The sequence below is a fragment of the Stegodyphus dumicola genome, chromosome X2 (assembly GCF_044657685.1).
Source record: "Stegodyphus dumicola isolate Sdum_Otavi_A_Nest chromosome X2, ASM4465768v1".
In the NCBI taxonomy this organism is placed as follows: domain Eukaryota; kingdom Metazoa; phylum Arthropoda; class Arachnida; order Araneae; family Eresidae; genus Stegodyphus; species Stegodyphus dumicola.
Window position 1 is genome coordinate 8653195 of NC_140781.1, and position 273579 is coordinate 8926773.

General features: G+C 33.2%; 3 protein-coding genes and 1 non-coding gene across 6 annotated transcripts; 2 read left to right on the top strand and 2 right to left on the bottom strand.

Annotated features, from left to right (window-relative positions):
• The first annotated feature begins 747 nt into the window (after positions 1-747).
• LOC146992678 (uncharacterized) lies at positions 748-200149 on the top strand. 2 transcript variants are annotated; one of them, XM_085809058.1, is made up of 2 exons: positions 748-1159; positions 199815-200149. In XM_085809058.1, exons 1-2 carry the CDS (start codon positions 1122-1124, stop codon positions 200050-200052), a joined length of 276 nt encoding a protein of 91 aa, XP_085665184.1. In that variant the 5' UTR covers positions 748-1121; the 3' UTR covers positions 200053-200149. The 2 variants fall into 2 exon arrangements, with proteins under 2 accessions (XP_085665184.1, XP_085665183.1); XM_085809057.1 differs by having other exon boundaries at positions 750-1159; positions 199773-200149.
• Positions 103018-193344, bottom strand: LOC118205026 (RILP-like protein homolog). Of its 2 annotated transcripts, none has more exons than XM_085809731.1 (7): positions 192832-193344; positions 153835-153973; positions 147492-147613; positions 140229-140432; positions 128224-128399; positions 112477-112602; positions 103018-112138 (listed from the first exon to the last, which is right to left on the bottom strand). In XM_085809731.1, exons 1-7 carry the CDS (start codon positions 193120-193122, stop codon positions 112105-112107), a joined length of 1092 nt encoding a protein of 363 aa, XP_085665857.1. In that variant the 5' UTR covers positions 193123-193344; the 3' UTR covers positions 103018-112104. The 2 variants fall into 2 exon arrangements, with proteins under 2 accessions (XP_085665857.1, XP_085665856.1); XM_085809730.1 differs by having other exon boundaries at positions 103018-112197; positions 192832-193343.
• Positions 200150-227166: 27017 nt separating the features above from the next.
• Positions 227167-227273, bottom strand: LOC146992679 (U6 spliceosomal RNA). Its single transcript, XR_015039284.1, has one exon. It is a non-coding gene; the product is annotated as a U6 spliceosomal RNA (small nuclear RNA).
• A 6966-nt stretch (positions 227274-234239) lies between these two features.
• Positions 234240-235733, top strand: LOC146992680 (THAP domain-containing protein 2-like). Its single transcript, XM_085809277.1, has 2 exons — positions 234240-234512; positions 235347-235733. The coding sequence occupies exons 1-2, from the start codon at positions 234360-234362 to the stop codon at positions 235554-235556; spliced, it is 363 nt and encodes a 120-aa protein (XP_085665403.1). The 5' UTR covers positions 234240-234359; the 3' UTR covers positions 235557-235733.
• Positions 235734-273579: the final 37846 nt, after the last annotated feature.

Below are 273579 nucleotides of genomic sequence, written 5' to 3' on the forward strand. Positions count from 1 at the left end.
ATTTTAAAATTGTATTTTTATTTAACGGTTTAAGTTCCGCCTATTTTGCGCGTGTATATTAAATTTTCCTTTACCCGCGGTTAATCTAATATACTAAGCATAAAATATATTAACCTTTCCATGGACATTGGAAATTTGCATGAAACGTTTTTTGCATTTACGCAATTTAAAAGAAAAATAGGTTCTATAATAAAAAAAAACAAAAGGATTTAAAAGATGAAGAACGGTTTTATAAACATTTATTTATTTTGAGACGATTCAAGTTGTTTCATATTTATTCTGACTAAATGTTCTCAATACTCAACAAATATTCGAATTCGCATTAAGAACAAGTCAGCATTCTTACTTGTAAAGTATAACCTTTGGATAACTACAACGATTATTTACTTGTGGTTGGTTTAGTTAAATTGCTGTGACTCGCGGGAAAAAATTACGTACACTAGCTGGTTAGCTAATACTCCCTTATTTAAACTTAAATGATTTAAAAAATTTCTTAATAAGAAAATCTGGTAAAATAAATTTTATTACTTAAAACAAGGAAGAAAGCAATCAAAAACAAGATACCGATGCCAGAGTATCTCGCAGGATTTGTATTTCCCCTGACAGCAAAACCAAATCCTGTAATTGCCCTGTCAGCAAATACAAGTCTGATAATATCTGCGCTACAAAAAAACAAACGTCAATCAGCCGCGAAACCAACTGTTTATTCACATGCAGTAAGCTCATAATTATATGAACTGAGCGGAACTTCCGACAGTAATGAGATAAAATTTAATCTACATTGACCAGATTGTTGATGTCGTTAAAAGAATGTCTGAGGATAGAATAGAACATAAGGACTTTCAAATAACCATTTGCATTCAGTAATAACGGTATGATGTGCCTAAGCATGCTTAAACTGCAGTGATGTTCTATAGGCTGTTGTCGAGTAAAAATCTGAATGCAAAAATAGTCAAGAAGTATTTGAAGAGCATTTATGAGAGGAAAAACCCGAACTCTCTTGATTAACCTGGATGTTTCAAACAGGATCATGCTTCTCCACACTCTGCTTACCTTCTAATTGGTTTTAAAAAATCCGTATGATGGCGCGGCCTTCACATACACTATAGATCAGAAGTACAATGGAAAGCAATGGCGGCTCGAATATTATATGCTTAAGGTAAGTAAAATAATTTTGTAAAATATTTAAAACCTATAAATGTATTTATAATTTTGCAATTGAATACATTTGCAGAATCTTATCAGTTTTAAACTTAATACAATGTTTAGTGTTTTTCGTTTAAATACAAAGTTTATAAGATAACTTTAATAATATTCTAGTATATTACTAGAACAACTCAGTACTGTTCGAATGATTGTACAACGGAAAATTTACTAAATGATTAACGTCGGAGGATTGTCGCATGAAATTATCTAAATTCCTCAATATATTTTTTAGGAAATTGTTTTGTTTGTTCATTTGCGTATTGTGTTTGTATTAGCTGTAATATTAATGTAAAATTTAATATATATGTAAACAAAATTGCGATTTATGAATTGTTCGATAAAATCTGAAAAGTGCATTATAGGTGTAATTCCGCTGTAATAAAATTCGTACCGAACTTTATGAAAGATGATGATTTTTTTAAGAAAAAATTTAGGATGTTAAGTACAAGAGAAACAAGGTAAACTGACGTAGAGTTCATGCACTGTCAGGGATTGAAAGCGATCACTTTTCTCAGCATGGAGTGTCATTCTTTTCCAATACACCACTTCTAAATTTTCCTTTTTTTATATGAGATATACTTAGATTATTTATGATTAGAAATGAATGGTTTGCAGCATTCAAGTAATTGTTTCTGATTTGTTAAATATTAGCAGCTAATTTTCTGTTTATAATCAGGAACATTTACTTAACGTGCACAAAGATGCATGCTATCACTGTATTCTAACCTTATGATCGATTTTCAAATATTTTGCATTAAATTAAGCTTAAGTGCAGCAGCAGGCTGTTTCGAACCTTCTCATAAATTCCGACAGTTTCTGTGTGGCACATTTATCTGATTGATTGAGATAAAGAAATTAACTGGTAAAAATATCGCGTACTTTAAAATTAACTTAAATTTTTAACAGTGTTTTGTACTAAATTTATAATAACAACCAAGTTGTTAAGTGAATTTGGATTCAGATGTTTAATTAAAGCAACATTTGATAATTGTAGATCTTCTGGACTGCTATCAGTTGCTAGTAGCAACTGAATTCTCGAGAGATTTAAGCAAATGCTTTACTTGTTCAACAATTAAATGTGTTTGCAATTTCCGAAATACTCACTAATGCTTCTCTACATTTCATGTAACCTTTACGTACTAAAGCCAAATAAATTAAGTATATTAGATCTTACCAACATAACATACCGTTTTATGACTCTTCAGTGTTGCAGATATGTATAAATTGTTTTCAATTATCTGTTTCCAATTTCGAAGTATAAACTTATTTTGCAAATAAACTGTTACTTTTGAGAACTTGAAATTAAATATATTAAATATATCAGGAGTGCTCCTCATGAGGAGCACTCCTGATATATTTAATTAATTTCATTATATAACTTTCTTTACAAGCACGCTCTCTTTATAAACAGAATAAGAGTTCTCCTGATGTATCGTTTGCGAAAGCAAAGGATGCATCAACTAATTATACATTTCACTATATTTAAGTTAACATTCGGTTACGTAAATACATTAACATTCTTAATTTTCTTTTCATATTTGCTAGGAATATATTAACAGTTTTACTGTAGTTCATTTGCAACTGCTTTTATAAAATTGTATCTATAACTTTTCAGAATCTAAGTCGTTCAACATGCCAACAAAATTTCTTATACTCAAGAACTCAGCTCAAAAAACGTTTCACCAATAACGTCAATAATATTCTTTTAAACTGAAATCGCAACATAAGGTGTGCTGTGGTGTATTTAATTATTGCAAAGCACACTAGGGCTATCTGCCTAAGAGGAGGGATGCCTTCGTGGAGGACTTTCTAAGGGAAACTGGCTCGTATGCACGTTACACATGGGGAAAACCACGAAAACACCCATGCAGCCCGCCCGTTCGCGGGATTCGAACCTCGGACCGAGCTACCAGTGTTCAGCGACTTTACCGCTCGGCCGCTGGTGGGCGCGCAACATAAGGAATTCATAGAATATTATACAGATTTCAGAATCACATTCTTCAGAAATAATGGTGCTAATCTGTTTTTCTAAAAATAATATATATTTACGAGGACAATTTTGTAATACAATCATTAAAGAATTTTACTAATGTTGCCCCAAACTAACGAATTAATTTTTTCCAAAATGTCTGAAATGTTTAGGTGGTGTGGTGGTGTATTTAATTATGGCAAAGCACACGAGGGAGCACTGCCTAAAGGGAGGGATGCCTTTCGTGGAGGACTTTCTAAGGGAAACTGGCTCGTATACACGTTACACATGGGGAAAACCACGAAAACGCCCATGCAGCCAGCCCGTTCGCGGGATTCGAACCTCAGACCGAACTACCAGTGTTCAGCGTCTTTACCGCTCGGCCGTTGGTGGGCCCTGAAATGTTTAGGAATCGTCCTCTTTTTATTTCAATTACTTTTTCAAGAAAAATATTCAAACAGGAACAAATAGTGATAAATCAATTGTTCCATGCATCGTGTGATAATATTTTTTAAAAAAGTGCTACTTCATGCTATTTGCTCCCACACTATAAAAATATAACTTCTTACAGTATATGTTCATTTTTTAAAATATAAGTCAAAGGTACGAAAAGAACGAATTAATCATTAATAATAATAAGAATAATATAATTATTATTATCACCATCATCGTTATCATCTTCACTACTACTACTATTATTTTTGCCTATTTTAGTAAGTTTGAAGTTTAATATTCGACATTTTGCATCGACATTTATTCATCGTTTATTCAAAAATTTCAGCAGTACGTATTTGTATTTTCTATAATTCACTACAGGTTGACATTTTTAGAAAGTCATTTGGATATGCAAAGAGGCAGTTCTTCTTAGCGGCAATTACTTTGAAATGAACTGATTATAATCCTCTTAAACTTATTTTTACCTAACCGCATTTATTTGCGTAGGATAACACTTCCAAATAAGAAATAAACCATCAACTAGTTCTAACAAGGAGCATAGACATTTTACTCGTTGTTGCTTGTTGCTTCTGTTTCCATTTGAACTTCCATTTGTTTAAATCGATCAAGAGAGATTTATTGAATAGAGTGCTATTCTATCTTTTATGCATATTTCATAAATGATAGTTAGGTTGCCTAGGAAACATAAGCTTTCCTCAGAAAGTGCTTAGCTCCGTAAATATTTTACTTTTATCCGATTACAGTGTATTTGATACAGTTTGCAGAATTCCTTGTTTGAAACAATTATCCTTCATTCAAAATGTTATGAAAAATGCAAAGTTACATATCAAAATACTTTGAGTAAATAGAGAAAACTATTATAACAAGTTAAATTTAAGTATAAAATAAAGTGAAAAGTTATTAGCAGAAAAGAAGTCTTAAAATATGTGTTTACTAAATTTATTTCATTGCACTATAAGAAGAAATATGTAAATTTAATAGCTCCAGTTTATTAATACTGCAATTTGTTTATTTATCTGCACGACTTCTATTAATGCAGATTTGGATTATTAGAAAATGGCAAAGTTTTTATTGCCGATGAATACTTTAATCAGAATTGAGCAAAGAAAAATATTTTACTAAAACTTTATTTTGAAGTTTATTTTATTAAAATAACTAAGAGTATTTCGAAACCAATAACATTAAAATCATCAACACGACAACAGTAGTTATAAATTTTAATAAACATATAGTTTGTATTGATACGAATGTCTATAAAAAAGTTATGCAAATGGTATATAAATTTGTTTTTGTGATGTTTAGAAGCGGGTTGGAGAAGAATGGAGATAGACATAATAAAGAGTTACCTTTCGCCTTTGCACGAATGATTAATAGAACAAACAAATAAAACTCCTACGTCGGATTTTATAATTGTGTAGCATTAGAGAACTATTGAAGTATGATTTCCCGAGGAAATGTTGCAACCCCCAGTAAGGGGAACTTTTTTGAGAAAGGAATATAGCTTAATGCATCATATTTTATGACACTTGGAAGGAGTAAAAAACAGAGAATTGTTCTGCATAGGTTTCAATCGGAAAATTAAAGATGAGATTGTATTGCATTACTTGATTCAGGCAAAACATTCAAGGATTATCTGGTTACAGGGATAGATGCCTTCATGAAGGATTTTCCAAAAGAAACTGCTCATGTTAAATGCAACACTATGAAAAACAAGATATAACTCTTGTGCAAAATTAAGAGGATTGGCACATCATGTCGAATTTCTGAAAAACTAATCGACAGATTTTTAAGAAAATTTGCCATGAATATATACATTTAAAACAGAGAACAAAATGTATCAATTTTTTTTTTTTTTTTTTTTTTTTTTTTTTTTTTTTTTTGCAAAATCTCTTATCGCTTTTTAAAAGCCAAATAGTCTTTAAGCAACAGTTTTAAAAATACCAAGCCATTATTGATGATGATAGTGATTATATAATTGATTACGACATTAAATATTTTTTGTTACACCCTTTTTCTCTCTGTCATTCAAAAATATTGTTTTTCGGATAACCTAATGTCGGATGAAAAATTATAAATTGTAATTTTCCGTTTTAAATTAAGGCTAATGTTCTTTTTTCTAAATATAAATGGAACTGAAGATGTATAATAGTATTTTTTAATTTTGTATAACTTTTATCTACGCTTTTAGTGAAACGTATTTCCGTGTTAATAGGATATTTGTATTTAATACAATTACCATCGCAAAGATTTAAAATCTATTATTTATACTTGCAATTATTTTCGGGTCTCTCTTTAGAAAAACATTCTAGCTTGCGTTAAATAGTCAGGCTGAAGTTTTAAGCACTAGCAGCTTTCAAAACACTGGCAAATAAGTATTGACACTTAAGCTGTAGCTTCTATCATTGCACTGACACTAATTGCTGCCTTTTGATTTTGTAAAATGTGTAACTGCCCTATCGCGATTGATTTATTAACTCTGTGAATTATTGGTAATAGATACTTTGTAGAGACATTAGGAATTTTTTGGAAGCAGACAAGATGAAATACATGCAACGCTTTCGCCGGGAATCGAACCACGGACCTCTGGAACATACGCCCTGTGTGCAGACCACCACACCACGAAGGCGGGAGAAATGCCTTATAACTTATATACTGATTATTTGAAACCTAGCACAACTGTAGCATGCATACTATGTTGACGCAAGATGCGCGTGCTCCCTTTACGTTAAATTTCAGAACTTGGAAACTCAGCTTTCACTAGACAAAGGCAGAAGTTTCAAGAAGTGTTATATTAGTGTAAAAGTTTAAGAAATTGTTAAAATGTTTCATTTCTTAACAGGAAGATAAAGTATTGCTTTATTATTATTATTTATTATTGGTTCCAGTGTGAATACTATTGGATAAATGTTTTGACTTTTTCTGTTACATACATGCATCACTTGCTCTATATAAGAATCATAGGACAGCTGTCAATTTCAAAATGACGCTCTTCAGAAAGATTAAGTATAAAATCTGGTTTTGTTTTAGGAGGGGTAGAGAAAATAATCAGATTAGAAAATAAACTTTACAGGTTATTGCAAATTAAAGTTAAAATTATATCTTATTAATTCTCTTTGATCAAATTACTAACCACTTTCCCTTAATATTTATAACAGCCCTAAATTAAGTTCACAAAGACTCTCTCTTTTTTTCTTTCTGCATATTTGATGAGATCCAAACGGATGATGATACAAAGATGACAAAACATGCATGCCAGTAACTTAAATGCTTTTGCATAAATTAAACGTTTATGCACGAAGCAAATTATAACTAATATTAGATGTATTTTATATTTTAGTAAAGGAATAAAAATTGCTCTTTCACTTTAACAAATCTTTCTCGTTGAAGTTATTTTGAACACGAGGAATTTCTAAATGCATTTCATATTTATATGTGGGCTTTAAGAAACTTATTTAATTATTCAGTTTAAAACTATCCGCAACTTTTGCCTATGTTCTTAAAGTCAAAGACCATTGGAGAAGGATTTGTAGCAAAACTTGGGCTATAGTAATGATCCGCTGAAAACTATTTTAAATACTCTCGGTAAAGCAAAAGGTCGAGAACAAGATCAAATACTTGAAAATCGCATATCTTGGAAAACGCTCTTTGCACTGGTTCAATAAAATCGGCGAGATTTTTTGATTCCATGTTACTTTAGCCTAAGTAGTTGTAGTAGTAGCTACTATTAAGTAGCTAAACGCTAATAAGTAGGCGTCATTTGCTCTCTGATTTTAAAAGCAAAGATTTTACTTATTTTATGAGTATTTTATTTCAAGTGTCAAAATCTGCTAAGGAAAAAGTATTATTTTATAGCATAGGAGATACAATTAAGATGCACTGAAGATGCAAAGATGGATTTCCAGCAAATTTAAACTTTAGTCTTATTGAATAAGAAGCTTTGATATTTCTTCAAACTGTTGACCAGCAAGACACTGATTAATATGATTGCTTTTAACAAATTAATTCTATTATATTGTTATTGTTCTTTAACATTTATTTTGAGGAGGAAAATAACAGCCTCCTGAAGAATTAATTATACATTAGGCGGGTTTTCTTAAGGTAGCGATTAAGTTGTTGCAGTTTTACTTATTGTCTTACAAATATGATTAATAAACAATTACTTTACTCATACATTAGTATGCTTCAAAATAAATAAACTATTAAAGAAACTTAAAAAGGAAGAATTATCATTCATCGAATTTACTCGATAAAAGACTCGATACACTCCAAATGAATGCGGAAAGGAGGGAGAAAATACCTCATGTATTATACAAATAAATACATATTTGAAATATTATACAAATAAATATATATTTGAAATATTAAATTCGATGAAGCTATGTTTTTCGATATGTTTCATTTGAAGAAAGCTAAAATTTAGAAAGCGTACTTAATCTTGAATATCATTACAGGTATTAAATTTAGCTATAATTTTAAGAGAAGATGAATCTATAAATATTTCAATTATTACAGAATATTAGTACTGGTATAAGGTATTTTCTCTCTCCTTACAGAGTGCCTTCGTGGTATAAATGGAAAGCACGTACGGCTAACAATCCGAATCCTGGTGAGGACTCTGCTCACTTTTCATGACTATTCATTCCATGTTTCCTTCTACAAAAAACATAAGAATTCTATAAGAGTAATACATAGCTTTAAAGAGAAGGTTGTGAGACACATTTATTGGGCCAACTGGTCAAACTGGAGAGGAGAGAGGCTGGATATTTATATTCATACAAATTGCACTAGTTTTTTGGTCAAAAAGAGAAGGATGAAGGGATATTTTCATAGAGTCTTTCTGAGGACTAAAGATAATCGTGGCGGAAATCTGAAAGACTCATGCAATTAAATGCTATATTTATAAACTTAAGTTAAATTTAATTAAGCTGTAGAAGAAATTAAATATTTTCAGTTAAACTTTTTTCGATTCTTCTGTAAGTCATACAGTTTTGCAGTTAGATTAGTTAGTCGCTTATTATTTTGGAATATTTTTGTTTAAAGTATATTCTAATTTTTCTTTAAATTCATGCAGCAGAAAGTTTATAATTACATAATATAACAGGACAATAAATTCCTGAAGAAGGAAATATTACATTGAATTTCTGTAATAGAATCTTTATCTGCATTAAAATATTCCTCAAATTTAAACAGAAACACAGAACATCAAGTTCAGCATGAATGTGTATTCTGATTCAAAATAGAAAGACCAGCTTATTTCCATTCCGGTTATTATTTGCTGAGTTGCCATATGTCAGCTATATTTCTTATTATATACAGTATAATAATTATAATGCAAGGAAAAATCTAAAGCATACAAAAAGTAATTTTAATTGTTGGCCAAGCAAGGAAACACTTTTTATACATATCTAAAAATCAATATTAAGGAACCCAATCAAACTGAAACAGAAAAGAGAGTGGAAGAATTCTTCCACATCCGGATCTAATAGTAATCATAGGTAAGAAGATTGCTCGCATATTAAAAACAGGAAATGTTTAAAATCAGAAGTTTTTATGGTTCGGCAGAAAGGTTTTTCATGAAAGTGTTAAAAAATCAGGCCTTATCTTCACCAAACAGTACGATTTCTCTACTAATCCATATTCATATTACTCATATTATAGAAAAGCATTGTAGCAATTATTCCGAAAGTAATGGCTAAAAGGCACTTTTCATTCTTCTCGAAAATAGAGAGTACTCACTTCTGTTTAACCCAAAGTAGCTTTTCTCTTGGCACTTGAACTAATAATCGCAGTAGACTGGTATCATTATTCAAACGAATTTTCATGAAATGCTGATTAAAAAAACACATTTGAGGAGATTTATTATGTACTGTCATAAAAAGCGTACAAAGGAGTCTTGTTGGTAAACATATCATTTACACTTATGTTGCCTGAGACTTTCTAATAACATTTAGGTTATTAATAACATTTCAAGAAGATAGAAGAAATTAAATCAAATTAATATTCAATTTTTAAATTAATATATTGCTTTTTATTGAATTTAACCTCATTTTAGCTCTTTAGCGGAAAGAAGTTTCATAGGGATTCGTTTCGAAATTCAATTTAAGAGATAATTCCGCTAATCCTGTAGCCTAGACATAAATCTTACTGGGATATAATCGTTACTTGGCCTAGATGTGAGAAATATTAAACCTTTATTCACACTGTAGTAATATTTAAAATTTTACAGCGGGCCAATTCGTTATATATCAGGGTGATGTCTATATTAGCCAATTTTATGATGTCTCTCACTTTGGAAGACAAGCTGAAGCCCAAATGTTCAACTTTTTGATCATCGATACTCCCAAACTTGTGAAATTCAGGGAAAAGAAATATTCATATAAATATTTAAGCTCTCATCACTGGAAGGAAACCAGATTGCTGTTTGAGTGACGAAAAGTTGAGTCATAGTATTGCAGACGTAAAATAAGAAACGCGTTATCGGAATTGGATTTCAAACCGATTTATCTATAATTCATCACTTTAAGCTCAGTAAGAGATGAAGTATCGTCTTTCTGTATATATATTTTCAAATGGCTACGGTAAAAACAACAACAGAATCGAAGAACAAATTTATTCTATTGTGCGTATGTATGCGTAGTATAGACTACAACAGCATGGCGGCTGAATTCTATTTTACCATTATTTGTCGAGTCACATGGATGAAAATCTAAACTTGAAATAAAATACATCTCGCTCTAAGATCAAGTTTTATTTCCGAAATCGAAAAGGAAATTCAATAACTTGTGTTGGAATTTGAATATCCCGAAATATATCTTAGAACGGAAATGGAGTGCATCATTCGCTTGAAATTTCGTTCAATATACAACCGAAGAGATCATCTAATTTTGCTATCTGTCATTCAGAAGTTGAATTTTGCTTTCGAAGACTATCTTCAAAAATTGTGCGCACTTTGAATTTAGTTTCTTCGAAAAGGTATTTTAACTCAAAATTAAAGAAATATTTCAAAGCATATAGAAGTATCTATCGTAAGGCGCATTACATATGACTCGTTGAATTTCAACGAATATACGTTTAATGTAATATCGCTCGTTTCTGATTTTAACATGGAAAAAGAATGTCGGTAATAGAGGATTTGATTTTGAATGTTTGCTAAATTAAGACCCATACATTTTCACGTATGCAAGCATTTCAAAGAGCTAAAAAAATTATAAGGCACACAGTATAGCTACTTTTATACACTGCAAACTAATTCAACGAATTTAAAACATACATTTCCTTATTACGTATTGGTATTGTTTACATTTATTCACAACTATCAATGTCCACTTATAAGGAATAAATTAGCTCATAAATCAATACGTCAGTTTCTCAAGAGAAAAAAGAGTTAAGCAACTTTAAATATAATGGAAATTGAAAACATTCGGTCTGTCTCAACAAAAACAACTTCAGTCAGTCTGTCTTGACAACAAAAGAAATTAAAAATTTACAAACAACTTACAAATTTGACTTACAAACAACACAAACAACTTACAAACAACTTTGGCAACAACTTTACAAATTTCTTCCACAGTTTTATTTTTTAAGTAACACGGTTACTGAATATTAGATTTTAGTGTTAAAATGTATTGAAAGTTGTTTCTATAGCTTGTAACTTGTAAGACTTCAAACATTTATGTGATTAACCATATTTAATGTAGGAAATACCAATGCCCGAACTGTTTTAAGACTCTTAAATGAAAATATTCAGTTTTACTTTGAATACCTGTATTGAATTAGCCGGGAAGTAAATTTTAACTGATATGTCATTAATGTAGTGTGTATAATAGAAATACCATTGAGTCTTTCTTTTCGTGAAATGGGAGTCCAACTTTAATCGTGAACATTACTTAACGCAAGCTTGCATTCATTATTAACAACGATGATTTCATTAAAAAAGCAAAATACTTTTACTGAAAAAAAAATGCTTTTCTTATTAGTTTTTTATTTGAGACCTAAAATACTACGAGGAAGAATTATGATATCTTAACACGATCTTTATTAAATAAAATGCATTTAGGAACACCTTGAACAATTTTAGTTGCTTTCCTTCTTTTCTATTAGCATTGAATTAAAATGTTCTAAGCATGTAACTGAAGATAAGCATTTCTTTTTAATTAAGCGCAGCATCTGAAAGCAAGTATTTAACTATGTAATTAAATTAATTAAGGATACTTGCTTTAAAAAGATAAAAACCGGTGCTTTTCCGGAAGAAAGTGCACTATCAATCACGGCATTTGGCTGTGTTGTACTGGAACTTTGCAGAAGTAGGGTATAACTAGAGCAAATGTTCTCTAATCTGGAGGCAGGATAGGTAAACAACTATGCTACATTTTTAATTTTCATCGTTTAATTGTACCAGGCTAGCGTGTCTACTATGAATGTATACCTTTAGAGATAATGAATTACAGAAATTTAATTACAGAAAACTTTTAATGTGCTACTTTTTTATGTTTGCCTACTTTCGTGCTGAAATTAATGTAAAGTTTATGACATTAGTTTTCACTTTTCCTATTGATATTTTTTCCTAAAATGTGAACACAAGATCTTAAGAGAGAACAACGCTCCATTCCTTATATTTAAAATAAATTAATGCGCTAGAAATTTCAACACATATATATTAAAAGAAAAATCTGTCCGTTTCATCCAATTTATCATTTTTATAAATTATGCTATATAAACTCTAGTAAGCATAAACTAGATGATATTATAATCTATATGAATAAAACTTCTTGCATACAAAATAATTTCACATACAATGCATACGATTAGAAAGCGACTCAATATACCGCATTTCCGTACTATATTAGAGATATTGCTGCAAGCACAAGTAAAAAACACAATTGCAGAACTATTAGTTTAGCAATAAAACATGTCACATTATCAATAAAGAAATGTTACCCTTTACCTAAATCACAAAGAAGGAGGTAAAGGATACTTTAGACGACGTAGAAAAGAAAAACGGGCTTTCAACGGTCATTAGAAGATATATATACATAGAGGTAACTTCTTCAAGATTAAAACATAAGTCCCATGAAAACCACTCAATTAGTCCATAATCAAATATTAATTAGCAAATGTCATCAGTTATCAGAAGTTTGTAAACACCTGAAATGTTCGTAGATTTTTAATTAATTTTATTAAACATACATACATAATCGTATTTTAACTTACTTATAGGTTCACATGTATAATCACATGTATTTATTGTTCTGTACTTCACATTGGTCTGTACTTTATTGTTCTGTACTTCACATACTGTGTAAGGATCCTAAGTTTTACTAACGTTTATTTTATTTTAAATCTTTACTATCACTTCTTATTTTCTACTTCCGGCCAGAATTAAACGCTTTAACGTATTTATGCAAATTTGTCTTGCTAACGCCAAGTACTTAAGTTGTGGTTTTTTGCCAAGCAAGAGAGAGGAAGGAGTTATTGGAAGTAAGCTGCTTGCCATAGTAGTTTTACGAGTTTTCACTTGGTTGCTGGTTGCCTTCAAGGCCAAAGGTTTAGTCCTCTTGATAATTTCAGACGTATCGTAGTTTTAGCAGCTCGGCGTACTACATACGGACCTTTGTTAAATAAAGGCCAATCTTAATGCTAGGCACTTGTATACTAATTAGTTTTAGTCAGAGTTTTAGTTAGTAATTTTATATTCTTACGTTCAGACCACAAGTGGTTGGTCTCTGTATTCCGAAGTTCCGGAAATACCTGTAAAGATAGAAAAATAAAGGGTTTCGTATACCCTTCCTGTGTGTATTGTCTACTTCACAATTTATTGAACATAGCTTGAGTAAGCTCCATGTTCCGAGTCAGGACAGTTCATGTTTCCAAAGCAAGTCAAGAGGAACACAAGTCCTGATAACTGTACTATAGTACTTCACATTCTTCTGGTTGGTTTGTTGCTTTTTTTTTACTTCGAATGCTGACTGGATTGCTTAAAAATGTTATCACGTTCAATATTAAATGGATGTCTAATACCTTCCTTTTACGACAATACATAAATTTTCGTCATAGCACTTTTACTTTTCGTTATAGAGTGGATGACCTTATAACACAGACTTAATTCTTACGTCACCACCTCGTTACAATGGAGAAGCAATGAATATTATAATAATTATTATTATCATGGATTGTATTTTTCTTTCTTGTTTCATCTATGATGTCCTCTCCTTATATCAGCATAAATTTAACTATTGATGATAGTTACTACTCTGCATACTTATTTTGAGAAATCACCTCGGAAAACTTAGAAGCTGTAGGAAAAATAATTATAACCCAACAATGTAAAAACTTAATTATTCTGTAAAGCCGATCGCGCCACGCAATGATAGTTTCATGATCTAATATATAACTCATTTTTGAAAACCGCAAACTATTCCAAAAATTCCTTAGCTGGAAAAAATACTTAAAGTGCATTTGTAAGATGAATAGACAAAATTATAAACATTGTTCGCGATTTTGAGAATGAGATGACGATAACATTTATTCAAGTTTTAATTTATTAAAATATGGATCGAAATATTCTAATTTAACAATTCGACTAAAAGCGCTGTAAAATCTTCAAAAGAAACCTTCTGAGTTTAAAATTTTGAGCCAATAATAAGCTTCGAAATCTTCACCGGAATTCTCCGCTAGCGCATTTGATTAATTAAGTATTTAGCTTTCATGCAACACGGAAATAGATCAATTCACTTAAAAGCGCCTTCATGATAAATGGTTTTTGAATAGGATATCTAAATTCAGTTTTATTTTTAAGCTTCTTTATTCAGAACTCTGCTTTATTCTGATGTCAGAGAACGCCGAAAAGAAATTATTCTTTCACTGCGGGGTAAAAGATAAATCTTCATAGATGTGATATTTCCTATTAAAATCATCAAAGAAATAATGACTGGATATTTATTTTCAGATGCATTCTGTCTAAATTGAATCGTTTCTATAATGAAGTAATGGATTTCTATTTAAATCAAACAAGATATCGAATTACGTTTGCCGATTACTTTTAGGATTTATTTCTTTCATCACACATATTACATTTGCATCATAATAAAAACTCCGTAAGATTCATGCTCCTGTTGCAAATATGGAAATTGTCGCATTGTTAACATGAAATGCTTTACGGAAGATTTTGGCTGAAATAGCTTTCATTAAAATGAACGAAGTTCGCTATGATTGACAAATGTAAAGTAATAAACTTAATTGGTAAAATGAAAATTTTGCTATAGCCACGATACATTTCCATTACTTTTATTGAACATTTATCTACATATGGATGAGATTTCTCACAAATTCAGCTAAAAGGCATTTTCTTGGCCTCAGATGAAATTTGCTCTTCACTGAACTTATATTTTTCTTAATTTAAGGCGTTACCAGTGTTGTGTATACATGTAGCTATTTCACGTCTTAATAAAAATTTTCGCTAAAACGAAGACTTTATAATAACCATAACTTAGAGATGGAAATTGTAGCAGCATTTTTGGTACTCGCTCCAAAACAATTCATCAAGTCAAAACTTCCAAATGAGTAAAATATTGCGGTTCAGCAACAAAAGGAAAGAAGTTTATAGGAAAGAAAAGAATGTTAAAATGATAGTGTATGTTTATTCAATCTACAAAAGTTTTAATGAACAAATATATAGAAAAACAGTCAAGGATTTTGATATACAATAAAAGTTCAGTTGTGCGAGTTTTAGATTCGATTCTCAATAGAAGAAAATCTTAACCCTTTTAAAAAGTAAATAAATAAATATTAGGCAACATAAAATAGCATACTGTTACTTCGATCTTTGTTTTATATAATAGTTTCCACTTTTCTAACGAATTTCCTCGTGTTGTCGTTCCTCAGAACACTGTGAATTAAGAGACCCTTCATAGCTTTAAATATTATTAGCGATTTCAGTATTTGAATCAGCAAAATCTTGAAACACTCTCTAAAAGCAACATAACTTTTTTCATGCAAAAAACGCAAAAATATTGGTCTCAGTTTAATAAATATATTTTATTTCTATATACCGAAACGTAAACTATGTTAATGAATATATAAGATCGTCATTTTACCAACATTATTTAAACGGTTAGTATTCCATGGAATTTAGCTTCAAGTATATTTAAAGTCGGAGCTTTAACATTGATTGAATGGCCTTAAGATTAACTTGCAAAGCAATAATTATATTGCAGAATAAGCAAAACATAAAGTACAGAAAATGAGAACTCAAATTTGTTTAGGTATATTTTAAAACTCGAAGAAATACAAAGGCACAAATTATCTCTCTCAGTTTACGTTTAAAATTATGGAAGTAAAGTTTCTCTTATTCGGTAAATAGCTTATGTCTTGCGAACTTTTAATAATAATAAAGCGCTCCAATAACGTTATTGGAAATAACTGATAGTTTTAAGCCTTAAATATTGGTATACGTAAATAAGTTTGACTTTAAAAACAGAGCAAATAATTAATTTTTAGTGCAAAATATATGTTTCTGCTGCTTCTAAAACGAAATAACTTTATTCTATAACTAACAAACATTTTCAGAAAGCCGAAATTAATAGTTCTTAATGCAAAATAAGTAATATTATTCGTAATGAAGATAAAAACTTACAAGTGTTTATTTTATGCCTGAAAAGAAACAGTAAAGGAATCAGGAAAAAGCGTCTGCTTGTACAACTGGCTTCAAAAAGTGTCAAATGAACATCCCATACTCAAAAGACAGTCTCGATGTCTTTAAATATCTCTTTATTCAGCAATGAACAGAATAATAATAATGATTTTAATCTTGAATAAAAGTAAATAAATAAAAAGCTCCGTTTTTCTTAACATTGTTTCTAATTTCTCGTGCCAAACGAAAAGAACCTTTCCGCTAAAAAGAAGAACTAAATTTAAAACTGTCGAAGATGTATTAAATTCAGATCTTTATATTTTCAAAACCAATTTCCAATTCTTTATTTAAAAAAGAAATTACGTCTCTTCAGCCACAGAACGGTTCTAGATAACGCTTTCATTATGATGAAACGAATCAAATGTAGGCAAAGCATTTTTCTAGACAACATACTTATTTCATTAATGGTTCAAAGTCACAGATTAATGTATGTTTGAGAAGAACCGTTTTAAATGGGAAGTGGTGGCACATTAATAGCCGCTGTAGTCTCCAAGCTGTTGAATGAAAGCATGCAAACGGGCTTGCTTTGTGTCATATAAGTGCCGTTGTAGGATGGAGTTTCCATAACTATTGCATTTGGTCAGTCCGATCAGCAATGGTCCATGCTGATTGTGGACGATGCTGGATCATCCAGTCATGTCCCACATGTGCTGACCGAACAGTTAAAAACTGTCTACATTTTTACGACATTAATGTAGAAAATTTTAGAAAAATTATTTCGAAAACGCATAAATAACCTCTGTACCGACTTCTGTAGTCGCAGATATAGAATGTTTTTTCAATGTTTATGTTGTATACGTATATTACTAAGCGTTCATATTTTGGTGCGCTAACTATTTTAAACATAGTAATTATTTATGATTGTCAAGCTTTCAACTTATATGTTTTCTTTGACAAATCACGTTGATATAATAGAACATTAACAGTTAGAATTCGAAGAAGTTCTTAAATTTTTATTTTCCAAGATCTGTTCAGCATTAAAATGCACATTTACGAAACAAACACGCCAATGTAAAATTTTAAATTAAGCAAAGCAGCAAACATATCTTAGTGTAAATTTCGAAAAAAACTGTATAGATTTCGAGTGAGATCATACAGGTCCCTCTTCTTCAAACGGGGGTGATTTTGTTTAAAACTGTGTGCCTTTTTTTTTCTCTTCTGGAAAAGTGGGACCTGTGTCTGGTCGCTCTCGAAGTCTATAGAGTTTTATTCCAAAATCTACACCATAGTAAGGTTTCTATTTTTTCTGACTTTTAAAATTGTGGAACAGCCTAAATGAAGACACTCATTACTTGAAATAAGTAAGTCCAACTTATGAAATTCAGCAAATTAATTAAAATGGTCTAACAAACTATAATTTATATCGTCATTTCTACAAGTAAAATATCTGCCTGCTAAGAAAGAGATAATCATACTTTCAAGAGTTCATTTTCTTCAGGTTAGAATGAAAAGAAACGCATGTGACATTCAATTACAATTGGCATGAAATATTCGATTGGTTGTCTCACGCACTATCGCGTTACGCAGCAGCATACCGAATAATTTTCAACCTAAACTGCATCAGTGCACACCATTTCCGAGCTGCTAAAAGAATCAATCCATCACCAAGCCGTGATTAAAGTTAGCAAATTCATGAAACCCTTCCTTTTATACTTGTCATTTTGATTTTTTCAGACGTCATCGAGAAATATGGTCATATTCCACGAAAAAGAAGTACTTAAATTCATAAATAATTATGTCTCTTTCGTACCTACGTTTGAGTCAATAACAGAATTATCATACGAAATGACCTGAATAATTCTTTTATTCAATTTTGTAGGAAAAACTGACTTATATTCGAATGTCCCTAAGTAAATTCAACGAGAAGGATGAATGCATTTCGATTTTTAGGAGTTCGAAGAAAAACTGTATTTAAAAAATTATGCAGTTTAATTCATATTTTATTTTTCTGCGTTTTATTTACGCTTTTGCTTACCATTTATACACATTTTTGTGCCTCTCATAAGGCTTCACAATTATTTAATCTTTCTTCGTGATTATCGTTTACAGCTTATTTATAAATTCATTTACAACGAGACGAGAAAGAACTGCCCAATTTTTCCGTTTGCATGCTGCACGCTTACCGCATCCAGCTGGACATTTAATTTTGTGTAATTTATTATTACGCTTTAGGCATTATTATTACGCAGGGATGAGTTTTCTGTTTGGACGTTTACGTTGTACGAGTAATGTAAATTTAAGTTTAAAACTGTTTTGTTAAAAATTTAAAGCTATTTTACTTAAAGTTGACTTATTTTAACCGCGTTTATTTCCATTTAATATGGGCTTCTTTCTTAAGTTTCGTATGATAATGAGGCTTTTTTTTAGGAAGCTGAAACATGACTAAAAATAAAACAGAGGTCCTTTTAAAGGATTAAAAATAAAGAAATAAAAATAAAACTCTGAAAAATAAAAATTATTTAAAAGTAATGAAACTTAATGTGTATGCGCAATTATAAGATAAAAAAAAAACCATACCTACCATGAATTAGACGAGGCAAGAAAACCAGCTGATCAGTAGTTTATGACGTTAATGAAAATTTACAGTTGTATGTTATAATCTTCAGAATTTCTGCGTGTTATTAATACCTATCTTAAAACTTGAAACATTATTTCGCTCAGCTGATGTTGGGTTTCGGGTCATTGTTAAAATGGTCAAAATGCTTTCAAGGGGATTGATTAGAAATCAAAATAAAAACGCGCTCATGTCTCTGTGCAATAATATAGTTACAAGAATAGTTACTTTTGCTTTATTATTCCCTTGTATTGTAGAGTGGTTAGTGGAAACTAACTGCTCGTGTGAATTACAGGATGAGGGTTTGAATCCCGTACAAAGCTTGGTTATATATGTGCTTTCGGCTTCTCACGAACATAACATCAGACCACCCCTACTGGTGTACCCTGGGGTAACGTTCTTGGTTATGAGAAAACTAAATTGATGGGTTGGGTTTTCACTGATCAATTCGGCTATTCATAATGCATGAGAAGAAAGTATCCTGACATTTGAAAAAAAAAGAGAGAAAGAAAACATACTTTAATCATGCATTGTTATTATGAACTTACTTACCTTTCGTTTTCTAATTATTTCACTTAATTGTTTCAACTTACTTTAATTTATTATTAACTTACTCGTTATCCTTTAATTTTTATGATATTTTAATTCCTTATTTACTTAATTATTATTAATTTAATTTATTAACATTTTTATCCCTTTATATTTTATTTAATTAGTCATCATTTGTTACTATCTATTATTTTATTTAATAATTTTTGCTTCCGGTCTTGAAGCCATTCTATAGAGTTCAAGCATTTCTAATTTTAGAAATTAGTCCCTAGCTGTAATATTATAATAAGTTCAGAGATCTTCACATACGCGATGAAGCACAAATCTTCAGTAATATATGCAAATGAAAAATATCTGCAAAACTTTATAAAAATGCTATAAAAAAAGGCAATAAACTATCAAATTGATTTATAAATTACAAACTTGCCTTCATAAAAACCAGAGTTACATTTAGAAATCTTGACCAGTCTACTGATTCCGCAAATAATAAAATTGCATAATATAATAATAAATTTAAGTATGAACAGAAAATGCAGACAGTTAAAACGTTGCAGTTAAAAAATCTTATGAATGCCATTTAATTTTGTTTCAACCAAATATAGTTATACGTTACAAAAAAAAAAAAAAAAAAAAAAGAAAAAAGAAAAAAGAAAAAGAAAGAAAAAAAGAAAAAAGGAAAAAAAAAAAAAGGAAAAAAAAAAAACAAGGAAAATAAAAATATATATATCCTAATCTGAACAGAAAGTGTACAGAAAAAAAGAAAAAGATATATTGTGAGACTGTAATAGGTCAAGAAAATATGTGAAAAGCTTGATTAATAATTTACGAGCTTTCGGAATGTAGAAAATTCCTATTATCTAACTACAGATATTTCGAAATTTTATTAAATTGTTTTGTTGTATTGAGAATACGACAAAGCACCTAGGGCTATCTGCTTAAGGGAAGGGATGCCTTCGTGGAGGACTTTCTAAGGGAAACTGGCTCGTATACACGTTGCACATGGGGAAAACCACGAAAACGCCCATGCAGCCAGCCCCTTCGCGGGATTAGAACCTCGGACCGAACTACTAGTGTTCAGCGATTTTACCGCTCGGCCGCTGGTGGGCCCAAAGTTTATTAAATATATTTAACATTAGTCCTGAATTATTTGAGATGAATGCTTTTCCCTTGAGTTTGAAAATACATGTTTTCGTAAATTTCTACCACGTATAAATAAATACCAGCTGATTTCATAACATAAATTATACTTAAAAGATTGAGTAGCTGATTTTGCTAGAATTAGCATTAACTATACCAGTGTTCAATTTTTATATGGCATTAAGATGAATTAATAAGAGATTTATATGATTCGTTTATTAATTATGCTTGGAAATATATCATAGTGCTAGCTGCATAAATCAAGCAAAATTGAATTATGACTTATATTTGGTGAGTATGTGCATTTCATTATTTTACAATGCGATTTTTAAGACCTTATTAATATGCAAATACAACAACTAACATTTGCATGTAATTCAAACTTGAATTCATTAATAAATTTTTTGAAAAAAATTGTTGTTCAACAGCATGCCTTTTTCGAAAGTTCAGAATACATCACTTCTTGCATACATTGTAGCTGGCTTATTCACTTGACTACCCGCTCGAAACCTGCATTAGCTTAGCTACCTCTTCGATATGAGAACCGAGACAGTTGACACAGTTCTCTCACCCTGACACCAGTATATCTTGTTCATAAAAGCCCGCTTTATGACTGAAAAGCAACCTGCAGATGATTAGTTGGGTTTCTTCTGAAGAATCGAAACTTTGGGCCTCCATGAATCTTTTCAGAGCACCAAAACGATAAAGTTCCGCATATCAGAGAATTTCAGCAAAAGTTTTCTTTTAACTCGCAAAACATTAAAGATAGATTCTTGTTCCGTAATTGGAGATAACAATAAAAATTGCTATATCTTTGTACCATACTTCCACCAAGGCGATAACTGATTCTGTGTTGCCATTGTGAAGTCCAAAGATTTTGGTGTGTTTTCATGATTTTTGGTATAGGTGGTTTTGAGGTATCACTAGTCTTTTGAAGTTAAGGTCTCGACTGGTGGTTTTTCGGATATGAAGGTCACTTGTAAGAGAGCAGAGTAGGTCATGTCGTGCGTTTCCTTTGACGCAATTGTCGCTATTAGAGAGGTTCTTTTTAAGAAAATGATCTAGATATGGTCATAACCGGTGAAGTAATAAGTTAGGAAGGGCTTGGCGATTCTGATTTATGTTCTGATTTTGGGGAAGGGTGCGCCTACTTGTTGTGGCGTTATTCCAGTCTTCTTGCCACTCGTGTCTTAGATGTTTGTTTAGGGTTTATCTTAATTGCGATTTCAGAAGTTTGCTGTTGAAGAACTCGCCTTCTTGGGAAACAGTTGCTTCTATTGCAAGATTGTCGGCAGTATCTTGCCAACGTTGCCACTGTGCTCTTTGATCCAAGTTATTGTTATTTCAGCATTGAAATCTTTAGAGATTTTATTAATTTCATATGCCAGGTGAGAACGGTTGTCTGAATTTCGGTTGGAGAGTATGACTGCTTGGCTGTCTGAGTTAATGGTTATTTGGAAAAAGTTATTTATTAACGCAATACTGATGGAAGCTTTTATTGCTGAGAGTTCCGCTTGATGTATGCTGTTGCAGTACACTTTCCATTTTATTTTAGAGTCCAGATATTGTTGGATTGGGAAGAATGCTGCACATTTGACCTCTCCTTCGATTTTTGACTCTTCAGTGTAGACTTCAATTCCTTTGTTTCTTGGGTCCATGTTCTTTTAGGTTTTCATTTTGATACGAGGAGCGGCCGCATATCTTTTGTACGGAAGAGGGTTTTGTTCGTAATCTTCTGCAGAATAGCAAAATCCTTGAAGCTGATGCTTCTCCTGAGTTCAATGACTGAAGAGTAAATAGTCTCATCGATTGCTTAAAGATGTAGCTACATAATACCTGCCAAGACATAATACCTGCCTGCCTCATAATACCTCATCGTAAGGGCCCATACCGCAGCTCCATATTGACTATCGTTGTGATGACGGTTGTTTAAGAGCTTGATATGTGACGGTTCAGTCCTCAGTTAAATCCTTGCATCATGCGAAAGAAGGTTCTGTCCAGTTTGGTGGGTGCGAATCTTTATATCTTGGAAATATTCTGTGAAGTTGAATTTTTTGTCGAGAAACTGATACTTTTTGATAGCAAAAGCCAAAGTTCTGATAGGACTTTGCCTTACCACTGCATTGCTTTACTTCCGATGGTAAGCCCACCAGCGGCCGAGCTGTCACTGGTTCGCTGAACACTGGTTGTTCCCTCGGCGAACGGGCTGGCTCCATGGCGATTTCAAGGATTTCCCAGGTGTAACGTGGATACGAGCTAGTTTTCTTAAAATGGCCTCCACAAAAGCATCTCTTCCCCTAAGCAGATAGCCCTAATGTGCTTTGTCATAACCAGACATAAACTAACCTCGTACTGATGCCTTGATTTGCTTCACTGAAAACGTTTTTTCTGTGTGTTCTTTCTGTGTTTCGCAAAATTTGGGTTGAATGCTTTGAATTTAAGCCGTCAAGTAATTTACGCTTTATTTATATAAGTGTTTCTTAATTATTTAATTATGTGAGTTTGTAGGGTTTTCGTGTTTAATTAGCCAGTTTTTCTTAATACTTTTCCGTTACTTTCACTTCTGCTCTGGTCATCTTCCACCAGAATTCAAATTAGTTAATGTAGTACTTGGGCACAGAGAGTTCTTTACTGCCACTGTACGGTTCCAAACTACTGTATCTATCAGTTCCTAGAACCGTAAAGACAGACATATGACTCATCGTCCCGCCATTCCTTCTAAGTAATAGCAAAACAGATTAAGGTTTAAATAAACCTTTTTATTGACACTTCGGCTTCACGAAGCAATTACGGCAGGCGGAGCTAAAGCCAACTGAGCAATTCAAATAAGTAGCAGGAAGTTTTTTCAGCGTATACGACTGCCAAAGGTCCCTCTCTCTCGAGCTGAAGAACTCATCGCTTATATGCATAAAGGTTAACGGTACTAATAATAATTTTAAAAAATAAATAAATATTTCACTTGTTAACGCATACTATATCAAAAAATCAGTTTCGAAACTGAAATTCTTTCTTAATTTCTAAGTATACTAAGAAAGGTAAGTTTACAGAAATGTATGCACATAAATGCATACGTAAAGGATTAGATATAGAGAGATAAAAAAAAACAATAGGTAACGAAATTTGAGCGCAATACAGACAGTGCTTTGAAACCTAGAGAGGATCCAAGAATTAGCAACTTAGCGAATACACTAAAGTATTGATTAAACAATAATAAAGCAAAAAATATATTCAAGGAAAAATCTATTATTTTCTTGCTGTTACAAGAGCAAAAAATAATTGATTTAATTATATCAGATTATTAAGTTTTCACAATGCAGGTAAACAATCCCTGCAAATGTCCGTTTATAATAATCAAACAATATCATGCTCTGTTTTAATTAACACATCTATCATAACCAGCAAATTACATGTATCGTTTTAGCACTCCCAAGTGAAATACAGCCTAATTATCAACAGTTTCCTCTCAATACCGTGAAATAACTCCCAGTGTTATATACGGGAAGCTTTTCCTATTCCAGTTTTCTTCTTATTGCAATTATTAAACAAAATGTTTTTTTCTGATCGCAAATTAGTGCATCCTTTGCTATTCTTATTTTAACAACTATGAGCCTTTATACATTTGCGCAACTTATTTGATATTTTTTAGTTTGTATGTGTGCTATTCTTTTCAGTCTCAATCATTTTCCTTTGGCCGCATAAAAAGAAATTTTGAGCTAACGAGCTACTTTGAAACTGAATTTTTAGCATTCCGAGAAGCTGATTAAATTTATTTTTCACAATATAATTTTGAGCACTCTGCGGAGCTTATTAATTTTATTTAATAATTTTAATGGTATGAAATCTGTGATATTCACGATTCTTTATATATTTTCTTCGATGATAGCTTCTAAAGGTTTTCCCTCACAGAATATTAAAATAAAATTATATCCCTTTTTTGGGGGATAGTTTAATTTTTGCTGTTGATAAGCTTTAGTTTACAGTTGATCGATGATTTTAGATTTTTTTAGACGTTTAGATGACTTTTGTTTCGTGGTTTTACGAAAATAGTTCAGTACATGCTAGAGTAAACCCATACCAGATAACAGAAGTCAGTTTATTTTTTATGCAAAAATGTGTTTTAATTTTAATTATTCATTGAATAGTAAAATTTAAAATATTCTAACGGTCCTTTATGAAATTAATTTTTAAATGATTTTGTGTTGTTTTTCGGTCTATATTTTCAATTAATATTATTTTTATTAACTTGTAAGAAGTAAAGGAAGTATTGTAATCGCGAAAAATTTCGGGTATCATATTTCAACGAAAATATCCATTTTTATCGCTCTCGAATCCATTGGAACAACGTTTTGCATGACATCTGCACGTACGGACAAAATCAGTGACTCTTTTTTCCAAACCGGTTAGTAAAATGAATTCAGAATAAATATATTCGTGAGATCTCTACGTACGTACGTACATATGTATCTGGCATAACTCAAAACCAAGTAGCCGTGAAACTTGGTTTTGAGTTATGCGAATTAACGTTGAAATTTGTATATGGGACTGTGGGACTGCTATAGCATGCAGCTGTTTCTTTTTCGTTGAAATCAGCCGCATCAAGCCTCTATAAATATATATACGCAAATGTTTGTGAAGAATGCAACACCATGAAGGAATTGACGGAAATGAATGAAGTTTATTCCACATATAATTGATAGTGGTACAAATAAACGTTCGAATTTTCAAGACAAAACGAAAACAAAACGAACGTTGGAAATCATTACTTTGTGTGTCCGCCACGCTGAGCGATGGCAGCCTGAACACGTCGTGGCATTCAATCAATCATACAGGTTCTGAATGTAATCCTGGGAAATGGCATTCCATATGGCTTCGACATGACGCCAAAGTTCAGGCTTAATATATGCCCCACCAGCGAACGAGTCGCGGACCGATGAAATCCCAAACATGCTCAGTGGGCGACGTGTCCTGGAAAAAAGCAGGCCATGGAAGAAACGAAACCTGTCGTGCCCTAAGAAGGCTTGTGCAGTCTGAGAAACAAGTGCTCGGGCATTATCCTGCTAAAATACAGAGCCCGGAATTCGTCGAAGAATAGGGAGGACCTCTAGCTCCACAAATTCCCTTATGTAGCAATCACTGTTGAGTTTGCCTGCAATCTGCACTAGAGGAGATCGACAGTTATACCCAGCAGCTCCCCACACCATGATGCCAGGTGGTATGACGCTGGATAACACAGAGTGGGACCAGGCGTTTTCCTCTGTAATGTCTGAGGCGTAGTCTTTCCCCATTGTACTCCAGATTGTCGCGTAATTCATTAGTGAAAACAACTTGCCCCCCATGCACAGAGCCCCCTATGCACTGTGTTGCCGTGCCCATTGAAGTCGGAGGCGTCTGATTCAGCGACAGAGGAATCCTGCGTAGAGGAACGCTTGCACACAGTTCAAGCTGCAGCAGACAGCGACGAACCGTGGAGCTAGACAACACAACACCTGTAGCCGTGCTCCAACGTTCTGCTAACACACGAGATAACAATGTAGGATCTGTCACAGCCATGCGGATGAGGTGTCTGTCGTCCAATGCCATTGTGCTATTGCGTACTCCCCTGCCAGTATTTCACCTTATTTGGTTTTTCTCTGTCCATATCTTCCAAATACGCATCAATGTTTTGGCATTACGTGAGGGCTGCGATTGCTCGATACGAGAGCCCGCCCTCTCGCATACCGACGCTACGGCTTCGTTCGAAGTCCATTAGATGTTGATATGGCACCCTCCGCTGCTGATGAGGCATATTAAATACTAATTAAACGTTCATCGCAGACAGAAGACGATAATTAGATCTAAAAATAACTGCAGTCCTTTATATAAATGGAACAAGCGACCGATTCTTATTCCGCGCATGATTAATGGCTTTGTAATTCTAACATTTGCAAAGCTTACCTCGTTTTATATTTCCTGTAAGTTTGGTTCAATTTGCATAATTCCTTCATGATGTTGCACTCATACATTAATGTTCAAAAACATTAATATATATATATGTATGTAATGATATTTTTATCTTACATGTATATATATATGTAATTGACACTTTGTTACTCGATTCAGTGAGCTCAGTTTTTTTTCCCTCATGTGATGGTAAGTTGTGCATGTTTTGCTTTAAAAGTGATTAAATTATGCTGCTCTTACATTCCGTTAAGGTTTTTATGCTGTTAGTTAATCTACATGCAATAGTTGCAGAATTATCAATAATTTAAAAGTTTAAGCTAAGCCTAAAAAGGCCGTGATTTGTTTACATTTGACTCAGCAGAAAGGAAATTAGTTGGTGCACCAACTGCAGTGTCGTTTTGCTCAGTGGGACCAAAAATTAACTTTCAATTTTGTGAACCGAAAATTTTGTCCTCCTGTCCACTGGTCAAATTGCTTGTTTTGGCTTAGATTTTGGCTAATTTTTAATTGTAAAATTGTTTTTTATTTGTTTTTAACTATATTTTACAGTTTTTGTTGCAAGCTGTAATATTTTATAGGTGCCCCAAAGCTTTAATCAATGGTATCTAGCCACAAACCTATGGACGCGGATATTTTTTCTCTTTTTGGTTTATGTATCTCAGTCTGAAATGAGAGACATTTTTCCTACTGGCATTTTTTTCCTACGAGTTTGATACAAAAATTTGTGTGTCGTACAATATATAAAAAATTGTCTTAAAACCGAAATTTGACTAGATCTAAAAGTGTACATTATTTTTTTCATTTCTTAAATTAGAACTACATGTATAGGAATAGTTATTCAAGAAAAATCTAGCCGTACTATATTTTGAAACTATCAGCATTATAAGCATCTTGAGCCATTTTCTTGTACCCAGCAAATATTATTACGAGCATTTCAGATGATCGCACTTGCACTGGGTAACCATACCGTTAGCTAGTCTACGCTCATTTTTACCTAAAGCTCATGACAGGAATCAAATTAAGCTCTGTTCTTCGTATTTTTGAAGAATTGTTTCAGAGTTGCATTTTGAATAAACTGGATCTTGAGAATATGATTCCTATATAAACGTGATCTTCTCACATTTATATCTCATCTCATTGCAAAATGTAGGATCTATGAAGGATGTTTAGACGAGCGGAAATTTTGCTCATGCGTTTGGAGTAACTTTCATAAACTATCAGATCAAACCTGCTGGATATTGCAGTTTTAAACTGTGATAAATCTTTCTTGCGTTAACCAACTGATAAATCTAGGTTTTACTGCAGAAGCAGCAACTACGGTCATTTGCCTGTGCGTCCAGTATACTGTATTTGCGCATCACATGCAAGAATTTACTGATCATTCTACAAATAAAGCCTGTATACTTAATTTCGTCTCTAAGAACACTATTTTTAATTTCACAAATCCTCTGTTTTCATATCATGAAATCCGTTGTGTGCTCTGTTCTAATTTTGAAAAAGCACTTTTAATGTTTTCACTGAGCTCCGAGATCCTAAGGTTTCCTTTAATTATCAATCAAAAGGTCGTTTATGGAGGGCTCTTATTGATTCCATTGCAATTCTGCAATTGGGTATTCCATCAGCTTCTCAAATTATGGAATTATTGGAATAGAAGCCATATCTAACACATGATGCATTCCCTTTATGAGAAAGAGAATTCTTTATGTGTTAGATATGGCTTCCATTTCAAACATGGAAAAGCCAATTTTGATTACGGTTTTACCGAATGAATAGAGCAATTATTCCAAACCCAAATAGCAATTACTACAATTCGACTCTTAATATACGTATATATTTTAGCCGCGATATTTAATTACTATATTGAAATGAAAGACAGTATTTATAAGACTTCTTGCCCGTTGTAAAGTCTTATGCTTTATGTTAATTTACAAACTTATATTTATTAAACTGGGCTGTATTCAAGCTTAGTAAGGAGGTTTTATTAGGTAGAATATTAGGACAATACATTTTCTTCTTTATATATAACTGTAAGTATTAAATCTAAAAAAATATAGTTTATTTAAATGAGATTTTTATAACACAAGTAAGACGTCAGTAAGCTTCAAAATACTGCAAAATTTTAGCTTTGGAATAAATCAACTCACTTCAGATGTAGCAGTCCATTGAAAAGCCAGAGAAAGAATAACTTTTTGTTGCAATAGCAAATCCTTTGAGACATCTTCATAGGAAGTAATACGCAAATTTGCAGTGTCCGCATTTAAATATTAATTCACAGACAGAACTATAAATCCGATTTAATACTAGAAATGAAAGCACGAAATGGAAGTTTCAATAGGAAGAATATTGATTTTGCTTTAATAAAACAGTATGTAGGATTTTTATATCAATATTTTCAATCAAGAGAAACTTAAAAATCAGTTTTAATTTCTGACGTGCCCAAAAGCATTCGTATATTTCTTTCAAGTGACGAAGAATTCGATCGCTAATGCATTCAAAATTATGAAAAGTATTTTAAAGTGCTCAGTAAAAAAATAAAATGTAATTGAAATAGAATGCATCTCTTATTTGTTTAACTTTTTCTCCTAATGAGAAATTAAATTTATTTACAATTTATTTAGACTTAGAAAATTAGGTCCCCTTCTTTCATCATTAAAATTTTAATTTGTTCAAAATCGCATTGCTGTCTGAACTTAAAAAGTCAAAAGTAAACGTTAATAATGTATCGTAGAAATTTTAAAGTGTTGTACAACAGATCTGAAAAACTTTCAAATTTGAAATGAAGTTTCACAGGAATAATTTCTATTTATTTATGAACCTTTTCCGCTATTTTTTGTTATCGACGTATCCAAGCACATTTCGACGAACCTAGAGACTGCATTTCAATATAGATTATTTCAGAGATTGCTCATATTTCAGCCAGAATTTATGCTTATTATGCATAAACTGGCTCTTATTAAATGGTACTTTAATCCATGTCTAATGCTACATTTTCAAACTTAGAATTTATTCTTCTTTAAATTTCTTTCATGTCTCTGCAAAGAAATGCTCATAGCTATGTAATTAAATGATAGAGATAAACTTATACATTTTCTACGCTCTCACATTTTTTTTTCATTATTATGCGTACGCTATCAAGAACTCAGGGCACTTCAAAGCTGAATTTTGGCTCTGTGTAGACGCAAGAGGACTTATCACCCTCTAAGTCTTCCGGGAAATTAACTACGAACTCAGAAGAAGGTTTAAAATACACATTTTTTAACAGAACTTCAATTTAGCAAACTACACAGCTCGTGTAGTGCAAAATAAGTCATAGCATTTTGTGGAATTTAATAAAACATAAATAAAACTTAAGAAACGAATATATGCAATTCACAAGGCGAAGTCTTGTAGTAAGCTCAGACCCTATAATCAGGAGAGTAAACACGGTTACCAAAAGGTTAACAGCGATCTACGTAACTCTTAAGATCTGGACGGAAGTGTAGTACGAGAAAAAGAGTAGTGGTAGAAAATAATGAGGAAAAGGGTCAGCAGTCGCTGCTAAAATCTTTTTCTAAGCTTAAAGGACTATATTCTTATGAATGTTAACTAATCTACATCCTGATAGGAGTCAAAGAAAGTAGAAATGCAGGAAAAGATAATGTGTTCATAAACATAAAATCCTACAACTCTTTTGCACTCAGACATCAGAGAATAATATACATTTTTTAATCTCAAATACTAACTGGCCTTTCTTTTACGTTAATTAGTCTCTCGATATAAGTCTCAACAACCTCAGCTACCAAATTTATGAACTGTTTCTAATTTAATGTGCAAGAAATGAAATTATGCCCCCCCCACACAGTTTGACAGTAAATCTAAAAAAATAGCCTCGTGTCTGTTTTTCTTCTGTTGCCATTAGAGGTAACCGAATACGAATTTGCATAAGCTGGATTTCGTTCTGTCTTAGTCATCAGGTTATGAGCGTTGAAACAGAAATAAAACGATATCAGTATTGATAAAATACTATCAGCATCTTTGCTGATTTCGGGTAGAATATGAATGATTAAATTAACATTAAAATTATTCATTTAAGAAGGTTTTTAAACGAAGTTTTAAACGAAACGGTTTTTAAAGAGGAAAAAGTTGTTTTAATTAAGAGCTTCAAAAATATTCTTCTAATTCTTTTATACTTAATTATTAAATATTAATTTCAAAACATTGCTAAAAAAACATTTAGATTATTCGCATTGTGCTTTCCTGGAGGTGAAACAAATCGCTGAAGTTTCTTTTTATTTCGTTTCTCTGTGTTCAGAAATACGTCAGAGGTTCGTCGTTGTTTACAATTAGTTCCGATTTCTTTCTCAATACATTTTTCGTTCTATTAACGGAATATAAAAGCACAAATTTTGCTTCGAATTTTTGAAGTATTCCTCAGTTTCTTCCAGTGGTATTCCAATGAATGTTCAATAGATGAACTATTACTGTGAACTTGCGTCTTTTGAGCTTACTCAGATAAGACATAAGACTTAAAAATTTTTCATAGGGCCTCAAAAATATTTTTGGTAATGAACTTTATTGATTGGTTAGCATTTTGTTACCATGACAGCATCTTATAGTTGCCCTAGTAACTGCGTGAAGAGCTCTTGCACGCACTTTTATCATTTTCGAGAAGTACTTCACAGCCTCTTTGGACAGAATTCAGCATTGATGTATTTTATCTAGTCTTCTACCCAGTTTTTTTTTCTCTTGTACTTCTTAATTTTTGTTTTAAACACCTTTGTTAGTGTTTTGTTTCGCTTGAGTGATAACAGCTGGTAAATCTGAAAATAGAAAAGCATTTTTTGGAGCTGTCAAGTGTTTTATTGTTAAAGATAAGAAATGACTCATTTTCTTAGTAAAGGGCATGGTAAAACTTGAGCTTCACCCCCCTTTGGTTAAATGGTATATCAGAAAATAAAAATTCATTATGGAGTTAATTTTTGCAAGCATTTTTTAAAATTTAATCTATTACTTTTTTCGGATTTCTGATTACATATATTTATTTTTTACTTTATTTCATCCCCATTTATATATAAAAAATAACACGTAACATTAATTTGCAGCTACAAAGTTTTCTATCAAGAGAAAGTAATTTCAAAATCCTCATCATTAAACAGATTTGTCATAGTTACTCAAGTTAACACTGCATTTCCTCTTCTGTGTGCCCTTTACTTACTAACCAGGGACTCATTATATTCTTTAAATCATCTTGGAACTAAAGGCATTGTATCTAAACCTTTCTTTTAAATCTACTGCCAAAAGTTTTTAAATTATAAAAAATAATTCTTTTATTAATAACGAAAATTACTCATATTGTAGAGTCATTAGGCATTTACTCCGGAGCAGGGACATGAAAAAAGTCAATTCTCTCACCGAACTCCGAAAATTCCAGTGCAAGCCTTATGTAATTTCCAGCAAACCACGAAAGCACACTGCAAGAAGGGAGACAATATCTTACATTGCCTCCCACTTAAAGGAGAAATGGAAAGAGGGAGACCCATTCGCCATATCCTGGCGGGGACGAATTATCGGCTACCCCATTTTAGTTCGGGCGCCACTTGTAGAGTCATTAGATATTTATTTCGAAGAAAGAGTCGTGAAAAATGTGCAGTGCCCTCGACGGTTCTTGAACACCAAGACCTTTCGATGTTAGACGGACTCGCTTTCCAATTACCCCACAATGACACGCCGTAAGGAAAAAGAAAATACCTTGCAATATATTTCAGTATGCAGTAACATTTTTAAAGTCATCGAAATAAATTTAAACACCGGGAATTATTTTTCAAAGAAAAAGTACACCATAATAAAAATACGTAAAATTAATTGTATATCAACCAAAATTCTGCTTTAAACTTCTCAAATCAATGCCTGTTATTCTTCTGTCATTATCAAGATAGTTGGAATAAATAGAATGTTATGTACAAGCATCGAATTTGAATTTGGATGTATTGGCATAGAAATAAGTATTTTCTTTCCTTGTTATGTAGCGTATGATAATCACGTTTAACCATTTTTTAGTTTTATGAAGGCTACATTATATATATATATATTGTTTGTTAATAAGACATAAAGAAAGGACGCCGCAATATCGAAGAAGAATAAAAAGACCATGAAACGCCGACGACAAAGATTTCGGAAGCACAATTTGCTTGGCAAATGAGAGAATTGGTAAATTCCATGCCCCCGATATCGGTGATGATTGCACGATCTTGCAAATAGCAGAAATGTACGTTTTAATAAATTTGATTTCTCGAACAGATAAGACTTTCATTATTAACCAAAAACTAATTTTATTTTTCTAGGAGTTTATTTAGCAAGTTTTATTCTTAGGAAGTAAATTAGTAAGTTATAAATAGCTTGAAAGCGTAAAAGGCCTCATACTAAATGAAAAGAACAAAAGCTTGGAAAGAAAACAGAGCCAATATACCTTATTCAGTCAGCATAGCTAATTTTAGGTTATTTTCCAAACAGGAATTCCATTATCAAGAAGAAATTAAGTCATTCTTTAGTACAACTAAAATGCCGTTGGATATGGGTATAACTTTGGCGATGAATTTGTGCAGTGTAAATACTGAAACCAATTAAAATTCAAAGTAAGACTCCTCAGAGCAAATATTATTCATAATATTACCCTAAATAAACAAACTTATGTCTGCAATGTTAATTATTGTACTCAGAAAATAAATAAACTCGCACTTTGGAAAATGCATATGCCTTATTCTTTTAACAACACGTGTGAATTCTTACGACGCTCATAGGTTCTTTAATGAATTCAGAAAACTAAGTCAGAGCTCTTAAAAATGAGTTACAGTAGAATTTCAAAAACTGCTTTTTAAATCCATCTTATTTCATTAAATACATAAGTTCTGCCACAATTTCTTGATTGAAAGGAATATGGATAATACAGTTCATGAATTTATATTATACTGATTATTTCGTATATGATAAAAAAAAACTTAAACGAAATCAATATAAACACCAAATTAAAACGTTCTCTAAAAATGCCAAGAATATATGAAAATACGAAAGTCTATTTCTTTTCTGTGCGTTCGCTTTTAAAAATTTTGCGAAAGCTTCCTATTATAGTCATCCTGAAGTTTTTTAAATTCAATGAGTAAATCAAAGGAATAAAAATGTTAGCTATATCCTTTTTTCTATGATTTATAAGCAAAACTAATTCCGTCACGGATTGTGAGTAAGTATGTTTGGATGTTAACAGCTTACAAAAAGAAAAGAAAATAATATATAAGGTAAATATAAAGGAAAATTAAAAGGCTACTTTAATATTCTGAAGTAACTTTAAAATTACTGTATTGTGCAAGTTAATAAAAGAGAGAGATTTTTTCCCTCTCCCCTTAAAAGTTTAAAAAAAAACTTTAATAAATTTCACGAACTTTGTGAATTACTCGATTGTTTTATGTAGCTCATTATTACGTTTAGTGAATTATGAACTTACACTTAAAATATGTATAGGTTTTTAATTTGTGGGAGATTATACCTACCAAAACTATTTGCTTAGAAATAAAAAAAATTATTTCTTTACAGTTGGCTCAATTTGACTGATTTTATAAGTAATCATAATTAAATATCAACTATTTATTGGTGTATATTTTAGTAATCCAATTTGACATAATGGGACAATGATTTTTAGAAATGTCTATCTCAATAATTTTAATCAAAATTATTGAGATAGACATTTCTAAAAATCATTGTCCCATTATGTACGAAAGCAATTTTATTTAAAATTTTCACGTAATTTCCACTGCTTTTAAGCAAATAAATTATGCTGGTTAATAGAGATTGAAAAAAAAAACGGAAATTAATTACACATTGCATCTACGAGTACAAGGCAATAATGTTTTCATAAAAAGTCAAGATCTGAAGGTAACAATTTTATGATTGTTTAGGTGTCCTACATAAAGTTCTTGGTATGCTATGCATCATTTGGCACCTTCATACACCTCCTGTATTCCATCAAAGAAGCCAACTCTGGGAACGCCTTCATTCCATCCTTAGAATTTTCTGAATTTTTGAAATGGTATTAAAATATTACTCTTCAAGATGAGATTTCACTTAAGGGAAGAAAAAGTACTCCGAAGTGCCAAATCTGGCAAGTAAAAGACGTGATTAAGAATAGTTCCGCTTTTATTTGTAATTAACTGGTTAAAGTTCTTGCGAAACTTTCATGAAGATACTTCATGCGCTTCTTAGTTAACTCGTTCACTCCATATCGGCAGCAATCGCTTCACAAATTCAAACAAAGAATTCCATTAAAACTTCTTTCCGTAAGCAAGTTGAGATGTGTTAGTAATCATAACCACTAGTTATCGTTTAGAAGCTTCTAATGATTTTATTTGGAGTGTTGTTCTTAGCCATTTCACTGGGATAGGTTGGAAAGTTTAGTCCTAAAACTTTGAAGATTCACTGCATATCCAATTAATGACGGATCAAACTTTCGCCCGCACTTCAGCCTAGACAGTTTAATTTCCTCTACAGTGAATGATGTCTGTATTTAACGTCTTCAGGCTGTGGACTATTGGCATCACGTTTTCCTAAATATCTCTAAAGGAAATAGTCTTTAAACGGAAGCTCTTAAGAAGGATAATGCTTTCCTTCTATGAAACGTACTTTTGATTTTTTTCAGTGTAAAAATATTTATGCAGAATTAATTAAAACTAGTAAATGAAAAGAATATTCACTTTTAACTCTTTGCTAAATTATTTCTCACATTATATAAACATATTAAGGGAGCCTGGCAAATTCCTGAATATCATTTTACAAATATTTTATTTACAAAATATTTATGCACTTTAATTCAAGAATCGGGAAATTTACGAACACATTACATATGATAAACAATTTAGTTAGATCACATGCTTTAATCTATATACGTCATTTTTATAATATCATACATTTTTAATATCATATTTCATTTAATCATATACATAATCTTTTTTAATTTGTTTACATGCAAATAATTTCTGGCAGATTAACTTAATTATTAATTTTAAGTAAAGCACTGAAATACAGGAAACTGTGTATCCTTCTGTTGCTTCAACAATGGTGACACATTTTTCATTAATAGTTCGTGAACAATGACGGGGCATAGGAAAACCTGCAGGCATTACCTTTGATACTTCCACATATCTTTCCTCATCTAATAAACTTTCTCTTGCTTCGCTAATACACTAATGCTTTTTCTCCTAAAATGCTCCCTCAACCTTTCTTTTGAAGGGTGGAATGTGTAAGATATGATAAAATACGATGGCTACGTTGGGAAATGGTTGGCAACTTTAAAACTGACTGTTCTAAATTTTGTATTCTCCCCCTGAGTTCATCTGTTCTCCCAAATTCGAGATCTTTCCAAATTACATAACGCTGCTTGCAAAGGGAGCTAAAACTTAAAATTAAACAATCGCAGCTTAGCTGTACATATGCACCCGTCTAGTATAAATACTGCTTCGCGAGCAGTTACATTATACTTCTTCTTAATTTTCCTGACATGCAAAACCTCAGCACTGCTTTACTCTAAAACCCGTGTACATAATTATTATTGTTGCTAATTATGATCTAGAACTATTTTGCCTACAGATAAAACTGATTTAATGTGCATTATCATGGAATAAAATTATGTTTCCAAACGGCCACGTCCGAAAGTTTTTGGTTTGCGCATCCATCTGTCTTAAAATAGCACATGTATATCGTAAATAAAAGATATCAGGCAAAATTGTAAAGGCAGGTAAAGGAGCCAAAAATTAAGCAGATTTTATAATAGAATATGTGTACGGAAACGGTGCTTTAAGGTGGTACAGGGTGTTATATAGTGGTGTGATAAAAGCATTTTACTAGCTTAAATCATCATTCCCCATGAGAATTTCGAGCAATTTATATCGCTACACGAACGTGAGCCATCCGACATCTGACATGCATTTTATCCATAGGGCTCCGGATGGAAACGGAGCAGTTGCTTAAAAAAGATTCTTGGAAATCGTTCTTTGCACTTTCTCTGAGAAGCTGCTCCATTTTAGCTGAAGACCGCGGTTAGTGACGCTAAGGCCAGGATTCGAATTCCGGAAAAGACATGGATGTTTGTAAATGTACAGTGTCTGTGTGTCATCAAGATATACTGAGAGCCGAATGTCCTCTCGAGAGTTTTGTAATAGGAAAAGAAGGGTGCGAGACCCTCGGAGGCCTCCCCTGGAGTGCACTCTTTCATAATTAGGGTGGAACTGAGCAATGCCGAACTTTCTCTTGGATGGGGCTCAAGGCTTTTGTCAACGACAGACGCAAACTTTTCTGCTCACCTCTATAAAATTCATGGGCTTGTTCTGATCAGACAAGTGAGATTGGTCAACACAACAACAAAACTTCATGTCAGTGAGTTCCGCGTTTCTGTAACGATGCATACTGCTCTGAATTCGTACGGGGAAGTGTGATTTAAGCCTGCATAACTCTTTTACCTGCGCTCAAAGACGCTATACCACCTTAACGCGCCATTTCTGCAGACACTTTCCATTACATATCTGCTTATTTCGGTCATCTTCTACCTCCCGTTAGGTATTTTTGAATCACCCTTTATATACATATATATGAATAGTGCGTGTATACGGTGAAAATTTGGTGTGGTGATACAAATTATGATGATGCAGCCGGTGCATAAGGATGTAGTTGCAAGCAAGCCAGGTGCATAAGAATTAGCTGTAGTCGAGAGCGTTTTAACTTTTGGCACAGAATTCTTGAAGTGAATATATGCAACTAAACTGGAATAAAACACTTGAAAATTCTTCAGTAATAACATTTGCATTTTTATATACTTACAACAATACATTAAAAGTTATAAAAAGAAGCGGCGAACATTTCAGCAGCACAAAGTGTCAGAAGAATGCTAAGAATTAAAATATGGATGTTAGATTAAAAGTAGTGAAATTACAGTTCCACTTTATTTATGTTGATTGATTATGATTTTAATTTACAAATTTAACAGAATTATTTGCAAAAGATTTTAATTTCACTTTTCCCATTATGAAAGCATATGCATCATGAGAATTATATAACAATCATATGACAGGTATTAGTTTTGAAACAGGACGCAATTCAGAAAGATTTATTATAAACACATTACTAGTTTTTAGGATAAGACTGGCAAATAACCAATTTAAAATATCTTATATATTATGTATACATGTTGTATATATATTGAATGATCTAAAATTCATTAAATTCGAAAACAAGTTTTTCTAATACTTGCGCTATAGCTGCAAAGTAAGATAATAATAACTTATTCACTAAAGAAATACTGATTATATTATATCCTACGCTTTTCGTATACCATACGTACCAAAATTGTTAGGGTCAAAATTCATATATTTAAATAAGGCTTCCTTAGAAACTTCGCTTATTCGGTAGAAACTTTTAAGTAAACTATTTATGGAAAAGCAGTGAATAATGAAAACGATTAAAAAGTAACTAAATGTGATTTCAAATACAACTTTGCTCCACATGAAAGACTATGATGAAATAAAAAGAAGTTAGATACTTCTGAAAATGCTTTCTATAACCATTCGATTGACGCCTTTACTGGCTCTGATAAGAAATATTCAAAATTAAATAACCTCTCAGAAGAATATATTTTTGAAGGCCATGTACGCAACAAAAGAAAATATCTTCCCATGTATGTAAATATTCTCTTGAATATGCCTGTCTGTGACAGAATTCTCGAATGTTTTCATATTTCAGAGTAACCTACTGCCGTAAACTGAAATTTTTGAGCACCCACCCAAATAAATAAATAAAAAAAATAATATGCGGTCTCAGGTGTTGGATATAAATGTTGAGCACCAAATAAAATCCCGTGTAAAGATTTCAGACCAAATACCAGATTCATAACATTAACCTGCAGCGGGAAAAAAATTCTTGTTGTTTAAGTTCGTCTGTTTTTTGGTTTAATTATCAGCTTTGGTAGCATAAAGAAGTGTTTTCGCGATTTTTTTTACTTCTTCATACGATAATGAACTCTGATAAAAACTATTAATGTATTTATTTTATTTTCATTTTTTTTGCATCTAGCTCTCTAGAAGGAGGTTTCTTTCTGATTCTCATTTTCAAGGAGATATCATTTATTTTATGTTAATATAAAATAATATAGAATAATATAGAATAATATAGAGGAAAATATTTTTACGATATTTACCCTTAAAAAGATTTTTAAACATTCTTCGGTAACAAATGTATGTGTACACTGAAAAAAAAAAAAAAAAAAAAAAAAGGACAATTCTATACCTCCCGTTCTACTATTCCAAATGGCGAAATTCAAACTGCGTTTTTCGTGTCATGTCTTTCACTTAAAATATGTATTAGATTTATATATAGCATTGTTCTAATATAGGTATTTTGACACAAAATCGGACTTCTTCTGAAATGACATGCCAGTTTTTTCCATATTTCGATTCTACGTCTCAAATTATGCCAAACTGCCAAGTTTTGTAAAAATCGCAGGAGTAGTTTTCAAAAATAGCTCTCAAAATTTTAGCTCCTCAGTGTTAATTGTATATGGTATATATCTTTTAATATCTCTTTTTTTATTAAACTTACTTTGTTCTTCCTTTCACATTTCGAAATTTAAGTTCATTCCAAATAACATTCGCCCACTTTCTATAATTTATTTTTAAAATTTGTATTTTAAAATAATTTTTATAAATGTTTCTAAAAAGATTTTGATTCATAACCTATAAAATTTTTAACATCAACTTAAAGTAGGCGGTATTTCTAGGCACACCTACAAAAAATTAGAGTTTCTTATTCAAAATTTTCTAAGATATATGTGAATTTACATATTAGCGCGTTTTGAAATTTGGCATATTTGTTATAAGCGATAATAACGCCAAATGTGGTTTACGCACTTTGTTAAATTTCTTTGAAAGTATGAACGATGACTTTTTTCCGCTCGTCTGCAATGCAAAAAAAGGAAAGGAAACTAGGTTGCTATAAATAAAAAAGTTCGCTAAGTATTCTCGGCGCAACCTGAAAAAAAATGCGCCAAACTAAATTTTTTAATTTTTCCGTAAATTTCGCAACAAATTTTACAAAATTTAGTATTTAGGAATAATTTGAGTAGTAGAATCGAAATATGAAAAAACAAATCGGCATGTCATTTCAGAAAAGTCCGGTTTTCTGTTAAAATACCTATATTAGAACAATGCTATATAGAAATCTAATATATATCCTAAGTCGCGCTTTCGAGACATGAAAAACGCAATTTGAATTTCGTTAATCGGCTCAATAGAACGGGAGAGATAGAACTGTCTCCCCCCCCTTTTATTTTCACGCATATCCCAGTGTACGTTATATTTGATAAAATATTTTTGAAGCAGAAGATCGCGACTAAACCGGCGCAATATATGCTCTCCTTCTTTAACAGTTATATCTAGAACTTTCTGCATCTTTAGAATAATGCATTTGATGTAAAAAAAGGTAAAATGTGATATATTAGCAAATAAAACCACACGTAGAATCCAATATGGATGTTAGTAAAGCTATAGCTCTCCTTTTTTTCCTATTGATAAACCAAGGTTTTGGTTTTCAAATTTCAATAATATTATTAGCTGAAAGACCTATTGCCGTTACGTATGCCCATGCGTCATAAGCGCAATATAAGAATTATATTGCTGGAATTAATTCTGAAATGATGCAGCTCACAGATATTTATTATGTACATGTTACTACTATTTTTAGGATTGAAAGCGGAGATAATCAAATTAAAAATGAAACTTAAAGGTCTATTACAAATTGAAATTAGAATTTTTTTCCCATATATATATATGTTTGTGTGTGTGTAATAAGACTGTGCCATTATTGTACTATGATGACTTGGAAGTAAGTTGCAACGGATTGACGATTTGACGATGTTTCTCTGCATTATAACTTGAAGAGAATTTACTGTGTAGTTAGAAATGCATAAACCAAAAAACTTCCAGACGGGGCCGTCTGGAAACATAATTTTATTCCTTGACAATCACATCATCACAGTGGGTGCGCTATGAATCCTCCGTTTTGTACAGCTTACATTTTAAACAATGGACGAAATTAGAAAAGTAAAACCTGCGGCAAGGCGACCCAGAGAAAACAAGCAGAGGTAAAGAGCGAAGAGAGAGAGTTGCCACGCAATTGACCTTATACTATACCGGATTACATTTCAGATCATATGATAATTTAATGTCCAGATGTTGGGTTCAGATTTCGTCGATAAGTGCGCATCAAAATTGCAGGGAGTTTAGTTAGAAAAATTATTGCTCTCTTATTTTTAGAATGAAAACAGAAGTTAAAGGATTATTATTAAATTATTGTTTGAAAGATAGATATTTTATATTTCACATATATATATATACAGGGTTATCCAAATTAAACTTCCCCAACTCAGAGGCCTGTGCAGAGTGTTGTATGGGTCATAATGTGATGAAATTTTAAAAACAGACACTTCAGATCATGCGCTCGAGATTTATTAAAAAAAAAAAAAAATAGTACAAGAAGTTGCCGATAGGTAGCGCTGTAACACTATTAATGTGCATATTGCAGCAACGTGATTTGCAGAAAAAAGCTTCTGCGCAACATATCCAAAAGACGAGCCCTACAAAAGTGGAAGACAGGGAAATCCTGTAGTTTGGTAAACATTTGCGTTGCAGTTCCTTGCCAGAATGGAAGTCGATGCTGCTTGGCCGTGGAACATCCTTTGGACGGATGAGGCCCATTTTCACCTGAATGGTCAAGTGAATACGCACAACTGCCGCATTTGGGCAAGTGAAAACCCGCGCGCAATCCATCAGATGTCCTTTAACCCTCCAAAGGTTACTGTATGGTGCGGTTTCACTGCAACATTCGTCATTGGGCCATATTTTTTTGAAGAGGTGACCCCAACAGGGCTCAAAATCTGCTCTATAACAGGAGAACGGTATCAGGACATGTTGACAACGTTTGTGATCCCTGAACTGCAACAACGTGGCCGCCTCCAGGACACGATATTTATGCAGGATGGTGCACCTCCCCATATTCTTAGTGGCGTTCAACAGGTGTTACCGATGCAAGTGTGGCCAGCTGCTGTTTCCCTACAGCTTCCCTCAGCTCGCCTGATCTCACGCCATGCGACTTTTGGTTATGGGGATTCTTAAAGGATAGTGTCTACCGAGAACACCCAGCAACCTTGGCACATCTGAAAGACGCAATTATTCGACATGTTCGTGGAATTAATGTGGGCTTACTGCGTTCCGCTGTGGAACACATTGCTTTGCGAATGGAAAGAGTTGTGGAGAACCACGGCACACATATAGAACATCTGTAGAATGTCTTGTTGATATGCAGCGCCACCTATCGGCAACTTCTTGTACTAATATTTTTTGTTTAATAAATCTCGAGCGCATGATCTGAAGTGTCTGTTTTTAAAATTTCATCACATTATGACCCATACAACACTCTGCACAAGCCTCTGAGTTGGGGAAGTTTAATTTGGATAACCCTGTATATAGGGTTTTTATGTGAATGCATATAATAAAGGCATAATAATTATGTCAGAATTGGTGGGAAGGGAGGATACCTATCAGGAGAACGCAAATCAAAATTGAAACAAAAAATACGTCAATAAAATAAAATGAAAATATGACAACATAACAAATAGTTGAAACATTTTTGGTCTTTTACAAGGAGCAGCCGAAAAATTTTCAGCAGAGCCACATTTCTGAATTATAGCAGAATGATCATTAAAATAATATATAATTCAAAAGTAAGTACTAGCCGCCCAAAAGGGATAGCGGTTAGTGTTGCTGACTGCCGTATCGAACAGCCCGGGGTCTAATCCTGGAGAGGGAATGGATGTTTGTAAATGTATAGTGTCTGTGCGGCATGAGAGCACTCTAAATATGCAGCGAGTTGAAAGTATTCTCGAGAGGCTGGCGGTAGAGGAAGAGAGGTGGAAGGCCTTCGTACCCTTCCTCCCCCCCGGGGTACTCTCCTTCAAAATTATGGGCAGACTGAACAAAGTCGTACTGTCATCTGTATGGTACTCAAGAGCTCTTGCCAACGACATTCGCAGTCTTCCACTTCTTGCCACGATGAATTTCGAGGGCTTGTTTTTATGTTACTGTCAGATAAGTGAGGTAAGTCACAAAACAAAAGTAAGTACAAAAATAAATTAATTTGATTTAATTTAAATTAAAATGCAAGGCTATTAAATTTTGTTAAAGAATTCTACTAAAATTAAATTTAAATTTTTAATCTAAAAAATTTTAATTATCAAAATATAATCTACTGCGACGTAGCCTGAAAGAAATAATACCGTATAAAAATTTAATACTATAAAATAAGAATTCAGAAAACTAGAAACCAGAAAAACAATTTGTGAAATTAAGAACAATTATCTAAATTCATATTTTTCAATAAAAGTTAAACCTAAGAAACCGCAAAACTGCTAAATGGCGTATACACAATTCTAAAGGTAAGATATTTTTAAATATTTTGTGATTTTGCTGTTGAAATTTATATAAGTTTGAAGAAAATTATGTTTAATAAATATTTTTTTTTTAAAGTTAATAATAAAAAGACAAAAAAAAGCTGTGTAATTCATCTAGTTCAAAAAACTAAACTCTGATATGGCGAACTGATAAAGCACTGAATAATACAGAAAAATGTGTAGCAACACTTAATACTCTATCAGAAATACTAAAAACATGCTACTTTTAAAAAATTTTGTGATTTTATTGGTGAATTTTTTGTGGCGTCGGGGCGAAGAAAGTGATGTTGAATAATAAAGTTAAAAAAGTTGTGTAGGTCATCTTGCTTAAACATTTATATTATGAGCCCAGAAAAGACTGAAATAAAAATAGAAAACGTATGGCAGCACTTAACATTCTATCAAAAATTCTGAAGATATGCTACTTTTAAATATTTTGCAATATTGCCGTTGAATTTCATGCGGCATAAGTGGGAAGAAAATGATGTTTAATAATAAGGTCAAAAATATAAAAAAGTTGCTTAAGTAGGAGTGAGTGATGAACAGGCTGATAAACTGCGAGCATAAAAACGAGAGAATAAAAAACTTTAAAAGAACCCTCTGCTGTAACGATAAAAATCCAATTGCTTTCGCACGTTTTTTTATCGAATTAATAAGTAAATAGAAAATATTTACTAACTAATAAACGTAATATTTTTTATACTTAAAAGGATTATTTTTTAAATGAATATTGTAGTTTACCGCAACGATGGAGATATATATGAGAAAAGGTAAATTTCTTTTGTTATTTCATGATGACGTACCCTACTTGCAAAAAGGCCTTTAAATTTACGTGAAATTTGACTTACTTTTTTATTAGCTAGGATTAAAAGTAGTTCAACAATTGGTCTTGTTTCTAATTTGCCCAACAATGATTGTTAATTTTTTCCATCAGTTATCATTAACACTTTTATCTATAAGTAAATTAGCCACCAAAATTTAAATGCACGTAAAAATTTATGTATAGGTTTATGTATATTCCTGCGTTTACAATTTTAAAAATATTTTTTTGTAAGCAAATGCAAATATTTATTAACAAATTAGCATATTAATGTATTTCAATACTTATTCCTGGGATTCAGTAAAGGGTATTTATTATTATTATACATATATTAACACTTCCGATAATTTTTCTTCTTACTTCTTTTCTTTCCCTCTTTTCACCAACATTATTTAATCAGTTTTAGATTAAATAATTAGGCAACGATTTTTGTGTAAAATGATGAAATAAAATTAGTTCATTTCCTATACTTTTTTCATATCGGTATTTCTTTGCTCCCAGTTTAGTTTTAAAATATTGATTCATTGCTAAAAACGGAAATTCTGAAAGATAAAGTACTTTTTCAAATACATCTGCGATTGGGGAGGAAAATGCATTTCACTCAAATAACAGCATTCATCGAAAAGTGCGCAAAAACGAAAATGTGATAAAAGTTATTTAAAATTGAGATTTACGTATTTTGGCCATACAAATGCCCCGATGCAAAGTGTGTTGTATGTAATAAAATACAATAAAAAAACTTAACCTATGTGTAAATGTATATATGTAATGCATGTATTAAAATTCTAGTTAACATTTCTTTGGCTCCAGCTAAACTTTATAAGTATTTGAAAACAAAGCATCCTGATCACAAACAAAGATTATGGACTTCTTTAAGTGACAACTATTGGAAAAATATGAACTTCAATGAAGAAAATTGCTTGAAAAACAGAAAATGAAAAACAGAAAATAAAATGACAACAGATGCATCTTATATTGCACTGCCCACAGTGATGAAGCTCATACGATAGCGGAGACACTTATTAAGCTTTGTGTGAGAACAACTTGTCAATGGATAGATGTGCAGTGAAAAGTCCACTAGAAAAACCTGATACATTATAATTAGCCAATAATACGTGTTTGTTCAGCATTGCTGATATTTCTATTGATATGGAGACAGAGCTAATGATTTCACTTAAACATTGCATGAATTTGTTTAAAAAAATGGATGCATCAACAGATATCGCAGATGTGTCTATTTTAATGGTATTGGTGCACTATTAGTATAATGATGGCGTTGAAGACAATTTAGATTTTTGCGAATTTCTTCAAGGAAAAGAAACTAGAGAATATAAATTTAACTGCATTTAATTATTGTATTTATAAAAACTAACTCTATTTCAAAGAGTATACCAACGTTTCTATAGATGGTGCATATGGTGGGCAAGATGATGCGGGTTGTGATGCGCATTTTGGAAGTAGCTACAAATGCAACAAAAAATGTTACTGTGTTTTGCATAGACTGGCATTAGTTACACCCCACACACACACACACACACACAAAAAAAAAAAAAAAACATAGCTATGGTATTTACGAAGTATTAGGATACAGTTGTAAAAATGATTAGATGTGTGAAACCTCGACCATTAAAGTCCATATTACTCAAACTTTTATGCGATGAAATGATTACTCAGTATACCGCACTTTTATTGCAGACTGAAATAAAAGTAGCTATGAAGAACAATAGAGTTTTCTTTTCATCCAAAAATTTGGGGCAAATTTCAAGCAATTTTTAACAAACGGCTAACGAGTGCTGCTTACTTAGCTATTCATTAAGCTTAACATAATAAATTTATCACAACAAGGAAGAAATATTTCCGGTTTTAATGCAACGGATAAATTGCATCTTTCAAATGAAATTTGATATCCTGGACTTCTTCACAAAAAGAATGACTTTTCTTTTTCTATATGTTAGATGGCTTTTTTAGTGAAGAAGATTAAAAAAATAGACAGTAAAGTTTACAATGAAATATTACATATTTGCAGTTAACCCTTGGTCGGTAGTTTCTACGATGCCAGAAGACAATTCATGGATTCAAATTTCTTTCAAAACGACAGCTAATTTGGCAGGTGCCAATGCAGGTGATTATGAAAAATTGATTTGCCAGCTGATTGCGGCATAAAACAAAAATTCAAAGATTTACTCTTAATCGAATTTTGAATAAGTTTTTCAGGACAAGATCCGAACTTATTGAGATGAACAACTCATTCTTTACTTTCTTTTGCAACAACGTATTTCTATATGCAAGTTTTTTTTTTTAGTCCAAAAGGGCAATTTGTACAGGAGGGCGAATAATTTCGTTTTGGCATTTTGCGTCGATTAACTATAAACGTTGATTCACTTTTTAAATTGTTGCCACCAAATATTATCGCCCTGCTTTATATTTAAAGAAATTAAATAATGAATAATCTGCATAAATGTATGTATGTTTCTCGCATTGTGATAAAACAACGATACCTAGAGCCATCAAATGTTGAATAACGTAATCTTTCACCGAATATTATTGGCATCTGGAAGCCCTAATTTGAAATTTGAAATTTGTTTTATTATAGATTTCATATTTTGTAGCACTTTAACGAAGTTTTGATTAACAAACTCAACGATTTCAAAGGGCGCAACGGCAACACTGTACGGAAAAAAAAATTATCTCCAACGCGCGAGACTGTGTATCGGAAATTCTAAAGATATTTTGATTTTAAAATTATTTTGCGATATTCCTTTTGAATTGAATTTTATGGTTTAAGTGCGAAGAACATGATAAGTAAATGTACCCCACAAAACGTTAATAAAACGGCCCTTTGGGAGTAATGTAAAATCTGAAAGCTTTCAGATTTTTTTAATGCTATGCTCTAAGAAAATTTATACTATTAAAATCTGTGCGCATCTGTCTGTTTGTTTGTTTGTGACATTATTTCCTCCGGAACGGCGGAGAGTTGAATTTCGAGAGAGGTACCTCCAAAAGCTCGTGAGAAGCCCTTTCGACCATTCTCATCTTCGCGCGACTTTAATTAGTGGAGATATTAGTGAAAAACTCCGAAAAAAGTAATTTTCGTCCTTATTTTTCTGAGTGGCAACAGTCTCGTAGGCTGGAGCTAAAAGTCTGCTTTATTTCGAGAAGTGTTGCCACTGTTCGGTTTCAAATCGTAGAGTTTGTTAGTAAAAAATTTCTATGTTTTACAAAATATGAAACAAAAATAGCATTGCCAAGCATTAAATATATTTTTCCCAATTCCAAAAATTCGAGGGAAGTCATTTTGACTGTTGCCATCCTCGTACGACTTTAATCAGCCAAGATATTAATTAAAAACTCTGGAAACACTAATTTTCGCTCTCATTTTTCCGAGTGGCAACAGTCTCGTGTGTTGGAGATAAAAATGCTTTATTTCGAAAAGTGTTGCTACTGCTCGCTTTAAAATCGTAGAGTTTGCTAATCAAAAATAAATGTGAAAAGTTTATTTTGTTTATCTAACATATAAGTGTTATCATTTATTCTAATTAAAAATCCAAAAATGCTCTAGTGTGTCTCAAAAAGTTTAGAACTTAAAAACTGTTCCCCAATAAGAGGAGTTAGGGAAACACTGCATTAGTGTGTATTCATCTGTATTTTTTCCACTTTTTACTGAGTGAAATGATTTGTTTGTGACTAGTTTGTTCTTAAATTTTGTTGTTGCTTATGCTCAGTTGTCTGACTTAGTCAGCCCAAGCCCTTGAATTCCTTCGGTAAGCAGCACATGATTTCGCCTGTCGTTGGCAACAGCCTTGAGCACCTAACAGATGACAGTGCGATTTAGCCCAGTTCCGCACCCAATTTTGATGGAGAGCATTTCGGGAGTACGGGTCCGAGGGTCTTCCACCCCTCTCCCCTTCCACCAAACCACACGAGAGGACTTTCGGCTCGCCGCATATTTGGAGTGCCGCCATTCCGTACCGACAGTATACGATAATAAACATCCATGCCTTCTCCGGGATTCGAACCCCGGCCCTCCTGCACGAAAGTCAGCGACGCTAACCACTATACCGGTTGGGCGGTTTATAAATGTATAAAACTGAGTACTGTTCTTCTGCGGTTAATTTTTATTCTAAAGAGGTTCTTAATCCTGTAGAAATAAACCAGTTCTTGAATCATCTGTGTGGTAATTCGTCTTCTTCATATTTTGCAGTGAATGGATGGATAAAACAGCTTCACAGCGGCTAAGAGTTCACAGAAGATGTTTCTTGAGAAATTGACTATTAGAGGCATTAGCATCAGACAATACTGCTCGTGTCTAGAAGGAAATATTGAGTAATAAGAGATTTAAAAGTCAAGGAGAAAATAGCAAAAGTGCATCTTTCGAAAACAGCTGTGATGTGTGTTGTATACGATCACTTTCACGTGAACAATGTCTCGGCAAGATGGGTCAATGACATTTTCATCAATTCAAAGCAACAGTCTGTCAATACAATTCAAAAATATCAATATAGATTTAAGGAGCTTAACCATCATTTTCCCCGTTTACACAGATTTATCTATAGGTGATTATTATCTATCCTCCAAACTGAAATCTGATCTTCGTCGAGAGATATTTATTGATTATGATGGAATAAAAAGAGCAGTTATGAAATATCTTGAGAACAAATCTTCAGATTACTTTTTGAGTGGCGTAAAATTGCTCAATAAGCAATGCGAAAATTGCATTGAGGTATAAGGAGATCATAGCGAAAAATAAACTATTATTTATTTTAGAAGTATATTACGAAGGAAACTTCTGCATCGCCGTACATAATAGTAGATACAAATAAATGTGAAGGCAGATTACAAAACAAAGAAACCTTTCAAAATTTTCTTTAGTGCTTTAAATAAATAGATTACAGGAAAGCTTTCAAAATAACTATAAAGATGACACTTTAGAGGCGTATTGTGCTTGGTCTGAATATATTTCAAATAAAAAAAGCCAATTTAATAAACTTTAATTTTAACAATTCTCGCAATACTTCCTTATATTTCAAATAGCTATGTTTCTAGAATTATGATAAATAACCTCTGCTAAAAAAACGCAAGAACTAAATAGTTTCTCATTTCCAGCTTTTATTTTGTTAACGAAAGCAAAATAAGAACATCATTAATTTAACTCTTTAGAGAATCTTAGTGTGGGAAAGAACTATCGGCAAACAGCAGTTAAAATGCTTTTAATTTCAGTTTGTTCTAGCAATATCTTACTCGGTTTTCATTAACTGGTACCCTGCCTCAGGTATTTTCTGTTTACAATAATATTGCAGCTACATTACAGTTTCCCTAGGGATGAAGTTTTAAGTCTTGTTCCAATTAGTATATTGATAATGCGGTTACACCTGCGGAATTCACAGACTCAAAAGACTTGAGATTCAGAACATCCAAACTTCCTTTTGCGTATACTTCTAGGCTATCAAAGCACTCTCTCCTCTCTTTGTAGCAAGTCCCTATGTTGGCTTAACATTCGATTAGAAGTATTTTTCTTTCTCTTGAAGTAATTGGTTTCTCTCCTCTTTATTTATTTTGTATTATTTTTGCGTTATAGCTTACCGATTTCTCCTCTCCCTGAGCAAACATCTAATATATATATATATATATATATATACATATAAAACTGCGTGCATACAAAACAAATAAAGAGTTCGTATATATTCTTACATAAATAGAAATACAGGCCTTGCTGACAAAATTCGCAGTATTTAATGAAAAGAGATCAGTTAATAAAAATACCATTTATAATTTTCTCGCTTTCAAAAATATCACAACAGCAAATGCGCTTTCATGAACACGTTTATCTTGTTATTTCTTTGATAATCGTGTTTATACTGCTTAAAAGGGGTGGTGATAAAGCGGAGGCGGCTAATGAGGTGGAAGATAGAATAATCTCTAAAATTCATTGGTTTTTATCCTCCGTAGCGCTCGAAAGGTATTTGCGGGCTTACATGAGAAACCAACATTTGTTCAACGGTGAAATTGACACAAAGTCATACTCGTAATATTTGACTCTTCTTTTTAATTGGAAAAATTCTGAAGATAAAAGACGCATGAACAGATTACAAAGCATAATTAATGTAAGAAATATACATTAAAGTAGTAAATCAAGTTTAGTGTTTAGAATAAATATTGTATAAATGCCATTTGTTAATTTCTTTAATTTTTTAAACATTAAAATGCTTAATAATTTTAATAGATGAACATTTCTTTCAATGTTATACAAATAAATTATATTATTTATATAAATTTTATTAAATAAAATATTATTAGCAAACTAGTATTGTGCTCATATATCTAGAAAATTGTTTTTAATTTTTTCAATTTTTTAGAAGCATATGACAAATTATCATTGGCTGATGTATTGCCCTTTGAGACATTTTTCAATTCGTGCATTTTTTTAAGTAACTTCATTATTAAACAAACTGTGTATTACACTGATTAAGCTGAGCGTTTAAAAAGAACACTTAATCGCTAACACGTGTAGATGGTTGGTTAGTCACTTAACGGAAAGAAGGTTATCGTGGAGGACTTTCTATTGGAAAGTGACTTGTACAGCATATGAGTAAAATAACGTTGACCCTTGCAACCAACCCCTTCATTCAGTCATACAGAATCGAACCTTGGACAAATTACCCGTTATGTGTAGCCCTGGCGTTAGACTGCTAGTATTGTGTTACTAACTTCCTTTACAATCTTAAAACTAAATAGTAGAAATTCATTTGCAGTCTTAAAACTAAATGCTAGTAAAATTATAATTCGAAAGGAAGAACTTTTAAAAAATATGTACTAATATAAAACCATTTATAGGAAGTAAAATAAGTGCTGGTTGATGCTGCTATAAATTTATTAATTTTTATTTACATGACACAGTCCGTTACTGGCCATGGAAACTTTAAAAGTTATCTGAGAAGATTAAAATTGTGTCCAGAGAATTTTGTGATTGCAGCGTCGGTAACGAGGAAAATGATGGACATGCGCTTCTTCTCTGTTCCAAATTTGACAGCGAAAGAACGATCTTAAAACTGAAACTTAAAAATATTAATATAAATTGGCCTCCCGATTTCCCTCGTTTTATTTCCGAGAGAGGTACGTTTGATTATTTTTGTAAATTAGTGTAATCTTTCATAAGTTTTTTTTTTTTTTTTTTTTTTTCATTTTTCCTTTACTGTTTATTTTGCTGTATTGTGTTTCATACTTACTTTGTAAGCCCATATAATACTTTGTGGTACATGAGGAATTGCTTGTGTTTTTAATAAAAAAATTCCTATTTAAGAATTTTTCTGTTTCAAATTTATCAGTTTTAGTTTTCAAATTTCCTTCTACTTTTGAATCATACACAACTGTCAGACCTTAAGAAAATTTAACTGATTGCTAATCACATATAAGGTGAGGAATTCACTAGTTCTCTCAGACAAATTTTGAAAGAATATTTACATTTATATTTCTTATATAATAGTATATCAATAGTATAAATGTAAATTAATGATGCAAAAATTAAAAGGAATCGGAGAAAATCTTTTTGTACTACCTGTCAGATAAAATAAATTGCCAGTCATATAAAAGACTGCACGTATAAAGACTGCACGTATTAGTTGATTTACTTACTTTGGGTGTGGGCGCGAATGTCTTTTGCTGAGGACTTTAAAGGATATTTGTCTTCCATTCCTTTTACACGGAAGTTTCAAGCAGTCAGCTTGTTTTGTTAGAAAAATGAACGCAGAGAACACCAGTCAACCTCCAAAAGTTTTAATCTTCTCAGTAAATATGTGACTGGGAAAGAACGTAAATGTTTGAGGAGGAAATTTAAATATAAACAGGATAAAAAAAAGGGTAATAACGCAAATGAAAGGGTTTTGAAAGCGAGACGTTTCTCTACTCCTTATCTACGTATAATAATTAAGAAGAAAAATGAGGCTAAAACTTTTATAACTTGAGACATTTGTGAATTACTTTACTTCCAGTGTCATTATCGGTATAAGTGAGTCTAACCGAAGGTAAGATCACATTATCAACATAATTGAAAGACATGACGGAATTAACCGAAAATTGAAGGAGAAAGTGTTAATTTGCTCATTTCAAAATAGCTTATTAAATTCCGGTAATTAGTTGTTACCCATTTGACCGTGAAAGTTGGCTACCATCGAATGATGAAATGGCTGAGATTCCGTCAAAGCTGCACAAATCATTTCTGATGAATTCTCAAGGAGCTGACGCGTCTGTATTTAACAACAATAAGTATTCGACTGGCTTCATTTTTGGGTTTCGTTTAAAGGCTTTCGTCGATTTCTACTACACTGCTGGCCATTAAAATTGCAACACCGAGAAGGAATGATCTGATGAATGTCAAAACTACATGAAAGGAAGAAGTTGGGATATGCAAAGGATTTAGACGACGCAGGAGGGCGAAACGCAATCTGAAGCACTGCATAAAAGAAACGTTGTGTAGTGGATTTCTCATTCGGAGAATGCTTTGAAAGGTTGGAGTTTCCTCAGAGTATCGTTTTATGCCTCAAATGAAAAGAAGAAATGCTTACCAGTAAGTTTCGAAATTCGTTAGAAGCAGGATCGTTGCCTGCCGAAAGTGCAAATTATCGTTTCGTGATATCCCCGGTCGCACTGGTCGACATCCAATCATTGTCATACTAATATGGAATCAATGGATTTTTTAGGGTCATACAGAACGGCATGCAGAATCTCAACGCCTTCCCATCATTAATGCCAGAGAGGACAGACATATTGTGAGGTCAGCCCCGGAAAACCGTAAGACTACATCACAACACATTAGTCAGGAAATGGGAATGTTTGCAGCACACCCAATATCAGCTCGTAAGATGCGTCGACTTTTGCAGCAGCATGGACTATCAGCAGGCTGACCATTACTTCGGCTTCCCTTGGCAATGAATGTAGCATAGAGAGAGACGGCGACACTGGTGCTCCAAACGACAAAGCTGGGTACAGGAGTGGCACAATGTCGCCTTTTCAAGCGAATCGCGGTTCTACATGCAGTATTCTGATGGCCGTATATTTGTCTGGAATACCCGAGGAGACCGCACGTCGCCTGCTTGCATTCGATATCGGCATGGGGGCCCTACAGCTGGTGTGATGGTTTTGGCAGCCACTGGATACACGACACGCACATCTCTAGTTTAGATCGACGGCAATTTGAATGCAGATGGGTACATTTCTCACATCTTATGTCCAGTGGTTGTGCCCTACCTTCCAGCCCCCAGATGCCATGTTCCAGCAAAATAATGCAGACCACATGTTGCACGTCGTGTTCTGACCTTTCTCGATACACAGGGTATCAGTATCAGTATCAGTAGTGGGCTTAACCCGCCCCACCTAACCAAACAAGTTGGTCTCATCGATACACATGCGTGCGACATGCGACGGAGGACGTGGGAACCATCCCTCTACCAATACGGTTAATCGGTATAGCGCCATGTCCACTTTTATCTATTGCCTAAATACATGACACATAAGGACATACGGCGGCTACAGACGTAAGACGGCGTAAGAACTACGGCGGCTGGGTGTGGAGAATCCTCATCCAACACTTTTTTAGTTCGGGTGCCGCTGTAGAGACATTAGGTAAATTAGAAAAGCCGGAGAGATGAAAAAGGAGCAAACGCCTTCGCCGGGAATCGGACCACGGACCTCTGGAATACCGGCTCAGCGTGCAGAAACACTACACCACGAAGGCACGCTAGGAAAGTGGGAGAAATACCTTATAAGTCAATTGCTTCAAACAAATAGAACATTAATTTGTCAAGAACTTGTTTTGGATTGTTACTCAGCAGCTTTTTACATAAAGCCCAGTTCAATATTTAATTGGATTCGGGTTTCGACAGATCCCATTTCACACATCCTAGCTGATATATTCAGACATCCAAATATGATTAACTAAGCACGAACAATTGAATCCGCACTGCTTTGAATGAACTATAAAAGATAATGCAATAATAGAATTGCTAGTCATGGTAAGAATCTCCCACTAGCTTAGCTCTCACTTAGTTCTGTTCGTTAAAATAATTTTTCCCCATTAGTGGCTGAGTAGTAAACCGTTGAATACTGGTAGTTCGATGTGGGTTGGAACCCAGGCGAAAGGGCTGGCTGTATACGTTGGTTTTCTCGAATATCGCCATACGTAACGTGAATACGATCCATTTTCTATAAAAACGTCCTCAACGAAAGCGTACCTTCCCCTTAGGTAAATAGCCCCATGTGCTTTGCCATATTGAAATAACTTAACTTACAACCTAACTTAACGTATATATATATATATATACATATTGTGTACAGTAATTCTGTAAACGAAGGTACTTGTAATGGCAATAACGACGAACTGGTAAAGATGAACAGTAAAGCCGAACTATATTATCTATGACTGGTTTCTAGCAGTTTGAGTTTTGAAAAATTTGCTTATCTCTAACATAACTCTCTGTCTAAAACCCAACAACTTGATTACCAATCTTTTTGATCAAATACATTCGGAAAAAATAACATAAATCCAGATATCTTAGACCATTGGCTGATAAAAATAGCGCAGCGCTTTTAAACGTCATATCAATCAGTCCACTCTCCTTCATTAATAACAGGTAGTCAATTTTCCCGTCATATTTGCTGCATCATCGCTTCCTTACTATGTAAACAAAAGCTTCAGGATGGCTAAAAATAGACTAGATTCCGAGCACGGCAAATAATTTTTCAAAAGAAGAACAAGGTAGAAAAAAATCATCTTGTCACGCACATAGCGCATAACCTAACTGCTTTTTCTCGAAAAAATATCAGCGTTGTCATAAATAAACCGTCCAGAAAATCTAGCAAAAAACTTAACGTTGTTTCGAAATGATTCTGCGTAGATATATTTAGCTACTTGAACAGCGTTTCTCTCTCTCGTATATGAAAAATTATATTTGCGACATCTCTGGACATGGAAAGGCGGCATCATTTCGAAAGCTCAAATTTGCTTTCCTTTGGAGAGTAGTTAAGCTTTTTAGAACTGTGTGATACAAATCATGTGCAGATCTTCATATGATCAAACTTGTAAACTTAGACATGACCATATGACTTCATATGAGCAGTCCTGTACACATAGACATAATCATATGCCTTTATATGTTCAATTCTGTACACTTAGACGTGACCATATTACTTCATATAACCAGTCTTATATAGAGATCAGAAATAACGAGGTCATTCTGTTAAAATATTTTAACTCTTTTCTTATGGTTGATGAGTTTCATGAGATACTTCTTATAATGAAAGAAATGCTGATTAAGGCCCGTTTAAGAAGGTTATAGCAAAATCGCGAATGCGTGATGGCTGTTCTTACACCACTTATTCGTAATTTAACTATATCCTTTTGCATGTTTGCACTATAAATTTCTCTTATTGAATAAATTAACAACGTGACCTTTTTCTCTCCTTTTGATAACATGCATTAAATCAGCCCCGATACTTAAACATGATTAATCATATTACCAAAAATATAAAATATAGTTGTAATTAAAATATATTGTTGCGTTTTTTTTTCTGACATCAATTGTTACGTTATTTTCTTCCTTCACGTTCGTACGGGGTTCGTAGATTTGGAGTGAATAACGACGACACTTGATAAAGTATCAAAACCCATTTTATTTAGCCAATTTTAATCAGGACAGCTCCAAAGTCACTTTTTACAGTCGTCGAAGATCTATTATACACACGCTGACACAATCAGCGATACAGCCTTCACACTGTCAGGCAATAACGGTGGAAGCAGTTTCACTGCAAAGCACCCTCGGTCGTTCTCGGAACTCCACGTACTCTCGAGACTCTCCACGCCACAACTCGCGACGTACTCGACGACGCACAAAGCACAGCTCCCGGCTCTTTGGCTCAGTCGTTCCCGGAGCTCAACACGCTCTCTCGACAATGCACTAACCGCGATACAGCAAGAGACTCCTTCGGTGAACTCGACGGCCCACTCGGCACTCGCTGCCCGGCTGTCAACTCGATCGACTATGAAGAAAAATAATTATAGATGCATTTCACAGATCACTTAACTATCCTGAATGAAAAATGCTTCAAGATGCTTTAATACAACTTAAGTAAGCAACCTGTGAATTGGCAAAAAATAGCAGTGAAACAAACAACGGAGTCAAAAAAAAAATCCTAAATATTTTTCAAATAAAATAATAAATCGGCTGCTAATTTTCTTTACAAACAAAACCTCTGGAGAAACCTACAGCGTTTTTCATAAAATTTTTATACTGATTTTATTACTCAATCTTCTTATATACGCACTATTACGCATTTATATGAAAAATGAAGCGGCAAAACAAAGATTTTAAGCAGGAAAAAAATTTAAATGATGCGTTTAAAATAATCCTCTTTAGAGCATTCATTATTTAAAACGAGTCAAGATTATCGATAAATCACTAAACATACGTCTCATTGCTTGTCATGTAAAGAGTTCTGGGTAGACCATGAGTTATCGCGCTGTTTGTATTATATTTTCAAGCATTTTTCTAAAACCTTTTAACATTTTTACTTTTTAATATAGTAGCAGAATTTCATTACATATAGTTTTTTTTTGGGGGGGAATGGGGCGAATTTTTATAACCAAATTTTCCTTTTATTTATGTTGCATTCGGAGAATATTGGTGAGTTTAAATAATCACTTACAAAAATTAATAAAATGTACGTTTTAATCTTTTAATCTTACTTCTAAAAGAACGATTTGCCAATCAAGTGCAGCTGCAAGCACTTTTACGCAGGTTCGTTTAACGATTTAAAATTATTTAACTGTACTGTCGTAGACAGATAAACACATAATTATATCTAAGTACCAAATTAATATACTAAATTTATAATGTAAAACTATTATTATCACAGAACTAAACTCCTTAATATGCAAAATATCAATTACTGAGTTTTACGTAATCATCACTACACGCGAGAAGGAAGTGAAGAATACTTATATGAGCATTCCGGTAATCAAAAGTAATTTTTCCCAACACGCTGGGTAACATTTCTAAACAGTCTTTATCTCACGCTGTAGACCTGAACATTACAAACGATCGTCTCAGAATTTGTCACAAATAGTCACAGAATCTGAACTCCGGTGGAATTTCTCAAATCAGGAAGAAGAAGACATTTTGTAAGGACTCTCGGAATAAGTTCTCATAGAAAGGAATCTTCACAATGGACATCGTACATCACATCCCAAGTCATAAGCCGAATTTAATATCACGAAGACTCTCTGCAAATAACCTCCCTTCAAATGTCAGTAATATGGAACACTTAAATGATCGCAGAGGAACTTTTACCCCTCAGGCATTTCTTAAATGTCTGTACAAATTGGAACCCTTCCTCCGTGTAGGACATAAACCCTTATCACTTAGTCATTTCTTAAACTTCTGTAAAACTCGAACACTTCCTCCGTACATTGCAAGACCCTTTTTCTCTCGGTCTTTAATTAAAGATCTGTAAACAGGAACACTCCATCACCGGTCGCCATAAACCAGTCGAATCCAAGTAATATCCAGCAGATTCGAACTCCATCTCCAAACGCTACACACGCTTCCATCAGCTATCATCTGCAAATCTTTCTATCTCTTTTTTTCCTTTTCTTCTTCATATTGCTAAACTCTAAGGGAAACACTAGTTAGAATTTCTCCTTCCTGTTTCACTTTCCGTTTTTACTACTCCTTCCCATCTTTTTCTCTTCTCATCCAAATAATTAAGCAAAAGCTAAAAGTCCCTTTTCCGACAATATGTTTCTTTATTAACTCCTCACCTAATTATTAATTAAAAGCCATATTTTGATGCAAAGCCTCTAAGGTATTTCTACCGCCTTCTTGACATGTGTTCGTGGTGTGGTGGTCTACACGCTGGGCGCGTATTGCAGAGGTCCGCGTTCGATTCCCGGCGATGGCGCTGTTAATTTTTCATGACTCCTGCTTCCAATTATCCTAATGTCTTTACACTCCTCCTAACTTGAACTTAGTTTGTCAATCTCAGTCAACCCACACGAAGCAATTATAGCCACGTAGCAATTAAAATTAAGTGCTGCACGCACATTTTCTTTTTTACATCGCTCCGAGTAAAAGGTATTAGTTAATAAAAGTAACTATAGCAGTTTTATGATCTCATCCATCATAGGAAGTCTCCGACATATTTTCACATCTCGACAAAACGTCTCTGAAGAAAATAATAAATCTAGTAAATCGTTTGCCAATCCTTCTGTTTCCTTTACAATCCAGAGGCTACTTAAACAATAAAAATGGCACCATGCACCATGTCAAACATTTTTTTTTTTTTAAATTGCCGCATCCGTTTATCTCCTACAACGAAATAGTTTTAACTTTTCCGTCCAGGCTTTGCGATAATTCCACGTGTAAGGGAATTTCTTTCAAAACACAAGTCCATTCCTCTAGGCAACCTCTTTCTTTCTCCCTTTGCTCATTAGGCAGCAGAAAGCATTTTCTCTCTCTGCAACAGACTCAGAAAGCGAAACGATAGTTTAGCTTTTTCTGGTGCTTGCACTTTCCACTCGTACCCCTATTTCTCGATTTTCCTGTCAAAGAATCGCAGAACATATAGAATTAACCTTAAGCCAAAATCCCTACATAACAATTTAGGAGAAACGTTTCTTTCATTTACGTTTAATTCACTGTAAGCTTTTTCTGTTTGATATGCTTATTATTATGATGTCTCCATGCCTTTTAGCATGTCTTTGACTGACACTGTACTATTTAATTCATTGATTCTCAAAATATAAATATTGTTTAGTTGATCTAAATGTCTTATAAAGCTATCCTAACAGATTTTAATTTTTTTTAAATGTTCATTAAAAATTTCAGCATTGGTACGTTCCCTGCCCACATTTTCTATTACACGTGATTCAATTTAACTTACTACTGAAATAGAACAAATCGGATTTTTGATTACATGTGTGCATGTATCACTTACAAAACTAAAATTAATGTAAAAAATTTTAGATAATTTCGGTGGCTATTACTGTCCTTTTAAAAACGAAATATATACGTAATATGCGATCTGTATAAGAGATTACCAGTGAATAAAAGTTAAGTTGTAATTTTAAAAAGTCAAAATTTGGAAACATACCTTTCATAAAATATTACAATATATAATAAATGTAAAATTACATATTGGAGTTTTGTACTACGAAAACGAAGAACCGTTTGAAACTAGTTTAATGGACAATGGCACGAACATATGCTCCATGTTGAAAATGAATATTTAAAACAAATAAGAGGAGTACAAAAGAACTATTAAACATGGAAAATGTGAGAAAAGAGCAAAGAAAATAGAAAATACGTAAGAAATATTTAATGGACTAATAGCTAAGTAGCAAAAAGAAGGAACTCTGATAAACACAAGAACTTACAAACAAAATAAAAGATATTAGTAAACACAAAAAACGTTAAATTAAAATATACTTTTAGATATCTGTTAAATTATAATAAGTTCAATCTTTCCGTACAGCTTGAAATAGAATTACTCTATTACAAAAATATTAGTGAAAAAAGGGAAATAAAAATTGTCATTAAATATATCATAGACTAATAAAGACTAATAATATCGCATCTTTCCTTGAAAATACAGTTACTGAAGTCTGAACTAGAATGGAAAACTTAAAATTGTCAGATGGTTGCAAAAGATTATTCGGTACTGAAGTACGTAGTATAGTGTTAGACATATTTTCTTCTAATTTAAGGAATGATGCAAATGTTTATCAACTGGATATAGCATAAATTAAATGTGTTTCAGATTGTATTAGTCAGAGAACTAACTGAAAAAATCAAATAAATAACTAAATCAGAATATTATTCCTGTCAAATCTCTCAGTTTGTTGAGATGTGGAAAACATATAACAGTAAACTTTCTACTGAGACCAGCAACAAACAAGGTTACCACAATCTTCAGACTAGTTCAACATTTCAGATTTTCAGTAAACCAGCAACCGAATTCAAAATTCACATGAAGACACTAATTGAAAACAATTGTATTCATACTTTATAAACTAACAATTATTTTTCTTAAGATAAATGTTATCACTTCACATAATAAGCATGAAAAATTGGATTTGCCGCTCGGAAAATTAAAAAAATTAATATGCGTTTTTTGATATGGTTCCTTCTTATAAAATGGTTTGCAAAATCTTCAGTATCATTCTTTAATTTTTTTTACAAATCTTCTAGATTTCATTTATAAGCAATGAAATCAATGTTATATAAATCTAATAAACCGACATTAACTTTTTTCAGTAAATTCAAATTTAGAATGCCCATTTTTTAAACGTAAATTTTGCCTAGCCCTTTAACAATTAGCAACTTCAAACTATCCTCAGAAAATTACACATAGGATAAAAATATTAACGCCAGTTAGTAAAGTAAGATTTTAATTGCAACTCGAAATTAGAAATATGAGGTTTATTATTTTTTCTTCGAATGTTTAAAAGCGATTAAATTTATTTTAAGGTGTATTTTAATAGCTTATAATATCTTCAATATTACACGGCCTTTAAGACTTTTCTTGTTATATTTTGAAAACGTTTATTTTATGAAACTTTCAAAAACTATTTAATTCTAATAGCGTAATTTATACTGCATTTCTAACTTCACAATATACATGCCAAAAAAATGATTTTTCAGCATAAATGTTTAATTCAATCCCTTAAAAGGACTATATTAAACGAAACACCGTTTTCTTTTCTATTCTTTTTTTTTTTTTTTTTTTTTTTTTTTTTTTTTTATTTCTTGAGTCAATTACCAGTTTTATTGCTATATACCACCTTTATTTAAGAAAATAAATTCAAAGTACAAAACTCTAGGATTCAATCAAACGTATGATATGTGCTTTTTAGCACATAAATAACTATAAATTTTCTTTCAAATTTAACCGCATACAAATCATAAAAATGCAATATATTAATTCGTTTATGTCCAATAGCAACATTATATCCGATAATAAAAATTATTTTACAAACATCAACATGTAAAATGCAAATGGCAAAATATAACAGCAGAAAAATATTCTTAATTAACGCCAGTGAAAAATAAAACTTTTCTTTACGTTATTAAAATTTTTATCTTTAAATCTTTGTAAAATTTTGATGCAACTAAAAATACCATTTTGAATGCAAATATGTATGCATGTATGTAATCATACATTAATACAATTTTTATGTGTCATATGATAGTAATTAGAATACAAATGTCGAGATGAAACTTCACACAAAACTAATGATAAATTTTCATTAACTTTTCTTTGTGAACTACACAAATGAATTACTCATTGTCCTTCTAAAAAAACATTCTCTTTCGATGTATTCTCATAAAAATACATCAGATGCGAGGAATTTTCTGCAATCCCAAGCATAACACCTAATTAAGTATAACAGACATCATAATTTCAATTGCATTGATAGTACGCTTATGAAATATAAAGCATTCGATAATCTTTTATTAATTATTACGATGACGCAGCCATTCAGAACTATGAGTTGGATAAAGTATAAATTAAAGTAAACAATTTCGTACCTATATCCATAACATATATGAATAGAAATATATGAATAAAAGCATATGAATGGAATAATATAAATGAATATAAACTAGCAACTAGTTATTAATTGCAACGACGCAACAAATACTCATATCAATTGAATATATTATAAAATAAATATGTTTCAAAATTATATCAACTAGATATACTGCGAAAATTTTTTTATTTAAATTTATAAAATATGTATTTTTTACCTTTAAACTGCTCAATCAGTTAAGCAACTAAGCAATTGATTACACTTTAAAAACAAAGATATCATTTTTTATTAAATGACAGCACTCTTAGAATAGGGTAAGACAGGCTGTAGGGAATTACTCTCATTTTGCAAAACATAAGTTACTGTTTTGCAAAATGGCAGTTAACTGCCAAGTCAGGGGGATGATAAATGAATTGTAATATAATGTAACAGATACAACATCCCAAACATTTCGGAAAGATGCACTAAAGACATTTTTAATGTCAAAACTAGTATAATTTCATTGATAGTTTTTTAATTTATTGTATAATTCTTTGCTAAAACGTTTGTTTCACCACTGTTTTAATTATTTAAATATGGCTTACACATTTTTAAATTCAAACTATACTTAATAGCAGGATATGATTCTTCTTTCTACAAGCACAAAAACTTTATATGTACCATATCCTTCTATAAATCATGGTATCAAAACATTTCTCTAAACTACTTTTATTTAAGAATTTTCAACATTTTAAAAATATAGTTTAATTAAAAAATAAAACTTTTATCTTATGCATTAATCAAACAATATTTTAAATCAACGTATTAGTTTTGTGCAGCTTATACAAACAAATAATGTCACAGATCTTAGAAGAGGTTCAAATATTTCTCAATTTTCAAAACAGATCCATTTAAACCAACCAGCATACAATCAGATGTTAATATGATTACCTAATTTACTTACAATACAGCAAAGAAAATTCCTAACCTATTTAATAATGTTAGGATTATTTTAACAGCAAATAATGTTCTATACGTTACGAAAATGCACATAATTAATTAACAAGAAACTATTTATGCTCTTTATTAATTTATGCTCTATTTATGCTTTTTATTTTATTTATTTATAAATTGTTGTTAAATCCTTTTGTATAATTTGGCAACAATAAGCGATCATTAAATCTTACGATAAAAAATAGCTAATAATATTAAATATTTTGACGATAAAACTTTACACAAGTATCAGTTTTTCATACTGGATATAATCGGTAATTTAAAATACTCTAAACCACCAAGTACAGGGTCTGGGAGAATGAATGGTGTGATTTCATAAGAACATAAACATAATTGAAATGGATTGAAAAAGCCTTTACTTAATTCAATCACCCTCACAAAGCTCTCGTGTAAAATTTATAGTTTTCAATTATCTTTCTTTAGCCCTGATGTACATCACGAACAGCTCGACAGATGTTACGGCCTTGTTCGATTTCGGTCCTTACTCTGACAAGGACACTTAATATAAACTTGCGATTGCTGGCGCGATTTTCTTCCTGAAGTGGTCAAGCTTATTATTCCTTCATCTTAAATATAATTTTCAACAAACCTTAAACAGTGTAGTGGGGTAAGGTCAGAATTTGTTGTGGACGATGATAATGGATTCATTTCTGCGAATCCATCTTGGAAATCAACGATTTTACTCGTTTTGCATATGATAAACAAAATGAGGTTGTGCTCGATCTTGTTGAAAGAAGGTATATAGATCAACATCTTCCATTTCCATTTGACCGATTTGAGTTGAGCAAAATAACCTGTAGCATCCCAGATACTGACCTTACAGGAATCTTGATTGTGTTCACATATCATTCAAGGGTTTTCAGCCACCCATATTCGGCAGCTGTAACAATTTACGCAACCATTTGCATGAAATGTGACGTAATATTTTTGAGTGACAGAATTAAATAAAAGTATTTTCAGTCCACTTCATGTAATACATATTTTACAGAATCTTCATGAAATCTCACCGTTTGCTATTGAATAACCTGTATTCTCAACCAATAAATACAATATCAAAAATCAGAAGGAAAATTATCTAAATTCACTATATTTTAATGACTTTAAATCACTTCATTTGAAAATATGTTTAAGTGATAAAATTTAACATTAAAGAATCTACCACAATAATTCTTTAAAAGCATTCATTTTATTGTGCTACCTAACCAATATTTGACATTTGCCATTGCATTTGAGTAGTAAAAAAATCAATTTTTATCCAGAAAATTCATTACATTATTCATGTTAATCAATAAAAAGATTTATAAAAATTATGGCTTAGAAATTTAGATTCCAATTTACAGGTAGGGAATTGAAAACCGATGACACTAAAACCAAGTTAAATTTTCAGATATTTAATAGCACAACTTCATCTTAATTGCTATATTTGACGAAAATTTCCCACTTCAAATTTGCGATGGTATTTTTAAATTTTGGTTTTTGTTGGCAATGACGAAAACATGTTCATATATTTCTTAAAAAAGTACCTTAAATATTTAAAGTGATAATTTAATCAAAAACTCAGAATTTGAAGAATCTCAAATGCAGGTCAAATTCGAAATATTAGAAACTTGCTTACCGGAAGTTATCCCATTTCAGAAGTCTTATCATTAGAACAAGAAAATCTCCTGTTTAACGCTAGGCAGATTGAGTTAGGCATACTAGAAAATGCAATTTTTTAGAACTAAACATACACACATACACAAATACACACAAAAAATATCAAATTAATTTCTTTTCAAATTTTACTTCTTCTTACTTTAAGTTAAATATAATGGCTTAAAAATTAGAACAAAATTATGAAAAAAAATACTTTATTATAATTTTTATTTGGTATAATTACATATATTTCAAATAAAAATGAAAAATCGTTCATGTGGTTACAAAATTTTGCAAACCACTTAGGCACAACTGATATTTTAAGTGATTTTTGTAATATGGGTAATTTTTATTTGAAATACACACTTGTGTTTGATTCCATTACTTCATTGCATGAATATAAGCTGTTCTAACCTGAATGGGCTGTTCATTTCTGAATCAGAAAATTATCATTTCTAGATTCCTTTGATAATTCATTTTAGATGGTCACTCTACTCTTATATTAACTGTTAACACAAAACTGAATACCTCTGTGACATACAAAATTTCTGCATCAAACATTTCATCTGATAGTGTAATAAGTCATGCATACAATAATCATTCAGATTTATATATACTGAGGTATTAAACTCATGTGGAAAATACAGACTATTAAGCTGATACTAGAAAATCAGAGATAACTAAAGGATTTTTATCAAAATGCACGTTTTTACTGCATATTCAAATAATTTTTAATTGTAGGAAACTGAAAAAAAGTTTAAAACAATCATTGACTTCTCTAAGTCTAAAATTTTCATTCAACGTAATTCATCAATATAAGAAAGAAGAGCATCCTGCATGTTTCTACATTTTGATTGATCTCGTAGTGGCTTACCAGTAGCTCAAGAACTATACTCAGGAAAATTGGTAGTTTGCCCTGGCTTCTAATACCAATACTTTGGGAACAGTAATAATAAGTTAGGATAATAGAAAAATTCCAATAACATGGGGATTTATTGATACTTGGCATAAACGCAGGTCAGTTTTCCTTAAAAAAATATTTAACTTAAACAACTTCATCGTGTTTTACAATAATTAATTCAAAGAAACATGGACGGCTTGTAGCAACACAAACACATGTGTAGCATCAAAAACATCCATCATTAAGAAACAGCATAAATTTTTTAAAAAAATTTTGCAGTACTAGTTTCGATAGTTTTTGAACCACCTTCTTCAGCTGCTAAGTGCAAATGAACCAAATAAAGCGTGAAGAAAGATAAGATAAGGATAGGGTAAGATAAGAAAAGTTGGGCAGAAGTTAAGCTACCCGCGCCATCTCTTAATGAAACAAGAAAAACTAAAACAAATTTTCTTTAAAGGCTGAAGGTAAAGATGGATTGCAATTGGGGTCATTAACTAGGACAGAATTTTTTTTTAATGTGAAACTCTTTTAAAAATCTAATTCACCAATGGAGGACGTTTCTTGAATAATTTTGGCTGCAGAAAAATGGAAAGTGTGATTTTCATTCCAACAATGCTGAGCAACAGTGGATTTCTGTGTTTCCTTTTTCCTAACATATGCCTCATGTTCTTTAACACGAAATTTTAAGGCTCTTAAGGCCGAAATTTTAAGGATCCTGTAAATACCCCAGGAATTCATATCCGAAATAGAGTCCTTAAGAATGGAACTAGGAATTTTATTGATAGGAGAGAAAACAACCCGAAAGTTAAATTTCTCCAAAATACGTGCAATTTTACAGCTAATTGACGGAAAGAATGGAATAACAACAGAATTCTTATAATCACCTAAAACAGGATTGTACCTTTTGATGCGTTCTGATGAGAATTTTTTATTTGCACGATAATTAATGTTGGGTGAAAAGCCCCTGTCAATAGCAACTGCTTTTAAATAATTTAGCTCTTGATCAAGAGCTAACTTGGAGGAGCAAACTTGAAGTGCACGGAAAACAAAGAAATAAAATGAAGCTAAGTTCTGTTTCGTTGGATGATGATTTGAAGTGGGGTGGAAGGCAAACCGATGAAGGTTTACGGTAAACAGTAGTACTGATGTCACATATGTTACGTGTGACAAAAGTGTCGAGAAACGGAAGATAATTTGATGTCTCAAGTTCAAAAGTGAACTGAATAGCAGGTTGAATGGAATTCAGGGTTGAAAGAACATTATTTAAATCATTTCCATTACCATCAAACAGGGTAAATGTATCGTCTACGTAGCGGAACCAAACTGGGAAGTTTAAAGTTTCAAATAATTGTGATTCAAAATAATGCATGTAGATATCAGCAAGGGTTGGACTAAGAGGGCTTCGTATGGCGAATCCCTATGTTTGCTTATAATACTTATTTTGGAAAACAAAATGTGGTTGTTTCAAACAGAGTAAGTGAAATTAGTTCATCAGTTTCGATGCAGGAGAAATGAAATTCACGAAGTCCAGTTTTTAGACATCTTAATGAACCTTTCACCGGAACGTTGGTAAATAATGATTTAACATCAAAAGAAACCATGAGGAAATTTTTGGGGAAAATACCTTTTTTATAAACTCTACTGAATTTTTTATGGTGTAAATGTTATTATCCAATAAAGTCGAAAGTTTAGAAACTAAATATTAGCAGTGTCTAAATTTGATACAATAGGACGAAAGGAATACCACTTTTATGAATTTTGGGAAGAGCATATAATCTGATTCTTAATGTTTGACTTTATGATTATTATTCCTCGTGATATTTAACCTAAATTACATGAGTAGCATATTTTATACTCAAATACCTTTAAAGTCTATGACCGAATCTTGAGTATTCTGTTTGAACGTCGTCTATGCCTTACTCCAATACTAATTACTATATAATTAAAGAAATAGTAAGCACTATCGTGACAAACTGCTATGAAAAGGATCAGCATTTTAGAGAACAAAAGTAAAACACTGTAAGTGAACAACATCACGTACAACAACTTCTACAAAAGACAAAAAATAAATATGGAAACGCGAACGGTCGTCTCGGAGAATGTTCACTATACAGTAAATCAAATTACTGGGAGCAAAATTTAATATTGAATAAATTTACAGAAAATATATGCGCAGAAGGAAAACCTGAAAAATATATTTTTGAAAATTTCAATGAGATTTCAAATAAAATTCCCAGAACAATTTCTCATATCTTTCATTCATTTGGTACCTTGAATTTAAACTGGAAATCTTAAAAGCACTTGTAAATAATTTAAAAGCAGTCATTTTAAAAACGATGAGATGAAATTACAACTAAACAGAGTTAAATTCATATCTTACGAAAACATAATTTGAGTGTGCTTTGAATAATTAATTATATTTGCTGCAATTTGGCAAGAATATTCTTGAAGTAACTGCACTTTACAAATGAAAATTGATTACTTATGCTCCGTGTTTATTCAAATATTTCTTCTATTCTCATAAGTGCTTTACATTTTTTAGGGGAAGTATCCAAGCAGAAACGAATTATGTGAAAATCTTTTTGAGTTGCAAAATTGCATATATATGTGGGTTCTTGTGTTTGGCAATCACAATTCATGTTCAAACATGTTATGTTGTTATGGGATATATATATATATATATATATATACGAACGAACACTAAACGAACGAAACACTAAATAAATCATTATTAAAAATGTGAAATTATTGAATATTAATATAATACAATTTTTATGAAAAATTTTTTCATTGATCAATATTTACTTATTTCAATATTTCAAAAAAATTAAAGCTTCCTGATATCACAGCACATACCTGCTATTGGTTAAATCATCCCTTCTTATTCTAACATAAAACATCTTCGTTTGAAACTAGGTCTTACTAATAACGTTTATGTAATAACATCATAGTTTACCGATAAAATACTGGAATATAAAAATAGAAGAAGTTGAATAAGGCACGGAATGAAACACGTAAAAGAATATTCCTTTTGTATAATATTTCAAAAATTTACTTAATTTTGATGATTTAACTGTTAACCAAAAGCGGTTGTATACAAGTTGCTATTTTGCTAGCGGTTGTATCCAAGTTCGAACTTCAAAATTCCTTCAGTTGTCTTTGATTGATTCTGATGTTCCTATACTTAAAAGTCTTCATAAACATCCTTCTCGCCGCTCTAAATGCAAGCTCATGTAAACATAATACGTAAGTTAAACATCAAAAAGATTAATGCTACTTTCATGCAGTTACATCTAATCATCTTCTTACGTATTTAAATGTGAAAGCACGATAAAAAGTAGTTTAAAGCTAACAAAGCATTATTTTCTGAAACAATCCATTAAAGATTTATTTAACCGAAAACCAAATAATAGTAATAATAATAAAGCATTTTCACAATAAAAATATAATTATGCATTGAATGTCAAATTTCTAACACAGCTGATAAACTTCTACAGGTATCCGAAAAACGAAATGATTTCATGAAAACATATCATCAAATTCAAAACAGAATTTCACACTGGCATAGATTTTTTTTCCCAAAATCTTATGGTTTGATTTTCGTTTGAGAAAAAGACATAAAAAGAATATTATTAAGCAATATCAAGCGGTAATAAGAATTTCATTCTTAAATTCTTAATTTCTGTTAACTTATTCCGGTATTTTTGCATCTGCAAGACAACTATCAAAACATGTTCTGAAAGTGGTGGTGGTGGTAGAGCGAGCTTCCAGGTACAAAGCCTAAAAGTGCAATATGCGTTAAATGTATGGTAATCCCCTCTTGCTTCAGTACAAAATTTCAAATACAGTTAAAATAATATTGTTGCGAATATTGTACATAGATAGATGATTTTAGTGCAATTATATGTGAAATTGTTGTATTTCTCTGTGTCTGTGTCTAACATAAAAAAGAGCTAGAGAGACAGGATATGAAAAGAAAGAATACAGGGGCAACTCCATTTAACATTGAGCAAATGGGTATCTCGGTAATTTGGCGATATATCGCCAAGCTGGCAATGGTTTTGGCGACAAATTTTATATGGCGACATTTTGGTCCGCTCCATGCATCACCGTAATAGCTATTATAATTAAATAAATGTAATTGATCACTATACAAGCTGTAACCGTAATTCGACCCTCATTTTGCCTTCTAGTAATTTCGACGAGCAGAAAGTACTAGAAATACCTTGGCGGCCGGCTGCAAACTACATAAGGCAGCGAGCACATCTGCTCTCGGTGTTTGTTGTTGTTAGTTGAGTTTCCGAGTACTATCTCCGGCTTAGCTTTGCTCTTTAGCTGCGCTTTGCATTGCTTTATGCTTAACGTTCATAGTAGTTTGAAATGTAAATACTGATAGTAGTCTGTAATATTGTAAAGAGTTGTACGCCTACTTTTGTAGAAAATTCTAGAGCTCTTAAGTATTTCTTTTGATAAAATAAATTTTATCAACTTATCATCGGAGCTGTGTTCAGGCTATCATCGGAGTCTATTACAAACAAGTACGCATGCAGCAGCATGAAGGTGATAGTTTATTAATATCATGATAAATAGATAAAACAGGACATGATTAAAAACTAACTAAAATAATACACTGCGAATATTACCTTCTGCTTTGATGAAAAGATACATAAATTTCATAAGATGAATATAAATATAAAACAAGGTAAATTCTGAATACGTATAAATATTTTAGATAAATCAAATAAAAAACACTATTCTCCCTTAAATGTTCAAACAAATTAAAATTCATATCTTTTACAACAAAACAGTCAGGACTTACATCAGGACCATTACAATACTTCACACAAAGACTGCTGAAATAGGAATATTTTGCTAAAATGTGACTCGCTGACAGCAAAGTATTTACTCAAGAATGACCAGTTCTTAGGCGAGTTCCTCTTCCCGATTTCCTTTTGCCTCCCAATTTTCCTTCTTAGGTTTTACACTCAGTTTATTATTTATTTGTACCTCTCACAGAAATTACCGCTTGTTCAGAATTTTAGATTTGATAACATTTTAATGTCTCGATAACTATTTCGTCATTTTAATGTCTCTCATAAAACAAGGTCCTTTTGGCTTCTACGATGTCTCCCAGCTCATTTACCTTTTATTCCAGCATGTCCTCGAAACCGTCAGTAAAGAATTTGGAAACCACAACTCCTTAAGTTTTGAAGTAGTCGTAAAACTTCTCTAACTAGAGGATTCTGGGTACCAGGGAAACTTCCTGAAACTTTGAGCGGACTAAATTAGTCACTATAATTAATTAACCTTTTCTGGTATAATTTAGACCAAAATGTAAAAGAAAGATACACTGTAGTTACTTCAGCAGAAAAATACGGAGCAAGCATCATACAGTTGCCTGCTTTCCATATTTTTTTATTTATCTGCAGCTCTTCCAATATTTGCTTGTTCAGAATTTTAGATTTGATAACCATTTTAATGTCTCAATAGCCATTTCGTCATTTTAATGTCTATCATAGAAATGAAGTGCTTATATGATCAGCTATCATAAACGAAGTGTCTATATCATCAGTTGTTTTCGAACCACCTACATACAAAATGTAACTGTAAATTCGTGCTTGTGCTCATGAAAACATTGTCTATATACTATCTCTTTGAACGCCCGGTGGCGCAGTGGCTAGCGCATTGCGTAGCAGCACCGCAGGTCCGGGGTTCAACCTGCGGTTAACTCAGCCTTTCATCTCTTGAGTGGGTCGATAAAATGAGTACCAAGTTCGCTTGGGGACTAAACACCGGGGGTCCTGCGACAAGCTAACCACTTGTTCAGGACATATGCTCACGCTCCCCGGGGCCCACGGTCAAGAAAGCAGATTTCGGGCACTGCAGACCTTGGCCTACTAGGGCTGTTACGACACTGAGTTTAGTTTATACTATCTCTTTAGTGTTTTTTTTTATAAAGGTAATAGAAGCTAAATTTCTGGAATATCAATATGCGTTACTGCTTGAGTCTTAAGCTCGGACATGAAATTTTTCTATCAGTGGCTGGGCTCTGGCAGGGAACAGAAGTATGCAAAGTAGCCTTGCTGCAACTAATAAATTACAACAGACATCAAGGCTAGAGAAAATGACTAGGATGGCAAGGTTGGAATATAAAACTAAAAATAGTGATGAAGAGACTACTGCCCTCTATCATCTTTCTATCGTCTTAGCTGAGGCGACGGGTTTTAGAAGTAGACATATAAGCCCTGGCCAGCAGAAGTTCTGAAGGCTCTAGAACAAATCCACAGGGCTTGATGATGAACAAAATCTAGTTTTCACGAAGCAGAAGATAGTGCGGATCCACAAACGACTCAACCATATTCTAATCTAGAGCAGTTGAGTACGCTATAAAGAATGAGCAACGATCCACGCTCTACACCCCAAGAGGTCTTCGCCAAGATAATTAAGAGTTCTGAGTTAGATGATTAAGAGTTCTGAAGCAGGAAAAGGATGCCTGGAAGGAATGTCAGTTTTCCATCGAAAATCACTCCTAAGAACTTAGCTACGGATGCAACTGGTATTAATGACCCTTCAGTGTAAAACTTAGGCCCAAGATAGCGATTTCAGTTCAAGGCCGTCCGTTTCACTCCTTCCGTTCCAGTCAATCCGTTTCGAACTCCTGGCCCTGAACTGACCGTTTTATACATGAATGTATGAAATGGGCAGATCAGGGCCAGGAGGCGGATTTATAGATGATCCCGCCCGCCAAAACAAGCAGGGGTAGCTGGAAGAAATCTAAATGATTAGGGTACAGCGCGAGCGGTGTTTAAGAGGGACATGAAATCGCATTTAAGAGATTATCTTATACTGATTTTTCAGCGGTGAATTCTATAACTATGTTAATTAGTTCTCAACAGTTGAAACTTTTATCTTTCTTCATATTCTGACTATATTATTTCAAAATTTTTAATTCATAGCTACCCTTAAAAATTTCAGCTCTTGTATTTGATATTCGTTGCTTATTCGCTTGGATTTTGCATAATTTTAAAAAGAAATTTTTAATTTTTTCTATGCATTTTAACTTTTTAGTTTCCTATGTACTTTAACTTATTTCTTATATCTTTGTTAATAATGGACATACTTATTTTCCATAATCTTAATACTAAATGTTACTAATTTTTATTCTTTTATTTCATCTAAAACAGAATATTGTTTTCATACCGTTCTAGTAATTTCCAACACTCTCTAAATTTTAACTTATTTGAAATATTTTACGAGAGTATTTATATTAGATGTAATTGTTAACTTATTTTATACATTTTAATTACTTAGTTTTAAATTCACTCTAAATGTTGATTTCTTTGTTACAATTTACAAATTTACTTCTTCAAATACCCACTTTTATTTGTGATGTTATTTAATTTTCGATCTAATTTTTAACTTATTCATACACTTTAAACTTCTTAACTTTTAATCTATTCTAATTTTTAGCTTATTAATTACATCTTATGAGCATAATTATTTCAAATGCATGCTTTATATTTATCATATTTTTTAAATTGAAATGTAACTTTTTCCCCTACTTTCCTGCTAGTTTATTTTTCTTTATAGTTTGTTGCGTATACTTATTTTTAACTTATTTATTATACTGCATTTATTTTGCTGCTTCTCTTAATTTTACATGATTTTTGACATCGTTAAAAATCTTAAACGTAACTAAATTTTTAAATTAAGCATTTAACTTTCCGGCTGTTAATAACTATTCACATACAATTCATTGAACAATCCCTTCTTGGTCTATATTTTTTTTAATTTTATTTGAATATATGTATTCCACAATTTTTCATTCTTTAGTAGACTTGTCACTACTAATTCTAGTATTTTATATCATTTTAGACATTATTATTAAATTCATTTTCAACATTTATAATTTCCTGCATATTTCGATATTTCCTTAAAATATTTAATACAATTTACATCTGACTGTAGGTTTTAAGCTTTTTGTCGTTTCTAGTATTATATTTAAGCATTATGTTTCTAGTATTATGTTTTCTAGCATCATTATTACCTTTAAGCCATCTTGATATAGTCTAAATTTTAGAATGAAGTTTTATCTGTACTTTTAGGATCATATTTATGTGCTCATGTATGTTTCATGTACTCATACAGAATTTTTTAATGCTACTTATAACATTTAGTTCAATATTTTTTGTTAGTTTGTAAGGATTATGTTAATTTATTTAACAGTTAAATTTTGAGTTAAAGTTCCTTTCCTGTCTTCTTTAATTTCAACTTACAACTTCCGGCCAGAACGTAGTTTTAGAATCGCGTTTGAAGGCAAATTGAGGAGAAGTATCTAACAGTGAAGTTCTACTGACTTCGTGAGAGAGAACCAGTGATTCTGGCTAGCATGCATCCGCTTTTTTAGGCTACTATCTCTTAAGCTATTATTACGCTCGGCCGTACTTTAGGCCCTTGATAGCTTTGCCGTTATTCAGCTTTAAGGGGACAACTCGGTTAGAATCTTGATAGCTTCGGCTATATCTTTTTAGTTAAAATTAGTTAAGTTTAATTTCTTAGTTTCTGAGTTCAAGCCCGAGTAGAGGCTTAATTGTAAAACTCCAAGGAGGAGTTATGTGAATTTAATTTGTAAAAATAAAGGGTCTTTAATCCTTCTTAAGTTTTATTTACTGTCTCACGAACTTAAGCGATTAGTCGCTTACCAGTTTTTAAAATTCTACAAATTTAACTGTAACTTAAAAGTACAAAGCACAGAATCTTACAAGTTTTCATCATTTATACAGTTATTTTCACACTTTGCCTTTTTTCCGTGAAGAATGATTCTGCAGTTTTCGACTGTTATTATGGTCACATTTTTTGTGACAGGATGATAACTGAATTCAATCTTATTTTTATGGGAGGGTTTTTTCTCGGCTTTTAATAAATCTGGTATCGTTTCATAGCATCCTGCAGGAACTCTTCGAACTTCCAATTTTCTATCACCCAAATCAAATCCAAATAAATTGTTGTCTTTTCGCACATTATATGTAGTCTTTTAGCACATTATGCCACGTTTGAGGGTATACAAAGTCCACACTTTTAGAGCACGATGTAAAGCAGCAATACCCCGAAAACATTCAGGGACCTGAGGATCCTGATAAATCTAAGCCAGAGCTGCGTCCATCGCAACAATTGTTATGATCTAAGTGTACATTAATATCTATTTATATATGCTTAACAATAGCAGCGAAATAATACCAAAGTTTCTAATAATTCGCCTATATAAAGTTTTAGAAATATATCTAACGCATGAATGATAAGAACATGCGCAACAGAGAAAACGAATGCTACATAACATCCCAAAGGTTTATAGAGACATTAGGATTTTTGGAAGCAGGAAAGATGAAAAATTAGCAATCGTCTTCACCGGGAAATACCGGCTCAGTATGCTGACCACTACACCACGAAGGCTCGCCAACAAGGTGGGAGAAATACCTTATATAATTCCCCTTTTAAAGGGTGACTGAGGTTTTTAGGGTACCCAATCGCCAAATCCTGGGTGTGGAGATTCATCATTCCCGACCTTTTTAGTTCGGGCGCCACTGTAGAGACATTAGGATTTTGGGAAACAGGAAAGATGAAAAATTAGCAATCGCCTTCGCCGAGAATCGGACCACGGACCTCTGAAATACCGGCTCAGTGTGCTGACCGCTACACCACGAAGGCTCGCCAACAAGGTGGGCGAAATACCTTATAGGTTGAATAAGTAATGATACATGTTTAAGAAAAACATCAGTATTTATATTCTGTAAAATCAGTAGGTTTTTTACTAAATAAATACGCTTTTAAAAATTCATGTAATTAATAAATACAAATTAAATACTACATTTTTTTAAAATTTTAAATAATGTCTGAACCTGACAATAATGAGACAGTTACGAGATCATTATAGAAAGAAAATTATATTTTATTGAGCATCTTATCTATTTTACAAATATCCATAGTATTCAATCTCAAAGACACTAATCGTAGTACAAAATGTGTCTCTTACTTCGTTTAATACATGGTTTAAACATACAGATTTTAAAAAGCCCTTGGTGATGAAGTGAACAGTTTTCAGTAACATTAAATAGGGCTCTTCACCCCAAATATTTAAGGAAAATTGTCTGGCGATGTCATTTAGTCTCAGCATTTAATCTCGGAGCAACGGAACTCATAGTGTCTGTTTTATGAACGAGTTCTTCACAGTCCATGAGTTTGTGATACTTCAAGTCTCCTTTGGAGAATCATTTGGAGGCATGCTTTTCCCACAGATATGTCGAAGGATTCCCGAAGATTTTCCTCATTAAATAGGTTTGTCAGATACGCTTTCATATCTGATGAACGAAACAACAACGTAGGCTTCACAAAAGTTCATGTTTTGATAAAGGAGGTTGGAACAATGTCACTGATACGACTATTCTTCTCACTGCATAGTCGCAATGCTGAGGCTACATTTTTCATCTCCTTGAGAACAGAATTGTATCAAATTGAAGTGGAAATCATGATAAGTGATCACAAAGTTCTTGGGCAATTCCAGCAGATTAAGTCTAAGTATGTCTTGTTCGTCCACTGATATGTTGGTTGCGAGGACATTCAAAAACCATGGATCAAAATGCACTCCTCGCCTTTTTGGATAATAAGCTTTACTATATTTGGCAGATTCTCGGATGTGCACAGTAATTTTTTCCTTGTAAACGGTGGGTCCCACAAAGACATTGCTGCCCCTTTGAGTGACCTCTTCTGGAATAGCGTCTTCAATAAAGAGTCCTTTGCACTGAAAGAAAACAAAATTAGTTAGTTAGTATATCAATAACATACATAGAAAATGGGGGTAACATACAGTATAAACTTAAAAATATAAACGTTTCGCAAATACATACTTTTTACTCGAAATAGGTTGATTCTTCTGCTTTTCTTTTGGTACAAGGGGTACCTGATTGTCTTGGACTATCTTGGGTTCTAATAACGTTGCAGTCCTCCACGTTCAAAACCTTATCGTTCAAAGATATAGGTTCTTTCTCAAACAGGTTTTCCATCTGAAAAATATAAAGGCAAATTTAGCACATTAAAAATTCAAAAATGAAATGTTTTAAAAATTAAAAATCTAAAAACAGTACTGTTTTCAAAATGTTACTTACCTCTTCTGTTTCATGTGTTGCTTCTGTGCTCTCTCTGCATTACTGTGTCATGGTCATCAAATAAAAAATCTGATGAAGAAATTAACAATGATAGAAAAATATCTAAGTCAAAAAAGCACTTACAATTAGGGTGGAAGCCAGGAATGAAATGCTGAACGTTTCTCGGAGTAGTCCTATAACGGTAGGAACTCTTTATTTCATCTGAGTGGTGATTGGCTAAGAAGCGGTGAGATCATTTTTTAGAGAATCTGATTGATCCACAGAAATGCATTCGTGCAGCTAAGCGGAGGCACACAAAGGCGTGATAGGGCAGATTCCACTTTGTAAAATAACATACTCAAACACGTGGTTTAAGAGATCGTTGCCACAAAAATAAAAAAATTGTTGTTGCCACAAAAAAAATGAGAGATATGGAGAGTTTGATTCCAGCTTTTTAAAACTCGTGAATTTACATAAAACTGATTCATTAAAAAATACTATATTAAATAACATAATTAAAAATAATGATTCATAATTTAAAAGATCAAATAATTCAAAATAATGGCGTACTAAATAATTAAAAATAATAAAGGAAAAGTTATGTCATTCAAAAACGCGCGGTTCAAAAAGCCGTCCCAACAAAAAAAAAAAAAAAAAAATTTTGTTACCACAAAATAAAAACGAAATTATGCATGACGTCATTGTACGCGTCACTTCTGGGAAAATCCAAGATGACGGCGGTGGCACATCAAAGGCGCAGCCCCCTTGTTCTCTTCTTACATTATCTATTATTCTATTTACGTAATAACTTACGATGCGGCACTTTCGCGCGGTTACCTCCTCTTACTACATACTGTCGCTGTGGTGGTTCTGACATACCACCGCAGCGACAGATAAAGTTAGTACTAGTTGTGTGGATTGCAGGAACTACTTAACTGCAATACCAGACTGATCCATTAAGATTCAAACCATGAGTTCCATGATGGACGCTTTATTTTTTCACGTATAATGAATACATGAATTTTATGACACCTGATAAAATTTGCATGCAAATAAATCTTGCTTTCGAAATATTGACCGTTGGACTTACCAATGCTTTTTACTTACCAGTCGATTTATATGAGGTAAATCTAATTTAAAGTTACAGTACTCTAGTACTACGTTTATAAGCATAAAAATGCTTGAAACTAAATTACATATGTTAAACAAGTCGTGTGGATTGAAATTTATAAGCATTTTTTCATCTAAAATATATGTTCGGAAACTCAGTTTGTAATGGGAAAAGGAAAAACAAAACCTTATATATAAAATGCTAGGACATGTTAACCTTAGAAATGGTTCAGTACTCGCACTCAAATGTTTGTTGACCTGATGTTCAGATGTGTTTTGAGGTTTCAAATTAAATATCTGGGTGGGGAAATTGTAAGTGGAATGAAGAGTATCATTACGAAGAAGAAATTCCGAATGCTTACAACCAATTATATTAGAACATTTATAACCTTTAGAAATTTAGCAATGTCTTCAAGCAGAATATACATTTCTACAAGCAAAATATTATTCTTCTGAAACGGACGAAAGAAAAAGAATGCTAAATGGTAGGATTCAAGCACATTTAAAAATAAATCGCTGCCTAAATAAGGAATAAAATTAATTTCTAAGTAGCCATACACTGTCTAAATAAATATTTCAGCTAAAATTTAACAACCTGTTTGCGGAATTAAAAATATTTTAGGAAGCGGTTCTGACATACCACCACAGCGACAGATAAAGTTAGTATTAGTTGTGTGGATTGCAGGAACTACTTAACTGCAATACCGGACTGATCCATTAAGATTCAAACCTTATGCATGGGGGGACAGGTTATTAACTTTTATTAATCAAATTAAGGACTAGTCTATTTTCATCCCAATTTCAAATTACTATTAAAAACTGTATAATTTTTAGTACATTGCTTTAAGGCTACTCGTCAATGTAAATTTCGTTTTCTGATTGCTAATCACTGATTTTTTCCCATTTTTCTCACTTCCCTATAACTGTAACTATCCTCTTGTTTAATTAATATGATTTATGAAGTTGATTTTAATGATAAATTTTATTATCATTACTGTATTTGCTAACCAGTAGTCCCCAACCGATGTGGTCCGTGAAAACGTTTTGATGGTCCGCAGAAAAATTGGGACATTATTTATATTTTTATGAAGATTCAGTTTAAAAAATGACGAGTAACAAAACCTATTATGGAATATGGATTATAATTTATTTTTAAATTTTAGCTACTACTTTTAGTAAAATTCCTTCTGAATTCAGAGACTTTTTAGCTACTTTTGCAGCACTATCTAGCGACATTTGAAAGTGAGAGTTGGCATCGATGGATATGCTGCTGTTATCAATAATAGAGAGAAATGGAATTCTCTTTCCTTTTGAATTACAAACATATGCTACTATAAATAGTTAATAACACAGTTTTTCTCCACGTCAATAGGTAACTTGATGGATTTTTATGAGAACCATTTGCATTCTTGTTTATAATTGCATCACTGGAAGTTTCCATTTTTGTTTTGTCTAATTGTTGATCAATGGCGCCTTTGCTGAGTAAACAATGATTATTATGTTTACAATAATTAAAAATTGGCGGCGTAACACTTTCAGTTTATTGATATTACTTTGCGTTTGCCGGTTTGTTCTTGCTTTTCGTGAAGTTCCTTTTCAGTGATATGGAAATGTGAAACTTTCTGTACAAAAAGGTAAGATTTTTTGTACTTTTCATATAATTTTTCAATGTGAACGAAATATGTGTATCAGTGAGATGTTAATACTGTTTTAATTGTTACTCATAATCAAGGGCTTAGCCTGAATTTCTAAAAAGGCATTCTGCTGAACACCAAATGTTCCGAAAATTATATTAACAAATGAAAATTAGAATTACATGTATTGGAAAGTTGAATATTGTTTTTGCGTATTAATATGTTGTTTTTAAGGTATGATTTATGTTTTTTTAAGTCCAAAGGGGCTTTGTCTCTGAAGGACTATTGTTTTCGTTTTGCGATTTTGCGTTGAATCACTATAAACGGCGAATCACTTTTCAAACTGTTGCCACCAAATGTTAGAGTCCTGCATTATATTTGAAGAAATTAAATAATGAAAAATCTGCATAAATGTATGCAGATTTCTCGCATTGTTATAAAACAACGGTAGATAGACTCATCGAATTTTGAATGACGTAATCCTCTTACGAATATGGGCATGTGAAAGACCAAATTTGAAATTTACTTTATTATCGATTTCAGATTTTGTAATATTTTAAGGAATTTTTGAGTAACAAACTCAACGATTTAAAAGCGAGCAATGGCAACACTCTACGGGTTGGGGGGGGGGAACCTTTTTATCTCCAGCGCGCGGAACTGTGTATAGGAAATTCTAAAGATATACTCATTTTAAACTCATTTTAAATTTAAAATTGCTATTCAACTGAATTTTATAGTTTAAGTGCAAAGAACATGATATTTAATAAATAAAGGTAACACACAAAACGCTTAAAAAACGCCCCTTTAGACGTAATTTAAAACTTGAAAACTTTAAGATTTTTTTTTTTAAATTCATATTAGTGGTCCGCCAAATATAAAATTATATATGCGGTGGTCCGTGAAGTTCTAAGGGCTGATGACCGCTGTGCTAGACTTCTGATTACACTACGCTTAATAGCTGATGTTTGAATGTAATGAAACATTAAACATGTTCAAATTATATGTTTAATGTTTCACCACACGCGACTGTATTGCACTTTCTAACAAATGAATATCGAAGATAATTTTTTTTCGAGGCGGACAGGACACTAGGGTCGATTTATACGTTTTTAGAATTGTTAAGACTCCAAGCCTAAAACGTTGTGAGATTCGCTATCATCGTCACCTGATTTGAATGAACATGCTGTGAAAGATTTAGCTTAAAAATTTCCGAAGACATTTTCTACCTCTTTTTTAATCAAAATAGAAAAAACTCAACAAAGAATATTTCGTAAATACTCTCAAACTTTGCTGAAAAAATGAATGTATGTTAACAGAAAATCTAATGTAATTATAATTTTGCTGTTTCAAAAAGTCGTATAAAAGTTAAAAGTCGTATTTCTATACTTAAATATGATATTGCTAATATTTAGTTACAAGATGCCGGAATGCATATTCATCAACCCCATTTGAGGATGAAATCATGAATAATTCATGCAAAAATTATAAAATCGTGGCTTCCCCATGAGCATATTATTACGTATTTCATACATGCCTCACAAATATGAATGTAAAGAATTTTCGAGGATTTTACAAGGTCAATTTATATTACACTGGTGAAATAAATTAAGAGAATTTGCATATTTTATCGAATTGCAAGAAAAGAACTGAACTGAAGGAAATCCACTGCTACTGGATAAAAATACAAATCTCGTACGGCAAATACGTAAGCGTACACGTGTGTGTAAGAGGAGCCAGCAGAAAAACAGGCTTTATAAGAGCGTGGAGTGTAAGACGAATTGCGTTGCCCACTTTGGCGAATTTCTTGGTGTCATCTTCCAGCAATCGGTTAAATTCACATCGGAACAGAAAAAATGACTAACCACCAACGTTTACATGATGGAATGAGGTGGCAAATTGTGGGGAGGCTAGAGACAGGCCAATCGCAAATCCAGATATGCAGAGAGTTTAATGTAACGCCCAGCGTCGTGTGTAACCTATGGAAATAGTTCCAGGATACTGGATCCATCGAAAGAAAGCCTGGACAAGGTCGTCCAAGAGCCACGACGGCCAGAGAAGATCGCTATTTGTTCATTTTAGCGAGGCGTAACAGAGGGGCTACAGCTTCTCAGCTCTCTCGGAACCTGTATGCAGCCACAGGAACCCGTGTAACAAAGGTGATTGTTTTTCAAAAGACTGAATGAGAAAGGGTTGTTTGCCAAAAGACCGGCTGTTTGTGTCCCGCTCACGTCTACAGACAGGAGAGTCCGATTAGCATGGTGCAGGCAGCATAGTGATTGGAGTATGGAGCAATGAGCGACCGTTCTGTTCACCGACGAGTCCCGTTTTAGTCTAAGCACAGATTCTCGCCGTACTTTCATATGGAGAGAGTCAGAGACCCGCTACCTACCCTCCAATGTCAGCGAAATCAACAATTATGGCGGTGGCGATGTAATGGTCAGGACTGGCATCATGCTGGATGGCTGCACACCTCTCCACGTCTTTGACAGAGGCTCTGTGACTGGTGTGAGGTATAGGGATGAGGTCTTGGAGCCCTATGTTCGCCTTTTCAGGGGTTCAGTGGGCCTTGAGTTCATCTTACAGGACGATAACGCAAGGCCACATAGAGCTCTTCTCGTTGACAAATTTCTCGAGAGTGAGGATATTCGCCAGATGGATTGGATAGCAGGATCTTCAGACCTCAACCCTATAGAGCATGTCTAGGACGCTCTGGGGAGGGAAATTGCAACTCGCAACCCCCCTCCGAGAACCATCCAGGAACTGAAAACAGTATTGCTGAATGAGTGGGACCAATTGCCACAGGCACTGATAAACTGCCTTATTTCCAGCATGACATCACGTTGCGAAGCCTGCATTGCTTAAGAGGGGACCATACCCCCTATTAATCCATTTCTTTTGTGTCTTCTGCAACCGCTGTTTCAGACCTTCAGACTCCCATGAGTGTTACACATGAACATGTGTGTCTGTTATAACTGTTGAATGTTTATTTTGTTTCTATTATATCAACCTATGTTCACACCGAGAACTAAGACAGCCTTAAAATTTCGCGTCAAGGAACATGAGGCATATGTTAGAAAAAAGGAAACACAGAAGTCTTCTGTTGCTCAACATTGTTGGTCCGAAAATCACACTTTCAATTTTTCTGCTGCCAAAATTATTCAAAAAACATCTTCCATTGGAGACCTGGATTTTCTAGAGGCATTTCACATTCATAAAAATCTTTCTGTTCTAGTTAACGATCCTAATTCCAACCCAAATTTGCCTTCGGCCTTTAAAGAAATTATGTTTTAGTTCTGGTTTCACCAACAGATGGCGCCACTTGCTTATTCTTGTCCAGGCTTTCTTATCTTATCTAATCATTATTTCCTACCTTGTTCATTTGCGGTTTTGCAGCTGAAGATGGTGGTTAGGTAAAATCATCGAAACTAGTCCTGTGAAAATTTTTTAAATATAACGCTGATTTTTGTTTTTTGACTTCTGAATCAGTAAATGTATGTTTAGAAGAGTGACCTCTCAGCTCTTCTTAAAGCCAGTTTAAAATGGTTATTTTGCCAAATGCATATCAAAACGATGGAATCATTTTTATTTACTGAGTAGACATTGTACAAAAAAAAAATTGCTTCGAGATAGAACAATGTTACAACATTAAATTTTGTTATAAATGAGGTAAATCTGCTACCGAAACGTTACAGATGATTCTAACAGTGTATGATGCAGCATCGTTATCAAGAACACAAGTGTATAAATGATACAACTGCTTTAAACTTGGGCGCGATAGCTTTAAATATGAACCAAAAGATAGGGCTGACTTTCAGCTTCAAAGAATGATGAAAATGCGGAGAAAATTCGTTCTTTTGTAAAAGTTGACCGCCATGTAAGAACTGAGAAATTTTCAGACATGCTTGGGATAAACAAAGAAACCTGTAGCCTAATTTCAATTGAAAATCTGAAAATGAGAAACGTTTGTGCTCGATTTGTGCTTCGAATTTTTGACAGTTCAGCAAAAAGAAGACAAAGCTTGCTATGAAGATTTTCTGACTACTGCGATACAAGACAATTTCTTAAAGTGTATCATAGCGGAAGATGAGATCTTGTGTCGACAGAAACAACACCTGAGACCTGGTATTCCAAAAACAAGTAGGCGATTAGAAACAAAGGACCGTCTTCTCTCACAGAAAAAAAAGTCACAGATGTCGAAATAAGCTAACATGAAGACTAAAGTGATGTCGATGGCATTTTTGATTACAAAGTGACTTAGTTACAACTAATTTTTCATTGAAAATCAATTAATTAATCAGTATTTTTTTTAAAGAAGGAGCTTTTTCGATTAAGAAACAGGAAAAGGCGAGTTAACCTTTTGAGGCCGGGCTTTGGTAGCAGTAAAAGCTACCAAAGGACGGGGAATCTTTAACCAAATGCTTTCCCCCTTTAAGAAATCACCTCCTATTTGCAAGAAAGATTCTTGTATGTAGTTTAATGGATTCTCAGAGGGGTGCATCTATGTCGCAAAAGGAAGCCCTTTGAAAGAGATAAGGGGTTAAAACTCCAGGGACGTCAAATTTGACATTGGATGGTATTGGATGACATTGGACATGACATTGGAAATGGGGAAAAAAGACATGGCCACTAAAGTGGACAACCCCGTCTTTTCAAAGAGAGGACTCTATGGCCACTATAATGGCCATGCCGTCTTCAAAAGGTTAAGAAGCAACTTTTTGATCGTGGGCAATGGTTTCTTTTACGCTATAATGCTAGGGCACATACAACATTGTCTCTACAACATCTTGCTAAGCATTCAATTGCAGTGATAAATTACCCACTATATTCTCCCGACTTATCTCCTGCTGATGTTTTCTTTTTCAGAAGTTTAAGATGGTAATGAAAGGACAGAGATTTTAAATTGCCTCGGATATTAAATCATATATTACACATATTTTGCGAACGGTTAGTTCCAATGCCTATAAACAATGTTTCGATGACCTGAAGAAATGTTAGGAAAACTGTACAGACTCCTCTGGCGACTATTTTGAAGGAGATGAATTTATTTGGAGGTTAATATTTTTCTTATCTATAAGAAATTGGCCGATTACTTAAAGTTTCAATGTTGATTATAACTACTCGTTGTTTGGAACAGTTACTCTTTGAATTGGCTAAAGCAGGTTTTCTGTTTTACCATTCTTCATCAAAACTACCTTTCACTCCAGTATAGTTTCGTAAAGGACTGTATTGGTGCTGCTCTTTAGATTTATACATAGCTACCTGTTGCGGGGAACGTAAAACTGGAACGTCCGATGACGAGTCCCACCTCATTCTGTTGAGTGATCATTGCATAATAAAATGCTAATAAGGTGTAAATGTTATCAGAACAGGGTAAGTCCCCCAGCCATACCTAAATATCACATAGTTCATAAGCGTGGATATATTATAAGGTATTTCTCCCACATTCTTCGTATGCCTTCGTGATGTTTTGGTCTGCACGCTGGGCGCGTATTCCAGAGGTTCACGGTTTGATTCTCGGCGAAAGCGCTGCAAATTTTTCAATTTTCCTGCTTCTAAAAAATACCTTCGGAACCTGGAGGCGATTTTTCTTGCTTTCCCGCTTGTTATTTGGAGGGATTTAGGGACGGCACAGTAATTCCAAAAAGATACTTAGTAGGTGTCACCATATTCATTCGATTCCTATACTTCGACCAGGAAACAGCAAGCAGTGTAACAGCTTTAAATATTATTAAAATCTTGTAGTTTCAATAATTTAAATAGATGAACATTAAGGTATTTGTGAATGGCAATATTTGAAACAAGACTCGAGTGCCACGTGCGACTCTCGCACGAAGAATGTAATTTTTTTTTAAATGCTAGAAATTTTTTTTCCTTGTTTTGTATGTCGCCATTTGAGTGCTAAATAAAGTTTTTTACTGTGTTCCATCATTGGAGTTGCATCACTTGCTAAAGAAGTATCACAGTCATAATTATTTTGGAGGCACCGACCGAGATCGAATAATCGTGCGTATTTTTATTTTATTAGTTCATCTCTGAACGAAATATTAGTGATACCAGATTATTACTTCCTGTTAATATTGAATTGTTTTATTTTATTACCGCATTGGATATTATTTTTAATATTCATTTTAGTTGTCCAGACAGTAGATATATATATTGCTCTATGTTGTTATTCTTATTTTAGTCACAATTAATGTGGTAGAGAGAATGAACTTCATATAATTTAAATATTTCCTTTTTGAGGTTTGCGTATTTAACTGAGTGCATTTAATTCCGTGATTCCTGACTTCATTAATTAATTAAAGTAATTGATTTGAGCTATTTTGAGGAAGTATAAACACAGTGTTCATTAATTTTAAACATAGAAACAATGTCTTACTTAGGAAGAGCTCGTAAGGAAGATTTGCAAAATCTCGCGGCTGAACTGGGAGTTCATGTGACTGCAGATTTGAAAATAGTCGATTTAAAACAGAAAATTGTTGAAAGTAGAGATTATGATGAAGTATTTGTCAAAGGAGTCTTAGACACAATAATAGAAGAACGGAAAGAGAGGGAGGAAAGAGAAGAACGTAGGAGACAGGAAGAAGCAGAAGAGCGGAGAAGGAACGAACAGTATGAATTAGAAAGATTAAGACTTGAAGCAGAGACAAAGTCTCAAACTACCGGACAGAACCGGCCGAAAACGGAACTGGGTCACCTTATGCAGAAATTCGATGACAAGAAAGGAGATATCAGTCTATATTTGCTATTGTTTGAAAGGCAAGCAGAATGGGCTAAAATTGATAAAGAAGAATTTGTATCTCATTTACTAGGACTACTTCCTTACGAAGTAACCCAGTTAATAGCTAGAGAACTCTCCGATAAAGCTAAAGACTATGAACACGTGAAGAATTTATTGTTAAGACGGTTTAAACTAAGCCCGGAAAAGTTTAGGCAGAAATTTATGAAATATCAAAAGAGTACCGAATCCCCATGGGTGGATTTCAATTATGAAATAGAAAATTATTGCAAAGAATGGGTGACTGGTCTAGGAGTTAAGACTTTTGATCAGTTGCTAGATTTGATGGTGATTGACCAACTTAAGCGTCGAGTTCCTCCTGAAATTCGAGATCATTTTCTTGATGAGTGGGTAGAGATGATTTTATCATTAGCTGAAAAACTTGATGCCTATGAAAACGTTTGCGGAAACTTTCAAAAAAAGCCTGTAGTGGATCGGCAGAAAGAAAGATACAATGCATTAACTCAAGGTAAATTGAGTTCAGATAATAAAAATAAAACTGAAAAAAATTGTCATCAGGATTTAATTCGCAAAGCTGGTTTCATAGACCTGGAAGTCCACGTCAAGATGATAAATATGAAGAACGAAAGACGCCATAATGCTATCAGTGTGGGTCCTATCAACAATTAAGACCCCAATGTCCAAAACTTAAGAATAGTACTGAATCTCCTGTTAATCTTAACAGAATTAGTGCAAAACCAGAGGATAAATTTCTATTACCTTATACTAGTATGGGTTACGTAAATGGTCATAAAATTCCTATATTAAGGGATTCAGGTGCTAGTATATTTGATATAGTTTGTCGCAATTACATCACGCCGGAAATGCTGACAGGTGAAAATGTGTGGGTGCAACAGCCATTAAACTTGAATCCAACCTGTTTACCATTGGCTGAGATCGAACTAAATTGCGATCTTGAGCGAGTAATAACTAAGGCAGACATTATTAGAAATGAACTCGACAAAGGAAGGTATTTATTAGGCAATCGAACTTTTGCACTGTTGAATAAACAAGGAAAGGAGCCTGATAGTTGTCCTCACCAGTTTAATGCTGTCTCTACTAGAGCTCAAAGGAAAAGAGAAATAGCTGAAGAGAAGATCTTGGAAACGATGAAGGAAGAAAATAAAGCATCCAGAGATGTTTTTGAAGATGCTAATTTACCGGAACTAAATACGGAAGATGAAGCTCTCATGAAACTGGTAAACATTGACTCAGAAGAAGTTGCACGACTTCAGCTTACTGATAAGGAACTGTCTAAAATCATCCAAGTTAAAGAAGGTACATGAAAAAATGACAACTATAGTCAGACAAGAAAAGAGCTTTTAGTTAAAAAAACGACAGATAAAATGGGCTTTGAAAGACAGCTTGTAGTTATACCTGAAAAACTCAAGCCGTCAATTATAAAGATGTGCCACGAAGGAACTTCTGGTCATTTGGGTGACAAACAGACCAAAGACAGACTTGCTAGATATTTTTACTGGACGAGGTGTTACAAAGAAACTGAAGATTTTGTAAGAACCTGTGATGCTTGTCAGCACGCTGGAAAAGGAAATGACAAAAAGAAGGCTCCAATGACATTAGTACCAGTAATTTCCGAAATATTCACTAAAATAAATGTCGATGCTGTTGGTCCGCTACCTATTTCAAAGACTGGAAAAAAATATATTATTACAGCTCTGTGTATGTCGTCCAAATATCCAGATGCTGTTGCGGTGACAGACATTTCTTCGCCATCTGTGATTGATGCTTTCTTACAGATTTTCAGTCGTATGGGTTTCCCAAAAGTAATCCAAACAGATCAGGGGACCTCTTTCGTCAGTGCTTTGACAGAGGAATTTTTGGAGCGCTTCGGAATTAAACATGTAAGAAGCTCTGTGTATCATCCGCAGAGTAATCCCGTTGAGCGATTCCATAGAACGCTAAAAAGGGTGTTAAGAGTCGTATGTATAGGAGCGACTTCGGATTGGGAGAATTATCTACCATCAGTTCTTTTTGCTCTCAGAACAGTCACACACGAAAGCACTGGTTTTACACCAGCAGAATTAGCTCATGGCAAAAACCTACGAACGCCAGTCACTTTACTTTATGAGCAGTGGCTAGAACCGATTGAAGAAAGTAATAATGTTGTCAGTTACGTTTTCGAACTTATTAATCGAATGAAGAAATGCCAAGAACTTGCCGTGGAAAACATGAAAGAAGCTCAACAACGGTGGAAAACATGGTACGATCGAAACGCAGTGAAAAGAGAATTCGCTAGAGGAGATTTAGTTCTTGTTTTATCAACGAATCGTCAAAGTAAACTAGAAGTACAATGGAAAGGACCTGGAAAAATAGAGCAGAAAATTTCAGAAACCAATTATATTGTAAGTTTCGGGGAACAAAATGAGCCAAATTAAGTATATCACATTAACATACTTAAACCATATTACAAAAGACTAGAAATGATTAATATGATAACTCAAGTGGAAGGAGACTTAGAAATGGACATTCCTCACTTACCTTCCAATCCAAGTATATTAAATTTCTCGGACATCATAGAGGAGAATGAACTCGAGAAAAGGTTGAAACCCAAGCAAATAGAAGATTTACGAAAGGTTTTATGGAAATATTCTGGTTGTTTTTCAAATTATCCTGGACTAACAAACTTAGTTTGTCACGATATTGAGCTATTAAATAACGAACCAATACAAATAAAGCCATACAGACTGTCACCCCGACAGACTGAAATTCTCAAAAAGGAAATCCAGAAAATGCTCGATCCTAAAATTATAGAGCCGGGAGAATCGGACTATACATCTCCCATGATTTTGATAGAATCTTCATCAAAGGATCCTCGGCCTTGTATTGATTATCGTAAACTCAATGCTGTTACTAAAACTGAATACTATCCTTTGCCTAATATTGAAGAACGTATCGAAATTGTAACAGAGCAAAATATATTACCCTATTAGATTTATCTAGAGGCTACTGGCAAATTCCGTTAACAGAAAGAGCCCAAAGATATGCAACATTTGTAACTAGTTTGGGAAGTTTCAGGCCTCTACGTTTACCCTTTTGATTAAAAATTGCCCCATATTTTTTTAGCAAAGTTATGACTAAAGTCCTGGCTGGATGCGAAGGATTCGCTGTACCATACCTGGATGACATTGCCATTTACTCAGAAAACTGGGAAGAGCACCTTAAAAACCTAACTTCTGTTCTAGAGAGAATACAGAAAGCAAACTTACGACTAAAACCATCAAAATGTAAATTTGCACAAGATCAAGCGAGATACCTAGGCCATGTTGTGGGACAAGGACAACGAACCCCGGATGAAGTAAAGATCCTGGCTGTAAAGGAGTATCCTACACCTAAAACCAAAACAGAAGTACGTGCTTAGGACTAGTAGGGTATTATCGCCAGTACATACCGAGATTTTCGGAAATTGCTTCATCCCTCACGAACGCTTTGAAGGGGGTAACAAAAAAAGGAAGTATACAATGGTCTGCAATATGTGACAAAGCTTTTAAAAATTTTAAAGAGTTGCTATGCAAGAAACCAATTCTGTATGCTTCCGACTTTGATAAAAGGTTTATCATACAAACCGATGCTTCAGACAATGGCATGGGTACTATGCCAATTAGATGATGAACAACGTGAACATCCTATCTTGTATATAAGCAAAAAATTTACTAAGTTTGAAAAGAATTATTGTACTACTGAAAAGGAGTTCGCTGCTAACATGTACGCTATCAAGAAACTGCATTTTTATCTGGATGGTCAGCAAGAATTCTTGATTCAAACTGATCATAACCCTTTGGTCTGGCTACAATCCAACGCCAATGTAACTCTAGATTGATGCGCTGGGCACTCTCATTACAACCTTATAATTTTAAGGTCATTCATCGAAAGGATCTTTGCACAAGAACGTAGATGTTCTAAGTAGAATTAAGTAATATAATAACTTAGTGTATGTAACCACGTTTAGAATTTATTTTATTATTTAATGTATGCTCAACTGATGTATTTGAACGTTCTCCATTTCTTTCTATTTAAATGTGGTGTAAAAGTATTTTTTTTTAAACTTAAAATTTTTGCCCTGAAATTTGGAAATTTATAAGAGAAATTACCTTTTCTCTTTAAGCAATTGAGCAAGCCGAGCTTATAAACTTTCGAATTTTACAGAACTTTTCCCTTCGGTAAAAGTCTCTCCGTTGGGGGAGAGGTTGTAACAGCTTTAAATATTATTAAAATCTTGTAGTTTAAATATTTAAATAGATGAACATTAAGGTATTTGTGAATGGCAATATTTGAAACCAGACTCGAGTGCCACGTGCGACTCTCGCACGAAGAATGTAATTTATTTTTAAATGTTAGAATTTTTTTCCCCTTGTTTTGTATGTCGCCATTTGAGTGCTAAATAAAGTTTTTTTCTGTGTTCCATCATTGGAGTTGCTTCATTTGCTAAAGAAGTATCACAGCAGACTGCCTCAAGTTTTACTAAAAACAAAATCGCTGCCTTACGACTATGAAATAAGAAAGGCTGAAGATTCGTTACTTGTATTTTTCTTTTTGAGAAATTTTTCTTCGTGGTTTCCAGAACTGATTCTAACGTTAGATGGTACTCAGAGTTGCCTTCCTCAAGTACTTCTAGTACTGAAACTGGATTATGATCTATAAATGGTAATTATTTCTTATTTCTTTTTGCTCCGATTTAAATTTTTCATGAGAGTCATTTTAATTTTTTAATCCTAATTCTAGTGTTTTTATTTATAAACGCACACACGGCTGATGCTGGCAAGCCATTTGTTTCAGAAGTAACAGAATCTCATATCCTTTGAAACATTGCTAAAGCATGCTTTTATTTTAAGAGATTCATAATTAGGTTGTCGGTTACATAATTGTGTTATCCGTTAGAGATGTAACTTCTGATTGTAAGCAATGTTAGATGTAGAAAACTAGTTAATAAGAAAATGCTGATACTTTCCAAATTTTCTTTTCTTTAGGGAGAGAATTTTTCTGAAACAGCATTCCACTGAGAATTAACATAAAATATCGTTTTAAATTCTTAATTCAATGAATAGCTTAATATAACAGGAAAAATATTATCTGACTTAATTATTCAGTTATTAACAACATGAATGCTCTGTTCATCTAAGAAATTATTTTTAATTGCAAGGTATTTTAGAAGTGAAAAAGTCATCAGAAACTAATTAATATTTTTTCCTAATTAAGTTATTTGAAGAAAATAACCCTAGTAATATACTTTAGCAGAGATAAATACTCGTCAAAATTAAAAGATAATCTAAAAAATATGCTCACTGAATTAGGTTTTCAAACAATGTTCAGTGGTGTAGCTACTTATGTTTAGAAGTTGTAACAGAATTCAAAATTGGACTTCTGTGCATAGGTTAGTGCTTGAAATATTACGAAGAGTGCCACTGCCAAAGTGGTGCATAATGAACTCTTACTGAAATCCGTGTGTGTGTAGTGTCGGTTAATTTTAATGCGGTTTCCGAAATCCAAATTTTGGGGATAATTAATTGATATTATGCTTCCCAGAAAGTAATCTTAAGGTTGATTGCAATAGCCAAATTAAATTAAATACTTATTGCAAATATTGTACATAGATATATCGTTTTAGTGCAATTATATCCAAAATATCTGTGTTTTTCCGCTCAATGTAACATGAAAAATCTAGACAGAAAAGGTATACCGGAAAAGCAAGAATGCACAGGCACGTACCTTTAACATTGAGTACATGGGTATCTCGGTAATTTGGCGAGATATCACCAAGTTGGCAACGGTTTTGGAAATTAATTTTTAATTTAACTAAAATTAACTCCAAATTTGGAGATAAATCGCCAAAGCTACTAAACTTGGAGACATTATGATCCGATTCCTGTATCACCGTAATAGGTATTGTAATTGAATAAATGTAGTTAAACACTATATTATCTGTAACCGCAATTCGACCCTCATGTTGCCTTCCAGTAATTTCGAGAAGCAGGAAGTACTAGAAAAATCTCGGCAGCTCTCATCTCGGAAACTATATAAGGCCGGAGAGAGCATCTGTTCTGAGTTATTGTTGTTCAGCATAAATTCGGAGTACTGAGATATCTCCGGTTTTCTCTTTAGCTGCGCTTTGCAGTGCATTGTGTTTAATGCCCTTAAAAGTTTGAAGTATCACGTCTGATTGTTCTGTGTGATAATGTGAACAAGTACGAGTATTTTTTTGGAAATTTCCGGAACTTTGAAGTGTTCCTTGCGATGAAATAAATTTTATTAATCTATCGTCGGACCAGTGTGTATTTAATCAACCTGTACGCACGCAACAATTTTTATTGTCAGAAATGGGATTGTATGCCAGTGACAAAAGCAGTTGAAGAGCAATGAAGACAGCTGATGACAGCCTTCCCTGCGTTCAAAGGAGAGATGAAAGCACTGCAAGAAAAGCTGGAAGCCGGTCAAGAGGAAATGAAAAGAGAAATTACCTGCATGACAGAAAACAAATTCGAGGCTAATGGAAGGCAGAAAAACCATGGTTGAAAATAGGATTAAGAGAAACTGGAAAAAAAAAAGTTCCTTTCGTCAAAGAACAAATCGAACAACAAATTGATGACAGGGTTTCTGTGGGCGCCAAAGAAGTTGATACCCTAAAGAAATTAGTAGCGACAGCAGGAAACAATTCTGATTGTTTTAAATTTTTAGACATCCCTTCTCGTCCTTCTCTAAAGCTATCCGCATATGACAGTAAACCCTCCTAGCAAGTATATAAGACACAATTTTCTACAATGGCGGAAGCGAATGGATGAAATTCCCAAGCTAAGGCCTATCATCTCGCCGCTTCTCTAAGAGCAGATATCTCCGAAACTCTGCCTGAAAACCGGAGGCTAGACTGCGAAGCTGGAGTTCTGCTTTGGCGAGAAGTGTTTAAAAGACTATAGCAGGCTTCAATTTAAATCCCGTCAACAGAAATCCAAGGAATCACTGCAGAAGCTTGCCACGGATGTTGAAAGGCTGTCTCATCTCGTCTTCCCGAAGTGCCAGGGAGAAACAAGGAATCTTGTCCTTCCAGTACTTCATCGATGGCATCCGCAATTCTGAAATACAAAAAGCTCTACTAATGGCTGGTGTCAAGAACTTAAAAAGCGCTCGAGTGTGCACTAGGAAATTCGAAGCAGCCAAGCAAGCAACTAGCAGAGACCCAATCAGAGCTGCTCATGTCCAGGAACCAATGCATCTACTCATTGCTCGTCTAGATGATTTAATCAGCAAGTCAATGCCTTGACGAGGAACAGGAGTGGCAACAAACCGATCCTAAAACTCTGGAACTGCGGTGGCAAAGGCCACGTACGCAGAAACTGAAGAAAACCCCGAGGCACGGAAAATAAGGCCATTCCCCAGCAAGAACGCAGAAAACAAACTAGTGGCCAATTCTCGGAACGGAAGCTGCCAGATAATGAGAAGCCCAATTTTAAAGAGCTTCAGATTTCTGCAGGGTATGGCTGCAGTAATGGACCTTGCATCATGGGACATATCAATGAAGTTCCTTGCAACATGACCATCGATATTGCATCCAGTGTTACCATCATCCGAAAAGACTTAGTTTAAAGATAATCTCATCTAGATAATGCGTTATGTTATGTATTAATTGTTATTATTTTCAAGCTTTAAGTTTTGCTTACTTAATTCAGTTTTGATCAGTAGTTGAAGTTATTAATTTTTGCTTTAGTTGTTTATAGTTGGTTGTAAGTTTAAACTGTAACTTTTGTAAACTTTAAATTTAGGTCTGGTTGCTTTAAAAGTTTTCTTTTGTTGAAGTTGTTTAATTTTAATATGAGTTAAGGGACTTAAGTTTACTTGGTTATTGTACTTTTATTTTGATCCTTAAGGTTGCTTAACTTTTAACTTTAATTATTTTAAAGCCTTATTGCTGCACTTCTGGTGTGTTCATTTTTTTAATTTAACTTAATTTTTACACCTCTTTGTTTAAAATTTATCGAATACATATTTTCTGACTGGTGGTAAGGTAAATCAATTGTAATTGAAACTCAATCTGGATAATGGGTGTGTATACTTAATTTCTGCTGAAGAAACAATTTATATTGTGCTGGCATTTTTAATGAATTTAATTGTTACGTAATAGTTTAATTTTTAATGTCCTAAATTCGTTTATTGTGTTGAAAAACTATTCACTGGTTCTGAAAAATTTTCACTTCCAGTGTCGGCTGAGAGCTTGTTTTTCAGAATTCTTTATCTGGAGATTACTGCACCACGAAATTCTTTCGCCAAGCGTTCTAATACATGTTCTGGTGACTGCACTATCTGCAGTTTTTACTTAAATAGGACTCTGTTTGCTGTGACATCTCTAGCGGGGAAATGTTTCTACGAAGAGGTTGTTTATGAGAGTGAAAAGTCGTTGGATATGAAGCTCGCAATATTGGATCTGCATCTCGAGATCAGGCTAGTCCCCCCCTTTTCCATCAGCAGAGAGGAGGTTGACCCAGCGAGTGGCCTTGGAGGCCGAATGGTTGAACCGCGATAGTTGGCGTCTTCTGGTAGTCGGGAAACCCCTTCCCGTGAAGATTTCTCTGTTTGGGTTGCTGTGCTTGGCGTTCTTCCGATCATCATACTTCGCCAATTTTTTCAAATGCGCGCCAGGTATTAAAGTGGCTGCGCAGTGGATGACGACAGACGGAGAGGAAGAAGAGAGCGAAAACAAGAAGCATTGCAGCGTGATCGTCACAGTATCTCTTTAGAAGTCGAAAAAATTCCATACGAAGATGAGAAATATGGAATGGCTGCGGAGTATGAGAAGAAAGCAGAATCTTGGAGGATAAAGCACTAGATCCACTGGAAAGACCCTTGCGCCGCTGAAGGTTTAATTTTTCGCCGAAATTAGCATGACGGTTTGGGAACAGCAGCCCAGGAGCCTGCCTGAAGGAAATTGCAGAATGGCGGAGTTCCAGGCCGCCACCTCGAGATCAGCACTTAACTAATAGTCTCTTATTTTGTTTTACAGATTTCCCTTCCCGGTAATGTACCCTACAACTGCAGTATGAAAAATTTGAATGTAAAGAATACCAGTGAACAATTCGGAGGTATCCTCTCCCATAATTTTAGAATGTTAAATCATTATAAGGTATGTTCCAGTTTATTTTGATATGTCAGCCAAAAATGTTAACGTTGATGACCGCCACCGCCCAAATTAAACAAATTGTAACTGTAAACCTTTAATGTCTCTAAATAAACGTAAGATTGTTTTTACTTACCTTGTATTGTATTTAATTTTAGTTATGGTTAATGTGTCTGGTGATAAATTGGAAATTGTTGAGAAGCTAAACGTTAACGTCACGTTTGGAAGTACTGATTACCGTCACACGTCATATGTGGCGGATATTATAGATCCTTGTATACTCGGATTTGGAATCTCTACGGAAATTATTAATTAGCCTTTAAAACTAACGAACTGCATTCTGCCCCTGAGGACATAACTATCCGTCTTCGGAAGGGATTGTCACATGCAGACTCTATTCAGAAAGCTGCTGATATTGTTAGAGTGGAAGCGAAATACGAGCTGCTTACTCCGGTTGCACAAGTCACAACTTCAACATCAGCTGATCCTGACCCATGGATTGATGAAGAATACAGGAAAGACCAGTTAGATGAAGGTGACAAACACATAATTGAATTTATAGTCTTCAAACAGGAAACCTACTGGCAAGACATTTCCATCTCTAGTCCTATGGCAAAATAATATTGGGCTCTTTTGGATTTGCTCCATATTCGAAACGTCGTCTTGTACCGAAGTTTCAACTTGATGATAGAAAAGCTTTCCGATGGCAATTGATACTTCCAAGATTCCCGATCCCAGACGTGCTTAAGGAATTACACAACAGTCCAACAGGAGGCCACTTCGAAATATTGAAAACGTTGCAAAGAGTTAAAGATCGCTTCTACTACAGTAATGCAAGGGCTGAGGTTCAAAAGTGGTGCCAGTCTTCCGATGCCTGAGTGAGTCGGAAAGGACCAAAGAAACGCAGCCGAGGAAAGCTGCAACGTTACAATATAGGTGCGCCTTCTGAATATATCGCTTTTGACATCCTCGGGCGTCTACCACGAAATGCTGATGGCGACAAATACATCCTCATTTTCATTTATTACTTCACTAAAGTGGTCTGAAACGTATACTCAGGAGGCTCTTGTGGTAGAAAAGGTTATAACAGCATTGGATTTCCAGTTTCGGAGTGCCTCTTCAGTTACATTTCGATGAAGGAAGAAATTTTACCTCGGCTGTAATTAAAAAACTCTGCAAGCTACTCGGCAACGACAAAACCCAAATGACACCTTTAACATCCCCAGTCAGACAGGTTTAATCGAACCATCCTTAATAACCTCTCGTTGGTGGTTTCCGGAAATCAACAAAACTGTGACAAGAAATTACCTGTTTTTACCTATCGAAATGCTGCAAACGAAACTACCGGCTATTTCCCATCGCAGATGCTCTTCGGTCACGACCTTCATCTGCCTTGTGATCTCCTGTTTGGTCGCCCTCCGGATGCGCCTTCTTCGCCTCAGGAGTACATCCAAGATCTCCAGGTACGGTTTCAAGTGATGCAGTTTTGCACGAGAGCCAGTCAACTTGGCGACGGAGAAGATGGTGGTGTGGTGTATTTAATTATGGCAAAGCACACTAGGGCTATCTGCTTAAGGGGAGGGATGCCTTTCGTGGAGGACTTTCTAAGGGAAACTGGCTCGTATACACGTTACACATGGGGAAAACCACGAAAACGCCCATGCAGCCAGCCCGTTCGCGGGATTCGAACCTCGGACCGAACTACCAGTGTTCAGCGACTTTACCGCTCGGCCGCTGGTGGGCTCCGACGGAGAAGATGAAGACCTGATATGACATGAGGGCTACAGGTGGTATGATGTATTTAATCATGGCAAAGCACACTAGGGCTATCTGCCTAAGGGGAGGGATGTCTTCGTGGACTTTCTAAGGGAAACTGGCTCGTATACACGTTACACAGGGGGAAAATCACTAAAACATCCCATGCAGCCAGCCCGTTCGCGGGATTTGAACCTCGGACCGAACTACCAGTGTTCAGCGACTTTACCGCTCGGCCGCTGGTGGGCCGAGAGGGCTACAGGACATCGATTCAACGAAGATGACAAGGTGTGGTGTTGGAATCCAATTCAACGGAAAGGGCTCTCTCCTAAACTACAGTCAACTTGGGATGGACCTTACACAGTTCTAAACAGCCTGAAAGACGTTGTTGTTCGGATCCGCTAAATCACCGAATTCTAAGCCTAAAGTCGTTTATTACGATGCCCTTACTACGGCCATAGTAAAGGAAGTCCCCATAGTGTATATATTGTAAATAGTATAAGACCATGGCCCTATTTGTTACTAAATTTGTAAGATAATGCACTCAATTATTCGCATAAGATATGATTCGTTATTTACTGAAATTATTGTTTTAGTATTACATTGATATGCCGTAGTTGTAAGTACGGCTTCCTGTCCATGGATTGTACTCCCCGGGAAGGGGTCTTGCAAAGAGGGCAATGTAACGAACATTGTGCAGATAGATGATTTTAGTGCAATTACATGTGAAATTGTGCATTTTCTGTAATTTAACACGAAAAATGAAAACTATGCCGGAAAAGTACATTTAACATTGAATAAACGGGTACATCGGCAATTTGGCGAGATATCGCCAAGCTGCCAACGGTTTTGGCAACATATTGGTCCGGTCCTTGTACACTGTAATAGGTATTGTAATTGATGTTCGGAATGCCAAGATATATCCAGTTTATCTTTCTCTTAGCTGCGCATTGCATTGCGTTTAATGTCCTCAGTAGTTTGAAGTGTCAGTTCTGTGGAGAACTGTATCACTATTTTGTGGAAAGTTCCAGAACTTCAGAACTTTAAGCGCTTCTTTCGATAAAATAAATTTCATTAATCTATCGCCGGCCCCCATGAGCATTCTATCTGTTACGAACCCATACCCATGCAACAATATATGCACACACATAGTGTGCGCGTGTATATATAACAAAATGCGATAGGTGCTTTAAGAATAATTGGCGACCTCAAAATTAACTATTCTAGATTTTATGTTCTCCCCCTAAATTCATCTGTTCCCCCATTTGGAAGAATGATGAATTGAGATATTCCATGCTACATAACACTGCTTGCAAAAGGTAACTAAAAATCGACCAATCGTAGCTTAGAATACTATCTGCACATACTCAGTATAAATATCGCTCACAAGTTAACTACGTAATTCTTCCTTTCTCTAACTTCTGCTCTGCCAACACCGTGCTGCTTTATCATGCTAAAATGCCTACGTCATTTCTTTTAAAAAACCAATTTTACGTCATTTCTTTTAAAAAAACCAATGTACATAGAAATTATCGTGTTTCGTTAGGATTGGAAAAATGTCTACCAAGATGGTTTTATGTGCGTGAAAACAAAGCCTGGTGATTTGTAAAAATCCAGTTTCGTAATTTGCGCCAGTACACATTCAACCCTCAGCCATGACAGATATCAAAAGCTGTTAAAAGTTCCACTGTTTTCTTCTATGCATTAAATTGATATATATATATATAATGTTGTATGAACTTAAATCCATTTAGTGCGAATGTACATTCACTGATCTTATTTATATTATTTTCTATTTTATTTTTATATTATTTTTATGACCTCTTTGATTTGTTTTTACAAAGTTTGCATTATTTATCTTTTTTATTATCTTCTATGTTTATTTTAACTTTACTTTGATTTCGATTTCATAATGACAATTTCCAATGTTTAATTTCTACAAATAATATAGTACTCAAATACATAAAGATGATAGTGTCGGGGACGGTTACTCGAGTTTTACAGGATTTCTCTACAGTAATTGATTTTTACTCCAAATTGAATTGACTAAAATGCTTCATGAGAATAAGTTCTTTGAGTAGCAACTATTCGCGGAAATATTTGGCCTGACTAGAATTGCCGGTTTGGCTTTAATTTATAACTCGAGTAAAGACGAAACACTTTCATATTTACGTATTTTTATCAATTATTGATCATTGAACGGGAGTTGGTTTGTTCCCCTTGAAAAGTCAACTAATTTCCGATCAATGACAATAATTACATGTTTTAATTTTTACTTTTACAATTGTAATATTATTCTTCGTGATGATTTAACTCCAGTCCCCGTTAAAACATTATTAACATTTTGCTTTCAAATTACTTCAAAACATCTTTCAAAATATAACTTACCAGTATGGATGCACACTTTTAAATTAATTATACTTAGGAGATAATATAATCAATTAATCAATACTGTTTAGGAAATAAATTATTATATATATATATATATATATATATGAGATAAAATATACATCTACCAAATGTGACAAATTAGCACAAAACAATAGCTGTTGTGTTAACTCCTGTTAGATAGTTTACCATTATAGCTTAATACCCACAAATGACCTTTTCTTTCAAAACCACTGATAGTATACATATACTAACTTCCAATTACACAAATGCTTTATAAGACGCGAATAATGAAGTTTGGGCATTTTAAAATTGGGAGGGGGGAATCAAACTTGTAAAAATTATGAAATCTAACTTTTTATACCAGGGCAAATTTTATAGTTCCAACAGGGATATGGTCAGTCCTTTATTTACCTGTTAAGCATTTCATTTTAGTTTATGAATAAAAGAAACTACTTTTATGGAATTGGCATTTATCCACATTCTTTGTACTTTTTCTTATTTAATTTATAAAACACATTAAAAATAACCTAAATTGAAATAAATATATAAACATTTTTTAAGTTTCAGAAAAGGAGAAGGATCATCTATCTAGCAGTGATGAACATGGAACAAAAAGATTGAAATCTACTTTTTTAAACATTCCCCCAGTCCCTATACTTGTATTTAGGAAAATGTTAGAGTCAGTTACACTATTTCTAATTTAAGGATTTTTTTGTATGATTTTTAGATTAGGATTATAAAATAATAAAACTGCATGAGAATATTAATAATGTTTCTAAACTTATAAATTATTTGTGTGAAAATTTTTTGCCATACCTATGGTAGTAAAATTATAAATTAGACTATTACAGACTTATAAATTACAAAAGTATATAAATGAATGCCACTTAAGGTAAAAAGAATAAACCAATCTCAAATTATTCTAATTTACTTATTAACGGAAGACAAGTTGAAAATGGCGTTGAAAATCAAATATTTTGAAATTAAGTACTTCGTTCAACTTTTGTTGTACAGGAGTCAAACTTTTGTTTACTAAATATAACTATGGCATGCTGGAAAACTTTTAAAATGATAGATTTCGTATTTTATGCAAAATTATTTTAATTAAAATATGAAAACATGAATCTTTACATCATTTAAAACATTTTTGTACCAAGTAGTATGAGTCTACGAGCAACGGTTGCAAAACTAAAACCCAGGTACGGACTTTTGAGGACAAAGTGTACATATTCTATGTATTTTACCTCATTCTTATTTAATTTCACAGTACGTGACATTATTTATTCAATTAAATGTTCTTTAATTTTTTTTCATGTACACATATGCAAATACCCCCCCCTTAACATGAACTTGCTTAAAGCAAACACTCGTTTAACAGGAACAAAATTTCAGTCCCAGCAGTGATGTATATGATATGGGAAGTTTTGTTGGTTAAGGTGAATTTCAGTTAGCACGAATTACTAATAATTTTCTAGTCTTTAATTTAACACAAACGTTCAAAGTTTTTCAGATTTTTTTCTCTGCTAGGGCTGCATTTAGAAATGTTCTGTCACATTTCATTGAAAAACCGCAGAGAATACAATTCTTTAAAGCACAGTTTCCAGTATTCTTTAAAACACAACCTGCATCAGTAACGTTGCTCGATCATCTCATTCCCAATGAGCTTCAATCAATAAATGTAATTCTGCATTCAGGTTTTTTAAAAATTATTTAAAAGTCAGCTAGTTTGACAAATGTTACAAATATAGATATACATATGGACACATACATTCTTAAATAATTAGGAATTAATATGTATAAAATTAGATGCCCCTTCTTGGGTGAAGAAATTGCATGTATATTACTTCAGTTTACCCTGTTCAGATAAAAACTACAAAGATATACCAATAGTTAGTGACATATCTACAGAAATTTCATCTTGTGCTATTTCAGATGAAGTAAATATTTTTGCTTGTCACACATAGTTAACCTCTGTTTTAAAGCCTCTGATATATATTAGTAACTGAAATACTTACTGAGAGGGGGAAAAGGGCATAATTCCATGGAGGTAAGAAAGGAAAGAGTGGCCAAACCGGAACTACAAGTGAAGCACTGCTTCGAAGCTTCAGTCACCAGATGGGGAGTTTTTTGTTTACATTCCGAAGATTGCTTAACAGCGCTCCGATAGTATTTCAAAACATGACAGTTTCATACAAATTGAAAAATGGGACACTTTCGCATAAAAGAAACATTCATAATGTTTCTTCCCGCATATTTTTCAATAACTAACAACAGAGATTTTGATTATGAATTTGTTTCATAAAATTCTAAGCTGTTGAACTACAAAAATATAGATTTTAGCAAAAATGTTATGCTTAAATGAAAAATACCTTATGGTACCTTTAAAATTGTATACATCTTTCGATACCCTTGATAGAGTATTCGCTACTTCTATTTTATGTTCCAAAATGTTTTAAATAAATTTTTTTCACATCCACGTATTATTGTAACATGTAGTTTCTAAAATTAGTGTAAATTACTTTACTCGAAAAATATAGTGAACGCACAGAAATTAAAAATTTGCACATGCCGAAAATGAAAAATATGAAATATGTATGGGTATTTAATGCATGTGCTTGCAAAAAGCATGTATCTGCCTTTTATATTTATTAAATTATTTACAAATGTATTTGAAATGAAGGATTTAAGAAGATGCGTACTTAAGAAAGTAATAAAGAAGAGTTTTGGAATACGTATTGTTGAAATTAAGGGTACAAAAACTGATAAGTGTAATTAAAAGAATTATTCCCCTTACTTGTTATAATAACTCAGTTACAAGTTTTAAAAAATATTTTTAAAAAATCCTTATTTTATTTCTTTTCAGAAATATTTAAAGAAAGTTAAGTACTATTTAAAGTATTTCGATATTAAAATAAAAGGTGCTCTAATTTGAAATGGACCAAATAGAGCATTAATTATAAATTGACTTATATGTTTCGATTTAAAAAATGGCTCAGAAGCTCATGTCATATTTGAGAAAGTATTTTAGGAAGAAGCTCTATAAATATAAAAGAAATAATTCATAATTTTAATATTAATAATACAATAAACTTTGATATTAATTTTTGTAATACTTAACTGAATCGAATTACCTTCAAATTTTTTTCTAATATAATTAACGAAAACTTGTGAAAATATTTCATTCAAATTAACCATTCTTAGCAAACTGTTCTGTGAAAAGTATAGCATTTAATTCTGTTCAGAATGAAATGTTGTTTAAAATCGTATTCTCTTCATATAATTAGGACTCTGAAGTATTGTAGAAAATAAAAATATATACATTTATATGCATATTTACGACGTAATTACAAAATATTTACATCCAATCGTGTCAAAACCCATTGAACTTAATGGTAAATTACCCAATGTTTTGGTCAACACGAAGGGATTGCCAGTGCTTCAAAACACGGTATGGGGGGAAACCGGTTAGGGCCACTCCATCTAACTTCCTACCTCCATGCATAATTCTGATTGCTTCCCCACCCCACAATTTTAATTTTTTAGCTTATGTATCAACTTTTGATCAAGGGTTCATTCTGATTAAATTCAGATTTTAATTTAGAACTCCGTCTGGTTTGGTAAGTTTTTTTTTTTTTTTTTTATTTAGAATAAATAGTTTTTAACCTTAGTATAAAGAAATTAGTTTATTAAATTAAAATGCTTTTTTTTTAATTTGCCTTGAAATTGTTTTAGTTCAGCTAAACATGAATATTACTCAAATTAATTTCTTTACTAAGAACACAATTTCAATACTTAATTAAAATCACACACCAAATAATATAGCCGAACACCTGCAGTTCCTCCAGGTTCAAATGAACATAATGGTTGCATAGTTTTTGTGAATTTCCTTTATGTGTACTTAGAAAGTCCTCCATGAAAGTCTCCTTCCTAATGCATGTATCTTTGCCATAACACTTTAACCAAACAACTAAAGAAAAGTTTTTTTAATTAGATGAATTTCTGTTTCTTAAAAAGTTTATTTTCTTTTGCCTATCAACTCCCAATTTAAAAATTTTTCACTGTTTACCAAAAATAAGCTTCCAAAAGTGCTCATCTGTGAACTATACTTTGATGTTTGGTAATTTCTATCATATCAATAACCAGCCTAACAAAACTAAAGTCCATATTCCTTTAATTAAGAAATATTACAGTGAAATTACAGTCTATTTTGTGAAATGAAGACAAACTTTTTTTTTTTTTAATCTTGACTTTATATAGTAACATTATCAAATTAATATGTTACTAACATACATACTCTATTTACAAATATAAATCATAAACTGCATTCATAATACACAATTCAGTTTAAAATTAATAGCATTAAATTAAGGAAAGCGCACACTAAGTACTAAACCTGGTATTTTAGAAAAGAAAACTAGAAATTTTAATTGTAATTTGCAATTAGGGATAACATTTTGGCTCAGGATTATTCATATATTAATTTTAATAAATTAAAAATTAACTTCTTGCTATATAATAGCATAGTATATCATTTAAAATGAACAAAACTCTTGGAGTTAAATAAATGCTAAACTATAAACTATTTCAAATTCAGAATTTAAATCAGTCACAATATTATAGCATTAATCATACAGTTGAAGTAGTCTGGTTTGTTTGCACATGCATTCTAGGTCATGCACAATTACAAAATTGTAGCATATTAGCTAATGGATGAGTACCCAAAGCCAGGCACTTTTACTGAAATAAAAAGATATGTTGTAAACTGCATCTGCCAAGCATAGCACAACTGAGGCTCTTTAGCTGTTAAATATGAGCTGGGTTGTAACAAAAAGTACTTTTACTAAAATATACATTGGAACATAACTAGGATGTACTGCTTTTAACAAATCAGTAATTAAAATTTTAAATTACACTATGTGTAAAATAACTTTATACAGTTTTAAACTATTTGCCAATTGTCAAAGTAATAAACAAAAGGTAAACAATTATATTTCTGTGACTTACTACCAGGCAACAGCACTTTTAAAAATAGTTATGGCTATTCAGATAGCAGAAAAGAAAAATATGATGGTCAACTGCTGTTTAAAGAATATCTCTGACCATTATTTGAACAGCAATACAAATATATATGTTTTTAAATTGTTATAAAGAAAGCAACAGGCATTTGATCATTCAGTTTGTGTCTAGCAACTGAATAAAAAAAAAAACAACTTAAGGTTGGATTTGATCTCCATTAAGTCCAAAGGAAAGATGAAATATTCTTTCATTAAAAACATAGGTAAATTAAAATAATCATCATACATCAAACAGTAATTTCTCTGCAGCACATACTATCCTGTCTCATTTGATTTATTCTTTCCAAATGTGTGCATAAAGTTTTTTAACAAACACTTTTTCTGCCGTTCAAGTTACTACATTATTCATTTTAACACAATTTCTGCTTATACAAAGACCACTATGAACTTTTTAATTACACAAAATGTTTCTATTTTAAAACTGCTTTACATCTTTTAAAAGGATACATACATACCGTTTCCGACTTTCCGATTTGAAAAATTCTCTACCGGATTCTAAAATACTGAATTTTAACTGTCACAAGGTCTTAGAGACACACAGTTTGGCTATTCATGGCAAATGCATTCCTTGCAGCAGTAAACCAAATATTTAAATTATTTAAAAAAATTAATGCAGAATTCAAAATACATCAGTCATAACATTAACAAAGGGGGGGAGTAAGTCGGAAACGCAACAAAAGCATACATATATTACATATGGCAGCACTGCCTACTTGCAGTAGGTGAAAAATCACCAACACTCCAAATTTTAAGCCATAATTAACAGAAATGCATATTTATATATATACAACTGCATTTACATATAAATTAAGATAAAAAAAAGGATCACAGAATTACTTTCTGACAATAATGTGGCAATTTCAAATATATTATATTTAACATAATAAATATACAAAAATATATATATTAACACAACAGCAATAAAAAAGTTCCTTTTCTTATTTCCAATATTGATACATATATGTATGAATATAGGAAATAAGTAATACTGCTCAATTTATCAACATTTGTTAATGTACAACATACTAGGAATCTCGTCACTGCCAGTGCTATACTTTTTTTTTTATCACAAATAATAATGTTCACATATCAGATGTTTAAAATCTACACACTTTTGCGTTCTATAAAAAAACCAAAAACTTACCAAATTTAATTAAATGCTTAATTTACATGAAACACTAGGAAAAATACAAAAAGTAATATCCTTCTTCTAACAAATTACACAAGTTGTCATTTAACAGCAATCATAAACATTCACAATTGAAATTTACAATAATTTGTTTTGTTGCTGTGTTGCTTATGCCTTATTTTTATACTTTAGGAAAAATGCTTACTTAGTTTTGAAAAACTAAGCAAACTGCTATTAAAAACACAGCAATCTAAAGCTACAATGTGACTTGAATTCAGTTGGATAAAATTAACCTAATGTGCAAGTGAGCTCAAATTCTTTGCCATTTTGCATTACACAACTTGAATAAAGACATGAAATACATTTGGGGAAAAAAAGGGCAAATCAGGATTTGATTTTTAACAAAAAGTAAAACTACTAGCATTTTTTAAATAAATAACCCAAATACCTATTAATAGGTATAAACTGTACTATAGGACTGTAAAAAATTCAACTGTTTAATACAATAAAGTTTGAAGAAAACTTCCTATTAATTTTATATAAACCTTGACAAGTGAATAAATGAACACTACATGGCAACAATACCCATGCATATATACATTTAAAATTTCACAATAAAATTCAAAATTCAATATATACTGGGTACTTCATAGAAAAGAAATGTTAGGAAGACATTTAATAACCATTTTCACAAAAAAATTTCACATATAGATCACCACTATATAAAACGGCCTTTCTGCAACATGGTTCACATTAAAAAAATAATTAGAGAATTCTGTAAAACCCAAAAGCATTCCAATAACGCTGTTTCAATTTAATATTATTTCAGAATAGAGCTTAAAGTTTAAATTTAAAGCTGCATTTCAGTAGCAAAGTGAAAGGATACGGGGCTGTAAGACAGAAAAAATTAAGTATGTTCAAAAGAAAGGAAATGTTTCTCTACAACTTGCTAAAAATAATTTAATAACTGGTCTACAAGGGTAAAATGCTTTCATAACAAGAATTCTGAAGAATCTCACGAATTACTAGTAGATAAAGAAACTGATTAAACAAATTTAGGTAAAATTGCATCTATGGCAAACTAATTTCATTCAGAGGATGAAAACTAATAAAATTTAAGCAAAATATCATGTTATTTTGTTATATCATGTTGTAATCATGTTAATCATTCTATTTATCTACAAGTAATTCGTGAGACCCTTGAGAATTCTTGTTATGAAAACATTTTACCCTTGTAGACCAGTTATTAAATTTTTTTAGCAAGTTGTAGAGAAACATTTCCTTTCTTTTTAACATACTTTTTTTTTTTTTTTTTTTGTCTTTCAGCCCCCTATCTGTCACTCTGCTACTTGTACTATATGCACATATTAAGCAAATTTTGAACGTATTTAAATCTAAAGCATTACTTTTAGAAAACTGAAATTAAGCTAAACTTATTTGAAAAGTTATTGATGACCCATGAGCAGCAAGTGACCAATAAGATCTTTCTGGAGACTGCAGCAAGGTTCCGAAAATTTACTGACAGGATTTCTATATTAATTATACATTTCCATAGTGCTAATTATTTTAGGTATACCTTCTTACAAAAATTATTTGAAACTAAATCAACCAAAAAGCCATGCCTAAGAGAAGCTTTTTGTGGGGAGCTTTTTAAAGGAAATTAGCTTGTATTTGTGTTACCCATACTTAAAAACCAACAATGCAGCCAGACCATTCACCTGGGTTCAAACTTAGAATCAAACAACCTGTGTTCAGGTGACATAGCAACTCAGCTACAGGTCGGGCATCTCTAAGTTACCAGTATTTATACTCTTAAATGCTTTTTTAAGTGTGGCACTAACATGCAACTATAAACACCTTCAAAGGTTAAAAAAGTTCACTTTCCATTGACTGAAAGTACAACAGAAAGGCAAAAACCAAGACGGGCAACTACTACAATTAAGCTTTTATGTAATTCGACCAAAATAAGAGGAAAATTAAGACAGAACTTTAAAAAAATGCTTAGTTCAACACTATGATAAGTTTAAAAAAAATCTATCGAGAAAATAAAAGAGAGAACAAGGGGGAAAACCTTCTAAAAATAAAATTAAAAGCAAAATAGAACACACAAATCAAGCTGTTCTAGAACAAAGCTTAAAAATTGAGGATATTTAACCAGAAAGAAAATAATCCTAATTATTAATATCCTAATATTATATGATTGCTTAGGAATATTGAACAAAATTATATGATTGCATTACTTAATATACAATTATTTCTCAATAATTATTAATGCTTATATTAAAACTTCTAATATTCACAAAAGAAAAATGGTGTAGCTGTTTTATTTATAATTTTTTAAGGAACCTAACAGCCGTGTTATATAGGGTTACTAGCACAATACTTTTGTTCTGTGCTCACTAGCTACGACGGGTATAAAAACTGCTTTTTTGACAAGTATTTTTTATGCTCCTACTAAATCAACAGATTTTATTTAATACTATAAAAGGTATCTTAAAATATCCAGAAGGTCATATATTAAGTTAAAATATCTAAAAAAATTTTCATATATGATATGTAATTTGGTGACAAAGCAACATAAAAATAGACGCAATGTTATAAGCTAATATCAAAACAGTTAAGTATAAATAAATCACAAAATTAACACCTAAAAACACACATACAATTTAATAAAACTTTTAAAATAACCTCATTCATTCAGAATGTGGTTAAATAACAAAATATCCAATGTAGAACTATCCTGGTAAAAATGATGAAAATGTAAATACTACAGTAAAAGTTAAATGTGATATTTTCAAACATTTTTAATTATTACATATTTTTAAAAAGAAAAAAAAATTACAAAAATCTTGCACTTCATACAAAATTTCTTTGAAATTTTACAGGTGAATGCCACATGCACTGAAAGCCAAACTTTACCATGAATAAAAAATATTTAAAGCCATTCTTAGGAAGTGAAAAACTATTTATGATTAGCATCTGCTTTCAGAACATTATTGCTTAAAGCAAAGTTAATATAATACAAACCATATGCAGTTTTTTTACACAAATTCTATTGACAATTTCATACTTAAAAAACAAATGTTACGCTTAGACATTTTACTGGTCTAAAGCTATAAACCAAGCTTGAAAATAAAAATATTCACCCACTCTTTCATAAAGATAATACAATGATATTTGATTAAAATTCTAATCTGAAATATATTCATCTTCATTGATACAAGTCTATTATATCTCCTCTTCTGTAACATTCATACACCCAGTATGCTATATTATAGATGCCCTTTATGATTCATTTTTATTTTAAAATTAATAATTCAATGCTCAGTCAGTATTAACTATTCCAGCATAACTAAAGTTATTGATTATTCATGATGATTTTTGTGTTACATTAAGGCAGGGCCAAATCTTTTAATCTCATGAATGAAACACAATCCTGGTACATTAAACACCATAAAAAAAGCAAATATATTTATTTCACTGATGTGCTCTTAATACTTCAAATATTTGACATTGCTAATGATATGGCTTTTTACTTGATAATAATATGGGATTGACAGCCTTGAAATTACATCACAACACTTAAAGAGCAAAGTAAAACTTCATTACAAATAAAATTAGATAAAACTTATGAAATGACATTTTAGCACATTCAGCTAGGAACATCAAATGATACTCTTAATTTCAGGCACATAAGTACAAGTAGAAATCTATTTATAGAGCATGGCATAACTTATTTTACATTTTCCTATCTTGTGGTGTTACCTGCCTGAAAAAATACACTTAAATAGAAAGATAAAAGCAGCTATTGAACACAATACTAATTTCAAAAATTTGCTTAATAGACTATGAAAACTATAACTGAAAATTTTATAGTTAATGAAATAACATCACCTGTGGATTAAAAAAAAAAAAGATTTTCCTTATATTTTACTCTTATTATTACTATTTTCAAAAATAAATGAAGACCTATAAATTAATGATTATTTCTTATTTACTTTTCCCAGGAGTTGCACTGGCAAGTTCATAATGTTTTCAGTAGTTAATATTACCAATATTCATTTTAATATCATTGAGTAGCACGGACCTTCCAAAAGATTTAAAAAAAAAAAAAAAAAACAGAATTTGCTCTTATACAAGGGATATAAAATACCTTCAGTGTAACTATTTTATGATGAATTGGACATTCACAGTCATCCACTATGTAAGGAATGTACATTTCATACTAAGTCTAGATGTATAGTTACAAGTCTTAGTAAAATAATTATATTTTTTGACGTTACAAAATTGCAACATAGAAAATATCTTTTAAAATTCATTCGATATTGTAATAAGGTTAGCAAAAATTTTACACACAAAAAATAATGATGAAGTCATCAGATTTTCATTGCATTTGTTAAATGCCAAAAAAATTTTTAACCTCTCCAAAAACTTCAAAAAGTAATAATTCAAAAGCCCAAAAATGATGTCTAAAACCTCTATGTAACATTTTACTTAAAATTACAAAATACTGACTCTATAAATATTTCAAGGCTAATCATATTTTAGAACTATATAAAGTAGATTCCCCATTAACTGACATAATAACGAGGACAACACTCTTGGTTAATCCAACAGCAGTTTATAAAACACATGAAAAAGAATAACCCATATTGTAATTAACAGAAAAATACTATTAACAATTTATATGTATTTTTACGCAGTTTTATTTAGAGAATAAATTCAACGGGTTCTGTAAATAAAATAAGCATTCAAAATAAGAATACACTTCAAAATAAAGAGAACATTTTTACTTAAACTAGACTTATACTGTGATAGAAGTCAACAAGAAACAGAAGAGTAAGGGCTGTGCATTTAATTTATACTTAATGATTTAGCAATTAATTTTTAACACATTCACTGCCATCTATGAGAATACCCATAGTTAGTAACTTAGTTTATTTGTCAAGATAACTCATTATACCTAAATCATCAACTACAGGTATTGCCATAGCAAATGCATGCATAGTTTAGATGTTTGGTGTACAGGAAAGGAGTAAATGATACACTAGGCACACTGAAAGGATCATCTACTTCTCAAAACATAGGTAGAATAATTAAATACTTAGAATGCAAAACCATTTTTGGGGGTTGGGGGATATCCACTTGAAAATGTTACAAACTACTCAAATTTTTGTTCAGTTAACTCGTGCAAGACTAAAGGCCCATTTACACTAGCAGAACTTTGTTGCCAAGAGACATATGCTCTATCTATACTAAGTGAAGCAGTAGGGTATCATATGTTTCTTGTGAGCGAAGTTCTGCTAGTGTAAACAGCCTTAATGGAAAATAACATATCCACTGCAGGGGTTCTGTCTGAATCCAAACATGTAAGTGCTGTTTGTTTAACTGTGTTACCTAGTTGCTGGTAGAGAGCAAAACTATTTCATATGCTAAATATGTATGCACTGCTACAATTTACAGCCGAAAATAATCTTTTACATATATATATTTAAATAACAAAACAATTGGATAAAATTTTATAATGTCAAAATATGGACAGGATCTTGGCTCACGTGAATGGATGCACTGAATTGGGTTTGGCAGCGAATTTGTTAATGAATCATTTAACAACATTAATACTATCCACATTATGTGCAATTAAATTATACATGCTGTGATTAAAAATATCTTAACCCTCTGACTGCTCAATTTGTGGACCAAAATCGCTTCCAAAATTGTGTAATTTTTTTTTTTTTTGTTTTAAATTTTAAATCTATATATATAGGAGAATTGAAAAATGCACTTTTTCTTTCTAGAAAATATTTTTTATGTAGATTTTTATCATGAGAAACTAAGCTGTCAGAAAAACCAATTTCAGATGTTATCACAAAAAAAAAAAATCTTTTTTAAAATAAATTTCAGTCGAATTACAGTTAATTTCTATTTATCGCATAATATAAAATGTATAAAATTTAAGAAAATATAAAGTGCAGAGTTCAAACTTCACAGTCTTTCAATAATTCAATAATTTAATTAAATAATCAAGATAATCGCTGAATGTTTTCTGGCAGCCATTTCTGTAAGAAAAAAGTGAAGTTTGAGCGCTAATACCACGTTCCTTTAAATTCTGCAATTTAGTGGACAACTAATGATATCTGTTTGGCAAAACGTAAACTAAACACATAATACTGTATATAATTTATTTCAATGGTTAAACAGGATGCGCTCCTCAATAAAGGAAGAAAAACATATGCCCGCGCAAATTTTGCTACATTTGAGTTGCCCGTGGAAATCGCGGGATGATCAGCCAGAGGGTTAACTACTCTGACACCAACTGCCATCACTGTTGCTATTCCATACACTCTCTTTTGTATTTCCTCCACAGAAATTTTGCCTTATTCTGATACTTTGTGACAATAACCTTTCTATCATTTTGCAATAAAGAAACTTTTTTTAAAGACAGGGCCTAGTTAATCCGCATATTGGTTACTGGGATTTGACAGTATATATTTTTAATAATATAAATAAATGTTCTAAAATGCATTTAATAAAATCGCTGAACTAGCAAATGCAATCAAAAACATATACCTATTATAATATCAAGCATAAGCACATAAAATCACAAATACTGAATATATCTGTATCATCAAATAACAAAAGTTAAAATCACAAATACCGAATATATCTGTATCATCAGATAACAAAAGTTAAACTAGAATTTAACATAATATGTGTATGACTGAAGTATGAAATATGTGCAAATTAAAATATAATGAACACATTTAAAAATAAGAAACAATGGAAATTTACATTTTCTACTAAGAAACATGCACAGTCTCTAACATCCCTTTGAAGTAACAAGTTAAAATATGCGTGTCAGTTTTTATTAATTACAAAGAGATTTGATGACATTTACCAGACCTGGTGACATTACAAAAGCAATCACAGGCAATGGCTTCTCTCCAAAGCATGTTACACTTAACAGAAGAGATGGGATCAGGAGATTTTTCACTTGGCACTCTAATGGCAATTCATGGACTGGAGGTATATTTCATCTACATGAGCTTCGGCCAGGTGACTGATGGGAAGCTGAAAATGGCACGAGTGGTACAGGACTATCCACAGAGATTCGTCGAAGAAAATGAAAACTGAACAGCATAAAATAAAAACGTAAATTGAACAAGTTAAGAATTTGTCATGCAGAAGGGTTAATATATTAGATTTTATGCAGAGAAAAGCTAAGGGAAAAAATAATTAATAAATAAATAAATGAAGTTTTTAAAATTATAAAATAAAAAATGAGTGAAACAAAATAAAATAAATAATGGAGGAAATTTTAAAATAACAAAAGTACTTTCATTCTTTCATAATATAAAATAAATATTTTAATTTCCAAAAATTACAGAACAAAATTCTGCATTACTTACAATCTACGAATTCCTAATCTTTTCTTTTCAGGATATAATTTATCATCTGGCTCTTTATTGATTGGTCCTTGAACAGGAAGATCCTCTTCCTCATTCTGAAGTGACAGAGCTGCTAAGCTTGAAGAACTATATCAATATAAGCAAGAATTAATACATAATGAATAAAATGTCATAATGTCAGACAAGTTATCAACCAAAAAAAATTCAATTTTTTACAAATCAGAACATACTTAAAGGCCTTAAAATATTTTCAACACAAAAAGCATACAAAAGTCTAAAACAGACTTTGTAGGAAAAGTTTTCTCGTGATTATATGTTTTGACTGTTCTCTCTCTCTCTCTCTCTCTCTATATATATATATATATATATACACACACAGATACATATAAATACCTGTATGTGTATTTATACAACCAAAGCATGTTAAAATGACTTGTGGCAACATTTTCTTCAACTAACCACAAACCATGTACAATTAAAATAAATCCATTTATCTTCATCTGCCGAGGTATTCAATCACTAGTTTAACATTGTTTAAGATTATTCTGCTGAATATTTCTTTCAAAAAAAAAAAAAAAAAATTCCAAGGGGTAGGCAAAAAGTTACAAAGAAGTGAAAGCTTATAAAAAGAGTTTACAAACAACCGAATTAAGAACAAAAAGACTGAAATCATTGCCTACAGAGATTTCTTGCCTCCCAGTATCTTAACTGTTCTTTATAACCATGAGGAGCCCCACATCGGAGCAGGTGGTCTCCGTCTATTTCTTCTCCAAAATCCCTAAGTGGGCAAATAGGATCGCTTCAAACGCCTATGTGGTGCACGTGGGTGGCAAGGCAATCATGTCCTGTAGATAGATTGAAAGGCACAACTCCATAGCCTCTTGGACTATCGGGAATAAGAGGACTTATCATTAATCAACTTTTAGGCTGTACAATTCTAAAATCTTGTAAGATATTAGATGAAAATAAATTTTTTGAAAAAATTTTAATTTATTAGGATGTTGTTAAGCTGGCACCACTTTTGGCAAGGAAGTCCACTTGTTCATTACCCTAAAGGTCACAATGGCCAGCCCCCCCCCCCGAATGGAAAACAATTTGTTTCTCTTTTAAAGTCACAGTTCTCAGGAATTCTTGATACTGCAAAATTTTAGGTGTTAATGGGTGTTTAACAAAGCTAATATATTGAATAGCTACGTGAGAATAAAAAAAAATGACTGCCTTTGCAAACTTGTAATGGATAGCTAATAACTGCTTTAGGGCTATACATACGGCTACTAATTTATAATTAAAAGAGATAGCAATGTATCCTGCAGGGGAATAAAAAAAGATTCAAAAGCATACCAGACACAACTTTAAAATGGAAGTCAAACTGAGAACCACCAGCAAAAATGCGCAGCCACTAACTAGGTGGATATCTAGCCACAATGGTCTCCAAAGTGAGACATTCCAAACACTTGGTGCAACATCTCTCTTTCAATGGATCGTTTCCACCAGGTCTAAATTTACTTTGACATTAATCACCTCCAAAGGGTTTATGGTTGTCAAGAGTAGTTTTATATTACCTGGAATCTCAAGATCTTTCTTAATGTCTAAGACTTTTTGAATAAATCCATATTCGGTTTTTAATTTCCTAGACTTGACTACGTAGTCCCTCCAGTAGGGATCCTCTATCCGCAGTAGCTTTCATAGAGAACCAAGGCCCTCAATTTCATAATATCCTGGAACAGTTTATTTCCTGTCAACAATAACATTGCATCGATAGGTGTGGGTTTCATAGCTCCTGTAATCAAGCGAAGAAGAGTTTGGTTTTGCATCACTTCAAGCTTATAATTAACCAACGATTGTGGAGCTGTGATAAGAGCTTCACAACAATATGTCATTAAAGGAAGAATAAATTATTAAATGTAATGTCAAGAGTGGACCGAACACACCCCCATATACTAAAAATACTAAGTCTATTTGAAACACATTCAGTAAGCTGCTCAACATGAAGCTTCCAACTTATTATCAAAAGTCACTCCCAGATAAGTAAAGTTGTTGTGTTGATAATCAAAGTATCTTGGTACTTTAAGACTGCGGGGAAAATTTCATGGGTTAAACGAAAAGACTGTGAAGCTGTCTTTTCTAAATGTAGTCATGTTATTTTCTTCACACCAATTAGAAAGTACCTATAAGGCCTTATTTAATCAACTTTTAAGAAGGTTTTTTTTTTTTTGTCCCATGTTTTGGAGCCTTGGTCCATTGCCAAATTAATAGCAAATACTAGACAATTAATACCATATTGATTTAAGAGAAGGGTGCAATATAGATACACCTCCTCGTGTGCACCCTTGAAATGCTTTCCAGCTAAGTGATCTACAATTTTGGCATGCAGGCTTCCCACTCTTCGTTCTTCTGAACATTTCACATGAAAAACAACTGACCTAAAAAAATCCCTGCCAGAAAGGCAGTAACACTGTTCAATGCATGAAAAATGTGTAAATATAAAATGTTAATCAGTTTTGCCATGCACTTGAATTACATGAAAAAGTAGATAAAATATAGAATAGTATTTATTTATTTACAAATGCCTGGCTTTCCTTGCTTAACACATTAGAACAGTCGGGTCCGTGACACTTAGCCGACAGGTCATTCAGCCTACATGGACAGTTAGCCGACAAGGACACTTAGCCGACAGGGCATTTAACCGACATGCACAGTTAACTGACAGGACATTTAGCTACAGGACACTTAACTGTCAACAGGTTACCAAGCCGACAGTTACGTTTAACTGACACGTACCCAAAAATTATTTAAACTATCAATTACAAAATTTCACACCTACTCCATTAAGTTCAATATTTAAGTCATTTTTTCACATATCAGTAAAATTCATTTTTTGATTCTTAAAGATCTCATATGTGCTATTAATTATTGTGTTAATTTAGCATTGTTTGATATGTATCGTGCTTTTGGTGTACATTGGCCAAATTGAAAAAGGGAATATGAATTAAATTTCGAAAGGAAAAAAGAATTTTTTTAGCTAAGTACGGCGGTCACTTAATTACATTTTAATATGGTCTTCAAAAATTATCCCAAAAGCGAGAAAGAGAAGGAATGAAAGAGAAAAATAAATAAAATTAATGAAAAATTAAATGAAAATTTATACACTTTTAACAGATATTGCGAAAAGTTATACTTTATAGGAAAACATTAATATAACATATTATATTGAAAATTACACATCGTGAATTTTAAAACACAGTACATAATATTTCCTATTTACATGGCTGATCCAGTTAAATCTTGCATCAACAGATAGCACCACGCTACAGTGACTTTTACGATGTGATGCTTTGTTCCACACTACTAGGTTTTGTGCAGCTTCAGTTATAAAAAAAAAAAAACCTTAAAGAATATTTTTATTCTAAATTAAACATTATGCTCTAGTTTAGGGCTATAAACATTAACCTAAGTAAGTATTTTTTGCGAGAGGCGTGGTCAATAAAATGTTACAGAATTGTTATCTCGAGAATGGTGGCATGAACTGCAAATTATAGAGGTCACAAATAATTTATTATCTTAAAATATTAGATATTATTTTCTTGATATTTTATTATCTTTATTATCCAATCTTAAAAATTCACTTTTTTAAATTGTTTTTAATAATAAAATAAAATATATTTGCTAAACTAACCCTCACCACCAAAAGTAGTTCTATAAAAAGTACAATTCAAGAATAAAAATTTTTATTACTTTATTCAGATTTTTCATGACAGGAAAAGGAAATTTCATTAGTGGGAGGAGCCAAACAATTTTGTAAGGGAAAGAATGTAACATGATGTGATGAGTAAAATAGTAATGAAACGTAATTAGAAATTTGAAATTTGAAAGCATTTGGAAAATCAATATCATTAAGCAAACAAGAAAAATTATTAATGATGTGAAAGTGTTTTCAAAAGAACCCAGTTGATTAAATGAAGTTTTATGGATAATTTTTGAAGATCCCACATGAAAATGTAATTAAATGACCACCGTACTTAGCTAAAAAATTATTTTTTCCTTTCGAAATTTCATTCATATTCCCTGACGAGATATTTCAGGGTTTTTTTCAATTAGGCCAATATACACCAAACAGCACGATACATATCAAACAATGAACCGAAAAATGAATTTTACTGATAGTGAAAAAAATAACTTAAATATTGAACTTATGGAGAAGTTGAGAATTTTTGCAATTGATAGTAAGTTTGAATAATTATTGGGTACGTGTCAGCTAAACGTCACTGTCGGCTTAGTGTCCTGTTGACTAAATGTGTTGACCGTCAAAAGTCCTGTAGCTAAATGTCCTGACGGCTAACTCTCTGTGTCGGCAAAATGTCCTGTCGGCTAAGTGTCTTGTCAGATAAATGTCTGTTTCGGCTAAATGGCCTGTCGGTTAAGTGTCTGTATTGGCTCAGTGTCCATGTCGGTTAAATGTCCTGTCAGCTAAGTGTCTCTGTCGGCTAAGTGTCTCTGTCGGCTAGATGTCTTGTCAGCTAACTGGTGTCGGTTAAGTATCCCGTCAGCTAAGTGTCCACGACCAAGAACAGTCTTGCCTCTTGGTATTTCCATGGTGCAGAATTAACATAGAACAGTCTGATCCTAAAAAAAACTATTCACCGGATAGTACGCTTAGTGGCAGAAATTAACTTTTGATTTCTTTGGCTTGAAAAACTCATAACAGACCATTCTATTACAATTCAGCTTAGTATTCACATGACTTTGAAAGCAAAACTTTGTAGATCAGCAACATACTTCTTGCCTTGGTTATGTTCAGGTAATAGTAAAAGCTGAATGCTTTATCAACAGTTACAGTACTTTCCAGAGGAATTTATTATCCAGATATAGAAACTGGCTCTACAGTAATCCACACCTACAGCCATTAATCTGAATTCAATACAACTTAGCACTTTTCTTGACCATTACTAGCTTTTTTGGGGGGGATGCTGCAATATAATGGTATGTAGACTTGAGTTTTCCAATACAAGGCTACCAAGTCTTTGTAGATTAAGATCTTAAGAGTTAAAAAGTTTTTTTGAGGCTTCCATCCTATTTTCACTATCGGGCTCACTTTCTCAGGGATGCTATCCAGATTCAACTTCAGTTGACACCACTACATGCTTTGCCACAAGATAATACAATCCTGATTTGGGATCTCCTCAATTACAAATTGATACTCTTATATCATTTCTTCTTGAGAAAATAATCTTGTATGGTGACAATGCCAAAGGCAATGAGATCCATAATCTGACCAAATACTGTTTGGTTCTGACAGTATATCTGCAAACTTTGAAATCTGAAAAACCAGGGGATCTGCACAAAACCAGAAGGTTTTTTATACTATGCAGTGACACCACATCAAAGAAGCTTGTGACAGATTTAAATTCATTTAATAATGGATTATTCAAATTATTAAACTATCTGCGATAAATTCTGTTTGAAATACATTAGCATTTAATTAGATATACTGAATTTTATGCTTTTTGGCTAACTTTATTCTGTAATTTTCTTACTCTCTTATACTGAGAAAATCCCAAACAGGGAAGAAAAGCTTTCATTTATCAAAGTACTTTTAAATATGACGAAAATAAAATTAACGATTAACGTAAGAATTATTTATCTGTACAAACTTAGAAATATACCACATAATGAAGTAAAATAAACATAAATATTAACTGATTAAGCATTTATTGAAACTTCACATAAAAATCTACAAATGTGTGTAGTAGATTAAGACAACTCAGATAAAATTTAACGTAAAAAAATTTCATATGGTAAAGAAAAATACAGTTCATATGACATAAAATTTCAACAAAAACTATTCTGAAAATCACTAAGAGTGGAGGGATAGAATTTGTGATTCATTCAATCAATAAATTTTATTTATTGTTGGAAAACATTTTCCTTAGTAAAGGCTAAATTTTAAAAACAGGAGATTTGGTGATCTTCCATGAGAATGGGAGTCTCCCAGTAAAACCAGAGAATTGGCCGCTATGTAACCGTTAAAACATCTCATGGAGAAAAGTTAACTTTTTTCTAGAGTGAAGATAAACTGAATGCCTTCTCCCCAAATTTACTTAATAAGGCAAAGCTAAAAAACTTTAAACTCAACCAGCTTTAAACCTCAACTTTAAACCAGTCAGATCCAGTCAGATTTAAACCAGTCAGCTTTAAACTGCTGACTGGCAATGATTAGCACATTTTATTACTTTACACATTGTTGATTAACATTTTCAAACTATAAATTTGAGTTACTGCTGAAAAATATCACTTTGCTTGAACATTTTCAACTGACAAAGAAGTTTCCACCAGTAAACTTCAAATGCTCCTATAAGAATTCAATTATATGAGTATATAAACTTTCTCATTTTTTGCAGTCATAAAGACTAACAAATTTTCTGATTTCCAAAGACTACACACATTTGCATGGAAAGAAGAGTTTTCTCATTAGAGAGTAATAAGCACCAAACGATTTCTTATAAAGAGATAAATGTTCTAAAACTACCGATTCATCTCCATTAAATTAAATGCTTAGCTGCTCTTACCTTTTTTTAACAGCATTCTTGTTTTTCAAACAAATATTATCAACAACAATTTTTAAAGCATGTCATTCTATTTCATTCATTGCTTACCAAATTAACTAATCCAAGCTATGTTTCTTATGTTTAGAAAATCTTACCCACAGTAAAAATGAGCTGATGAAGAAATTATACTTTTGCATTGGATGTTACATTATTCTAAAGAAAACTGTTTGGCATGCACTGTCCTAAAACAGAAAAAAAATGCAAAAATACTTGTTTACCATCAAAAACCTTTACGGTTTATGTGCAAACTTAGTTTTAATTTACTGGTGATCTTTATTATGACCCCTCTAATTTGTTCTACTATAAATGGATATAACAGTAAGCAGCAGATATGGCAAAAATGAATTTCATATATATTTAGCCTTACAAAAATTAAGACTTTTGTCATCAAATAAGCACTGTTACTGAAAATATTGTATCAAATTTAAGAATGCAACACTTATTCCTACAAAATATTTTTAAAAATACAGAAGAAAAATTGCTGTACTTAATTACTACATATGTTTTAAACACATATTTACCACAGAAATAATCAGAAATTATCATTCTTTGTTCATTCAAAAATTTTTCAAAATGTTTGTCTTCTTCACTTCTTAAAAAAACTGTGCTGATCGAACCCTGGAAATGACAGGCACCAGTTTACAAATATATATTGTTCTGACTTATGATCACCCTCCTGTGTCATTAGCCATAAGTAAATCATGGAAAAATATAATTGTATAATTTTATCAATCCTAAAATGTAACCCCTTTCAGGAGACATTAACGTGGCTCTCAAAAGTGTTCATTACACTTATGAATTTCAGTGAAAATATTGATTTATTCATTAATAAAAATTAATATTTGAGAATGAGAATATTTTAATATCTATAAATTTCTCTTAGTAAAACTACATTTAATTATTTTATGAACATAGTAAAACTTTTTTTGGAAAATCGATAATAAAAAAGTAACAGAAAAGCCACCTCACAAAAGCCGTCATACACTTAAAAGAAATCCGCACATACATATTAGTTAAATACTGCAGTATTTCTATCAGTCAGTTTTTAGTATATCCTGCAACATTTATGAAAGCTTTCAAATGTCTGGGCATAGAGTTCATCAGTTTTCTTCAATATCTGCATAAATATTCCTCCATTCTTCCATGATTACGGCTTTTAGTTCAGTTTTTGTTTTAATGTTCTGTCTTTGTAATCTAACCCCTACTTCTCTCCAAACTGTCCCTTGGGTTTAAATATAGTGTCTGTTGCGTCTTCACAACTTGTGGACAATTATAGACACACCAAAGGTGAATGTTGAGATCCGGGTGCTTAGGATCATTACCTGATTAAAAATAAAGTTGCTTCCAATTCCCAAATTTTAGGCAGATAATTTTAAATTACTTTTTAAAATATTTAAATAAAGAGCATGGTTCATTGCACCCTTAATAAATATTAAGTTACCTAATCCTGATGCTGATATGCACCCCCACACAAGGAAATGCCTTACTATTCCAACCGGGGTCTTGGGATTAAGTTCATATTTTTTTTTTCTTCTAAATACAATAATACGCCCATCAGAACGCAAAATACTAAATCTGTTTTCATTTGCAAATAAAACATGATTCCAATATGCTTCAGGCTTAAATTACCATTGATTTTGCAAAGAAATACCTAAGCTTTCTATTTCTCGCACTAAAAAACATTTTCTTCAAGCAGAGCACCAATGTAATTCAGTTGAACTGAATACTCGTTGAACAGTTTCAGGTGAAACTGAAGTAGAAAAATTTGCAATCAATTCTCTAGAAATCTTTACAGAACTCAAATGTGGATTTTTCACAAATTTTCTAACCATACATCTCTGATGACGTTGAGTTACCTTTAGTGAACGACCGTAGAATGGAATAAATTTACTCATTTAAGCAATATCCCGGATCAATTTTCCACCTTTATCATAAAAACTTACCAATATTCGAATGCTATTTGTTGCCTCCTTACAACTATGAGATATGTTTGAATATTAAATAAATTATAATGAAGTGCAAGCAAAAAATAAAGTCAAACGATTTTTTAATTGTTGCCAAAATGCAAAAATAAAATAAGGGGGCATTCGATATTTATGTAATTTTACGAAAATGTTCAGTGCACAATCACTGTTGTGCCACGTTTTATCGATGCATCCTTACATTTTCAATTTTAGAAAAAGAAAATAAATCAGCATTAAGAAATCACATGGTGATGATATGAAAAAATACTGGGCGAAAAATAATATATTCAAATTGAATTCCAGGCTGCATTGACTTTTTTTTACAAATTCTTACGCCGCTAGGATTATGGAATAAGAATGCATTCAATAAATATAGCTGACAGTTTATTAAATAGAAAGAAATTCTAAATAATAAATACTGGAAAAATAAGTCATATCCTGAAAACACAGGATGGGCACTAACAGAAAGAAGCAATGTAACAGATTGTTATGCTGACATATTCAGAAATTGGCAGATTGCCCTTGGGAGCTCTGTCATAATCAAAATAAACCAAACCATATCCAGTAAAAGAAAAGAAAAATATCAAAACTATCGAAATCATTCAAGACAATGCAATGGTTAAAAAGAAAATAATAAATTTACTGCTCATTTTCATTCCTGGTGATCAATATAACCATAAATATTGTAGCCCTTTTGACATGCTCTCCCTCTCTCTATATAATACAGTCAAAAGTCGTTAATCCGGACTCGTCGGAACTTCGGCGATTCCGGACTATCGATTTTTCCGGATTATAGATCATCAGTTTAAATCTGGTAAGATGGCATGCAGAAATTATAAAATTAAAAATATGAAACTAATTTATGAAATAAAGAACAATTATGATCTAAAGGATATCAAATTAAAAAAAAAAAGCTTAATATTTATTTGTTTACTTTATTAAACATGTCTTTCAATGTAAGTTGTTTAAGTTGCTTCGTTTTTTGTGTGATAATACATTCTCTTTAATTCTGTAAACAGACATTTCTTGTTCAGTTACAAACTTCCGCTGTTCAAGTCCTATAATTGCTGTGTCGAGAATACCGACTAATTTGTCAATTGAAATTTTTTCGTTTTCAATAACCTCTGTCACTTTCTTCGCTATCGGAAGCAAATTATAATGACGAGGAATTTGATTTAAATCATATCAAAGATGGAGTACATCGAGATGAAATACTGCATTTAGTGAGGAATTATAAGCCAAATAAAATAAAAACATCTGCCCTGAAGATAAGGATAGTGCTGACAGATCAACTTCCAAATCATTGCGCGCCGTGGCATTAAAGATAAACAAACGTTAAAGTTTAGGTAACTAAAGGATATGCCTTTATCCATTTTTTTGCAGCAATTCCACTTTTTGTTTAATGGACTTCGAAACATACTTTCGCTTTGTAGATACTTTACATATTAGTAAATATATATCAGAAATTCTATTTGACATAATTGAAAGTTCAAGCTTACTTTTATAAAATTGCTCTAACAGTCTGCAAAAATAAATAAGCCGAATCCAATTCGAAGATTAAGGAACAACGCAATCTGCAACATTAACTGAATTAGATAATTTTAGCTTAGCTTATACCGTCCGTTATACATTAAATGCACACTCGTAAACGTATTTTGTGCACGCACACAGGCATATTCGCAGAAGTAAAGGTCTTACACGCATGCGTCAAAGCAACGCATGCGCAGAAACTTTGTAGCTTTGAAGTCTGGATTATAGATCATTCTGGATTAACATTAACTGTGAATTAGATAATTTTAGCTTAGCTTATACCGTCCGTTATACATTAAATGCACATTCGTAAACGTATTTTGTGCACGCACATAGGCATATTCGCAGAAGTAAAGGTCTTACACGCATGCGTCAAAGCGACGCATGCGCAGAAAGTTTGTAGCTTTGAAGTCTGGATTATAGATCATTCTGGATTATGGGTGTCCGAATTAAAGACTTTTGACTGTATATATATTTAATTGGCAGTACTTTGCACTTTTTAACTTTATATGACTTAGAAAATGCAGGCATGTTGGGAAAAGAAGCAAATTTAATGAGTTTTTGATTGTTTAGATTTTAATTAGTTTTAAAAAGAATTTTGAGTTAAATAAATACCGTTTCAGTCCTTATTTAGGAATAGTACTAAATAGAAAAATGAATTTTATTTCGCATTTTAAAGAAATACAGAGAAATATTGAAAGAATTCTCACATATTATACAAATACCTTCACAGCAAATACTTTGATCAGTAAAAGTAAAATATTGAAAGAAGTATATATGAACGTTATTTTACCCAAGATTACGTATGGTATTGGTGCATGGGGTCTCCGGGCGGGGGAATTAATAAGACTTCGAACGAAATTGGACTCTTTGCAGAGATGCTGGCTACTAGCTATTACAAGGGCCTTTCGGACTATCTCGGCGGAAGTTCTATGCATTATATCCAGTGTGCCCCCTCTCTTGATTTTTTATTAATATTACTATGATAAATTTTTATTGAGCAATGGCCTAAAAGATTTTAATGTATACGATGATTTTAAAATTTATACAGGTTATATTAAATATCCAATTTTTATTGATATTAACCCGAGAAATGTGTTTGGTGTTGGTTTGATTGTGAAGAACCAAATATGGGTGAAATAGAAATTTATACAGATGGCTCTGGGTTTGAGGGGGGGCGTCGGTGCAGTTTATACTGTTTACTTTCATGGCTTAGAAAGAGATTCTATAAAATTGAAAATGAATGATACTATTTCTGTATACCAGGCTGAAGAGCTGCTATAAAAGAATCGTTGATCTGGGTAGATAAAAATTTAACAGACATTATATACATATTTATTCAGATGCACTTTCTGTCTTAACGGCGCTCTCCAGCCCGGAGCCAAAAAGTAATTTGATAGAAGAAATAAAGTCATTATATCGCAAGGCCAATGAGAGACATTATATAAAACTACATTGGATAAAAGCTCATATTGGTCACCTAGGTAATGAGAGGCCGCCCTGGGGGATGGTTTAGATTACAATATTATAAATCCGGCAAGAAGGAAAATGATTATAAAAATGAAAGACTACTATTAAAAGCAATGGAATCAAATGTGGGAAAATTCAACAAGACGAAAGTCTTATTTAAAAAATAGAAAAATAAATAGAAAAATGAAAACCTATACAGATATAGATGTGAATCAACTTATCACAAGTCATGGAAGATTTTCACATTATTTAAAGAGATTCCACCTCCAGGGCAACGATAGATGCCTCAAATGTGATCTTATTGGAGATGCGGAACATTTCATTGAGATATGTACTCTTACCCGGGGGGTGAGGGCAAAATATGGAATAACAGGATTAGATATAACACAAATGAAATATGATAAATTTTGAATTTGAAATTTTCACAAGATGTTATGACTGTGATAAATAAAAATAAAAATATTATGGGCATTGGTAGTTAGGAGAATTAAAATTGGATGTTATGAGTTTTTAAAAGAGATTTTAAAAGGCTTACAACCATTTGAACCAGTTTTTTTTAGTTTGTTATGTTTCATTTTTCTACTTTTTTTGTTGTTCGGGGCCCGGGCCTGGTTTCGCAGGAGCATTTGATATTTTATGGCTTTAAAAATTAAGAATTGTCTGTTTTTTTATATGATTAAGAATTTTAAAATTAAGAATTGTGTGTTTCTTTTTGAGGCACGGCTGGCTTGGTGGACTTTTTGTGTTAGACGGGCCTTCCCCTTTGTGGCTGATATGAATCGGCTAGAGGGGTCGGGGCTGTACCCACAAAAACAACAACTGTTTCAGTCTCAGTGGATTTGTTCGAACGAAACATGCTTGCGTGGTCTAGTTAATCAACTAGGTTTGATGCTTCAAAACACTTTTTCCTTGACAAGTTCTGTTTGAAGCTGACAATGGAGATTTAAAAAAAAAGGGGAAAGAAAGTGAAAAAAAAAAATTCATACTCAAAATTTTTCATTTTTTTCCCTAATTTTTTTTAGTTCATAATTTGTAATTTGCATAAGTATTTCATTTTACAAGCATTTCTGGAAAAAAGATAGGTTTCTTCAAATATTTTAATGGCCCTTTTTCTAGGTTTTAAATTCCTTTCCTATTTTTGTTCAATTTAATATATATAATATATAAATCAAAATTATAATTTAAACTAATGATAACCCTTTAATTCCCCCGTACTTTGTATAAATAGCATTCGAAAATAAACTGCGTCACTTTTTTCCTACTTTCTACCTTGCTAATACCTCAGCGCTTTGCTTCCCGTCAAAACTGCCTGAATCTTAATTTTAAGAATCAATGTACATAGAAATTTATTGTATTTTCATTATGACTGAAAAATAGAAATGTCTCAGATTTCATTAAGATAGCAAAAACATCTATGGAGATGATTTTATATGCAAGGAAATAAAGACCTATAAGTAAATAAGATTATAAGCAATAAACAGTAACTTATAAGTAATAACTCAGCTAGCTAACTAAAAGTTTTATAAGGAAACACGAAATATAGAATATTAAATAAAAGTTGCTAATTCAAGTTCATTTTTCAGTCTGAGAATTCAAGGGGTAAATCAGTTGCACAGGTCTCTTGTGGTCCCTTCTTTTAGTTTTCAATATACATGATTGTACAAGACTACCACATACTTTCAAAACTTGAATTATTCAACCTAAATCATACATGAACTTAGACTTGGCAATTATGACAAGTCCATCATGAGATTCATGAATGTTTTTATGAGGAATACTCTTTCTATAGAGGAACAAGTGATATTGTGTTTTCCAAATTAAAGAATGACATCTAATATGTTAAAGTATAAATTAGGTCAGGCTTCTAACAAATCATTTAAGGATTTAGAATTTTTCCCTATGCAAGGTGCATCAAAAATAAATCTGAATACAAGACGTTTCTTTATCTGGACTTAATCACTGCTGTATACGACATATAAGATCTGATTCAAGATCATTATTTTGATGTACTTTAACAATCATTTTTCTTTTTTTTTTTCTTTTTTTTTTTTTTTTTTGTATGTTCTTTATGCACTTCTACATCTTTATCCAAGCTATCGCTCAAAATTTCAAAAGCCTTCTTTAGATAGCAATTATTATTTAATTCATAAAAATTAGGTTTCCAAAGTAATTTAGTTTCATATTTACCATTATTAAAACATAAAGAGTTTTATTATTGTATTCTTCATAACAGCAGTAATTTGTAAGCAAGCTTTCTCTTTTCTAAATTTTGAACCAGTAATTACCCATCCAAAAGTGGTGTTTATCATGCCAAAATATTTGTTAGTGCATTTTTTTTTTTACCTAAGATAAAGTTCTATAACAAATCAGACACTATTAAAATTTGAACATTATATATTTAGCATCTCCACGACATGAGGTTGCAAGCTTTAATTCATGTCTAGCCAGAAACTCTTGTTTTGTATTCATTTGAATGCTTGTTCTGCATCAAAAATAACGTTTTTTGAAATTAATCTTGTTGTAAGAGATCAAAGAATAGTTCGTTTAGCCTTTGTTAGTTAGATTTCAAAATCAATTTCTAACACTTTTTTCAAATTTATTTGATGCCTTTGTTTAGCTAAGTTCTCTTCTGATTTTAAGTGCATTAAGAATAGAAGTTCAAAGTAATTCACAGTATGAAATTCTTTTCTTAACAGTAGAGAATAGCAAAACTTACCCTGTCGCAAATTAAGATTTAATCTTATTCTTACCCACTTATTCCAAACCACAGCATATCCACTTGTTAAAAGCAAAAGATCGCTTCCTTTCTGCATGCCACTATGCAGTATACATTATTGAAGACAGTACATCACATTCCAAAATTGAAACACCAACTGTTTGCATAACTTTCAGATGACAGCAGCACAAAAGTATTTGTTATTCCCTACTTAGATCATCAAATTTTTCAAACTTGAAAGCAGGCAAAAATTAAATATTTACAAAAATAACTCACTTATTTCAAAGCAACGGAAAGCATTGGTAGCACTTCCCTTGTAAAGTCTTCTAATATGTTTTGGTGTGTGTGTGTGTGTAATTATGGCAAAGCCTTGAGGGCTATCTGCCTAAGGGGAGGGATGCCTTCGTGGAGGACTTTCTAAGGGAAACTGGCTCGTATACACGTTACACATGGGGAAAACCACGAAAATGCCCATGCAGCCAGCCCATTCGCAGGATTCGAACCTCGGACCGAACTACCAATGTTCAGCGACTTTACCACTCGGCCGCTGGTGGGCCTAGTATGTTTTGGAATAATACACTGTACAACCTACTGAAAAGACTAAGCAGTAAATTCTCACTAGGTCTTGGAAGAACGGATAACTACAGAAGAAGGTTCAAATAACCTTTTTTATTTGAACTGAACTTAACAGAAACACACTCACTCAGTGCTCACAAATTACCACTACTTGTGGCTAAGTAAGTTAAACAGAAAAATAAAATGTACAACCACAATAAAGTAAGATCAGCTATACAACTGGTTCCTTCTTTATTTAAACTGTTAAATTGGTTGCACACAGTACCTAGAATATTTATAATATTAACCTAGAATATAATCTAAAGAGAGTGGCTAAGCACCATTTATTCAAGTACTGAGTTATTTCAAACACACGGCATAAATTCGAAACTAACTCTCCTACGACACACTCTTAAAACCGCTGCTTAAATACTGGTCCTGAACTCACTTAGATTTGCATACACGTCAATAAAATTTACATTCTGGCAGGAAACTGAAATTTGAAGGGAAAGTTTCTAAAACTCAAAATAATTGGTTAAAATAAAACATGGTCTTTACACCCTACTCAAAGCCACATCATAACCTAATGTTCTAAGTACACAGAGGAGAAGCACTCTCTAATGGCATTACAAATTAATCATTTGCGGATTTTTCCAACAAAGCTGACAGAAAGAGATGAACAGGTCATAAAGGACTTCTAGAGAACATTATTTGAATTTCTATACATCTTTACTCCTATTAACATAATTTATTTGTATAAAAAATTCTGAATTCAGCAATTACTTCACACAACTAAACCTAAAACAATATTCTTTTTAAGATGAGGCAGACTATAATAATCATTACATTGTCGAACTTCTCTCTCATGATATACGAGCAATACATAAAATGATTCATAAATGCATACCTGGGTAAATTTTTTGGCCTGTGTAAACTCAGTTCATCTTCTAAATCACTTATTTTTGCCTTGAGGTCATTGCGTTCAAAAAGAATGTGCCTAAGCTCATCCAATGTGAACCTAGGGCGATTTGGATCATCTAAGTTAATGATCAGTTTCCCATGCAAATCCATTTGGTGCTGTTCCTAACGGGGAGAACATAATTTTCTTTAGAGGAAATGTACACAGGAACATCAAAACATATCACATCAACAAAATATTTCAGATGACTAGAATAGCACTTTCATTTCAGTAAATTATAATTTTAAATTTACAACTTCTCAGTGTGATAAAATTATATCAGTAAATACAATTCCACATCTGAAATCATAAAAAGTTAATATGACTACACAAGAGAAAACACATTTTCCATGGGCAATTCATTGTTTTTCTTATGTGCAAAGTATATGCTGTTTATTCGGCGTACTATTTCTTCTGCAAATAATTTAATATGTTCACCAGAATAAAATCATACACCAACAAGCATGAAAATTCTCTACAAAGAAATATTCTCAGCAAAAATCAACCTCACAGCATTCTGATTATATGTGTTTTGTCCTCCGATTTAAGACATAATATTTAATTAGAGATACCAACAAATACTTTTAATTGCTGCTTTGAAAATCTATTCCAACAAACGCAAGAAATAAAAATTAGACAACGCATCTATTATAAATACGTGCAAAGCTTTGATAATTTTAGATTTGTAAGTCTGCTAATCCTGTGATGAATTTACAATTAATATTCTGGTGGTAAAATGTAATAACACCAAAGAATTTCAGTCAGTATTAAGACAATTTCTTTCAGTAATAATACAGTACAGTGAAAAACTCATAAAATAGCCCAGGATCTGGAAAGCTCATTACATGAATTAAAGAAAAAATAGATACATCAGCAGTTAGTCTATCAACAAAGTTTTCTGATTGACTCATTCTCATCGAATTTCATGATTCTACATTGATCTTTGTTTTTTGCATAAATTACAGTCAAGACATGACACTGTTGCAATTTGATTTTCAATACCATACAACAGTGTTTCTCAATCCCTGGTCCTTGAAAAGGTTGCCCATACTATAGCTGAAAATCTCAAAAAAGTGGAAATGCACTTGCCAATCATCTATCCCTTTTTCTCTGAATACTAAAATTTAATTAAATTTATTACTGGTTAAACTTATATACAGCCTTTCCACTCTAGCCTTAGCAATAAAAGAGGGATTTAAAGCATTATGACTTCTAGCCATTCTTTCACTGCACAACTAATGCCATATCTGCAACTTAACTGAAGATCATTCCAATTCATCACAATACACTGAGGTACTAAACCATCTTTTCATGTGTTTATGCTTTCCTTAATAGAGACACACTGAAATTTCGTTTACAAAATTTTGTAAATATAACGCTGATTTTTGTTGTTTGACTTCTGAATTAGTATTTATTCGGCGTGTTATTGTGTCTTAATCAATAACATTACTGAAAATCCTGCGTTTCCCGATATGACAATGGGAAAAATTTCAGATTCAGATGTTTTAAAAGCTGGGTGATTTAGATATGCAAATGAGAATACTTTCCTTTTTCTATTTCTTGTAGACAACCACATGCAACTGGTAAGAAATTGTATGCATTGTTGATCTGTCATTTGCCTGTTAGTTTAATAGTTGTATAGTTGCTTAAAATCCTTTTTATGTGAAAGACAGCACTGTCTTTGTTACATAGTTCTCATTGTATTTAATGGAAAACTGGCTTCAAACTGATATTTGGAAGGAATGTGTAACTCTCCTCATTTAGGCACTGCTAATTAATAGTGCACTGGGCATACTTTGTGTGCGATTATGATATTGTCAGAGATGCTAGTGTCGTTAAAGATACATTTTACTGGTACTCCTAGCTGTTCCAAGAGAAAAAAACACGTAACTCTGACAAAAGTTCTTTGAAATTTGAATTTACTTACTGTAACAATAAAAGTGAACCAAAATCTCAATGAACTGTATATTACAAACTGCTTGCAAACAAGTGTATCAAAGCCTCAAAATTAGAATGGCACTTACAGACAAAAAGTAAGCATAAAAAGGAAACCTGTCTAATTCTTGCAACAAGGTGTGAACTGAAAGAAAAAAGAAATTATTTCGAATAGGTTATGCATCTAAAAAGACCTTAGAAGCTTCCTATATTGCATATCTTCACACTGTAGAGCGGGACACCCTATTTTGTATGCGAGACCATAATAAGTTTAAAAAATTGTTTCATGATAAATGATCTAAGAACATTGATTTAAAACCATTCTCGAATGATAGTTTCCCACTGAATAACATACCTGTAGCGATCACATGGTACGTGAAGCCTCGGTAGTTGCTTGCTCATGTCGCCATTTATTAACACCAGTGAGAAGTGCTGCATCGCATAAGCAGGACCCGATCCTAGGTCTGTTTACTACAAGTCAAATTCTTTACCACTTAGCCCAAAACAGCTCCACTGCACTAGGTACAAGAATTCCAACTCTTTCAAACTTGCAATGTTCTTGAGAACGCTACATCTATGATGTGATATGAGGAGATGTTCAATTTGTGGGTGTGACCGTAAGCCCTGTGCTTTTGATAGGCAGTGATTGCGGTGAATGGGCATGCACAGTTGGATCTGTCGATGGCTGGAGGAAATGGTTGAGAAACCAAGTTTTGTTGGCATGTGTGTCGCCATTGTGTTGTGGGGGGTAGAGCGTGTGACATAGTTTGTCATTTGTCCTCAGTGGAGGGAAGTCTGTAGTTCTCTGGGTCACCAATGTAGTGATCACATGGTTCGTGAAGCCTCGGTAGTTGCTTGCTCATGTTGCCATCTATTGACACCAGTGAGGAGCGCTGCATTGCATAAGCTGGACCCAATGCTGGGTCTGTTTACTAGAAGTTGAATTCTTTACCACTAGCCTGAAAGAGCTCCACTGCGCTCGGTTCAAGGAATCCAACTCTTTCAAATTAGTTGAGTTGTTCTCGAGAATGCTAAAATGTCTAATTACATTGAAGCAGAACTGATCAGTAGAATAAGGGAAGGTCTGTTTTATTCACTTCAGACAGACAATATAACAGAAATTTTGAAAGATGCAGAGTTGATTTTCTTAGCGATGCCATTGATGAAGATATGTTACTTTTGAAGATTGCCACCCACACAACTTGAAAACACGTTTCAAAACTTTTATTTTTCAATCTTGGAAAAAAATATGCAAGTATTTTGCTTGGATGGGTTATGTTTATGTTCACTCGATGGTAGGCATAGTGGCAGCAAAAATTAGAACTGTGGTATCTCATGTTACCTGGACCTATTACTTCATTCACAAAGAAGCATTGGTGGCTGGAGGTATATCATTTAAATTCAAAATTGCATCAGAAGACAGCTTTCAGCTAGTGCATTTTATTAAGGTAAAGACTTTGAATGGCAGAATATTTTTATTACTTTGTGATGACGCAGGTAATCAGCCCAAACAGCTTCATTAAAAAATTCTGATTTTCATAGAATATGGTACGTACAAATCTCATTTCATGTTGGTGACTCAAGGCTAAATACATTGGCATATATTTCAAATGTGCCGAAGCATCTTTCAGATGTGCTAATGTACTCTGAACTAAATCTGTCTATAACAAGGTAAATGAACAATATCCTAAAGATGATTCTTTGATAAGTCTACAAGATAAGTCTTTGACTATTCTCAATGCCCAAGAAAAAATAAAGGCTTTTAAGAAGAAACTTCATCTATGGGTCAGCTATGTTAAAATATTTTTTCACAATTTTTAACCTTAAATTTTTTAGTAGAAAAATATATCATTATTTGGAAAAAATAATGCAACATATTTGCATCTGAAAAACTCTAGGGTCACAATTTGAAAATTCTTTTCTAAGTAGTAAATGTAATGAATTTTCATGCATTCGCGATTCTTCCCACTGAAATTAAAAAACTGTCACTGAGAGAAAGAGAACAGTTAATTAAACTCTTGAATAACACAAACTTAAAATAATATTCCAAGCAGGAGGTACAGTTAATTACTAGACCTCAATAGGGATGAAAATGGGCTATACTTACACTCCAACCTATACAAAAACTTGTCAGTAGTCAATGCGTGAACGACATTTTTACAACTTTCAAATTGCACATGTAAGGCACATTTTTAATTAACCAGCTGTTAAATTTTAATTAACTATTAACTGTTATCAAATAAATTACATTTAACTTAAAACTCATGCATATAAAAACTGAATAATTAAAAATATTCATTTTTTCATCGATAACAACAGAAAAGTATTCACCAAGAAATGAATAGAAGAAAATGAAATTTCAATTCATAAGTTCATGTCAGCAACTTCATGCTTTAGAAATGGATCATTTAGATGAAATTTATCTATTATTCATGAACATGAAATTACAAAAAAAAAAGCCCACACTGGGATTCAGGGGATCACTTTGCCTTCATTCAATTTGGCATTTTTTAAATATGAGCTTGTTTCAGCACCAATCACTAAATTTTCATTTTTCTTTTGTTCATTACATTTTTAAATAATACAGATGTCAGAGTAACAACTGCATTAATTTTCTTCAGAAATTACTGATACTTTTATGAATCTAACAAATACATTCAATAAAAGGTTGATAATTTGTCTTCTCAGTTTATGTATATGAGGAGCTTTCTGTTGCTCATTAGTATTCAGTGTTACAAACAAGCATCCTTCAAAAATAATAAATACAATGTGGTGGTAAGTGATTGTAATATTTTTTTTAATGTTTTGCAATCTCTTTCTTTCATTTTCACTGTTTTTTGGTTGATCACCAAAAAAATGTAACCAGATCACCTCATTATTCCAAAATTCTGGTTACAGAGTAAAACAGAAAGCTATCTTGTGGAATATTTCAAAATTTTATGAGATTCTGGATTCTGTCCCAAAATTTATTCAACAGCTTTATAGCTGTACTTCCATTTTGAACTTACCTCTAAATAAAAATAGTTAATCTTCTGTTATCAGAGAGTGGAATCAGAAATTTATAAATGTATGCATTTACACAAATATCCACACTCCTAAAAAAAAGGGGGACAGTCCTATATCTCCCATTCTACTGGGCCGATTGACGAAATTCAAATTGTGTTTTTCATGTCCCAAAAGCACAAGATAAGATATATATTAGACTAACATAATTAACTTAACTGCTGCTTGCTTAGAAGAACGGGAATTCCCTGATCACAACATTCGAAACTGGTGGCCAGATTCATACATCAAACAAAATTGCAAAACAAACTCTTAAATAATAATAAACAGGAAATGCTAAACTTAATAGGAGTCACAACAATCTCATTAATGTGACTACCAACACTTATTTATTTAGTTTTCAGTTAATAACAAAGATTATCCAAACTCTAGCAGCCTTGAATTATCAAAAATGAATTTCCTTCTGCTAATTTAATTATTTAATAATAACATTTAATGAATTTAATATAAATAAATAGATGAAATTTAATTAATTGTATTTTAAAAATATAACTGTATTGGTAGTAAACATGTGCTAAAAGAATTACTTTCAAAGGACACAAGAGTAAGGTGGTCTACTATACATACTTGCCAACCTATGATACTCAAAAATCACGAGATTTTTCACAATGTTAAAAAGACTTTTTAAATGATAAAAATATAGTTTTTAATAATGAATTAACTTTAAATAGTTACTAATTCCTAAATGCAAGCAACACAAAAATACCTTACACATAAAAAACATTTCTATTACTTGCATCATTTAAGGACCAAAAAAAAAAGGACACTTTAATGAGTTTTTGTACAAATATTATGAACAGTGACAGATTTTGCTTTCATTAAGAAACTTCATAATTTTGTTCATAGCAATTGCCCCGTAGGCCTGCTTTCACTAATAAAAGTTTTTTTAATGTGTCATCACTAATATTAGATCTAAATTTAGTCCTCGTTTTCGCAACAACACTGAAAATCTTCTCACACTCTGGCTCTATGGGGAACTGTCAAGATGGCCAACATAATTCTAAACAGTTCACTATACCTTAAAATTCCATCAGTACCTTTAAGTTTTCCAATTAAACTCCACTAGGTGTCAATCCTAGCTGATTTTATAACTTCATCCAAGTTTTCTAATTGTAAACTGCAAAACTGCGACTGCAATATTATCAGTGGCAACATCAATATCACCATCTTTCAAGACTAAATGAAGTAACACATGTAATCTGTTCAAAAGGTACCTTATATCAGAAAAAGATGCATTTGCTAGAGCAGAAACATCAGCAACTTAAGCATGCAGAATCACTTCATCATTGACTGGAAATTTATGTAGTATGTAATCACATACTCGGCAGAGGTAACTTCTAACATGAATATAAAACTTATTTTTGTCATCTTCTGAAAGTTCTTCCACTACTTTTGTAGTTGCAGCTGCTATTAACCAACTCTTCCTCTTTCTTCTGATTTTCTATTTCACCATAAATCACATCATATATAGAATTGCAAGAAAAAGGCTCCAGTAAAAAAGCAGAGAACAGACATTCTGCATTAATAATTTTTTGGTCCTTTGTTTCCAAAGAAAAATTTCAAAACAATGTTGTCCTTGTGCATGTTTGTTGTCCTTGTTGCTCATGTTGTCCTTGTGTTTTTGTGTATGCACATGTTTGAGAACATCCGCCCTTCCACTACAAGAAATTGAAAAATCTCAATGACAGACGGTACACATTGCAAATTTATTACATTTCCTTGAGGAAATAAGGAAAGGAAAGTCAATTGTGTACGATTTTTGAAACGTACACGAGTATTTCACCTTTTGCGCAGGCATAATAAAAGATGATAATTTCTAAAACTATTTCCCAAAGGCACGTGTACTCACACAACTCAGGACAAGATGAACGAAATAACTAAAGAACATCCAAATAACAACCTTGAGCTTGCTTGCTTTGTGCTCATTGGCTAACATACGCCAGATGACACACAGTGAAGCTCGATGCCCATTGGAGAACTGGAGAACGACATTGCTGGATACATTATGCTCTCACTCACAAAGCAGAAATTCTCATCTAATTCGCAAGGTTTTGTTTTAGATATAATCTACAGAAAATTCAATTGCTTTCAGACATCCCAAATCACTTTTTTTGTTCTAACGAAGTATTAAGCCAAGTTCCATAAAAATCGTGAGAAATTTTAAGAATAAGAAAATGTATGGAGAAATATATTGTAAATCGGGTTGGCGAGAGAGTGGTCGAAAATCAGAAGTCTCCCACCTAAATCAGGAGAGTTGGCAACTCTGACTATACATTCTAATTTACAAGTGATACCTACATGAAAAAAAGTTTAGAAGTATCCAAATCAAAAGGAAACATTACAGATATTTTTTTAACTTAAATTTTAAAAATTTATAATAATTCCACATTTTACAACGACTCCCATAATCATAATGCCTTAATGTTTGCAATTAAATACAAAACAATATGAAAACACAGTTAATTCTTTATCTTTTTACTGCTATTTTTAAATGGTTATTAGAAAATTTGATGGTACAAATGAATCCCATTACAATACTTCTATTAGCAAATTTTTTTTCTGCACATTGGATATTCAGATATATTGATTTCATGACAGGGTAATTACCAGTATTGGTTTCAAACTAGGTCTACCACTTCTCACTAAATTTAATTATTCAGTATATTCAACTTAAGAAGCAGTATTTTCTTCCATCTAAATAATAACACTATCATAAGAGTTGAGTATAACAAAAATCTCTCATTGTAACACAAAATATTTAAAGCTTTCTTTTATATTTAATTATCTTTCCCTAAAAATAAAAAAAAGAAAGATTATTGCAATTCTAACTTTGAAAAATCTGTTACTGTTACTTTTAAATATATAATTTGTTACAATGGCAACAGTCAATTGGTTGAATTTCATTGATTGAAAAGGGGTTAAAAAAGGATGCTGCTGTAATATAATTAAATAATACAAAACACCATGTAACTTTTAAGTTTGGCATTATTATCACTTGCTCAGCAGATTTCATACTAAAACACACATATATCACTGAAGCTTTTGAAAAAAAAAAAAAAAAAAAAAACTTTTTAATTTTTTGCAAATATGCTTTAAAGATAAGTATTTTGATAATGAGTAAATTCTTTTTGGACTGATGTTCAAAAATGTTTTCAAACATTAAAAAAATTATTAAATAATTTGAAATTAGATGTTTGGATTAAGCTGAAATTAAATGTTTAACATTAAAGAGCTAGAATTTAAAGCTCTACTTCAAACAAAGGTACCTAGATGTTAACACAACCACCTTGGCTTAATACGGCAATTTTTACAGATGAAAAGGTAAAAGTTACTTATCGGCTGCAAGCTGGTGGTTTTCACGGCTTATTACCAAACTATCGATATTTATTGAAGTTAGTGAATATTATTAACATACGAAAATAAAATATACTTTAGAAATTTAAAATAAAAATTTGAATAATTAAATACAAATTACATGATACATTAAAAAATAAAACGCATTTTTTTTTCAGATATTTCTGTACTCTTTTTTTTTTCCTTTATTCTTCTCTCGAAGTACACAATGATCTGTTTTCGCTTTTAAAACAAAGTCTTAAAATTGCAGAGATCAGCTTTCTCAACCCTTGGCAACAGAAGCTATCGAGGAAATGCATTTCCTCATTGTTACTTTTAGAAAAATTTCTACAAAATTCTATATTCCTGCAGAAATTTTACTGGAGTTTCTTTTGTTGCTGGTAAATTCTACGAGCTTATATTTTAAAACTAAGTTTAACCTTTTGAAGACGGGATGGCCATTATAGTAGCCATAGAGTCCTCTGAAAAGACAGGGTTGTCCACTTTAGTGGTCATGTCTTTTCCCCCCATTTTCCAGGCTGAAAAGTGAGGTGAAATGTCAAATTTGATGTCCCTGGAGTTTTACCCACTTATCTCTTTCAAAGGTCTTTGTGTTAAGAATCTGGTTTTTCCCAATTTTTCCCTTTTAGTTCTTGTAACTACATAGCTAGAGAATTCGCGATAACTGCGTTTGTAAATTGTAAACAGAGCCTTGCGTTGCTTTAGAATATTGCATATTTTCGTAAGTTTTTCAGGAATTATTTTGACATTTTTCTAGCAATATGCCGAAAAGGAAAAGAGGTCTGACTGAAGAAGAAATATGAAAACTTCTTCAAGAGCTTGATGATGAAATATATACACATACATATATCTGTATGTTTATACACGTATGCATAAATCCACACGCAAACACATATATATAAATGCAAATGTGTCTGTACATGTACGTGTCTGTGTATATGTTATTCTCATTTAAGGATACGCATGCTTTCTGCTTTATGTGCATATCTGCACTTATACCATATTATATCAATGCAGACATACATACTATATGGATATGTAGGAATATATTTCCATAAACAAACATAAATTCCCACGTACTTGTATACATGTACAAGCAGTTTTTCTTACATTCTTAACAGTTCTGTCTTTATTTCCATATATATATATATATCTGTTTATGCTAAAGTGACCTTCACACACGGAAGTTTACTGTGGTGGTACTGTTATTCAAACAAATCACAAGAACATAAATATAAATTTTGTGTCAAAGAAACAACAGTAGTTTTACAATTTCAGTCTGAAACCTGGAAATCGTAATTATACTAAAACTAGTCTAAATTTTGTGTCAAAGAAACAACAGTAGTTTTACAATTTCAGTCTGAAACCTGGAAATCGTAATTATACTAAAACTAGTCAACCAGTTTGAAAGGTTATCTCTAGCCATTAGATTCCAGATGTACTGTGATTTTAAAAAGTACCTCCATATCAGTGTCTTGATTACACAGTCAAATAATTTTGAAGTAAGATGTTCAGAATCGATTAGAGTAGCCTTTGTGAAATTTCACTGTCTGTTGAGCTCTGAGAATACAAACAGGATGTAAGAGCTCTCAAATAATATACAAATCATTGTTCTAAGATAACACATGTTGCCCATCTGAATTTTTGAACCTTGAGCTTTCAAGTGATTGAATGCCTTTGTCATTCATTATACATATATCTCAGCAACTACGTTCAAGGACAAATTCCTGGGGGCATACCTTGTGCACTCAGTTATGAAATTGTTTCAATACAACAGCATAATGACCGAGGTGTTAATGAAACCAATGAATAGCTGCCAAATTTTCAATAAAAAAGAGAAAAACAGTTAATTCAACTGTGTCAGTATAGTTTTCGCATGACCTGACAATGAAGATTTTTTGAGTAACTACAAGTAAAGATACTCGCTAATATATCGTAGAATTTAAATTCCACCATATAAAATATGCCGCCATGGTTAATGTCAAAGCTGCTACAAAGACAGTTTGGAGTTGAAACGAATTGGTTTAAATAATAGAGGAAATAGAAAAATTCACATGCGATGACGATTTCAAACAGGAGAGAATTTTGCTGACCGGGCACCTGAAATTACCTGGAAATTTCTCTTAATGTGCTAAATTATGTAGAATAGAGTATACAGTATTGAATGATAATACAGTATTGAAGACAACTAATTATTGTGTAACTTTTGTCCCACAGTTTTTGCAGACAGTATGCATAACACACAATTTTCCCTTCAATTTGAAAAATTCTTTGCACTAAGAAATTACCTAAATTTTTATACCCGAGTGAACATGTTCCCTTAGTGAGGCTGGGAATTTAGTTTAAGACAAATGGAATTTAAGTTTTCAATTATGGGTTTGAATACTAAATAACTTGACATTTTTAATGACTTAGATTCATTCTATTATTAATACTTGAAATATATCACTTACTAATTTTCAATAAACAGTATAAAACGGTACATGATTAAATAATCTTTTTTTTTTTTTTTCCAAATTTTTAAAACTAAAATATTCTAAAAAACAGTTTTTGAGTGTCTGTTTTATTATGCATTAATCTTGGAAAAAGAACTGAATTTTAATTAGTAGCATGTATGTAGTTGGACATTGCAGTACTATCAGTCTACAATAAAATAAAATTATTTTTAATTAAACCAGTTATATTCTAATTTGCTGAAAGTTTCCTCCTTAAATAGTATGTTATCAAGCAGATTTTGAACAATTATGTAAAATTTAAATTTCACTACGCATATAGAGCATAATTTTAACAGTTCCAATGAACTTTAATTTTTAATCATTTCTATAGCTTTAAGAGATTATTTTTTAATTATTCCTTGTATGGAAGAAAGTTCAAAGATATAGCTATATTTGATAATATATACCAAAAAATTTTTTAATTATAAGGTCATTTAACAGTATAAAAAAAAAAAAAAAAGACTGAGATGAGGACTGTTTAAATTTTAAATTGTCCAAGAAAATAATCAAATAATTGAAATATTTTTTTGACATATAATATTTATAAATACCATTGGAATTTCAAATACAAAAAACAATAACTCATATAAAATGACTACAGGATTGTTACGAGCATGGCACATGGTTTCTGAAAAATTGGCAACTAAGGTGGTAGCATTAATATGTTAAGTACACCAAAAATTACTTCTGCAAATTTTACAAAACTTGCTACTGTGACACAGCTTTAGACAAAGAACTGAAATATTTACACACATATATATAATTAGCATCATTTCAGAAAAACTAATTTTGCTTAGAAATACTTATGTTAGAAAAATGCTAGACAAGGATCTAACTTACTTTGTGGCACATGAGGATTTTTCTTTCTTTAAATAAATAAAATAAAAGATCTAAGTTACATTTTTGAGAAATGAAAATTGCATGCTAACTCTTGACAATCCACCAATCAGGAAAAGAGATAACTGTCCTAATTCTAGTTGCTTATCTTGTGCATGCATATTTTCAAATTCAGTTATTTATAAATAATGGTCTCGTGCACTCTTTACATCACATTTTAGTTTTATCAATACATACACACAATTTGAAATTAGCAATAAAAATAAATACCTCAACAGTGGATAAATCCAAGTTTTCTTTAACAACAGCATTAAGTTTTGCTTGCAAATCTTGGCATTCTTTCTGTTGATTTTGAATATTAGCTTGCAGATCTGATTTTTCCTCAACTAAACAGCACATCTGTTTCTGTAAATGCTTATTTCGATGAGAAAGTTCCTTATTTACCAAAGTTAGCCTCTCAACTTCTAACTGCACCTGAATTGAAAATTTTAATTATATACTAAAACTGTCTTTTTCAAAAACACCTGTAATAAGATAAATATGCAAGAGTTAAAATACATAAAAGAATAATGTACATATAAACTATTTAAGGCAATGGATGTCTTCATGGAGAAGTTTCTAAGGCAAACTGACTCCTATTCATGTTACACATGGAGAAAAGCAAGAAACTTAAAAAAAAAAAAAAAAACCAACCTGCTTCCAAAGACTAAAACCCAATAAAACTACCAGTGTACATTCCGTTGTTAAAAATAGTGGACTGTAAATTGACTTGATATTACTTCAGTATAGAACCCAAAAAACCTCAGAATCATAACGTTGACCGAAACTTCTTTATTGACTTTCAAAGTAAGTTAGTTGAGGAACGGCTAAGACCACACTGCCAACTCCGAACTCAGTAGCGGCTTACCAACACAAACTCAGAAGAACCTCTGCTTAGTTGAAACTCCAGTAATTCACAGCAACCTCAAAGCTCTAAACGCGAGCTTTAAAAACCTAACAAATTTGCATCTGCGCCGCTCCTCGGTACAAAGAAAGAAATACAATTTGCATAACATCGAACAACCAGTATTCAATAACCATAGCCTTCAAACCGTGTTTCACAAAAAACTGGGATTCTGAACGTCAATAAAATTTCTTAATATAACATGGCCTGTAGAGCTAAATATATAAAATAATCAAATAATACAGTCAAAAGTCGTTAATTCGGACACCCATAATCCGGAATGATCTATAATCCGGACCTCAAAGCTACAAACTTTCTGCGCAGAAAGTTTGTAAAAACGCATAGGCGTTAACGTGTGTGCGTAAGACTTTTATGGCTGCGAATATGCGTGTGCGCATGTGCATAATATGTTTATGCATGCGCGTTTAATGTATTAACGGACAGTATAAGCTAAGCTAAAATTATCTAATTCAGTTAATGTTGCAGATTGCATTGTTCCTTAATCTTCGATTTGGATCCGGCTTATTATTTTTTGCAGACTGTTAGAGCAATTTTATAAAAGTAAGCTTGAACTTTCGATTATGTCAAATAGAATTTCCGATATATATTTACTAATATGTAAAGGATCTACAAAGCGAAAGTATGTTTCGAAGTCCATTAAACAGAAAGTGGAATTGCTGCAAAATATGGATAAAGGCATATCCTTTGTTTATCTAACCATTCCGAAATCTGTTTATCAATTTCACGCTGCTCTGCGGGGGGAGGGGGACATCACGGCGTGCAATGAACTGGAAGTTGATCTGTCAGCACTATCCTTATCTTCAGGGCAGATGTTTTTATTTTATTTGGCTTACAATTCCTTACTAAATGTAGTATTTCATCTCGATGTACTCCGTCTTTGATATGATTTAAATGAAGTTCCTCGTCATTATAATTCGCTTCCGATAGTGAAGAAAGTGACACAGAGGTTATTGAAAACGAAAAAATTTCGATTGACAAATTAGTCGGTATTCTCGACACAGCAATTATAGGACTTGAACAGCGGAACTTAGTTACTAAACAAGAAATTATGTCTGTTTAATAGAATTAAAGAGAAAGTATTATCACATGAAACGAAGCAACTTAAACAACTTACATTGAAAGAAATGTTTAATAAAGTAAACAAATAAATATTAAGCTTTTTCTTTTTGTAAATTTTGATACCCTTTAGATCACAATTGTTCTTTATTTCATAAATTATGGTTTCATACTTTTAATTTTATAATTTCTGCATGCCATCTTACCAAATTTAAACTGATGATCTATAATCCAGAAAAATCGATAATCCAGAATCAACAGAACTTTAAATTATTTACTTTTAAGAAAATAATATAATAATAAAAAACAAAACACATAAAAATAAATAAAACACGACATGGAAAGGAAGTCCCTTACGTTTAGGGGTAAAAAAGAAAGGAACTGTGGAATTTTCAGACATAGAAAGCCATTAATACGCAAGAACATAAAATAATTTATACATCTAGATTTCAAATGAGAATAAAAAGAACAAAGTACGAACAATTTCACAATACAAATTAAGCAAACTGCTAATAAAACATAGCCATATATTAGTAATTAAATACCGTAATTTCCGGATGAAACGCTACGGCGTTTACACGTGTTTAAAACTGAAATTTTCAGTGGGTGCGGCGTTTCTACCCATGCGTTTAGGTACACTAAAAATAAAATATTTCCTATGATGGTCATTGTACATAGTTTGTGGCCTTGTCATTGTACTTAAACTGGTGCTGTTCCCACAGAAAAGACAACTCAGGTGCTTTTTGCGAACATTATTTTGTTTACATGTTTTCCCTTGAACGGACCTACATGCCTTATTCACCCTAAATGGGATCTCAGAACAATAACATTCTCATCATTTTGAATAGTCTCTCTCCTCTGCCATTCGATGAATCTTCTAGGACCCATTCTCTCCCCACCCCTGCGTTTTCTGCAATTTTTTTCAAAGGCGGACACGACTCCACCTGCCTCGCAATACCGAACTCTGACATATTTCCCCTTCAGCATGAATCGATTTTTCTTGGTATTCTGCCAGATATAGATCCCATCAGTTTGGGTACAAGTACTTGCTGGATAGTTTTTAAGTTAGACTGGAGAGGAAAATTTTTTAAAATGGCACCCAAGCCGCACAGAAGCTATACTGCTGGTTTTAAGCTTAATGTAATTTTCACGTGCTGAACAAATTGGAAATAGAGCAGCAGCTGTAGCAGATTTATGAAAAGAAAAAATATTTCTGAGCGTACACAGAACAACAGACGGGCAACATTTACCAATGGATTGGCAGGATAAAAAGGCATCTTTTCTAAACTATTCCGAAGGGAGATTTTCCTAATGACGTAATTATTTGCACAAACGAGAACTGCTGGATGTGTAAAACAATCATGCATGAGTGGCGACAAAAAGTTTGGCAGTGTCGTAAGGGACCTTTATTCCAACCAAAAGGGTGCTCATTTACTTGAGTCAGTGAAAACCAAATGTCAAGATATTATTGACAAAAACAACTTCTTTGGTCACAGATAATAAATATGGATGAAATGCCATTAGCTTTCGACTCTCCTGCAAACAGAACTGTTGATGAAATTGGTGCAAAAACTGTATCTGTACTTATGACAGGGCATGAAAGAACTTCATTTAACATGTGTGTTAGCTTGACCGCAAATGGTGACAAGCTAAAGCCGATGATCATTTTTAAATGAAAAACTATTCCGAAGGGAGATTTTCCTAATGACGTAATTATTTGCACAAACGAGAACTGCTGGATGTGTAAAACAATCATGCATGAGTGGCGACAAAAAGTTTGGCAGTGTCGTAAGGGACCTTTATTCCAACCAAAAGGGTGCTCATTTACTTGAGTCAGTGAAAACCAAATGTCAAAAATTGTCTACGACCGTAGCAATAATTCCTTGTGGTTTGAGACAAAAATCTTACAACCATTAGATTTGTCAGGTAATAAATCCTTTAAAGCTCAAGTCCGAAAGCGGTGGGAGTGTTGGGTGAGTGAAGGATTGCATATGTATACCAAAAGCGGTAAAATGCGTAGAGCATCTTATGAAGAAGTTGCAAAGTGGGTAGGAAGTGCATGGAAATCGGTAAAAACATTGTCAATAATAGCTGGGTTCAAAAAAGCTGAAATTATATCCTTAGATAAAGAGACTGTAAACCAAGAGGATGAATGTGACGACCTGGAAGACTTAGATCAGGATTTACTAAACCTTTTTAATTCAGATGGTGAAGAATCAAATTTTGATGGCTTCATATGATGTATAGTTTGCTGTAATTCCTTTTGTAAGCAAAATTTAAAATTTCCTTTTGTTATCCAAATTTAATATTTCATTGTCTCAACATTTTTTATAATATAGTCTGAGTATTACAAATATGAACTTCTTTAGAGGGTAAATAGAAGTATAATCATGAACGTAAATATATTTTCAACATTTCTTACCTTCAATTTATTTTTGAGTTATGGTTTCATTTCATGCATTTTTCTTAGCTGATATGTCATATATCAGGACATAGGTTGAGATTTTGCATCTATACGGCCCACGACGATGTCACGCGCAATTTAATCTATTGCGGCGTTTCTGTGCAATTTAAATTTTTTTCCCCCCATTTTTCTTGAGTGCAACATTTACGCTGATGCGGCCTTTCTTTCGGAAATTACGGTAATCCCCACAAAATTCACAAGAAAAGCAATTTAAGTAAATTTCTAACCATAAGCAAAATTAAAAAAATTAATGGATCATGCCTGACATTTCAGAAAAATATGAATACATGACATACAACATTGCTCTGTTTAGCTCAAGAATGTCACCGATAAAATCAAACTAATAAAAAATGTCTAAAACCGTAAACCATAAATAGTTTTTCAGACATCTGCTATCAAGATTAAATAAACAATATTCATTTATTAAGCACATTAAATACATTATGATACACATGCACTTTGAAAGCAACAATTTTGGCTCCAGAAAGTTATTTTCATTGCATACTAATAATAACAACACACACTTGTTTCAAATTCATTTAATTTTTTTTGTAATAGTCAAACATGAGTTTACAGAATTAAAAATACTGGCCATGGCCATACTAAAACCAGAAGTAACTCCATATGACATTTAAATGGTTATCCCCTTTTCTCCAAATAAAACTATTTACAGATTCTATAAATGTTTTATACAATTATTTTTTTGTTAGAAAATTAGTTGTTATGGGATGGCAACCACAAAAAAAAAGACTTGTTTTGTAAACAATAGATTTAAATTTAACAGTGTTAAAAATATATCTTTCAACTTGTCAAATTTTTAGTAAACCGCTCATTTCTTAAATTAAACTAATGATGATGGTTATGATATTTGCCAACCCCAGGTGGGCGACTTTGTTGGAAATATATGGGATGAATGAACAGATAAGGTGATTACCTTATACTTCCAAGTTACTGATTATTTTTTTACCGAAGTTTAACTCTCTGACTATCCCACGATTTCTACAGGCAACTCAAATGTAGCAAAATTTGCTCATCCGGCGATTTCCGAGAAACCATGAGTAAATTTCTAGGAGAAATGTTTTTAACCTTTTTTACAAACCCCATTGCATTTTTTATGGTGTAAATGTTATTGTCTAATAGAGTTGAAAATCTAGAAACTAAATATTTAGCTAATCAATACAAGGCAGTACCTAAATTTGACACAATAGGGCGGAAAGGAATACCACTTTTATGAATTTTGGGAAGAGCATATGATCTGGCACAATTCGCAACAGATGGGATATGAGAATATTTTAAGTTGATTGAAACGATTTGTGAAGATTTCATCGCAGTTTTTATTTTTGACAGGTTCGAAGGTGAAGGATCTTTAGGGATCAGATTGTATGGTCCTTCGTTTAAGAGTTTAGTGACACCATCGATGTAAGACCATAGACCACTTTTTTGCAATTTTGAAGTTCTTTTTGTTTTTCGCATATTTGGATATTGTGCTTTGCTAGTCTGATTTCATGCATTTTGGTTGCAAACATTTTGTTTTCTATTCGTTTCAGTGTGGGATTTTTCTGCTGTTTTGTGCGTGCTTTATTATTGGTTAGTTAATTTAGTTTGATTCTCTGCATTGTTTATCATGCCTTCATCCGTTAATCGTTTCACTACATTTTCACTACATAAAAACACCCTTACAGTTAAATTCGAAAAACTTCTTTTACAGTCTTCCAATTCAAGTAGTTCAAAAAATCTTCCCATTGTAAACATTAAGCCAATAGTTAATATTTCTAATGTTAGTTTATCAGAAGAACAAGAGAGAATTCTAAAATATATTTTTAACTTCTCACAAACCTGTAAGCCCCTGATTCTAAAGATTTTGGCTCCTATCGAAAAAGCTTCCAAGTTCAGTAAAATTTCAGATTCACAGAAAGAAATGATTAGGCATCTTATCGCTCATAATGTGAAATTCAATAATAAACCTTTGAAACCAAATCTAACAGAGAGAAGGAGCTACAATGCACGAAATTCATTCTAACCTGGATATTATCATTTCAAAGGCCAACAAAGGTGTCCAGATAGTCGTCATGGATAAGAACACTTACATTGATGGTGTCACTAAACTTTTAAACGAGGGACCATATAATACGATCCCTAAAGATCCTTCACCTTCGAACCTGTCAAAAATAAAAATTGATCAAATCTTCACAAATCATTTCCTTATCCCATCTGTTGTGAATTGTGCCAGATTATATGCTCTTCCCAAAATTCATAAAAGTGGTATTCCTTTCCGCCCTATATTATATCAAACTTAGGTACTGCATTGTATCCATTAGCTAAATATTTAGTTTCTAGATTTTCAACTCTATTAGACAATAACATTTACACCATAGAAAATTCAGTAGAGTTTGTAAAAAAGGTTAAAAACATTTCTCCTAGAAATTTACTCATGGTTTCATTTGATGTAAAATCATTATTCACCAATGTTCCAGCGGAGGGTGCATGAAGATGTCTAGAAACCAGACTTTGTGAATTTCATTTCTCTTGCATTGAAATTGATAAGCTAATTTCTTTCACTCAACTCTGTTTGAAACAAACACATTTTATTTTCCAAAAAAATATTACAAGCGAACTGAGGTATTAGCCATGGGAAGCCCCCTCAGTCCCATCCTGGCTGCCATATGCCATACCAATGCAATATGTTTTCGTAATTTTTCTAATGTTTATTATTTTACTTTTAAGTTTTCTCTCAAAAACTCAGGGTGGGAAGAATGCTGGAAAGTTAGTTTGTACAGGATGGCAACAATAAAAAAAGACTTGTTCTAAAAATGATAGATGACTGGATTCAGTTTAACGTTTTGTGGATACTATGTATTGTAAACAAAGCTATTAATGCTGCACTGAAGAGTACTATAATATATTTCTGAAACAGGATCTTTCATATTGTCAAATTTTTACAAACCATTCATTTGTTTTACTAAACTATGTAACCAAATGATCATGTAGTAAACAGAACATTGAAAAAATTCAAGCACAGAAGACTGAAAGAAACGTATAGTCAATAAACCTTTTCTAGTTCATTTGACTTTTCTAAAAGCTCTTTGTCTTTATTAATCAGCTGCCGTCGATGCTGTTCAGTCAATTCTTTTAACTTCTGAACCACAGCAAGCTCTTCATCTGACAGGAATGCTACATAAAAATAGATTTAAATATATAAATGTGAATAAATCAATTTTTTAACATTTTCTAAGTAAGTCACTGTACATGATTAAATTCAAGCTTTATAGAATTTTTTTTTTCAATTTAATTTCTTTGAAAATATGAAGCATCACCTAATTTACAAATAATTTCTTTTAGCATAGAATAAATACTTAAACAGGTATCTTACAATGATTGTAGAAACAGAGAAATTTGATATAATTTTTAATAATATATTTTGAATAATTGTTCTGAAATAAAAATGAGATTTTTGAAAGAGTTCAAATCTTGTAATTCCATTTCAAACTAATGTGTCATTTATATGTTTGTATCGAAATTCATTAGTGAATGTGAAGTATGGACATTTTATCATTGAAATATGAGGTGGTGAATTTTAAGTATGACATTTTATTATTGAAATATGAGGACAAGGTGCGTTTCCTTAAAGAAAAATTTGTTTTACTCTTCCGATTTCTCGTCTAAAACGAACTACTGAGAAACTTCCTTGGCATAATATGAAAATCATTGGCAAATAATATTGTATTTGATTAAATCACTTTTTGGTGTTGATAAAATAAAGTACTAAAAGTACATGAAATCGTATGATGCATTTTTTACCCTAAGCAAAATACTTCCGTTTTACTGAAAGTGTTATCGAATAAAAAGGTCCGAACAATATTTGATTATGAATATTTTACTGTTATGAAGATGTGTTTATTTCCAAATTTCGAAATGGTTGGGACATAAAATTCTCAGCAAGATTTGAAATGACACAATTAGATACTCAGATAAAGCTAGAAACTTTAACTTTCATGGAGGACTTTGGACGGGAAAATAATTTGTTATTTACGACTACGGTTAATTAAAACAAAGGAGGGCTGTCTCTGTATGGGAAGGGATGCCTAAATAGCTTTTTATAAAATCATCACAAGCATTATACAAAGATGGAAAAAATATGATGATGGTCTCCGTGATGCAAAAAAAAAAAAAAATTTCGAAAAAGGAAATAAGAATTTCCGATTATTTGTTTATATCAAGATTTGAAATGACACAATTAGATGCTCAGATAAAGATAGAAACTTTAACTTTCATGGAGGACTTTACACGGGAAAATAATTTGTTATTTACGACTACGGTTAATTAAAACAAAGGAGGGCTGTCTCTGTATGGGAAGGGATGCCTTCTTGGAAGACTTTTTAAAGAAAACTGGCTCGTATTCACGTTACAAGTGGGAAAACTCAATTTCAGATCAAACTACTAGTATCCAGTGACGTTACTGCTCGGCCGCTAGTGGATGTTATTTATGACTAAGGACTGATGAGCTATGATAAATTAGGTACTGATTACCATTTATTTTTAAATTCATTAGTTAATACTTATGATTGGGGTTTTACTAAAAAGGCCAATATATGCATGTATTTCTTGAAATTAGTTTTCAAATCTTATTACCATTTTATGTGCAGTTTTTATGGCATCCTTTCTTCACATCCACTTAAACAATTTCACAGCCTAAGAACAAAATAGAACTACCTAAAATTTAATATCTACACTTAGCTTGAAATATTTCTCTTCGGTTCGGTTTACTTGAAAAAGCGCTCAAAGGCTATCTGCCAAAGGAGGGATGCCTTCATGGAGAACTGTCTAAGAAAAAATGGCTTCTATGCATGTTACACAATGGAAAAATCACGAAAACGTCCATGCAACCAGCCCGTTCGCTGGGAATCGAACCAAACTACCTGTGTTCAGCAATTTTACTGCTTGGCTGTTGGTGGGCGTATCACCTTTTGAGATAATTATCATAATATTATATGTTTTAACAGGAATCAATAACAATCAATGCTTACTATTGTGATTTACATTTTCAGTGATGTTAATCTCGTAATACTCTTGGCTCTGTGCCTCACAGCGGTAAAGAATTTCCGATAAACAGTCTCGCACGCTGGAGATAAAAATATTTTATTCATTACAGTGTTACCACTGCTCGCTTTGAAACTGTTCAGCTTCCTAATCAAAAATTTGTCAAAGTTTTACAAAATATGAAAGAAATAATAAAACAAATTCAAACTTAAAAATTCCAGTTTCCAGTGTGCATATTCGAGTGGAGGATTACGTTATTCTTAATTTGATGTCTCTAGGCACTGTATTTTTAATAATGCAAGACATATATTCATGAAGATTCTTAATTATTTAATTTCTTTAAATATAATACAGGACGTTAATATTTGGTGGCAACAATTTAAAAGTTGATTCACCGTTTATAGTGAAACGCTATAAAATGCCGTTTTGAGACTAGTAGCCCATCTGTCCTAGCGCCCCTTTGGGGTAAAAAAAAAACTACGATTTTGAAAAACGAATTTGTAAATATATATATATATATATATATGATTATAAAATCCGTTCTTAAATTTTGTATACATTATGCACATATTTATTTTAAAATTGATGCAGAAGATTCTCCTATAAAATTGTACACACAGAAATGCATTCTTACATTCGGTTGAGCGTCTTTCTCTTACAATACTGAGAAAAGTTTAGTTTTTATTTCTAAAAACAGATCAAGTATTTTCAAATAGGGTGAATGTTGAAATGAAGCGGTAATGTAAAATGACTAGAAGAAAGAATAGGATATGCATTGAAAATTAGAGGAGGGACAACAAGAATGAAAGGCAATGTGCATTGTCATTCTACGTATTATATATGGCACCTTTGATGAAAAAGACTTCTTTTCCGCTATCCAGGAGAGCCAGTACGCCCTAGACATATATAACTATTACCTGTTCGTATAACTTGGCTCACACTGTAAAATTTAGAACAATGCAAAAGAAAATTCGAAAGTTCAGTTTACTTTTTAAATTTTTCCAATATAGATATTTTCTGCTAATTGCATTAAAATTAGTTAACTACAGAGCACAAGAAATATTATAAGAGAATTCTTTTATTGCGGGTGTCGAGTTTAGCACTGTATGCGAATATTTTTTTGAATTGGTTTCGTCTAGTTGAACCTTGCTGATAGCCGAATGATAAAACACTTGCCGATAGTTTGATTTAGGTTCGAACATAAATGAATGGGATGACTGAATCATAGGTGTTTTGTGCAAAGTCAATTTCCCTTAGAAAGCCCTTCACAATGGCAGCCCTGACATGATTGCGATAAATAGCTCTCCTATATTCTGCAATATCCAAATAGTATAACCTATTTTTAGTTGAAAACGAATAAATTACGCATTTTGTTTTGTAAAAAAAGGGTACCTTGTTGAATTTTAGTTTCTTAGAGGAAAGAATGAAAAAAAAAAAAAAAAGATTAAATGTTTATTTCTAACTAAGACAGCCAGCCATGTTAACAAAACTTAAATTTGCTTCTTTTAGTTGAAGTAGAAATATATTGTGCATTTTGGTGAATAAATGGGTTCTACACCTCAGTTTTGCCTTAGAATGTCTGTTTTGTATATTGTTTTACGGAAATTAAAATCTTTAATTTTTTTTTTTTTTGTTGCAAACCCTAGATGGGGAAAACATTCTCTGTATAAAAAAACAGCAGTCACACATGTGCATAATAATAAATAAATATGAGCCTATGGGAGCAAACCTGTTGCCCAGACTTTTTTAAATATTCAGATAGATTGTGATCATATTATTCCGGGTATTCATTGAAATTAGTTGAATTTTTATTGCAAAGCTTACTTCTACTTCACTGCATGTTTTATTAATTTCTAATATTTGCATTTTGAGCATGTATATTAAAACATAAACATTCTTGAGAAAAACCTAACTGAAAGAAGATGAATCTAATCATGATCAGTTCTACACAATTTTATTTAAATTCGTTATCATTTGCATTTTTTTGAGTGCAAACATAATTTTTTTCTTTTCATATTTCAAAACTTTCACCATTTAAACCCTTTAAAAATAACTGCATATTATTATACGGAAAAACAAAATTTAAGAATGTATAGAATTCTGAGAAATCCTAAGTCATCATATTGAAAACCAAATTACAAATATAAATATTTATAAAACTTTATATTTCTGCATTAGGTAACTACACTGAAAGTAATAATGATAGAAAAGGTTTAGCAAAACTATGCACTGCCTCTATTTAATTCTAATAGTTTGAAAAAAATATTTTCAATTTTCCAACTGCACATACAAAACTTATATTCAATAAAACGCATTAAGAGCGTTGGCCCATCAGCGAACGAGCAATAAAGTCCCTGAACACTGAGAATTCGAGTTTCAGCGAACAAGCTCACTGCGTAGGCATTTCCTTTGTTTTCCCCACATGTAATGTGTATATGAGACAGTTTCCCTCAAAAATTTCTCCAAAAAGACATCCCTACCCTTAGGCAGGTAACCTTCAACTGCTTTGTCATAGTCAAATTAAATAAAATTTAAAAAATAAGTAAGCATCATGAGCATTAGACTAGAGTCTCTGTTTAATTCTTTCTCTCTCTCTCTATATATATATATATATAGAAAGAATTAAAGCTATAGAGATTAATAAAACCATAAGAATCAATCTGTCAAAATCTAACGTCTTTTTTCATTAATGCTCTTATAATTTTTGAATGCAGGAATTTCTAAGAGCACCTGTTTATTTGCTCTTACCCCCCTCCCCCAAAAATGAGTAGTGGAATAGTAAAATATACTGATATTTTCTTAAAGGAAACAATATCATGATGGCACAATTAATAAACTGACGGCTTTGCTTACTCATGGCTATACACAAAAGCGGAAAATTGCATGACAAAAACTTAGACGTCTGTAATTATGATTAGCAAATAAACAAGTTTTTTACTTCATGTTTAGTTAATTAATTCTGTGATTATATCAAGTAAATTGTGAAATATTATTTATATCCATAGCTTCAAATAAACTCTGGATCAAAAATACCTGAAGTTGCAAATAAAATAAGAAATTTTCTAAGTTAACAAGATATTTTACTTTATTAAAAAAGTAAACTATCTTGGGAACTATCAAAAATCATATTGTTTTAGTGAGAAAATATTCCTTTTATCATAGCAAACAATCATATATAAGAGATAAATTCAATAACTAAAGTGAAGGGTATTTAGAAACACAAAAATATTTTGATATTACTGCCATATGCACATTGATTTTCATAAAATTTAAATATATATATATATAAACACGTACACATACATGTATACATACATAAAAATGGAGGTTTACGAACCAACAAAAAATTAAACATTTACTTTTTTTCTTTTAAAGTCTTGATTTTCAATTTCACTCAAAATTTTCATTTGAGAACAAAATCCATAGCATAAAGCGAACAGTTACTCTTACCAGGTCAGATCACTTTCAAAGCATTCTACTTCTTGAAAACTCCCAAAGGGCAAAGTTCTGACAGTGATTGATACTTTTAGAGCCGACCCTAATCAGTTCATCTGGATGATTCTCTGCAGGTGTAGGGGGTAAAAAAAAACTGCTTAATGCTTTCGGTGGATACAGTGACAGAAAACTTCGACGCTTTTGAAGCATTTCGTAGACAAAGCTGCTGACACTTTACAAAACAATACCTTATCTCTTTCAAAACCTTCGGAGGGTTAAACAACTTATGAAAGAAATGTTGAATAAAGCAAACAAATAAGTAGTCAGCTTTTTTTTTTTGCACATTTTGATTCCCTTCAGATCATAAATGATTCACTGTTTCATATACAACTATTTAATATTTCGTAACTTCTACATGTCATCTTATAAGATTTAAACTGATGATCTAAAAACCAGATAATATAAATCTATATGATCTATCTGAAATATATACAAATCTATATTTCAGAATAACTCAAGCCCTGATGAGTCTGGATCTCAGAATTTGTACCTTATATATCTTTACATTTGTTATTATACTTTACACACATAAACTGATCATATCTGCTCACACTTATTCCAGAAATAATATTTAATTCAGAAAGAAAGTAGTTAAAATTCAAAATCTATGAATTTCCAAGAAAATAATAAAATCTGCAAAACTACCTATGTGTATCTTTTTATGGATGAGAAAATTGCTTAACATTTTTCTAATCCAAAAATATATCAATTCAAAAGCAGAACCATATAACTTAAGGGTATTTGTGAAATTTTTCAATTTGAAAATTCATTGAAGTGACTAACAATGCAACAAATCATACTTTAGGAATTGAAAACATTTTTACGTTTTAATGACCTTAATACAGATTACTGGTCCTCACCTTTGCAGTCACTAGGAGAATGGTGTTCTTTCTCTGATATAAGCACACTTAGCCGCTTGTTCTCTTCCTGAAGCTTAATAACTAATGAATTTAAATGGGTGGTTTCTTTTCTCCAGTTTTCTTCTATAATTTCAAGTTCCTAAAATTTTAAAACATTTAAAATTTTCAAATAGCAGAAAGTTTTACAATAAGATTTTTTAACTTTACAAACAGCAAAAGCATAAAATTCATGGAAAAAAATTAAACATTCATTTTAATTATATTTCATAATAAAAAGGCTTTTCCTCACTGAGACATTTAAAAAGTTAAAGAAAATATACAGATATTTCAAATATTTTGAAGACACAAATTTAAATTTTATTTAAAAACTTAACTTTATTATTCAAAATGCTGAATAATATATTTCAAATACTCCAGTACATGACAATTCATATGCTGGAAGATAATAATTTAAGCAGTTATTAACAAAAAATGTGTTATATTTTAGACAAAGTTTCCAAATACACCACCTTCAAATCTGAAATACAATAATATGTATTAGTATTTTCATGACCTAGCTTAAAGTCTATCCCTTCCTGCTTTTCAAAGGTCTAATTTTTTCTTTAGAATGTGACAAAGAGATTGGCTTGAACCTCCAAGGATGCATGAAATATATTTTTATAGGTGCTGGTGTTTTAATTTAAATTAATTTTCAGTACCTTGCAGTTGTTCTTTCTTTAATCTGCTCATGAACAGTCATGTTTAAGTAGATTTGCATAATTACTTATTTTGCACTTTTTTGTCTTCCATTCATGAAGATTTTATTTAAAAATCATGAAAGAAAATAAATAAATACAATATTTTAAAGAACAAGGTAATAGATAAAACAATTGGCAACAAACCTCATGAGAGAATAAAAGCAGCCAATTTACTCAGATGGTTAAAAAAAACACTCAATTCATGCTACATGCCCTAATTTCAATCATTACTAGAATCAGGATTAGTACACATTTCTGCACATGGAAATTTAGTAATTTTAAGGATCACTAGTGAAAGAAATTAAGGACCTAACAGCAAATGGGAACTGAATAAATTCAATTAAAGATATTATCTATGCCTGAACTTGACTTTTGTAATACCATCCTAAGAATAAAATAGAGCCATAAGTATGATGCATTATTATTAAATATTATTGAATGAACATAATTATAAAACAAATTTGAGAATAAAATAAACTTTATAAAAATTTACCAAGTAATATTAAATATTTTACGCTTATAATAGTTGGACATATCTGAAAGAAGATTAGTGACATTTTATTTATGTTTTAATAAAGTTTGCTTTATGTTGACGTTTTCTTTTATGTCTCATTTCGTCAAGCAGATTTTATGTCAAATGGCATAGGTTAAAGTAAGAAGTAAAATCCTAATCAGCATGATTCATAACAGAAGACTGGTTCGTGCTACCCCTGCTGCTTGTCTAGAGAAAGACCTGCTAATAAGAACAGACCTAAACACCTGATGTAGACACAGCTGGTGAATTTTGAAAGTTAGTTATGCTCTGTCTGACACAGCTAGTGTCGTAGCTTTGTGCAGAGTTTCTTGGGTTGCATAGTTTCATGTAGAATTCCTGGGGTAGTAACCCATGTAATATATGAGAAATTATAGTAAAGGCTGAAATTAAACAACTGGTTAATTTAAATAATAATAACTGTACCTATCTTTGAAGAATAAGTTTTTCGGAACTACTCTGATATGCGCCTTCAAGTTGCCAAATTTCTCGCCAAATATTTTTGGCGAGAAACTCCACGCTGCTATATTACTATCTAAATTTTTGTCTTCATTTCGAACTTTAAGCCTAAAATGTCTCCAAAAGCGCGGTTTTCGCACATGCAAACACTACGTTTTGAACACACAATTTAAGCTAAAACTCCAAAACAAAAACAAAGAATTTAGATAGCAAAAACGTAAAGTTTCTAACCAAAAATATTTGACAAGAATCCATGTACACAACGATATCTTTTAATTTAAAAAACATCTACGAATTGCAAAATATAGGCAGCGAAGGAATCTACGAACTAAGCATACCTCGCTTTAATAAATTAACATGACAATAATAAATTTCAAAGAATACCATGTACACAGCATCCTGTTTAAACTTTAAAAAAATCTACGAATTGCACAATTTAGGCAGCGAACGAATCTACAAACTACTCGCACCTCGCTTTAATAAATTAACATAACAATAAATTTCAACTTAAAAAAAATCTACGAATTGCACAATCTTAGACACTACGCACTAATCAACAAAATAAACTAAAATAAATTTCAAACAATTCAAAAAAAAAAAAAACAATAACGACAGAAATTCATACTAAAAAAAACAATGAACATAACATTCTACAAAATAAGAACAAGAATAAAATAAAATGCACTTACCATGAATTAATGGCTTTTTCGAACAGCAGAAATACCAATTTCATACTGCCTTTGATATGCCGCCACGTAATCACTATGTTATTTATATGACAGCCAGACACACTATCCAGAAAATTCATACTATGGTTCACAAATAAATAAAATCACAAATAATCTCCAAATCCCTACTTCCTATCATGCACAGCCACTAAAAATAATCTCCCAGACCCTCTTTCCACTCCTCCAAACACCCACTGCACCTCAACAAGATGGCCACAATGATATTTCCTTTTGCCGAACTTCAATTCAATAACTTCCACCATTTTATCTTTCCCCCCTATCTTCTCAGACACAGATGGGAACCAACGAGTTCCAGCAAAAGATTTTTCAGCGTCAACAGGGTTGCCATACAACACGCAATCACACCAAAAACCAGCGCAGAACACACATCGCCCGCCACATTTGGTGAAATTAGGGCGTGTATCAGTTGTACCAGTTTTTCTTTTTATGTATTCAATTTTTTTCTTCAATAAATTTTTCATTTATTATAGAACTTTTGGATTTAATTCAAGATTTCTTTTAAAAATCTACATGCATTTAATGTATACAAGAAGCTGCTTATTTCTTTAGTAATATGAAAATTAAAAATAAACGTGAAATATTGTATGGTCAGACCAGTTTCAGAGCCAGCGAGGCAGAATTTTTAGACTTTAGTGAGGCACATAAGAACAAAATCTAGATACAGCAAAACTTTTAAAACAGACACTTTAGAGCAGAATTCAGGATAGACAGAGATTAGTAGAAAAATGCCTTGCGCCAGCCTTGTGTATGATGCAGTAAAACATATATAAGATGGTGGTGTGTGATTATGGCAAAACCTCGAAGGCTATCTGCCTAAGGGGAGGGATGCCTTTCTGGAGGATTTTCTAAGGGGAACTGGCTCGTATACACATTACACATGGGGAAAACTCCCATGCAGCCAGCCCGTTCGCGAGATTTGAACCTCGGAGCGAACTACCAGTGTTCAGCGACTTTACCGCTCAGCCACTGGTGGGGCCATATAAGATGAATCTTTTAAATTGTCAGCTTTCAGTTTCTTCATTAATAGAATTTGTTTCTATAGATGCCTGTTCATTAATAGGATTAGAAGCATTTCTGATATTTTCCCTGTTTGCGTCTAGTGAAAAGAGAATATAGAAAGAAGATAAACATGTTAAGAAAAAGACTTCAAGTATCAGAAGTAACGTTTTCAAATATTATGCTTTCATTGTTCTTCCAAAATTTCTCCAAAAAGTAATAAATTCATCACAAATCTTCTATAAAATAACAGAGTAACGTGTGGTAGATGCATGGATTTCAAAAATCAATAAAATGCAAAATACTCAAGAATGACCATGTTCTTTATTTTTTCATATTCACTTATATGTGAGGTTTGAGTTTAGACAGTTTTGAATAATGTATCAGCTAAATGGCAGTCCTCACAGTCCAAACATTGCAGAGGCCTTTGTCTGAAGTTTTCATGGACTCTTTCCAGCATTTCCACCGGAACTTGGAGGATGTTGGCCTGAATGTTCTCTTTGAGAGCTTCCATTATAAAATAGAGATTTTAGGTACCTCCAAAAGAAAAAAAATCACAGGGGGCTAAATCTGGAGAGCACGCTGGTCAGTTTAAATCACCTCGTTGGGAAATGAGGGGCTGGGAAATTGATCATGCAAAAAGTACATGCAAACTCTTGCTGTATTTTCTGTAGCCCCATCCTGCTGAAACCAGACATCTTCCAGGTCTAGCTGCTCCAGTTCAGGCAAGAAAAATTCCTGGATAATGTTCAGGTAACATGCAGAGGTCACAGTTGCTGCTCGATCATTTTCTTCAAAAAAGCAAGGGCTGATGATCCCCGCCCTCGACACTGAAGACCAGACTGTGACTCTGTTGGTGTGTAGGGGCTTCTGCTGGAGCTTCCTAGGGTTTGTCCCACTCCAGTAGTGCATGTTCTGCTTGTTAACACAACCACTGAGGTGAAAATGTGTCTCGTCAGAGAAGAAAACTATAGCGTCTTGAGGCAATGCCGCAAGCAGGTTTTTGCAAGTAAGTTTTTCTCGCTTCAAAATCACATGGTTTCAATTCCTGAATAACAACCATCTTGCAGGGGTGTAAATGAAAGTGTTATTTACTAATTTGTTGAATGGAACATCTCAAAATGCCAAGGGCATCTGCCTGCTTATGAATTGAACGCATGGGAGACTATTCAATAGCAGATCGAACCCTCTCGATGTTTTCTGGGCTAGAGACAGTTCTTTGAGGCCCCCTTCTTATGGAAACACACTTGGTATCCCTAAAGGCATTAACCCATGCAAGAATTTGGTTTCAATTGGGAACTTGACCGCGGAAGCAATACTGAACTTCAAACAAAAGGCACGCTGCACACGGATGATCGAGCACATGGATGATCGCTGCACATGGGCGTTGGAAAAATAGGCTTCCACACAAAACGCACATTGCTTCACACACCACTCCATCTTGGAAGCTGACCTTGATTGGGAAACAACCTCTGCTCTTCCTCTGAAGAACCACACCCCTTTCAAGCCTCTACGACTGTTGGAAAGGGAGCAATGACCTTTTCAAATCTATACATCTGCCGCGTGCCACTCTGTGCATCCATTATGTGTTAATACCATGAAGACATTTTTCATTTTGTCACATTTTTCTAGAATCTACTAGAAGCATGGGTCTATATAAAGCTTGCCTTCAAAAGTTATAATATCTAAAATCCAAAAGAAAAATTACCCCTACCAATTCTGTTACTGTGAAATGCCAGGAATATTTTGAAAAAAAATCAGAGGGGGAAAAGTGTAAAAGTAGTTCATAGAGAAAACTAATAGTCGTCGAAACGGAAAGTACCGTCACATTATACACTCACGTTTGTGAAAATTGCAACACCATGAAGGACTTACGCGAGTGAGCTGAAATTTTCAGGAAATGCAAAGTAGCGCATGATATGCAAATGATTAGAATTGCAAATCCGTAGCGCATGCGTATGCTGAGCAGCGCCCTCTGAACGGCTGATGGATCCGAATAAATAGACGGCTGTAGCGAGGCGTGTATGGTTATCGGTGGTTATCTGCTAGTGGTAAACGTTAACTCAATCTGTACTTATGCCTCGTCGACGAAAGAGAGCGAGATTTGAACAACTCACAGAGTTTGAACGAGGGAGAATCATCGGCCTTCGTGAAGCTGGATTGTCGTATCGTGCAGTAGCCTCTCGTGTGCAGCGTAACAGCAGCACAGTGATGCGCGTTTGGAAGCAGTGGACGGACGAGTGTCGGACAACTCGGAAATCCGGGAGTGGACCCCGAAATGTGACGTCAGCTCGCGATGATAGACACCTGGTCCGCATGGCGCGGACGGACCGTACAGCTTCTTCTAGACAATTGGCAGCACTGTGGTCAATAGCTACAGGTGTTTCATTGTGTGCTTCATCAATTCGTAGACGTCTGCTGCAGTGTGGACTGCGCGCACGGACTCCTTTATACAGGATCCCCCTAACGCACGACCATCGCTGCCTGCGGCTACAATGGGCCAATCAGCATAGAGACTGGCGTGCTGATTGGCAGCATGTCGTGTTTTCTGACGAATCCCGCTTTAATTTGTGGTACCATGATGGCCGCATTCGTGTCAGACGCTATGCCGGTGAACGCCACCTTCCGGAGTGCATTATCGAACGCCACAGTGGACGAACACCCGGAGTTATGGTCTGGGGCGCCATAGCATATCATAGACGATCTCAATTGCTACGAATTGTGGGCAATCTGAACAGCAACCGGTATATCCGTGAAGTTCTACAGCCCGAAGCTGTTCCCTTCCTTCAAAGCTTGCCAGGCGCTGTATTTCAACAGGACAATGCCCGCCCTCATACTGCTCGGATTGTTAAATCCTTCTTTGCAGCGCAGCAGGTACAGCTTCTTCCCTGGCCTGCGTGTTCCCCGGATATGTCGCCAATTGAACATGTGTGGGATGTCATTGGTCGGCGTCTTGCTCATGATCCTCGTCCTGTTGCGTCTGCAGACGAACTTTGGGTACGCGTACAAACGATATGGAATGCTCTTCCTCAGTCAGACATTCAAACTTTGTTTGACTCCATGCCACGTCGTGTAGCAGCACTTATTGCGGCGCGTGGTGGCCACACAAAATACTGATTCTGATCTCTTGTTCTTGTTTGTTTGCTTTGAACATTTAATCATTTATTTGTACCACTACCACTCAACTGTGTATTAAATTGCATTCAATTATGACGATTCCTTCTTGGTGTTGCAATTTTCACAAACGTGAGTGTAATATGACACAGAAAAGAAAAATGTTTTATTTTAATGTTATTTCTTAAGTATAATTTCAATATATTACTATTATTTTAATGAAATTTATCAATGTTATAATTCTTTTTTAAAAAAAATTGTCAGAAAATTCCTAGATCTCCAAATTAAAAATGTTATATAGAAATTGGTCTTAAAGTCATAAGTCACCAAATTTCAGAATGTTCAGTCACCAAATTTAGAACTGTTTAATAAAAGAATTCATATTTCCCAAAGCAAAAAGTTGTAAGAGTTCATCATTAGAAAAAATGAAGTAATTTTGAAATGTTTAGGTTTCACTTCTTGCCCAGAAACTTGAGTATTGCATTGTTTATAAGAGAAATAGAAACAAATTAATCAACTCATTCCAAAGATAACCATATTTGCCAGTGAATCACCAAAAATATTCCACCAAAATGCTAATTCACACTCAAAATGGCAGTCGCAAAATGGGATACAAATTTCCGATAATTAAAATTAAAACCAGCTGGTTTGGGCCAAAATTAAGGACTTCTAAGGACCAAAAATCGATTACAAAACCTTTTAAGGACCATATAAACCCTGTAGAATGTGCATTTTATTTTTGCATTTAAATATTATGGCCCCTAAATTTCAAATTGTCTTTTTTCACCTTGTTTATAATTTCTCACAGTAATCATATGAATTTTAAGAAACTTGAATCATGTCATCTCAACATATGAGTAACAGTACTAAGGGCTCCATATTTTGCTAAATGTACTGTTTGCTAAATGTCTAAAAACAGCTGATATATGTAAAAGCCATAATATACTGCAAAAAGTTTATGATGCAATTGATTTCAAGTTCACTTTTGCCCTTCAATTACCATTTTATAATCACATGAAATAATTTATTAACATTTGCATATAATCCTAGCTCTTTGTACACATCAAGTATAACAAATTTCAGACATCTTCCCTGTTTTAATTACAAATTACATCTCCATTTTAAAATACTTATGCACAAAATGTCAGAAACATTCAAAGAAGTACCAAAAGGAAAAAGGTTTCATAAAGGGGGGGGTTAGCACTGCACTAAAGTATATGCCATAAACCAGATTTTTTTAATGAATTTCAGTTTAGTATGCATCATTAAGATTAAAAGAAAACTGAAACCAGAATGTACACAAAAAATTCCTACCTCTGATACTAATATTACTATAAAACGAAATGAACAATTTAATACAGTACTAAGTCCGTAATTCAGACGTCCATTATCCGGGCCTCAAAGCCACAAACTTTACGCATGTGCATAGAGAATGCGCATACATTATGCGCGTATGCTTTACGCATGCGCGTGTTAAAAGAAATGTTTAATGAAGTAAACAAATAAATATTAAGCTTTTTTTTGTAAAATTTTATACCCTTTAGATCATAATTGCTTTTCATTTCATAAATTAAGGTTTCATATTTTTAATAGTATAATTTCTGCATGCCATCTTACCAGATTTAAGTTGGTGATCTATAATCTGGAAAAACCTCTATCTGGAATTGCCGAAGTCCCAACGAGTCCGGATTACAGACTTTGTACTGTACTGCTTTAAAACCTAATAAAAGTACTAGCAGTTATTTTTTTCCAGCCTTATTTTCAATTCAACTTACTGATGTACATATAAATGGTCACACACACACAGACACATACATATACAGGGTGTTTCATAGATCATGGGACAAACTTGGAGGGGTGGTGGAGCATACTAAAACATGCATTTTTTGTATAGGAATGCAGGGTCTAAATAGATTCAGGAATGCAAAAAAACGATACAAAAGGAAAATGTGTTTATGTACAAAATCAACACAAAGTGCTTCTTTGTAGCAATACAGTATTCACAATAAATGTTCAAAAAAGGGAACACTAACAGTAATAAGAACTACAGCTGTGATTGGCTGGCAATGCAGCGGTAGAAAGCCAGACAAACCACGATCCGATGCATCAGAGGATCATTCGGAACTCTGATGTTGAGCGTGATGGGCGAGTTTACGCACAGGGAAAAAGCTGACATGCATCTAATATATGGTGCTGCTAATGGGAACGGCGGAGCAGCACTACGGTTGTACCAGGAACGGTCTCCGAACAGGCATATGCTGAAGCACACGATGTTCAAGAGGTTGCTTCAGTCTATGTGTAAAAACGGGTCATTTGAAGCCACCTCTGACACTAGGAGTGGAAGAAGTGCACGACAACCTCGCATTGAAGAATCCATCTTGAACACTGTGCATGAATCATCTCAGACAAGTACAAGAGCTATTGCACATCATCTGCAGCTGAGTCATTCCACCGTTTGAAGAGTATTGCATGAAAATGGTTTGCATTCATACCATTTGCAGAGAGTCCAAGCCTTGGCAAGAGACAGATTACCCACTTCGAGTTCATTTCTGTCATTGGTTCTTGCAGCAGTGTGTGGCACACGCAGATTTCCCATCAGATGTACTATTCCCGGATGGCATCTTCAATAGCCACAACATGCACATGTGGGCAACTCATAATCAACACGGCACACGTCCATATGCATTCCAAACCCGCTTCTCCCTGAATGTGTGAGCGGGTATTGTTAACGACTACTTCAGAGGCCATTACCTCTTACTTGCAGATACAAACGACTTATGTTATATTTTTCTACAAGAGGTGCTACCAGATTTGCTGCAGGATGTTCCGGCTGTCATTCATGATTGCATGTGGTTCCAGCATGATGGTGCACCAGCCCATAACCACATGCAGGTCTCAATTACTTGGATGGGACATTTCCGGGACGATGGATTGGCCGTGGTGGACACGTTTGATGGCCACCCCGTTCACCAGATTTATCCAGCTTGGATTTTTTTTAATTAGGCCATCTGAAGAGCATCATTTACGAGACTGCTGTTGACTCACTGGAGGACCTCATTGCACGACTATCCATTGCGGCTGCAAGCGTGCACGAAATGCCTGTCATTTTTCAAAATGTTTGTCAATCCCTTCTGCGACGTTACCAAGCATTTATTATGGCTATTATGGCTGGTGGTCACAATTTTGAACATTTCTTGTGAATACTGTATTTCTACAAAGAAATAGGAACAGTTAAACAACTGACATATTTTTTGAAGGAACATGCTCGCACCCTATCACATTACAATGTTTCATTACTGTGTTTCAATTGTTTATCTTCGGTCCACACAATCAAGGACTGTAAAAGTTCTAATACATGCAGAAAATGCCAGAAATTTCACAATTCGCTCTTACATTTTGATTGAATTGAAGAAAATTTCGATAGAGCAAATGGCACATCGAATCAAATCACAAACAAGACCAATAAATTTAGCAGTAATCTTTCTCCAAATGCTGATACATTTACTTCAATGACAAGCAGCCAAAAGGTTAATGACACTAATGAAACCTACCAAGCAAAGTCCATTAACAGTACTGCGGTGAATATTTCCAAGTTCTTTTAATAAACAAGTTCTACTTTCAACTGCAATTATTTTCGTTAAAGGTGATGATGGAAAATTTATTTCGCTGAGAGACTTGCTGGATGCCAGTTCTCAAAATAATTTCATTACTAAAGAATGTGCTGAGTTATTGAAGAAAAGAAAAATAAACGCTTCTATTTCAGGTATCAATGGTACAGTTATAGGTGTTAAGGAAAAAGCTAGGGCAGCCATCACTAACGTTATTAGAGATTTTATTCGTACCTTACAAATTTTTGTTGTTCCAAAAATAACTAGCGTAACGCCTGCTAGATATATAAACATTCCTGATGTTAAGCAGTTGCAACTCAATGGTTTAGCTGATCCAGAGTTTTATAAACCTGGTCAAATACATGTTTTATTATCCCATGAAATATTTTTTGATTTACTGAGAACAAATAGAATAAAAATGTAAGACCTGATTCTCCATCAGTCAGTTTTTGGATACATCATTAGCGGGTCAGTATGCATGCCGTAGCAAGGCAATGTTGATAATTACTGTGGGTTTGTGGAAAATGGGGATCATTCATCTGACAACATGAGAAGGTTTTGGGAGATTGAAGGTATTAATGAAGCAAAAAAAGTGAAAAGTCAGGAAGAGGAATTTTGTGAACAGCAATTTCTTCGTATACACAGGAGGCAAGATGATGGCAGATATGTAGTAGAAATACCAATTAAAGAGGAAGGACTTAGCCTTTTAGGCGAATCGAGAGAAAACGCTAGCAAAAGACTGAATTATCTACTTAAACGCTTCACTCGCAATGAAACACTTATACGAAGATTTCATTAAGGAATATAATAAATTAGGCCATTCCGGAGAAATTGATGAAGGGGGATAGCTCTAGTTTCTCATATTATCTTCCTCACCATGGTGTTTTCAGGCCCGAGAAACCTAGCACTAAACTTAGAATAGTGTTAGATGCCACTGCTCCTATGACTACTGGAAATCCGTTAAACGATATTCTAATGGATGGAGGTTTATTTCAAGACGAACTATAAAATTGCCTTCACAGCAGACATTGTAAAAATGTATCATCAGATTTTGATTAATGAACATCAAAGAGATTTATTACGCATCTTATGGAAAAGAAGTGAAGAAGAACCAGTCAAGGTCAATAGAGTGAAGACTATAACTTACGGTACTTCCAACGCACCATATCTAGCAACACGCACACTTAATCAATTAGCAGAGGACAAGAAAAACAATTTTTCGTTAGCAGCACCAATAGTACAAAGGGATTTTTACATCGATGACGTACTCACTGGAGCCCATACTCTAATAAAGGCTAAAGAATTACAGTCGCAATTGATTAACCTATTATCATGAGGAGGAATGCATCTGCACAGATGGTGTGCTAATCATCCTGATCTTTTGCAGTTTTTGGATGGACAAGAGGAATATTCTTTCAGTAATTTCGATGACAATCAGAGCATCAAAACTTTAGGATTATTATGGAATCCAAAGATAGATTGCTTTTTGTACAAATCAACGAACAAGAAACCAACTACTTAAACAAAGAGAACAGTGTTGTCTGATATTGCTCGTACTTACAATCCATTAGGACTGCTTGTTTCAGGGATAACAAAAGCAAAAATCTTCATCCAAAGACCTTGGTTATTGAAGCTTGATTGGAACGATCCGCTACCCGAAAAGATAATTAAGAAGTGGCAATTTTTTATTGATTCAATGCAATCTATCAACAATTTGCAAGTCAGTAGATATGTTTTACAGGACAATTTTTCTAAGATACAAATTCATGGATTTTCAGATGCATCAAAACATGCATACGGAGTAGCCATCTATTTACACTGTAGAAGTGACAATAAATTATCTTCACATTTGCTTTGCAGCAAGTCCAGAGTAGCTCCACTAAAACCATTGACAGTACCTCTGGCCATTGACAGTACCACTAAAACCATTGAATGGAACTCTGCGCAGCTGTACTGCTAGCACAGCTTTTGTTACAAAGTTGGTGCCTTTATTGGAATTGGATATCAGTAAAATATGTCTGTGGTGTGACTCAACCATAATGTTAGCGTGGCTTCAGAATCCTAAGCATGTACTAAAAACTTTTGTTGCTAATCAAGTGTTGCAGATCCAAGAGCTAACACAGACATGCCAGTGGAATTATGTGCATTCAGAGAAGAACCCAGCAGACCTTATTTCCCGAGGACTGAATTTTAACAAGCTGCATGATGCTGATCTGTGGTGGAAAGGTCCTCCATTCTTGAGTGAAGGCGTCATACCTAACAAGAACATTGACTTTGAACAATTAGAAAAAACAGAGACATTTTCTAATGAACTGAGAAAAAGAACTGATATTGCTTGATTATGCACTTTGCCTTCAAAATTTATTGATAATATCCTAGATATCACTAACAATTACTTAAAATTATTACGTATTGTTAGTTATACGAGGGCTATCCAGAAAGTAGATTACGTTTTGGAATAAAAAAATAAACAAAGTATAGGAAACAAATTTTATTATATACAGATGAAAGCCACACTCAAATACTACTTTTCTACATAGTCACCATACAAATTAAGGCATTTATCGTAGCGATGTACGAGCTTGGAAATTCCTTCGTCGAAAAATTCGGCCGCCTGCGCCTTCAACCACTTCGTTACCTCTTCTTGCAGCTGTGCACAAAACTTGTGGTAACCAAGCTTTTTGCTGATGATTTCGTGCAACAAACTTCGCGAAATTTGTGGAAAACTCAAAGAAAGTTCCGTTATTGTGAAATTTCGATTTTCACGGACTTTAGCATTGACTTTTTCGAGAAGTTCGGCGGTCACTATGCTGGGTCTCCCACTTCGATCTTCGTCATGAACATTGGTTCGGCCATTTTGAAATCTTATGACCCACTGACGCACTCCACCTTCAGTGATAATGTTGTCCCCATACACTTCACGAAGCTGCCGATAGATTTCTATCGGTTTACAGTTTTTTGCAGTCAGAAACCTTATTACTGAGCGCACCTCGCAGCTCGCGGGATTTTCAATTAACGCAGACATTTCAAACCGTCACAGTATCTGAACGGAGCACAGCACGAACCTCTCACTAGCACGGCTAGATGCAGACTGAGCTGCGCAACGCTCTGACCCCAAGATGGCCGCGCTAGCCCCGCCCCTAGCGGACACAGACGGAAACGTAATCTACTTCCTGGATGGCCCTCGTATTTTCAGGTTCATCTGGAACTCTAGGTGTGCAAAACAGAAAGGAGCACAGAGAAGAACAGGAGAGGTAAGTTCAAAGGAGTTAAATGAGGCAGAATCCTTTTTAGTAAGAGAGGTTCAAAAATGTAGTTTTTATTTAGATTACAACTCCCTCGCACAAGGTAAACCCATTAATAATAAAAGTCATTTACTTTCTTTGAACCCTTTTTTGCATGCAAATAATGTAACAAGAGTAGGAGGCCGATTACAAGGGGCCAATGTAATGTTTTCACAAAAACACCAAATAATTTTGCCTGTTAAATGCAAACTAATTAAGCTGATTGCTGAGCATTATCATCGGAAATATTTACACGTAGGTTCGCAAGCATTATTGTGTTTTATGAGACAGAAATTTTGGCCATTAAAAGGTAGGAATTTAACTAGAAAGATTACCCATGAATGTATAATTTGTAGTAAAAATAAACCAGTCACTATCGAACAAATTATGGGGTCATTACCTGTAGAGCGCGTAAATCCAAGCTCACCCTCTAATCATGTCGGCACTGATTTTTGCGGTCCATTTTTTATTAGGTACAAGGGACAGAGGAAAGGAACTCTTCATAAGGTATATTTAGCTCTTTTCATTTGCCTTATAACAAAGGCAGTGCATCTCAAACTAGTGAGTGTCCTCACCACTGACGCATTTATTGAAACCTTAAAGAGATTTATTGCTAGGCGTGGAAAATGCTCAATCATTTTCTCAGACAACGCAAAAAACTTCGTTGGCGCAAATGCCAAATTGCAAAGAATTAACAATTTAATTAGAAATCCTGACAAAAAATTAGCAGATTATTTAGGTGAAGAAGAAATAGTATGGAAGTTTATTCCCCCACGGACACCTAATTTTGGTGGACTATGGGAATCTGGAATAAAATCCGTTAAATATCACTTAAAGCGGATTGTAGGTAATGCAAGGTTGACTTTCGAGGAGTTATTAACTGTAGTAACTCAGAGTCTGTTTTAAATTCTCGCCCTATTACTCCCTTATCTTCCGACACGAATGATTTAGAGGCATTAACACCAGACCACTTTCTCATTGAAAGACCCTTGAATGATATAGTAGAACCCAAATTAATTGATATACCTGAAAACAGACTCTCAAGATGGAAACGAACTACCAGATTTGTCTAGTTGATATGGAATTGTTGGCATAGGGACTATTTAAACAAACTACAACAGCGTTCAAAATGGAAGGTAGAACAAACGAATATTAAAATAGGTATGCTAGTAGTAGTTAAGGAGGATGAGCTTCCTGTCAGCAGATGGGTATTAGGGCACATCACAAGACTTTTTCCTGGAGTTGACGGTAAGGTTAGAGTAGTAGAAATACAGACAGCAAAGGGCATCATTAAGCGTGGAATTACAAAAATTGCAATTTTACCCCAAGAAGAAGCTTCCTATGTTAGTTAAGTGTTAGCTTATTATTATAAAACTTGTATTGTAACTTGTATTATGTATAAAATGTTGTATTGAATATTATTATATTGAATTAAGAGATGTTATTCGTATTGCTTTATTGTATAAGGTTGTAATTGTACAATTTTGTAGGTTATTATGGGTATTATCACACGAAATTATTGAAGTAGCCCTTCAATGCTGGGGGTATATTAAGTCATTAGGACTATTTATCTGTAAGATTACGTCATTTTTTCCTCTTCATGGCGCAGATATTCATTACAGCAACCCTGTAAACGCTTAGTCAGTTTTTTTTTATTGCTGTTGATGTTAGTAGTAAGTCATCGCTTGAAAGATGGCACGCATTTGATTAAAGTTGTCGAACAAAATATTTAGTACAGTCCACTTCTAGTTAATTTGGAATTGTTGTATAACAACGCATGCATCGCATGAACATCCAGAAACAAGGTTTTCTATGAAGAATCATCATAGAAGGTGGCTGCTGTGATATCAGCCAGGATGTTATAGGATCTTTCACTTTTTCACCATCATCAAAATGCTACCACTGAAGAATTGCTGCAAGAATAGGTGAAAGTAACTTGGCAGCAGGTCAGGTCTATACAGCAGATGAGTCATTTGTTCACAACCAAGAGACATGTCGAGATCTTGAGTCACACAGGCAGAATGGGGCTGGCACTGTCATGCAACCAAAATGACACTATCAATAAATGTGTCTTGTTTTCAATGGCACATTGCATGTGTTTCAATGTTGCAACATTAGCAGTGACATCTACGGTTTTATCTCTAGGTATGAAATCCACCAATACGACACATTTCCTGTCTCGGAAAATGGTACATATGATTTTGCATGTGGAAATGATCATTTTGAACTTCAGCCAGGTTGGTAAAATGGGATGCTTCTATTCCATTGATAGTTGTTTCAATCATGGTGTGGCATGGGAACCAAGTCTCATTGCTAGCAACAATATGGTTCAACAGATCATCCCATTCAATGACGTATCGGCTCAACTTTAACCATTAGCATCCTCTGTAAGCATTTTTAGTGCTCACTAATGGGTACAACACTTTTTGGCAACAATTTCAGACAAAATGGTGTGTGAAATTCAGAAAACACAAATGAAAGACTGAAGATTGCAAAGCATCTATTTACATGAATTTTCACATCAACTTGACAACACAGTTCATAATTCACAGTACACGGCCGGCTGCTTTTCACTTCATTGTACACATTCATTCAGCCTGAACTGAACAATTAAACCCATCCTCTAATCATTCCCTTACTCACAGCTGTATCGCTATATACATCACATATTTGCCTATGGATTTTGAATGGTTAAATTTCCTCGCATTAAAAAAAAATGCAGTCAGTAGTACCTCCTATAGCCTTGAACATCTTGAGTAGAAGATTTATACATGTCAGAATTTCACTATACAAACTTTTCTGTTATGATGCATTCCTTGGTTACTGAAGACGCAATCTTCATATTCAAATTAGTACCATTTGTCAAGTGCAGGAATTATTATATTCTGGAACTTACTTTCTGAATAACCTTCATATATATACTGACGATGCAAAACATTATGACTACCAACCCAATAACGCCTCCCCCTCTCGAGTCGATGCAGAGAGCTCTGTGAAGTACTAGCTAGGATCTGTACCGAGGCAGTCTCGACAACTGGGGCACATAATCACTGAGCTTGGTGGTTCCTTGTGACCTGTGGGTGTAGGAGGAAACTGTCCCCAGATTCGTCCGGGTGGCCCACAGGGTGAGGTGGGATAAGTTCTGAATGTAAGACCCATTAACATCGGGCTTTAGGCACCTCATGTGGTACTGGCAGGTAGCATTACTGGTGACCAGTCAAATCTCCAAGCATGCATTTCCCACCTTCTCTGAAACCCAGGAACCAGGAACTGTATGTCCGGGAAGTAGCAGTTTGTCAACAAGAGAATTTTAAAAGTCTGCTGTCTCGGCAGTGTGGGAGCCGGGGCAGTAGCAAGTGAATGTTCTTTACCTCTCTCTAGGGGACTTGCGACTGATGAACCGCCTCCTACCTAATACGGAGGTTTTTAGGGGTTACAATCTGTGTCGGTACACATAGTTAGATGACAACTTACCCAAAAATGCACTGTGTGACATCTGGCCTGCAAACCAACTGCAACTCGCCTTGGTATGGATGCCACAAGTTCTTGGTAGATGACTGGAGACAAGTTGTACCAAATAAGCAGCAATCATGCAAAATTATGGTTGTAAGCAGCGATCGTGCAAAATTGAGATATTCCGACATGGTGGTGTTTGAGCTCCGAGCTGTCACTCCATGAGATCCCAAATGTGCTCTATCAGGTTAAAATCCAGCAAATTATGTAGCTAGGACATTAATTACAATTTACCCTTATGCTCTCCAAAACAATCTAACACAATTCGATCATTGTGACATGGAGCGCTGTCCTGCCGGAAAATTCCATTCCTAGTTGAGAAGACAGATGCAATGAAAGTGTGCAACTACTATGCAGTTATGCTCAGATAGCCCGCAGCTTTCATAGTCTGTTCTACATAACTAAGGGTCCCAGAGTCGCACATGGCAATGCCCCCAAAAGCATAATACCACCACTACCATCCTGTGAACTACCTGCAGTACAGGCAGAAGCAATTGTTTGTTTGGAAGATGGCGTACCCTGTCACGACCATCGATGCGATAAATGAGAAATTGTGATTCATCTGACCAGGCAACTGTCTTCCACTTATCTATGGTCCAGTCGCAATATTCCCAGGCCAACTGTAGGCATAGGTGACAGTTATGCTCGGTCAATAGAAGTACACAACGAGGACATCTGTTACATAGTCCCATATCCAACAGTATCCACTCAACTGTGGATTCTGAAACACCTGCACTTGGACCTGCGTTGTGAGACTGATTCAGCTCTACTAAGCAGGACTAGTGACGTTCTTTTTCTTTGATGACACATGTATGTCCAACACATTTGGCGTCTACCTAGTTTCACCGTCATTTATCCACTTTGAATAAATACAGCCAAAAGTCGTTAATCCGAACTCGTCGGGACTTCGGCGATTCCGGATTATAGATCATCAGTTTAAATCTGGTAAGATGACATGCAGAAATTATAAAATTAAAAATATGAAACCGTAATTTATGAAATAAAGAACAATTATGATCTAAAGGATATCAAAATTTACAAAAAAAACGCGCTTAATATTTATTTGTTTACTTTATTAAACATTTCTTTCAATGTAAGTTGTTTAAGTTGCTTCGTTTTTTATGTGATAATACATTCTCTTTAATTCTATAAACAGACATAATTTCTTGTTCAGTTACATAGTTCCGCTGTTCAAGTCCTATAATTGCTGTGTCAAGAATACCGACTAATTTGTCAATCGAAATTTTTTCGTTTTCAATAACTTCTGTTACTTTCTTCGCTATCAGAAGCGAATTATAATGATGAGAAATTTGATTTAAATCATATCAAAGACGGAGTACATCGAGATGAAATACTACATTTAGTAAGGAATTATAAGCCAAATAAAATAAAAACATCTGCCCTGAAGATACGGATAGTGCTGACAGATCAACTTTTAATTCATTGCGCGCCGCGGCGTTAAAGATAAACAAAGTTTAGATAAACAAAGGATATGCCTTTATCCATTTTTTGCAGCAATTCCACTTTTTGTTTAATGGACTTCGAAACATACTTTCGCTTTGTAGATCCTTTACATATTAGTAAATATATATCAGAAATTTGACATAATCGAAAGTTCAAGCTTACTTTTATAAAATTGCTCTAACAGTCTGCAAAAAATAATAAGCCTAATCCAATTCGAAGATTAAGGAACAATGCAATCTGCAACATTAACCGAATTAGATAATTTTAGCTTAGCTTATACCTTCCGTCAGACGCATGCGCAGAAAGTTTGAAGCTTTGAGGTCCGGATTATAGATCATTCCAGATTATGGGTGTCCGGAATGATCTATAATCCGGTCTATAATAATGGGACTTTTGACTGTAGTAACAATGACAGATCATGAACAACCTACCAGTCATGCAGTTTCAGAGATACTCACTCCGAGTCTTTGGGTCATTACAATTTGCCTTCAATCAAATATACTTAGATGCCTTTTCCACGAGTCGCAAAAGTAAGCGATTCCTTACCTTCTCTAGCAGCTGTTAAATACCATTTCCACTCAATCACGCGCCCTCCACGCCAGATGACTTCATTGAAAAATGTGGGGATGGTCGTAAAGTTTTGGCTCAGTGTGAGATTCAATTTATTTAAAACCATAATTATGCCAAGTATTTCGGCACAATATGCTGTTAAAAATTAAAAGTAAGAAATTTAAAACCAATTTTACACAAAAACCCAAAGGAGTGAAATTCAATACCAATAAATTTCAAAATACCCAATAAATGAGGGGGAAAAAGAACTGCAGAAATGTGAAATTAAAACCTAGAAATTTACAAAAACCAGAAAAAATACAAAAGAAGAGGAATCCAATCAAATCTGATAATACATTATCAAGAGATAATGTTATGAGACCCAATTCCAATCCCACTTGAACTTGAAAACACTGCGTTTCTGTATCCAAAAATCAGCCGATGAACTAGTCTAAAGTATTTAATTATAACAGTCTACCTGAAAATTCCGAAGTCCTCCACAACACTGCATAAAAATTCCAATGTAAAATCAAGCAAAAGACACTTTCAGACTTGCACTTTTTACTGAATTCTAAATTGAAATAAAGTACAAGTAAAAAAATTCCAAATAAAAATACAAATAAATAAACCTGAATTTAAAACTTACTCAGAGAATGAAGAAAAAAATCGGTAGTGAAAAGTATTAAACACATCTAACTGACGAAAATTTCAAATTTGAATAAGCAAATAATTGTGTTTTTTCACTGAATGTATTCAGACTGCAAATTTTGAAACAAAGAACAGAAATGTTAGATTCAAAACTGACGCTTAGGATTGCCAGTTTGGCTTCACTGGCGAAACAAATGGTTAGTCTATATTTTAGGGTGCCCCTTAGATTATCGCCAAGCTGTTGTTTCATTTATCGCCAAATTGTTGTTTCATTTATGGTAACCTGAGTAGCTGAATGTTATGGAAACCCTATTCTGACGTAATTTGTTGTGTGAATGCGATGAATTTGAATGATCGGAAAATATTTGTAAGAGCTTATTTCTGCTCTGGATATCAGGAAGCCTAGCGCATTTTGCTCTGTACACCGTAAAATGGCTGTATGTTATGAGATTAATCTGAAGTTTCTGTACGATTTGGAACAAAAGGGAAAAAAAACATTAATTGACTGGTGTGTAAATGGAAGATTTACTTAGTAGTCATTATAAGTGTCCTGTTTGTTAATATCCCCATGGATACATTAAAACCAGCTTATATGTTACAACCTAATGAACTTTTATCTCCAACTTCAGAACGTGATTATACATCTGTGCCAAGTAAGCAAACATGTAAGCAAACATCTCTGTCAAGGCAGCAACTAGAACAACCTAAACAACAACACACTGTAGAAGACAAGTAAACCTTCCTGTTCATTTCAATAATGGGTTAATCTTTGGATTATGGTAACTTGGCGATATTTTGGCGAAAATTTTGCAACCAACCCTGCTACAGCAACCTGCTAGTTTTTTTTTTTTTTTTTTTTTTTGAACGCCATTTTGTTTTCACGAAGTTAAGGCCTTTTTTTTTTACTCAACATTTTTTTTTTTCCCAACAATCTGCTAGCCGAATTACGCTTATGCTAGAACTTTTATGAAATAAAAGTGCTTAATCATAACGATGATTAGGTGCGAAATTGGGACAAAGTGCAGAATCGTCCACTGCTTGCCGCGTTTTTAAGAATTGCACACACACGGTATCATCCATGTACACATCGACCTATTTTCATTTAAAAAAACATCCCAGAATTGCACAAAAATGGCATTGCGCACACTCTTTACTTTATCCATGTACACTGCTAAAGTCCTAGCTAGTAACCTTTATCGCTTTACTAAAATGTCGCCAAACTACCTGTTACCATATTCCAAAGATTAGCCTAATAATGTTATCGACTTTGCTTGAAATTGTAACTCCCTCATGTTCATTTGAAACTTAACTATATTATCAATTGTATACATAATTTCAATTTGTATATATTTGTATCAGTATATTTGAATAGATATTTGTATCATCTCTCCCACCATGTTTTCAGAGTAACGTTACTCCGTTACTGGTAGGGGAGTGATGTAGGCAACAATTATTATTGGTCGTATAACTACTGTTACTAGCTGATACAGAGATCGTCCACATTTGTACACATGGAAATTAAGTACTTTTTAAGGACCATTAATGAAAAAAATTAAGGACGTATCAGCAAATGGGAGCTAATTAAATTCAATCAACTTAAGTCTGAACTTCACATTTTTAATAACACTCTAAGAATAAAACAGATTCGTAAGTAAGATCCCTTCTTATTAAACATAATTTAATAAATTACTATAAAACAAATTTAATAAAAAATCCGCGGTTGATCTTTACAATATGCTAACTGGTAGTTTGGCGACATTTTGGAGGTGATAAAGGTTACTACCTGGCACATTCGTAATAATGTGAGCAGTACTCAGTTCCGATTACGCATTATTTTGTGTGAGGGAAATGAGAGATCATGGGATATGTCGTGATATTAATGGACGAATTACGGTTCTTTAATCGGAAAAGGGGGGAAATCGGGAAAAAATCTGGAAATTTTGTATTTGGCTTTATTCTGTGTTGTGTGAAACAGTGTTCGTGAATTTTTGGATCCCATGGCCGTAACTAAAGTGAATTTGAAATGGGTATTTATGTATGTATTAATTTAATGTATGTGCTCATTTATATTTTAAGTAGTGATTTTGAATTTAATTATATTTTAATTAAATGATAGTTATTTTGTGAATTTTATGTTTGTAGGAATTTGGTATACGTTTTAGTTGAAGTAAACGTGCATGGAAATAATTTAAATATCTGACAAAGTATTTGTAATGGTTGCGGTATGAATTCGTTGGTGACGTGTATAAAGTAATAGATGATTTAGAGGTAAAAGTTTTTGGATATTTTATTTATTTTATATGTGGAAATGTTCATTACTTTTTCGCGATCAGGTAATTTCATATATGTTCTTTTTACCGGGTTTAAAGATTGAGAAAATTGTCATGTATTTTCGTGAATTTTTTCTAATTTATGAGAAAAAAGCAGGGTACATGGATATAGTGAAGAGTGTGCGCAATGCCATTTTTGTGCAATTCTGGGATTTTTTTTAAGTAAAAATAAGTCGGCGTGTACATGGTTTAGTGATATTTTAATTAAATGATAGTTATTTTGTCAATTTTATGTTTGTAGAAATTTGGTACACGTTTAAGTTGAAGTAAACGTGCATGGAAATAATTTAAATATTTGATACTAAGTATTTGTAATGGTTGCGGTATGAATTCGTTGGTGACGTGTATAATGTAATAGATGATTTAGAGGTACAAGTTTTTGGATATTTTATTTATTTTATATGTGGAAATATTCATATTTGGAAAGGGTAAATACTTTTTCGCGATCAGGTAATTTCAAATATGTTCTTTTTACCGGGTTTAAAGATTGAGAAAATTGTCATGTATTTTCGAGAAATTTTTCTAATTTATGAGAAAAAAGCAGTGTACATGGATATAGTGAAGAGTGTGCGCACAGCCATTTTTGTGCAATTCTGGGATGTTTTTTTAAGTAAAAATAAGTCGGCGTGTACATGGTTTATGTGTATTTGTTATTTTGAAAAACGTGTAAGGATAATTGTGCACTTTTTCCCAATTTTGCAGTGAATATTTGTCATGATTAAGCAGTTTTGTTAGATAAAATTTCTAGCATAAGTGTAATTCGGCTAGTAGATTGTTGGAAGAAGTGTTCAGTAGATAAAAAGAAAAGAAACATGTCTTTACTTCGTGAAGACAAAATGGCGGCGGGAAAAAAAAATAGAGGGTTGCTGTAGGAGAGTTGGTCGCCAAAAAAAAGCCAAGTTACCATAATGTAAAGATCAACCAAATCCGCTTTACAAAAATTTATTAAATAGCATTAAATATTTTTCTTGCTATGTCAAATCTTTGAATACACAAACTTTACTACCATTTCTATAGTTTCAGCTAATCTTTACTGTAGGGTACCCTTTGATTTCTGTCTGAAAAACTGGTCATGTGGTATTGGTTGTTTGTGAAATCTGGAAGCCCGCTGCGGGAAATAGGTTTTTTTTGGCAACTCTAATGTTGATAATGTTGGCAAAACTAGACTTTGGGAAAATAGTGGTTTCTTTTTAGTTTTTGTCATTAAAAAGGGGTTATTTTTGTAAATATTGTCAAACGTGTTGTGATAAATTTAGATTTTGACTATTTTTTGTAATAGTAACCCTTTCATATAGACCCAGTTTTGGTTTTCAGTTGCTGTGTCTGTCTGCACGTGCGTGGTATGGTCTTGAATTTTGAACTTGCTATTATTTTGCATCATTTGAGTATATTTGAGGTGGGTACAAGAATGAATGTTGATTAACAGCAGATGAGCCAAAGCAATCGGAAATTTAATTGAATTGCATATGTGAAAGATGGAGGAGATGGGAAACGTGAACATATGCGTGTGAAAAAAGGTATATTAAAAAATTGATGTTTCATTTATTTATTTGTCTCTGTGTATTATTTTTTGTTCAAAGATTTGTTTAATGATTTTATGTTAGGAAATATGTATTTTGGCTATTTATTACTCTGTTGGTGTATTTTTGGTTATTTTTTCGTCTCTGTGTGTTATGACGGGGAAACTTTTTTTCTGGTTAACATCACAGTTTTAGCTTCCTGATTTTGTTTAAATGAAAATAGATCGATGTATATATGGATAAAGTTAAAGCAGTGCACAATGCCTAGTTTGTGAAATTCTCTGATTTTATTTAAAGTTAAAATAAGTCGATGTGGACATGTACACCGAATTTGTGCAAGTCTTTGAATTCTTGTTTTGGTTTTGTGCAGTGGAAGAAGGATCAGCACCATCTTGAAATTGGTGCCAATCCTTACTGGCGGCGATCTTGGCATAAAAAAAAAGAGACGATTCGCCAAGGGGTAACGTAGAGTAAATTTTAACCAACATTTTTACTCATCAGAGTTTAACTATACATATGCTACATAATATAACTTTTAGCAGTAAAAATCCTTAAACTCTTTCAATTGGTCAATTTTCTCTTTGCTATGCAGGAAATAACATGCTTATTCTTCAAACCCTAATCAGTACAGTGGTTGATGCTGGCTGCCATACCATTGAACCTGGATTTGAATCCCACGGTTGATCTTTACAATATGGTAACTGGTAGTTTGGCGACATTTTGGAGGCGATAAAGGTTACTACCTGGCACTTTGGTAATAATGTGAGCAGTACTCAGTTCCGATTACGCATTATTTTGTGTGAGGGAAATGAGAGATCATGGGATATGTCATGTGATATTAATGGACGAATTACGGTTCTTTAATCGGAAAAGGGGGGAAATCGGGAAAAAATCTGGAAATTTTGTATTTGGCTTTATTCTGTGTTGTGTGAAACAGTGTTCGTGAATTTTTGGATCCCATGGCCGTAACTAAAGTGAATTCGAAATGGGTATTTATGTATGTATTAATTTAATGTATGTGCTCATTTATATTTTAAGTAGTGTTTTTGAATTTAATTATATTTTAATTAAATGATAGTTATTTTGTGAATTTTATGTTTGTAGGAATTTGGTATACGTTTTAGTTGAAGTAAACGTGCATGGAAATAATTTAAATATCTGACAAAGTATTTGTAATGGTTGCGGTATGAATTCGTTGGTGACGTGTATAAAGTAATAGATGATTTAGAGGTAAAAGTTTTTGGATATTTTATTTATTTTATATGTGGAAATGTTCATTACTTTTTCGCGATCAGGTAATTTCATATATGTTCTTTTTACCGGGTTTAAAGTTTGAGAAAATTGTCATGTATTTTCGTGAAATTTTTCTAATTTATGAGAAAAAAGCAGTGTACGTGGATATAGTGAAGGGTGTGCGCAATGCCGTTTTTGTGCAATTCTGGGATGTTTTTTTAAGTAAAAATAAGTCGGCGTGTACATGGTTTAGTGATATTTTAATTAAATGATAGTTATTTTGTGAATTTTATGTTTGTAGGAATTTGGTATACGTTTAAGTTGAAGTAAACGTGCATGGAAATAATTTAAATATTTGATACTAAGTATTTGTAATGCTTGCGGTATGAATTCGTTGGTGACGTGTATAATGTAATAGATGATTTAGAGGTAAAAGTTTTTGGATATTTTATTTATTTTATATGTGGAAATGTTCATATTTGGAAAGGGTAAATACTTTTTCGCGATCAGGTAATTTCATATATGTTCTTTTTACCGGGTTTAAAGATTGAGAAAATTGTCATGTATTTTCGTGAAATTTTTCTAATTTATGAGAAAAAAGCAGTGTACGTGGATATAGTGAAGGGTGTGCGCAATGCCATTTTTGTGCAATTCTGGGATGTTTTTTTAAGTAAAAATAAGTCGGCGTGTACATGGTTTAGTGATATTTTAATTAAATGATAGTTATTTTGTGAATTTTATGTTTGTAGGAATTTGGTATACGTTTAAGTTGAAGTAAACGTGCATGGAAATAATTTAAATATTTGATACTAAGTATTTGTAATGCTTGCGGTATGAATTCGTTGGTGACGTGTATAATGTAATAGATGATTTAGAGGTAAAAGTTTTTGGATATTTTATTTATTTTATATGTGGAAATGTTCATATTTGGAAAGGGTAAATACTTTTTCGCGATCAGGTAATTTCAAATATGTTCTTTTTACCGGGTTTAAAGATTGAGAAAATTGTCATGTATTTTCGAGAAATTTTTCTAATTTATGAGAAAAAAGCAGTGTACATGGATATAGTGAAGAGTGTGCGCAATGCCATTTTTGTGCAATTCTGGGATGTTTTTTTAAGTAAAAATAAGTCGGCGTGTACATGGTTTATATGTATGTGTTATTTTGAAAAACGCGTAAGGAGTATGGTATTGTGCACATTTTTCCAATTTTGCAGTGAATATTTGTCATAATTAAGCAGTTTTGTTAGATAAAATTTCTAGCATAAGTGTAATTCGGCTAGTAGATTGTTGGAAGAAGTGTTCAGTAGATAAAAAGAAAAGAAACATGTCTTTACTTCGTGAAGACAAACTGGCGGCGGGAAAAAAAAATAGAGGGTTGCTGTAGGAGAGTTGGTCGCCAAAAAAACGCCTTAGTTACCATAATGTAAAGATCAACCAAATCTGCTTTACAAAAATTTATTAAATAGCATTAAATATTTTTCTTGCTATGTCAAATCTTTGAATACACAAACTTTACTACCATTTCTATAGTTTCAGCTAATCTTTACTGTAGGGTACCCTTTGATTTCTGTCTGAAAAACTGGTCATGTGGTATTGGTTGTTTGTGAAATCTGGAAGCCCGCTGCGGGAAATAGGTTTTTTTTGGCAACTCTAATGTTGATAATGTTGGCAAAACTAGACTTTGGGAAAATAGTGGTTTCTTTTTAGTTTTTGTCATTAAAAAGGGGTTATTTTTGTAAATATTGTCAAACGTGTTGTGATAAATTTAGATTTTGACTATTTTTTGTAATAGTAACCCTTTCATATGGACCCAGTCTTGGTTTTCAGTTGCTGTGTCTGTTTGCACGTGCGTGGTATGGTCTTGAATTTTGAACTTGCTATTATTTTGCATCATTTGAGTATATTTGAGGTGGGTACAAGAATGAATGTTGATTAACAGCAGATGAGCCAAAGCAATCGGAAATTTAATTGAATTGCATATGTGAAAGATGGAGGAGATGGGAAACGTGAACATATGCGTGTGAAAAAAGGTATATTAAAAAATTGATGTTTCATTTATTTATTTGTCTCTGTGTATTATTTTTTGTTCAAAGATTTGTTTAATGATTTTATGTTAGGAAATATGTATTTTGGCTATTTATTACTCTGTTTGTGTATTTCTGGTTATTTTTTCGTCTCTGTGTGTTATGACGGGGAAACTTTTTTCTGGTTAACATCACAGTTTCAGCTTCCTGATTTTGTTTAAATGAAAATAGATCGATGTATATATGGATAAAGTTAAGGCAGTGCACAATGCCTAGTTTGTGAAATTCTCTGATTTTATTTAAAGTTAAAATAAGTCGATGTGGACATGTACACCGAATTTGTGCAAGTCTTTGAATTCTTGTTTTGGTTTTGTGCAGTGGCAGAAGGATCAGCACCATCTTGAAATTGGTGCCAATCCTTACTGGCGGCGATCTTGGCATAAAAAAAAAAGAGACGATTCGCCAAGGGGTAACGTAGAGTAAATTTTAACCAACATTTTTACTCATCAGAGTTTAACTATACATATGCTACATAATATAACTTTTAGCAGTAAAAATCCTTAAACTCTTTCAATTGGTCAATTTTCTCTTTGCTATGCAGGAAATAACATGCTTATTCTTCAAACCCTAATCAGTACAGTAGTTGATGCTGGCTGCCATACCATTGAACCTGGATTTGAATCCCACGGTTGATCTTTACAATATGGTAACTGGTAGTTTGGCGACATTTTGGAGGCGATAAAGGTTACTACCTGGCACTTTGGTAATAATGTGAGCAGTACTCAGTTCCGATTACGCATTATTTTGTGTGAGGGAAATGAGAGATCATGGGATATGTCATGTGATATTAATGGACGAATTACGGTTCTTTAATCGGAAAAGGGGGGAAATCGGGAAAAAATCTGGAAATTTTGTATTTGGCTTTATTTTGTGTTGTGTGAAACAGTGTTCGTGAATTTTTGGATCCCATGGCCGTAACTAAAGTGAATTCGAAATGGGTATTTATGTATGTATTAATTTAATGTATGTGCTCATTTATATTTTAAGTAGTGTTTTTGAATTTAATTATATTTTAATTAAATGATAGTTATTTTGTGAATTTTATGTTTGTAGGAATTTGGTATACGTTTTAGTTGAAGTAAACGTGCATGGAAATAATTTAAATATCTGACAAAGTATTTGTAATGGTTGCGGTATGAATTCGTTGGTGACGTGTATAAAGTAATAGATGATTTAGAGGTAAAAGTTTTTGGATATTTTATTTATTTTATATGTGGAAATGTTCATTACTTTTTCGCGATCAGGTAATTTCATATATGTTCTTTTTACCGGGTTTAAAGATTGAGAAAATTGTCATGTATTTTCGTGAAATTTTTCTAATTTATGAGAAAAAAGCAGTGTACGTGGATATAGTGAAGGTCGCAATGCCATTTTTGTGCAATTCTGGGATGTTTTTTTAAGTAAAAATAAGTCGGCGTGTACATGGTTTAGTGATATTTTAATTAAATGATAGTTATTTTGTGAATTTTATGTTTGTAGGAATTTGGTATACGTTTAGGTTGAAGTAAACGTGCATGGAAATAATTTAAATATTTGATACTAAGTATTTGTAATGGTTGCGGTATGAATTCGTTGGTGACGTGTATAAAGTAATAGATGATTTAGAGGTAAAAGTTTTTGGATATTTTATTTATTTTATATGTGGAAATGTTCATATTTGGAAAGGGTAAATACTTTTTCGCGATCAGGTAATTTCATATATGTTCTTTTTACCGGGTTTAAAGATTGAGAAAATTGTCATGTATTTTCGTGAAATTTTTCTAATTTATGAGAAAAAAGCAGTGTACGTGGATATAGTGAAGGGTGTGCGCAATGCCATTTTTGTGCAATTCTGGGATGTTTTTTTAAGTAAAAATAAGTCGGCGTGTATTTTAATTAAATGATAGTTATTTTGTGAATTTTACGTTTGTAGGAATTTGGTATACGTTTAAGTTGAAGTAAACGTGCATGGAAATAATTTAAATATTTGATACTAAGTATTTGTAATGCTTGCGGTATGAATTCGTTGGTGACGTGTATAATGTAATAGATGATTTAGAGGTAAAAGTTTTTGGATATTTTATTTATTTTATATGTGGAAATGTTCATATTTGGAAAGGGTAAATACTTTTTCGCGATCAGGTAATTTCATATATGTTCTTTTTACCGAGTTTAAAGATTGAGAAAATTGTCATGTATTTTCGTGAAATTTTTCTAATTTATGAGAAAAAAGCAGTGTACGTGGATATAGTGAAGGGTGTGCGCAATGCCATTTTTGTGCAATTCTGGGATGTTTTTTTAAGTAAAAATAAGTCGGCGTGTACATGGTTTAGTGATATTTTAATTAAATGATAGTTATTTTGTGAATTTTATGTTTGTAGGAATTTGGTATACGTTTAGTAAACGTGCATGGAAATAATTTAAATATTTGATACTAAGTATTTGTAATGCTTGCGGTATGAATTCGTTGGTGACGTGTATAATGTAATAGATGATTTAGAGGTAAAAGTTTTTGGATATTTTATTTATTTTATATGTGGAAATGTTCATATTTGGAAAGGGTAAATACTTTTTCGCGATCAGGTAATTTCATATATGTTCTTTTTACCGGGTTTAAAGATTGAGAAAATTGTCATGTATTTTCGTGAAAGTTTTCTAATTTATGAGAAAAAAGCAGTGTACGTGGATATAGTGAAGGGTGTGCGCAATGCCATTTTTGTGCAATTCTGGGATTTTTTTTAAGTAAAAATAAGGCGGCGTGTATTTTAATTAAATGATAGTTATTTTGTGAATTTTACGTTTGTAGGAATTTGGTATACGTTTAAGTTGAAGTAAACGTGCATGGAAATAATTTAAATATTTGATACTAAGTATTTGTAATGCTTGCGGTATGAATTCGTTGGTGACGTGTATAATGTAATAGATGATTTAGAGGTAAAAGTTTTTGGATATTTTATTTATTTTATATGTGGAAATGTTCATATTTGGTAAGGGTAAATACTTTTTCGCGATCAGGTAATTTCATATATGTTCTTTTTACCGGGTTTAAAGATTGAGAAAATTGTCATGTATTTTCGTGAAATTTTTCTAATTTATGAGAAAAAAGCAGTGTACGTGGATATAGTGAAGGGTGTGCGCAATGCCATTTTTGTGCAATTCTGGGATGTTTTTTTAAGTAAAAATAAGTCGGCGTGTACATGGTTTAGTGATATTTTAATTAAATGATAGTTATTTTGTGAATTTTATGTTTGTAGGAATTTGGTATACGTTTAAGTTGAAGTAAATGTGCATGGAAATAATTTAAATATTTGATACTAAGTATTTGTAATGCTTGCGGTATGAATTCGTTGGTGACGTGTATAATGTAATAGATGATTTAGAGGTAAAAGTTTTTGGATATTTTATTTATTTTATATGTGGAAATGTTCATATTTGGAAAGGGTAAATACTTTTTCGCGATCAGGTAATTTCATATATGTTCTTTTTACCGGGTTTAAAGATTGAGAAAATTGTCATGTATTTTCGTGAAATTTTTCTAATTTATGAGAAAAAAGCAGTGTACGTGGATATAGTGAAGGGTGTGCGCAATGCCATTTTTGTGCAATTCTGGGATGTTTTTTTAAGTAAAAATAAGTCGGCGTGTACATGGTTTAGTGATATTTTAATTAAATGATAGTTATTTTGTGAATTTTATGTTTGTAGGAATTTGGTATACGTTTAAGTTGAAGTAAACGTGCATGGAAATAATTTAAATATTTGATACTAAGTATTTGTAATGCTTGCGGTATGAATTCGTTGGTGACGTGTATAATGTAATAGATGATTTAGAGGTAAAAGTTTTTGGATATTTTATTTATTTTATATGTGGAAATGTTCATTACTTTTTCGCGATCAGGTAATTTCATATATGTTCTTTTTACCGGGTTTAAAGTTTGAGAAAATTGTCATGTATTTTCGTGAAATTTTTCTAATTTATGAGAAAAAAGCAGTGTACGTGGATATAGTGAAGGGTGTGCGCAATGCCGTTTTTGTGCAATTCTGGGATGTTTTTTTAAGTAAAAATAAGTCGGCGTGTACATGGTTTAGTGATATTTTAATTAAATGATAGTTATTTTGTGAATTTTATGTTTGTAGGAATTTGGTATACGTTTAAGTTGAAGTAAACGTGCATGGAAATAATTTAAATATTTGATACTAAGTATTTGTAATGCTTGCGGTATGAATTCGTTGGTGACGTGTATAATGTAATAGATGATTTAGAGGTAAAAGTTTTTGGATATTTTATTTATTTTATATGTGGAAATGTTCATATTTGGAAAGGGTAAATACTTTTTCGCGATCAGGTAATTTCATATATGTTCTTTTTACCGGGTTTAAAGATTGAGAAAATTGTCATGTATTTTCGTGAAATTTTTCTAATTTATGAGAAAAAAGCAGTGTACGTGGATATAGTGAAGGGTGTGCGCAATGCCATTTTTGTGCAATTCTGGGATGTTTTTTTAAGTAAAAATAAGTCGGCGTGTACATGGTTTAGTGATATTTTAATTAAATGATAGTTATTTTGTGAATTTTATGTTTGTAGGAATTTGGTATACGTTTAAGTTGAAGTAAACGTGCATGGAAATAATTTAAATATTTGATACTAAGTATTTGTAATGCTTGCGGTATGAATTCGTTGGTGACGTGTATAATGTAATAGATGATTTAGAGGTAAAAGTTTTTGGATATTTTATTTATTTTATATGTGGAAATGTTCATATTTGGAAAGGGTAAATACTTTTTCGCGATCAGGTAATTTCAAATATGTTCTTTTTACCGGGTTTAAAGATTGAGAAAATTGTCATGTATTTTCGAGAAATTTTTCTAATTTATGAGAAAAAAGCAGTGTACATGGATATAGTGAAGAGTGTGCGCAATGCCATTTTTGTGCAATTCTGGGATGTTTTTTTAAGTAAAAATAAGTCGGCGTGTACATGGTTTATATGTATGTGTTATTTTGAAAAACGCGTAAGGAGTATGGTATTGTGCACATTTTTCCAATTTTGCAGTGAATATTTGTCATAATTAAGCAGTTTTGTTAGATAAAATTTCTAGCATAAGTGTAATTCGGCTAGTAGATTGTTGGAAGAAGTGTTCAGTAGATAAAAAGAAAAGAAACATGTCTTTACTTCGTGAAGACAAACTGGCGGTGGGAAAAAAAAATAGAGGGTTGCTGTAGGAGAGTTGGTCGCCAAAAAAACGCCTTAGTTACCATAATGTAAAGATCAACCAAATCTGCTTTACAAAAATTTATTAAATAGCATTAAATATTTTTCTTGCTATGTCAAATCTTTGAATACACAAACTTTACTACCATTTCTATAGTTTCAGCTAATCTTTACTGTAGGGTACCCTTTGATTTCTGTCTGAAAAACTGGTCATGTGGTATTGGTTGTTTGTGAAATCTGGAAGCCCGCTGCGGGAAATAGGTTTTTTTTGGCAACTCTAATGTTGATAATGTTGGCAAAACTAGACTTTGGGAAAATAGTGGTTTCTTTTTAGTTTTTGTCATTAAAAAGGGGTTATTTTTGTAAATATTGTCAAACGTGTTGTGATAAATTTAGATTTTGACTATTTTTTGTAATAGTAACCCTTTCATATGGACCCAGTCTTGGTTTTCAGTTGCTGTGTCTGTTTGCACGTGCGTGGTATGGTCTTGAATTTTGAACTTGCTATTATTTTGCATCATTTGAGTATATTTGAGGTGGGTACAAGAATGAATGTTGATTAACAGCAGATGAGCCAAAGCAATCGGAAATTTAATTGAATTGCATATGTGAAAGATGGAGGAGATGGGAAACGTGAACATATGCGTGTGAAAAAAGGTATATTAAAAAATTGATGTTTCATTTATTTATTTGTCTCTGTGTATTATTTTTTGTTCAAAGATTTGTTTAATGATTTTATGTTAGGAAATATGTATTTTGGCTATTTATTACTCTGTTTGTGTATTTCTGGTTATTTTTTCGTCTCTGTGTGTTATGACGGGGAAACTTTTTTCTGGTTAACATCACAGTTTCAGCTTCCTGATTTTGTTTAAATGAAAATAGATCGATGTATATATGGATAAAGTTAAGGCAGTGCACAATGCCTAGTTTGTGAAATTCTCTGATTTTATTTAAAGTTAAAATAAGTCGATGTGGACATGTACACCGAATTTGTGCAAGTCTTTGAATTCTTGTTTTGGTTTTGTGCAGTGGCAGAAGGATCAGCACCATCTTGAAATTGGTGCCAATCCTTACTGGCGGCGATCTTGGCATAAAAAAAAAAGAGACGATTCGCCAAGGGGTAACGTAGAGTAAATTTTAACCAACATTTTTACTCATCAGAGTTTAACTATACATATGCTACATAATATAACTTTTAGCAGTAAAAATCCTTAAACTCTTTCAATTGGTCAATTTTCTCTTTGCTATGCAGGAAATAACATGCTTATTCTTCAAACCCTAATCAGTACAGTAGTTGATGCTGGCTGCCATACCATTGAACCTGGATTTGAATCCCACGGTTGATCTTTACAATATGGTAACTGGTAGTTTGGCGACATTTTGGAGGCGATAAAGGTTACTACCTGGCACTTTGGTAATAATGTGAGCAGTACTCAGTTCCGATTACGCATTATTTTGTGTAAGGGAAATGAGAGATCATGGGATATGTCATGTGATATTAATGGACGAATTACGGTTCTTTAATCGGAAAAGGGGGGAAATCGGGAAAAAATCTGGAAATTTTGTATTTGGCTTTATTTTGTGTTGTGTGAAACAGTGTTCGTGAATTTTTGGATCCCATGGCCGTAACTAAAGTGAATTCGAAATGGGTATTTATGTATGTATTAATTTAATGTATGTGCTCATTTATATTTTAAGTAGTGTTTTTGAATTTAATTATATTTTAATTAAATGATAGTTATTTTGTGAATTTTATGTTTGTAGGAATTTGGTATACGTTTTAGTTGAAGTAAACGTGCATGGAAATAATTTAAATATCTGACAAAGTATTTGTAATGGTTGCGGTATGAATTCGTTGGTGACGTGTATAAAGTAATAGATGATTTAGAGGTAAAAGTTTTTGGATATTTTATTTATTTTATATGTGGAAATGTTCATTACTTTTTCGCGATCAGGTAATTTCATATATGTTCTTTTTACCGGGTTTAAAGATTGAGAAAATTGTCATGTATTTTCGTGAAATTTTTCTAATTTATGAGAAAAAAGCAGTGTACGTGGATATAGTGAAGGTCGCAATGCCATTTTTGTGCAATTCTGGGATGTTTTTTTAAGTAAAAATAAGTCGGCGTGTACATGGTTTAGTGATATTTTAATTAAATGATAGTTATTTTGTGAATTTTATGTTTGTAGGAATTTGGTATACGTTTAGGTTGAAGTAAACGTGCATGGAAATAATTTAAATATTTGATACTAAGTATTTGTAATGGTTGCGGTATGAATTCGTTGGTGACGTGTATAAAGTAATAGATGATTTAGAGGTAAAAGTTTTTGGATATTTTATTTATTTTATATGTGGAAATGTTCATATTTGGAAAGGGTAAATACTTTTTCGCGATCAGGTAATTTCATATATGTTCTTTTTACCGGGTTTAAAGATTGAGAAAATTGTCATGTATTTTCGTGAAATTTTTCTAATTTATGAGAAAAAAGCAGTGTACGTGGATATAGTGAAGGGTGTGCGCAATGCCATTTTTGTGCAATTCTGGGATGTTTTTTTAAGTAAAAATAAGTCGGCGTGTATTTTAATTAAATGATAGTTATTTTGTGAATTTTACGTTTGTAGGAATTTGGTATACGTTTAAGTTGAAGTAAACGTGCATGGAAATAATTTAAATATTTGATACTAAGTATTTGTAATGCTTGCGGTATGAATTCGTTGGTGACGTGTATAATGTAATAGATGATTTAGAGGTAAAAGTTTTTGGATATTTTATTTATTTTATATGTGGAAATGTTCATATTTGGAAAGGGTAAATACTTTTTCGCGATCAGGTAATTTCATATATGTTCTTTTTACCGAGTTTAAAGATTGAGAAAATTGTCATGTATTTTCGTGAAATTTTTCTAATTTATGAGAAAAAAGCAGTGTACGTGGATATAGTGAAGGGTGTGCGCAATGCCATTTTTGTGCAATTCTGGGATGTTTTTTTAAGTAAAAATAAGTCGGCGTGTACATGGTTTAGTGATATTTTAATTAAATGATAGTTATTTTGTGAATTTTATGTTTGTAGGAATTTGGTATACGTTTAGTAAACGTGCATGGAAATAATTTAAATATTTGATACTAAGTATTTGTAATGCTTGCGGTATGAATTCGTTGGTGACGTGTATAATGTAATAGATGATTTAGAGGTAAAAGTTTTTGGATATTTTATTTATTTTATATGTGGAAATGTTCATATTTGGAAAGGGTAAATACTTTTTCGCGATCAGGTAATTTCATATATGTTCTTTTTACCGGGTTTAAAGATTGAGAAAATTGTCATGTATTTTCGTGAAAGTTTTCTAATTTATGAGAAAAAAGCAGTGTACGTGGATATAGTGAAGGGTGTGCGCAATGCCATTTTTGTGCAATTCTGGGATGTTTTTTTAAGTAAAAATAAGGCGGCGTGTATTTTAATTAAATGATAGTTATTTTGTGAATTTTACGTTTGTAGGAATTTGGTATACGTTTAAGTTGAAGTAAACGTGCATGGAAATAATTTAAATATTTGATACTAAGTATTTGTAATGCTTGCGGTATGAATTCGTTGGTGACGTGTATAATGTAATAGATGATTTAGAGGTAAAAGTTTTTGGATATTTTATTTATTTTATATGTGGAAATGTTCATATTTGGTAAGGGTAAATACTTTTTCGCGATCAGGTAATTTCATATATGTTCTTTTTACCGGGTTTAAAGATTGAGAAAATTGTCATGTATTTTCGTGAAATTTTTCTAATTTATGAGAAAAAAGCAGTGTACGTGGATATAGTGAAGGGTGTGCGCAATGCCATTTTTGTGCAATTCTGGGATGTTTTTTTAAGTAAAAATAAGTCGGCGTGTACATGGTTTAGTGATATTTTAATTAAATGATAGTTATTTTGTGAATTTTATGTTTGTAGGAATTTGGTATACGTTTAAGTTGAAGTAAACGTGCATGGAAATAATTTAAATATTTGATACTAAGTATTTGTAATGCTTGCGGTATGAATTCGTTGGTGACGTGTATAATGTAATAGATGATTTAGAGGTAAAAGTTTTTGGATATTTTATTTATTTTATATGTGGAAATGTTCATATTTGGAAAGGGTAAATACTTTTTCGCGATCAGGTAATTTCATATATGTTCTTTTTACCGGGTTTAAAGATTGAGAAAATTGTCATGTATTTTCGTGAAATTTTTCTAATTTATGAGAAAAAAGCAGTGTACGTGGATATAGTGAAGGGTGTGCGCAATGCCATTTTTGTGCAATTCTGGGATGTTTTTTTAAGTAAAAATAAGTCGGCGTGTACATGGTTTAGTGATATTTTAATTAAATGATAGTTATTTTGTGAATTTTATGTTTGTAGGAATTTGGTATATGTTTAAGTTGAAGTAAACATGCATGGAAATAATTTAAATATTTGATACTAAGTATTTGTAATGCTTGCGGTATGAATTCGTTGGTGACGTGTATAATGTAATAGATGATTTAGAGGTAAAAGTTTTTGGATATTTTATTTATTTTATATGTGGAAATGTTCATATTTGGAAAGGGTAAATACTTTTTCGCGATCAGGTAATTTTAAATATGTTCTTTTTACCGGGTTTAAAGATTGAGAAAATTGTCATGTATTTTCGTGAAATTTTTCTAATTTATGAGAAAAAAGCAGTGTACGTGGATATAGTGAAGAGTGTGCGCAATGCCATTTTTGTGCAATTCTGGGATGTTTTTTTAAGTAAAAATAAGTCGGCGTGTACATGGTTTAGTGATATTTTAATTAAATGATAGTTATTTTGTGAATTTTATGTTTGTAGGAATTTGGTATACGTTTAAGTTGAAGTAAACGTGCATGGAAATAATTTAAATATCTGACAAAGTATTTGTAATGGTTGCGGTATGAATTCGTTGGTGACGTGTATAAAGTAATAGATGATTTAGAGGTAAAAGTTTTTGGATATTTTATTTATTTTATATGTGGAAATGTTCATTACTTTTTCGCGATCAGGTAATTTCATATATGTTCTTTTTACCGGGTTTAAAGATTGAGAAAATTGTCATGTATTTTCGTGAAATTTTTCTAATTTATGAGAAAAAAGCAGTGTACGTGGATATAGTGAAGGTCGCAATGCCATTTTTGTGCAATTCTGGGATGTTTTTTTAAGTAAAAATAAGTCGGCGTGTACATGGTTTAGTGATATTTTAATTAAATGATAGTTATTTTGTGAATTTTATGTTTGTAGGAATTTGGTATACGTTTAGGTTGAAGTAAACGTGCATGGAAATAATTTAAATATTTGATACTAAGTATTTGTAATGGTTGCGGTATGAATTCGTTGGTGACGTGTATAAAGTAATAGATGATTTAGAGGTAAAAGTTTTTGGATATTTTATTTATTTTATATGTGGAAATGTTCATATTTGGAAAGGGTAAATACTTTTTCGCGATCAGGTAATTTCATATATGTTCTTTTTACCGGGTTTAAAGATTGAGAAAATTGTCATGTATTTTCGTGAAATTTTTCTAATTTATGAGAAAAAAGCAGTGTACGTGGATATAGTGAAGGGTGTGCGCAATGCCATTTTTGTGCAATTCTGGGATGTTTTTTTAAGTAAAAATAAGTCGGCGTGTATTTTAATTAAATGATAGTTATTTTGTGAATTTTACGTTTGTAGGAATTTGGTATACGTTTAAGTTGAAGTAAACGTGCATGGAAATAATTTAAATATTTGATACTAAGTATTTGTAATGCTTGCGGTATGAATTCGTTGGTGACGTGTATAATGTAATAGATGATTTAGAGGTAAAAGTTTTTGGATATTTTATTTATTTTATATGTGGAAATGTTCATATTTGGAAAGGGTAAATACTTTTTCGCGATCAGGTAATTTCATATATGTTCTTTTTACCGGATTTAAAGATTGAGAAAATTGTCATGTATTTTCGCGAAATTTTTCTAATTTATGAGAAAAAAGCAGTGTACGTGGATATAGTGAAGAGTGTGCGCACAGCCATTTTTGTGCAATTCTGGGATGTTTTTTTAAGTAAAAATAAGTCGGCGTGTACATGGTTTATGTGTATTTGTTATTTTGAAAAACGTGTAAGGATAATTGTGCACTTTTTCCCAATTTTGCAGTGAATATTTGTCATGATTAAGCAGTTTTGTTAAATAAAATTTCTAGCATAAGTGTAATTCGGCTAGTAGATTATTGGAAGAAGTGTTCAGTAGATAAAAAGAAAAGAAACATGTCTTTACTTCGTGAAGACAAAATGGGGGCAGGAAAAAAAAATAGAGGGTTGCTGTAGGAGAATTGGTCGCCAAATTTTCGCCAAAAAAACGCCAAGTTACCATAATGTAAAGATCAACCAATCCCACATATGGTTGGGTTTATATGATTATAGCAAATCACTCTAGGGCTATCTGCCTAAGGAAGAGCTAACTTAGTGCATTTTCTAATGAGACTGGCTCATATGCACATTACACTTTGTAAAACCATTAAAATGCCCATGCAGTTAGCCCTTCACTGAAATTCTAACTCAGACCAAACTACCAGTGTTCAGAAACTTTACTGCTCAGCTACTGGAAGTTTTTAAATACCAGAGAAGGACTGGATATTTTTTTAATTAATAATAACCATATTTTTAAAACGAAAATGTTCAAGCACACGTTAAATTCTACCACAGTTACTACAATTTATATGATACGTTCAAATAACATTCAGGTCATACATCAATCTCGACTTCTCATATATCTGTCGAAATTTTCCACCATATGTTGTTATTGCGATTGGCAAATAGATATTTCGATATTTAACGTATGCTTTCCAATTAAAAAATAATACACAAAGGAAATACAGAAATGTTAAGCTAATATTATAAAAAAATGTGACAATTCACAAAACATTTTAACACAAACAATCACCGGTTCAACCACACCCACTCCTTTGACAGAAACCCTTACATACCTGGTCCAGTTTACTCCGAAATTCTGCTCGTTCTAACTTCTCATATTCCAACTGTTGTACTTTTGACTTAATATCAAACAATTCATTCTGAAGACTGTCGATCAATACTGTACTGGATTCTAAATATTCAAGTGTTACAATTACTTTCGTCATTAGTTCTCTAATAATATCAGTTCCATATATGTCTATAAGTTTTTCAAATTCTTTGCCAATATCAGCTGCCAAATCGTAGACATCTCCTACATATAGCTGAGAATCAACATGTTTAGCCATGTACCTACACTTAGACATAAAAATGTTACTTAATTTATTAAGTTGCTACATTTCGCGATTTTTTCGTCGTATATTAGCCGATTACGGTTGTGAACAATTTGTAGCACTGACGTCATGTTACTTTCATTTCACAGCTTGAATACTTTCTTTCGTACTCGCTCTACCAAAGAATTCTACAACTTTAAACTCTGCTTGTTGTCAAACAGCTGCCCATAAGCTACGAAGTATATTGATTAAAATCCCCTTTCTCTTCGTGAAACGGTGTTTGATACACCTGGGTGCCTAGACTGATGCCTAACCCCAAATCGAACATAGTTGAAAGTTTCGAAATATTTTACAAAGTAACTTATTTGAGATGTAGTAATTTCTTTAAAATTTAAATTTTGAAGATATTCACGCAATTCAAGCCTCAAAGCATTCATAACTGAATCTATGTTGTCAAGGTAATTTTGAAGCAATAGGCCTCAAGTGCGAACAAATACATACAATACACACAAGGTACAAATATACATATATAAATAAAACAAAAGAATACCGAATAATATGAGAAAGTAAATGTAAAAATCAGACTTCCATGATTACATTTGGATTGAGGAGGGACACTGGCCTTTTTTCATTATTTTATTAGTATCGTTCTTATAATCGTAATGATAAATTCTGGCCACCCAACCGGTATAGTGGTCAGCGTTGAAGACTGCCTTGCCGATGGGCACGGGTTCGAATCCCGGAGAAGGCATGGATATTTGTAGTGTTTAGTGTCGGTGCGACATGGCGGCACTCTAAATATACGGCGAGCAGAAAGTCCTCTCGTGCGGTTTGGCGGAAGGGGAGAGAAGGAGCAAGACCCTCGGACCCGTCTCCCCCCGGGGGGGTGCTCTCCATCAAAATTGGGATGGAACTGAGCTAAATCTCACTGTCACCTGAAGTGTGCTCAAGGCTGTTGCCTACGACAGGCGTAATCTTGCGCTCTTTGCCACGAGGAATTTCGTGAGCTTAGGCTGACTGCGTCAGACAAGTGAGCATAAGTAGCAACAATAACATAAATTCTGAGTTCAGAGTTACTTATAGTATGTAAACGAATGTGAAACTGTCTGGTCAGGTGGTAGTAAAAACTTATCAATGGAATTATGCCTAGTTTCTCATGAATTACATTGTTTGTAATATAATACGGTGCGCTTGTAATTTGCCGCAGAAGAACATTTTTCAGATATCGTGAAGACTTTTAAGAAGCCAGTTGCTGACATATTTATGTTTGAATGAAATAACCCATAGTGGATTTATGAAGTAGTGCCTCTAATTTAAAGTTATGGGATATGTTTATTAATATTTTAATCATTATTTGTCTAAATTCATTTATACTCTCAGCAAAATCAAATAATTTAAATTTTACTATATCGTATCCATATGAACACTTTAAATTTTAAACTTGCAGGAACGGTGAAGTTTGAAGAACTTCTGGTCTTAAATGCAACGAAATTATCAATAATTTTCATCATTATTTATGTAATTTAGGACATTTCATACTGTTTATAACACTGACAATTATTCATGCTTTGTAGTTTTGAACTTCTTTAAGACTATTAAATAATCTTTCTCCACTTGCATTAGAAATTGGTAAAGAAACAAAATTTTAAGAACGGTTTTTCGCATTTATAAAGTTTTGTTACAGGCTAGGCTGAGTGCTGAACTTGTCTCACGAAGTTCACATATTGATGGGTGTGCCGCTGTTAACTGCTGAGCAGTTTTTCATAATTGTTGGAGACGGCTGCTGCAGACAGACGATTACTTAACGGCTGGGAAAGTCGACAGAAGGAGCGCCGCTTTTGATTGGACTATTTTTTATTATTCTTATTTTTTCTTTAACTGCGAACTAAGCGGGGAAATTCCCTTTTCACTCAGTTATACGTGTGCAGTTCATAGAGTAATGTAACGCTTTTCCGCTTGTGTGAGATATCCATATTAAAATCTTTATATTAATAATGCCTGCTGTGATTATTTAATTTGTAAACTGCACTTTGTAGCCCTGAGAGTTGCAACATAGTAAATCTGGCGTCCGCTACTTTATATTTTTGGATGAAATATGGATATAAAAGTCTTGAAAGCAAAACGAAAGTTGCTGAGAACAGCATTTACGGTATGCTGCAACGATATAGCTCAGAAGATCGAAAACAAAAGCATGAAAAGTGGAGAAGTCAGTACGTTGTTTAAACAGATTCAAGACAAATTCACACGTTTGGAAACAACTCAAGAAGAAGTTTCGAATTTGTTGTTAAATGATGATACCTTCAAGACGAATATTCCGAAGATTTTTTGAAAGCAGAGGAATACCGTGACAAGTTCTGCTTGATTTGTTCGTTGTTAGAAAATGCAAAGAAGGGAAATTCGGTTACGGAAGGAACAACAACCGAGCAAAAAAGGAAATTCAATCTTCCGAAACTTAAATTGAGAAAATTTAGTGGAGTACCGAAAGACTTTCTTGCCTTTTGGTCTCAGTTTGAAAAAATTCACAAAGATGATTCTATTGTGGATGAAGACAAATTTCAATATATGTTACAATGTGTGGTAGCAGATTCTAAAGCGTCAAGACTGGTAACAAGTTTTCCGCCAACTAAAGAAAACTATTCAAAGGTAATTGCATAACTTAAAGAACGCTTCGGGAGAGATGAACTTTTGGTTCAGATTTATGTACGGGATTTACTTTCCATAGTACTGAAAAATGCTGCTGGTCGGATTAAAGTAGATTTAGCTGAACTTTATGATTTACATGAGAGCAAGCCTCGGTAGAACTAAGGAAAATTTTTCAGAATTTTTGGAACCACTTGTTGAGTCCTGTTTACCAGAGACTATGCTTCGTGCGTGGGAAAGAAGCCACTCGATGGAAGATACTGCGTCACAGCAAGATAGTGCGCGTTCTTTGGATAAACTTTTGTGCTTTCTTCGAAACGAAGTGCAAAGTGAGGAAATGATTAAGCTCGCTATTGATTAAGTACCGGGTTGGGAGCTTCGCGTTCTGCACATTCGCGTCCACATTCTGAGGATCCGGGTTGCTCTACAGCTGCTGCCTTGGTAAATGTTCAAGACAATACAGGTAGGCGAAATTTACGTTGTATTTTTTGTGAGAAATCCCACAATTCTGCCGAATGTTTTTCTGCTCGCAAAATGTCTTTAGAAGATAAACGAAAATTTTTGGTGCAAAAGCGCGCCTGTTTTCGCTGCCTACGAGTTGGACATAGTTCACGGGCATGCAAAAATAAAGTTAAATGTTTAACTTGTGATATATTTCACTATACGATTATGTGCTCAAATGGCGAACCTGTAAAGCCAAATGAAACTGACAGTACTGTTATTTCAAGTAATGTGTTGTCTAATCAGTCAAGTCAACTGTTAATGAAAATGTGTATTTGCAAACACTTGTTTTAAAAATAGTATTTGAGGGTAGATAATTTACGGTTCGTACGATTTTGGACAGTGGTTCTCAGAAATCTTATCTTTCAGAAAGGGTCATCGCACTTTTGCAACTGCGTCCTACATCGAAACAAACCATTATACACGGTTTGTTTGGGGGGAGAGACAAGTCCTCATTCCCATTTAGTGTTTGATGTTAATTTAAGAAATTTTGAGGGCACTTATGACCATAACTTTGAAGTACGTTTTCAAAACAAAATATGTGGATGTGTTTCAAAAGTAGTTGATCACAATAACCTGAAAGAATTTAAAGAAAGAAATATTACCTTGTCTGATTTGCAAGCTAAAGAATATGACATTAAATTGCTTTTAGGAGCAGATGCCATTGGGGAACATTATTACTGGCAGTTCTCTGAAACTGAACTCGGGTTTAGCTGTAGTTGGGACTAAATTCGGATACACTGTGATTGGTAAAGTGAACAGCTTATCTAAAGAACTTACTTCAGCTACTATTTCCGCATTACTACAAAATAATTTGTGAAATAATGTAGTTTCAAAATCGTAAAAAACAACCTTATATTTAGCGTAGGTATAATGAAACACTCAATCGATTTCGAGGGCAGCTAAAGGTCCCTCCCCATCAGGAGAAAGAAATACATAGAAAGAAGGAAATAGGAATCACAGAAACACGTGGTGCTTATCAGCACTGCACGTGGTTATAACTAGATTTTTAATCAGAGTTGCACTGGCCGCCTACTTTTACTGAGCCAGGCTGTCTGATCAAGCATAAAGAAATATTAGCGAAGTTAAAATAGGGAGCTAATATTTCTTTATGCTTGATCAGACAGCCTGGCTCAGTAAAAGTAGGCGGCCAGTGCAATTCTGATTAAAAATCTAGTTATAACCACGTGCAGTGCTGATAAGCACCACGTGTTTCTGTGATTCCTATTTTCTTCTTTCTATGTATTTCTTTCTCCTGATGAGGAGGGACCTTTAGCTGCCCTCGAAATCGATTGAGTGTTTCATTATACCTACGCTAAATATAAGGTTGTTTTTTACGATTTTGATTGTCACATTAGCGTGTTTCTCTTCTAGTCTAATGTAGTTTCGTTGCATTGTGCTAATCTTAGCGTAACTGAACTCTGGAATTTAGATGCCATTGGCATAACAGACACAACTGAAGATGTTAAACGTAAACTTGCTCACTCTGACGCCGTTAAGCAATTTAAAGAGAATTTAAATGTTCTTCCTGATGGCCTATATGAATTGCCACTACTCTTTAAATCTGAAATTCTGTTACCTAACAATAAGTCTATGACTTTTAAAATGCATCAAAGAATGTGTCAACGAATTAATGAGGAAAATCAGTTAGATGACTAAAAGGTAGTTTTTAAGCAATGGGAAGACCTAAAAGTAATAGAAAAGGTTCCTGAAACTGAAATTGATAATTTGAGTTATTATTTGCTCCATAGACCTGTTATAAAGCATACTAGCCAGGCAATGAAGGTAACGCCGGTGTTCGACGCTTCAGCCCGAGAGAGAAATCAACCGTTCCTAAATGATTGTTTAAATAGAGGGCGGAAATTAATTGAACTCATACCTGATATAATTGACAAATTGCATTCCGTTGGTTTGTCATCCGACATTGAGAAAGCATTTCTTCAGCTGAGTGTTATCCCAGAACACAGAGGTTATTTGAGGTTTTTTCTTCTAACTCTTGAAGAACCTATGATTTACAGACACTGCAGAGTGATGTTCGGCATTTGTTCGTCTCCTTTCGAACTCTCAGCATCGATAGAGCGTCTCTTAGATAATTCCTCTGCCGATTTTGACGATGTGACCCAAAAATTAAAGCATTCGATTTATGTTGACAATTGTGTCACTGGGGTTCACGATATCAAACAGCAAGAAAATATTACAGTTAAGGCGACAGAAGTAATGGCTCGGGTATATTTTAACCTACGGGGTTGGGAAATTAATGTTCATTGATTGGTCATTGTATTTTCCGTAGTTCAGGTATAACTTCTCTTCTTGGAATCTTATGGGATTTAGATAACGATACATTAAAATGTAATCTTAATTATTCAATGGATAATGAGATAAGTAAACGTAATATTTTGGCTATGGTACATAAAATTTTTGATCCGCAGGGTTTTTTGAGTCCAACTACCTTGTTACCTACGTTAGTATTACAGGGGGCCTGGGACTATGAAATTAAAATGGGATGACCCCTTGCCAGATAACATTCAGAAAACTTTTCAGAAGTGGCAGGATGAAATTAAATATCTTGAGAAAATTAGTATTCCACGATATGTAGAGATAAATGAGAATTCAGAGCTGCATCTATTCGTTGATGCATGTAAGAGCTCCTATGGTGCATGTGTTTACATAAGAGCTGTAACGCCCGTGGGAGTCAAAATTCGATTGATCAGAGCCAAATCTAGGGTAGCGCCGTTAAAATCTCTGACAATACCTCGGTTAGAATTGATGGCCTGTTGCATTGGCGCGAGACTGGTTCACTCAGTATACGCCGCCTTAGATTTGTCTGATTTGAAAAATATTGCATGGAGTTATTCTATGGTAGCACCCTGGTGGATTAAAAACCGTGGTGATTGGTCAGTGTTCGTTGCGAATAGAGTAAAAGAAATAAACAGTCTGATTCCTTCTCAGTATTGGCGCCATGTTCCAGGTGATTTAAACCCGGCAGATATGCTTTCAAGCGGCTGGTGGGAGAGGCTAGTTCGTGTAGTAAAGAAACTGTTGAGGACATTCAGTAACGCGGTTCTTACAACCGAGGAGTTGTACACAGTATTGTGCGACTTCGAGTCTCTAAGTAACTCTAGACCTCTTACCTATCTGTCCGAAAATCCAAATGATTTAATCCCACTTTCCCCAGCCATGTTTCTCATTGAGAATCGTAGCTTAGGTGTTCCCGATGTTGATTTCTACGATTCGAAAGGTCTTCGAAAACGGGCTAGACATCGCCAAAAACTACTTAATGATCCATCGTCAGAGCTACGGTTGGGTGAAATTGTCCTAATAGGAGATGACATCAAAAGACGGATGCATTGGCCTTTAGCTAAGGTCATTCGACTAATTCCTGGGAAAGATGGCAAGGTGAGAACTGTAGAACTGAAGACTGAAGCTGGTACGCCGCTTCGTACCATCCAGCGAGTCTTTCCATTGGAAGTGCAGTTAACGAACACACCCACTGATCCCATAAACGATAACTCTTTTACTAATCCTATTTCTTCTATTTCTAGTGATGAGCATTCAGATTCTAATGATTCTTCAAATGACTCTAGTAAAATCCTGCAAGATGCTAAAGTGTCAAGATTTGGACGTGTGATCAAGGTGCCTCAGAGATTAGATCTCTTCGACCAGGCCGACCAACCTGAAGTAGACTCAAAGAGGGAGAGAATGTTGGAGATGGCTGCTGCAGACAGACAATTACGTAACGGCTGGGCGAAATCGACAGAAGGAGCACCGCTTTTGATTGGACTATTTTTTATTATTCTTATTTTTTCTTTAACTGTGAACTAAACGGGGAAATTCCCTTTTCACTCAGTTATATGTATGCAGTTCATAGAGTAATGTAATACTTTTCTGCTTGTGTGAGATATCCATATTAAAATCTTTATATTATTAATCCCTGCTGTGATTATTTAATTTGTAACCTGCATGTTGTAGCCCTGAGAGTTGCACCAATAATGTTGCTCGAATACTTTGGAAATGCAGCTGAACCCCCCCTTTTTAGAACTGGTTAATTCATCAACAAAAACTCCTTTTAATAGTAAACACGTATTCTAATTTTAATTTTATTCTCTCCAATTCAGTTATTAGATTCATTAGCATGTTTCAAATACTCTTCTTATGAGATTTTATGTGCACGAAGCCAAAAAATCCCTCAACTACTTTTTAATGGCTTTTATACACTGTATTATTACAGCTAGTCCATATGACTTATGGATCGGCAGTAATAATAGACGTCAAATCAACAATAATTGAGAAATGCAGTGAATTTGTTTATCTTTTCACGAAACTCTTCTCAAAAGTTTCTGCTAATACACTTAATATACTTATAAATGCCTCGTATATAATCATATTTGACACCACAAATAATATGCCCTCTGTGAACCACAGTATTTACAGTCTTTTAAATGACCTTTTAGAAAGCCTTCAGACTCTGCAAGTATTTCATACAAGTTAAAAATGTTGCTCCTTTAGTTGTTTCCCGAAGATTCAGTATCTCTGTGGTTTCTGAATAGGAGACCAAGACTTTAAAGTAGTTTTGCAGTGACTATTACTCGATATAGAACCTGCTTCCAAGTTTTCTATTTTTCAATATGAGTGGTAGGCTGAAATTCCACTGTGATGTATGGGTGACGCCAACCAACAAGATGTATAGAGGGCGCTAACTCTCAGTCTGGAGAGGTGCCAAAAGTTTAGTTTCCAAGAGGAAGACCGACAAAGAGGTCATACGGAAGGCTCGTGGGAGCCATTAATGAAACCGAAATTCCTTTTTATTACTTTATATATTTCAGTTATTAGTAGTGTAGTTTAGTATTAGTTTGTGTTTGTAAAATAAATGTTTAAAAATACAAGAAGGTGGAGTTATTTCTCTATGAGGCGGTGGATGAAGAACGGGATGATATCACACGCTCTCTTTCGAGAACAAGAGCTTTAGATGACGGTAGAGAAACTTCAAGAGAAGCAGGTAGGAAGCTTTTGATTTTATTTACTCAAAGTATAGATGTATTGAAGATATATATATACATGTGTAAGATATATATAAATTAAAATGTATAAGAATACTAAGAAAGAAGACTTAGTAAACCTTCTTGGTGAAATTGAAGATATACAAACTGTTGGTTTAACAGTGGTTCAACTAAAAGGTAAAATTGAAGACAGTAAAATATTTAAAGATGATCCAGAATTTGTAATTGGATTATTAAACTCAATAGTTGATGAAAGAAAAATAGTTGAGGAAAGGAAAATTAGAGAAGAAAATGAAATAAAAGCTAGGGATACACAGTTAGCCTTAGAAGCTCAAAAGGTTGAACTTGAAAAATTAAAATTAGCGCAGCTAGAGAAAGAATTAGAATTAGAAAAAGTTAGAAGTCAGAATACAGTTAAAGATGGATCTCGCGCAGATAAAGACATGATTACAGGTTCAGGAAATTATTTAGAAAATTTGATAAAGAGTGTTAAAACGTCAACTATTCCTGTTCCGGGAAGATCGGAAAATTTCAATTTGTTTTTTCAAACATTAGAGAGAGCATTCATAACTAAAAATGTACCACAGGAGCTCAAATCCGAAATTTTGATTAACATTTTAGGGGATAAGGCAACTAATATATTATTTTACACTAATGATGAAGAACTAAAATGTTATGAAACCATTAAAAAACTAGTATTAAAAGAATATCAGCCAACTGCTTATGAATGTTTAATGAATTTCCGAAGAGCACGACGCGATCCTAAAGAGTCACATGTTCAGTTCGCTTCTAGACTGTCTGCAAATTTCCAGTATTACTGTCAGTTACGTGAAGTTAATAACTTTGATGCACTTTGTCAACTAATGATTTCCGACAAACTTTTCCAAACGTTAGACAAAGAAACGGCAACTTACATTAATATTAAAACCGGAGAAAATTGGTTAAAACCTAAGGATTTAGCTAAAGAAGTTGACTTGTATTTTGTAAACAAAGGCAAATCGTTAAACGAAACCACTTTTAACACTAATGAAAACATAGCTAAATCGTCCCACTCTTCAAGAGAATCGAAATATATTCCGCCTCATATGAGAAGCAACATAAATAAAAATAAATATCCACCCAAAGACTGTTACATATGTGGAAAATTAACGCATCTCGCTAAATCTTGTCCACAAAGAAACAAATCGGTAACACAAAACCCTCCTCTAAAAAAAGAAACACCAGAGAAAAATACTAGTGATAAAGTAATAGCAAAAATCGGATCTTCATGCTTGTCAAATGAAAGTTTTACGCAACCATTGCAAAAAGTAAATATTTGCGTTGCAGGTAACGAAATCCAAGCCATAATTGATTCAGGTGCTGAAATTTCTGTTATAAATTCGAAACACATATCAAATTTCTCTATTGAGAACAACTGTAATATTGACCTAATTTCTGCATTCGGAGAAACCATATCAGCTAAAGTGGCTAGAATTCCTCTATCCATCAAAAATACTGATAATCCTAATTTATTGAAACCTGTCGAAGTATTAGTAGCTTTAACAGAAAAACTTCATATTCCCTGCGTAATTACTCCAAATGTTTATGATTTATTGACCTCTGAATCTCATCCGCTTAGCGCGAATCGTGATTGCGACACAGTGTCTCCATCGCAGATACCGGAAACGAGGAGTCATGAGTCAAAACAATTCGAAGGCGAAAGCCGCGCTGATTTATTTATGACAGGAGGAGAGCAAGATTTAGTCATAAGTTGCATTCAGGGCGAAAACGAAAGTGGGGTGGGTCAACATTCAGATGCCAGTATTTTTAAACAACAGCAAAGGGAATGTGAGACATTACGCAGTATCTATAAAAACGCGCAAAGAAATTGTCATGCCTCGCGCTCGTTCAAACACGAGGTGGGTTCTTCTGTGTAAACTTACCATAGTGGGAAAATAACAGTTGTCCGCTTTGACATTTTCTTCGCTAATTTATTACACAAACTGCACTATGGATACACCATACAACGAGTACACGGTAACATAAACTATATACAATATATATATACAAGGCGCGCAAAAGAAATTAAAACATATTTCTTTTCTCTACGTTCTCACACGGCATGCTCGCCGGTCCAACTCCCAGTGCCCTCTCCTTCCAGTCTTTCTTCCCCCCACCAGCCTGCCTCGACCGGTTTTTCCGGGGTAAGTCACTTCCGTTCTTCCTCTTTCATCAGGGGAAGGAACTTCACACCTCCCCTCTGGTTTGTAAATATTTACGACTGAGTCGAAAAATTTGAAACCCATATTATTTTGGCACTTACCAGGTAGTCCCTCTTTTCCGGGACACAGCACAAGGAATCACAGTAAAATCAGAGAGCAAAAAAAAAGGGTCATGCTACAGTTATAAACACTAACACAAAAAAGAACACTTAAAACACATAAACATAAAAACTGCACATGTCCAAATTTCTACAGCGATACAAACAAAACATTGCAATATCAACTCACTGACACTTCTTTAAGGAATAATTCGTTTACTAATATACCCTAATAACAAAATCTTTTCTAGAGTAACCACAATAATACAAAAAAATAATAAATGAAAATTACAATATCTATATACTTTTTGCCATACTAGCATTGAACATTATCCTTTCTAGTGTTACAATAATAAACAAACACACACAAAAAAAAAATATATGATACCAACATAAGTTTCTTTGTTTTTTTTCCAATTTAGTTCAGATTATTGGTCACTTGTACATTCGTGAGGGATCCTCGACAATGCGTCTGCATCGGAGTTTTTTGCTCCTGGTTTATGCATTACAGTGACTTGGAAGCGGGATAGAGCTAATGCCCATCTCTGTAATCTAGCATTCCGGGCTATCCCTTCGGTTAAGTACTTTAATGGGTTATGGTCTGTATGCAACAAAATTTTATTTCCGTATGTCCAAGTTTCGAACTTGTCGAGAGCCCAAATAATTGCATACGCCTCTCTTTCTATAGTGCTCCATTTAGACTGAGCGCTAGTTAATTTCTGGCTAGCAAATGTTATCGGTCTAGCTTTCCCATACTCATCTCGTTGAAGTAAACACGCTCCAATACCTATTAGTGAGGCGTCTGTGTTAATTTCAAAAGGTTTCCGTATATCCGGCGTATATAAATACGATGTCGTGCACAAAGCATCCTTTAATTCTTTGAATGCCTTCTCGGCTTCAGACCCCCAAGGTATATCATTAGGTATAGATTTTCTCGTGAGATCAGTTAACGGCCTAGCTACTTTTGCATAATTCGGAACATACTCTCGATAGTAATTATATAACCCCAAAACTGATCTTAATGCCTTTTTGGTTCTAGGTGGCTTCAAATTTTTAATGACCTGCAATTTCTCTGGATCTGGGCCATGTCTGCCTGAGCCTACTATGTGACCTAAATACTTTACCTCCGACTTGCCAAAAGAGCATTTCTCTAAATTAGCCGTAAAGTTCAATGTCTGTAAAGTACTGAGTACGGCTCTTAAATGTTTAAGATGTTCTTCCCACGTTGACGAATAGACAATTATATCATCGATGAAACTTTCAGCATAATCACTATGTGGTTTAAGAGCTTGATTCATAACTCTTTGGAAAGTTGCGGCAGCACCTGACAAACCGAACGGCATCACTTTCCAGTGATACTGACCCTTCGGAGAAACAAAACTCGTCAGATGTCTACTTTCCTTCTCCATAGGGATTTCCCAATACCCCTTAAGAATATCTAGCGTAGACAAATAACGTGCTGCCCCTGCCTTATATTGAAGCTCTTCTGCGTTTTGCATAGGAAATGGGACAATCTGACTTTCCGCATTAAGCCCTCGATAATCACAACATAAACGTACGCTTCCGTCCCGTTTCGCTACACACACAATAGGGTAAGCAATTTCTGCTGTGGAAGGTTCAATTAAACCTCTTTCTAACAAATCAGCAATTTGCTTTTCCACCTGTGGCTTCAACGCCTCAGGTACCTTATAAACATGAGGTTGCTTTCTTTCAACTCCCGTTTTTAACCTGATACTGTAGGATCCTACCTTCGCACATTTAATCTCCCCGTCCAACACTACATGGAAAGATTTGATTAATCTGCTCAACTGATCCCTTTGTGACCTATCTAAATGTTTCCATTCCTCTGAAACACAGATCCTATCTAAAAGTTTGTCTACTTTAGGGTTTCTTTGAATAGGCGCGTGCTGCACCTCCCCAAATTCTGTGTCAGCCTCATAGATTATCCCTACTGCATTTATAGGCTGTATATATTTCCGTAACTTATTTTGATGCAAATGTCGAACAGATTCATCTGGCAATTTTACCAAATATGAATGTGGAGACTTTTTCGCAACTATTTCTCCAGGTCCTGTCCATTTCGAGCAAAGTTTATTTGTTGACGTTGGTATCAGTACTACTACCTCATCTCCTATCTCGAATTCATTTTCCTTAGACCTCAAATTATGATGATGAAAGTATTTCTGCTGTTTAGCTTCCGAATTTTCTTTAGCGAATTTCTCTGCCTCCTGTAACCTATTTCGAAGAGAAATTAAATATTCAGTAACTGATTCCCCAACTCCTTGTGGTAATACCGTCTCATCTACCCAACTTGATTTAAGTATCGCCAGTGGCCCCACTGGCACCCGACCATACATCAGCAAAAATGGTGAGACTCCGGTAGTTGAATTCGGTATCTCCCTATAAGCCCATAACAAATATGGTAGCTGCTTATCCCAGTTTCTTCCTTGAGTATTTATCGCGTGATGCAACATTGACTTCATTGTTCCTATCCACCTTTCCACTAGCCCGTTTGACTGCGGATACCCTGGCGTAGAAAATTTTGGCGAGGCCCCTAACCTAGTTAAAAATTCTTGTGTTAGCTTAGCCTCAAAGTTCGTTCCGTTATCCATGGCTATCATTCTCGGAACTCCTGTTGGCATGAAAATATCAATGAAAGCGTCACATGTAGCTTTCGCTGTTATCGCCTTTAGTGGAATTGCCTCCGGCCATCTGCTATGTTGATCAACAACACATAACACATACTGGTGCCCTCTTGAAGATTTCGGCTCAATCGGCCCTAAAACGTCCGCATTAACCACTTGAAATGGTCGTTATCCATGGCTATCATTCTCGGAACTCCTGTTCGCATGAAAATATCAATGAAAGCGTCACATGTAGCTTTCGCTGTTATCGCCTTTAGTGGAATTGCCTCCGGCCATCTGCTATGTTGATCAACAACACATAACACATACTGGTGCCCTCTTGAAGATTTCGGCTCAATCGGCCCTAAAACGTCCGCATTAACCACTTGAAATGGAAGTTCTGGCCTCCCTACTGCTGTAATTGGAGCCCTATCCTTCACTTTAACTTTCCTTCGTAGCTGGCATTCCTTGCAAGCTTCGCACCACTTCCGCACCTCCTTTGACAATCCTTCCCACCAAAACGACGTTTTAATCCTTTCCGCCGTCTTCTTTGCTGCGAAGTGCCCCCCTTGTAAGCTTTCGTGAGCCAACTTCACAATTTCTTTCCTGCGGCTTTGAGGAACAACTAACTGACTACATCGCTGCCCATTGACACTTCCCGTATGGTACAAAATTCCTGACTCCAGCCAATACCCATTCTTGTTATTACGTGCATCCATGAACGCGCTTTTCAGCGAAATACATTCCGCTTGCTCCTGTCTAAAACGTTGAGTTTGCGATAAGGGTGGGTTATCAGCTAACATTTGCTCACTGCCTCCCACTTCTACTTCCCCCTCATCTTTACTCCTTACCAACGGTGTAGTACGAGCTATTTCCGTTTCACCTTCGACCTCGTGACTGGCTTTTTCTGTCGATTCCTTTCCGTCCAAGTTACTCGATACCTGACCAACTCCCAATACTGGTTTTTCTTCCTTATCTTCTCCCCAATAAATATTTCCTTGTTCCCTGAGAAGTCTAAAATCTCGAGGTGTCACCAGCGCTTCCTCGTTCAAATTATGCACTACTGCTGCATGAACGTTTACATAAGGCTGTACCTCCTCTTCTCCTGACCAGATACTGATAGGTACTGTAACTAATTGGGCTTTTACCTGGGGTCCCACGGCGGGTTGTAACCATATCTTCCCTCCAGACTCCAAATATTTCTGTGGAACTACCGATTTCCGGATTACAGTAACTTCTGCTCCGCTATCAATCACTCCTTTGAATCTAGCGTTGCCTATCTGTAGTTCTATCCTAGGTAATTCCCCACTTGCCCTAGTTAACGGAATTTCTTCTGCATAGTTAGCTAACTTCAACCCTACGCATATTTTATTTAATCCCTTTGATTCCACCTCATCCGTATCCTCTTTTTCGCTTCCTCTCTTGGGTTTCGCTATCAGGTTTATCGCTGGACAAAAACGCTTTATGTGTCCTTCACCCTGACACTGAAAACATTTTAGAACTTTCTTATTTGCCTGCATCATTCCTTGAGGTTCTAAAGTTTTTACCCCTTTGTACTTCTCCTTATCAACCCTGTAATCAGAACTGCAATTCCCCTTACTCTTATTTGGTCGTCCTAATTTTTCCCCTTGTCTTATCAGTTCCTGTTTTGGTCCCACTTTATTTACTTCCTGAGCACTCGTATTGTAATTTCTAGGCATTGCTGCAACGTAATTATCCAAATCATTTTCAAGCTCTGACGGAGATAACCAGTTTTCTACCTCTTTTAACAGTATATGCGCCTTAACATTTGCGGGTAATTGATCTTTTACTTGATCGACAATCAATAGTTCTCTTAATTTATCAAAAGTCTTAACTTTTCTGGATTCTAAGTAGAAATCAAGTGCTGCCTCAACCCTCGCTATGTGCTGAGTATACGTTTCCTCATCTCTTTTTACACATTTTTCTAAATTCGTTTTATGTTGCAATGGGGTAATCTGGAATTCTTTTAATACTGTATCTTTAATCTTAATATAATTATCCAAATCCCTTTCACCCAGAGTTGAAATCAAACTTTTAACTTTAGTTTTTAAACTCTGCAAAATAATTTTCCACTTATGTTCTTCAGGAATTTTATAGAGATTAAACATCATTTCCGCATGATGAAAAAAGAACGGCCATTCCTCAGCTTTAGATGGCGGGTCAATCATAACTCCTTTCATTATTTTTAAATGTTTCAAGAAATCATTTCCTTTGCTCTCAGCATCTGAAACCCCTTCATCCTCTGAGCCGGATTTATTTCCTCCTTTATCTATTTTCCTACTCTGAATTTCTAATTCTTTAATTTTTATCTCGTGTTCTCTCTCTAATTGTCTTTCCCGAAATTCCATCTCTTTTAATCGGTCTTTAGCCGCATCTGCCTCTAACTTACACCTTTCTAGCTGCAGCTCCATTTCCTTTAACTTAATTTGAGCCTGCATGTTCTTAATAATTTCATCAGATTCTTCTGACACCCTATTTCTCCTTTTAGGACCCATATTAACTTCTGGTATTTCTTTTCACAGCTTTACCCATACAACACATAAATAACACTTAATTTTACAGGCAAACATACATATTTCACTACTACTGAATACTACCATTATTCATTTAGCAAACATTATCATTAGTGAACACAATCATGAATACCTTTCTCATATTACTATTAACATATATTTCACCATATATTGTTAACACATAAATGCCAAAAATTATATTAGCTTTTGAATTAGTACAAAAAAATAGTTCTGAATACTTTGGCCTTACGCCGTAATACCTTACATATTCTGGAAATGAAACAAACATTTACTTATTGTTCTCAAACCATTAAACTAATTACTTTTTAATCAACCTATTAACTTTAATGACTAAAACATTTTGCCAAAACACGGCAACAACAAAAATAGATAATTTCTACCTTAATTAGTAACATGAGCACACCATTAAATGTTTCGAAATTACTGCTGACATATTTTTGAATTATTTTAACATTCATTTAGCATACATTATCTCCTTAATAACAAAATTAATCATAATGCCTTATTTGCATATAAAATATACTTTCTAAGTGTCTACTGGCTTTAACGCCTGGCATTCTCATCATGTTATTAACCGACATTAACACAATTTTAATTTTCTCCGTTACTATAGTAATTATAGGGAGGGAGCTCTCTTGATTTATATATTGGGCTTCCCAAGAAATTAAGAGGGACTTACCTTTGATCCCGATAGTAGAAAATGACGAGTTGTGCTCAATTCTGTACAATTTCCTCATCGCGCTGCATAACACTTCACTTAATAATATCACCACGGTAATATTGATGATCACTTTTACCATCCACTGTTTCAACACTGCACGAACATTTAAATTAATAATATCACCACGGTAATACTGATGATCACTTTTCACACGACGAGGTTTCATACACCCTTTCGTTTATTTGCACGTGTAGGCTTACGCGCGCCACTTTCCGTCTTTCGCGACCATCTTTTGTCATCTTCCTTGCTTTCGTGAATTATTTCCCTCATTTAAACCACGTTCACTCAAATCACCTTTTACAATCTTACTTCCTTCGTATTTTTAGTGATTTCATTTTTCCCACTATCCTGTACGACTGCGACATTTGTCATGCCTCGCGCTCGTTCAAACACGAGGTGGGTTCTTCTGTGTAAACTTACCATAGTGGGAAAATAACAGTTGTCCGCTTTGACATTTTCTTCACTAATTTATTACACAAACTGCACTATGGATACACCATACAACGAGTACACGGTAACATAAACTATATACAATATATATATACAAGGCGCGCAAAAGAAATTAAAACATATTTCTTTTCTCTACGTTCTCACACGGCATGCTCGCCGGTCCAACTCCCAGTGCCCTCTCCTTCCAGTCTTTCTTCCCCCCACCAGCCTGCCTCGACCGGTTTTTCCGGGGTAAGTCACTTCCGTTCTTCCTCTTTCATCAGGGTAAGGAACTTCACAGAAATAAAAATAAATATTTTTTAATGGATGACTTGATTTATCATACTGAAAGAATTTCTGGAGAACAAGTTAGTCAATTGGTATTACCTAAAGTTAGAAGGGAACAAATTTTAAAATTGGCTCACGAATCTATTTTTGCAAATCATTTAGGGATGAGAAAAACAAAAGAAAGGATTCGTTATTCATTTTATTGGCCAAACATGTCACGAGATATTGAAGAATATTGTAAAACTTGTAAGGAATGTCAGTTACAAAGTAGAGAAAGAACTAACGATCGTATACCCATAGTTCCAGTTCAGAGGCCTGAATTTCCATTTGACACAGTGAATGTAGATATAATCGGTCCAATTGAACCTCCATCAGCACGTAAACACAAATATGTACTATGTTTAGTCGACCAACATTCTAGGTGGCCAGTAGCTGTTCCTTTGAGAACTATTACAGCAAAATCAACATGCGACGCATTATTAGAAATCTTTATAAGAACGGGCATACCTCGGGTAATAGCTAGTGATCAAGGTACCAATTTTGTTGCAGAATTAACACAAGAATTCCATGCCAGATTAGGAGCAAGTCCTAGATTTGCAACACCAGGACATCCACAAAGTTCGGGATTAGTTGAACGGTATAACCAAGTTCTAAAACGTATGCTTCATCATATCATTAGAAACGACTCTAAAAATTGGGACAAACATATACCATACCTGTTATTTGCTTACCGCGAAATTCCAAATTGTACTACGGGAGTATCCCCATTTAAATTAATGTATGGAAGAGAGGCAAGAGGTCCGTTGTCAGTATTAAAATCGTCATGGTCAGGAGAAATTCCATTACCAATAAAATTGGGTAAAAGTGATGTTGATTATCTACAGGAGCTAAAGATGAATTTAGAAATAGCAGCAGAGCAAGCATCTATAACTGCAGAATTGAAACAAGGTGCATATGCAAGATATGCTAATCGAAGGGCTATATATAAAGAATTCAACCCTGGAGATCAAGTGTACCTGCTGATTCCAGATTCCAGTAATAAATTATATGCCAGATGGATAGGACCTGCAGAAATAGTATCTCGTTGTAATCCAGATTCTTACAGAGTCAGACTGACAGATGGTACAATAAGAAGAGTACATGTAAATAAAATTCGAAAATTTAATCCAAAAGTACAGGCAGTAGGTGTAATATTTGAGAACGAAGAAGAACTAGGAGAAGTCCATCCCACACCCAGTGTGAGTGACAAGTCCGATCATTTTCATCTTAGCGAAGTAAATTTAAGCCATTTAGATAATGATAAAAGGAATGAAATGATGAACTTGTTAAGAAAATATGAAAACTTATTTATAAATAAGGTACAAATTGCCAAAGTAGGAGAACATAAAATAAGATTAAGTGACAATGAAAGGGAGAAGCCATATGTTTATCGAATTCAGAAGCATTGAAGCCTCAAGTAGATAAATAAATCGAAGAAATGTTATCAATGGGATTGATTGAAGAAACCAACGCTGAAATTTCGTACCCTATTGTATGCGTTATGAAGAAAGACGGTAATATTCGCCTTTGCGTTGACTTTCGATCCCTTAATGCAGTAACGAAACCAGATGACTTCCCTATGGAAAATCCTAAAGAGCTCTTATTCTACATTGGAAAAGCCAAAGTGATATCCAGCATTGATTTACTCAAAGGCTATTGGGCCATACCATTAGAAAGAGAGAGTCAAGAATTAGCATGTTTCAAGACACATCGAGCTCAGTATCAATTTAAAGTCATGCCTTTCGGGCTACGCAGCGCCGCTGCAACATTTCAGAGAGTCATGAACCAGGCCCTTGCTAAATACAAAGATTTTGCTCGAGCCTACGTCGATGACATAGCTGTTTATTCAAATAATTGGAATGAACATTTAGTACATCTTGACACCATTTTTTCAAAACTGTTAAAACTACAGTTTTCCGTAAATCTCAAGAAATGTTCCTTCGCTAAAACTCATATTAAGTATCTAGGACATATCATCGGTTCCGGCAGTCATCGTACAGATCCAGAGAAAGTGGAGGCTATCCAGAAATTAGCTAGACCTCAAAAAAAAAAAAAAAAAAAAAAAAAAAAAAAAAAAAAAAATTGAAAAGCAGTCTAGGCCTATGTAATTATTACAGAGACTACATTCCACATTATGCCGAAACAGCTTATCCATTAACCGAGCTCACCAAAAGAAGAAGTCCTGAAGAGCTGTGCTGGACAGAAAAACACGACGAAGCATTCATTAAATTAAAGAAATGCCTAATGGAAGCACCTAGTCTTTATACCCCTGTTCCAGGGTTACCTTTTATAATTCAATGTGATGCATCTTCAACAGGTGTTGGAGCCTGCTTATCTCAAAGGAAAAACGGAAAGTTGTACCCGATTAGTTACGCCAGCCAGAAACTTACCAAAACACAACAAGCATGGCCAACTATCGAGAGGGAAGCTTATGCTGTTATTTGGAACTTGAAAAAGTTTGAAACTTGGATTTTTGGATCACCTGTGGAACTGATAACTGATCACAATCCGTTAACTTTCATCACAAAGAACGCACCACAATCTTGTAAGTTACAGAGATGGGCTTTAGCATTACAAAAGTATGATACTACAATTTCACATTGCCCAGGTGCTAAGTTAAGCAATGCTGATGCGTTGTCCAGACTAGAGACTATTGAGTGACTTGTGTGAAAGAAAGAACTTTTCATAGACATTTATGAACTCTTAATATTATTATTTTTTTATGTGTGTGTTTCTTTTTCAGCTACTCTCCTAGAGACTTTTAAGTATATCATAGACGCTTTAAGTATTCTATTGCATTAGAATTGTTTGAATACTAATTTTTAATCATTTATATATTACAGTTTTAGAAGAAGTCTTGTAGTAGGTGTAGAACTAACCTGTATAAGTATTGTGTTATATATCTTTCAACTTCAGTATCGATTGATTTGTAGACTTTAGTAGGTAAGTAACTCTTTCGTTTGACATCACCATAATTTGTCATATTTCAATAGGCTTTCACCCTATTTCAATCTTGGATGGGGGGGTGTGATGTATGGGTGACGCCAACCAACAAGATTTATAGAGGGCGTTAACTCTCAGTCTGAAGAGGCGCCAAAAGTTTAGTTTCCAAGAGGGAGACCGACAAAGAGGTCATACGGAAGGCTCGTGGGAGCCATTAATGAAACCGAAATTCCTTTTTATTACTTTATATATTTCAGTTATTAGTAGTGTAGTTTAGTATTAGTTTGTGTTTGTAAAATAAATGTTTAAAAATACAAGAAGGTGGAGTTATTTCTCTATGAGGCGGTGGATGAAGAACGGGATGATATCACATCCACTCTTCTGGATAAACTACTCTTTATAACCAGTGTAGTTATAGTTATTAAATAGGGATGAGAATTTTCATGTCTGCTTAAAATATTTTCTGCATTAGGCCAATCAGAAAAACTGTAAATAAGAACCCGGTGAAACTTTATAAATTAAATTGTTTATAATCAGAGAAGTTTGTACACAGAGCAGTTAACAGACATGGATGTTTTAGGGTAAAAACAGCGGATTTTTTCCTTTAGTTTCGTTTGAATTCCTATTTAAAAATGCTTTTGACGTACGTTTATAAAACATGTTTTCTCATAATCCAAAACACTTTCTTAAAATTTTCTGAGCTGTCTTTTATTTTGTGACTTGTTTTTTTTTTAAAGAAAAAACCTCTCACATGAAATGCGGACTCTAAAGGCCATAAAACTACTTCAGTATGATAGATATTGTGGCCATGGTTTACGCCACAATACTCCAAACTTGTCAGATAGTTCATTAAAAGAGAGGCCGAAGACTTTAGTAAACCATAAAATTACCTTTATTTAAAATTAAAAGGAAAAATACGAAATTAAATACCTGATGATAAAGCAACGTCAAATGTCGACCACGAACAAGCAGGAGCAGTGAAGTACAAATGCAAGTGAGTTTCTCGTTCCAAGTTCCGCTGTGAGCCGCGAACTGAATTCCGCCTGGCTGTCATAAAGTAGATGCTTCTTCCAGTACATCAGGTGAGGAAATGCATGACTGTGAGTCTAGAGAACGGCTTTCTTCCACTCTCTCGCAACTGAAAATAATTATCTTTTTGACATTGCAAAGAAATTTAAGAAAGACACAATAACACGCCGAATAAATACTGATTCAGAAGTCAAACAACAAAACTTGCAGCTGAAGATGATGGTTCGGTAAAACCATCGAAACTAGTCCTGTGAAAATTTTGTGAATTAACGCTGATTTTTGTTGTTTGACTTCTGAATCAAATTTAAGAAACCCTTCAAGCCAATTCCGCCACTTCATGGTACCAACGGAATGATTTATTCAGACGAAGATAAAGCTAACACCTTTGCAGATATACTAGAAGAAACGTTTATCCCAATACTGCCCCCTACGACAACAATCATATCTCCAAAGTTAATGATGCTGTTAATACCTTCCTAAAAATATCCCAGGTCCTTTGAACTTTACATTTCTTGCCACGCCTAAGCTGGTTGCCGATTATATTAGTTCCTTAAAACCCAGAAAAGCTCCTGGTGTTGATGGTATTTCTACCAAAGCGTTGAAAAATCTTCCTATCAATGCCATCACTTGTCTTACTAAGATAATCAACTCTATCATCAAATTCTCTTACTTTCCTAATATATGGAAATATGCCATCATCGTCGTCTTCCCCAAACCGCATCAAAATTCAACGTTTCCCCAGAACTACCGCCCAATCAGCCTTCTCAGTCAACTTTCTAAAATAGTTGAAAAAGTTATTCTTTATCATCTTAATCAAATTATTGCACAGAGCTCCTACATTCCAGACAAACAGTTTGGCTTCCGTCATCTTCACAGTACGAATCACCAGCTGCTTCGTGTCATCAACTATATTACTGACGGTTTCAATTGTAAGTTCCCTACCGGAGCCATTTTCCTTGATATTGCGAAAGCTTTTGATAGGGTATGGCACCGGGGACTTATATACAAACTTATCAAGCTAAACTTCCCCGATCATTGTATTAGACTTATTGCTTCCTATCTCCAAGACAGAATCTTTGCAGTGAAAACTGGCAGTTCTGTTTCTTCCACGAGAAAAAGTTTCGCTGGAGCGCCTCAAGGATCTATACTTTCTCCATATTTATATAATATTTACATTTACGTTATTCCTAAGGACCCACAAATTACCATTGCTCTTTTCGCTGATGATACTGCAATTATGACCAAAACTTCTACTGTTGCTGATGTCCAGCTCCTTCTTCAAAATTAACCTCAATCATCTAAAAAATTGGCTCACTCTTTCGAGGATTTCGGTTAATACCGAAAAATCAAAAGCAATAATTTTTCGCAAAGGTCAAACTAATTTCATTACACCTAGACCTCTTCTGTTTGATGAAGAAATTGACTGGGTTGACGAAGTTAAATATCTAGGAATCATTCTTGATAAAATTTGACTTTTCAGAAACATCTCGGGGAAACTGTGAAAAATATCAATATCACCCTTGCAACTATGCGCCCACTTCTTGGCAGAAGAAGTCATATGTCCGTTTCTAATAAACTCCTCTTATATAAATCTATACTTCGACCAGCAGTACTCTATGCTAGTCCTGTCTGGGGCCACACTGCCAAAACTCACCTTCAACACATCCAAGTTCTTCAAAACAAAGCACTCAGAGAGATCATCAACGCGCCATGGTTCACTCCAAATTCTTATATCCACCGTGATCTCAAAGTAAATACAACTTGCCAGAAATTTCTTCTATTCAGTTCTCACTCATCCTAACAACTGCATCAACTCTCTTAGATGTTCTCTATTTCCCAGAGAAAAGCACAAATATCCATCTGACATTCCCCATCCTTAACATTTTTTACTTATACTAGATTCTTCAGTTCACTGATTTGGACTTTCAACCAGACACTCACCTTTTTTGTCGACTGATGGCGGCCACCCGACTTTTACTTTCGTCTTTTTGTTTTACTGATGTTCTTCATGTGATACAGAGTAAAAGGAGGCGCTGCTTTCTGAAACTCAAATTCACTATATATTCTTAGTCTTAGTTTAGGTGTAGGGGGAGTGACCATTTGTCACATGAGAAATTTGATGACATCTGAGTTTCTCGGAGAAAGGTTCAAGTCTTTATACTCGAGCTGCAACGACTTGGCACAGGTACAGCGCAGCAAACATGGCTACTGCATGCAGAGGTTAAAATACAAATATTCTCGTCGGAACGCTAATACTCCGCCGCAGCTTCATTCACTGAACATGGGAAAACATAGGGGCACATCCAAGTGCAATGATCTTCCGATTTACAAATTTTGTCTATCCAGAGACATTCCTGCTATTTCTTGGTAAAACAAATCCAGCTGCAAAGTTTTGCCTTCTGGCAACTTATAACATCAAAACTGCACTGGAAAACTAAATTTCTTTCATACCAACAAAGTCGAAGCGATGAATTACAGCAATTATCTAGTGAGGAATAAGATAATGTTCTATTTCTGGAAATTTATTTTCTGGATGCTGATATAGAGTTCAAAATGTGAAATCCAAAAATGTTTATGTCAAAGAGCCAGGAATCCTTTTGGAATTCGAGCCCACCAGCGGCCGAGCGGTAAAGACGCTGAACACTGGTAGTTCGGTCCGAGGTTCGAATCCGGCGAACGGGCTGGCTGCATGGGCGTTTTCGTGGTTTTCCCCATGTGTAACGTGTATACGAGCCAGTTTCCCTTAGAAAGTCCTCCACGAAAGGCATCCCTCCTCTTAGGCAGATAGCCCTAGTGTGCTTTGCCATAATTAAATACACCACCACACACCTTTTGGAATTCATTTGGGAGTAAGTGGACTTAGAAATAAACTTTTTAATATTAATACAAGTTTAAAAGTAGCATGAGTTTTATGTTAGAGAAACTGAAATGTGAAAGAATGTTTTTATTGCTGAAGTGCAGCTTTACAACTAATCAATCATGATATTATCATCAAATTCACTACCATGTGGAAATTAATTGTAGTTATATCATGATAACATTACAGAGGAACAAAACTAAGCCTTGTAAATTCTTTCCTGCTAGGATTTCAGCATACTGTGTTTGTGATATACTTCATCTTATATTTATATGTGAAATATACGAGTAAATCTAAGAAAATATATTTGCACATAAATCTTTTAATATTTTATCGTCTGAAACAAATTCGTTATGACATGTAGAGAATGGGACATTTCTTTGCAAGGGCTCAACGTACTGCTTGTCTCTAGTGCCGAAAAAGCAAATAACGTACCTTTTGAGGATATCTTTAAAGTCTTCAAGGAGCTTAGAAACTTATTAATGGTGCTTCAGTTGTTACAAGTATTCGTATAATTACTGTTCGTATGCTTGAAGTTAATGCTGTAAGTAATTCAATTGATAAGCTGCTTATTTTTATCATATTATTTACATAATTGTTTATTTAATTTCAAACTCTGAAGATATTTTTTGTTCTCTAAATTTATGTAATATACAGTAACACCATTAATTCACTGCATATTATTACATGGAACGCCAATGGTTTGTCACGCAAGCTAAATTTCAGGATTTCGTAAATGAGTACAGCTACGATGTACTTTTCTTACAAGAAAAGATACTGGTATCAAAACCAGTATTTGCAACTGTTGCGTGCGTACGGCTTCGTAATAAATTGAATGCACAAGTCCGATGAAAAGTGAATAAAATGTATTCTTATCATAACAAATAAAACAAAATGCTAAAATTTCCTCAGAGATATTCGTACACACGTTACGATCACAATATCTCACGGTAGTTAGAATTTAAACTAGTAAAACTTTGAATAGAACTTAATTAAAAAACATTGAGAAACCTAATCCGATCTCACAGCGAGTTCGCTACGGTCAACAACAAGAACTAGTATGTAAACAACTTTGTAAGCAACTGAACTGAGATGTTTTCCTCCCGCTTTTATAAGCTTTTTATCCTGCAGGAGAGCATTCTCGTATTTTGTCGATTTTTTTGGATAGTAAAAGAGTACAGTTACCAGCCATCTATTTATTAAAATGTTAAATGCTCGCGCTCCTGTACTTTAATTTTTCCGGCGTAGCTTTCTCTTCAGATAAGTGTCGTTCTGCATTGCACGGGAGTATAAAACAATTTTAATTACAAATTCTACTAAAAATAGCTAAATAAATACAAAAACCGAAACACAACTATAACACATATTGTCCTGGTAGAGTCCCCAACGCTCATCCAAGAGGCGGAGGTACTGCTCCTCTTCTCAACCGCTTCATCCGTCACTGTTCAGCAACACTACCACAGCTTTCGGCTATAGAGGCAACAGCTATTATTATCACGCCAAACATCTCATTTACATAGATTTTTGTCTTTACTTATATACCTCCCAGTTGTCGGCCACAACACGGCATAATGCTTGTTCCAGTGGAATTTCAGATTTCTGCTTGCTCATAAATACCAGTTAACCACAGAATTATTGTCAGAGCATAATCCGTTTCGTCACTGGCCATCATTTGCTTCATAAGTATAATAAAAGTAGCAACAGAATTTATTAATAATGATTTTAAAGTTATCAGGTTCAATGTTCCTTCTAACCTTCTTCGGGAACATACAAGGACCTGACTCGGAACAGAGAGCTTACTAAAGCTATGTTCACTAATTGTGGTAAGTAGACAGGATACAGACGAAGGGTATACAAAACCCTTTATTTTTCTCTATATACAATAACTTCCGTACTTCGGAATACACTGACCCTCCACTCGGGGTCTAACGTAAAAAAGTATAAAAATAAAACTAAACTCTAATTTAACTTTAGAATAATACACGTGGAAGATTGGCCTTATAATAACAGGAAGTGTATGTAGCACAGAGACTGTGAACACTACAATACGTTTAATTTATCAAGAGGATTAAAACCTCTGGCCTGGAAGGCGAACAGCAACTGCGTAACTTCTAAGGTAAGCGGCCTGCTTCGAACTCACTGCTTCCTCTCTCTCGCTTGGCAAAAAGGCCACACTTAAGTACTTGGCGTTCGCCAGACAACTTTGCATAAAAACCTTCACGCTTATAATTCTGGCCGGAAGTAGAAAATAAGAAGTGATAGTAAAGATTTAAAATAAAATAAACGTTAGTAAAACTTAAGATCCTTACATACTTCCCGCCAGAGTTAATTAGTTTGAAACTGAGGTCTAAAACGACCTTGTTGAAAACTTTTAGCTCTAGAATATAACGCGAGGCCAACCTTTTACAAACACAACTTCGTTAGAAACTAGAAATTTAAAAGAAAGAAATTTGTTACAATATCAGCTCCCAGGATATACAACAATCTTTTTTTCATCTGTACTGCATCTAACCAGGAGCTTTATTCAATTCTGGTTCCTTCCAGAGATCTGGAAGGAAAACTAGTTTATGAAATGTTACACAATGACATTGCAAATAACATATAGAATATACTTCTCTTAACATTCTTATTTCATTCATGACTATTTTAATTATCTCTCCCCGTGCTCTCTGACATGTGTTGTAAAAGAACACCAAACACGAATGTGTTTCTGTCTACGTGTGCCACACTTCCTCCTACAATCAAAACACTAACGTGTTAAAATTCAACATAACGAGACCTCTTAACACACCCTACTTTCAACTCTAAACCCTGAGGTACTATTCTAAAAGTGGCTAACTCTAAAGTGTAGCGTCAGAGAGCCTAACTACATCATTCAACCTTTACCACATATTCGCCATGATTTAATCTTTACAGTCACACGAATAACAAATTTTTAACATTACTTTCACTTTTACCATATCACGGTATTTCTTAACATTTAAAATAACAGTTCACATGTATATAAGAACATATCAACATGCCGTTAATTTTACACATTTGAAAACATACATTAGTAGTACATTGTTAACTTCTATTCTTTTCAAAGCAAGTGCCAATTATTTCTACATTGAAATAATACTACATTTCAAAAAGTCTTTCAGACTAAAACTTCTTTCTTGCTAGAATGTTTTAAATAAAATTTATACAATAACTTTTTACAATATTTAAGTCTTTACACAATGCTATTATACATCAACTTTAGTTTTACGCACGAGTAATTTAAAAACATAATACGAAAATCGGTCACAACTCATTTCTCGCCCTTTTGGCGATAAAGGTAGACCTCGCATGAGGTAAAACTTCTTGAAATCTGCCACTTGCAGTAAGAATGAAAGATTAACTTAAGTTTGTAAAGTAACATAAAATTTTACTTATCTTTGTAATATTCGGACATCCTTTTCTGGGCCCAGTCTTTAAAGGTACTGCAGATAGTAGCTTGGTTTATCCTCCTTCTTGTACGGGCTCGCCCTTCAGTGCTTTCCTCTGGAAGCTTCCTTTTTTCACCAGTACGGCCACCCTTGAATACTTTCCTTTTCTCCTCTGCTTGTGGTCTTTGCCGTTTGATGGCAGCTGGTCTGGGCGGAACCGGGAAACTTCTGTCGTGATCCTGCTTGGACCTCGTTGTTGGCCGTTCAAATTTTTCTTGTACTTTTCCTCCGCCGCTGATGGCCCTTCCGCAGTTCGGCGACCTTTGCTGCGGAGAGTTCTGTCGGATGAGTAGATCTTCCGTTTTATTATTCCGTTATTTCCGTCCGAAAGCCGGGTTATAGTTGCCGTCATTTCTCCTGGTCCTCTTCACATACGTCGTCCTTCTTCCTTCTTCATTCTGGGGGTGTTCGTGAACTCTGTTTTCTGGACGGTGGAACGGCTTCTTTTTCTTGTTACCTTCCATTTTTCCGCGGGGCAATTTTCTTTTCACTTGCTTCTGTCTCTCATTGGCTTGCCCTTGTACTTGTCGTTTTTTCACCTCTGGAACTTGTACCTGCGGTGTCTGCCGTGCCGGATCCTGCAAAAGATCTGAAAAGATTTGCATTTTATTACGATCGAAGTAGGGCTTGATTTGATCAATGTTTGCGGAACAGGTTTCACCATTTCTGGCTTTTAACACTACAACAGCGTGAGTTATTTTTTCTATAACATTGTAAGGATCTTAAGTTTTACTAATGTTTATTTTATTTTAAATCTTTACTATCACTTCTTATTTTCTACTTCCGGCCAGAATTATAAGCGTGAAGGATTTTATGCAAAGTTGTCTGGCGAACGCCAAGTATTTAAGTGTGGCCTTTTTGCCAAGCAGGAGAGAGGAAGCAGTGAGTTCGAAGCAGGCCGCTTACCTTAGAAGTTACGCAGTTGCTATTTGCCTTCCAGGCCAGAGGTTTTAATCCTCTTGATAAATTAAACGTATTGTAGTGTGTTCACAGTCTCTGTGCTACATACGCTTCCTGTTATTATAAGGCCAATCTTATTCTAAAGTTAAATTAGAGTTTAGTTTTATTTTTATACCTTTTACGTTAAACCCCGAGTGGAGGGTCATTGTATTCCGAAGTACGGAAGTCATTGTATATAAAGAAAAATAAAGGGTCTTGTATACCCTTCGTCTGTATCCTGTCTACTTACTACAATTAGTGAACATAGCTTTAGTAAGCTCTCTGTTCCTAGTCAGGTCATTGTATGTTTCCGAAGAAGGTAAGAAGAAACATTGAACCTAATAACATATGGTCCTTAAAATCGTGGGAAAAATTTGGCAGTTTTATCTTCTGGTGCTGAAGAAAGTGAATGCTTAATTTTTAAAACTTCATCCCCTACTTTATAAGTTACTCCCCGTCCTTTCAAATCATAATATAATTTCTGTTTTCTTTGTGCTACTTCCGTATTATTTTTTGCTTCTTTTATTAGTTTTTCTATATCACCCATTTTAAATTCTGGGGCTCTTTGTTGCACATAAAATAGTTTATCTAACGTTGTTATAATCTTTCTGCCTAGAAATAACTCAGCAGGAGTTTTGCCCGTTGTATCATGTTTTGCGGTCCTAAGGGCGAAAGCAAATTCATTGACATAGTTATCCCAGCTTTTATGAAAATTTTTAACATAACTACGGATAATTTTCACTATATTTCTGTTGACCCGTTCCGCTATATTTGATTGCGGCCGATACGGGACCATTTTTAAATGACGTATGCCCAGTTTTTGGCACATGTCTTCAAATATATTACTTACAAATTGAGGACCATTATCCGATATAACTTTTAGGGGCGCCCCGTATTTTAAAATATATTTATTTAAAATAGAATCGGTAACCAATTTCGCGGAGGCTCGTTTTAAGGGAACAATTTCGGTCCATTTACTAAAATGACCAACCATAACAAGGAGATAGCGACTTTTATTTAACTGACTTTTTGGGAAAGGGCCCAATAAATCGATGCCAATTATTTCATTTGGAAATTCGGATTTAATACTATTTAGAAACCCGGCCGGGCGGAAATTAATATAATTAACGGCTTGACATGTTGGGCAGGACTGGACATACGCCCTTGTTAACTTTTGCAGTTCAGGAAAGTAGACTGCCTCGCGTACGCGTTGGATAGTTTTTCGAATACCAGCATGAGAAGCTAAAGGGCTGTCATGGAGCTCCTGCAGGATATTTAATCTAAGACTAGCTGGGATAACAGGTCGAAATTCGTTGTTGGAATTCGTAGTTTTTGTGTAGAATAATAGACCATCTATTAGTTCGTAATGGGCCGCCCTATTTCTTATCGCCACAATATCTTGGTGGCTAAAATTTTCAGGATCCTTCAAATACTCATAAATACTTCCAAACTCAGGATCCTTACCCAGTTCGGTTATTACAGTTTCTCGGGAATTTATTGTACACGCTGTCAGCATTGCAACTTTTACGGTATTACCCTGTTCGTCTAATTTAATTCGTGATAGGGCATCTGCTACGATATTTTCCTTTCCGGGGGTATGCTTGATTACCAGATTATATTCTTGCAGCTTGAGTGCCCATCTTATTAACCTTGGGGATAAATTTTTTCCTGAGTACAATCTAGTTACCGCCGCATGATCAGAGTCTACTGTTATCGGCGCCTTTCCAAAATAGACTCGGAACTTTTGCACTGCTAACAGAACTGCAAGTGCCTCTCTCTCGGTCGCGGAATAGTTTCTTTGTGTTTGATTTAAAGTTCGGCTAAAAAATGCCACGGGCTGCTGATTTTGTGAAAGTACCGCTCCTACCGCATAATCCGAAGCATCCGCTGAAATTTCTAAATTTTCATCCTTTTCAGGAAATTTTAACACAGGGGCTTGCGTTAATGCTTGTTTTAATTTTTCGAAAGCACTATTGGCTTCGGCCGTCCACGAGAATCTTGCCTTTTTCCTTTTTAATTTTAACAATGGCTCAGCGATAGCCGCAAAATCTTTTATAAAGGACCTATAATATGAACAAAGTCCTAGAAAAGAAGAGAGCTTCTTTGCCGTGTTTGGAGTCGGATACTTTTGTACAGCGATTATTTTTGATTCATCTGTCTCGATCCTTTTTTGAGATATTTTGTAACCTAAATATTTTAATTCAGGGGCTGCAAATTTGCACTTTTCGACATTAACTTTTAGACCGGCCTCATTTAATAAAGAAAACACCTGTCTTAAATTCTGTATATGTTGGTCGAGATTATCACTAGTAATAATGATATCGTCTAAATAGATAAATGTGGACTTTCCAAGAACAGGTCTTAACACAATGTCCATGCATCGCTGAAATGTTGCCGGGGCCCCTGAAAGGCCAAACGGCATACGCAAAAATGCATAAGTGCCAGACTTGGTTATAAAAGCTTCTTAGGCACGTCCTCAGGCCTCACCCCTATTTGAAAATAACCAGTCGTTAAGTCTAAAGTCGTCATAAATTTGGTTGATTTTATGTTCCTTAAAATTTCTTCTATGATCGGTAACGGATATACCGGATATTTCGTTATGGAATTTAATTTACGGTAATCAATAGCGAATCTCCACCTTTTTGGATGCTCCAAAGGATAATCATTATTTTTCTTACATAAAACCACCGGGCTAGCATAACTACTTGAGATGGGCGTTATGATCTTTTTACGTAGCATATCGGTAATATGCCATTCTATAATTTTTTCCTTATTCTTATCATACCGGTATGGTTTTTGACGAACTGGCAATGCATCTCCGGTGTCAATACTATGGTTAGTAACCTGAGTAAATCCTGGAATATCACTAAATAACGAAGCAAATTCACTTACCACTTGTCGGATTCTATCTTGCTCGTCATTAGGCAGGTGGTCAAGATTTAACCTTGGCGGTTCAACCTTTTCTACACGCACTGGTTTCATTGTCAGCTTAAGGGACGCTTCATTAAAATCCAGTGTAGCTTGTGCGCCTGAAAGAAAGTCTATTCCTAAGATCAAATGTGCTTGCAAATTCTTTACTATAAAAAACATCACCTTTACTTGTTCGTCCTTGATACGGATATACAAAGGTACTTTACCTACGCACTTACATTGTTCTCCTTGCGCCGCTAATACTGTCGTATTATCCGCATTTTATATGCGGTATTTGCGAAAATACTTTCTAAAAAAGACTTCTGCCACACAGGAACACAGCGCGCCGGTATCCAGGAGTGCGGTGGCTGGGATATTATTCACCAAGACTTCAATCTTCGGAAGAGTCAAATTTTTCACCATTACTGTATTTAACTTGTAGGAAGAGGGGTTTTCGTGGCCTTCGGATTTCCGCACCCTCTCGTCCGCAGAAATCCGTTTTAGTTTAAATTATTTTTCCTTTCCGTGCTTTCCTTCTTTTTCCCCTGGCCTTGAGACTTTTTTCCTGGGTTGCTATTGAACTGTCGACGTTCGCCGGCTGTTTTTGAATGCTCGGGTTTCCTTGCCCACTGATTCGCTTTTTTTCCGTAGCCGTATGCTTGAGTTTGCTGTAGTCTTGGCGTACCAAATTGGTTTCGCTGTTGATAATGGCGTCTTCTTTCGACGTCCGCCGTTCTTCTACTTTCAAACTGGATTGCTAGCTCAAATAACTTTTCCAGTGTAGTCGGATTTCTTAATTCAATAAAGTCTTGCACTTGGGGCAGTAACCTCGGCAAAATCACTTGAATTATTTCAGGATCCGGACGGTTTCCATACAAGAGCTTGAAAACGCGAATTTTTCTTAAAATAAAGCTCGAGAGGTTTTCGATTCTTTGTTGATATATGCTGAAAAGTTCCGTTTCTAATTTCGCACGATCCCTTACAACAGGGAAGGCTTTTAATAGGGCAATCTTGAAATTTTCGTAAGTATAGGTGGGACTTCCTGCTTGACCCAAGAGACTTCTGCCGATACATTTGAACCAGTTAAGCGCTTGGCCCCTCAAAGCGCTGGTAGCTAAGGTAACTTTTTGAAATTCGTGCACATGATAGAGCATGAAGTGGTCATCCAATTTTTCAAAAAACTGGTTACCGGTGAGTTTCCGTTAAACGTTGCTTCTGGTTTCATCGAAGCGCGCATGGTCTGGACGATGTAACCGAATCCTTCCAGGGCGGCAGCTGGCATTTCTGGATTCTGAGCCGTTTCTGCAGGCAGCACAGGTTCTTCTTGAAACTCGGCCATGGTTATTCTTCTTCGTTGGGCGCCACTATCAGGTTCAATGTTCCTTCTAACCTTCTTCGGGAACATACAAGGACCTGACTCGGAACAGAGAGCTTACTAAAGCTATGTTCACTAATTGTGGTAAGTAGACAGGATACAGACGAAGGGTATACAAAACCCTTTATTTTTCTCTATATACAATAACTTCCGTACTTCGGAATACACTGACCCTTCACTCGGGGTCTAACGTAAAAAAGTATAAAAATAAAACTAAACTCTAATTTAACTTTAGAATAATACACGTGGAAGAATGGCCTTATAATAACAGGAAGCGTATGTAGCACAGAGACTGTGAACAAACACTACAATACGTTTAATTTATCAAGAGGATTAAAACCTCTGGCCTGGAAGGCGAACAGCAACTGCGTAACTTCTAAGGTAAGCGGCCTGCTTCGAACTCACTGCTTCCTCTCTCTCGCTTGGCAAAAAGGCCACACTTAAGTACTTGGCGTTCGCCAGACAACTTTGCATAAAAACCTTCACGCTTATAATTCTGGCCGGAAGTAGAAAATAAGAAGTGATAGTAAAGATTTAAAATAAAATAAACGTTAGTAAAACTTAAGATCCTTACAAAGTGAAGTTTCGAAGAACAGAAATCCTTTATATTTTATAATCATTCAATTTTTCTAGCTCTTACAATTATGCCTACCTTTTAAGAAGCGATTATATTCTTAAGCATTATTTTTTAATTCCTCCTTAATAATAAATTCTTTGCTTCTTTCGCACACGTGACAATTTATTTATTAGAGCCCTGCATTATATTTAAAGCAATTAAATAAAGTGTGTGTGTGTGTATGATTATGGCAAAGCCTCGAGGGCTATCTGCCTAAGGGGAGGGATGCCTTCGTGGAGGACTTTCTAAGGGAAACTGGTTCATATACACGTTACACATGGGGAAAACCACGAAAACGCCCATGCAGCCAGCCCGTTCGCGGGATTCGAACCTCGGACCGAACTACCAGTGTTCAGCAATTAAATAAAGAGGAATCTGCATGTATGTATGTATGTTTCTCGCATTGTGAAAAAAGCAACGGAACGTAGAGACATCAAATTCTGAATAACGTAGTCCTCCACTCGAATACGGGTATTTGGAAGCCCGAATCTAGAATTTGAAATTTGTTTTATTATAGATTTCATATTTTGTAATACTTTAACGAATTTTTGATTAACAAACCCAACGATTTCAAAGCGAATAGCGGCAATAATGTACGAAAAAAAAACATTTTTATCTCAAGCGCGCGAGACTGTGTATCGGAAATTCTACAGATATGCTCTTTTTAAATATTTTGTGATATTGCTGTTGAATTGAGTTTTATGGTTTAAGTGCGAAGAACATGATATTTAATAAAGAAAGGTAACACACAAAAGTTTTAGAAAACGCCCCTTTGTGCGTAATATATAATTTGAAAGCTTTCAGAATTTTTTAAAAGATTTTGTTTTTATTTAGTTACTTAGTTTAAAACTACTTAGTTACTTAGTTAGTTAGGTGTCATCTTTGCGCAGGAGTCATGCTAATTTTCTCTGTATCGTTCCAATTTTAGTATATGTACTGCCGAAGCGAGTACAGTTAGTTTGTAGGTGACAAACTTTCGGGAGAAATAAGAGTATACCTAAACAATGGGAAATTACATAGCAATGCATGGTCGGAAACGCTTTCAGTAACGACACAAAAGCAGAAGGACAAAAACAGAGAGATAAAATATGTTTTATTATGTTTAGTACAACAAAAACATACAAATAAGAACAAAAACAAACAACGAAGCTATTCGAAATTACGACCCTGGACCGTAAGCAGGCATCACTTCTCTGGCGCATAGAAGATCCTGCATTACGAATGGAAGATCGCATGGAAAGATGAATGACGCAAGGTTCCTGCGTGTCGGTCCGGGTCGTAATTTCGAGCACCTTTGATGATGATCGTTGTCTCTTTTTTAAATATATAATTTTTGCTGGAAGATAAACGAGAAAAAATTTCCGTCACTTGCGGTCAAAAAAAATCTATGATTTTCCGTTTCTCTGTGTTTTTACTTCCTTTTACGAAGTAAAAAGGAAGTATTGTAATCGCCAAAAGTTTCAGGCAGCATATTTCAACGAAAATATCCATTTTGTCCGCTATCGAATGCAATTTAACGATGTTTTTGCGTGATATCTGTACGTAAGGACAGAACAAAATACTCTTTTCCTTCAAAAAAATTATAAAACTGCTTTAAAATTAATTCTGAAGAGAATTTTTCGTGGCGTCTGTACGAACGTATGTACGTACGTATCTCGCATAACTCAAAAACGAGTAGCCTCAAGAACGTTGAAATTTTGTATATAGGTCTGCTATAACATGTAGATGTGCACCTCGTATTTTGGTTCCAATCGGCCGCACAAAACGTATATAAATATATTTATATATATATCCACTCTGTTACACTTATATGTTTGTAAATTGTACATTTTTTGCTTTAACAATGATTGAATTATGTTGTTTTTATCTTCCGGTTAAGGATTTTATGCCTTTAGTAAATCTGTGTGCAATATTTTTAGAATTATCAGCAATTTTAAAGTTGTTTAATTGCCGCTAAGCCTGTTTTTAATGGCTGCCATTGATGTTTATATTTGAAACAGGAGACTAGTGGATTTGTTGTCAATCTAGAGAAACTTAGCTTCGCAACAACAAAGATAACGCATTCATTTATTATTGCCAATTAAATCATGCTTAATTCTTTCTGGAACTATTTCGAGGAAATAAGTGTTTGAGATTTACTTCGTAATTTTTAATATAGATATTTTGAGTTTTTATGTATTTTTGCCTTCTCGCGAAGTGAGAACTGAATTAATTAAATGAGAAATACTCAATCGTCTGTGAAAAACTGTTTCTTTTTTGTTTTGTTTGCTTAATTTCTTTTACACATCATTCTAGCTTTTTTATAGTATTTGAATAGAACATGTGGCAACGATTAGATAATTCTATTCTTTAAATGATATAAATTTTGTGCATTATGAGTTATAATATGAACGAAATATATACGTTAACTGTAATATAATTATTGGATTATATAACAGTTAGCTTAGTTTCCGTTATATAATTATTATATAAGTTAACTGTTATATAATTATTAATACTGTTAAGTGAATCTAGCGCCAGAGTGTCGCTATGGTAAACAAATACTAGAGTGAATTTTAAAGAATGCATTTATTCTATTGTGGTTTATGAACTGTCGAAGTAAATTTAATTCAATCCAATAAGTTTAAATGAAATGCAAGAAAAAATGCGTATAATTTAATATTCCAATTTAATATTTCAATACAAGGAAGTCATGTGGTGTACACATCAGATTTTTTTCCTCTGTTACGCACCTCGGCTTCGAAAAACAGAAATGAATATTAACCCCTTAACCTTTTGAAAGGGGCTGAGACTTATTAGATTTCTTCTTCAGAAAGTTTGAAGAACCCTGTGGGGTCTAAGGTGTTCGTTTTACGAGGTCATTAAATTCCTCGCGCAGACAGATCATGTTCACACTCTGCCGTGCATTCGGACTATCCTCATGAAAAACATATAAAAGGACATTAAACAAAAAACAACAATGCTATTTGTACACATCGAAAGAAATTATGCTAATTATCAAAACAAAAAAAAATATTATTTTACATTCTTTAACCGTAAATATTTTTACGTCTTTTATTGTCTTGAAGAAATGGTTTTATCTTGTCGCATAAAATATTCTTTCTACCTGCACTTACAAGAAAGTTCTCCTAATCTTGAACTCAGAGTTTTTCTCAAGAAATATACATGAATCTACTCATCTAAATGGTAAAGTACTTAGTTGCTAATATTCTGCAGGTAATCCAAAAATTATTAAATATGGAGTGTCTGACTGCTAATCGCGAACGTTTTGACGAAATTTAGCGGAATTTTATAAAATGTAGTAAAAATCTTCAAATCTTTAAATGTTTTCGGAGGCGATGCCGTTTATTCTTCGCATTTAGAAAGAAAGCAAGCTAAAGATAATTGCTAAATAATATCAGATAGTACCCGACGATGCATCATCAAAATTATCACTCGTAATTCTCATATTTCTGCGAATATTCAGCAATCCTGGAAGTTATTCTAGATTCTTCCAGAAAGGTGAGCTTTCAATTTTAATTTATTTTTTATTTATTCATTTAATTTTTGTAGTTAAGTGAGGGTAGTTAACTTCAGACTAATAAGAGCAAGCATATAATCTGCACGTCATCATTTTTTGGTACCCTTTTTCCTGCGGAAATTCCTCAAGACAAAGGTTGAGTATTTCGTGTTAATTTTTACTGCATTTTGCCTCATACATTTATAAGTTTGTTGAAAAGAGGAAGCAAAAGCATTCTTTTATTTCCAGGTATGCGGTATTTTGGCAAAACGTAACTAATGTTTATTTCTCCCTCAACGAAATTGTACGTGACTGGAGATGTACGACTGGAAATGCAATGTTAATAACTCAGGTAATAGGCTAAGTTAAGACCCAGATCTGGTGAGAGGGAAATCTCTTAGCTTCTTATTTTGGGGAATTCATATGAAAGCAGAACAAGCTGCGAAGAATAACTATCTGATGCAAATGTCAAATGACATCAGCCGGAAATCAGAATTCTGTTTAATTAGAATCTGTTTAATTGATCTCCTAAAGTCAAAAATATAGTTCATCACTAAAATGCTCCAGTAGACTGTTGGCAGTTTATGACTGCATACTTGTTAATACACAAGTATTTCTTTTATTTTTCTACCAATAATGGAGCAGCCATTCACTGGGTTTAGTTAGCTTTTTGGTTAAAAGGCCCATTATTGGAACTGTTTTATAGCTTTACGCTTGTTCCATATCCGACAGGTTTGTAATTGGGATTCAAGCCAGATATATGTTAGGACAGTAGATAGTGATTGATCTAGAAGGTTGGTTTGGTTTATTAGATTACGGCATAGCACGCGAGGGCTATCTGCCATAAGGGAGGGATGCCTTCGTGGAGGACCTTTTTAAGGGAAACTGGCTCGTATACACGTTACACATGGGAAAAATCACGAAAACACCCATGCAGCCAGCCCGTTCGCAAGATTAGAACCTCGGACCGAACTACCAGTGTTCAACGACGTTACCGCTCGGCCGCTGGTGGGCGCGATTGATCCAGAAGGGAAGAAGGACATGGAATATGTTCAGGAAACTTAATGCTGCACGATACATTATTTGTCTGCACTGAAAGAAACAAAATAATTAATACAATATAGACAGATATATTATTACAAAGATACTAAAACTATTATAAAGACTATTATATATATATAGATAACACTAATATGAAGATATTAAAATATGTATAATAAAGACATAAATTGTATCAGAATACACAGTAATCAAACGTGGGCATGCTAACTTAACGTCATTTTTTTCAAATATTGTTACTTCTGCAAACTGTAAATAATGTTATTACAATGTACAGCCAAGTTTACGCCCGAAATCTGAATATTAAGGAATAAATATTCAATTCTTTATTTTATGTATGAACATGGACACCAGGAAGTAGTTCTGGCTTGCAAGTTCATATACGAGGGCAAACCTGCTTCAGATCGAAAATCCTACTGAAGTTGTGTTTCGTAAACCAACTACAGTTCTTCGAAATTGCGAAACTCCTAATTCGATTCAGTTGTTAAATGCAGCTGGAATAAAACAGATTATTAATTATTATATAATTGCTTTGATAATTTCTTTACTACACTTCTTCTCTGCTATACATTTAATCCGTACTCAGCATATTTATTACCACGTAAGTGGGAAACTGAAAGCTAAACTGAAAACAATATGGGAGGATATGTTTCTACAGTAAGATGGTTTTCAAAATTATTTGAATAATGGCTAATTTTTCAAACATTAAATTTTCATTAAGTTAAATCTTTCATTTTAAGTTAATGCGTATTAGCAGTTAAAATAAATATCTTTATTCTTTATCTGTTTATTTGTTATTATTTATCCTTTATTATCTTCCTTGAAAGAATAGAACAGCTTGCTACTAAGACACCGATTAACGCCGTATCGCAAAATCTTGTTAATTTTTACACTTTTGAATTCCTATGTATAGATATTAACAGCTAAATTTTACCACGTATTTCTAGATCATTTGATTCATGTATATTAATATATTTGTTTTCAGAAAACTGAGAGTCCAAGCTTAGGAAATCTTCATTGTTAGTGGATTTCTGCATGTGTAACTTGACCAATATGCCTTATAAAATCCTGAACGAAAATGTCCATCCTCTTAGGCAGATAACCTTAAGGGCTTTGTCATAGTTAAATAACTGAACAAAATCGAATTCCTTTCGCTTTTAATAAATTTATTTTGAATGGTGCATTTCTACAATTACTATCGTACAATGATTAAAACTAAATTTGTAGCTGATTCTCGCTTACAATTTATCTACCAATAGCCAAGCCGATAGAAGCCACTGAATACTGGTAGTTCAAAAGTTGTTCAAGTCCCAGCAAACGGGCTGATTGCATGGACGTTTTCATGGTTTTCCTTTTTGTAATAGAAATGCGAGCCAGTTTTCTTCAGAAACTTATTCACGAATACATTCCTACTTTTATGTAGTTATCAATAATTTACTTTGGCATTGTCTAATCAATCCAATCCAGTAAAATACTTTTACAGTTTGTTTCTCTTGACAATCGATTCATAATTCTAAATTGCTGCTCTTATCTTTACAGTGTTTAACTCAGCTGGCTGCCATATTTTTGAGACCGGAGTTGCATGCTTGAGCAGAATTAGATATTTGTAAGTATGCGTTGCCTGTGGGCCATATGAGTACTTAAGATAATGGTAAAACAGAAGTACTTTCTCGAAGTTTGATGGGAAGCTAAGAGAGGGAAAACCCTCAGTTCTGACCCTTAGGGTGTTTTACATAAAAAATGAGACTGAACATCCTGTTTTCGTGGGTGTAAAAATCGGTAGTCTCTTGTGGTGGATTTTGGGCAAGACTCTCGTTGATGATATAACTAAATAAGTAGTGGGTTTTGGACAAATACGAAGAATGCATTATGTTGCATTTGATGCTACAACATCACGAACATCCATTGCCATTTGCATCATCCAGCGCCTTCCTCCTCCGCCGCTCCACTATCTATTGCCATTCGCGCATTTCCTCCAGAGAAGTATGTGTTCCTAATCCATACATACTTCTCCTGAGGAGATATCATATCCGGCGGGCGTCCCATGTAACTCCTTTATGGGGTTTACATTATTCAATATTTATGTGAACAGCATTATGCAGACACCCAACGTTACATTATCTCTATATATAGATGAACATGCAGATGCTATCACAAAGTGCTCCAAGCATTCTAAGCGATCCGACCACTACAAAACCCATCCGCGCATTAGAGCCCTAGCTTGTAAAATGGAAGACAGAAATAAATGTATACAAGTCTAACAGATGTTCTTTTTACGAAAAAGAAAAACAACTATAGAAACCTAAAATATATGGTAATACCCTGCCCTGGGCAATGGAAGTCACATATCTCCGGGCGATTCTCAAATACAATCTTTCATAGACCCCACTCATACATTCTATTATCCAAAGGTTTCGGGCCCGTAAAGCTCGATTCTACCTCCTAACTCCCAAGATAGCATTCTCTCGACTGACAATTAGTTGCTTATTTACAAAGCCATATGACTTACCTGCCCTGCATCGGCGTATTCTTGTCGGACAAATAGGAATGCTTTTCAAGCTGCTCATAACTGTTTCTTAAGACAGATTTTAAATATCAGAAATATCAGGAACAATAAAATTGTTTCTCAGTTGGAAATATCATTAGCAAATAAAACACATGAAGAGTTTAATATTGTGCAATTTCGTGTTTATTATGTTAAGCTGGCACACCAATTTCACATAAAGTTCAGAGAGATCCAAAGTATCATAATCTCAATTTACAACTACAACTTCAAGCCCTCTTACAATGTTAAACACCCTATGGCTATTCAGAATCATCATCTTTAAGGTGTGTTGCATAAATAGATTTCACAGCTCGATTTTTGTTCTTCCTGCATTTTATTTTTCTCTTCATTATATTTGCATTATTTTTCTCCATTGTAAAAAAAATATCGTTTTTGTTGTGCTTACATTATTAACTATGTGGAGGTTGGACTCTGTGTCCGAACACTTCGGTGGTACAGCATTTTGCTATACAGTTTCTGAAGCAGCAATAGCAAAACTTCTAGATTTGATTACAGGCTGTAAAATTAGCGTACTTAAATTTGTGCAGATTTTAAAACCATGCTAATCTGAGCCAAATGAATTTATTAATCTAAGGTTGATTACACCAATCTATGTTTTATCAAGCTAAGGTGTGGTTTATTTGATTACGGCAAAGCATATGAGATGTGTCTGTCTGAGGGATAAGGAGGACTTCGTGAAGAACATTCTAAAGCTGGTTCCCAAAGTGATCTCTAAAGGCCCATTCACACTTGACACTCAACGACGCTATCGGAGCTAACCGGCGCATGAAACACGGCTCTACCTAACCTAAGGCTACTATAAAGGGGAGCTGAATCATCATCCATTTTGAAGCTAACTTGTTGGTATTCGCTATTGGATTAGCACTGATTTCTTGACATATTTGTGGATCGATTCCGACCTAATTTTCAGAAATATGGGTGGTTGTGCTGCACCAAATTGTTCGAATCAGTCTAAAAATAACTTTAGGATGTTTCGTTTCCCTAGAAATGAAGAAAGACGAAGAAAATGGATAGTTAATTCTCGTCGAGATCAATGGATCCCGGGCCCAGGAGCGTATCTTTGTGAGGTAAGTTCAGCTTCGTATTTTTCCATAGAATGTTAGAAAAATTACTCTTCTTGGTACTTTAAAATATTTATTTTCATTTAACTGTCACTTATTGACGATCAACTGATTTTATAAGTACAAAATCAACTGCGGAATGTGTACGTGTTTGTGCAGTAAAATATCGTTGTTTCATGTTGTTTCTTTTGTTATCGTGAAAAGTTTATACCGTTTGTAAAATTTGTATCATACATTTCATGTAAACTTTGTGCTCAGTTAGAAATGTGATGTGCCTTTTTCTTTAATTTTATTGTACGATTGGTGATTTAAAGTAGCATTCTATGTTTTGATTCTGATGTATTGTCGCCAAATCGGATAGTTGGCGCCAATGTTAAAAACTGGATGGTATGATCCAAATAATAAATGATTTTGTTTTTTCTTTATAGTAAGATAAATATATTCTGTATTTTTAGACATTTTTAAGAAGTTAAATATTAATTTAAATATTCGATGAATCGTTTTGATCCCATTATTATCCTTTATTGTAGTAGTAAATCTTAATGTTATATTTTTAACTATAGGTACTTTAAATTTATTTTTAGTGTGTGAGCAGGAAATATGTTTTAAGTAGTTTTACAAACATGATTACTTTTTAAAAATTTTGTTCTATTTTCATAAAAAAAAAATTTAAATTTATCAGAAAATTACATTCTTAAATTAATATAATATATGTAACTGTAATTAAATACTAGTGTAGTAACTGTAATTAAATACTTAGTAAATAAATTCATGAAATTTAACATTAAAATCAGAAGATTTTAATGTTAAATTTCATGCATGCTTTTGTTAAATATGCAGGTACCTTTTGAAGAAAATCAATTTGAATGCTCTAGGCAAGATGGGCGTAAAAAACTCAAGCCCAATGCTGTGCCAACTCTTTTCAATGTACCTAATCCCCCACAACTGTTGACCCCACAGCATCTAAAAGGCATTGGTTTACCAAAGCACCGTTTAGTTACATCCAATTTTTGTAATGTATGTGTTTTTTATTTTTATGGTTTTTCATAAAAAAAATATGTTTTTATTACAAATGGACTAAATTGCTTTATAAAAGAATCAAAATATTGAAATTAAGGCATTATGTGATAAAGCTGTAATTACAGTCCCTAAGATTAGATTAAAAAATTAAAATTTTGCTGTTGTTATATATATAATTAAGTATGTACTTTGTTATTATAATCATATATTGAAAATTAGGCATAAAACCTCAATTTGATGTAGTTTTTGGATAAAGTTTTTGTAGTTTTTCGAGGACAGTCATACATGGGTCTGGTTTCTTCAAATTTGCTCCTAAAAGAAAGAAACCTGTATCTGATTGCCTTCAAAGTCAAAAGAGTTTAAATCAAAATTTGTATTAAACTAAAGTTGCTTTTTTGCTTAATTTTAAATTCCAGATAAATAGAGAGAAATATGTATGGAGTAAGTAAAAGAAATAATATTGAAATTAATAACTTTAATCTTGAGTAATACAATAATATAGTTATAATACATTGATTTAAATGTATATTTTAATGTCTTATATGTCTTGTCTGAATGTTGTTATTTTTTGTTTAAAGATTTACAAAACTTATTAGGATTATTTATTATTAAAATTACATTAAGTATATTTTATTTATCAGCATTTTCAGGTATCCTTACTTATATGTGTTTCATAATTTTTGCATCTTCAGGATGACTTGCTGCACAGTTTACCTTTATCAACTGAAGCGATTTCTGTTGCTGAACCATCTGTTGTAAGTCTTCATTTGAACAGTTATTAAATATTTAGTATTATAAACTTTTTCTAAAAAGTATTAACACTGTTTCTAAAATTTAAAAATATATTAATGTAATATTTACTTATGTTTAAGAAGTATGAATGCTATGAACAGTCCAATGTATTTATGCTTTTTTATAAGTTGAAAGTTACTTTTAAAATGGTAATGATTATTTGTATTTATTTTTATCTGATCAGAGTTTATAATTTCTTTCACTTCCACATATTCCATATATTATAATTTCTTTTATGTTTATTTGCCACAACCTTCAGCTTCATATTTTGGAGAAATAAATTTTGCTGCCGAAGTATCTGATGTAAATTGCCATATTGCACTTCTAAAAAAATGTTAATAGTTTTTTAACATCTATTCGTAAACTGTACTATGTTTTTTTTTAAATGTTTCCATATTCATAATCATGCACTTTATTTCATTTCACCAGTGGTTGCAAATGTGTACATTACAGTACACATGTTTGCAACAACATTTAGCATTACCTTCTGATTAAATAACAGCTGCTAGTAAAGAATCTATGCTATGTTTTCATTTGAGCAGCTATTAAATGTCATATGTTTTACATATATTAATGAATTTTTATACATTTTCTGAAATATGAAATTGTTTGTCTTATGGTTGCTAAACAGCTGTACTATATCTGGCTGCTGTGCTATGGAATTATTTTTGAATTTTGAGTGTTAATAATTTATTATCTATTTATGAATTATAAAATGTTATGTAAAATAATTATTTCTTAAAATGAATGTAGTTTATATTATCTATATTTCTAAATTTCTTATATATATTTCAGGTTTGTTTGCAAGAACAAGCTTCAACTTCATCTTGTGATAAAATGCCATCTATTTGTGAAGGATCTCATGTAAGTAGATAATTAGTGTATTATTAAATTGCTTGCTTATACAAAACGTTTCTATTAACTTTTTTTTGAGGGGGGTAAAAGGAATGTAATTAATTTCATCAGCATTTACAAATTCTTTGTGTACATTTCAGGTTTGTTTGCAAGAACAGCCTTTAGCCTCATTTTGCAATGAAATACCATCTATTTGTGAAGGTTCTGATGTAAGTTGATAACTAATGTATAATTAAATTGCTTCCTTATATACATTTAAAATGTTTTATAAAGTAATTTTTTGGTAAAAGGAATGTAATTAATTTCATCAATAGTTGCAAATTCTCTATGTAAATTTCAGTTTTGTTTGCAAAAACAACCTTTAGACTCATCTTGCAACCAAATTGTAATTAATTTTAATTAATTTCATCAGCATTTGTGAAGGCTGTGATATAAGTTGATAATTTGTGTTATTAAATTGCTCATGATTATGGAGATAATCGATCCCTTGAAAAGCTGGAAATAAATTTTAAAAATCTATTTTTAAGTGAAATAAATTTTAAATATTAGAAAATAAAACAAAAATAATCTAGAAAATGCTGAAAACAATAGAGTCAGATTTAAAAACCCACCACAGTGTAGGAAAAGAGACCTGGAAGTTGCATTTTTATTTTGTGGATTTATTATCTGTTTAAGTTTGGCATTTAATCCAAAGGGGCTTTGTCCCTGAAGGACTATTGTTTTCGTTTTTTATTGAAACACTATAAACGGCTGCATCACTTTTCAAATTGTTGCTACCAAATATTATCACCCTATTATATAGTGAAGAATCTGCATAAATGCATGTATGTTTTCGCATTCTGATAAAACAATGGTACCTAGAGCCATCAAATTTTGAATGACTTAATTCTACTGTGAATATGGACATCTGGAAGCCCGAATTTGAAATTTGGAATTTGTTTTAATATAGATTTTATATGTTGTAAAACTTTAACGAATTTTTGATTAGCAAACTTGAGGATTTCAAAGCGAGCAATGGCAATGTTGTACAGAAAAGACACTTTTATCTCCGGCGTGTGAGACAATGAATCGGGAATTCTGAAGATGTGTTCATTTTAAAATTATCTTGCAATATTGCTGTTGAAGTGAATTTTAAGTGTGAAAAACTTGATATTTAATAAATAAAGGTTCCAGGATGTTCTTTTAAGAAATTTTATAAAACAGCAGACTGAATTGATCTCGCTTCTGCAATGCCAGAACAAAATATTACTGAAAGAACTTAGAGCAACCAAAAAAAAATGAAATTAATGTTTTAAAAAAATGGCATAGCACTGAAATTCAACTTCATGACCTTCAAGTACAGCATGAGGAATTGCTGAAAGGAGTGAAAACATTTCTTTCAGATGAACAAATAGCAATGTTGAAAATTCCTCGTTAAGCATTGCAAAATGGTCAAACGGGGGAATAATAAAAGGCCTCAAAGTTAGATTTGCCTTGGGCAAGCATGGTTATAATTACTTGCACAGAATAGGTTTTCCTGTGCCTTCATACAGCACTTTAAATAAAAGACTTCAAGGTCTTGAAATTAATTTTGGAGTCATCAGTGACATGATTGAACTTTTGAAAATTAAAGGAGAAAAAATGAATGCTAGTGATAAAGACTGTATTTTATCATTGGATGAAATGGAGATTTCTGGCAATCCTGATTTTGATATTTCAAAACATAAATTTATTGGTAAATGTACATTAGGAAATCAAAAGGGTGCAGGAAATCACTATTTAGTTATTTTACTAAGAGGTCTGAAGCTTGGAAGCAAGTGGTTGCCCATGAGATAACTAGACAGGTAACAGGATGCCAGCTCAAACAGCTTGTTGTCAATGTTATCGAAGCTGTCAATTCTGTTGGATTTAATGTTGTTGGTATTGTTAGCGATATGGCAGCAGTAAATAGAAGCCTGTGGAATTCTTTAGGAATATCTGTTTCTTGAAACCAAAGAAATAATTTCACTACTGAAATTAAGGGCAAAATTATTTATGTATTTGCAGATGTGCCACATCTTTTAAAAAATCTCTGGTCTGCAACTCTTAATCATAGTATAAAACTGCCCTGTTATGTTTGCAATAAAGAAAATTTGGTTACTTTGCATGTATCTGCAGGATTTATAAAAGACATCTGGATTACTGAAACAAACCAAAATTGTGGTTTGAGAACTATGCATCATCTCAGCAAAGAAGACCTCTTCCCCTCACATTTTGATAAAATGAATGTTGCTTCTGCTGTGAGGTTTTTTTCAATTAAAACAGCTGTGGGATTGGAGAAGGCAGTAGCTTTAAAAGAGATAGCCCTAATGCTCTTACAACAGCATGGTGGATAAGATTTATATGTCAGTGGTTTCAAATGCTATCCTCTAGATGTAGAAAGAACTCAATTTCTGTGACAAATAAAAGCAAAAAAATTGAGTTACTTTTTGAATTTATTAATGTTATACAGCTTATAGAAATTGGTAAAGGGTGGAAACCATTACATACTGGTTTGATTCTTTCTACTTTATCAGCCATACAGTTAGCAGAGGCATGTTTTCTGAATGATTTTCAGTTTATTTTGATGAGCAGATTGACACAAGATGCTCTAGAAAATGTATTTTCTCAGATACGCAGAAAAAGCTGGTTTGAGGCCAAGTGCTTTGCAAGCTGTGAAAGCATTAAAGCTTATCTGTTTATCTCAGTTTATATCTGACATTAAAAACTCCAGTTATGCTACTGATTCAGATATTTACTTATTAAACTATGCAAAAGATGAATTTGAATTTCTGAAGGAGAAAAAAGCTTTAGAGCCTGTTACCATACCAGAAGTTTCTGATGTATCTCTACAGAACCTCACCCTTAGTGAGGAAAATAACGTCTGTTATATTGCAGGAGCTGCAATAAATTCTGTTTGAAAAATGCTTGTAATTCATGCTCACAGTTTCTCTTAGTTTGTGAGCAAAATACTCCTTCCATTGATAAAAATAAGCAGTACATAATTAATTTTGCAAATTTAGGTGGGCTTAAATTTTTAAATTGTGCCTTCTGTGTGAAAAAATAATTCAAAATTTTCGAGACGAAATAATACATGGAAATGTAACTATGGACGTGGAATTTGTTAATATGATTTGTAAGAAAGCAGGCAAGGTAAATATTCCCTCCTGTTGCAATATCAAAACAAAGATAATAAAATATTATTTGACTGCCCGTGGAATTGGTCTCAAGAAGCTTCTTCAAAATAAAAGGCAGCAGCGGCAAAGTTTTGCATCTCCTGCTTTTAAAAGGAAGAAAGTAAACTAGAATCTAATCAAGAGTTTAAAAAGTTTTTGCTGTTCAGTTCTGTCTGTAAAAAAGTAGAGTAGTTGTCACTGAAAAAATTGCTGCTTGTCTCTTCGAATAATAATTAGGCCCACCAACAGCTGAATGGTTAAAGTTACTGAATGCTGGGAGTTCCATCTTCTGTTCTATTTCCGAACAGGCTGGCTGCATGGTTGGTTTTTTTGTGGTTTTTCCCCATGTGTAACGTGAATACAAGCCAGTTCTCCTTAGAAAGTCCTCTACAATAGAAGATCTCATAGTCAGCTAAATCGGATTTACTTTTGTGTGACCTTAAATGAGGCATCAATTGTGAATCTGTTTTGGCATGTTATTAAGAATTTTGAATGAAACATTTATTGCTGTTGTGAAAGAATGATCAACTGATGTTTACCTTACTAATCAATGTCTTATAGTATTGTAATGGCTTGCAGGATTTTTCATAATGAGATGTTGCATATGTTTTACTCTTCTTTTTTACCAAATAAATAGAGTATGTTCCTAATCAGACATTTCTTCTTTTGTACCAGGGTTATGTGGTATGATGTGATAATTTGTATTTGTTTATAGAATACATAACAGTATTTTTTGACATTCTAATAGAACCAGTGTATTTTATTTATTTACTTATTGCTTTAAAACAGATTTTGAATCAAGGCTTACTTCCCACCCCCCTTTGAGTATGCACATAAAACGTGTTTAAGCTATATTTATAATATCAATGAGATATATTTAAATGAAATAAGTCTCTTAGGTTAGCTCCTTTAATGGAAAAAGAACAAAATAAAAATGATATACCTTGAAAACAAGAATACTATCTGAATAGTGTTGGCTAAGATTTATTCAGATGGTTTTTTGCATTTATTCAAACATCTCCGCATATAAATGAGAATTAATTATATTATATTAGTTTTAAAAGTAAAACTAATATAATATCATTCTATATAAAGCAGTTTGATGCATAATGGAAAAAATTCAATTACTGCAGTATGTTTTAATAAAATTTGAATATAATAGACTGAATTGCACTACATTAGACAAAAAAGCAAAACATTTTTATTTATTTATCTTTATTTTCACTATATGTGTTTGTCATATGTTTGTTACTAGAGGACTTATTTTATAGATTTGAAGCTAAATAATATTTTTATGTTTTTACTTATGCAAATTAATTAATAAAAAGAACTGTGATTTAAGTATTGTCTTTGCTGTGATATAGATTGAATTTTATTATGTTATGGAATTATCATTTAAATATTCAGATATGTGTAATATTAAGAGCATATGTATGTAAGTATAATTTTTCCAAGTATAATAAAAAGTAACCATCAACAACAAATCAACAGTATCTGTAAATTCTGTATGTAAAGGTATTATTTTTATTTTTATTTATTTGTGTGTGTATTATTTTAATATTGTTTTTAGCTAAATAAAGAACAAAAAAAAATATTTAATGGAATTTTTTACTCTATTAAATCTATGAATCCCACAGTCATCTGAGCATTGAAGTAATTTTTATAGCATTCTGCACTTCATTATAAAAGCATTATAATTTAAAGGTGTATATCCTGAATCAGTATTTAAAATCATGTAAAGTCATGTAAAGTGTTTAGCAGCTTTTTCTGGAAACACACACAAAATAACATTTTTAACAAATTTGCTACAGTAATAGACGTTTGATTCCATGTGAGCAAAATTCAATAACATATTAAAAATAAAAAACAAGAATTAAAGATTAAACCTTATCCTAAATTAATGGAGGTTGAGGGAAAAGCTCTTGTCAAAAAATACATTTTGAGATGAATAACATTATGCGTGTATTTAAAAGAAAAAATTGAAAATTCAATAAAGGAATTCAAAAAGAAAGTATTTTTAACTAAAAATACAAATTTGAAATATGATATGTGAAAATGTTTTAGAAACTTTTAAAATAACTTGAATCATACGAGAAATTTGGCAATTTAAAAAAAAAAAATACGAGAAAGAATCTGAACTGCAGACAAAAGAAGGGGAAAAAGCCACACATTTTTATATGGATGCAGAAAAAAGCTGAAATTCGGATTCTCTAGAATGTTAAATTTTAGCGGACAGCGCTAAAGAGCCAAAGTTGCCGCTCCACACCTAAATTGCAACCCTAAAGCTTAGATTCAAAATGGCTGACGAGTCAGCCTGTATCTCTAGTAGTGCTGTAGAAGTAACGAGAAATTGTGTACCCGTATGTATTCGTTACTCGGTGAGCCAGTACTCGTTACTATCGTATCGTTACTCGTTACTTTCGGTAAAATCGATCGGTATCCGTATCCTGACCCTTTTTTATCGGTCTACGGCCCTAAAAAGGGCATTGAAACGTCGCATTGCATTGAATCACGTGAGCTATTCTACCCCGCGGGAACTGGGTAGTGCTGCGATAGGGAGTTTTGCGTCGCATTTTTGGGTAGAAATAATTCACTTTATTTTGGCTATTATTTTTTGGTACACTGGATTCATTATTAATTTTTCTATTGCTGTCAGGGCTTAGTTTCTAAAGTCAGAAGGGTGTACGGTAGGCAGTCAGGAAAACAGTAAAATATAAAATAAAAAATAAAGAAAGAAAGGAAATAAATATTACAATAATAACATTAATTAGTAATTAAAATAACAAAATTACTTATTAAAAACTTAATAATTAAAATAATAAAAAATAGTGATTAAAATAATGAATAATTAAAGTAACATAATAATTAGCAACTGAAATATAAAATACTTATAAGTACAATTTAATAAAAATGTAAAAACAAATAAAAATTAAAATAATTTTTAAATTTATGATGACTAATTAAATAATAAAGTAAAATACCAGATCTTGTCTTATTGGCTTAGTATCGTTTCGTCCTTTCTCATTTCATCCCCAGCTCGAAAAAGTGTTATTTCGTTCGCTGCCTTCCCCCCACCAATTCTCTCTTTCCCGTTTCATCCGATGTTTGAAAAATATGTGTTTACTTTACGATAAGGCGAACGTCTGTTTACTTCAATTAAAATGGTTTAGAAAAGATGACTGTTTCTACTTCGACTTAGCTTTTGATTTTTTAATATTATTTAATATTTTATGCAGATAAATTATGTTGAGCAGAATAATGAATTTCAGACGTGTTCAAAAGGTGCGTATCTGAATATAATAACATTTTTGTTGTATAGTATGCATTTTTTTAATATCACACATTTCTAAAGCAACAGAAGTACGTTATCACTATTTTGGCACACACATCAAAAACATGTATAATTAAGATTAATGTTACATTCCTTATTAAAAGTAATGGGTCCTCATTAAATGCAACCATTCATACTCTTAGAGGATTTTACATGTGGTGGTCTTAAAAAGATGATGTTCATTACCAATGTTTGTTTATGTTCCCAAAAATAGAGATGTCATAAAAGGTGACCTCTTAGAGATGTCGTAAATAGATGATTTGCAATAATTATTTTCCGATAGATAATGGAATTAATGTAATTTAATGTCAATAACTCGAGGAAGCAAGTTTAAATACGGTGCAACAAAAATACAGAAATATTTTAAATGACGAAAATATCCATATTTTGTCAATGTCAGATTTTAAAAAGAATTAATTTTGGACAAATTATGAAATCTAACTTTTAATGTCGTCTTCTGGTTTCTATATTTATATCTGGCGAAGTTTTATACTCGTTATGAAAAAATAAAAATACAAGAAGTTTGAGTCCCGTAGGACAAAGATTGGCCGGGAAATTTAGTTTCAAAATTTGCAATGTTTGATGCCATTTGTAACTTGCCTTCGGGTATCGCTTAATTAAGTTAGAATAATTCGAGGAAATAAGTTTAAATGAAGTGCAGCAAAAATAAGTATAATTTAAATAGTCATAGAAGAAAGTCACGCGGAATACATATCAAATTTTCACTTTTTCATAAAGACCATAAAACTTTCCCAAATACAAATACAGAAACTGGGAGACCGCATTAAAGATTAGCCTGCGTTATTTGTCCGTTATTCGTTATTTTGTTTGCTGCTTCCCCCATTCCCTTCATCAGAACCGCTAATGACGAAAAGGTGAAATTTCCCCGATTCATCCTCTCTCCAAAAACTCCTTGTTGAGACTGTTATTTGTTGAGACAAGGAATGCTATATTATAAATATCAACTTGCTTTTTACACTTAACAATAAAATCGATGAAAACATTCGCAAATGTATAGGTTAAGTACGAATAAGAACTTAAAAGAAATTTAGAAATCTATAAAAGGTAAGGAAAGTTTTATGTCACTTTATTAGAGATAATAGTGAAGCACTAAATATTTCAATCAGTGTTATTTCATAATGCTATGAGTATACCTTTATTCATTTAAGAAATGGCCCACCAGCGGTCGAGCGGTAAAATCGCTGAACACTGGTAGTTCCGACCTGGGTTCGATCTCAAGCAAACGGGTTGGCTTCATAAGCGTTTCGTGGTTTTTTTCCCGTACCAGCTTACAAGCCAGCTTACCACGTACCATACGAGCCAGTTTTGCTAAGAAAGTGCTCTACGAAGGCATTTTTGCTTTTAGGCACATAGCCCCAGTGTGTTTTGTCATAATCAACTAAACCAAATTATTTAAGAAATATATCAGTTGATCACTGCTCAGTGTACATCTGCTGTTTGCTTATAAAAACACTTTGTAAAGACCACTATTTTGCTAATAATTCTGGAAGGCTCATAGAATCCGAAATTATGTTATACTAACATCCGAAATTATGTTACACTAGCTAACAGAAAACTTAAGTCTGCTTAATACAACAAAAATCTGCTTGACTTGCTTTCGTGTCTTTGGGAAACGTAAGTATATGCAGAAATAAATATTAAAATCTATCACGTATATTTGTAAGGATGTAAAGCATACTGTTTTGGTTCACGATAATGATAAATATGCATCATGTTACGACAGTTTTAAAAGATCACAAATAACTATACATATGCTAGACTTCTAACAAAATTTCTGTTACAATATGAATATGCATTTATTATTATATGAGCCGCAAAACGGCCCACCAGCGGTTGAGCGGTAAAGTCGCTGAACACTGGTAGTTCGGTCCGAGGTTCGAATTGCGCGAACGGTCCGGCTACATGGGTGTTTTCGTGGTTTTCTTGATGTGTAACGTGTATACGAGCCAGTTTCCCTTAGAAAGTCCTCCACGAAGGCATCCCCCCTTAGGCAGATAGCCATAGTGTACCTTGCCATAATTAAATACACCCATACACACATGAGTCGTAAAATTCAGTATTCGTCATTTTTAGATTCTAGGTATATGAAAAATATTTTTTTTTTAAATTTTCGTTTTGTTTTTAAAAATTAATTCACTTTATAGCTTTTCTTCAATTTATTATAAAGGAACAGGTGTTTAAATTTTGATTTATATATAATATGATATAAATTCATCATTCATTAATAATATTTTATGTATAACAAAAAATTATCATTAATGTTCCAAATTTTAATTTTTTTAATGATTTGTCTTACATTTGTTGTATATTTGTTGAATGCATAGCTAAAGATTTCAATTATACACAATAAAGGTTATGCAGAAAACAATTCAGCTGGCATGATAGCTAATTGCGAAAGAAAAATTAGAGTCTTATTGCTCTTAACTGTTAGTACAAGCAGCCATTTTTAAATTGATGTTAAAATAAATTTATTCTATAGTCTGTTGGAAAATAACTATACTGAATCATTTATTGACGACTTCTAAGAGGTCGCTTTCTGAAAGAAACCTGTATTTTGGAGAACATAAACATACGTTGATATTGAACATCATTTTTTTAAGATGCCAGAGCAAATGCACAGAGCTCCAAAAATCCTCTAAAAGCATAGACGGTCACGTTTTAAAAGCTGACTACTTTTAATAAAGCCTGTATATTAATGTTCATTATACATTTCTCACATTTTTACTTTCTTTCAAAACAGCGATGCTGTGGTTCAGTTGCTTTAGAACTATGTGAAACTAATAAAATGTGCCCTATGTTATAAAAACCTAACTATATTCAGATACACAACTTTTGAAAATGTTTGAAATCTATTATTCTAATCAGAATACTTTGTCTACAGAAAACATTGAATCAATATTAGAAATCAAAAGCTAAGTGAGATTATAAAGTAGGAAGAGTCATATCGTCTAACCCATTTTAATTGAAGTAAACGGGTGCTTACTTTATCGTAAAGTGAACACCCGTTTTTCAAACAGCGAATGAAAAAAAAGAGCCCACCAGAGCTCAAGCGGTAAAGTTGCTGAGCACTAATAGTTCGGTCCGGGGTTCAATTCCTGGCTAACGGCTAGCTGCCCGGGCGTTTTCATTGTTATTCCCGTGTGTAACTTGCATATGAGTCAGTTCCCTTTAAAAAATCCTACACGAAGGCCTCCCTCCCCGTAGGCAATAGCCTAGTGTGCTTTGCTGTAACCGAATAAACCGAAACTGGAAAAAAAAAAAAAAAAAAGGAATTGGTGGTGGAAGGTAGCTACGAAACGTCGTTTTAGAAGAATGGGCTACATAACCAAATTTCTATCTATACTCTGGTAAACAGTATTTGCTCATCAAAAGCCTAAATTTATCTAATGCTCGGCTTAGTTCTTAAATTGTAATTTTAGCTACAGCACCCAAACAAGACGATGTCTGGTATTTTATTTCATTACTTAGTTATTCATCATTAATTTAAGAATTAATTACATTTTCATTTGTCTTTAAATTTTTATTGAATTATAATAATAATCATTTAATATTCTAGTTGCTAATTATTTTATTATTGTAATAGTTATTTTATTTTTATTTACTTATTTATTCATCTTTCCTGATGGCCTTCCATAGAGCTCCAGCACTTCTAATTTTAAAAATTAAGTCCTGACTACAACCAATGATTGCGAAAATAAAAGTCAAGTAACTTATTTAGTGATAATTAAATAAAATAAAAGCCAAGGCTTTTATTTTCGCCTTACTTGGCTTTTATTTTATATTTATATATATATGTGTGTGTACTTTACATTTAATTATAAGGACATATATATATGTACTTTACATTTAATTATAATTTATTTGATATATATATACATATTTACGTTTGGTAGTATTACCGATTGCAATAAAAAGGGAGGTGCACATCTAGATGTTATAACGGACCCATATACAAAATTTCAACGTTCTATAACTAACCGTTTTTGAGTTATGCAACATACATACATACGTACTTATACATCACGAAAAAAATCCCTTTCAAGTATCAACTTAGGCTCATAATCATTAGTCATAAGTATCAGCTTAGAGTAAATGGGATTACATTTAACAATAAGTTTTTGAAAAAAAAAAAAGAGAGAGAGAGAGAGAGAGAGTTTTTCATTGTGTTCGTACGTACAGGCGTCAGCCCAAAAAATAATTCACATGGATTCCGTAATCGTCAAAAACAGATATTTCCGTTAAAATATGATACCCAAAAGTTTTCTCGATTACAATAATTACTGCGATTTTATTGGATACAAGGAAGTAAAGAACCTATATTAACCTACATATTCTTATATAAGCAATACCTAAGTGCAGTATATAAATATTTAAAATCAATAAAATCTGACTATGGCACGCTCAAGGAAAAAAAAAAAAAAAAAAAAAAAAAAAAAGATGAATCATCTAAATTTTCAAATTACAAACATAAATAGCAATAGTAAAAAGCAAATACAAAATAACGCTTCACGCTATCAAAATTGCTCATTTTCTTAAATATCAACAACTAAATAGTATTTCAACTAAAACACATAATGTAAACAAGAGTTTGCCCGATGCCCAAAAAAATTCAAAATTATCTATGAAATATATGAGCGCATTGTGACGCAACCGTATCATTCGTATTCGAACAGCAACCGCATCATTCGTATTCGCATAGAAACCGCATCATTCGTAATCGAACAAACCGCATCGTATGACAGATGCGAGTAACGAAGAGATGCGAGTAACGAAATGAATTTGTGAGTACCGAATCGGTACTTCGAGTCAACCGATGTACCCGTTACTCAGTAACGAATACATGCGGTTTGCTCCAGCTGTAATCTCTAGTAGCTCTAACCTAACCTAGCTCGTTCACACTTACTAGAAGCGTCCACTAGCGACAGCCAATAAGCGAGTAGGAGTTCGCGCGCGCTTTCATTTGTTTACGTTTCGTAGCAGACAGTCTTCCGCCGTTAATCTTCGAGCGATAGAGCGAATTTAAAAAAAAAAAAAAATGGTTCGATCGAAACGTGTGGTGAGCAGAAAGCAACGAAAATGTATTTTGTTGCGGAGTTTTCTTCTTGCAGCATATGTATTGTATAAGACTTTAGTCAAAAAGCCACGAAGTGAGTGGGTGAAATCCATTTACCAGCAGAGAGCAATTCATGAACATCATTCTGCTTTGCTACCTCATCTACGAGAGAATTATCATGACTTATTCTTCAATTTTACGAGGATGTCGGTAAGTACAATTTTCATTGAATATAACAATAATATAGTTATGTTATAGTAGCATTTCCCAAAATTTCAAATTTTAATATACAGTTTTGTTGTAATCCATGCTCATCATGTTTTTTTAAGAGCCTGCTAAACATCAAAATCAAAATCATCATCAAATCAATGAAGGAGATTACATTTTCTGCTTCTTGCAAAAAAATAAATTGAAAATTGCAATTTCTGCATTTTTCTTAAACATTGAGAATTTTAAAATGCATAAAGAAAAGAATGCTTATGTGAAGGATGATTAGTTATTTGTCATTTCCTTTTATGTATGATTTGCAATGTAAAATGAAAGTATGATTTGCAATGTAAAATGAAAATGCTTAGCTTATTTGCTAATTGAAGAATGCTAAGAATTGCACAAACTCTGTGTCCATGTACACATCGATATATTTTCACTTATAAAAACATCACAGAATTGCAGAATCTTGGCATTGCGCACAGCCTTGACTTTGTCCATCAATCTGGTTTTACTTTAAAAAAATCAGTAGAATGATGATGTCATATAATTTTAAACAAAGTTATTCATTGCCAAAATTGAACCAAATTTGTAGCCAATCAAAGCTCCGTAAACTGCATTTTAAATCACACAGTGAAAAATAACTTTAAAAAGGAAATATCGACTTACCTTATTTAGAAATTTCTGTGTCTCCAATCTGTGGTACACAAAATTCCTTAACAGCATCCAAAAACTTTCTAAAGTTATCTGAACTAGAATATGCATACTGCTGTCGCCACATAAATTCACAAAAATAAGAATAAAAAATATCCTACGTAGTGCCGGACTGTAGGTGGTATTTCTTCCAAAAATCCCTTTTTATTATATTCCACATATCTTTGATGGTTTCGAGATGAGCTCCAGTTTCTGAATCCTTAAATGTCACTGTGTGATTTACTGAGATGTGAACGAAGCCATTATCAAAAAGCCAATTGTACGACTTCCAGCAGTTGGATATGATCATTGTTCAGGTAAAATATTCCATTGAATTACATTCGACAAAATTTAATTTCTTCTGTTCTCAACCACTTAAAAAAAAAACACCTTCTATTCTCATGTACTATGTCACCAAACACCCAGTTTACTACTGTCAGCCATTTTACCATGCAAATCACAAAATACTCAATGTACTTAGACACATCGTGTTTTCTTTTTCACAATAATTGCGGAACTCAAATGGAACAAAGAACTAATCGACATCTAACGCAGAAATAAGAACTTACAAATATTTTCCCCCATCAGTCAAATTCACCTCAATGATGCAACCAATCATGTCTTAATAGGGTTTCTATAACATTCAATTACTCAGGTTACTATAAATGAAACAACAATTTGGCAATAAATTAAACAACAACTTGGTGATAATCCAAGGGACACCCTAAAATATAGACTAACCCAAATTGTAAAGTAAGTTTAGTATTTTTTCATTCACTTCAAGCAGAAAATTTATCTTGATTTCAATAAATAAGGTTGCCTTGATTTTTCTCATATTTCAAATTATTATTGTCACTGCTAGTGATGGGATATCAATTATAAAAAAATGAGTTAACTACCCTAACTATTTTAGGAAAAATGTATGGAAATATATATTAACAAATATATATGTTAAAAGTTTTTTTTTTTTTCTCTCACATGCACATTGTATATTAATGAATGTATGATAGATAAATAGTAGTAGTAGCAAAATTAAAATAATCCGTGCAGATCGCAATAACACTAATAATTCTATACGTCTTTATTTTCCCTTTTTATTCAGCTCTAACCCATACTGAGTTGTCCGAAGGTTAGTAATTGTGTGCATAAGTAGACTTTGTAATGACTTGCTTGAAGTAATACTGAATATAATTTTAATAAGCATTTTATGGCATTAAAAAGGCCTAGCAGTTCTTTATTAAGGTATGATCAAAACATTCCAAGTACACACTGCCATCATAATAATATGTAAATTTTTATTCTTTATCTTTTGTACAAGCTTCCTCCCCTTTCTAGAATAGTAGCTTAAGTATTCAATGAGTTTTAGTTAACCTTACAGAAATGTTATGATCATTGCATTTCAGTGACCTTTTTTTAATCTCATGAAAAATGCATGTATATAATATTATTGGAATAAAACAAATTTAAAAATTTAAATTAATGAAATACACAGATGTTTAAGCTTTAATTAAAAATACTTTTTTAAATTTATACCTAAATCATATATTTATATTTAAATAATAGGGCAATCAGTTTGATCAGCTGCTTTCCCTGATTGGAAAGAAAATTGAAAAGAAGACGACTCGTTTAAGAAAGCCAATTTCTCCATCAGAAAGGCTGGCACTTTGTTTGAGGTAAGTAAAGACTCATAAATTCAATAACCTCTGTAGTTTCCATTAATTATGTAAAAGAAAATGTGTGTGAGTATATGTACGCACATACACACACATATTTTCCATGTGTATACATATATACAGTGGCATAACTAGGGTGTGGCAAGGGGGGGCATCTGTCCCCAGGCGCAGCATCAAAGGGGTGCCAAATTGATGCTACGAAATTTTTTAATGAAATGTTTTCCATTATTGGCACACAGAAAGGGGCGCAAATTCATCAGTTGCCCTCGGGTGCTGGAAACTCTAGCTACGCCTCTGCATATACAGTGCAAAGTCTCTAATCCGCAGGTCCATAATCCGGACCTCAAAGCTACAAATTTTATGCGCATGCGTAAACGTACAATGTGTTTACAATAAGCTAGGCTAAAATTATCTAAGGCATTTCAGTTAATGTTGTAGATTGCGCTGTTCCTTAATCTTCTAATTGGATACGGCTTATTATTTTTTGCAGACTGTTAGAGCAATTTTATAAAAAGTAAGTTTGAACATTTGATTATGTCAAAAAGAGTTTCAAATTTAGGAGCTGCCAAAGGATCTACAAAGCGAAAGCATGTTTCGATGTCCATCAAACAAAAATTGGAATTGCTGCAAAAAATGGATAAAGTCTCAAAATTATGCAATGAGTATGACATTGGAAAGTCAACTGTATGTAAGCAAAAAGAAAAAGGAACTTTTTGAATATTTTATGAATTCCGACACCCCACTTGCAATGACTAACAGAAAAAGGGTTCGTTATGATAAAAGTGACCATATGACAAAATGATGAATGTTTAATAAAGTAAACAAATAAATATTAAGTTTTTTTTGTAAATTTTGATACCCTTTAGATCATAATTGCTCTTTATTTCATAAATTACAGTTTCATATTTTTAATTGTATGATTTCTGCATGCCATCTTACCTGATTTAAATTGATGATCTATAATCCGGAATCGCCAATGTTCCAACAAGTTTGGATTATGGACTTTGTAGTGTATACATTATGTTTCTTTACTTTTGTAAGGTAAAATAAATAGATGTATGTAACATGAGGGAGGTATGTATGAAAGGTATGTGTGTCAGATGGATACCGAGTTTGTGCAATTCTTTGACTTGTTATTTTAGCTTTGCATAGCGGTGATTTTAGATACACAAAGCCAAAGTAACAAGTCAAAGAATTGTGCAAACTCTGTATGCATGTACCGCCAAAAATTACCAATGTTTACCCGTAAATATACTTTTACCCTTCTATTTGCTATAATAATATGCTTATGAAATATCAGGTACATCTTGTGCTAATATACGATAGCTGATATTTGTTTTTGGAAAGTTGTGTTTTCCAGTTATAGTTGCATTTATCTATTACTAAATATAAGCAAAATGAGTTTACTTTTCTATCATATATACTATTGGTCCTTTTTTTAAAAAAACCTGCTTGTTTTGAAAAAAGTTATTTAAAACACATTTTGAGTAAAAAAAAGTAAATAAATAAAAGTTCTGAAAATAGACTCGCATAAATATTCAAACAAACAGTTGATGAACTAAAATTACCAAAACAAGCTTATGTTTAACAAATATTTTTAACAAATTGTTTAACAAATATATCAGATTTTTCTTTTTTCATGTGTACAATGGCAAACCAGTTCTATTTTTCAGATATTTTATTTCAGAATAAATATGTATTTTTATTTATTTTTTTTATAAGGTTTTTAGCTACTGGTGGAACATATGCAGATCTTTCCTTTAGCTTTAGAATTGGCAAATCGACAGTATGCAGTATTATACATGAGACCTGTGAAGCAATTTGTCAGACTTTAGGCCCATTGTGTTTGCCTGAAATACGTTCACGAAACCATTGGACTCAAGTTTCAGATGGTTTTTCATACAAGTGGAATTTTCCTAACTGTGTTGGTGCAGTTGATGGTTAGTGGCATACCTTTTATTTTGAAATAAAGTATTGACCCTGGCAGTTCATTATTTAATTAAATGCTATTGAATATATAATTACACCTATGACATTACAAATAATGATATTTAGTATTCTAGTTAAACACTATAAATGACAAAATCTAGTGTTATGTTTTAATGAAATTTGATATATGAACAAAATAATCTTTTCTCAGCATTGAAATTTTCTTCTTAATAGAAAATAATTGTGATTGTAATTGATCATATCTTTATTACATATTCACAAAGATTCATGAATGATGAAATCTTATAAAATATGTTTTTATTGATAGTGTTTTTTTCCCTTTCATTATAGGTAAACACATTGCTATACAAGCCCCACCAAATGCAGGATCGTCCTATATCAATTATAAAGGATTCCACAGCATTGTCTTAATGGCAGCATCTGATGCTCATTATAGGTTTTTGTATGTGGACATTGGAAATTTTGGGCGAATTAGTGATGGTGGAGTTTTTGCCAATTCTTCGTTAGGTCAAAAATTACAAAACTCAAAATTTTTACCTGAGCCAGCATTGCTTCCTGAAAGTAACAAGGTTTTGCCATTTGTTTTTATTGCAGATGAAGCATTTCCTTTAAAAACAAATATGTTGCGGCCATTCCCAGGGAAACTCCTTCCTCGGAATAAAAGAATATTCAATTATCGTCTGGCAAGAGCAAGGAGGTGCATCGAAAATGCATTTGGAATTTTGACGGCTCGATGGAGAGTACTTCGAAACACTCTCAACGTTCAGCCAGACAGAGCAGATAGAATTGTGTTTGCTTGCTGCTGCTTACATAATTTTCTGATGAGAAATGAAATGGGTAAGGCTGCAAAGAGCTACTGTCCATTTGGATACGCAGATTCTATGTTTGAAGATGGATCTGTTCAAGAAGGTCTGTGGAGGCAAGACGAGAGCCATTTACCATCAGTTGGTAGACAAGGTGCCAATAATGCTACCGAATGTGCAGCTGCCATTCGAGAAAGATTCATGCATTATTTTAATGAAGAAGGAGCTGTTCCCTGGCAAAATAAATTTATTTAGTTTTTCTGCTTTCTTTATGTTTCTTTTTGTATGTAAATTATGTATTATTTAAGCTAATTTCATATATTTATTGCATACTAGTAATATTCTATAATAATAAAAAAAAAGACATTTTCTCTTCGCAAGTAATATATTATGTAGCAAATAAAAAAATGAAGTCAATGAGCATGGAAGAGTTGAAGCTACTTTATTTATTTTCGCAACTCATGCAATAAGCTCAGAAAACCCATTTTGGCTTTGTATTTTGCCTCTTTGCTTAATTCTTTAAAATCCGGTAGCATACTCAGTAAGAAATTTCTGTCGGGATCATCATCATCTTTTTCCGTCAATACAGAGGTAGTACTTCTCATGAAATCCAGAATTTCATCTGTTGCATCTTTTTTCCTCTTTTTAGTGCAGAAATTGGATTCTGAATCGCCATTCTTTAATGCAGATGTTTTGGAGCCTGTCATAGCAGCTTCTCTGCTAAAATCGACCCTTTCTGTCATTGCCTCTGTCCTGTCTGTCATTATTGATAAACTTTCTAAATCGGTTACACCTCTTTCATCATCAGAAGGAACAGTGGCACTCAAGTCAAATTCTGAGTCATGTACAGAACTATTGAGGCTTGGCTCCATATTTTCTTCCATCTCCTCATTCCAAATATCATTAGTGATTGTTCTGCAAAAAAAAAAAAAAAAAAAATTTCATTTTACAAATTATTTTACTTTTGTAAAAGGGGAAACAATTCTAAAAGCTTTTAATTTGTAGAAGCAAAAACATTTTCATGTCATTGATAGAAAACACAATGTCACTCTTTGATATGGTATTAGCAACAAGTAAAAATAATTTTAAATAATTTCTGGGTATATCTAGCATTCTGTTAAGTGTCCATGATGGTTAAGCTCAGTGGCTATTCATTACGTTTGACCTGTTAATTCAACATTTAGAAAATGCTTCAAAGTCACATAAAAAGTAAACTTCATTGCTACCTATGTTTCATATTCCCCGAAAAGAGAGTTTTTTAATATGAATATTAATGAAATACTCGTAGAATTTTTAAGAAAAATTTTTTGTTTGATATGTTAGTTATTCTGTTGTTAAAAATTCTGCAATTAGTTACATTATTAATGCAATAAAAACAATGTCATTATATGCATAAAACAGGGTATCAAATTGTTTTAGTCATACTATGATTATTTTATTATTAATGGGAATAACTATTAATCCTCAGTTGAACATGGAAAAAAATGGATATAAAAATATTAAAGATAAATTATGCATTTAATCATTGAATACAATTTGTAAAACAGAGGACCAAAAAGTGAACTTGATAACCGAGTTAAAAGTATTTTTTAGTGAGGGCTCTTATTTTTCAAAAAAAAAAAAATTAATAAAATTTTAACTTGAATTTATGAATTTATGACCAGGATTTCTTTCTCCTTATATTTAGAAATATTATAAGATTTAGACAAACAGATGAATCTTTGGTTATATATATTATTTACGTGTCATATACATGACATCATGTGTTTGTTAGGCACATGATGGCTAACAAAAGAATATGCCTCTTTAGAGGACTTTCTACAGAAAACTGTCTTGTATTCACATAACATGCGTGCTAAACCAGGCATCGGCAACTTATGGCACACAGTACAGTTCTCAGTGGCACTCTACACCACTCTTAAGAAAGTTATCAGACAAAGATAAATCTTCCTGTATTTACTCTCTGCACTGTCAGGAAAGTTTAGTTGCCAGAATTTCATCACAGTGCTTAATTTTTCTAATGAACACTTTTGTTAAAGTAATATATAATATAACTCTAAATCTTTATTCTCGCCTTCTGTTCCCTAACTCTGCATGTATTGCTGTGTGAATCAAATTGTTTTAAATATTTCCTACTGTACAGCATCATGAATTATATTAGTAAACTGGTTTGGCGCACTACAGCTACAAGGTTCCTACTCCTGGGCTAAACCATGAAAAATACCCATGTGGCTAGCGTGTGGTGTGAAGTTTTTTTACTGAAATACTTGAAAGGGCTTACATACAAAGAAAAGTATAATCGCCTCCAAATGAACATGTATAGACAGTGGTAATGATAGTGCTTGAGAGATGAAACTTGCTAGTGGTATTTATATATATGTTCTCAGAAATACTGATCACTTTTAGAACTAGTCATCTGAAGTAGATGGTCATTATGACTGGGGAAATTATATTTTGAATATGAAGACCAATGAGTACAATAATGGTTAATATGCTGTAATAATTTATGAAAATTGTATAAACAGAAAACGTCAGAATGATCATAACATAATAAATAATTAGTTAAAACCATTTTATCTCAAAAACAGCATGAGGTTAGTAAAAGACATTGTGTCTAAGTTTGTGTATCATTAATCATTTAAAAATTATATAATAATCCGCTTTTGAACAATGAGTGTACTATTTTATGCTTATACCAATGTGAACATACAGAGTAGATTTATGTTTTGTGAAAATGTATCGTTCCAAAATAAATGGTAGACAAGTAAATTTCTTATCACCTACGAGCAGTAATTAATAGCATGTCTACAACACAACTGCTTTGGGAACAGGTGAAAACAAGTCATTCTTAGTGTAAAGACAATGAAACTCATGCTTTTTACATTTGTATGAAAACCTGAATTTTTATGAATTTAAGCACACTACTGTATACTAGTGATGATCTTATCTGTCCTGCCAGTTTATTTACATTTGAACACAAACTTGAAATAAGGGCTTGATCATCGACATAATACTTTTAATAACACAGTAAACAACCAGTTATAAAAAATGTTATTTTGGCAATCTGATATATAATTCATCGTAAATAAATCCATTTTCAAAAAATTATATGATCTGTCAAGAAGAAGGTTCCTTAAAAAAAAAACATATACAGTGTTTTAGAAGACATGGAAGTATAGCTTACTTTCTTGAAATCACAACAGAAGCCAGAAAAGACATCTGGGCAGCAAGAGGCCAAGGTTTTTGAACAGAGTTAGCCCCATCTCCACTGTTCTTTTTTTTCTCGAATACAATTTTCTTAAATTCTGCCACCTGTACATAATCTCATCAACTGTAATAAATGAATATTAAAAGTTTAAAAGCATTGTCCCAAACTGTTTACAAAGCAAAATTAGAAAATGTTTTAAGTGAGATATTGCATTAACTGGAAGACAATTAGGTAAAGTTTTTAGAACTTAGTTCAAAGCAGTAAAAGTTAAAATATTAAGATAATTATCATTACTTGAGAAAAATGGGAATGCTAAATATCAGTATTATATAATAACCATTATTCTTTTCTGGGTTGACTAATTAAGTATGGCAAGGGGTTATTCTTTCCTTTTGTTCAAAATTGGTCATTAAGTATACAGGTTCCAAATCATCAAAAATTATTTAGAAAAATAAAAACATGTTTTATTGTTATTAATAGTATTTTTATTCCAATTGATTAGAGAGTGCGCGAATTTATAAAGTTTGTGCGATTTATTTTATTATATGAGGCAATAAACAGTACCTTTCTTTTTATGAAGAGAAAAGTTAAGAAGGAAGACAAAAATTACATTAACGCTTTTGTTCATGTTTTGCTTTCACTACTTTTAATTTCATTGCTAACTTTATAATACAAATAGATATATTATCTGAGATCATTGATATCAGTAATTCAGTTAATACTCCGGATTCAAAATCTAAACACAAAAATGTAGAAAAAAGAAAATTACTTACCATTCCGATGGAGACGATCCGCAATCATCATCCACGCGCATTCTTTTTTTATTTTATTTTTATATTCCTTAAGTCTGTTATCCCATATAACGGGATGTCGCTGGATTTCAGCAATTAGACTGCAATCGTCGCTCATATCTTCAGCCATGTTGTTTATTGAACTTAGCGCGCAAGCTGCTGATGATGATTTGAAATACTCTCCTGATTGGTCGGTTCCATGTGTCGACTAGCTCCGTTTTGCGTGGAGTTCAGATTTTTCAACTGCGCCCGTAGTGACGAAAAACTGGTTTTTTCTAGCTGACCGGCTGTGTTGTTTGCGTCGGATGTGTTCGTTAGCTCCGATATGTTCCAGTGTGAACGGCGCTTAAGGGCCCCCAGGGGTCCCTGGTATCATTCAGGGGATCCGTGGAAAATTAAAATTGATTTGGGCGTCCCTGAACAATGTCAGGGGGGGGTTTGCACAAGGTTTAATATAAAATAATGAAATTTTGATCCATTTTTATTATTATGGAAATTTAAATAAATAGCAGTAAATAAAATAGTAGCGACTTTTACGTCCTGAGTAAAATATAAATACAGGTGAGAGCTTAAAATACAGTATTTTACTTAAGTACTGAGGGTTATGCAATACCTTTTGTGAATGAACATTAGCAACACGTATTTCCACTGATTTGTCACTTGTAGTAATAGTGGTGTGTATAACTTGTTTTAATGTTATTACTAAAACTTAGTTATTGTTCAATTTACTTCAACAAATTTAAGCTTTCGATTTCGATCAACACGCTAACAACAATCTAACAACAAAATAATAACGGAATAAAGAACACAAAACTGAGATAATCCCTCAAAAACGAAAAGAAGAAAAATCCACTGACACAAGCCTCTCTATATGGCGCCAGTTACATAAGTTAATAACAAGCATGGCCGGAAAAAGGTTTATACAGAAAAGCAATAACGCCGCTACATGCACTAACTTGTCTACAGTATAAACATAAACTATAAAAGAGTCGTACATCGTACATCTAATCAACAATTTAATTCTATGTGATGCTGATACGAAGTGTATAAACAAATTTCCCCAGTTTTAGCCAAAAAAGAAGTTTTGTATTGGAAGTTTTGGTAAAGTTGCATTTTTTGTATCGTTACACAGATAGTCTACTTTTGATACGTAAGTATATTTGAAAAATCGATCTCTTTAAAAAAAAAAAAAAAAAAATTATCACATTTTTCAATCTAGTAATCCCTTAACGTTGGCTAAGGAATTACTTAACTAACGTTAAGGGATTAGTTATAGTCTTAGCTATAGTACTAACAAAATAGTAATCCCTTAACGTTAGTTTTGGTATAGTTGCATTTTTTGTATTGTTACGCAGATAGTGTACTTTTGTTACGTAAGTATATGTGAATAAAACTGATCTCTTTTGAAAAAATTATATAGTAACCCTTATTTTTCAATATAGTAATACCTTAACGTTAGTTAACGTTTAAACGTTTTTGTGCAAAAAAACTTGCGAAGAGGAAAATGTTCTCCGTTTCCAAATCTTTCGAAATTGTAAAATAGAGATGAAGATTTGTTTGCTTACTGTCAACACCTAACGGCTCTTCATGCAGCCTTGAACCAAAGATTTGAAGACATTCTTCATTTGGATATTCCCGACTGGATATTGAACCCTTTTGCGTGTGGCCAAACTCAGATCCCAAACACAGATAAATCCATACTAATACATCAGCAGCTTATTGAAATATCCACGAATGAGGAACTTAAGCCAATGTTTGAACAAGGATGCCACAAATTCTGGTTGCAAAAACAGATCCCTATTTTATGTTCTGCATTATGGGTTATTGTACAGAAGTTGTTGACTGCTTTTCCATCTTTCTATTCGGTAGAACGTGGATTCAGCGCCCTTATGAACCTCATCACACACACACACACACACACACACACAAAAAAAAAAAAAAAAAAAAAAAAAGAAACTGACCAGAAATTAGTGCTCGTGGGGTTTTTCGATTGCTACTCATGCACCAAGCACATTTTTACTCATTGCACATTTTTATTCATGCACCAAGTACATTTGCGGTTGCTACTCATGCACCAAGCACAATTAGCACTCGTGGGGTTGTGTGGTGCATTCTCATGCACCAAGCACATTTTCCATTTCATACTTAATATTAAATTTTCGTTGGCTTCTATTTTTGGGGAATTATGAAGGAATTAACTAAATATTTTATGCAATAATTCCATGTTATGTTTATACTACACTATGTTTATACTACAGTATCCAAAATCTCTGAAATAATATCCCAAAATGATTAGCTTTTTCATTGCAATTATATCTGTAAGTAGCATTACTGAACGAAGCAATTATTGCTCTAGATAAGTTCAAAACCATGCAGGAAAAAGATGTTATTTCAGATGAAAGAATAATTAATTTCAAATGAAAAGCTCGTCAAAATTTGAGACTAAAATTTGACATTTAATTGCTAACTTTTAAAGTGTTGTATTACATAATCTATAGAAAATTATTAGATTATTTTGAAAAAAGAAAAAGGCATAAATTTAACGATACTTGGAAAAGAAATTCCATATACATTCTTCTCTTTTTATTTCTAATCAAACTTTCAGAAATAAATTATTCTAGAATATGAAAGTTTTTACATTAATTTTGTACGATATGTATACAAACTTTATTTCGTTTCATAACTTCTGGTTTGGTTTATTCGATTACGGGAAAGCACTCGAGGGCTACTTCGCCTTAAGGGAGGGATGCCTTCGTGGAGGACTTTTTAAGGGAAACTGGCTCGTATACACATGGGGAAAACCACGAAAACACCCATGCAGCCAGCTCGTTCGCGGGATTCGAAACTCGGACCGAATTACCAGTGTTCAGCGACGTTACCGCTCGGCCGCTGGTGGGCCATAACTTTCTGAATGTATTTCTGAATGTCGGAGGTTAGTAGTAAGCCTACATCAAATCAGTTGATCGGTGCTATTTTGCTAACATTGTTATTTGCTCTCTTTGTGTCTCTGCCTTGCATTAACATACTTTTGCCTCTGTCTGAAGTTATATCTTTGAGTTGTAGTATTTCAAGTTCATTATTATGATTATTTTGTTAATTAGGCTAAGTACTAATATTCGTATAGTGAGTTCTCTCCATTCTGTGATAGTGCTGAATTAAGTGTAAGCCTTCAAAAGACTATTCCCTAATTTTGTCTTTGATTTTTATTGTCCATTTCATGAATTCTCTTTTTCTTCAGAGTATTACAGAATTTCCCTAAATTTGGCACATTTAGTCCACACAGTATTCATTCTCTTACTATTTCAAATTAATTTCAGCAATATATTTTTGAAATTAGAGCTGAATAAACTTTCGATTATCATTAAATGGTCATATGAGAGGAGTCGCATTTCTCTAATTTTAAATTGAAAACTACATATGATTAACCTCAAGGGGAAAAATTGTTGAACTTTGATTCAGGCTGAAAACTTAACTTTATATTCCAAATAGTAACCTACGTTGCGGGAATAAACGTAGCATTGAAAGTAGCGGAGTAGCATTGAAAGAAATTTTAATTCTATTCCAGATAACTCACAGATAATAAAAAGGTAAAAAAATTGGTGTTTCTTTGTTATAGAGATTCACCGAGATTGAATCGCCAGTCAACCGAGATATCTCACCAAAATCCAGCTGCGTGTTTCTATACCTTGCCACGTGATCGTATATTGGCACGCGGTTGTATTTTTGCTTTCGCCGCATATTCTTATGTTATTAATTTTTGTTGAGGTTCTCGAATTCACATTGTTTATTTAAAAACATGCTCATTCTTTTTCTCGTGTGTGTGAATATGGCATTAACAATATTTAATTTACCAAGTAATCTGGTTCATGCTATCATTATCATTACAAGGGCACAGCCCCGATCCTTCTAGCCGGCCGTATGCTCAAAAAATGGGACTGGCCAGAAAACAACAAATAAAAAAAAACATATATAGTCCAAAATCTGAGTCTCAGTGCCGAATTCCAATTCTCTCTTTGTTCGTATTTATAATCTTCATTATTGTCTCTGCAAAATCTTTCAAATTTTGAATAGTTCCTTTTAAAATCTTCCTTAAAATTCCTTCTATATTTTTCTTTTGAACTCCGGGTAAGCGTATATTCATCAACGAAGTGCCTGTCGTCCCCAAACTTAGCCCATATTAAGCATTTATCATTATTCTGTAGAATGAACTGATTAAAATAAGCCGAGAAACGTCCATGATTAGTCAGTACTTGATTTATATCAACATTATTTATAATATTCATCTTCTTGTTTAACTTTATATTTTTCATTAACTCTTTTTTTCTTATTAGACAACTCCGAGCAAAATTTCCATTCTGTATAAATCAAGTTTTCCGTTTCAGCAACGGTCTTTTTTCTTGAATCTCGGATATCAAAATTGTCTGTCCCATCCCCAAGTGCCGCTATTTTAGCAAGGGTGTCCGCCCTTTCATTTCCGACAATTCCACTGTGTGCTTTTACACAGTGTAATTTAACAATATGTTTCTTTCAGTCCTTTTAAAAAGTCTTTTATTTCATTAATCAGTCGATATTTCATTAATCAGTCGATATTGCCTGTACCGAAGCTAGGACATCAGTATAAATATTCATAAAACATCGAACTGTTAATTTTTTATTAAGCCAATTTAAAGACTCTGTCAGTGCGTATAGTTCTGCTTGATAAACCGAATTCATTGGTTTAAGTTTTATTCTCACACTGTCCATGAAAATAAATTACTACAGCGCTATATTAGTTAATAGAAACTTTTTGTAGTATAATTTGTATAAAATAGAGAGGGGAGGAACACCCGCAAGGACGCAGGCAACTTCAGTCGACACGGTTCTGAAGGCTCTTGTAATGGCAAGCATCGAGCCTCTCTACAGAATGTCCAATATTAATGTCCTAAATACCTCCTCTGCCAGGCAGCCTCAAGATCCGACTCCATATAATATTTCAGGGATGACCACATTTCTAAATATCTCTCTCAAGGAACTCGTTCTATTCAAAGTATCAGCACTAAAATTATAAAATTTTAAAATGTTATTTGCGATTTTAAGTATGTTCTTAAAATGTTTCCCAAAATTTAATTTGCTATCAATAATAATTCTTATAGATTTCATGTTTTCACCAAATTTGATACGATTACCCTTAAATTTCAATTATAGGGGGGTCTAGTCTTTCTCCCATCCCGAAGAAAAAAAATTCCACAAGTGTTTTCATTATTAAAATATATTTTCTCTCTCTCACTCCATTCTTTCAAATCATTTTCTACTTTTTAAATACTTTCTCAATTTTTTCAAAAGAGTCTTCCTCCGCCATAACCAATATATCGTTTGCATAACAGATAATCTCACAATTCGAAATATTGACTTTCTGCAGTAAATCATTAACAATGAGGCCCCAGAACAGAGGAGCGCTGCAAAACCCTTGGGGGAGATCCTTTGTAAATGTCAAAAACCAGGTTTAGATTATCAAATACACCCTTGAAAATCATCTTTCGCCTTACAAAGTAACTTTTTATAATTTCATACATATTCTTACTAATTACAGTATTCTTCCAGTGTCACATCAGGGAGAGCCACCTTACATTGTCGAAGGCTCCCCCTGCCGTCAAATGGAACCAGAGCTATATTCTTAGTCTTTCTTTTCTCTCTAATGCCAGATATGACTCTATAAACAGCCAATTCGGTTGACCTTCCCTTTCTAAAACCAAACTGACTTTCAGATATACTATTATTCTTACTTAAAATATATTGTAGTCTATTAACGAAACGTTTAACATAAAACTTTGCAAATGTTTTGAGTAGGGAAATTGGAAGAAATCCTCCTTTATCCTTTGGAATCAAGATTAATTTTCTAATTTTCCATATATCTGGAAATATCCCCAACTTCAAGCATCTGTTATATAACACTATGAGAAAGGAAGGACAATTAATTGCTTTGCCTCGACTGCTTTGCCATAATTAAAATTAACTAAACCTAAAACAATTGACTTGGTCTAATTGCACAGTAAGTGGAAGCGAAAACCCAAATGGCTAAAAACTGTGGTAATGAGTCTTTCACTAAGAAGCTAAATAGCGATTATTAATTGTGCAAATTCGAGCATATTAAAATAAGTTTAGAAGAAAAATTATGGGAACTAATCGCTAATAATGAACCAAAAATATATTTGCTGAGTAGACAAAGTGAGTAATAAAGGCGTAAAATTACTATACGCTCTCTTCCTGCTGATAGCCAGATTGCGCAATAAAAGGTAAAAGAAAATGAAGGAATGTGGGATGACTTGCAAAAGAACTAACCTTCCTTAATCTTTATCTTCTATGAAAGCAGTTCATCTTAAAATTAGAAAATGCAAACAAACTTGCAGAATAGGTAAACAAAATGCTTGAAGCATCTCAAAAGAGATCAAAAGATTCGTTTCATGAAATAGCTCAAAGTGTTGCCATGACTACTTCAGTCAGAAAAGAGGACGTGTCGCCTCTCATGTGGATAAGCCTATGATGTTACCTCCAAAAGAACCTTAAAAAAGTTCTCTAAAAAAACTACTATATTCAGGAGTTTCGGTTAAACAAAGCAGCTTCTCTGAATAACAAAAGGAGGCCTCCGGTTGTAAAATTGCATTATAAAGCAAGAGAGTATTATCAATTTTTTCTTTTTACTCGAAATGTTTTTCTGAATAACTTAGGCAGCTCGTTATCATACTGCTGGCTGGAACACCTTTTTAATATTAAGAATTTCAAATTACACAGTATAGGGATGCTGAGCGTTTTAACTTTGGAAAGTCATCTCTTATTTTAGAAAGCTGCTAGAAGGCTGAACACCAATAATCTTACTAAAAAAACGGGGAGTAGAAAATACAATGAAAAAAGGGAGGATAAGAATTATATTAGATATATTTGCAATTTCAATTATAAACAGATGTTGCGTGAATAATTATATTAAATAATTAGTGAAGATACTTATTTCTTTGCAAATATAATAATAAAATTTGAAAAGGCAAATGAATTTCGAAACCAATTATTAATTTTCTCAGCTGCTTAGAGCCACATAATAAGCCATGGAGTTTCATCCCAGTTGCGAACTACGTCAAGTGAGTATTCATAATTCGAGATCTTGCGCTATTCCTTTTTTATTTTTCTCATATGGTAATGCTGGTTGACAGCAAAGGATTACATTAAACAGTATAGCCCAAAGCTGTAGAATCGTTTTGTGTGAATGGTTACTTACAAATTTTAGACGCAACCATGCTCTAAAGTTTATCGCATGCTTCGAAAAATATTAAGGGTGAACCGAAAGTCTCGCACATCAAAATTTCAAAATTTTGGAAAATTACGAGATGAATATTAAAAGCAAATTGTTTTAATGGATGACATATAAAGGGATTATAAACAAAGGTGCCTACCAGTGGCTGAGCGGTTAAGACGGCAGAACCCGGCTTTTATTCAAACCCCCCCAGCAGCCCACCAGCGGCCGAGCGGTAAAGACGCTGAACACTGGTAGTTCGGTCTGAGGTTCGAATCCCGCGAACGGGCTGGCTGCATGGGCGTTTTCGTGGTTTTCCCCATGTGTAACGTGTATACGAGCCAGTTTCCCTTAGAAAGTCCTCCACGAAAGGCATCCCTCCTTTTAGGCAGATAGCCCTCGTGTGCTTTGCCATAATTAAATACACCAACACACACACACTTTATTCAAACCCACGTGAATTGGATGGTTGCATGGTTGCTTGCAGTTTGTCCCATGTTAACGAGAATGAGAGCCAGTTTCCCTTAGAAAGTCCTCTCCGAAGGCATCCCTCTTCTTAGGTAAATAACCTTCGTGGCTTTGCCATATTCTAATAACCTAACCCATAAACAAAGAGCGTGAGAAACATGACATCGCAATCAAATTTATGCTTAGCGAAGTGATGCTCAATCATAAAAATACCTTCTGCTTGGGGAAAACTCATTTCCATTTTCCACAAAATAACAGCTCTTGAAATTAACAGAATAAACTCCAACTAAAATTTTGAGTGATATTTACTTGTAAATGTATAGGAGTGTCATCCAGTTTCTATCGTTAAGCTCAGGGAGATCTATCGTCACTTTTGTATTCATAAGCATACAGTATCTACCCGTATGAAGTTGAGGGGAATTTTGGTAAGATCAGAAGAAACTTTGTTTTTATTACTTCATAAGTAAGGAAGTTTCTTGAAACGGTTGGTCCTGGCAATAGTTGTTAAAATTACCGAAATTAATGGAAGACATTTTGGACATTTGGATAAGAATCTAAGAGAAATAAGTATTAACAAATCCTATTTTAGGAAAGCTTTCGTCATACCAGTGTTCTTTTGGATTATTATTTATTCCTTCTGTAATGTAAAAGAAGCATCAGGGGCTTCGGTTACAGATGGATTTAAACATAAACTTCATTTTACTTTCGTGTGCTTTAAAATCTGAAAAATAGTTTGCATATTCATTACGTTTTTTAATAATTTCGGATGAATTCATTGTTCACTCTTTCAGGCAATATTTTCGATAAGGAGTTAAAATGAAAAAAATTCAACAATCCATTATATAGTTATTATCATTATATAGTTGTTATCATTCATAATCTACTGTTCCTGACACAACTCAGTATCTGCATGAACATTTGGATATGCTGATACGGTTTCTTTCAATGTAATTGAACACTCAGGTATGTAAGGTACTTAGCGATGCTTGTGAAAAATGTCAAATTATCCAAGCTTTAAAAGTAATATCTACTCCTTGGAAATTTTTTTCCAAGGATGACTTTTATTTTTTTCAAGCAATATCCAGAATGTAGCCCGAGTTGCGGTATGGGTTCATGACCATAGAATTATTCTAATTCTGCAAGATAAGATTTAAATTATAAGTGTTTGTAACAAATTGGTTATTATAAAATTTATTACAAGAAAAAAATTCTTTCGTATTATATTTCTAAGATCTTTCCCCTCACCTTCTTTCCTATTGCACTTCTAAGATCTTTTCAGTAGTGTTCTTGGTCAATCAATGTTCTTGGTGAATAATGAAAAATATGTGATGACACGATTAGGCACAGATTTCCGCAATGGATCTGCGAATCCCTTACATAGTTGTCATCCGTAATAATTCCCGACTGTTTCTCCTCCAAAAGATGTATTTCATTTCACATTATCAAGATGCCTGGAGATTTTAAGTAGATGAAAAAGCATTTAACTTCATCAGAAATATAATTTCCTAATTCTATACCTTTCGGTAGGCATAAGTCCAATAATTCTCTAATTATTTAAAATGATGCGTTGTTTCTTCGTGTACAGGTATCTAGTTCTATTGCTATTGTTTCACCAACGTCCTTGCTTTCATCGAAAGTTAAGCTGTAAAACTGGCAGGATGTGGTTCTTTTGATGACGATCGCTAAATCATCCACTTTGTAGCAGGCTAATAGTCGTAATAAGTTAGACCATACAACCATACCATTTTGTAGCAGCTGTTTGCTACGAGTTTCAAATACTTTTGACTCTATCAGGACATATGAGAATATCCAAAATCAATCAAATTCCCCATCCGTTAATAGTTGTATCGTCGTTGGCTATTATATAATTGATACGTCTTTGGTTATTAACTAACTGATCCTGGTAGCCACCTCAGAATTTTGGCATGCAGCTTGAAAGAAAGAGTTTTTTTCCCTGTAATATTGCTTTTAGAAAGTAAAATATGTTCCATCATGCTCACTAACAGAAACATTCATTATTTCGATATTTTGAATACGCGTTATTGAATTGCGTAAGTCAGAGTCAATTTTCCTTTTCTTCTGAGTATTCAGGCATCCCACTCCTTAAGCAGGTAAAACCGGTGGGGTACTTTATCACATTCAGGTAATCTAACTCAGGAACTACAAAGCTTTAGAAATAACTTGAAATTTGCATTGCAAAATATGAATTTAAGTAAGATCTTAATAATCTGATGCTTTTTAGTCTTACTTATTGGAATGAACAACATTTCATCTTTCCTACCTTGATTGAGTCCATCACTGGACGAACAGTAAACGCGTTGAGCACTAATAATTCAACCCACTTACCAATCCAGGTGAATGGTCTAGCGCTATGGGAGTTTTCTTTGCTCTTTCTCTTATGTGATAGGAATTAGAGTCAGTTTCCTTTAAAATGTCCACTATGAAAGCATCTCTTCCCTCAGGTAGATAGCCCTTGTTTGCTTTGCCATGATCCAAATAAGCCCAAGGAGCTTTAGAGCTAAATATATAAGTGCGATTACCTTGTTAACAATCTACCAGAAAAAGATAAATATGCTAAATATAGAAATTGCATCAAGCTCAGATTTTAATGACTTTAAATAAACTTAAATTTATAAATATTGTACGTAGTCATGATGCATAAAATAGGATTTGAATTTTATTCCAAAGTAAAGGTTCTTTGAATATATTGTTACGAATTTGGTATTTAAAAAGCTAATGTTAGTTCAATTATAAATTAAATGGTTTTATTAAATTTAAATGGCAGTGCAGCGCGTGACGAATATTAACAAAAAGCTAAGCTGGGAAATTAAAAATACAAGAGCGCGTGCATTTAACATTTAATAAATATCTCTTTTTGATTTCGAGAAAGTACTAGAAAATTCTCACACGCGATTTTAAAATCTTATAAAAGGAGGAAAACCTCTCAGTTCGTGGTAGTTACTTAGTTTGTTGTTGTTTAGAAAACTGCTCTTGTTGACTGTAGCGAATTCGCGGATTAGCTTTCTTTAGCTGTTTTGAATTAAGTTCTCTTGAACGTTTGAGTAGTTAAAAGGCAATTACTGTGAGATATTGTAATACTGCACGAATATTTTAGGAAATTTAAGCATATTTGTTGTGATAATAATAAATTTTTGTTCATTTTTCATCGGACTTGTGCATTCATTTCGTAACGAACCCGTACGCACGCAACAATATTACTCTAATATATAAGGCTATTTATTGATGTTCAACTGCGTTTGATGTTGATAAGTTGCTGTTGAACTATGGATGTTTTGTCCTGCATTCGATTCATGATGAAATGAATCTGATAATGTGTTACTGATTAACTTCTTGTAAGTCCTGAATGAAATGTATTTCTCTTGAACAGAGACAGACTTTAACATGTTTTGTCATACTTAACTAATTTGCGCGTTGCAATAATCTGAAAATGTCTATTTTACTTGACCATAAATAGAAATGTACATTTTTATTCTTGCAGCTGAATAAAGTTGCTTTGTTTCAAAACTCTTATTTTATATATTTTCGACTAAACGTGTTAAATGTAGATCCGCCCACCAGCGGCTGAGGAGGAAAGTCGTTGAATACCGGTAGTTCAAACTGGGTTCAATAACAAGCAAACGGGTTGGCAGCATAGTGTGCTTTCGTGATTTTCCCCAAGTCTAACGTAAATACGAGCCAGTTTCTTTTAAAAAGTCATCCATTCGCTTAGGCAATCAGCTTTCATGTGCTTTGTTGTTGTTGTTGTGTCCATATGCCGCATATTTAGAGTACGGCTATGCTGCACCGACACTATATATTTACAAACATCCATGTCTTCTCCGGGATTTGAACCTGGGGTCTCCGGTACCGTAGTTCACGTGCTTTTGCCATCATCAAATAAGACGAACAAAATGCCTTCCAAACACGTCAGACATTATCTAAATATATTATCCATGTAAATAGGATATATCGTTTGTATATTTTTGAATTGTTAGCCCCATGTCAATGGAAAGACTGCGTTAAAATAGTTCATTTAAAAACTTCATTAAATTTCAAATAAACGCTAGTCTTATTTGAAAATATAGTTCTCATAGAGAGGCACACATCTGTTAAAAATGTATCTTCCATAATTTCATTTTTCTAAGAGGCACATATATGCTAAAAAAAGGAATCTTCGATAATTTCATTTTTTCTCGCATAACATACACTTCAATGAAGAATCGGGCAAATGATTTAAATAGCTTTATTTCTTAAACTTTTATTTCAAATTATTTTGCGTTTTAAGCTTATTAGCTCTATACATTATTTATATTTCTACGATCTTATGCTGTAAGTATGATCAATAAATAAATTTAATGCTTCAAATCAGTTTAAAATTGGGCCGATTTTTTACATGTTACTAGCATAACATTTGCAAATCTCTATAACACTGTAGAGTCATTAGGTTTCCTTGGTGCTGGAGACGTGAAAAATGTGCAATGCCCTCGTCAGAACTCGAAACCTGGATCCCTCGAATACGCGTCGAATGTGCTTCTAGTTACACCACGAAGGCATGCGGAAAGGAGGGAGAAAATACCTTATAACAAATAAATTTGCAAAAGTTCTAGCTCTTTACTAAATACACATAGTCAAAGTTTGCCGCAGACAAAAACACCACAGATTAATTGTTAAATAACATTAGCTTATTAAACGAACTTCGTCTCATTGGAATTGAAAATAGTTGTGATTTGCTGACCAGCAGACTGTGTACAATTTAAATAAAAGACGGATATTGAGAGTCAATGCAGTACACACACAGAAAGAACCTTTATTTCATTTGCATACTGACTGAATGCATGAACAGTCATAGTCGTAATTTTAGCCATTTTAGGAATAGCAAACCAGGCATTAATTTTATGGGAAAAAAACGATTTAAGCTAAAACAAACAAATATTTATACATTTTTCAGTTGATTCTGTTAATGTGGCTACTGTTACGATGAAGCAAAGTAAATATTACATTATTGCCAAAATTTCTAATTTTCAATAACGGTACTTAACGATTCAGAACTTAGTTTGATTTTTACAGCGATTCGGCATCAAACGTTCCGTTGCAAGCGAGAGATTTATACCTCATTTTAGATCGAATTCTATTGCTAAAACTAATAATAAATCACTCACAGCATACTTTCAACGGATTCAATCAACAGGAAATCATTAATCAATTCAACAGGAAAACATTAATCAAAGAATTCTGAGTTATAACATGTTTGAAGCCTGAAACTAGTTTAATAACAAATGGCAATAAAAAATAAATCATAAGTGGCGATAGATAAAAGTATAAAAGCATACAGATAATAGTTTAACGAAAACTGATGCAGACGCAGTTACTAACATAATATTCATAACCACGATACATAAATGCTATCCAGTAGGAAAGTTTGACTGAAAAACGGATTTAAAAAGACTTATTGTATATTATTAAATAGAAAACTGAGAAATATGTGGCTGAAAATATGCAGCTATATGCTTATAACTGGTTCATCGCTGATTTAAAATTACCCCCTCCCCACAGATGATAATTATATAATGTTTTAGCAATCCCTGCTTCCTTAATTTTCGTTGTTATGAACCGATATCAAAATTTTTTCTGCTTCCAAGAGTAGATAGATTAGAAGCTTTCTTTAGAACGTCTTTGTATGAAACGAATCATAGTAATTTTACGGAGTACTTAAAGATAAACTATCCCGTACTGTGATTACAGTCTGCAAAAAATTTAAGCGGACATTATTACTATTATTGTTTCTGTCTGAGCTGCTGAGCAATTATTAAAACTTTATTTATTTTTTAAGATTTAAAAGCCTTTAATGATAAATAAAGATTAAATCGAATCAGTTAGTGTTTTAATATGAAATCAGCTTAACTCAAAAATGATAAATATTATTTAAAAAACACGCTAATGAAATCATATGCAAATTTTCACTTAATCTATTGTATAGAAGTAGCAAATTTGTCGAAGTCTTGGTTACCTCTTTAGCTGCGTGATAGACCAAGGTGCTACACACTATCATACAGGAAAAAGAAATCATACAGGAAGACAGACAAATTAATTAGGAGATACGTTGTTCAAAAACAGCTAATAAAAATTTTAAATGCATTAAAAATGAAAGAAAAATCATTTATTACCAAAACAAAATAAAGCGATGGGTTAAGATGGATGAAAAGAGCAATTATATGATCAGATATATTACAAGCTGTTATTTTATTAGTTGAGAAAGAAATCAGCACAAGCGATTGTAGATGGTATATCGGGTATGATTTGCATTAAAATACTAAAGAAGCTTTCAGAATTATAATAACGAAAAACTGTAGTGATGGATCAGTGGGTATATTTTCAAAAGGACAGCAAATCTAATATTTTCATACCAGTCTATGGTTTATGTGTATTTCAATCCATTACACATTGATAGACAACAGTCACAGGTTTTAACATGCATCTAACTCGACAAAATACGGTTTTGAAAAAACTCATGGATCTGCTGTCAAAAAGCGCTGACCTTACTGAGATCAGAAAAGTCTAGGGTTAATTTATAAACTTAGAGTATGGTAGTAAAGAAAAACATTCTTCTGTAAAGGAATTACAAATAGTTACGTGTTCTTTTGGGAATAAAACATATATTTAGTATGTACAAAATTAGTTGAGGATATGCGAAATGAAATTTATTTACATACTAAGTCAAGCCGATACAAAATTAATTATAAAAGTTGCATAGATATTGTTATCTGTGACAATATGTCATATGTATAAAAATATATGTTATATTGTCATATGTATAAAAAATACAGCGTATTCGTCATTTCTTAATGACCGTTTGCTGAAAATAAGTATTCCTGTTTACTATTTTGCCAAATATTAATCTGTTAATTTACATTGTTTAAAATTAAGTTAAAACTCTCATTTGAAACTTATAGAATTATACAATTTTTGCTGTCCTAACTTACAGTGGTATTTTTAGGAAGCAACAAATGAATTCATAATTTTGGATATTTTCCGTTATAAGACGAGACTCGCCAAACAACTTTCTCCAGAGGAGATGTATATACTGGTTTGGTACTTCTAGCGAGAAAACATATTGTTACGGATTTTTTAGTAGAATTGTAATTAAAGTTGTTTTATATCCCTGTGCAATGCAGCACGAGACTTATATGAAGAGAAAGCTAAGCCGGAAAAGTTAAAATACAGGAGTAAGCGCATTTAACATTTAATAAATAGATATCTCGTCATTGTAGTCTTTTGCTTTTCATAAACCTCGAGAAAATACCAGAATGTTCTCGTGCATGATTAAAAGGCTTATAAAAGCCGGAGAGAAACATATCAGTTCAGTTGCTTATTTTTTTGTTTTTGTTTGTTGTTGTTGATTGTAGGGAATTCCAGGCGAGATCGGATTAGCTTCCTCTGTACTTTGAATTGTGTTCTAATTAACGTTTTAGTAGTTTAAAGTATAACTAATGTGTGATATTGTGATATTGTGCGAATATCTGTGCGGAGAAATTTCAGCATTTTGTTTATCTCTTGTGACAAGAATAAATTTTATCAACCTTTTATCCACTTGTGCATTCAATCTATTACAAACCTGTACGCACGCAACAATATTTTGGCCATCAGTTCATTTCAACTGTGGTAAAAATTTTCTAAACATAAGAAATATATTTTAGGATCAATGATTTCAATAAATAAAGAGCGAAATAGAATGACACTCTTTAAAAACATTTTATTGACAACACTATTCTGAGAG

Excerpts from the sequence above, each read along its gene's own strand:
- LOC146992678 (XM_085809057.1), top strand. The coding sequence starts at position 1,122 with ATGGAAAGCAATGGCGGCTCGAATATTATATGCTTAAG. Across the intron at positions 1,160-199,772 it reads TCGAATATTATATGCTTAAG|TGATGAGCATTCAGATTCTA; the intron begins GTAAGTAAAATA and ends TTCTATTTCTAG.
- LOC118205026 (XM_085809730.1), bottom strand. The coding sequence starts at position 193,122 with ATGTCTAAGTGTAGGTACATGGCTAAACATGTTGATTCTCAGCTATAT. Across the intron at positions 128,400-140,228 it reads TGGATTTATCCACTGTTGAG|GAACAGCACCAAATGGATTT; the intron begins GTATTTATTTTT and ends TCTCCCCGTTAG. Across the intron at positions 112,603-128,223 it reads AGGCCAAAAAATTTACCCAG|TTCTTCAAGCTTAGCAGCTC; the intron begins GTATGCATTTAT and ends ATATTGATATAG.
- LOC146992680 (XM_085809277.1), top strand. The coding sequence starts at position 234,360 with ATGGGTGGTTGTGCTGCACCAAATTGTTCGAATCAGTCTAAAAATAAC. Across the intron at positions 234,513-235,346 it reads CAGGAGCGTATCTTTGTGAG|GTACCTTTTGAAGAAAATCA; the intron begins GTAAGTTCAGCT and ends TTAAATATGCAG.